We start from the raw sequence: 242,109 nt of genomic DNA, 5'->3' as shown, positions 1-242,109 counted from the left end.
ACCTTAGCTCTTTTGCCCAAAGCTAGCTTTCTGCCACTTGGGCTACAGTGCCACTTCTGGCTTTTTCTGTGTGTGGTTCCAAGGAATCAAACAGGGCTTCATGCATGCTAGGCAAGCACTCTACCACTATGCTCTGCTCCTGGCCCCATTCCGAAGTATTCTTATTGTTGAAGTTAAACTACTCTTTCTTTACAGAAAGCAGATTACCACAAGTAGGTCAATGTTTATAGCAGTACTATTCACAATCCTCAACACCAGGAAAGACCCCAAATATCTTTTAACATTGAATGGAAAGTGAACTTTAGTTAGGTCCATGGAACTCAGCATTAAAAAGGAGATGTTGATATGTGCAATAATTCAAATGACTCCTAAAAGCATTACAATGAATGAAAGAAAAGTCACAATATAGTACCTACTCTATGGTTCTATTTCTTTGACATTCTCAAAAACACAAACTGCAGTAGGAAACAAGTCAATAGATTCAAAAGATTACAATATGGAAGAATGTAAGACTTCCAAGAGAGAGTATGCGGCAGTGTTTTAGAGTGTTAGAAATGTTATGTATCCTGATCTTTTTTTTTTGCCAGTCCTGGGCCTGAGCTCAGGGCCTGAACACTGTCCCTGGATTTTCTCAAGGCTAGGGCTCTACCACTTGAGCCACAGCACCACTTCTGGCTTTTTTCTATATATGTGGTACCGAAGAACCAAACCTGGGTCTTCGTGCATGCTAGGCAAGCACTCTACCACTAAGCCAAACTCCTGGCCCATGTATCCTGATCTTTGTGGATTGGCTGAAGTTATAAATTTACAGAAGTCACAGAACCATAAAACAAAGCAGAACTTTTAAAATTATATCTTAATTAAAGTATTATTATTAAAATGATGTATGGAGGGGTTAGAGTTATTTAAGTCTTTTTGGACAATGTAACCCCTTCCCTCACATTCGCCCAGTTTCCCCCCTCCCATCACCAACCCATATGTGGTATAGTTCATTTTCAGAAGAGTGTCCAGTGATTACCACTGCTGTGTTTCTTCACCCTCTGTCCCTCCATTTCTGTACCCACTCACACTCCCAAAGACAGATAAATGAACAAACAAAGCAAATGTAAAAGGAAACAATTCTGGCAGAGGCTGTAATCCTAGCTACTCAGGAGGCTGAGATTTGAAGGTCATAGTTCAAAACCAGCCTGGCTTGAAAGTCAGTGAGACTCATGTCCAATTAATCACACAAAAAGCTTGGAGTGGCACTGTGGCTCCAGGGGTAGGACAGTAGCCTTGAGAATAAAGGAGCCCAAAGACAGCACCCAGGCCCAGAGTTCAAGCCCCATGACCAATGGGGGAAAGAGGGGGGGAGAGGGAGGAGGAGGGAGAGAATGAATAGATATGAGCCACCAGGGCCCAGCAAGCAAACATTTTTTTCTGCTCCTTGGGCTAGAACTCAGGTTCTAGGCACTGTTCCTGAGCCTTTTGCTCAGTTCTAGGGCTCTACCACTTGGGTCACTACTGGCTTCTTCCTTCTTGTTTGGTAAATAAAACCCAAGATATCCAAGCAAAGTGACTGTGATAGTCTCATCATGCTGTGGACAGGACAGCAGATGGTGTAGGTGGTAGCTTGCCTGGTGCTGATTTAACAGCTTGGACCTCCAGCAATGTGAAGCTTTTGTTTGGGATTCCCCTCCTCTTAGTTGCATTTTGTTTTTTGTTGTTATTTTTTCCCTGTCATTTTTCTTTTCATTTAAGTCATCGATACTTCAGAATGGCAGAAAGTTACACTGTGGACAGGCATCTTTTAAAGAAAGCAGTGTGGCCATAAAAATGTGACTGTGGCTTATCAGACTGGAATGTGCATCGGGGGATAATTTTCACCAGAATATCTACACATGAGTGTGTGTGTGTGTGTGTGTGTGTGTGTGTGTGTGTGTGTGTGTGTGTGTGATATTTCAAATCTATATTCAGTAGATTCTATTAGCCAGTTTGATTGCTTATATTTTGCTCCTTGAAACATTTATTACCTTTTGAGAAGTAGGTTTGAGGAGTCAATATTGAGCAGAATCAAACCGGCCAAAGAAGTTTACTGAATCATTGTCTGCTTTCTAACAAAAATACAGCTATGCCTTTCCTTTTTCTTTCTTTAAAAGGAAGGAGTATTCAATGACATGTAAAAACATAGCATTGTGCCCATTGAGTCTCGTGTCTGAGGTTTTTTTTTTTTTTTGCAGTCCTGGGGCTTGAAATCAGGGCCTGAAGTCCTTGGGCTTTCTCAAGGCTAGAGCTCTACCACCTGAATCAGCTCTTCATGCATGCTAGGCAAACACTCTACCTCTCCACCAAACTCCCCACCCCTGTCTGTGTGAGTTCTTTCTAAGGTATCTAGGATAGTGGATGGGGCTTTTCTATAGCACCTGATGGTCATAGATTCCATGCTATAGTTCACCAAAGGGTCTTTAGTGGATCCCATAAGGGAAAATGTAGCTAAGGCTCTTCCTCCTCTGGCCTATACTGCTCAACATAAGCAATATCAATACATATTTTTTTATTTTTTCATATGTATATTTTTGAGATTGGATCTCACCACACTGACCACACTAGAACCTTCTGATTCCTAAGTTCCTGAGATTACTGGTATACACCACTATGCCCAGGTGTGAACTTCTTTTAAACAGAAAGATCAGTTTGACAATGACTTTGGCTTAATAACAGAGTCCCAAGGGGCTGAGCAGGTGGCTCATTGTAAGTACAGGCCCTGGATTTGATCTCTAGTACTTAAAAAAGCTGTCTCTAGAATTTTAGAATTCCTTCAAAAACCAAAGACACCATTTTTTTTACTTACCTTGATGAAGAAATCTAGTCAATTCGTGGCCAAACGAATCTGGTGGAAGTAGTATGCAAATTTTGGAGAGAGCTGTTTAAAGAAGTTGACAGATTGGGTAGGTAGCTTTTTTCACTTTTATTTTCCCTCCACTCTCTTTCCTACCTGGACTTAGATGTAAAACTTGCTTTCTTCCTACTCATTCGGCCAGCCTAAAACTTGCTTTCAAATAAATGCAAATGTAATAAGTTCATAAAGAATAAAGAAAATATATTGATTTTTTATTTGATTTTTAGGCCTGGCTAAGAAAATAAGGATGAATCTCTATATCAGAAGAGATTGGATATTATTCTGTATCTTCCCCTTCCCATCCTCTCCCACACATATTCACTACAAATCTTATTGCTACCACTATCACACAAGACAAAGAATCAATTCTGTGGCAAGTGATGACGAGGACAAAGGGTATTCTACCTGTGACTTTTGGGAGTACCTCTGTGAACCAACATATTAGATGTACTAAGACATACAATGCATATGCTTGCATAGGGATATTTTCCATATTGTAATAATGAGTGTGTAATGAGTGGGATTCTTTTTTATCAAGTCCAAACTATCATTAGTGTGGGAGGTAGAAAAGCAGGAAACACATCTGTTTGCATATTCACTGAAGACTCTGGAGAACAAGAGCTAACAAAAAACAAAGCCTACATGACAAAAACATTCACTGGAGATAAGAAAAACATATGAGGGGTGATTTTTATTAGCTGAAGCAAAAATGAGTTGAGCTATGTGCACATGATTATATAAAATGACGTTTACTGAAATGAACCCCAAGTAATGGAAACAAGAAGTTTTGTTTAAATTTTATTTTTTGTATTTTGTTTTCTCCTGTATTCCTGTTTTTTATTTCTGTACTTTTTGTCTGGTATGTAAGTTTATCTGTTTTGAGAGGTAGGGGAGGTGGATTGGGAGAGGAAGACTGGGAGAAAATGAGGGAAGAGGTGATACTATTTTAAAAATGTACTTATTACCTAACTTATGTAACTGTAACCCTTCTGTGTATCACCTTTACAATTAAAAATAGGAAGCCTGGTGGCTGACACCTGTAATCTACTCAGGAGGCTGAGATGTGAGGATCAAGGCTCAAAGCCAGCCCTGCCACAAAAGGACCTGATACTTTTTTTTCTTTTTTTAATTGTAGTCAATGGAGGGGTTATAGTTATATTCACCAGATGGAAGGAGCATTACTTCACACACATTGATACCCCTTCTCATGTTTTTGTCCCCATTTCCCTCCCTCCACCCCCTCCCCTCATCTTGTTTTCCCCCTTGCCTTTCCTATTTGAAATAAAAAAATAAATGTATATACAATATACTAGATTACAAGGTAAGATACAGTAATGATATGAGAATAACCAAGGGACAACAAAAGAGATGAGAAACAACATAGTACATTAAGAACAACATTCACACATTATATAGCTCTTGTTTCCATATCCTGTAGTTCCTTTCATTTAGCCTCATTCAATATTGCCTTATGTATCTAGGTTTTTTTTAAGTATTTTTATTGTGATTAATAGAAGGGTTACATTATATTTACCAGGTAGAAGGTGCATAACTTCACAAACATTGATACCCTTTCTCATGACATGGTCCCCATTTCCCTTCCCCCCTCCCTCCCCTTGATTTCCCTCCTTCCCTATCCAATTTCAAATAACCAATTAAGCATATATAAAATATATCAGATAACAAGGTGAACTATTGTAACAATATGAGATAACCAAGGGATGGCAAGAGAGATGGGAGATAACATCATACATTAAGGACAACAATCATTATATGACTTTTGTTTCCTGATCCTGGAGGTCCTTATATTTAGCGTCATACTATTTGGCCTTGTGTCTCTAGGTTTTGTTCTATTGTAAATCTCTGCTAAGAGAGCCCAAGGTTTCTACTGATTATGACAAATGAGGGAGACTATTGGACCTATGTTCCTTTGAGTCTGGCTTACTTCACTTAATATGATTTTTTCTAAGTCTTTCCATTTCCTTACAAATGGGGCAATGTCATTCTGACAGCAGCATAGAAGTCCATTGTGTATAAATACCAAACCTTCTTGATCCACTCATCAACTGAGGGACATAGTGCTGCAATGAACATCGTTGTGCCAGTGGATTTAGTATGTCCTTGTTTCTGGATGATTGGGTAAATGCCAAGTAGTGGAATTGCTGGGTCATAGGGGAGCTCTATGTTTAGTCTTTTGAGGAACTACCATACTGCTTTCCATAGTAGGACCTGATACTTTTATCTCCAATTAACCTCTAGAAATCGGGAAGTGGGGCTTGGCTCAAGGATAGGGCCGTAGCCTTTAGCTGAAGAGCTCAGGGGACAGAGCCCAGACCGAATTCAAGCCCGCTGACCCACCAAAAAAAAGTTTCAGGCCTCTGAAGGCCAAAACATTTCAAAAAGAGACTTATAGCAGTGTTGAAGGAGACCTGGGAGATACAGGAAGAGTAGATCCTGGGTTTCTGGAAGTCACAGGAAGGGGACTTGGGAGTGATAAGGTAAGAGATCAAACCTTATAAAGTTTATCATCTTATTGGGAGCTAGTATGTGGGCGAAGGGAATTGGGTACTCATTTAAAATCTTCTCTTTTGCTATTCTTTTTATGTTTTGGTGCCTATACTGGAACTTAAAGCTGCAGTTATAATACGGAATGTCATTTTTTTTTTTTGCCAGTCCTGGGCCTTGAATTCGTCCTAAGCACTGTCCTTGGGCCAAACTCTCGGTCTTTTTTGGTTGGTTTTATCCCTTGTTCTACATTACTTCTCTAAATCCAATTATCCAGAGAAAATTTGAGCAACAATAGCTTGGAGGAGAATCTCAGATTTTATTTCTAAAAATCCTGATCTAAAACATTCTCAGACATAAGCCAAATTTGGTGGCTCATGCTTGTGCTCCCAGCAACTGGGAGGCCAAGGCAGGAGGAACCTGAGTTAGAGACCAACCTAATTTACAAATTGGACTGAGTCAAAAAGAAAACCAACAGGTGAGAAGGTGGCAGGAGGTGCAGCAGCTGAAACGACAGAGGTGGTGGTGGCAGTAGCCATAAATCCTCCAGGCTGCTCACAGCACAGTGGAGATCTGCATCCCCAGTCCAGGACCAGGGCACTCATCCTGCCCCTCCAGGATGTAAGTGACCCAGTCTTGGCTCCCTTCTGGGGCCCCATTGAGAGAGCCAAGCACCACCTCCGGCCCCTCCCAGTCACTCACGCGCAGCCCCTCCCAGCAGCTCTACCTCAGCCCCTCCTACTCCAGCTGCACCCTACTCCCTGTCTGAGCACGCTGCTGGGCCATCTCCTTTCCCAGCCCCATTGTCTGAGCCGTGCACTGCCCCTTCCGAGCATGCAGCCTTGCTGAGTAAGCCCGCCTTCACCAAAGGACCTGAAGATGGAAGAGTTGGGGCGGTTGGCCGATCGAGCTGGACTTCTGTGCTGCCCTGCTGCAAGCAGAAGAGCACGCAATCAGTCCTGGCCTTCAGATTCCCCCTGGACCCATCCAGATGCCATAAGTGAGTGGAGAATTGTAGAACAGGCTTAGAAGATAAAACACCTGATCAACTGAAGTGCTAAACACTTTGAGACCTCCATGATCCGTAGATACATTTTGCAGAGGCATCAGAGAACTAAAGAACGATTAGATTATTGTATTTCTCGAAATTAATTTAGGCAGATACTTGTGAAGTTATTGGAAGAGTCCTTACTGGGTATTTTTCTTCAAGATAATGCAATAGCATGGGGGGTGTGGGGGGGGGAGGGAAACGGGTACCAAGACATGTGAAAGGGTATCAATGTATGTGAATTAATGCACCTTCTATCTGGCAAATACCATGTAACCCTTTTACTAATTACAATAAAAGAAAAAAAATAATGCAATAGCAACAGTATTCGAACTTACCAGTCATTTGAACAATCGGCATAGCAGACAATAAAAACAAAGAATTGAGTGAAGATGAAATCAGTATGCTGTAACAAAACAAAATAGGTGGAACTTCTGAACAGGAACAAATACAGAAAGAAATAACTGCAATGCAGGCCGGTAGTTTGGCCTAGTGGTAGAGTGCTTGCCTAGCATGCACGAAGACCTGGGTTCGATTCCTCGGTACCACATACATAGAAAAAGCCGGAAGTGATGCTGTGGCGCAAGTGGTAGAGCTCTAGCCTTCAGAAAGTCCAAGGACAGTGCCCAGGCCCTGAACTCAAGCCCAGGACTGGCAAAAAAAATAGTGACCCAAATACTAGAAGGAACAACTGGATAGCTGGCAGCTTGTTCTCTATTGTACAGGAACAGAATTTGATTTCATTGTTACAATTATTATTCTTTAAAATGTATTATTTATTTTCATTTTTTTACAAGAGCTTTTGAGAAAAATCTCCAGGTACAAAGTTCTCGTGTCTACCTTGCAGCCAGAAGCTTCACTGCAGTGTTGTGTTCACTCAACAAAGTGATGGAAAGCATTTAAGTGGTTAATGAGTTTTGCCTTGAGGAAGCAGTAAGGTCTAGCCATGCATGGCCCTGTGCAGACGCCTCCCTCCTCCTGTTTAAGTCTTCGCCCAGTACCTGCATTACCTAGGTAACTGTCACATGTGGAGGGAGTTACCTCCCTCTTCTCTGAGGTCATATCATGAACCACCCTGGTCATGCCTCTCATCAGAGCATGTGGGGACCCAGGCTCTGAGTTCACATCAGATGTGGCCACACCTCCCCCACACCTGGCCACACCTTCTCACATAAATCCTGGAGGGACAGCGGCTCATCAGGTGCAGTCTCTAACTTGGGCTGAAGCCAGCAGTTTAGAAATAAACTTCTCTTTCCTAAATGAATACCCTGTGGTGTTCTCTTCTGGGTTACCTTACAGAAGCCACAAATTTGGCAACGAAATTTGCTACTCAAATGAAACTCTCTGGAAATTTCCATAGGGCTCAGCATGGTAATGTGGCACCTCAGCTAACCTCTAAGAGTTACTATAAAGAAACGCTAAATGTTTCTACAGTGGAACACCACTATTTAGGAACTGAAATATATTGTCTCAGAACTACATCTCAAAGCTCTTAGGTATTTATCTCTGGTTCCCTCAGGCATGCGACAGCTCAGATTCAACACATCAGAGAAATATCATCCTGACATAGACAGAAGTGACTTGCCCAATTTTGATTCTATTTCAACTGAACATCATTGTTAGTGAATGGAGTGGAAACACAGATAGAAATGTACAGAGATTCCATCCACTATTCGTGTAGCCGTCCATCTGCCTGACAGCACATTTTTCCCCCCTCTAATACGCATGACTTGCTGTATTCTTCCTTTGATGAAGGTTGAAAGCGAGTTCTATGAAAACGGACAAACCCATCTATGAAAATGGACAATGCGTACTTAAGGAACACTTTGACAGACCAAAATCCAAGTAACTTAGCTTTGCTTAACATAAATTTTGGCATAAAACATGATCTGGATGTAATGGTGGACACATATCAAACTTTACACAAAGATAGAGCTTTATACAGATAGTTCAGAAACCATTGAAAATACCTAAAAGAGTTTTTAAACAGTCTTTCTCATATATTTGATATTTGGAAAAACAGAAGTAAGGTGTTTTAGGCCACTTAATCACATTATTGCCTCTAGGCTTCCAAATGTGAATATACTAGCCGTTGATAATCTGTTTATACAAGTGATCCCTATTAGAATTCTCATGCTTTGAATGTTTGCTCCCAGAAGATGGCACTGGAAGTGCCATGCTTCACTTCTGAGTGAACTCTGATAGTGTCACTGTAGAACTGTTTTTGTTAAGGCATTTTAGATATAACATTATCACTGTGGATCTACTTGTCAGGCAGAGTAACCTGTCTTTTGATGAAAATGAATTTGAGAAAGTATGGAAAAGAAAAGAATGCATTTTATAAAATATTACAATGAAACTCACCATTGGATTTTGATTGATAGGAGTTTTAAGTATAATGTAAAACCTCTGTTTGGGCTGAGCCCTGGGAGCTTATACCTATAATCCTAGCTATTCAAGAGGCTGAGATCTGAGGATAGCAGTTCAAAGCCAACCTGGGCATCAAAGTCTTTGAGCCTCTTATGTCAATTAACCCCCAGAAGACAGGAAGTAGCACTGTGGCTCAAAGTGGTAGAGTGAAAGTCTTGAGCAAAAAAAAAAAAAAACCAGAAACAAAAACAAAAACACCAAGCTGGGCTTGGTGCCTCACGCCTGTAATCCTAGCTACTCAGGAGGCTGAGATCTGAGGATCATGGTTCAAAGCTAGTCTGGGCACTAAAGACCGTGAGACTTGTATCTTCAATTAACCACTAGAAGACTGGAAGTGATGCTGTGGCTCAAGGCGTAGGGAGGTAGCCTTGAGCTGAAGAGCTCAGGGACAGTGCCCAGGCCCAGATTTCAAGCCCCATGAAGACAAAAATAAAAACGAAAAAAGACTACCCAGGGACAGGCCCTAAGTTCAAGCCTCAGAGTTTAAAGGTGTGGCCCAGTTGATACAGCACTAGCTAGTCAGCGAAAGTGTCAGGTACTGAGTTCAAATCCTAGTCTCAGATCTAAAAAAAATGGACCCTAATATAGGAGCACAGTCACTTTGATATAGATGCCTTAATCACAGTTCTTTTGTAGCGGTAATGAACAGATTTCACACATTTTTGTGCCCTCTCTCACTCTCTTGCTCTAGACAGGAACAAAGAAGGGCTTGAACTCTGGGCCTGGGTGATGTCCCTGAGCTATTCAGCTAAAAGCTGGAGCTCTACCACTTGAGCCACAGCATGCCACTTCAGGTTTTCTAGTAGTAATTGGAGATAAGAGTCTCATGGAATTAAGTGAAGTAAGCCAGACTCAAAGCAACATAGGCTCAATGGTTTCCCTCATTTGTCATAATCAGTAGAAACCTTGGGCTCTCCTAGCGGAGATTTACAATAGAACAAAATCTAGATACTTAAGGTCATATAGTATGACGCTAAATGAAAGGACCTCTAGGATATAGAAACAAAAGCCATATAATGAGTGATTGTTGTCAATAATGTACTATGTTATCTCTCATCTCTTTTGCTGTCCCTTGGTTATCTCATATTGCTACAGTATCTCACCTGGTTATCTGATATATTGGATATATGCGTATTTGGTTATTTGAAGTTGGATAAGGAAGGGAGGAAAACAAGATAAGGGGTGGGGGTCTGAGGAAGGGAAATGGGGACCACGACATGAGAAAGGGTGTCAATGTTTGTGAAGTAATGCACCCTCTATCTGGTGAATATAATGTAACCCTTCTATTAATTACAATAAAAATATATGAAAATAAAAGATAGAAAAAAGAAAGAGTCTCATGAACTTCCTGGCCCCTCATCGCCCCCAGTTGGGTTTGAACCATGATCCTCAGGTCTCAGCTTCCTGAATAACTAGGAAGCCCAGCTAAGGCCATCAACTTAAACACATCACCCCCACCCACAAGTAACTTTAAACAAGTCACAAGTTTTACTGAGAGTCACACCCTCAATGTGATCTTCACTTTATAGTACTTTTTGGAAAGATAGTTTTATTGAGGTGTAATTGAAACAAAATCCAGTGTAATATTTAAAGTATATAGTGTGATAAGTCTTAACGTATGTTTATATTATCACCACCTTTTTTGCCAGTCCTGGGGCTTGAACTCAGGGCCTGAGCACTGTTCTTCGTCTTTCTCAAGGCTTGAGCTCTATTGAGCCACAGCACTACGTCCACCTTTTCCTATGTATGTGGTACTGAGGAATCAAACCTGGGTCTTTTTGCATGCTAGGCAACACTCTACCACTAGACCAAACTCCTGGCCTATCCTCACCATCTTAATGTGCTGATCATACCATCACTCCCAAAGGTTTACCTGTACTCTCTTGTAGCCTTTCTCTTCCAGCCATATCTAGCTCTTCCTCTAGGCAATCACTACAGGGTTTCTCACTATAGATTAGGGTGCATGGCCTAGAATGTATGTAAATGGAATGACAATGTGCACTGTTTTTTGAGTGAAATGGCTGGATCACATGGTTCCTAGCCTTTAAAGAAAATGCCTATTTGTGTTGGGCTTCCTGATATTCCTGCCTGTAAGGTATAAAATTTTCATTTTCTCTTTATAGGCCCCTCCACTTGGTTTAAATCGCTAGTCTTTGAAGTTTTGCCATTCCAAACAGGCCCAATGCAATTGTGTAATTATGTTTCATTTTGTTTTCATTCAAATTTCCCCAATGGTGTTGAATGTTGATTCCGCACTTCTTTGCCATTCATATTTATGTTCTTCTTCTTTCTTTCTTTCTTTATGTATTTTTGTGTCTGTCATGGGGCTAAAACTCTGGGCCTGAGTGCTAGCACTGGTGGTTAATTAGAGATAAGATTCCCACACACTTCCATGCCTAGGCCAGCTTTGAACCAGGATCCTCATGTCTCAACCTCCCGAGTAGTTAGGATTACAGGCATGAGCCACCAGGGGGCCTGGCTTCCACATTTATTTTCATTGATGAAATGTCTATTCAAAGTTTGAGGGATTGTTTAGGTTCTTACAATTTATTTGAGAAGTTCTTTTAAGGTCATGTCTGAGACTTTTTGCCTGGGTCATGGTCACTGAGATTTTGCCCTCTGGTATTTATTTGCTTCTGTGTATGGATGTAAGTTCTTTTCTTTATCAGCTATGGATGCTTGATTATTATAGTATCTGCATCTATTTGAAAATATAGTTTTTTGTTTTATGATCTGTTAATGTGGTGAATTACAGTAATTGAATTCTAAATGTTAAAATTAGTTTTTAGTCCTAGAATATACTCTATTTGGTTATAAAGTATATTTTTCTATTATATATTCCTTGATTCAATTTGCTAAAATTTAAAGGATTTTTACATCTATTTTCTTGAAGGAAATTGGCCATGGTTTTCTCTTTTTTGTAATGTCTGTCTGCTTTTGTTATTTGAATTATGCCTCTTTTGTTTTTTTCTAAGGATATATGAGAATCGGTATGAATTCTTTTGAACTTTTTTTTGCCAGTCCTGGAGCTTGAACTCAGGGCCTAGGCACTGTCTTAGGGCTTTCTCAAGACTAGCACTCTACCTCTTGAGCCACAGCATCAGTTCCTTCTCTTTCTGTGTCTGTGGTACTGAGGAATTGAACCCAGGACTTTGTGCATGCTAGACAAGCAATCTACAACTAGACCACACTCCTGGCCTTGAATTCGTTCTTAAATATTAGAATTTTTGAATAAAATCATCTGCACTTGGAGCTTTATTTAAGAACCACAATATGTGCTTATGCATTTAGCAGTCAGAATGAGACATGTACTTCCACCTAATTGCAAGAAGGGTAGGAAATTCAGAGAACAGATAGATACTTCATGGTAAGTTATGGGTTTTTCCAAAAATGTATAGATGGGTACATTAGGAATTGTTAAAAAATAAAGCTCTATGATGTAGCAAAGACATTACTAAGCCTGTCTATAATTTCCAGCATGCTGCAAAAAGGCCAGTGATTTTATCATGCAACTCTGGAAATAAAATCTCATTCTCTATTTTGTAGCTCTGTTCAGTGGAAACTCAGTTTTCTTCTCTTATGGCTTCTGTCCCACATTTGTAAAGGAATTTTTTTTTTATCCAAGTTAGACTTTGGCAGAAAAAATAATTTCTACATTGGATCCAAGATGAAAATGGTTGCTCAGTCTTATGGAAACATAAATACCATGATTCTTGATGTCTTCCACTATAAATATTCCAGTGTCTGCAACAGCTTCTCTTGGCTGAAGAACTGTTTAACTATTTCATATCCATGGAAATTTTGAACTACAAAATAGCCACCAAAGTTTGAATTTTACTAATAGTTAAAGGTTATTAATGCTTATTAGGTATGGCAAATTTTATTGTTGATAAATATAGAATGTGTTGAAAGTTGTATTACTCCAAATAAGTGCCAAGACGCTGCAACAGAAATTCACCGTTTAGTAGCTGATTCAAAATCAATGTTTCTCTCTCAAATCACAGTCCATGAATGTAGAGTACAAGCCTAGCAAAGCCACTCTGAAATCCCCAACTGGGCACATGCATTTCAGGATTCAAAATGGCTACCCAGTTATCATGCCCGATCCAAGATTAAAGGGAAAGGCTCAAGAGGACACACGAACCTTCAACTGAGAATGGTAACTTGGAAGTAGCCTATTTTGCTTATTTTCAGTGACCTTAATTTAGTCTCATGACCACACATCAAATTTCAAAGGACAAGGAAATATGTCCTGAGCTAAGAATCCAAATGCCTAGCTAAAAGGGAGATTGGTTATTGGTCAAAGGGAGTAGGATTTTATAAGTGTACAATATTGACGGGACACAGGGAAAAAGTTTAGATGTCAACAGAAAGAACACGGTTTAGTGATGGCTGGGAGCATAAAACCTGTAAAAACAACAGCACTAAAGGATCAGCCAGGGTGATGCTATTGGAGTTTAAAATCCTATCCATTTTGTCATTTCTTCCATCACTGATTCTAAATTGAAAGTCCAGATGGCTTAGAAGACTTGTCTGCCTTACATTGTGTTGGGGAAATAAGGAAGATTCAAGATTGCTACCTCGACAGAATCCTTGACCTTTCTGTCCTAATTGGAGAGAAAACCATTTGCTTCCTATACCACCATTTTTTTTTCACAATAGGAAGAGGTTATTCTGCTCAAAAAACTTTGGTATAAGTGGATCTAGACTATGCCAAAACAAATATCTACCATATAAATAACTTAAACATTTAAAAAATATTTGATTTTATTTACCTTTTTTTTAAACCAGGCCTGGAGCTTGAACTCAGGGCCTGAGCACTGTCCTTGGGCTTTCTCAATGCTAGAGCTCTATCACTTGAGCCACAGCACCACTTCTGACTTCTTCTGTGTATGTGGTATCAGTGAATTTAACCCAGGGCTTTGGGTGTGCTAGGTAAGCACTCTATCACTAGGCCACACTCCCAGACCCTCTACTTCCAGTTTTTGAGTGTTTAATTGGGGAGATAAGAGTCTCTCAGTGACTTATCTGTCCGGGCTGGGTTTGAACCAAAATCCTCAGATCTCAGCCTCCTGAGTAGCTAGGATTACAGATGTGAGTTACCATAGCCTAGTTGTATGGTTCTTTTAGTAACATAATGGACACTGAAATGCACTACCAGTGACCTTGAAAACACAATGGTGCGTTGTTCATTTTCTGGAACTGTTGGTAACAGAGCCAGAAGGTTTCAGTCCTTTTGGAAAATAAATACCCTTTGCTGTAGATCCCTCCTTATCCAGGTTCATATTTTCTTCTTAGTAACAACCAATATCCAAGAAATCTTTGACAAAAACATGTAAAATTCCAGTTATTTCACTCCCACTCCACACAGGACCGCGGGATCTTTTAAGTTTTGCATTGAGGTGGCTAAGATCTTCACAAAACTATAACACAGCTGAACTTACCTCCTCCTGCTGCCTTTGATTTCCCCTTACTAGTGTCCAAGTTTACTCTTTCATTAATCTTTGGCATTCCTATCGCTGGCCCTCCATTTGCTCTATAGGAAATCATATCTGCAATGAAAACTGAAGACAGCTTCACCATGCATACATGCATACATGTATACTGGTATGTTATTTAGATACAGGAAAAGATACCTTCCCCATTATATCTCCATGCAGAAGGAAATGAACAGGATTTAGGGGTGAACTGATTGAAGTATGTTGGAAGGCTGGACCTGAACTTGAATTCTAAATTCTGCTACTAGGCAAAGAGAGTCACACAGAGGACAATGAGGTTTGCAGACAGAGATTATAAAACACCCAGAGAGGTTAGAGGTAGGATAATATATTTTCCTGGTGGTTAAAGATTGTTAGTGTTACTACTAGTGATTAGTTGTTGGTGGTGAAGACTCCTGGGAGGTATTTGAAGATGAAGACTTAACATTCCTATTGGGCCAAAAAGATGCATGTGAAGACAGCAAGATTTGTTTCAGAGGAGTATGATGATAGAAATATATCAATTGTTTTGAACGAGGAAAACTATATGATCATTATGTAATATAATCCATTTGAGTATAAAATACACTAAACATTGGATTTCAAAATACCAGATTATATACTCAAGAGATACATCACTATGTGTTCTTTTCTTTGTTTATTGGTGGTACTGGAGTTTGAAATCAGGGCTTCATGCTTGCTAGGAATCTCTGCCTCCAGAATAAGTGGATGAGATTACAATTATAAGCCAACATACTTGGTCAAAGTTTCCTTTTACAAGAGTGTCTTGTGTTCCATTTAAGCAGAAATTGGACCCACAAAGGAAAGGGGGGGTAGGGAGAGGAGGAGGAGGAGAAGGAGGAGAAGGAGGGGAAGGAGGGGAATGAGGGGAGAGGAGGAGGAGGGGGAGGAAGAGGAGGAGGAGGAGGAGGAGGAAAGAAAGCCACAGGCAGCTGTCTAAAAAAATTACTATAGAATACTAGCATTGGGAGCTCAGAAGTTCTTATTTAGCTTTGATATTTTCCATCTTGTGGGTCTTTGTGCAAGTCTTGTAACCTTCCCATGTATCTTTTATTTGAATGTTTACTGGGGGGGGGAGGGAGAGAGAGGGGGGGAGGGGGAAGGGGAGGGGGAGAGAGGGGGAGGGGGAGGGAGAGGGGGAGAGGGAGAGGGAGAGGGAGAGAGAGAGAGGGAGAGAGAGAGGAGAAAGAGAGAGAGGGAGAGGGAGGGAGAGGGAGAGAGAGAGAGAGAGAGAGAGAGAGAGAGAGAGAGAGAGAGAGAGAGAGAGAGAGAGAGAGAGAGAGAGAGACAGAGGAGAAAGAGAGAGAGGAGAAAGAGAGAGAGGGAGAGGGAGGGAGAGGGAGAGAGAGAGGGAGCCTTGAAAAACATTTAGAGCAAAAAGTCCAATGGGATATGGCTAAGTAAGGCATTTGATTAGTTATCACCAGCAACATGATGCAAACTCAGGAAGGACTATGAACTCATTGTCTCTAAACTTGGCCTGGTTTTGAACTTGGCCCCAACCCTCAGAGCTCTGGCCAAACAGCAGGGTTCTTTTTAGTGTGCTCTAGTTCCCTGTGGACCTCCCAACAAGCCAGAAATACTCAACATCTAAGAGATGTTGTAGGAGAATGAGGAGAAAATCCATGAGTACCACCACAACAAGCAGCAGACAATAGCATATGCATATACAGGGGAAGCAGAAAGGATAGTAAAATGAGAGCTGTATGTTGGCTGTTTTGCTTGCTCCTAGAGGTCCCTCTAGGCTTTAGGCTGAATTTTGTAGTCTGAGTGCTGGCAGTGAATCTGACATTTGGGTTTACTATAAAAGTAAGTGAGAGCTTTCCCTCTCTTCCCTCACATCTTTCTTTGCCTTGAAACATGTGATAAGGTCTGTTACCTCCAGCAGATGCTTTCTGAGTGAATCAGCATTTCAAAAGATGGAGGCCCCAGGGACATGATGAAGACTCAATCAGCAAAGATTGTAAAGAGTAGGGAAAGATGCTTCAATGGATGCAGCCTTCTGTAGTGGGATAGCTATGCTGTCTTCAAAATCAACAATTTAAGAATCTTGTTGAGAATAAGGGAAGAAAGGATGGGACCTGGAGCAGATTCCAGTGGGCCTAGAGTTTTTTTGGTGGGAGTTTAACATCATAATAGTTGGGTGGACTTCTGAGAATAGTCTTCATGCAAAAAAATTCCCAATCCCACTCCAGTTATATTCCTTTTCAAATACATAGCCTTGGGGAAATAACTTGATTGCTTCCACATTAATATAAAATATTCCTGCCTCAGAAGTATTCTGGCTTCTGCTTCTCTGCTTTTCTGTTACACAGGGAGACTAGTGACATAAAACCAAATTATAACCTTGGATGAGGTTTTTTGGAAAAAAAAATTAATACTGCTAGGGACTGAACTCAGAACCTCCGTGCTTTCCAGACAAGCATTTTACCACTCATGTCACATCTCTAGCTCTTTATTTGTGTTAGTTATTTTTTTCCAGATAGGGTCTCACATTTTTTTGACGTATTGGCTTTGGTCCACAATCCTCCTACCTGTGTTATCCACAGAGTTAAGATAACAGACATGGACGGGGGCCTGGAGTTTGGCCTAGTGGTTAAAGTGCTTGCCTAGCATGCATGAAGACCCGGGTTCGATTCCTCGGTACCACATATAGAAAAAAAAGCCTTAAGTGGTGCTGAGGCTCAAGTGGTAGAGCTCTAGCCTTGAGAAAGTCCAAGGACAGTGCTCAGGCCCTGAGCTCAAGCCCAGGACTGGCAAAAAAAAAAAAAAAAACCAACAGACATGGACCAGCCTCGGTGGCTCATGCCTGTAATCCTAGCTACGCAGGAGGCTGAGATCTGAGGATTACAGTTCAAAGCCAGCCCAAGTACTAAAGTCAGAGAAAGTCTTATCTCCAATTACTACCAGAAAACCAAAAGTGGTGCTGTGGTTCAAGGGTTAGGGTGGTGTATCATCACAACCAGCTTAGGGTGAGGTCTTTGAATTTATAGCGCTCCATTCTTTTTGTGGGGTAGAGGGCTTGAACTCACAGCCTGAGCATTGACTGTCCTTGGGTTTTCTCAAGGCTAGAGCTCTACCACTTGAGACACAGCACCACTTCTGGCTTTTTCTGTGTATGTGGTACCGAGGAATGGAACTCAGGGCTTCGTGTATGCTAGGCAAGCACTCTAAAACTAGGCCACTCTCCTGGGCTAGGGATTGATTCTTATCAGAAAAAGATTTAGCCATGGAACCTACATGATAGTCTCATTTTGTTCCAAACATTAATTACATTTTCAGATCCCCTGTTGGAAGAAATACTCTCTTTGAAACTATGACCTCTCAACTATCAGACACTACATCCCAGACACTAGAGGAAACATTTTGTTAATGGGTCACTAACAGTTACCCTTGGCCTCCTGGATCTATGGACGTTGACTGGCTTTGAGAAAAGCAGCACTACATATTGAACTCTGAGACAAAATATCTGGGAGGACATTGCCCAGGCATGCAAGGCTTGCCACCTCGCTGGTATATATGTGTCTTCAAAAGGCCAATCCACCTCTTTCAAACCAGCTTGCTCAGGATAACAAAGAACCTGGTAAGACCAGGAATTTATGTGGGCCACTTGAGCCACAGTGCCGGTTCTGGTTTTCTGGTGGTTAATTGGAGATAAGAGTCTCACAGACTTTCAGGCCCAGGCTGGCTTTGAGCAAAATCCTCAGATTTCAACCTCCTGAGTAGCTAAGATTATAGGCGTTAGCCACAAGGCGCCGGGTTAAGATGATATTCTTATAACAGGCAAAATTATATGTAAACCAAGCTTGAGTTATCCAACTCTAGTCAACTTGTCTGTCAGATTAAATTCTACACCAGACCATTTATGTAGGCTGGAAGAGTGGTAATATGGTAGCAGAAGTAGGGCCCAGAAGCATTTGGACACTACTCATACAGTTTCCTTTTCCATTTGGGACCTGCTTGAACCTCATCACATATACTGATACAGATTTTCTGTTTGGTGATGGAGTGATGCTATGCAAAATAAACATTATGACTTGGCTAGCTAGACAATATCCAGTTCATGATGCAAATCTCAGTGTACATAACTTAGTGGCTTCATGTTTAAGTATCCCGTGTCTACTAATATCCAGAAGCAAGCCAAAAGTTGTTTCTGGAAAAGATAGCAGTTATTTGCAGGTGATGGCAACGTTTTATGCTAAGATTCTTTTTTTTTTCTGCAGTGTTTTTAACTTTTTTTTCACCCGTGTCAGGCTTACCACTTCCAGTTTTCTGGTGGTTAACTGGAGATAAGACTTTTGTGTCCACGCTGGCTTTTAACTACCATCCTCAGATCTCAGCCTCCTGAATAGGTAGGATTACAAGTGTGAGCCACCAGCTTCGAGTTATGCTAAGAATCTTAGGGTTGGGGTTTTGTTGCACCTATAGGTGCTTGCCATGTACTTCAAAATATATTCCCATCTAGCCAGGCTCAGTGGCTCATGCCTGTAATCCTAGCTACTCGGGAGGCTGAGATGTGAGGATCACGATTCCAAGCCAGCCAGGGTACTAAAAAGTCCGAAAGACTCTCATCTCCAGTTAATCACCAGAAAAGTGGCACTGTGGCTCAAGGGGTAGGGTGGCATCCTTGAGCTGAAGAGTTCAGGGACTATGCCCAGGCCCAGAGGACAAGTCCCATGACAGAAAAAAATATGTGTAACCATGTATCATCCACCACTTTAAGCACAACTGAATCTCCCAGATTGTATGGCCCAAGTGGTAGTTTACAGAGCAGCATGGACAAACGCCTTCTCTTGTTCAGGGCTCCACACAGAAATAGCATTTTCTAGGTCACATTTATGCAATACCTGACCAAAGGGGGAAAATAAGAAAGACAACTTTATATTTTAAGGATCACTTACCAAGTCTCTGATAGCCTGCCTAGGACCTGTGATCACTTTCCTAATTACAAAGATCCAGCATAATTCATGTAATTGCACCCATTACCAGGGTTTAATGGATATGTGGTTGAAGGCGTTGTCCAAATGATTTTGTTTTGCAGAATAAATCAATGTCAAATTAAGATAAATCAAAACCCTGGCACTAGTGACTCATACCTGTAACCCTAGCTACTCAGGAAGCTGAGCATGAGTATTCTTGTTCAAAGCCAGCCCAAGCAGGAAAATCCTTGAGATGCCTATGTCCAATTAACCACCAGAAAACCAGTGGAACTGTGGGTCAAGTGGTAGAGCACTAGCTCATTTCTGTGTGAGCCTAACAGACTCATATGGACACTTCAGAAGCCGAGATTTTTCTGATTGGTTGGAGGAGAGCAAACCAGAGATATTCAAGGGTAACATAGATCTGGTCTAAGGGAGATTCCCTAGTGCAGAGATGGAAAGGTCTACAGAGCAAGGTCCTGGAAGTGGTGTCCACTTACTGGCAGTAGTACCTAACCCCATACCAGCAGGAAATAGAACTTTAGTCTTTCAACTACCAGGACATATATGGATAGGCTTTGAGCTCTGTTTACGTTTGCTAAAGCCCTTGAGTCTATAGGCTATGCATTCTTGTAATAGCTCTTTTTGTATCCCTTCTTGACTTTGTCCCATCCTCAAAGACAGCCTGTATCTTGCTGCTCTTTTGCATGAAATCCATAGCCATTCTGTGGAGGTCCTGCTAGTGTGCTGGGAAGGTAAAGGAAGGGAAAATATTGTATAATCTTAAGATTAAATCTTAGGGGGTTGGGGGAGGGAAAGTGGGACAAAAACATGAGAAGAGGTACCAATGTTTGAGAAGTAATGTACCCATTACCTGATGAATGTAACTGTAACCCCTCTATACATTACCCCGACAATAAAACACAATGAAAAGATTAAATCTTAGTTTTCTAGTACTTCTCTGACCTTGGGCTATGACCTTCAAAAGTGGTTCTTAGTTTGTAAAATATTCCTCTCTTGGGAAGTATATAAGATGGCCAATGAAACCAGGGAACTGCTTCCCCTAGGTAGAACAAGGTTCTGGCAAAGTCTTTTCCTTGTAGAGTAGTTCTTTTTATGGAGAAGCCTCTGAACACAGATCAAATGATTAATCTTCTGTTTCCTTTACTGTGACAGAGTAAGAAGGCTTGTTGTTGTACATTTATCATGAAAATTTGATAGGATTTTTGAAGGTAAAATTCAACTATGTGTGTGTCCTTGCTGTATGTCCAGCCAACAGTAGCTTCTCATTTAAATTGCTATTTAACTTTATGACTCCAGGAAGTGGCACTGTGGCTCAAAGGAGTAGAATACTAGCCTTGAGCATAAAGAGCTCAGAGATAGTGCCCATGGCCCTGAGTTCAAGGCCCACTACCAACAAAACAAAACAACACATCTAAGTTTATGGCTCCAGTATGTCTTCTGTTTCAAGTCTTGGTTGTGATCCTCTGGATTTGCTTGTCTTTTCAAATGGTTAAGGATGCCATGTACCCTCCCCCTCCCCCACAAAAAGCATTCAGTTCCCTCTTGAGTTGGAGAAAGTCATTAACTTTCAACACGACCATATTTTCTTGTAAGGGCAACAATGATGGCCTCCAAGCATATGACAGCCAGCACCCGTAGTTGTTAATTTCACTTTTAATTTCTGCATTTTTACACTTTTCCATTCTCCTAGTAGCTAGGATGACAGACCTGAACCACCAGTACCTGGTATGGATTGGAAAACTTTAAAAAAATGACAGCTGCCTAAATATTTCAACAATACAAAGGATTATATATAATTAAAATAAAAACCTGATCCCTTCCTACTTTTCCCTTCTCAATGCCTTGGTATGCTACCACCCTTTCCCTATTACCACAATGGTAGCAAATATATTTGTTTTTCTTTTGTAATACCCTTTTTAATGCATATATTCAGTATAAGAGCTATAGTATTTCTTTAACATATTGAAACATCCAGCATTTCTGGTACTTGTCTACATAAAGGGTAAAAGCATAATAAATCACCAAAAGTTGAACAGACCTCAGGTATAGTTTATTCTTCTATGATAATTCAAATGCTGGTTTGGTTTTTTTGATGGGTCATGGGGCTTGAACTAGGTCGGGGCGTTGTTCCTGAGCTCTTCAAGGCATTGCCCTACTCTTGAGCCAAGCCCAACTTCCTTTTCTAGAGTTTATTTGGAGATAAAGATTTTTAGGTCCTTTAGTGTCTGGGCTGGCTTTGAACCTTGATCCTCAGATCTCAGCCTCCTGAGTAGTTAGGATTAAAGGCATGAATCACTGTGCTGGCTCAGGATGAGTTCTGTCTACCCTATTCCATTTCCTCAAGGAGCTGGTGGACATCACAGTTGGTGGGAACTCACTAAATGACTTTAGCTTGGAGTTATTTTTTTTAGCAAATATATTTGTATATATGGTTTTGCTCCTTGTTACTTCCCTACACAGGACATTATGGGGTATATTTAATACCAGTACACATTCTTCTTTTTCATTTTTAAAATAGCCACATGGTATTCCATCACATAGATTCACATAGTTAATAAAATGATTTTCCAATTAATGAATACTTATTAATCAATAACATCACTAACCTCTTGATAGTAGGTACTTTGATAAATACCTAAAACATACTCTTTGTAAAGATGAGCCTGATGGAATCATGCTCAAAGGAATCAGAATCTTTTTTTTTCTGTCAGTTGTGGGACTTGAACTCTGGGCCTGCCATGGTCCCTGAGCTCTTCAGCTCAAGGCTTCCACCTTACCCCTCGAGCAACAGCACCACTTCCTGTTTTCTGGTGGTTAACTTGGAGATAAGAGTTTCACAGACTTTAGTGCCAGGGCTGGCTTTGAACCTCTATCCTCAGATCTCAGCCTCCTGAGTAGCTAGGATTACAGGCATGAGCCACTGCGCCCAGTGAGAATTATTTTTAACAGCTAGTAGTGTATCTCATATTTCAGCCACACTCAGGTGACAGGAGAGGGGCTGATTTTCATCTTCAGCGCAGTAATGGAATGCATGCTGATTTTCACAAGAAGGCCTTGCCTCAGATGTGACATAGGAAAGGAAGGCCATTAGACAGGCTAAGCTGGATCTGGTCATAGGTCTACAAAAAGGGTTACCAACTGGTGACAACTGACAATACGTGGAACCAACTTTTGGTTGACACAACTGAGGAGAGAGGGCTTCTACTGTCATCTGGTGTGTAGATGTTGCTAAACATCCTTCAATGAATAGGAAAGGCCCTCTACAACAAAGAATTATCTAGTGTCAACTGTCAGTATTTCTAGGTGGAGAATCTCTGACCTTGAATTTATCCTATTTTAAAACTCACATCACTGAGCAAAGTTTTAGGAAGAAAAAAATGTGCACCTGGCTAATGTCTAGATCCGACACCCATAAATTCTGAATTGATTGGGCTTGAGTAGTGTCTGAATAGAAGCTTTCTTAGAGATTTGGGGTGGGGGGCTCTCCTGTGTGTGGACAGGATTGAAAACTAATCTCTGAAGAATCTGGTCTGAGAGAGGACACAGAAGAGCCTGATTACACTATTTTCTTGAGACTAGGATATTACAAAATGTTGATTGGCTTCTTGATGAAGCAATAACAGATTAGGGCACCTCCAGGAAATGGAATGAAATTCCTCTGAGTACTGGAGGTGGGAAGATGGAATTTTTTTTTGCCAGTCCTGGGTCTTGAACTCAGGGCCTTGGCACTGTCCTTGGGCTTTCTCAAGGCTAGAGCTCTATCACTTGAGCCATAGCACCATTTCTAGCTTTTTTATTTTGTATGTATGTGGTACCAAAGACTCAAACCTTGGTCTTTGCGCATACTAGACAAGCACTCTACCACTAGGCCAAACTCCCGCCCCAAGATGGAATTTTATGGCTAAGGTTGTTGTGAGGATTTGGAAAGGCACTGCTTCTAGACAAGTTCAAAGTCTTGTGTGTAAGTGCTCCCAAGGGCCTTCGCTTAACGATGTAACTCCTGTCCAGCTACAAAGATGGCTTTGAATCCAGAGATGGCTAGAGTTTTCCTTCCTCTTCCACTGTCTACTGCAACAGCCCCAATTGGAATTTGCCAAGATTTCCTCCTCTACAGCAGAGGACAGAATTGCCTTCTGGGTTTACTAAAACCAAACCAAAACTATGAGAGGCTTTCTCCAACGCCTAAAGGAAACCAGATCAATCCTAGGGGCAACCTAGAAACCCTACTTCAATGCCAGGATCCAGCTATGCCAGGCCACAGGGTGGAGGCTCTGGGCTGGTCTTTGAGGTTGCAGAGAACAAGTCAGGAGATGGTGGGATCTGGCCGCAGAAAACTACAGCTGGATCTCTGAGCCTTTGGGTGAGACAAGGAACGTTGTGTGCTTCGTGCTTTCCCATTAGCTGATTCTGGAAAAAGTACCTTAAGGTCCATCCCCAAACCCCAGCACAGCACGCATGCGTACGTGTGCCCACCTCTCCATTCACTCCTTTGTAAATGACACATCAAACCCATGTAGTATAGGCTTTGGTACATGAATAACCGCACTTAGAATTTCCAGATTCCAATCTGCCCACAACAGGGAGAATTTGGGCAGGTTCCACGAATCAATTTCTTTTTGGTAAAATAAACACAGTAAAATTAGCGACGCCGGGACATGGAGGACATGAGGGCCAAAGTAGAGATGGTGACTGGTGACCCTGATATCTGCTGTATCGAGTCACTCTGGCTTCCTAGTTTGTGTCACTCCCACAACTGGCTACAAAGATAAACAGCACTGTTCTAGGGACCCAAGATGTACGAGTTGATAGAACTATTCGTGTATTGTACATGAGCCTGTCATACGGATAAAGCAAAGACAATCCTGCATACTTTGGCTTGCTGGAATACGTCCCTGGCGCTTTCTGACTAGCCTAGTTTCCAGAAACTCTAGCTTATAAGGACGGGGTGGGTAGGTGGGTGAACAGGAACCCCAAACCGCGTGGTGTCGCTCAGGGAAGGCTGAGGAAGGAGGGCAGGCCCAGGCTGTAGGGAGGGAAGAAAAGAGGCGAGAGGAGGAGTTTCCCAGGCAACTTTCGCCAGGCGGCCAGCCACAGCACAGCCCCCCTTGGCCTCTACTGTCTCTTCCCGCCGCTTGCAAGCGCGGCAGCACGGTGGAGCCCAGTGAAGCGCCAGCTCGTCATGGGAAGCCCAATTCTCAGGCCCGCGCTGCTGCTACCGCCGGCGCTGCAGCAACAGTTGCTGCTGCTGCTGCTGCTGCTGCTTCGCGTCCCACCTAGCCGCGGCCTCCCAGGTAGGAACCAGAGGAGGAGCTTTCTCCCCTCCTAGGAGCCCCAGAGCCGCCCAGGAATGCTTTGATCCTAACTGAAGGAGGTGTGGGGGACGCCCTTTGTTTACTCTGAACTCTTCTTTGGCGGTCAAGTCCCTCTGCACCCCCCTCACCCCCAGAGTAGACAACACACGGGCTTGCAGATTGTCGCATCAACAGCTGCAGGGAGTTCTACTGCAGCTAAGAGCCCAAGCACCCTCTGGGCCCGGGGTTCCAAGATTCGAATCAAATCCTCACTGGCATTATAAGCTATGGAGAAAAAAAAAATTTTTGGCTGCATGCTACTTGGCTACTTTCTCGTCACACTCGGCTCTCTGTCTTTCGTCGTCAGGACTTTGGGCTTGACAGCTTGTCTTAGAAAAGGTCCCATCTCATTCAAGGTCTCATGACACCACTAGGGCGGCTGGTCATGGAGCCAAGATACAGCAACTTTTGTAACTTACACGGGCAGAGCCCGCATTGGCTAACTCCTCTGCTGTGGATTCTGAGAAAATCAGCTTTTCTTCAACAGGCATGCCAGTGGTGACATGTGGCATGCACTCGATTAGCCCCAGGGAAAGAGGGAGAGGTGCACCATGTGCTGTGTTGGGTTAGGGATAGGGCTTCCTGTTGCCAGAGGGCGTGGTTTCTAGTTTCTAAGGGAACCCTGGTTTTTAATGGGGGTCTCATGGTGTGGGTGGGATCTCCTTGGTAATGTTCCATGTAAAGCTCCAGCTAACTCCCACACATTGAATCAGTTTAGCAGAGAAGTTCCAAAGAGGAGCTGGGCAAAATCCCATGCATCTCCTATGGCTTTTGGTATGAGGAGGAAAAGTATGCCTGTATTCTAATTAACTGTCAGTGGGAAAGTGGAAAACATGAGGTATAGGGCATGCACATATTTGTCTTTGCATTCTATGACACTGAGGGTATTTTTCAAATTCTAATACCATATCAGGGTATTCTAGATATAGTGTTTGAGAGATGTAGTTGTTGGGACTCCTTTGTCCATTCCCAAATCAATGAATGAATCAGAATATGTAAGTATATAAAGAAGAAATTTGTGTGTTGAGCTGATGCTTGTGATCTTGAAGCTGTTTTTTAGGAACTGATTCAGGGCAAAGGAGAAAAGAGATTCATCCTCAGTACAGGGCATGGGAATTTGCTATGTCACTCCCACAAGCTGGTTGAAATCTCATTGAAATGAATGTAATGGGAAAAGTACTGTCAAGGACAATAGAAGTAACTTTCGGGGAGTGAAAAGTGAACAACTCTGGTACCTCAACTACTAGTTGAGTCACTATCAGGCAGGAGCCCTCTTCTTATTTTTCCATCTGATCTTGTTCTCTCTTGCTCTGCACATCCCCTTGTATTCCTTTCTCCAAACTTCTACTCTTACATAGTATAGTTTACTGACAGAACCCAGGCATCCACAGGGTCACAGATTTGCCAGGTTGTGCACTCATTACCCATCTTGTTTTGGGACCCATTAATGGCTTTCCTGGCTCCTTCTAACAGCCTATAGAATCATCTCTCCCATTCTTACGTGGCCAAGATGGGAACTACCATGTTTTTCTTCCCAGCAAGCATCTAATCCTGTCCCCTTGAGCTGTTCAGACCATAGAGAAGCTAAAAACCAACCTGGGAAGCTTGAGAAACATGTCTCTCAGCCTCTGGGCCCTCTCTGCACATTTTAGTGGAACATCTTTGGAAATAAGCTCTATTGGGGCAATCAAAGGCACAGAAGGGGATTTCAGTCCAAGCCAGAGATTCTGGAAGGCTAGGGAGTGGAAACTTTTTCCACCTATGGTCTTGAGGTAAATCACATCAACTGAGTTTACTCTGAGTGTAGGGTGTTTGATTTTAAATATTGTTTAGGAGGCATTGTCTCAGCAAGTGGATGTCAGGTCTCCAATAATGGAGATATTAAAAAATCTGGAATCTAGAACTTCTGAAAGAAGGTAGGGTTCTAGGGCCCCTTCAGCACTCAGATTACATAACTAGCTGAGCTTAGTGAATCTGTCAGAGCTAGAATAAATCATTTCCATTTTCATCCCAGAAGGTCTCTGGAGTTCTTCCATCTCTGAATTTGATGCAGCTTTTCTGGCCCTCTGATTTATTTTCTGCAGTCTAGCAAAGATGCCGTGTTGCCAAAAACTCACATGGAGTGTATGGAGAGCTTCTAGCAGAGTTGTCGGTTCTTGATTGCGTTTATGTGCTTAGAAGACATAGGAGTTCGGATTGGTTCCATTTCTACAAGAACTCTGGAAGGATTGTTTACAGCTGAGATTCTCAAAATTTATTCCATGTCCTTTTGCAAAGCAAACTGAATGTTGTAACCACTAAGAAAGTATCTATGAATCTTCCTAGATCTGGAGAAAACTATTGCTCCTTACCAATCAGGAAAACAAAGTGAGGTTTTCTGAAAGCCAGACCAGAGCACAGCACCCAAATCAGTGTTCACATGCCACATTGAGCAATAAGTGTTAAGAGCAGAACACCTGGTTCAAGCTATACAATTAAAAACTCACTTTGAGTGGGCTACACATTTCAATTTGGTTTAAAAGCATATAATCAGCTGTCAAAAATGCTCTGCAATAAAACAGAGATATGCCAGGGAAAGTCTGGCATTGTGTTCATTGATAACATTCTCAGTGCAGCAGACTACTAGTCATTTTATACTTTTGTGAGCTGAATTAGACACCAGAAACCATCATCAAAGCATGAACTTCAAGCCTTCCCACTTCTTCCCCACCTCACACCACAGTCAAAGCCCAACCCTTCTCAGTTACACTTTTTTTTGGCCAGTCCTGGGCTTGAGCTCAGGGCCTGAGCACTGTCCCTGGATTTTCTCAAGGCTAGAGCTCTACCACTTGAGCCTCAGCACCACTTCTGGCTTTTTTCTATGTATGTGGTACTGAGGAATTGAGCCCGGATCTTCGTGCATGCTAGGCAAGCACTCTACCACTAGGCCAAACTCCCAGCTCCTCAGTTAGATTTTTACGATAACATTATGTGGGGTGAACCCATTCACCTTTCTCTAGCCGAATGCTGATCTTTTAGGTACATTGCTTTAGCACCATTTTGTGTATGTATATGTGTGTGCTAATCCTGAGGCTTGAACTGAGGGTCTGGGTACTCCCCTTGAGTAATTTTTTTCTCAAGGATAGTGCTCTACCACTTGCATAGCTCCACTTCTAGCATTTTGGTGGTTAACTGGAGATAAGAGTCCCATGGTCTTTCCTGCCCAGGCTGACTTTGAACTGTAACCTTCAGATCTTATCCTCCTGAGTAGCTATAATTAAAAGAATGAATTACCGGCTCATTAGCATCTGTTTTGATCACATTAGTCTATGTACTGAGAAACTTAGAGGAGCAGCTCCCTGTTTGCTCTCAAGTAGAAAGTTGTTTTAGGAGGATACATACTTTGCTTGTAGCTTACTTTTCAAGTCTCTTTCCTAACTTTCTAAACTCCATCCCAAATAGATTACTTGTCCCTACAGAGCTTCAGTTATATTTTCCTTTTTCCTGACAGAATCTAATCTCTGCATTCAAAATGCTTCCACAGTCATCATCCATAATATACCCACTGTCTTGCAACATCTCATTTTAATGATACGCTTTTTCTTTTTTCAATGCGGTGCTGGTGATTGAGCTCATGGCCTTATGTACACTCTACTGACAAGCTATATCCTTGAAATATTTCCTTGATCCTTGACATAGAAAGGTTTCTGTCTTCTTTTGAATATACATAGATCTGTGTGGCTTTCCAGTAGTCTTTATCACACATACCATACATTGTAATGATTTATGGGCTTCTCTTCTAGAGTCTGAACAGCTCAAAGCAGGGACTGTGCTGTGTTTTACCCTTGTTTGTATTTCCCACGGTGCCTAGTAGTATACTTGCTGCTAAGTGGGTATTTGTACTTATTGAATTAACTGCCCTTGCAACTCTGATGATGGGCGATTAGACAAGAAAAGACCTGAAGGAAACATGTGCACAGGTAAACAGGACTTTGTGGCACCCTGAATCTAAATATATACATAGCTACCATGGTTTCCTCACTACAGAGGTGCATTTTAAAATCCACGAGCACCCTCTGTTTAAGCAATAACCTCTGTTGGGGGCTGTAAGTTGAGAGACTTGAGTGTAGCCACAAGTAGGAGTTTGCAATTATTATTTTTGTTGGCCACTTTGCTCTGGGCCCTTCCAAAGTAGTTGAATGGTTCCCTTAGTAAACGCAAATATGTATGCTACATCAATTCCCCTTTCAGGGAACACAACTAAAACTCGTAATTGAAAGTGAAGAGAGTTTAAACAGAAGGTTTACTTTTGCCAAGCTATAACATATTATACAAGTTTTAGCAGCCAAGTGATGATAAATATTTGGGTTAAAAATTCACTTCCAAAACAGCAGAATGAATAATAACTTCTGTGAACTTCCAGTTTTAGGGAGATTCTCAAGCCAGTTTTGTGGTTCTCCATTGTATGTTTGCTTGACTGCTAGTTTTTCTGGGACATTTTTTTTAGGAGGAGGTGGTATTTAAATGTGCTCTTACTCTAGGAAACTTGAATTTAGTTCTGAAATAGAGTCTGCTTCTGCTTCCTCCTATAGTTTTTTTTTCTCCAGTCATGGAGCCTGAACTCTGGGCTTAGGTGCTGTCCCTGAGCTTTCCATCTCAAGGCCACCTCCCTACCCTTTGAGCCACAGCACCACTTCAGGTTTTCTGCTGGTTAATTGGAGATGAGTCTCACGATCTTTAGTGCCTGGGCTGGCTTTGAACCACAATCCTCAGACCACAGCCTTCTGAATAGCAGGGATAATAGGCAAGAGCCACCGCGCCCAGCTATACAGTAGAAGTTTAAAGCAGTTTTTTTTTTGCCAATCTCAGGGCTTGGTTTCAGGGTCTGAAAGCTATCCCTGAGTTTTTTTCCCCCCACTCCAATCTAGTGCTCTACCAGAGCTCTGCTTCTGGCTTGTTTTCTGTTTAATTGTAGATAAGAGTACCATGGAATTTCATGCCCTGGTTGGCTTCAAACCCCATCTTTAGATCTCAGTCTCCTGAGTAGCTAGATTACAGGTGTGAGCCACTGGGCCCCAGCTGACACTTAAGTTTTTGGAGTAGACATAAATGATGAACATGTTTATTTGCTTGCATTATAGGTAAGGTTTGAAAATTAGAAACAAAAATTGGTTTAGATATTCTTTTGTTTCAGAAAGAAGGCCCTATCATAATTTCAAAAAACTTTGCTTTTTAGATATCTTTATGAGGTCTGTGAGGGCAATCTACAGTTAGTAGGCACAAAACAAAATACAACTAAAATAAAATTATTAAAGAAAACTTTGATTGCACCAATAAGTAGGTGGCCTCTGTAATTGTAGTCAGCTGTACAGTTTCTCATGTACAAAACAACACTTGATTGGGGATGAAACTCAATGTCAAAATGTGTCCTGGGCTGGGAGTTTGGCCTAGTGGTACAGTGCTTGCCTGGCATGTGCGAAGACCTGAATTCAACTCCTTGGTACCACATACATAGAAAAAGCCCAAGTGGTGCTGTGGCTCAAGTGGTAGAATTCTAGCCTTGAGGAAAGCCCAAGGACAATGTTCAGGCCCTGAATTCAAGCCCCATATGTGGCAAAAAAATGTGTCCTTAGTATGTTTGAGGCCTTGAGTTCAAATCCCAGCACTCCTGAAAAGTAACATTTAAAAAATTGAAACACCCTTCTTGAACACTTGTTTGTTAAACTTGTCATTTAAAATATGATGTAAAAAATCAACGTTAATAAATTCTTTAATAAAAAAAATTGGAACACCAAATAAAACATATAAGCAAATTATGATTGTCTTCAGATCTTGACTGGTAACTTCTTTTATCCCTACTTAGAGCAATGTTTGGGACCTGGGACAGCATCTTTTTCTTTGTTTCTTTTTCACTCATGGAGAATGTTCATTTTATTTTGAAATACCAGAATAGAATAATGATTATGCAGACATTAGCTGGGCACTCTGGGAGAGTATCTTGAGTCACTATTTGTGGGTTGATTTATTGTAGTAGTTGTGCCAGAGAATCAAACTATTTTATTTCAAATATCCCTGTAGGATTAAAGCAGAATATTTCATAGAATTCTTCTTCAAGGAAAAAGAAAAGGAGATAGCAAATTGTCAGTGAAAATTTGTAGTACTTTGAACAGAAGAGCTGATTGGACAGGCAGCAAGTTAGGGCATAGTTAACTGGCAAGACTCTTGGCCATCAAAGCATTCTAGGACAATACTCTAAGAGATTTACAAACTCCAGGGAGTCCTTTGGGGTAGGCTTTACAGATCATGATTGCATAAGAAAAAGGTCATTGGTAGCATGGCTGAACTCCCAAGTTTTTCCAGATGATAATTAGTTGCACCTGGGTTTTGCAGGCCCATGGCACACTTTGGCCCAGAAACTTCTGGAGCACTTATTCTTGAGTAGAATGATTCACATACCCATAATCTGTAGCTCATACTGGAATGCTCTTTATGCCTTCTCCAGGGAGAAGATAAATAGATTTGAACATAATGGCTTGGATTATCCCAGAGATTTGGGGTTGTAAATTGCACAGATTGGTTTTAAAACATTTTATGAGTAATACTCAGTCAGATTCTACCAGAAATTGAGGGCAGATTTTCTGCGTGGTCTTGAAATATCATTGCAGTAATATTGTTTTTCCTGTCCTGCTTATAGTGAGTGACCTATAGTGAGATGGGTAGCATGTTCCAGTAACTTGTTTTCACAAGTGTCACTAGCTATTTTTAATGTCTATCCAGTTGTGGTCAATGATAGTTGTACTCTGATATTCTCTAATGGTTGACCCCAGTCTGCTGTTTATTGTGACGATCCTGGTTCCAAGCATCCAAAAAAAACCCCACAATAAAACCCCAAAACTAAAAAACAAAACAAAAAAATTAAACACTAGTTAACTTAGGGACACAGGAAAGAATCAAGCCAAAGTTTTGTGGGCCCATTGTGGGATGGTGAGGAAGTGATAGTATGGTCATGTCACTCCCCCCACCTCTTAGGTTGCAAAGGTGTCCATGTCAGAGCTAGGGCTTTTTCCTTGTGTTTTTTTTGTCAGTTGTGGAGCTTGAACTTTGGGCCTGGGTGCTGTCCCTGAGTCAAGCCTACTGCTCTACCACTTTGAGACATAGCACCACTTCTGGTTTTCTGGTGGTTAATTGGAGATAAGCATCTCATGGACTACACTGTGTCAGGACTGGCTCTCGACTGTGATCCTCAGATCTCAGCCTCCTGAGTAGTTAGGATTACAGGGGTGAGCCACTGGTGCCCAGTTCCCCTTGTATTTTCAGAAAGGAGCCTGAGTCCTGGCCCGTTGAAGGTAGTTGTGGGATCACAGAAGCAAGAACAAATTACACTATGGCACTGAGTATCTATCTAGGGTGTACAGATCACCAGTTATTTAAAGAGACACTTGGCTACACTTTCAGAATCTTATGTCTAGGGCTGCTTAGAGGTTTCTTAATGATTCTGAGAAGTTGCTGCCCCAAGGCCAACTCTTTACTCCCTTTGGGACATTAACATTTGAAAAGCTTGGACTCTGTGTTATTTTGCTTCATGTTTCACAATTGATTTGTGATGACATTTTAACAGTTTTATTGAGGTATAATTCACATACCTCACAATTCACCTACTTAAATGGTATATTTCAGTGATTTTAGTATATCCCCAGAGCTATGGATATATCACCACAATAATTTAGAACATTCTCATTGCCCCCTAAAGAGACCTTCATTCTGTCTAACTTCTAAGTAACATTCATCCTTTTCTAATATTTGTCAGTATTTGATTTTTTTCCCAGTCCTGGGGCTTGAACTCAGGGCCTAGGCACTGTTCCTGAGCTTCTTTTACTGAAGACTAGCACCCTACCACTTTAGCCACAGCACCAAACTTCCAGCTTTTACCATTAATGTACTGAGGAATCAAACCAGGGCTTCAAACATGCTAGGCAAGAACTCTCCCACTAATCTATCTTCTCAGCGCTGGTATTTGATTCTTGTGGTCAAATAATATCCCATTCTACAGATATACTACATTTTCTTTTATTCTGAGGTAGGGTTTCACTATGAAACTCAGGATGGCCTTAAACTCATGATCCTTTTACCTCAGCCTCTTTAATTCTGGGACTATAGATGGGTGCCATTATTCCATTTTACTCATACATTGTTTTTAGTTAATACATTTGGCTTTCCACTTTAAGTCTCTAAAGAATAATTATGTAAGCTAGATGCGGTGGCTCACGCCTGTAATCCTAGCTGCTCAAGAAGCTGAGATCTGAAGATCACGGTTCAAAGCCAGCCAGGGCAATACAAAGCCAAAGCCGAGAGAGTTTTTTTTTGGGGGGGGGTGGTAAGTAGAAGATCTTTATTCTCAGTTCTGAACTGGCGAAGAGCCCGGCATCCTGGCTGTCAGTCACCATCACCCATGACTTGGGTACAAGACCAATTGACCCCCTGGGAGGCGGGTGGGGAGATACATGAGAAAGGCAAACAGGGAACCACCACGTTTTAAGGAGCGCATCCTGAAGTTAAGCTTCAGGTTTACAAAAAGGTTACAATTATCTAATTTCAGGGAAAACCAACAAGGTAGTAATACCAATAATCATAATCATAACAAGAAGATCAAGCCGGAAGTACTAATAGTCAGGCAAACATGCAAACCTCAGAATATAAAAGGCAAGGCCTGGCGGCTCCAGTGCGCTTCCTCTTCTAGCTGAAGTTTCTAAAGGTGCTGAACAGACCAAGGCATTACTAGCTGGTGGCTCACAAGCTGGAGGCAGAGCGCAAACCTCCACTGGCCAGGTCCAGGGGGTGAGCGGCAAAGCTCAGAGGGTCAAGTGTGCACGCACACCGATTCCCAGTGCCAACCCTAACTAAGGACACGTAAAATACAAGGAGACAGGGCTCATATACTCCCTTAAATAATGCATGTCACTCAGACATTTCCCAGTCGCCTTTGCCTCTTACAGTGGATTCCTGGGTGCTTCTAATCTAGCTAAAGCTCTATTATTACATGTACATTCTAATGGCATGTCTAAGGAATAAACGAAACCCATGATACTTTGGTAACTCAGTGTATCGGAGAGACTCTTATCTCCAATTAATCTCTAGAAAACGGGAAGTGGAGCTGTGGCTCAAAGGTAGAGCCGTAGACTTGAGCTGAAGAGCTCAGGGACAGCGCCCAGGCTAGAGTTCAAGCCTCATGACTCCCCCCGCCCTCCCAAAAAGAATAATTATGTAGTGAAAAACATCTGTACAAACTTTTGTGTGGACACATTCTTACCTTTTCTTAGCTAGATACTTAGAAATAGAACTGAGGGGCTATAAGGTAACTCCAGGTTGAACCCTTTGAGGATCTCCAGGATTGTCTTAACAGTGTATGAGGCCACTAATGACCCCACCTCCACTCCAACCCTTTTATTTGTATTTCATTTTTTTGTCATAGGGCCCTGAGCTCTTTCACTCAAGGCTAGTGCTCTACCACTTTAACCCACAACCCTACTTCTGGTTTTCTAGTGGTTATTTGGAGATGAAAGTCTCATGAACTTCCCTACCTGGACTGGCTTTGAAACAGATTTCAGCCTCCTGTGTAGCTAGGATCATCTTTTTATAAAATTAGTGGTATTATTTTTTTTTTTTGCCAGTCCTGGGCTTGAGCTCAGGGCCTGAGCACTGTCCTTGGACTTTCTCAAGGCTACAGCTCTACCACTTGAGCCTCAGCACCACTTCCAGCTTTTTTTCTACGTATGTGGTACCGAGGAATCGAACCCGGGTCTTCATGCATGCTAGGCAAGCACTTTAACCACTAGGCCAAACTCCCGGCCCCTAGTGGTATTATTTTATCCTAACTGCTTAGCAGCTTCCACTCAAGGGATGAGTGATGAAGTAGTATCTTTTAATGCCAACAGACCTTTGTAGGATACTAGCAAGAGTCAGCCATTTGATGTCTATATCTTGTTACAGCTGGTTGCAGGACCACAATGCACACTGGAGAAAATTAGAAAGGATGCCTTGTTTGGGAACGTGGTTCCAAAGGACCAGGATCTGGTCAGGAATCAGACTTTGGGATATTTAGAAAACAGATAGAGGAGGCCCAGGACTTAGGCCTTCGAGAATGGAGAGAGGCTGCAGTTGAGAGCCTACTTGCTCCTTGGATGGGTGCAATAGTAACGGTGTAGGAAACTCCCCTAACGGCTGTATATGCAGGGCTCAGCCCCCAGAGGAACTGAGCTATGGACCCAGGAATTCTTTCCCAGTCTGTGTCTTTAAAAGGAAAACCAAATAACAAGCTGTGAATACTTGTCAGCAGGATGTTTGTACACTTTAGTCACCTGGAACCAAGTCAGAAAAGTAGATGCTCAGGCTCCACCCAAGGCCCACCCCATCAGCATCTACATTTTAGCAAGATCTTGCTGATTCTTAGACACTGAAATCTAAGAATGACTAGTTTGATGACCCAGTTGATCCCTTCGCCAAGGCAGGGTGGCTGACCTGTTTATTATTGCCACACAATGGCTTACTTCCCTTCCCCTCCCTTTTCCTGTTGGCTTTGCTTTCATTACTGAATCTTCTGGACTTCCTTTCCTAAGTCCCTGACATTCCTGAGATAAGCATGTACAGCCTTTGGATTTCTACTCCCATTCCTAACTCAAAAAGAAATCCAACCTTTCAGGTACTCTGGACTTTATCTCCTTGTAAGTTTTCCTGCCTGGGGTGCAGCCCCTGCCTGTCCTAACCTGAGAGCAGCCCAAAAGCACATATTCACATTGGTGTAGCTTTTCTGAGCAATGATTAGTCATTTCAGCTCATTAGCAAAAAGGGGAGATCAGAAGATCAGGGTTGCTGTGCTTCTGATATAAGACTGTCTAGTTGCTGAGAATCACTGGAATTGATCAGTCCTTAATTACACAGGGTTGCCATTGTTCCTACCAGAGAGGGGTGAGGTAAGAGGTAGTTTCTTGGAAGTTGATTGAATGGAGCGGTTGGGAGAGAACACTCAAACTGAGAAAATCAGAAAGTTGGAATTAATAGTACTTAAAGAAGGACTCTTACCTTTTGGGGGACTTGTAGAGATATGTTGTGGTGGACTCAGCAATGGCATTTGACCAGGCTAAATTAGGAGTGTATAGGAAGTCTGGCTCTTTCTTTATAGGTTTGGTAGATCTGTGATGGAGAATAGCAGTCTAGGGTGGGATCTGCAAACTGGTCCAGACAGGGCAAATTTGTCTTGTTGTCTGGTTGTGTGAGTGCGTGTGCGTGCGTGCGCGCGCGCGCGTGTGTGTGTGTGTGTGTGTGTGTGTGTGTGTGTGTGTGTGTGATGGGGCTTGAACTTGGCCTGGGCGCTGTCCCTGAGCTGTTCAGCTCAAGCCTACTGCCCTACCCTTGGGCCAAGCCCTACTTCCCGTTTTCTAGAGGTTAATTGGTGATAAGAGTCTCTGGTCCTTTTTTTCCCACCCTGGCTTTGAAACTTGATCCTCAGATCTCAGCCTCCAGAGTAGCTAGGATTACAGGCATGAGCCACCGCTCCTGGTTTATTGTCTGGTTTTTGTTTGCTCAATTGGGTTAATAAAGAGTTTTTTTTTAAATTTTTAAGTGATTAAACCAATCCAAAGAAGAGTACTTTGTGCTTTATGAAAATTATTTACACTTCACATTTTCTTATCATTGGAACATAGCTGTGCTCAATTACTTGAAAATTGTCTAGGGCTACTTGGTGACATAAGAATAGAATTTGTGACAGAGATCACATGACCTGTGAAGTAAAAAAAATTCTTTGCAGAAAATGTTCGACAACCTCTAATCTAAGGCCTTACAATTGAAAATGTCATTTGAGACATAGCCTCTCTTGTAAGTTTTATAGAAATGCTGAATTTTGAAACCATTTCAGACCCATGAAATCAGATCCTAGCTTTTAATAGGGGCCTAAGTGTTTGTAAATGCTTCTTCTTCACTATGACACCTGAGTTCAGGACTGCAGTTGCAGATTTAGGCTAGAAAGCTGTAACTAACATTGTATACAACATTGTTAATTTACCTGACACACAATTGAGTATCTCTTCCAGGTTTGAGTCTCTTAACTTGTGGATTTTAAAAAAATCTTTTCAAAGAGTACTATTTACGTACCTCAGTCTGGCCTTGAAGTCACAATGTAGCTCAGGTTTACCTCAAACTCATAATCCTCCTCTGTTAGCCTCCAGAGTACTGAGATTCTGGATTTGCACTACTGCCCTGGGTATTTTAAGCACTCTAGAAAGTAGGTCTTTGTTTCATTCTTGCAAATCCTTGGCTAAGACCCAATGTCTTAATCCAAACTGGAGATGGACTGGTTTTGTAACCTGCTGACAGATTTCCTTGATGGTACCTGGATTTCTGGTCAGGGGGCTCTAGTCTTTCCATCTCTGACGCCCCATGAGAAGATATAGCCTGTAGCCCTCCATCACATTCTGCTTCCTTGAAGGACTGCTTTCTAGAAAGACTCATAGACATCCCCCATCAACACACATTGCATTCCTTTTTTTGCCAGTCCTGGGAATTGAAATCAGGGCCTGAGCTCTGTCCTGGGACATGGTTTGCTCAAGGGTAGCGCTCTATCACTTGAGCCACAGCACTGCTCCTGGATTTTCTTCTTTTTTTTGCCAGTCCTGGGCTTGAGCTCAGGGCCTGAGCACTGTCCTTGGACTTTCTCAAGGCTAGAGCTCTACCACTTGAGCCTCAGCACCACTTCCGGCTTTTTTCTATACCAAGGAATCGAACCCAGGTCTTCGTGCATGCTAGGCAAGCACTCTACCACTAGGCCAAACTCCCGGCCCTGGATTATTCTTTTTATGTGGTACTGAGGAATAAAACCCAAGGCTTCCTGCATGTTAGGCAAGCAATCTATCACTAGTCCACACTTCTGGCCCCTTGCATTGCTTTTAAGTTGAGAAATGCTGGGTGGTCTGGTTTGAACAGGATTTGTCTCCTCTCAAATTCACATTAAAATTTGATTGCCTCTGTGGTAGTGTTCTGAAGTAGGGCCTTAAAGAGTTGGTGAGGATATTAGGGTAGATTAATGCCCTTTACATGAGAGTGAGTTCTAGCCTTCACCAAAATGGATTAGTCAATGTGTGAATGGGTTGTACCAAAGCAAGGCGGCCTCTTTCATTTTGTCTCTTGGCCCGCATCTGTCTGCTTTTCTCCTCACCATAACTTGTAGAAGCAGCATGGGGCCCTCAACAGGTACAGCTTTCTAATCCTGGGCTTCCCTGCCCCCAGAACCAAGAATTAAAATATACCTTCTGGCTATATACATTACCCAGTATTGGTTGTTTGGTTATAACAACAGAAAGTGGTTAAAGATGTGGGGTTGAGTAGGTTTCTTTATCATGTGATTACTTGGATCATTAATTTGCTAATATATCCTGTTATCCTCTGAGAGAGCAATGACAGGAATAATGAGGACCACAGAACCTCCAGTTGTGGTTCCCTATTTATTTAGTACTTATTTACCTATTAGATAACTAGGCTCCCAGGCCCTCACCTTAAACCTACTGAATCTGAATTGGGGCAGGGGAAATTGAGCTCAAAAATCTGTACTTTAACACATGCTCTGAGTTATTGTGATCCATTTTCAAGGAGGGGTTGGGGGAGGGAAATGGGGACAAAAACATGAGAAGGGGTAGCAGTGTTTGTGAAGTAATGCACCTTCTATCTGGCGAATATAATGTAACCCTTCTATTAATTACAATAAAATATATTAAAGAAAAAAAGAAACACTGGTATAGACATTTCCAAATTACTTTCTCAGATCATCTCATTATACTGATTTTATATTTGATGTTTTTAATGAGAACTGCATTTTTTTTTATTTCAGAGCTGGCAATTTTAGAGCATGACCTTGAATTTATTGAAGAATTCACTGGTGACAATAAGCACTGTAGACCCAGGGTTAGAGGGCAACTTTGGGTAGACCCATCTGTCTTACATCTGTTCCCTGAAGCAGTTTGTGTGCATACTGTATTAGAAAGTTTCCTCAAGTCGAAAGCCAACTCTAGGCTGATGAAAATATATGTTCTTTAAAATGTGTTTTTGTGTAATAAAATCTGAATAGAGCTGGGGAACAGCCCTTGGGATGTTTTCCTCTCCACTTCTGTATGTTTCCTCTTTTCAGAATACTTTCCTCTCATCTGAAAGTTTTCTCCAGATTCATCTTTCCAGGCCAGCATAGTCCAAATGGTTTTTGGTGGTATCCTAGCTTTCAGCAAGTATCCCTTCTTTCCTTGGGAAAACGTCTACTGGCTTTCAGATTAGAGGTTGTGCCTGTTCCCAGGCAGTGGCTCTCAGCACAGGACAGCTGTTCCTTGCTTCTTAGAGCACAGCTCACTCCCTCTCACTTTAGGACTTCTTTGCCTTTCTCTTTCAGGGCCAGCAGCGTCAGAGCCTTGGGCCTTCATGTGAACACCCCTTCTTGTTTGCCCTAAATCTGTAACTGCTGGGTTGTAACTTTATTTGAAAATCCTGGTGACACTAAGTCTTATGGGTGACATGGGAGGAGCCACTAAGTTATTCTGCTCCCTCTGTGGGTTAGCTGCTGAAGAAAATAGAGAAGTGAGGGATGAACAAACCCAGACCTTGATTTTTCAGGGAAAGCAAATGAAACAACTGGCAAATTCCACTCTGTTATATTTTTTTTCGGGGAGAGTAAATAGAACTTGTATATCATAGCTTACTATTTTCCTTAGCCCTGTGGTCTGAATAATTAAGCTCATCTTTAAAATGATCCATTTAATGTTGTAGGGAAGCTGGAACTCTCCTCTCACACACACCTTAACAATGCTTATAAAAACTCTTAACAGTAATTGGGGGTGGAGGGGAGGGAAATGGGGACCAAGACATGAGAAAGGGTATCAATATATGTGAATTAATGCACCTTCTATTTGGTGAATATAATGCAACCCTTCTATTAATTACAATAAAAATATATGAAAAAAACTCTTAACAGTAAAACATATTCGCTGTGAATGTATTTGCTTAAAGGCATAAGGAGTTGAAAGCAGTCCCATTCTTCATTTCCCTCCTGACACCATTTTAAAAAATTTCTCAAGCAGCCACTCTTATTAGTTTGATATAAACATAGAGATTATTTGTCTAAATATTAGAATGGTGGCTCACAACTTAGCTAGAGGATTGTAGTTCAAAGGCAGCCTGGGCAAAACTGTAAGACTCCATTTTAAGTTAATTGGCAAAATGTTGGACTGGAGATGTGGGTCAAGTAGAATAGAGCCATCCATGAGCAAGAAAGCTGAGCAAGAATAGGAGGCCCTGAGTTCAAGCCCTGGTATAGGTATAAACAAATAAACAAACAAAAAGGAAAAAGAAAGAAAAAAGTTAAAAGAGGTGAAAAAGCATACAGCAACCAAGGTGAATCTCATCACTGTCTTGGTACATGCCAACGGCCAAAGACTGCATGTGACACTTCTAGTCTCATGGAAGCTCAGCAGTAATGTGAAAAGTCAAAGTTAGAAATCAGAAGAGTGGTTGTTTCTTGAGGGGGGTTTAAACCACTGGGAGATGCCACAAAGGAGTCTATTAGTGTGTTGGAAGTGGTAGGTATCTTGATCTAGCCTGAAGTATTGTATATTAAAATACATTGAGTTGTTTATACTTAAGATTTATGCATTTAACTGTGTATATTTACTCTGACTATATGGGAAAAATACTCAATGATATGTGTGGACAGGATATCAATATGCTAAGAAACTTCTGTAATGTATACATTTTTTAAATTTTTTTTCACATCCATTTCCTTTTATTTACTTATTTACTTTGATGGCCACATTACTCTGATGGCCTTAATTACTAAAAAAAAAAACTCATTTAATCCATTTTTTTCACAGTGCTTTCTTCCTGTTTTTTTGCATTTTTTATTGTAATTAGTAAAAGGGTTACATGATATTTGCCAGATAGAAGGGGCATTAATTCACGTACATTGATACCCTTTCACATATCTTGGTACCCATTTCCCTCCCCCTGTATACATTTTTAAACTGAAGAAATGTGTCTTTTGATTCAACTTCCATGTTACCACTAATTATCTTGGGACATTTGGAAATAGGTAGTGAAAACTTTGGAGTCACAGTGATGGAGAAGGGGCCTTACAGGTGTTTAATGACCACAGACTATGTGTGATAAACAGCTTTGAATGTGTGGGGGCAGAGCTGCACTCTAAAGAAAACACCCTTAATATCCATACTGAGAAATGCTTTTAAATGGCTGAAGATTCTATTTTGCACGTGCTAATAGCCTAGGTGAATCTTGATTTGCCTTTATGTCAATGAAGATGAGGCCTTAGGACCTAATATGGATGGGTGAATTCTTGGTTTGTGAAGAAGTGGAATCATTTCATTTCCCGGGAAACAGGCAATTTGATGGCCCCACATGTGGACATGATAGAAGCTCAATGTCTCTCTCATCTTCCTCCATCCTCTGCAGCTTTTGGAATCCACATGAACTCAATTGGTGCCTTGGTCTTAGGTCTTGTTGAAGGCCTAGCTGTGGCTTCCCCTTGTTTGTTGAATATTTTTTCTCTTTATTGAGGTTGAATAATTACATACATAATCAGTTTTTCAATCACATTTATAAGGGTCATCATTCTGATTTACAAAGTTTATGATTGACCTTGAGTTTTCATAGGAAAAAAAGTTGAACTCTATGAATAGTAATGATAAAATTGTTTTTTTTCCTGATCAGATGATATGTACATTTCTTTCCTGTTTGTTTCTTGAATTTTTGGTGTAGGATTTTTGGTGACCTCTGTGGAGGCCAGCTAGGCCAAATCACAAATTGCTTTCTTTCACATTTTCTGGTTTTACTTAAAGCATAGTTTCCTTTCATTTCCCCCCCCCCCTGATGGTGTAGAATAGGAACAGTTAGATTCCAGAGCTGTGGAAAGTCCCTAGTGAAAACAGGCATTGGCCTTCATGGAGGTCCCCCATGTTGAAGTGACCCTCTCAGATTTGGGTGCTTGTCTTTTTCCCATTTCTTTTCTATTCCAGCTTTAGACAATGGGCAGGGACAAATGTTGCCTCCTCATAGTATTCAACAATAAGAAACTAAATTGGAAAAAAAAATAGTTTCTTTTTGTTAGCTCTGTCAAATATGAGCACAATTAAAATTTCACAAGCAGCATGTTGTCCTCGTCATCTATGCTAATTATATACAGAATACCTGGGGATTGTGGGTGCCATCTATTCTGCCTAGAGTATTCCTTGTGGGCTTTGTGGCAGGAAAACTTGAATAAAGACTGGAGTTGTCTCAGGTGAAGTAGCTGTAGAAGCAAGGCTGATCTTGGGAGCTCATGTCCAGCAAGGATCACTCTCACCAGACACCCACTACACTGACATTTCTTTCTGTGGAAGAAATCAAGTTAAAGCAGATATTTATGAGTAGTTTTAATGGGGAACAAAGTTACATAAAGGAAGAAACAGAAGAGTAAAGCTCCCTTAGTCCAGTGGCAGACTTTGGTCTTTCACAGCAATAACCCAGACAAGTTGCCCAGTAAGCAGTGTAATTGGTATCTTTACTTCCTTCTCTATCTCTCATCTCTCCTCTCAATCCATCTCTTGGCTTGCCTCCCAAATGAATTCTTTCCTATCTCAGGGACTTTTTTGGGGAGGGGGGATAATGGCAAAAATGGACCTAAGCCAGGATTTTGTTTTACCATCTTAAGTTCTTTCTAGTGGCAAATAAGAATGGTAGATAAGTAACTGTAACAGAAGCTTCTGTGATGGCAGCTTATGGATAGCTAACTTAGCATCCTATAAGAAACAACTCCCCAAACTTTGGGGTTTAAATCAGCAATGACTTTTATTTACTGACTATTCTGTAGTTTGGACAGAGCCCAATGGGGATTGCTTACTTTTTTGTTGTTGTTGTTGTTGTTGGTCTTGGAACTTGAACTCTGGAGCATGGACATTGTCCCTGAGCTCTTCAGCTCAAGGATACTGCTCTACTCCTTGAGCCACTTTGTTTTTCTGGTGGTTATTTGGAGATAAGAGTCTCACGGACATTAGTGCCTGGGCTGGCTTTGAACCGAGATCCTCATATCTCAGCCCCTTGAAAAGCTAGGATTACAGTTGTGAGCCACTGACTCTTGTTTCCACACCCCTGCCCCAGTTCTGAGGCTTAGATTCAGGGACAGAGAACTCTCCTTGGGCTCTCTCAATACTAGTGCTCTACCACTTGAGCCACAGAACCACTTTCAGCTTTTTCTGTGTATGTGGTACCGAAGAATCAAACCTGGGTCTTCGTGCATACTAGGCAAGCACTCTATCACTAGGCCAAACTCCCGACCTGAGATGGCTTACTTCTGATTCACATGGTGTTATCTCAGCTCATCTGGGGCTTCAGGATTCAAGATGGCTCCACACATTCTGAACTGCATCCATCTGCAATAACTAGACATTTGGTATAGTAAGGATTGTGTATTTATCCTTTTGAAATCTTCTACTGTTTAGGTCTTATATATCTCATTCAGCATGTGATGGATCTGCCTAGTAATTTCTCATCTTTACATTCAGTTAGCTTTCTGGTAATGCAAGTCAACAGCTGCTAGGGTGTTTGCAGCATAAGTGCCAAACTTTCACTGCATCATTCTCTCACATTCCATCAGTAAAGGCAAATCACAAAATAGTCTCAGACTCTGGGCTGGGCTTGTGGTGATAGTAGACAGATTGTAACTCTTAATGGATTGGAGTAGAACCAGATGGGAGGAATAAATGATGATCAACTTTGCAGGCAATCCACTGCAGGACTGGTTTGGGTCATGCATATAGAGATATGAGTTTAACATTCCAGGAAGTTTTCTGGTTGCATTCTGATTTATTGCCCAGAGGTGGTTCAGATAAAAATGATCAACCCAAACAATCATGTTTTGAGAGTTTAGACCTTAATACCATGTTCAGGGGTCGGGCTTTATGGATGTGATTGGATCATAAAGGTTCTGACTTCATGGTTGGGTGAATCTATTGTTGTAGTCACAATTTTATGGCATTACTAGGAAGTGATAGAAACTAGAAAGTGTGGCTTAATTGGAGGAAGTGGTTTACTTAGGCTATATCTTGTCCCTGGACTCTTCCTTTCTCTCTGTGCTTTTGATTGCCATGAAATTCTGCTCCACAATTCCCTCCCTGGTATGGTACTCTATGTGATGTTACCACAGAGGCATAGTCATGGAGCCAAGTGGTGATCTGGAACCTTAAGTCCAAATAAATCTCTCATATTTTTAAGTTTGCTTTTCCCCTCAGGCATTTTGTCACAGTGGTGAAAAAAATATAGCAATGACTAATACACCAAGTGTATCAAGCTATTCAGTTTCAAAATATAGTATGCTTCTGTTCACCAAAAGTCTATAGAACTGAGTCAAACTGTACCCCTGGAAGTATACAATACTTATTTCCTAATGCTTATTAGTACTAGCACCGTCTGCTCCCATCACTCTTGTAGACATGAGAGAAATGGATGGATGAGTCCTTTATTAAACATGTCACTTGAAAATATTTTCTCTCATATATTAAATGAAAATGGACTCCAAACAGATAAAGACCTAACTAAGAAATATAGGCATGAAGCTTTTTATATTGGTGCCATTCTTGGGGCTTGAACTCAGGGCCTGGTTGCTGTCCGTGAGTTTTTTGCTCAAGATTAGTGCTCTACCACTTGAGCAACAGCTCTACTTCCAGTTTTGTGTTTGGGGGATTAGTTAGAGATAAGATTCTCATGAACTTGCCTGCTTGGGCTGGCTTTGAACCGCAATCCTTAGAACTCAGCCTCCTACATATCTATTATTACAGTTGTGATTCATTATTGCCTGGCATAAAACTTCTTGGTGATACATGAGAGAAAGTCTTTTTGAACTTGTTTGGCAAGCTTAGAAATGACACTCAATGTGTGGTCTACTAAAGAGGTATGAACAATAAATAGTACTAATTTAAAGCTTGTTCTTCCAGAACAACTGGTAAAAGAATCAAAAGACAAGCCACAAGCTGGAGAAAATAATTGCCAATGGCATATTTGATAAAAGACTTTTATCTCAAATTTGTAAATAGCTCCCTAAATTCAGTAAAGAAGAAAAGAAGCAATTCAAATTTAAAAAAGAATGAATGTTTGAATAGGACTTAATGAAGTATAAAACATGCTCATAATCGGGCTTGGAGAGTGGCCTAGTGGTAGAGTGCTTGCCTAACATGCACGAAGATTCCTCAGTACCCCATACACAGAAAAAGCCTGAAGTGATGCTGTGGCTCAAGTGGTAGGATGTTAGCCTTGAGAACACCCAAGGACAATGTGCAGGCTCTGAATTCAAGGCCCACAACTGACAAAAAAAACCCAGTTATGCTCACCATCATCATGCACCTACTAGTTGGATAAACTTGGCCAACCTATTTTCTTCTTCCATCTACCAAAGCTGTAAACAAAGTCTCCTATTCACCTAGGGAAGTATTTGTAATTTACAATGAAAATGCAGAGTATGATCATTACTTCCTTCAAAAGAACTTGCAAACACATTTCAGATCTTAGCAGAGGGCTGACTAGCCACTTTCTGTTTCCTTTACTGGATGTTCTGTGACACACATCCACAAATTGCTAACCATGACAGTTCAGTAACCACTGGCCACTAGCAATTTGAGGCAGATCATTTACTGTAAACTCAAGTAGATGTAGCTATCTTCTACCATGATTTCTCATTCTAGCTGAATTTTTGGGATTCCCTAAACAATCTCCATCTACCTACTAGTCTGTCTGCCCTCAAGAATCCTTTCATTTCAAGGAACTCAGGAGGGCCTCATAGTACAGTCCTCTCATTCTCCACTTCTCAAATAGCTGGGATTACTGATGTAAACTACTGGGCCTGGCTTTGTCTTGTTTTCAAGAGATATTCACTATCCCTTTCTCCATCTTTCTGCTCGCTACTTGCTCAACAATGATTACTTTCGCAGAACCACAGAATGTTAACCTTGGAAAGTGCCACAGAGCTCCTCTTTGTCCCCAACTGGCTTCTTGCCAGCATCTTCCAGCTTCATGGGATCATTAGAAGATTCAATAAGCTTGGATGATATCTCAAAATGGGCTAAGATCCTTAGAAAATCAGCTCTGTATAATTGTAGCCACTGTCCTTTTTCACTTTGTAAATTACACAGATTAATTCCATCATACTCTTATTGGAATGATAGCCATTAGGATATCAGAACAGAGGGAATCTATTACTCTTTCTTCTAATTTCTTTCCATCTTAAAATCCTGTTGTATAGATTCAAGCTGAAGTATTTTGTACTTCAGAATTCAATAAACTTTTGCTTATTTGTGTGTGTGTGTGTGTGTGTGTGTGTGTGTGTGTGTGTGTGTTAGGAAAGCTAGCAATATCAACCATTTTCTTTTTTCTGAGACAATGTCTTACTATGTGGCCTAAACTGACCCTGCACTCTTGGACTCAAATGATCTTCTTTCATCAGCCTCCTCAGTAGCTGGGATTATGTGTTCTCATCACAATGCCCAGCAACTTCTGCGTTTTTGTTTTGTGATTTTCATTTTGTCTGATCTAGCATTAAGACGTGGCCTAAATAGCCATGTTATTCAGTATGATTGGTTCAGTCCAGGACAATCAGACATCTATGGTTCAGTCTCTGTCCTCTTATAAACTACCATCACTTTCTCCTATTTAGAAATTGCTTTACCAGCTAGGTGTTGGTGGTTCATGACTGTGATCCCAGCTACTCAAATGTCTAAGATCTGAGGGTTATGGTTCAAAGTCAGCCCAGGTAGAGAAGTTTATGAGACTCTTATCAGCAATTAGCCAGCAAAAAAGTCAGATGTGAAGATGTGGCTCAAAGTAGAGTGTTGGTCTCCTATGAAAACTCTGACAGTGCCCTGGCTTTGAATTCAAGCCCCAGTACTGGCATTAAAAATCTGCTTTACAATGTAAGCAACTACCTGACAGCTTTCTCTCAACGCTGCCAGTTCAAGTCTCCCCATGTTGGGTGCGAAGATGAACAAGGAAAGAATAATGCAACATTTCATATATTATCTTCCCTTTTGAAGGTAGTTTCAAGCCACTTGCAATGGTTTCCTCAACTGTCATTTTTTTCCTATCTAGCTGATATTGGTGCTACGCTGTGCTTTCTTCCCTTAGCTCACTCTGAATTTACCTATAGCAAAGGTGGACAGATTCTCACATCAGAGTGTTGCATGAACTTGCATAGCAGGATGTTCTGGAATATGATGACATTTATACTCCGTGGGGACAGTCTTTAGCTGAGGCAGGAGCCAGTGGACAAAAATTTTACCTTCTGTTTTTTTCTAGGTTGCCTTTCTGCAGTTTTCTCAGTGGAAATGAGTTCTGCTTTTCCCCAGAAGCAATGTATTCTGTTTATAAGCCTTTTTCCATTAGGTTTCCCTTTTTTCTTTCTCATTTTCATTTCCTACTTTCTTCCTGTACTTCCTGTCATTGCCTCCCCGTCACCACTAAATGAACAACCTCTACCTAACTTTTTCTTGCCAGTCCTTGTGCTTGAATTCAGGGCCTGAGCTCTGTCCTTGGGCTTTTTCCAGGCTACAGCTCTACCACTTGAGCCAACAGCACCATTTCTGGCTTTTTTTTTCTGTGTATGTGGTTCTGAGGAATCGAACCCAGGTCTTCGTGCATGCTAGGCAAGCACTCTTCCACTAGGCCACACTCTAGGCCTTGCACTCAACTTGTCTCAAGTAGACCCCCCTTTGGAAGAATCAAATCTAAGATCTTGTTGTCTCCAATTTTATTTTCTACAGATTCATTCTTATCTGTTTCACTCATAGAACTACTCTGAGACCTATACCATATCTCCCAAGAGAAAGTTGTCCATTAATGGGTTGTTGAATTCACTTAGTGAATTAGCCTCCGATACTAAAATGGAACAAAGTAGAAAAGATGAAAGAGCTTTATACTTTTTTAGTATTGTTCTGTGAAACTCACATAAGTACATATGTGTTGAGTCACAAGACAAAATATTTCTTATTGTGGTTTGTGGCCAAGAAAGGTTTTTTGTTTTTTTTTTTTTTAAAAAAATCTCTGTTCTTTGCTAACTCACTTCATAAGTCAATACTTCTTCAACTCACTTTACCTTTATACACATGACATGCTGAATTGAAGGAGAAATTTTCTTTTTAAAGTTTTAAAGTTTATCTTTAAATTGTTGTAAAAAGGGCGTTCAATTCACTATGTCAAACTTTGAGTATGATGCATTTTTTTAAAGATTTATTTATTTATTTTTTGCCAGTCCTGGGCTTAAGCCTTGGATTTTTCTCAAGGTTAGAGCTCTACCACTTGAGCCTCAGCAGCACTTCCGGCCTTTTCTAAGTATGTTGTACCAAGGAATCGAACCCGGGTCTTTGTGCATGCTAGGCAAGCACTCTACCACTAGGCCAAACTCTGGGCCCCTGAGTATGATGCATTTTTATCAGTGTCATCTTTTCCATCATTTCCCCACGGCTTCATCTTTTCCAACCTTACGCCTCTCTTCAAGTTACCTGGTTCAATTTTCACATATGTACAGTGAAAAATATGACTGTATTCACTCCTTCTTTCTCCATTAGTCTGCGCCTCACCCTTTGACTTCCTTCCCTCCTGACAACACATTTCATCTTCCTGCTATTCATTACAAAGTTACTTAGGTAGTTACTAGAAGGAGTTAAATTTCCTTCCCTATGTATGTCATACTTTAGTCAATAAGTTTATGTATATGTGCATATGACCCGATATATGTTTCATATATTTTTATATTTTAGATCCAACTTCCACATATGATAGAAAACCTGTGCCTGATTTCATTTTTCATACTTTCTTTCTAGATTCATCCATTTCTATGCAAATAGCATAAGATATTCATCTTCCTGATGGATGAGTAAAATTCCATTATACATGTGTGTGTGATATATCATATAAATCTGCTATACATATATACATATTATATTACCTTTTCTTGATCTATTTGTCCATTGAAGAGCATCCATATCTTTGCTATGGTGAATAGTGGTGAATAATGAACACAGATGTGCCAATATCTTTACTGTAATTCTGACTTGTAATCTTTTGGATAAATGCTCAAGAGTACTATTGCCAAATCCTAGGGTAATTCTGTGTTTAGTTTTTTGAGGAAACAGGAGACGATATTTTATTGAGTAAATCAAGAAAATGTGTTACTTTGGCCTGATTTGTTCTTTTTTGAACTAGTGCTGATTCCGAATTATCACCATCCTAAAAATGTCTTCCTTTTCTTCTGGTTAATAATGAGTTCTCAAAATAAAGCTGGGGATAGAATTACAAAAATATCAAATCTGTAGTTTCTATAGTCCGTATTCTAACAGGGATGCAAACTACCCATCTGGAGTTTTTGACAGTTCCATGATTTTCCTTACATCTCAATGATTATGAAGAGTACTTGTGCTCATTAGCCTCCATATTCTTTAAAGCCCCGAGATGTAGTTTCACTGGGTCTAGAAATCTAACCTCAAACAAAGCAACTAGCTGGAGTTTCTGTATTCTTGAGTTTCAAGCATCTTTTCCTAATTGGTATCATTTTTTTGCCAGTCCTGGGGCCTGAACTCAGATCTTCGATGCTGTCCCTGTGCCTTTTTGTGCTCAAGGCTAACACTCTACTCTTTGAGTCACAGTGCTACTTCTGGCTTTTGGGGGGATAGTTATTGCAGATGAGTCTCATGGACTTTTCTTCCCAGGCTTCCTTCAAATTTCGATTCTCAAATCTCATCCTCCAGAGTAGTTAGGATTACAGGAGTGAGCCATCAAGGCCCAGCTTTTATTTTATAGCATATACTAAATTAAGAAAGACCTTAGGATGATATTCAGGAAGTATTTTGGACTGTTCTAAAAGAGATAAAATATTGATAACAGCTTGGGAGTAGCCTGGGATGGCTGTTTCCAAACTCTGAGTTTTCATTGGGACACTCTCAGTGCAAGGCTGGCTCCTAAACTAGATGACCTTCCAAAAGCATTTCCAGATTTAAGAGTAATTTTATTGGCAAAATATGCCTTTTAGTTGGAATCCCAAATGGTTCTTCTTAAGAAATTCTAGGATAAACAAGGTCTGATAATTGCAAACAAATGAGAAACAAACCAAAAAAACAAATTTTACATCAAAGACTTATTAATTGCTCTGGTTTGTTTTTATAAAATTAAATATTGAGTAGAACAGAAGATATTTGTATAATGTTTATAAGATTTTAAAATAACAAATATTACTGTGCCAACCTGTCAGTTCAATAAGAATATTACCAAAAAAGATGATAACCCATGGGCAAAAAAAAGATGATAACCCATGAACTGGTGGCTCATGCCTGTAATCCCAGATACACAGGAGGTTGTACTCTGAGGATCCCTGTTTGAAGCCAGTCTAGGTGAGAGAGTCCATGGGATTCCTATCTCTAATAAAATACTCCGAAAACACTGGAATTGGTGCTATGGCTCAAGTTGTAGAGCACTAGCCTTGAGCACAGAGAGGTTCAGTGCCAGCGCCCAGCCCCTAACTTCAAGCTCCAGGACCAGCAAAAATAAATAAATAAATAAAAAATATTACTGTGACTGAGCATGGTGGCTCATGCCCATAATCCTAGCTACTCAGAAGGCTGAGATCTGAGGATTGGGGTTCAAAGTCAGTCGGGCACTAAAGTACATGAGACTCTTATCTCAAATTAACTACCAGAAAACCAGAAGTGGCTCTGTGGCTCAAGAGGTAGGGTGGTAGCCTTGAGCTGAAGAGCTCAGGGACAGTGCCCAGGCCCAGAGTTCAAGACCCATGACCGACAGAAAAAGAAATAGTACTGTGTACTTCTTGCTAATTTTCTCCTAGATGCTGTTTCCCCCTGTTTCCTTAGAGGTAACCAATACCTTAAATGCTCTGCTTATTAAACCTTCAGTTTTCTTTATACTATTGCAGAATACGCTTATATTATTAAAACTATATTATTTGCTTTTTTTGACCTGTGCATAAGTTGTCTCATACTGAATGTATTTGAGAATTTGCTTTCTCCCCCAATCAACATAAGATCCATGGAATTTGTTCATGTTGCTGCATGTGGTTGCAGTTTAGGCAAACCACATTCATATTACTCTAGAGGACCCCACTGTGTACATGTGCCACAGTTTATTCAAGTTACTCTTGTGCATTCAGATAGTTGCTAGTTTTATGATCTTACTTACAAAGTTTTAGTGCTTTTAGCAAAATACTTGTCCATTCCCTTGGAACAATGTGCATGAATTTCTCCACAATAAATACCTAGGAGTGGATTCACAGTGCATAATTTTTTTAACTTAGTTTACTATTCCCAAATAGTTAAAGAGGTTATATTCACTTCAACTTGTATTACCAATGTGAGTTTTCATGGCTTACCACTTGACAAGGATTTTGAATTTTTTTTGAAATGAATAGGAGTGAAATAATACTATTATGTTTCAATGATTAATAGTAAGATTTGAGTGATAATATAATAGCTATAATGATATGATTATGAATTTCTATGGGGGGAGGGTGATTTTAATTTCCACTCAGTGCCAGGATACAAGGAGCTCCCATGCCAGTTCAGTCTACACTGAGAATATAGGGTGTGAACACACAAATTTATGTGAGAGGAGATGAGAGGTCTTCTCTACCACTTCTGACTTTGGTCCCTGGAGTTTTTGTTCTATGATTCAGTTTTCTCCAGATCATAGAAATTAAAGCCCAGTTTGGGCAGTTGTCCTCAAAATGAAAGGTGAGCTTCTATATCTACTCACTCTGATCAGAATCCCATTTCTGCAGAGGTTTTCACCTCTGAGCATTTCCTGCCTTTTAAAAAATAAGCTCTTTAAAATTTCATCCAGAAGTTTTAATTGCTTTTCATGTGAGTATACCCAGGCCAAGTGGATCACTGGCCTATGAAATAGAATCTTAATTGTTCAATTTTGAAATTAATTCCCTTTTTTCAGCTTATCGTTACTTTTCAATGCATCATGGAATTGGGCAAAAGCAATCTAGTAATTTGATGAGTCGAAATATACTTCCCCAAACTGCTCTTTTCAGATTGAAAAACTAGAAAATTCCCAGTGGAGCTTGTTAAGTCATTATTTGTTCAAAAATTCACAATAAAACCGAAAGTTGCCATTTGCTATTACTTGAGAAATTGTATGTGTGTTTACCCAGGGAAGAGAGAAAAGGCCTAGACTCTAGATTGGGTCTTATTTACTGCCTGCTTTAATTTCTCATGTAATATTCTCTGCTCAGCAGTTCCTTGAAAACAAGTAGTTCTAGGAGACATTAGCATTCCTGATCTGAAAATGTCCATCTTTTTTAACTTTCTTTAACAATGAGGAAACTCACTATTTGCTTGTGCTATGTAAAGTTTGAATATGACAGTCCGGTATACACTTAGATAGTGTATCATTAGAAAAAAGGAAGTGGAAGTGGTGCCGTAGCTCAGGGTTAGAGCACTAGCCTTGAGCTGAAGAGCTTAGGGACAACACCCAAGCCGAGTTCAGGCTAACAACAACAACAACAACAACAACAAAACCAAAAACAAAAAACAAAGAAAGAAAGGAAGTAAGCAGAGAACAAGGCTCTTGGTTCAAGCCAAGGTACCAGCATAGAAAAGAGAAAGTTGGGGCCAGGAGTTTGACCTAGTGGTAGAATGCTTGCCTAGCATGCACGAAGACCTGGGTTCGATTCCTTGGTACCATATACATAGAAAAAGCTGGAAGTGGTGCTGTAGCCTTGAGAAAGCCCAAGGACAGTGGTCAGGCCCTGAGTTCAAGCCACAGGACTGGAAAAAAAAGAAGAAAAAAGATGGTGGTTCTATAAATTCATGGAGCAAGTTATTAATATGTTTTACATCTGAGTACAGTGATGTTTTAAAATAGAGAATTGGCGATGCTAACATTGAAAGCGATTTCTTTTCCAAAACCACATGTCATACCACATGTTTTAGTCATTCATTCAAATGTGAATTGAAATTCACATTTAAATTCTTCACTCAAATGTTAATAGTTTAAGACAAAACTCTTAATGACACATGATAGGAACCATCTTGAACTAGTTTGGGAGAAAGGAAGATTTTATTGTTTTATGGTGGGATTATGTTGATGGAACCAAAGAATACTGGAGCTGAGGGTTCAAATACTATAGGATCACATTCTCAATTTTCTAGCTTCGTCCCTGCTTTCTTTGATGGATGCATTTTCTCAGATTAGTATTATCTCTGACATTTAGCTTTTATCACGGACAACTTGAAGGCTTACATCTTACCTCCCAAGCATCTGATTGCCCCTGCTTGGTTCAAATGAGCATCTCTGTAGTTAAACTCACCTTCAGATGACATTAGGAGTAATTCAGGTCTCCAAAAGAGGACACTTATTTCCATTGTAATGACACCTAGAAAGCTGTAGCACCAGGCACTGTGTGCTGCTGGATCACTTCCCTTGCCTGGTGTTACACAAGGGCTACAGACTATCATTTTATTATTTATTTATTTATTTGTCACTCATGGAGCTTGAACTCAGGGTTTGGGCAACTAAAAAGCCAGAAGTGGAGCTGTGGATCAAGTGACAGATTGCCAGCCTTGAGCACAAAAGGTCAGATACAGCCAGGCCCTGGTGGCACATGCCTGTAACCCTAGCTACTCAGGAGGCTGAGATCTAAGGTTTTCTGTTGTTATATTGGAGATAAGAGTCTCATGAACTTTTCTGCCTAGGCTGTGTTTGAACCATAATCCTCAGATCTCAGACTCCTGATCAACTTGGATTACAGGTATGAGTCACCAATGCCTGATCAGATTATCATTTTTTTCATATATTTTATTGTAATTAATAGAAGGGTTGCATTATATTCACCAGATAGAAGGTGCATTCCTTCACAAACATGGATTATCATTTTTTAAAAGCCAAAATTGTCGGGGCGGGAGTTTGGCCTAGTGGTAGAGTGCCTGCCTAGCATGCATGAAGACCAGGGTTTCATTCCTCCGTACCACATACATAGAAAAAAGCCGGAAGTGGTACTGAGGCTCAAGTGGTAGAGCTCTAGCCTTGAGAAAGTCCAAGGACAGTGCTCAGGCCCTGAGCTCAAGCCCAGGACTGGTAAAAAAAAAAGCCAAAATTGTCATTAGTTTAGATTCACTTTCCTATTGCTTCCCCCAGAGTTTGAGTCTCTCAGTGATGGCCATAACTGACAACAGCTAGCATATGACTATTATTCTGAGAACAGTGAATGGAAAATGGATGCTTTCAAAAGAAAAAAAAAAGCTTCCTGGGATAGAAAAAAAATCTCTATTCATCACAAGCAAAGCTGTCTAAAAAAAAGAAAGTCTTCTGTAAAAGATTTCAATTAAAACTCCAAGTTTTCATCTTTGGGTACTGGTATTCTTAGATTCTCTGTTATGAAATCAAAGAATGTTCTAGAAGGAAAAAACCCCTTAGGTTTCACTCAACTGAGCAGGCTGTAACCTGTCACTTACAGATATTACATGATGTTCATTTCAGGAATGTTTTCTGAAAGTATCTATCCTCACAGTCTCTTCTCTTTTTCTCTGCCAGTTAATCTACTGTATTAAAATATCACTCTCCAGCTAGCAATTATGGGCTTGCTGCCTACCATTCTCGGCACATACTGTGATGCTTTGATTTTCTTACTATTTCTCTTTTCCTCAATCCGGCTATTCTGTTTTGTCATGATGTGCCAGAATTTTTGTAAATTATACCACTGGTTGGCTTCCAAGAGCTATGTACTCATCACAGCTTTATTTGGGCAGCTTTTTTGAATCTTAAGTACAGTATCTGTTTCTATAAGTACAGCCTTCAAGGTTTTGATAGTAGAATAGCCTAGGAAAATGAGTCCTGTTCAGCCTTAAGTCTCAAAAGAAAGAACCCTTCTGACGGCTTCTCAGAGAGAAGGGAATAAAATTTGAAAACATGTACTATGTTCTTCTACTACCTCATTTTACAGATAAGTAAACTGAGACTTAAGAGAAGAAAGAGGCTCCTTTAGTCAGGACCATACATTTAGTGATGAAATAGAAACTTAATTGCAGGACTCCTAGAATTGGATCATACCAGAGTGAATGTTCAAAAGTCATTGATTGAGGATCCCCATTCCTTGCTTTGGTATTTCATGTAACATGCCATTTAATGTCCTGAACAAAGAACAGGAAAGCAAAGACTCCTGTCTCTATCTCTCTGAATCTTTTCTTAGATCCTTAGAATCCTTCATTTTGAGGGAAGAAAGGATTACATAGACAAAGCTTATATGTTCCAGAGTGTTGTCAATCACTTTCTAGCTGTTCAAAGACATATAGGAAAAAAGCAATCTATTATAAATTATATGTTAGGAAGACTATGTTATTTATTGTCCAAATAAGGAAAGTTTTGATTGTGCAAGGAAATGCTATCAATGCATAATACTGAATGGTAACAATAGGAAGTGATGAGAATGTTAATTATGTTTTTTTAAACAGTAAGTATATGCATCAAAACATCACTTGTAACACCTTAAATGTATATAATTTTTGTTGATTATAGCTCAATAAAGTTGAAAAAGATAATGGTACTGAGACAAAGGCATAAGATGGATCTGTGCCATGGAAATTAGTGACTTTAAGCACACCTCCTTGCAGAATGAAAACAGAAAATGCATGAAGCAGTGCTTACCTTCAGTGTATACTGGGAACTCTGACACTTTGAATATTAATCTATATAGCTACAACAATATCAGTTATGACCCATTAAATTGGGCCAACAGACTGAAATATACTGCTCTTTCTTTTTTAGCCAGTCCTGGGGTTTGAACTCAGGACCTGAGCACTGTCTTTGGGCATTCCTCAAGGCTAGTGCTCTACCACTTAAGCCACAGCATCATTTCCGGATTTTTCTGTCTGTGGTACCCAGGAATCCTGGGTCTTTGTGCCTGCTAGGCAAGCACTCCACCACTAGGCCCCAACACACTGCTCTCTAACTAATTGTTGGCACTCGTTAGAGACTTCAGATGATGTCAGAGAAGAGAATACTCCAGTAGAGTATTTTGGGGAACTTTCTTCTCACAAGAGGAAAGGTTTGGTGGTTAAAATGCTCTTCAGTTAATATTCATGGTTAGGAAAAGGTTTATGGCACTCATTCCAGATCCTTTTGTTTTACTTCAAACAGGTTTCACCCTCCAGGTATTCTCTTCACATTTCTTGCCTGTGGGTTTTCATGTTTTTCTGCCATAAATTTTTGAGCAGCAAAGCATGCAAGAAATTGGACCTCAGTGATAGTTTTGGTCCTGGGCCTGTGTTTCGGGGTTAAAACAGACACTTTGAAAAACAAGGTTTCCTTCTCTGTACCTACTACCCCCTGCATGTTCATGCTGCTCTGGGATCTTGCTCACCTCTGTGTGGAAACTGCCAGGAATTAACAGATCTTATCTACCAGTCAGGCAAGTGGGACTCAATTCTAGAATTCTTCAAAATTCTCCCAACATATTACAATTTCCCAATAAAGAACTTCCTTGCCCATGGAGAACAAAAGGGCTACTTGTCTTCCCTCTGTCCACACAAGCTTTCTTGGAGTACCTATGATTGTACACACATGTGTGTTGGCTAGAACCACAAGAATACAAGAAACTTATTTTTCATATTTTTCAGTGGGAAAATCATGTTCTTTGGCTCCCACTTTGTGACTGAGTACATGAAAGCATGAAGTATGTGCAGGGATTTTCCTGTCTCAATGGATAAGTTATTGTCATAAGCTAGAGGATTTTTTTTCCATAAAGTGAATTTTAGCATTTGCATTTATAGACTAACGTTGACAATAGTTGTCTGGGCAAGATTAGATATATAACTTTCCGTAGTGGCTATTAAATTATACATACATACATACATACATACATACATACATACATACATAGAGAGAGATACTTTAAATCACAAATCATAAGAGATGGTTTACACAAAGAGGTTTAAAAAATACAGAAATCTTTGGTTGCACTGAGATTCAGGTGCTTTATTTAGTACATTTAAATTCTGTAAAAATCACATCCTAACAGATAGGGTTGTCATATACTTATGTTTTCACCAGAAGCTCATTTGTATAAATAACAGCTCAAGGTCTTGGTGACCTTCAATGTGCACCCGGTGGTGAAAATAGAAAATATGATTATGAACCATCAGTCTAGAAACTTATGAAACAGACCAGTTAGTAGTCAGTTATTTTATCTTTAATATACAATTTTTTTTGCCAGTTTCGGGATTTGAACTCAAGGCCTTGGCACTGTCTTTGAACTTCTTTTCCTCAAGGCTAGCACTCTACCACTAAGCCACCACGTCTGGCTTTTTCTGTGTAAGTGGTATGAAGGAACCGTGCATGCTTGGCAATTACTTTACTAGTAGGCTATGCTCCCGGCCCCAGTATACTATTTTAAGAAGACAAAAATTTATACCATCCCCATTGGTGGCAATCCTGTGAGGTACAGCCAGTTGGGGTATCTGAAAATTTAGGGAGCTGAGTCTTCACTTGGTTCTCTCCAGGCAGAGCCTATGATTTGTTAAGGGATTGCCTTCCAGAAAACCTGTAACTTAGGAAAAGAAGCAAGAAAGAGCCAATCAAGGATGAAGGCTCAGGTGAAGTTTTGTGCCAGGGGTGCTCAGACCTGTAAATCCCTGTCTAAAACTCTTACTTTCAAACACAAGGAGACCAAACTTTTTTTCTCTCCCTCCATAGCAACTAAATGTTGGCTTGCCTCCAAAACAGGGAGGGGAAAGGGGAAATGGTTCTCTCAGCTGAGGACAATTCTTTAGAGTAGGTGGAAACTAGTGAGCCATTAGCCAGCCCAGGCTCCCAACAGCTGGGAAATAGGAATATTAATCGGGGTGACAAGGGAATCTGGCCAGAACATAATCAGTTATCTGCTGCAATACCCTATATTATAACTTCAAGCCAAATATCCTTTCTTCCTTCCTCTGTTTTTACTTTCTCTTCCCCCCACCTCAGTTTTGGAAACAAATCTGATTTATTCTATCACAATTTTATAAATCAACATCTGGCCATAGCTTTACTGGCTCAAGGTTTTTCATAGGGTTACAATCAAGTTATTGGCATAGCCTAGCGCTTTATTGGAAGGATTGGCTTTCATGTGTTGTGCTGGGAGAGGAGGGCAGATATTTTTTAATTGTTTTATTATAATTGTTGGAAAGCTTTGGTCCCATACCACGTAGGCCTCTCCACAGAGCTCTCTCATGATTTGGCAGCTGGCTTGATCCAGCATAAGTGATCCAAGAGAAAGAGTGAGATATATTATTCAGGATGGAAACGACAGTATAACAGAGAACATTTTCAGATACTGAATATGGAATCCAATGTTTCATGTCCCTCCTAGATGTAAAATTTTCCTACCACTTAACAAAGTTCCTAAATGTCTTTATTGTGTTATTGCATCAGCTTAAAGTTCAGAGCCTTATCATCTAAGGTCCATGCGGATGGTCCTCCTTACGTAGTTTCTTAACTAGAACTCCTCAGGTACACTTTGTCTCTGGCTTTAGATATATAAAACTCACAGGCAAGTTAACTCCTCCATTCACATCCATGTTACAATGGTGGAGTAGGAAGGTAATATAACTTTTCATAGAGATTCATGTTTTAAAAAGGGTTAAATAGTTGGGCATGATAGCATCCTAGCCCTGAGGACAGCAAGTTTTAGGTCAGCTTGGATTACATAGTGAGACCCTATTTCAAAAAGAGAGGTGAGAAACCAAGTGCTGATTAAGAGGTGAGGTGGGGATGGCAGTTTGAAGTCAGCCTGCGCAAATAAGTCTAAGGGATTTCTTTTTGCCAGATCTGGGGCTTGAACTCAGGGCCTGGGCACTATCCTTGAGTTTTCTCAAGGCTAGCTCTCTAACATTTGAATCACAGTGCCACTTTCGGCCTTTGGTGTGTATATGGTATGGAGCACTCAAACCCTGGGTTTCATGCATGTTAGGGAAGCAATCTATCACTAGGCCATAGTCCAGGTTCCAAGTCTGAGAGACTTTTATCTCCAATTAACCAGCAAAAAATCTGGAAATGGAATTATGGCTCAAGTGATAGAGTACCAGCCTTGGGTAAAAATCAAGTAAGAATGTAAAACTCTGGGTTCAAGAACCTGTTCAGGAACAAAAAAGAAGACATAAAAGTCATCAGTCAATAGGAATTCTGCAGTTCAACTGTCTACATTCTGGTAGTTCTTTATTCTTTCTCATAGTCTCGAAAGAATTCTCTTGGACTTCTTATTCTGCCCTTGAGCAACCTTCTATTCCTAGGAAAAGTAGCTCTCATTTACTGGTAGGCTACTCTGAAACTTCCTGACAATAAAAACATGCAATCTCACTCATGTCACCATCTCTCTCAGTCAAGCTGGTGATATTTCTGCACACATATAGGTCTTTAAAGAGCTAAGTTGATTTCCTGTGCAACTTCCTAGAAATTTTTTGGTGGGGGGGGCAGGGTTCATGGCACTTGGTCTCGGCCTGGGCTCTGTCCCTGAGCTCTTCAGCTCAAGGCTACTGCCCTACCCTTGAGCTAAGCCCCACTTCTGTTTTCTAGAGGTTAATTGGAGATAAGAGTCTCAGGTCCTGTTGTGCCTCGGCTGGCTTTGAGCCTTGATCCTCAGATCTCAGCCTCCTGAGTAGCTAGGAGGTAGCTTCTTGATCAGTCACTTGTCCTATCATTCTCCCTCCTTCCAGCTATTCCTCCCCTCTAGTTCACATTTGTACTTCCTTAATCACACATGGATGTTAAACCTTCTTGCTGTATTTGTTTCCTATTCCAGTTTTTAGCGATCCAACCCCTCCCATTAGCCACCTCCATCACAATCTCATTTCAGTTTCCTGATACTCATTTTGTTAAACCGTTCCATGAAGTTTCACTCCTGTACATCCTATACTCAAATCAAGTAAGTTATATATAGTATGCGTACACCTCTCTGTGTGTTTACATGGGAGGTTGTATTTGGGGATTGGAATCCACACATGAAAGAAAACATGTCCCCTTTGTCTTTCTGGGCATAATCTCAGTGTTCTATTACACAGCCTGATGGCAATAGTGAACAATAATATATAAAAAATATAATATATAAATAATATAATATATTTCAATAGCTACGAGAATTTGAATGCTTCCTCTACAGAGAAATGATGAACACTGAAGTGAAGGATATATTAATTATCTTGTTTGATCATTATACAATGGGATCATTATACAGTGGCAGACTAATGGAAAGGCTGTGCCCAGACAGTGTTTCCAGAGACAGGTAAGTGAGGTTTCAGGATGGAGCACAATTACCTAGAGCACTTAAATAGTAAGCAGGAAGCCCAGAGTTCAAGGCTCAGTACTGTAAAAAGAAAGGAGGAAAAGCATCTAGAAGGACTTGGAATTTACAAGGCAGAAGAAAGCTTGATGGAATTTATAGTAAGTGCTGTGGACAAGTTAAGCAAAGATGGAAAGTGAGGAGATATTGTGTGTGTGTGTGTGTGTGTGTGTGTGTGTGTGTGTATGAGAGACAGAGAGACCGAGAAAGAGATAGAGAGACAGAGAGAGACAGAGAGAAAGAAAGAGAGACAGAGACAAGTGGAGAATGGAAAGAGGGAGAGGGCCAAAAGAAGATTTCTGCTCTTAGTATGGTTGCTTGATGTGCACGCACGTGTGTGTGTGTGTGTGTGTGTGTGTGTGTGTGTATGTGTTTTAAATTCGAATGATTAGAGATTCACATAGAGTGATAAGTTTTCTTTTTTGTTTTTTTTTGCCAGTCATGGGCTTGAGCTCAGGGCCTGAGCACTGTCCTTGGACTTTCTCAAGGTTAGAGCTCTACCACTTGAGCCTCAGCACCACTTCAGGCTTTTTTTTCTATGTATGTGGTACCGAGGAATCGAACCAGGGTCTTCATGCATGCTAGGCAAGCACTTTAACCACTAGGCCAAACTCCCGGCCCGTGATAAGTTTTCTTTTCTTTTCTTTTTTAACTGGAACTTGAACTCATGGTATTGTGCTCTCACTTGGCTTTTTTCTCTACCATATGAGCCACACCACTATTGGCTTTTTTGCTGGTTAATTGGAGATAAATCTTATAGACTTGAATGCCTAGACTGGCTTCCAACTGCAGTGCTCATCAGCCTCCTAAGTAAGAGAGAATTCTTGGGATAGTCTTCCATGCTTACACTGGATCAAGCAATATGAATATGATTGTTTGCTTCATGTTTCAAAGTTGCATATCTGGTTTTGGCATGAAACATGTAAAAATTCAGAATTGGGTACAGGCCAGGGTGACTGGAAACCAGATGAGGAACTCTGCAACAACACAGGTCACAGAAATGGACCACATGTGTGAGAAAACCTGTATCAAGTGGACATAGACCAATCATCATCTACCCTCCCCCTTTTTTGCCATTCGTGGAGCTTGAATTCAGGGCCTGAGCACTGTCCTTGGACTTTCTCAAGGAAATTTTTTTAATGAGTCTTATTTCCTTAAATAGCCTACAGTCTCTGAGTGAAAGACTGCTGGGTTGGATTTTTGTTTGTTTTGTTGTTGTTGTTGGTGGTGGTGTTTTGTGTCACCTGGGGCTTGAACTTAGGCTTGGATACTGTCCCTGAGCTTCCTTTGCTCAAGGATAGCATTCTACTACTTTAGCCACAGCTCCACTTTTTTTTTTGGTAGATAACAGTCTCATGGACTTTCCTATCCAGGCTGGCTTCAAACCTCAGTCCTCAGGTCTTTGATTCCTGAGTAGCTAGGATTACAGCTACTACCAGCATTTAGATTGACTCTGCATTATTTTAAATCAATTTGTTTGGGAATTGAAATTGAAACATTAGGATATTGAACATTGAATAACAGTGAATGGCAAATACTTAATACTTGAAGCAGTAGCAGGTCCCAAAATTCAATACAGTGATCTTAAATCTAGACAAATAAACATCAGAATCTAAGTACTATTATTGGCACCATCTTGACCACACATTTACCTCCAGGTACTTGCAGATGTACTACTGGACAGAGCCCATCTCCTAAGAGCCTTTTCAAATCCCCACACAGAATGAATTTATGAGTCATGGTCTTATTTCACTTGGTTGTCTGAGTGAGGCATGAAGAGTGTAGAAACTGAAAGAGATGGGTAGAGGCTGGGAGTCTTGCCTAGTGGTAGTGTGCTTGCCTAGCATGCACAAATGCCCGGATTCAATTCCTAGGTACAATATACATAGAAAAAAGCTGGAAGTGGTGTTGTGGCTCAAGGGGTAGAGCTCTAGCCTTGAGAAAATCCAAGGACAGTGCTCAGACCCTGAGCTCAAGTCCAAGACTGGCAAAAAAAAATTCCTTTAGCTGGGAGATGGTGTCTCACACTTGTAATCGTAGCTACTCAGGAGGCTGAGATCTGAGGAACGGGGTTCAAAGCCAACACAGGCACAAAAAGTCTGTGAGACTCTTATCTCCAGTTAACCGACAGAAAACAGGAAATGACACTATGTCTCAAGTGGTAGTGTGCTAGCCTTGAGCTGAAGAGCTCAGGGACAGTGCCCAGACCCAGAGTTCAAGCCCCATGACAGACAACAAAAATTTCTTCAGCCAATGAGTAGGTAAGGGGTCCTGAATAAACATTCAACTGATCCCTCGTTTGAACCCTCTTTTCCTACTCATACACCAAAATGATTTTGCATATCTTTTGTTTTTAAGATAAGACAAGTTCCAATTTTTTTTCTAGCATCCCAAATTCATCTCTCAAGAGGCACTGTTTTTCAGGTATAATAGGCATTTGGTACTAGGTTTTCTTTGACTCCTAGAGATACTGAGGTTTGAGTCTGAATCACACACATTTTACTGCATCTTCTGTGGCATGAGATCCCATATATATTGGCATCTTCTCAGAGTGAAGTTGACTCTCTCCCTCTTTCCATGTTCCAGAATTTCCATTGGCATGTGGGGATTCCAAAACCATTTGAGGCTCATTTGGATTGGCTCTGGCTATCTCATCCAAGCCAGGTTCACTCTGAGAGGTCCCATAGCCCTTCATGAATGGCCACAGAGGCTTTTGCTCTTGGCTCTGCATTTTAATAGCATCTCTTGCATGGACTATGCCAAAGTAGTGCTTTGAATTATGCGTCCAAACTGGGTGGCTTTTCTTGCTGTAGTTTCTGTTCTTTTTTTATTGTAGGATCTGGAGACTCACCGCTAGAAGACCATGAAGTTGATTATTCTCACACTAGATATGAAGGTGACTGCTTTGCTTATGTACTAATGAGGACCTGCTGATGCCAGGAGAACTTGCCTTTTTGCCTCTCAGAGCAGACTGTAATGAAGTGGCCAAACTGCACATTTCAATTCTAATTACCTATCCAGGAACAAGGTTGAAAAATAAATACACACGTGCTCCTATTTTAAAACCAAAGCAAAGAAAAAAGAAAAAGAAAAAGCATTAGGAAATCGTAGAAGTGCTGTTCTTCAGCACTGCCATGCTTATTTCTTTCTTCTACTTCTTTTCTGCCCTCACTTCTGCAAAGGCAAGCTCTAGCTAGTAAAAGTGAAAATCAAGGGCATAGTTCTGCCTGATTCATACATTACAGCCAGAATCATCCAGAATAAACCATACAAGGTCACATCTGGACCCAGCGCTGCTAATGTACTGCACTGAATGGGGAATGAGAAAACTTGATTTTTCACAAGCTCAGCTTATTGTGCTCTTTCTGAGCATGGCTCCTAAAATGATAAGTAAAGTGTGTTGCTAAAATGAAGCTTAACTTAAGGATAAAGAACTCAAGGTCTACATACATCCAGCAATCTATCACCAGCAGGTATAAAAAACTTAATCAAGATACCTCTATGCAGGCTCAGGTAAGTATGCCCATAGATATTTCTGTTGCTGAAATATTTTTTCTGAAGTTTAGGGAACCCTGGGGGAAAATAAAGGTAAGTTTAAATGTATTCCCTTTAAAATTGCTTTCTCTTACAGTGGAGGAAGGATTTGAGGAAAATTGGTTAGACAAGTGCTATAGTGTTCAGGAAATGTGTGTTTTGGCAAGAGGATTCTGACGTAATCTTATGTGATATGTCTGAGATATGTCTGGGTCAGCCTTTGGCTAAACGGTGGCCTTCACTTGTTTTCTGAGGACGTGGACAGTCTTTCTAAAGAACGGCTTATGTCCAGTGCCTCTGCCTGGGCATGTTGCCCGCCACGTACTCTATTTGTTTTGACTTCTCAATGAAAAAAAAAAATCTTCCCTGCGCATTTATCTTCACAGCCTCAGGCATTAGCCACTCAAACAAACACAAGTTTATTAATCAAATGTTTCAAGTCAAGAGATGCTCTGATTCATTGAACTTTTTAATAACTGAAAAAATAATTAAGGGCCGAGAGTTTGTCCTACTGGTAGAGTGTTCACCTAGCATGCACGAAGTCTTGGATTCAGTTCCCAGTCCTACATACATAGAAAAAGCTGGAAGTAGCACTGTGGTTCAAGTGGCAGAGCACTAGCCTTGAGCAAAATAACGTCCAAGGACAGTGCCCAGGCCCTGAATTCAAGCCTCTGGACTGGCAAAAAAATAATAAAGCTCTTTGTTGCTGTGTGCTGGTGGCTTTTACCTCTAATCTTCGCAACTCAGGAGGCTGAGATCTGAGGATCATAGTTCAAAGCCAACCCAGGAAGGAAAGTCTATGCGACTCATCTCTAGTTAACCATCCAAAAGCCAGAAATGAATGTGTGGCTTGAGTTATAGAGTGCCAGGCTTCAGTGAAAAAGCTAAGGGATAGTGCTTAGGCCCTAAGTTCAAGCCCCAATACTGGCATAGGCACACACACACACAAACTCTTTGCATTATAAATTTCTTTAAAAAAATGTTTCTAAAGCATATGCATGTTTTATGCCTCTTCATATACACAGTATGAGTAACTAAGTGCTCTCAAGTCAGTGTTCTGAGTGTTTTCTCTTACTGCCCAGGTGGAAGGTAGACCAAATGGACAAATGATGTGTTTGTCTTACTTACAAATGTTCCTAAATGCTTAAAATAAACTCTTATTATGAGATTGTTTCCATTTTCAGTTAAATTGCTTACTGTTAGCAACTGTACTACTATATATGTATATCAAAACATTCCATACACATTAAATTTATACAACAAAACACATCAAAGTGTGTTTAATGTTGCATTGGAGACTTCATTTAGGGACTCTTGCATGTTAGACAAGTGCTCATTCCCTGAATTACATACTAGCCATTAGGTTTTTTAGTTTGAAAATTCCCTAACCAAGAATTTAGCTCTACAATCTCAAGCCCCAGCACAGAGTGTAATAGCTCAAAAAGTGGTTTTGAATTAAGTGAAATTAAATTAAAAAGAATAGCAAAGAAAAATGTGCTTAACATTCATTGTATTCCCAGGACATAGCAAGCAAGCACTATTTTGGTTCTTTTCCTTGAATATTATTATATTCAGACTAATTGGGGGGAGGGGGAAAACATGTAGAACTATGTCAGTAATGTCCCCCATTTACAGAGGAAGGAACCAAGGATAATAAAGATAAGTGATGTGCTCAGAGATACACAGCTGCCTCTCATTGCACTTGAGTCTGAACAGGTGTTTTGGCTTCTATCCAGATTTTATGAGCAGCTCCTCATTAGTCTGTTCCACTATTCTTTTTACTCAATGATCTCCATTTAATTAGAATGGCTACCATATTGGCCCAGGGGGATGAAAAGACTTTCCTCAATAATCAATCTAGATTTATATTTAGGAAACCCTGTCTTAAATGAAGCAGCACAGGTACTTCTCTTCTCTAAATCTCAATCTTAAACATTTTGTTATTTCACGTTAACTCACATGCTAATGTACACTTTACATTCAGAGCATTCAGACATTTCAATTATTATTGAAGTGTCTAGAACTGTCAAAATATCTTCCATAGATTTCTTAGCAAGCCATCCAAAATAAATTCATTTTACAAATGAATGAAAATATGATTTTTTTCACCACATGTTGAAAATAGCACTGATTTCTTTGGATGTGGATCCACAACTATTAAAATTTGAGAAAAAGGCATCAGTTCTGCTAGTTGCATGTTGCACTGACATGTGATCTTTGTATACATATATCGTACATATGACTATATATAGTCAAAAGTATAGGTAGTACATCCAGACTATATGTAAATAATTTGAGAAAGGAAATAGAGCTCGAGGAAAGCCGTTATACCTCGTGTGAGCTTCTACAAGTCTGTATTCACATTCATTCCATTCTAGGCACTGTCCCTCAAGAATCACTTTTATCCAGGAAGTCCAGGAAATGTTACACGAGTCCCAAGATTAGGACCAACTTACATCTGTTTGAGAAAAACAACATGGTAATCTTATAGAAGTATTAGGCAGAGGGTAAGTGTAAATCTCTTATCATTTAAAGGCACATGTCTAAGACCGGACCAGCACTGTTGTTTTTCAGAACTGAAGAACAATCGAAAACATAGCCCCAGAATACCTAGGAAGGTGCTATTTTCCATTGTGGCCACATGATGGCCCACTCACCCCACTTGTTAGCCCAACTATCATTGGGGACTGGTAAGATGGGCAGCTGTAGAAAAGTGAATCTTGTACATCACACTGAAAGAATTTCACTGGTGCCCACGAATTGTGGGAAATGGATGCAGTAGAACTGCACTAAAGAAATACATTGCCATTGCCCTTACATTTTTTTCTGTCTGTCTGTCTGTCTGTCTGTCTGTCTGTCTGTCTGTCTCTCTCTCTCTCTCTCTCTCTCTCTCTCTCTCTCTCTCTCTTTCTCTCTCTCTCTCTCTCTCTCTCTCACACACACACACACACAATTTCACCTTAGCTATACTCCAGGTAATTGTGATAACACAATCAAAACACCCTATCACTCAGTCATCTAGAGAAGGTGTTCCTCTCTAAACTAAATGGGGCATAATGAGGACATCTAAAAAGTAGGGTGAGGCTCTTTCCCTGTGGGGAGCAATTGTTGTGACTGTTTAGCAAAACTATATTCTGTTGCACTTTAGATATTGCACCTTAATTCAAAATAGTAAACAACAGTATTGAGATTTACCTTAATTCAAAATAGTAAACAACAGTATTGAGATTTACAAAGTGTATAGCTGGAGGAACTCTAATGAATTATTGACAGACTTCCCTCCCAACTACGTATAGATGGCTAGGGTGTGAGTTCACAAACTGATTAACCTCAAGAAAGTCATATGTTGTTACAGGTAATACTAGAAAACATCAAACATTTATTGAACATTTACTATGTGCTGGGTACTGTGATACCTATACACTGATATACACATTTTTTGCCTGTTGTGGGGCTTGAACTTTGGGCCTCAGTACTGTCCCTGAGTTCTTCATCTCAAGGATACTACCCTGCTTCTAGGCCTGGGAGTTGTCCCTGAGCACTTCAGCTCAAGGCTACTGCCCTATCCCTGGAGCCACAGGGCCATTTCCAATTTTCTAGTGGTTAATTGGAGATAAGAGTCTCTCGGACTTTAGTGCCTGGGCTGGCTTTGAATTGCCATCCTCATATCTCAGCCTCTTGAGTAGCTAGGATTACAGGTGTGAGACACTGTACCAGGCTGATATACATTTTTTTATGTAGCCTTTGAGATAGGCCAATGGCATCATTGACTCAGAGGTAAAGTAACTTTCCCAAGATCCCACAGCTAGTTACAGAAGAAGTTGGGTTCCCAACTGCGCCCGACAGTTACACATTCATAATCTCCTTATCCAGTGCTACAGAAAACATAGGGCTCAACTGGAGATAGGAGGTCTCGGATCTGTACTGCAGCAAGTCTGGGAGTGGAGAGTGAGGGAGTCTATTTTCTGAAGATGTCTCTTTCTATCTTCTCCCTTTGTTTTTGTTATTGTAGACACCCCATGGTGCTCCCCCATCAAGGTGAGGTATGGGGATGTGTACTGCAGGGCACCTCGAGGAGGATACTACAGAACAGCTCTGGGAGCCAGGTGTGACATTCGCTGCCAGAAAGGCTATGAAATTCAAGGCTCGTCTCAGGTTATCTGCCAGCTAAATAAGCGCTGGTCAGACAAGGCCATCTGCAAACGTGAGTAGCTCAGCCCTGTGTCAGGTCTTCAGAGGCAGTCAAGCTCAGAGTTCTTTTGTTCTGAGATTTTATTTTATTTTTACTGATTGCTGATGAGAAAAAAAAAAAAGAAAAAAAAACCCATTGTGAGTAGAAGCCAGTGGTGGAAGCAAGAATGATTTATTTATTTATTTATTTTTGTGGGTCATGGGGCTTTAACTGGGCGCAGTCCCTGAGCTCTTCAGTTCAAGGCTACTGCCCTACCCTTGAGCCAACAAGCCCCAGGTCCCTTTTTCTAGAGGTTAATTGGACATAAGAGTCTCAGGTCCTTTTGTGCAGGGGCTGGTTTGAACCTTGATCCTCAGATCTTAGCCTCCTGAGTTGCTAGGATTACAGGCATGAGCCGGCAAGAATGATCCTTTTAGAGAAAAGGATGTGGCTAGCTGTTTGGTAAATGGAGAGAGACTTGTTCGGCAAATGGCTACTGTTCTCCAAGTACTGGATTGTGAAGAGATGTTGGAGATTTACAAACAAGGAAGACACATTCAGACTGTGCCATGAAGGGTTTGGAAAAATAGAAAACGGACAAGAAGGAAATACATAAACAATGAAATAACTACAAGAAGGGCACTAAAACAAGTATTTATGGTAGTAGATTAAAGAAAAATGGTGATATATGCCTGTAATCCCAGCAACTCAGGATGAAGATGTGGGAGGCTTGAACTCTGAGGCTGGACTAGGCAAAAGAGAAAGATGCCACCTCGAACAAAAAAAGTAAATGCTGGGCCAGGAGTTTGGCTTAGTGGTAGAGTGCCTGCCTAGCATGCATGAAGACCCAGATTTGATTCCTCGGTACTACATATACATAGAAAAAGCCACAAATGGTGCTGAGGCTCAAGTGGTAGAGCTCTAGCCTTGAGAAAGCCCAACACAGTGCTCAGGACCTGAGATCAAGGCCCAGTATTGGCAAAAAAAAATAAAAACAAAAACAAAAAAAGTAAATGCAAGAAGTACTAGGGCATTGTTCAAGTGGTAGAGTGTTGCTTAGCAATCAGGAAGTTCTTAGTATGGAAGGAAGGAAGGAAGGAAAGGTAAATGAAATAAAACAATAAAAAATAAGTGTTTTCAAAAGACTGGAGTTTAGGAAAACAGGAGTTATTAAATAAGTGATTCTTGGTCCATAGAAGGGAATGGGCCTGGGGGAGAAGGTGAGGATTTCACTTCAGGGACTTTTAGTTTCAGGAAAAGTCCTTTCTCATTTCTTTGTCAGTTGTGGGGCATGAACTTAGGGCCTGCGCTGTACCCCTGAACCAATTTGTGCTCAAGGTTAGCATTCTACCACTTCAGCTATGGCGTCACTTCTAGTTTTTGAGTAGTTAATTGGAGATAAGAGCTGAGTGTGGATTTTTCTGCCCTGCTTGGCTTCAAACCATGATCCTCAGACCTCAGCCTCCTGATGAGTTAGGATTACAGTAGTGAGCCACCAGTGCCCTGCTTTTCTTCTCATTTGTGGATCTGTCGTGTAAGAAACTTCCTCCTCCTCCTCCTTCTCCTCCTCCTCCTCCTCCTCCTCCTTCTCCTCCTCCTCCTCCTCCTCCTCCTCCTCCTCCTCCTCCTCCTCCTTCTCTCTCTCTCTCTCTGTTCTATTTGTCATTTAAAATATTTTTATTATCTTTGAATAGTTGTACAAAGGATTTGCTATGCCACTGAGTCATTTATTTTTTTTCACTAAGTCATTTGTGAGTTCAATGCATTTTGCTCAATGTCACCTCTTCTGCATTCATCTCAACCCTACCTGATATCCCCAGTTTTCTTTTTTTTTTCTTTTGCCAGTCCTGGGCTTGAACTCAGGGCCTGAGCACTGTCCTTAGACTTTCTCAAGGCTAGAGCTCTACCACTTGAGCCTCAGCACCACTTCTGGCTTTTTTTCTATGTATGTAGTACCCAGGAATCAAACCTGGGTCTTCGTGCATGCTAAGAAAGCACTCTACCACTAGACCAAACTCCGGGCCCTATCCCTGGTTTTCTTAATTTTTGTAGGCTATGCATTGAAAAACAAGCTGCCTCCTTGCTGAGTGAAAAAAAAAGCTGAGAAAAGCCAGCTTCCTTGCCTAGAGGCTGACAGGTTGGGAGCTACCTTTAGAAGATCTCCTGCAGCAGCAGGCAGAGGTTGACAGGGCTTGACTTCCTCTCTTCCTAGTCCTACATCCTTCCCCTAAGAGCACTTCTGGCTTTAGCCATTCCCAAATAATCCTTGCTCTACTCCCGGGGACGTCAGTCTAAGTGACTTGGATAGAGGCCAGCCTAAGCCTGTCTGGTGTGAAACTTTGTGTCTTTTCTGTGTGATGCAGAAGCAACCATACATCTCTCAGTCTACTTTGAATTTGTTTTACAGTCGTAGTGCTTGAATTCTGGACTTGGGCACTATGTTTAAGCACCTTTTACTCCAGGTTAGTACTCTACCACTTGAGCCACAGCACCACTTCCAGCTTTTTCTGAGTAATTTCTTAGAAATAAGAGTCTCACACACTTTCCTGCTCTGGTGGCTTCAAACCGCAGATCTCAACTTCCTGGGTAGCTAGGATTACAGGCATGAGCCACCTGTTCCTGGCTTCCATCTCCTTCAATTTCAATGAGAGTTTCTTCTATGAACAAAAACTAAGAAATCACGCCAGTATCTCATTTTCTCTCTTTCAGAAAAGCGATGTCCTACCCTTACCATGCCAGTCAATGGAGGGTTTAAATGTATAGATGGTGCTTACTTTAACTCTCGGTGTGAGTACTACTGCTCTCCAGGATACACATTGAGAGGGGAACACAGGGTCACATGTATGGACAACAAGGCCTGGAGCAGCCCACCAGCCTCCTGTAAAGGTAAGACTGTACCAGAGGCCTCATCAGACACATGCTTTCAGGAGGAGCAGAGAGTGTTCATCTAGTGCATCTGAAAGGAAGAACTGATATTCTATAGCAAGTTTTGAATTCAGTTATTATCTTTATCAGCCATTTTCCACTTTGAAGCTACCTAGTCAATGAGCTGTGGACAAGAGACCAGCCCTAAAATCTGATTAATAACCTTATATCCCAGAGTTGCCTCCTGGACCTTAACTTGAATCCATATGACAAGAGTCCTTGGTTCACATAAGTATTCAGATAATTGGATCAAATATTTTTCTAGGCGTTTCTACTTGTATTAATGATGGAGGCATTTGTACTGGGCAGTAACCAGGGCAATGAAAGCTACTTTAGTTATTTCAAACAGAAGGAAATTTAATAGACACACTTGCTGACACAGAGGTTCAGTAAGAAGACAGGTGCTGGTGGCTCTCGCCTGTAATCCTAGCTACTCAGGGAGGATGAAAGCTGAGCAACAAGATTCGAAAGAATCTTGAAAGAAAAGTCCAGGAGACTTCATCTGCAAAATTACCAGCAGAAAGCTGGATTGGAAGTGTGGTTTAAGTGGTACAGCAGTTATGAACAAACAAGCTGAGCTAACACCAGCTCAACACTTGGTATGACCCACCAACATGTTCAAATATTAGTAGAAGCAGTAAAAATGGGAGAGAATGCATTAGGGATTAGTTTCATCAGGAAGCTGCAGTAGCAGCTAGTAGGGTGAAAGTAGGATGGTAGGGTTACCCATCATGACAGGTTACAAATGACACCATGACTGATGGGAAAGAAATCAGGAGTGCAGGTAGTACACGCAGTGAAGCTGTTACCAGAAACCCAATGGCTTCAGCTGCCTCTGCTTTGTCATTTCATGGGAGTGCCTTCCATTGGCAGATTTAACTGGCACAAAGCAGGCAAAGGAATCTGAGATTCTGAATGCTGTCAGTAAAAAGGATATTAGAGCAAACCTGTGTATCAGCAGAATATTTGTCTCAGGTACATTTCTCCTCCCTCCCCCTTTTTTAATTGCCAGTTCTATGGCTTGAACACAAGGCCTGGGCACTGTCCTTGAGCTTTCTCAAGGCTAGCACTATACCACTTAAGCCACAGCACCACTTCTGACCTTTTCTGTGTATGTGGTACCAAGGAATCAAACCCAGGGCTTCATGCATGCTAGGCAAGCATTCTACCTGTCCTCAAGCATTCTACCTGTCCTCAAGTACTTTTCTCTAAGAATGTGGGTTTCTTCTGAATTTTAAAATGCTCAGTGAAAAGGAGACTGCTTCATAGTCCTGATCAATGGCAGCAGGTAGAAGATGCCAAAATGGGCGAACTCTGGTCATGCTCTTCTTTAAGGATGTGACCTAAAGCTGAATTGTTGACATGAGAAATGAACTCACAGATGTTGCTTCAGTATTTCTCTGGAAAATTTGAATCTCAATTCTGTCATATTGGGAGGAGTAGAGGTGATGGGAGTGGGGGAGAAACTCACCACTGCTAAGCAAGTTTTGGCAGTGCACTGTAGGGATCATACTGTTCAGATTTCCAGATTGTGCTCAACAATGGAAAAAAAATGCTGATTGTTCTCAAAAGCAACAAGGATATCCAAAGCCAGACCAGATGGCCCTGGAACCTTCCCAGGGAGAGAGAGAGAAAAACATTAAGAAATAGATCTCAATTTCAGGAGATTTCTCTTTCAGTTTGCCAGGACATGGTTCAAGCATATTAGGGGAAATGGACTGTGTGCATGGAGTTAGCCTGGGGTAGCTAAAAGTGGTACAGCAAAGCCACAAGAGAGCTTAGGGCCCCCAGGAAAAGAGGGGGACAGACAAAACAAGCAGGCAGTACTTTCTTTGATTTTGGTGACAGACACACTGGAGTTTTTCCCAGGTGAATTGAATTCCAAAGCTATCATTTACTCTTTTGGCTTTAAATATATTAAAATCATTTACTAAGTTTGGGTGTTGGCAGGAGATGGAGGACCTGGAGACTCATTCGGAGCCTCAGTTTATTTTAGAAGCTGTGTAAGGTCCCAAGTTTCCACACAAGCTTGAAAGACACATCCTGGCCCGAGCTGTGCTGAGTGCTAAGAAAGCCGACCCAGTTCTCTTCCAAATGGGAGAAAAGAGGGAATACTGGGCTTTCATTGGACTCCACGGTGGTCAAATCTGTGGTCTGGCTCATTTGTCTGTGCCACGAGTTAAAATTAATTCTCTTATTTATCCTGGACTCTGGTAATGGATTCAAATGTATAGTCATTTTTAGAAACTAATAGAGATATTCAAGGTAGCATAAAAATATTGAAAATTTCAGGAGGATAAATTAGTTAAGGAACCAGAATCTCCATTATTAAAAAATACACAAAACATTTGGAATGTCATCACTATTGTTTGGGTGGAATTTTTTCGTTTCTTTTTCAGTTATTTTTGGTTACATAGAACAATGAACAGTTGGAATAACAAGTTCTCAATTAGAGAACAGATTTTAAAGTAGGCACACAATCTCTTTTTTAGATAAAAGTTGTTTCCTGGGCCAAAACAGGAAGAAAAAAGTAGGTTTTTTTTAACCTATAAAAATGGGATTTGAACTCAGAGCCTCAAGCTTACGAGGTTGGCGCTGTTAACCCTTAAGTCATAGATCCAGCTCTGTCATTTGCTAGTTAATTTGAGAAAGACTTTTATAGTATTTTTTTCTGCACAATTGGTTTCAAACAGAGATTTTTCACATCTCAGTCTCCTGAGTATCTAGGATTACATTCATGCAGGAGCCACCCCATATTTGGCTGACAAATGCCTTTTGACATGCAGAGAGTACCCATTTACTTGCTTTAACAAAGGACAGGGTACAAATCAAATTGATCGCTTGAATTGTTCTCTTCTTAGTTTGTGTTTCCTACAAAGTTTTTGTAACACAAATGAAATTCTAGAATTAAAATTCTCTGAGAGGTAAGATATGCAAATTGTAACATACATTTTTTTCTTTCTTTTTTTTCCGGGTCATGGGGCTTGAACTCTGGGCCTGGGCATTGTCCCTGACTGAACTCTTCAGCTCAAGGTTACCACCCTACTCCTTGAGCCACAGCGCCACTTCCGGTTTTCTGGTGATTCATCAGAGATAAGCGTCTTTTGGCTTTGTTGTGCCAGGGCTGGTTTTGATCCTTGATTCTCAGCCTCCTGAGTAGCTAGATTACAGGCTTGAGCCACCATGCCCAGCCATTTTTTTCTTCCTTTGCTTCCCAGCTGACAGATGAGTGTACCCAATGATCCATAGGAATGCTTACAGGGCTGCACTGCAGTATAGACTTGATGATACAAATGTCAGCAGAGCTAAGAATAAATATGTCAGTGTATTGTTATAGATATCTTAGATTAGGTTAATGTTTTCTTGGCTTGAAAAATGGATATTCCTTTTTACTAACTTTTGAGAATTGAAAATTCCAATTTTAAAACAACTTGATTGATTAAGCTTTTGTTTCAATTCCCACCTTACACGATTCACCAGTGTAAACTAAACCGGTAAACTTTCAGTGGAAATTTAGGTGTAATTATTCAGTTGAGTGTCTACTTCTGAAAATAAATATGGTGACTTTTAGTTTTAGAGTACATTTCTTTCTTGCTTGCTTCTTTTGTCACTTCTAGAAAGTTCTCTGAAGCCAAAGAAATGAAGCCCTTTCCAGAGCTACTGCAAGGATTGCACTCTGGCTAGTAGGAACAAACAATTAGACAAGTCTTCATGGCCAAGTTTGCCCTGCCTTGCCTAGTCCAGGAAATGAAATGAATTCCTCCTGCCTGTTACCAACTTTAGACCCTTTTACATATACCTTAGCAAACTGCTGTTCAGCAGACCATTTAAAACTTAGGAGTTTTGAACAATTGTGCCATTATTCAGAGATTTTTCTGGGCTGGATATTGGACAGGATCTCCATGGAGACAGTTTGTCTCTGTTGTGCCTGGTAATGGCTGAAGTGATTGGGGCTGGAAGATCCAAGATGGCTTCACCTATAGGCACCTCAGCTAGACTAAGCTGGAATGACTGGATGGAGTCTCTGTTGAATTGGTTTCTTTCTCTCACCCATGCTACGTTGCCATTTTAGTCACAATCACTGCCTTATATAGCAGCTGGCTTCCAAGGAAGTGAAAAGTTGAAGTTGCTACATTCTCCAAGGGTCTAGCTCTATAACTGGTTTAGTGCTACTTCCCTTGCATTTCATTGTTCCTTGTCCACCAAGATCTTGTCCTTTTGAAGCTCTTCCTGATTTTCACCACTTAACTAGTCAGCCACGTTAAAGATTTCCAAGGAAAAAGTTCAGCTGCTCTAGTTGATACGAGGCAATATATTGGTTTCTTGCACTTTCTATACAATCTGTAAAGCGGAGCAGAGAAGAGAGGTAGTTTGTCCAGTGAATGGGTCAGATAGGAGAGGCCAGGATTTTCATTGATGTTTCAGGGTTTCCACACAATAACTAGCTCTGCAGGCCTCCTGAACTCAACCGGGAACCATAATTACGTTTCTATAGTAACTGTCCATTTCATTCATGGAAATGTATCATAACTTATAAAAAGCTTGTGGGGGTCATGGCTAGATGGTGAATAATAAGCTTAGCTCTCTGGAGCATCAGCTGCTGGGCAGGCCAGCTGGGCTCATCAGCCGAGAGGGAGAACAGCTGCTTGAGGATGCATTCGAATGAGTCCTGCTACTCTTCAAGAATTTATGGGAAAGCTGCGGCAGGCAATCACCAGAGAAAACGAGTGCACAAGTTGGAAGAAAGTACTAGGTCAAAACGAAGCAGACACATGAAAGCACTTGGCTTACTCACATGTGTTTACAGTTGTCATAGTGTCTTAAAATTTCAGAGTACAAAGGAATTCTGGAAGAGAGAAAATGCTTCCTGGTCTATAGATGGGGATGCTAGTAATGAGTATTTGTGAAAATGCAAAGAAATAATGTGGGCATTATGCAAGTACAATCCTTTATAGACGGGGTTGGTCACATGGAAAGTAGTTAGAAAATATTACCTATTATTTGTAATGACTCATTTATTCTTGTTTCAGTTTTTGGACTCTTCTGAAAAAGTAGGCCAGTTTTGATTGATCATTGTTAGCCAGAACAACCAGGCTCTGAGACTCTTGTCCCAGATAACCAACCTACTTTCTCTTAATATTATTTTTTTTCATTTTCCTATGTATTCGTTGGATATATACATTACTTATGCATATATTATTGGGTATATATTGAATTGTATAAATATACTAACTGTTCATACTAGTTATCTATTAATATAATAGGTATTGTATACTGCATATTATATAGATCATGTTATACATTATATACATCCATTTGTATATTAGCTGTAGACTGAGGTTTCATTGTGATGTTTCCATATGTTCATACAATGTAATTCAATCAAACACCTCCTCCTTTATCACTCCTCCTCACTCTCTCTCCCCCTTTTTGGAACAAATTCATTAGTCTTCATTGCTGTTTTCACGTATGTGTATAGGCGATTTCAACCACATTCACCACCCATAACTTCTCCTTTCCTCTTTCCTACCCTCCTTGTTCATAGCCTCATATTTTCTCGCATTGTCAGGATATCAAGTTGATACAGAATCAAAACAAAACACATCCAAATGTTTAGCTTGGTTTAGCTAACAGTCTTCGCTTCTACCATACAGATCCATGAAAATCTGGTAGCACAATGTAATTTTACCTGGAAATCTATACCCTCTTCTTCTTAGTCTCCTGTGTAGTTGCTTTGAAGCATTCAGAAATACAGTTTCTTTAAAACAATTGACTGTCCTATCTGACCAGCAGGTGGCAGGCATTATATACTTTTCTTCCAGTTCACTCAGGGCTGTGAAATACTCATTTGAATTGTGAAATTATGTCATCTATCATGAATCATGCTAAAAGAGTATTATTTACAAAACAACTGAAACCATATACTTCAAACACATAAAGAAACTTCCATTTCACAGCACACTTTGTTTGAGTGTCATTAAATCATATTTTTCACATTTTAATGACCCTGAATTTAACATGCATCTCACAATTGGTAGGGACTTAGATAAAATAATATACGGTAGTAATTTAATTTAGCATTAGGGTAATAAGGATGTAAATTCACACTGCATTGAAGGACGGCATAGAATTAAAATGAATTTGAATAATTGGAAGTAAAAGTGTTGAACAAATTGCTTACGTTTTCTATCTTTTTTTCTTTTTGGTGGGGGGTCATGGACCTTGAACTCTGGGCCTGGGTGTTGTCCCTGAGCTCTTCAGCTCAAGGCTACCACCCTGCCCCTTGAGCCTCAGCTCCACTTCCCATTTTCTAGTGGTTAATTGAGGATAAGAGTCTCCTAGACTTTATTGCCTGGGCTGGCTTCGAACCAAGATCCTCAGATCTCAGGCTCCTGAGTAGCTAGGATCACAAACATGAGCCACTGTGCCCTGCCACAATTTCTTGCCTTAGATAAAATGAGACATTATCAGTCAAGACATAGGAGAACACGTATGAAGATTTTTTTTCCAGTCCTGGAGCTTGAACTCAGTGCCTGAGCACTGTCCTTGGGTTTCTCAAGGCTAGCTCTGTACCACCTGAGCCACAGCACCACTTTCAGATTTTTGTGTGTGTGTGGTACCTAGGAATCGAACCTAGGGCTTTGTATATGCTAGGCAAGCATGTACCCGGCCCCCATATGAAGTTCTTTTTCTTGATATATTTGGTCATTCAAAATTGTTTGTTGGGGCTGGGAGTTTGGCCTAGTGGTAGAGTGACATATACACAGAATAAGCTGGAAGCGATGCTTTGGCTCAAGTGGTAGAGCACTTACTTTGAGACAGTGCCCAAGCCCTGAGTTCATTCTCCAGGACTGCAAAACTCACACACATACACCCCCCCACCACCCCACAATACCTTAATGGGAGAGAGGGAAAGATGAAATGAGGAAAGAGGAATGTAGTCATTGACTTCTTCAAAAGTGAGGAGTGCTAATGTTAAAGATAAACTGCACGTTTTCAAAGTATTTCTTGGTGATGGTCACAATGTTTTGGTTATATTTTTAGATATTGATCCTCCTACAATAAAGTGCCCGAGTGTGAAGGAACGTATTGCTGAACCCAATAAGCTAACAGTGCGAGTATCCTGGGATACCCCAGAAGGAAGAGACACAGCAGATGGCATTCTCACTGAGTAAGCAAAACTTAGCATATTCAATAATATATTCACTCTTGCTGTGGCTCTCTGTTTCTCTGTGTCTCTTTCTGTCTGTCTGTCTCTGTCTGTCTGTCTGTCTCTGTCTCTTTCTTTCTCTCTCCTTCTCTCTCTGTCTGTCTCTTTGTCCATCTCTGTGTCTCTGTCTGTCTGTCTCTCTGTTTGTCTCTGTGTCTCTCTCTGTCTGTCTCTCTCTTTCTCTCTGTCTGTCTCTGTGTCTCTGTCTGTCTGCCTGTCTGTCTGTCTGTCTGTCTCTCTCTCTCTCTCACACACACACACACACACACACACACACACACACACACACACACACACACACGCACACAGAGTGCTGAGTATGGAACTAAGAGCTTTTGAGTACTGGATAAGGGTTATACCATTGAGCTACAATCCAGGCATATGTTGTTTCTTATGTGAGCTGTTTATCCAGAGTAGAGGTGTGTTATCAATACTATCTAACATACTATATATTTTACGGATGTGTTTGTTTATTGCCTGTCATAACCTACAATATACTTACTGTCATGTCCCTGGAGGCCAGAACTATGTCTGATACCTAGTTAATATTCAGTAACTATTTATTAAAGGGAGGAAATGAAGTAAGGAGTATAGTATAGACGAGGAGGAACAAGCAGACAAAAAGATGCCTGGTTAATCCAAAATAGAAAACTACCATTGACGTATCAAAGATTAGGTGGCTAGGCACCTAGCATGCATGAAGCCCTGGGTTTGATTCTTTGGCACCACATACTCAAAAGCTGGAAATGGTGCTGTGGCTCAAGTGGTAGAGTGATAGCCTTGAGCAAAAAGTATCCAAGTACAGTGACCAGATTCTGAGTTCAGGCTCCAGGACTGACAAAAAAAAAGATTATGTGGCTACAGATATGTGGGTTCATTTCTGGGTCCTCTATTCTATTCTATTAATCCTCTGGCCTATTCTTGTGCTAGTACAAAGCTACTTTTAGTACTATGGCTTTGAAATAGAGTTTGAAGTTTGTTATTGATATTTTCTCAACACTGTTTTTCCTGCTAAGGACTTTTATTTTTTACTATTTGAGGTCTTTTATTATACCATATGGATTTTGGATTGATTTTTCCATATTGTTGAAGAATGTTGGGATTTTGATGGGCAATGCATTTAACTTGTAGATAGCTTTGGGCAGGATTGCGATTTTCATTATATTAATTTTTCTGATCCAGAAGCATGGAAGGTTTTTCCATTTCTTTAAATCTGCTTTATTTTTCAGATTTTTGAAGCTTTCATCATAGGGGACCTTTATATTTTTAGTTAATTCCTAGGTTTTTATTGACATTATTACAAATACAGTTGCTTTCCTGGTTTCTGTCTCAATCTTCTCATTGTTGGTATACAGAAAAGCTACTGATTTTTAAGCCAGGCGCAGTGGCTCATACCTGTAATCCTAGATACTCAGGAGGCTCACATCTGAGGCTCGAGGTTCAAAGCCAGCCTGGGCACTAAAGTCCATGAGACTCTTATCTCCAGTTAACTACTATAAAACTAGACGTGGCGCTGTGGCTCAAGGGGTAGGGTGGTAGCCTTAAGCTGAAGAGCTCAGGAACAATGCCCAGGCCCAGATTTCAAGACTCAGGATGGACAAAAAAATAAAGAAAAGCTACTGATTTTTTGTGGGTTAACAATTTATACCCTGCCAACGTTTCAAATCAGCGCAAGTAAGTTGGGAGAGGAATCTATAGGATTCCTTTTTTTTTTCCCCCTCCTGGGCATGAGCTCAGGGCCTGAGCACTGTCCTTGGACTTTCTCAAGGCTAGAGCTCTACCACATGAGCCACAGCACCACTTCTGTTTTTTTTTTCTATGTATGTGGTACTGAGGAATCAAACCCAGGTCTTTGTGCATGCTAGGCAAGCACTTTTACCACTAGGTCAAACTTCCGGTCCCTATAGGATTCTTTATATATAGGATCATGTCGTCTGCAAAAAGGAATAGTTCTTTTCCTATTTGGATCCCTTTTATGTTTTTCTCTTGCCTTATAGCTCTTTCTAAGAATTACAGTAATATATTAAAGAGGGGTTGAGAGATTGGATATCCTTGCCTCTTTCCTGATTTTAAGGAAATGGTTTTAACTCTTCGCCATTAAGTATAATGCTGACTGTACGTTTGACATATACAGTTTTTATTATATAGATGAATGCTCCATGGATTCCTAGCTTCTCCAGAGCTTAATGATAAAGGTGTGTTGAATCTTGTGAAGTCCCTTTTCTGTATCTATTGAGATGATCATGTACTATGTACCTTAAATTTCATGATCCAGTTAGATCTCTCCACAGAGCTTCCATCTGTGAACAATAGCATGCCTCCAACTTCTTCTCTAGTGAACTATAAAGCAGGGTAAGACTTTTCAGAATCCTATCAACCCAGACAATGCAAGACAAAACAAGTCTACATAGTTATGAATGATAGCAAAGTATCTGCTATTTAGAAGAGACTGAGTCTCCTGCCCCTAGCAGGACATTTTATTACTACATCCCGATAATCTCTACCCAGTGCATCATCTAGATTATGAAAGCATTTTACTGAGCTGGGATATAGCTCAGTGGCAAAGTGCTTGCCCAGTAAGTGCAATGTCCTGGGTTCCATCCCCAGTACCCAAAGTGAAAAGACAAAGGAGAGAGGGGGTGGAGAGGGAGAAAGAGAGAGGGAGGGTGCACTGAGCTTTTCATTGTAACTTCTCAAAGACAAAGTTCAGTCATTAAAAAATTTACTTTCACTGGGTGCGGATGGCTCATGCTTATAATCCTAGCTACTAAGGAGGCTGAGAGCTAAGGATTACAGTTCAAAGGCAGTCCAAGCATAAAAGTCCATGAGACTATTATCTCCAATTAACTTCCAGAAAACCATAAGTGGTACTGTGGCTCAAGTGGTAGAGCACTAGCTTTGAGCTGAAGGCTCAGGGACAGAGCCCAGTCTCGAGTTCAAGCCCCACAACTAAAAAAAAAAATTACTCTCTATGCACAGAAATCACAACACCTTAGGAAAAACTTTAGATGAGGTACAATGTATACACGCACACACACACACACACACACACACACACAAAGTATTTTAATAATCAAGTGACAGTCAACATATTGGGAGTTAATTAATTTATTATTTATTTATGGTTTTAGCAAGCATTTATTTAACAAGGTTAAGTAGGGAGACAAACAAAAGAGAGGATAATATTTGCTGCCTCCGATGCAGCAAATAGAAATAGAAATTTAAAATTCTTGGGTTTCATTTATCTTCTGCTTTACAGGATCTAGTATAATAATACATAGCCCAGCTACTGGCACACAGTCGATTCTCAGGTTTTTGCAAGTGATTGCTTTGGAAATTCTAAGGCAATAAGAGCATGACTTTGAGGGTAACCACCATAATGATATTGTGCGTCAGCTTTACCTCCTACTAGAACATGTAAGTGTTCATACAGCACAAACACAAAACATTCAGGCATCAGATGACCCTTTTTGTCTTAAAGCTTTGTAAAGATCTTCACCTTGGCAGTTTTGTAGGTGAGATGTATGTTATGGTTCAAAATGTGACATTTTAAGCGGTCATCTTCACAGCGTCCTGTCCCTCTGTTTAGCACAGCTTTCTGCCTTCACAATTCTGTGGTTGTGTCAGAGCCTACCCGGGCTTGAAGCAGGTGTTGTGGAGAAGGCAGCTGCAGCAGCCTGAGAAGCTTACAGAAGACTCTTCTATCCCCTTGCCAGTTCTTGCTTGGGCTTCTTCTTTTTTTTTTTTTTGGCTAGTTCTGGGTCTTGAAGTCAGGGCCTGGGTGCTGTCCTTGGGCTTTCTCAAGGCTAGAGACTTAGGACCTGAGCCATAGCACCATTTCTGGCTTTTTTCTATGTATGTGGTACAGAGAAATCCAACCGGGTCTTCATTTATGCTAGGCATTGCTTGGGCTTTTTGTCTCACTGGCATTTCTCCTGTGGATCTCCCTTTCATCCTCCATGTCTTCTCCAATCTTACTACTACTACTACTACTACTACTACTACTACTACTAGTATTGTTGTTATTATTATATTTCAAGATAGCCAAGGAATCACAATGAATTTCTCTTTCCTGTCAGAGAGAAGGAGAAGAGAATATTCTAGCACCTGTTGTAAGCCTGAATTGCCAGTGACTGTGTGGGCCCTACCCTCAATGGTCTTCCTCACAAGCATTCCCTTGTCTTCCAGATATTGCTATTTGGCTGTCTTTGGAACAAGAGTGACACTGGAGGATGATTTCTTCTCTTCTATCCTTCAGGAGTACACAGTAGTTAGGGGCTTCCATTTTGGGGGTCTCAAATTGCTCTTCTGAAACAGAGGAAAGCTGAGGGAATTCTTTGTTCTGGTCCAACTGAACCAATAGCTTCCCTTTAGTATTCCCATATCCTTGTCAATATCTGCTTTGTAGCTCCATAAGAATAATCTTTGACATTTCTGTTTTTTGTTTTTCTCTATAAGTGTTATTCTAAAAGGTCTCCCTCCAGGCTCACATTTTCCAGAAGGAGACCACAAGATCGAGTACACAGTCTATGACAGAGCGGAGAATAAGGGTACTTGCAAATTTCGAGTTAAAGTAAAAGGTAAGAGTGCTGCCTATGAGTTTCCTCCATCTAGAAAAGCAACGGAAGCAGGTCCCCAAACAAGGAATGTCTGAGCGCTCCCTATGACAGGGATGCTTGTTAACTTTGAATTAGCCCCTGATGAGGTTGTGGAAAGTGTCTCATCATCATACCTGTTGTTTTGATGGGATTCAGGGCTGGTAGATTATATACGAAATTTTACAACACTAATCTCACAATAGCCCACAGCTAAATGAACTAGAAACAATTACTTGATAGCATTCCATTCCTGAGTCTGAGCAACCAGTTAAACTCTGCAAGTCCTTCTATAACTCACATGGTTAGCAGTCCCCAGGTTGGGGCCACCAGAAGACCATGCCATTGATCTTTCAGATCCATTTAAGGCAATTTTTTTTGCCTAGAAATGTTGGCAGTATTCGCTTTGTGCTTCATGGTTTGGACACCTAATTATTAATTATCACTACCCTTAACCCTTCTGGGCTCAGCCTCCTTATCTGTAACCCAGGACCTACAGCAGTTATCTCAGGAGTCTCAATGGTATGGATGGTGACTATTTCAAGGACCTCTCAAATAGCATCCATACTCCCTCAATAATTCCATGGGCTAATGTAGAAGCTTTATGGAAAATCTGGAGCCCCTGGGTCCTCTGTAGGAGGAAACTGAGCACTGAGGCTCTTTGGGGCTTTTGTCTCTACAGTGAAACGCTGTGGCAAACTCATCGCCCCAGATAATGGTTACATGAAGTGTTCCAGTGATGGTGACAATTATGGGGCCACCTGTGAATTCTCTTGCCTTGGTGGCTATGAGCTCCAAGGTAGCCCTGCCCGAGTATGTCAGTCCAATGTGGCTTGGTCTGGCGTAGAGCCCGTCTGTGCAGGTATGTGTGCAACCTCCCCTTCACCAATAGCAGCACCTGAACATCTCTTGGTTTTTGATTCTAGAACAGAAGTGGCTTCCTTTCATGTGCTTGGAAAAGTTCTTTCTGCTGTTCCTTATCTGAATAAGTGAGCGAAGCCCCTTAGTTCTTGCTGTGACATATCTCAGCTGCCTTCCTCCTTTGTCTCTGCTTGTCCTCTGATTTCCCTTTCATGTCTTCTAAGAAAGAAGTTGGAGGTTAGGCCCCAGGGCCAGCCTGTGATGAGTGACATTATAAATGAGCCAATTCCACTCGAATTCCTCTAGTTCCTGGAGTGGCGCTTATAAAGCCAGTATACTGCTGAGTCTAGACAACATAAGGCCTGTATAGAAGCACTGGCTTTAAAGTCATGCAGACCTTGGGAAGTTGTTCTCATACCTTCTGTGAATAATGAGGAAAAGAAAACCTTATTCATCTTATGAGTTGTTATAATGATGAAATGAGATCATCCACAACACAATGGAGTAAGAGCCATACCTACTATAGGGTAAGCATCCAGCATATACCACCTGTCTTACTTCCTGTTGACATTCTCATCTTTATCCTTTCCTAGCCATTCAGAGTAGGTGGTACACACAAACACACAAACATAAACATAATACTTATATATACATATATGTATATGCATATGTATACATATATGTCTCACAAACAAACTAAAAGAATACAAATATCTCCAGGTTAATACAGATTTCATATTCAAGTATTTGGGAAATACTAGGTTAGGGAAAATACAATTTTCCCTCTTTCGTTTTACTTTTGTGCCCGTATTAGGCTTGAATTCAATTCGTTGAGCTCTTCTTTGGCTTTTTCCCCCCTCACATTAGTGCTCTACTGCTTGAACCATGCCTCCAGCCCATACTTTTTGCCTCATTATGTTGGGGGCTGAGTAACGCCATGTCCAATAACTTTCTGCTGAGGCTTGTAGTATGGATAAAACACGTGGATCTCTTTGTCCTGTCCATCTTGTATACTGATAGGTTTAGGTTCCCTCACCCAATATAAGGAGGAGGGATTTAGGAAATGAAGAGAGAGAGAGAGGGAGAGAGGGAGAGAGAGAGAGAAAGAGAGAGAGAGAGAGAGAGAGGGAGGGAGAGGGAGGGAAGGAGGGGGGGAGGGAGGGAGGGAGGGAGGGAGGGAGGGAGAGAGAGAGACCTTCTTGTCTTGATGAAGCTGCGTGGCATCTCTGTTCGTGCTGCAGGGTAAGAAGGCTGGGTGCGGGAGGACATTGGGCCCATTCCTCTCGAGGCTTGGCCTGGTCAGGGTGTGTTTTTCCCCATCCCCCTACTAGTAGAGGGGGACTGGGGACGAAGGTATCTCACAAAACTTTTTGACCAGTTTAACACTGCTCTGTGATCTTCCGGGTTTCAACCTAACAGGAGCTGACAGGAATTTGTGTCACCTATTTCTTTGTCATTTTTAAATTTGTCCACTAGCAAATTAAAAAATTATGTAATTGCTTCCATTATATATATTTATTTTTGCCAATCCTGGGCTTGAACTCAGGGGCTGAGCACTGTCCTTGGGTTTTCTCAAGGCTAGAGAGCTCTGCCCCAGCACCACTTCTGGCTTTTTCTATGTATGTGGTACCGAGGAATCAAACCCAGGATTTCGTGCATGCTAGGCAAGCACTCTACCACTAGGCCAAATTCCCAGCCCTTCCACTGTATTTCTACTGAGCAATGCTGTCCTACATTCTGATCCTGTGAGGCAGTGAAAGGGCAAGAACTCCGTATCACTTGGGACAATACCAAAGTGTGTGCCTTAGAGGCTGGTGAAGAGCAGGCACTCTGCGTTTGTTGGCTGAATCATTGAGTGTAAAAGATGAACACACACTTCGCTTAACATCCAGATAAAGCTCAAAATATGCACCAAGAACATAAACCATATGTGGAGTTTGCTCATCCTTTTGGAGAATCTGAACCATTTCAAAGCTGTCCAGCCTGTTGCCTATTCTCCCACCCTTTTGCTTCTCTATACTCCCCCCAGTGACACTGGAATGCTCAGACCATTTGCCTTTGACATTCTTATCTATGTTCAAGAGTCTACTTACGGCAATTACATGGGTATTTCTTGTCTAAGGGCTTTTCCCTGGCTCTGAGGCATGATAAGCCCATGTCCCAGGGCCAGCTGAAGAGATAGAAAATTAGTATCCCCTCGAAGTGCCACCCAATGGTGATGGAGCATACATGCTTGAATCCCCGCATTCCTCCAGTAGGATAGCTGTAAGTTATGTGGAGTACCATCTCTGAGAGTTCTTCACCGGAACTAAGCTCCAGATGTCTACAGCAATAACTCACTTGATAATCCACCCTGTACTGCTCTCTTTCCTTCCCTGGTTCACTTCCCGAGACAGAAAGAATTATGCCATGCCCAAATTTTCCACATATTCATCTCCCACACTTGAGACTGTACTACAATATATGGCAAAAGGAAATTTGCAGAACAGATATGAAGAAGTTAAGGACTTTGAGATAGGAGAATATCCTGGATTATCCAATGGGCCCAACATAGTCACAAGAGTCCTTATATAAGGCAGCCAGGATTATTAATAGACACAGAAAGAGGTAGTAGAAGAGAAGTACATACAGAAGACAAATTCCAAGGGCCCATGAGCCAAGGAATGAAGTTTGGCCTCTAGATGCTGAAAAAGACAAGGGAACCGATTCAGTATCTCTCCTGAGCGTAGCCTACTGACTCCTTGATTTAGCTCAGTTTTGAATTTCTATGACTGAAGAAAATCTGTTTATACTATGTTAAGCCTTGAAGCTAAAGGTGATTTTAAATATACTTTCCCACTCCTTTAGTAGTGCTTCTCCTCTCTTTTTTGATGTTAGTACTGATGTTTGAACTCAGGCCTAGTCACTATCCTTTAGCTTTTTTGCTTAAGGCTGGTGCTATACTACTTGTGCCACAGCTCCTCTTCTGGCTTTTGGTGGTTAACTGGAGATTAGGAGTCTCCTAGATTTTCCTGCCCAGGCTGGCTTTGAACTGCAATCCTCAGATCTCAGCCTCCTGAATATCTGAGATTACAGTTGTGAGTCACCACAGCCTAGCTGTTCCAGTGCTCTTGACCCATTTCCCAAATAAATTTCTAAACCTCATTCCTCATCTCAGAGTCTGTTTCTCACACATATGACTGTGTGTCATCATTTGTTATATCAAGCTGGAGCATGCAGAAGTTTTCTGACCCATGTGACTATTTCTTGTTACAGAAATGAATGTTGATGTGAATGTCAGAACAGCAGCTGCATTTCTGGATCAGTTTTATGAGAAAAGGAGACTCCTTATCGTGTCCACACCTACAGCCCGGAACCTCCTTTATCGAATGCAGTTAGAAATGCTGCAGGTCAGTCTTTGAGGCAGGGCCAAGGTGAGAATGAAACCTCTAACAGGAAGGGCCCAGGCAATTCTCGAAAAGGAAAGGCACATTCAGTGCTTAATCCACTTAGAGTGAATTGTAGAACCCAGCATTTTCGAGCTGCCCATTCATCTAGGGTACTGGAGCAAAACCTGATTAGCACTGACTTTCAGGAGCTAACCAAATAATTTTCCAACTAACAAGGTTTGTCTGTCTTTACTAATAATCCTAATTGAAATGCTATCCAGCAGCCAAAGAACTGTTGTCTTTGCTGGACTCATCCAGGATATGCCTGGACTGGAGGTAATCAATTACTTTTCTGCCCAAAAGTCTGGACCAGGAGATGAATAACGTTCTTCCCTATGGAATTTGGACCCCACTCATGGTACTCCTCTAGAGAATGACAGCTGTGTCTCTGGATAGTCATTCTCAACGTGTGAACTGAAGAATAGCAGTATTAGCATTATAATAAGGAGTTGGGATTGTACATATTAGGTTGGGCCATTTGCTCCAATACATTAGTCTACCAATTCTGTCAAATCCATACAGAGATATTTCAGTGGAATTGTTGATAAAAGCTATTTGATGCTCTTTTTTAGTCTTTCTTTTTCCCCTCCCTCCCTCTCTCCCCTCTTTCTTTCTTTCTGAAACAGTTCAGTCTGGGTTCAAAGTTGTATTTCTCCTGTCTCCATCTCTAGATTGCTATGATTACAGGTGAGTGCTGCTATACCCATTCTGTTTGCTGTTCTAATAATTTAAGATTTAAAACTTCCACCTAGCCAGATTCATCTTATTTATCTTCAATTAGTTTTTGTCCCTTATTGCCACTTGTTCCTCCTGGTAAGACTTTCTGCCAAATGGTTGACTGAGCTCATTCCTGAGGTTTTCCCAAGAGTCAGTTCAGAGGGCTGTAACCTTTTATCTTTATTTTCCCAGGGTTTGGGTGGGCAGGGATGTTAGACAGTAGAATGTGGAAGGTAGAAACAAGGGCAGAGAAAGGGGTTCTAGAAAATACTCTCCTCTCCTTACAAATGAGAGTCCTCTGAGGTGGTCTTGGACATTTTTTTAGGAAATTTGACTCACACATGGTCTCACCCCATCTGGAAATACCATTGACTGCCATTTTGTTTAGGTTTTCAAACTCCTATTGCCAAACCATTTATGAGTAATTTCTCTAGGAAGGTATTTAGGTTTATAGCCACTCAGTTAACTCCAATTTCTTGACTGTCTTCAGAACAGCTTCGAGTGAGCAAAGACCTGTCCAAAAGCAGACCATTGCTGCTTCTTTCTGACAGTGTGTAGGTTGACGTGGAGGTCTCTTTCCTTTTCTATATTAACGCCTACACTGTTGGTTCTCTTCCTGCAGCAAGAACGGTGTGGCTTGGATCTTCGTCATATCACAGTGGTGGAACTGGTGGGTGTGTTCCCAAACCTCGTTGGCAGGATAAAATCAAAGATGATGCCTGCAGCCCTAGCTATGCAGCTCAGGTAGGGAAACATAGGAAAGTTCTCTCCTCAAATTTGATCTCCTGTGAATGCACAAGGATCTGATCAGGTTCACTGATTTCTGTATTGGATTCAGGTAATCTTTAATGTTTGAGTGGTTTTGTGCCAAGAGTATTATAACTGAGCTAATTGGCATATTGCCACTTGTCCAAGTAAATTATGTGGTGAATAATTACCACTGTTCTCTTCTTATACCTTCAAATAAGTCCCTCTCTCTCTCTCTCTCTCTCTCTCTCTCTCTCTCTCTCTCTCTCTCTCTCTCTCTCTCTCTCTCTCTCTCTCTCTCTCTCTGTATCTCTGTATGTGTACTGGGTTGGTAAAGGAGGAAGAGCTAAAAATAAAGGACCTGAGCAAACATGGCTTTTAGTAGGAGGGCAGACATCCAATTAACCTTCCGAAGCTTGGCTTCTTTTTCCTTTAAGTTTCCAGAGTGCTGGGCACAGTGGCTCACATTTGGATACTCAGGAGGCTGAGATCTGAGGGTCATGGTTCAAAGCCAGCCTGGCCACTAAAAAGTCCGTGAGACTCTCATCTCCAATTAAACACCAGAAAACTGGAAGTGGCGCTGTGGCTCAAGGTGTAGGACGATAGCCTTGAGCTGAAGAGCTCAGGGACAGTGCCCAGACCTAGGCTTCAAGTCTTATGATACACACACACTCACACACACACACACACACACACACACACACACACACACTGTAGAAGTGAGAGAAGGTCTCTGTTCTCTCTCTGTTCCCTGAGGCTCCCTGACTTTCAGAGTACCTGATGGCTAGAACATCTTGTACATCGTCACACAAAGTGCATGCTTCCAAGTTTCTACAAAGGGGGAAGAAGGTAAACACAAACTGCCTTCTTGTTGATATACCAAATACCTTAGACACTTAAATTAGGAAAGGAAAATGTTTATTTAGCTCCTAAACTTGAAGGTTTTAATCTGAGCTCAGGTAGCCCCAAAGCTTCCTGTTTCTGATGAGAGTGGTACATCATGGAAGGATCACATGACACTGTAATTCACTTACATGGAAAGCCAGGAAGCACTGGAAGGCTATGAAAGCAATGAGGGCTCCATAATCCCATTGGAGGGTATGTGCCCCGAAACCATACCCTACACCTCACCTCTCAAAGGGCCATATGTATAGTTACTAATACCTTAAACTGAAGCCTGAAAAACTCGATTGTATTACTGTCTAAAAATTTATACTGTCCCTTCTCAAAGGAGACTTTCTGAAGTTATTGTCTATTTACAAATACCTGCTTATGTCCCATGTCAATGAATTTTTTAAACTTATTACACAATTTGCTAAATGGTCTTTGGATAATAGCCCCTCATATATATACACATATATACATATATATACATATATATGCACATATATACATATATATACACATATATGCACACACATATATGCACACACATATATATATACATATATATATGTATATATGTATATATATATGTATGGGGCCGGGAGTTTGGCCTAGTGGTAGAGTGCTTGCCTACCATGCACGAATACCCGGGTTTGATTCCTCGGTACCACATACATAGAAAAAAGCTGGAAGTGGTGCTGAGGCTCAAGTGGTAGAGCTCTAGCCTTGAGAAAGTCCAAGGACAGTGCTCAGGCCCTGAGCCCAAGCCCAAGCACAGCAAAAAAAATATATATATATATATATATACCCACACATACATATATAACATATAAATACTTGTACATGTATATGAATACGTGTTCTGTATGATATATGTATATTACCCCCAGATTTGCTTATTTTCTCATTCCTGTATTTTTCTGGACACCTCCACACACCACAACTGTAGGAATTCCCTCCTCTAAAAGATGCAGACCACCTGTTTACCTGCTCCTCACATACATACGTGGCCAATATTCATGGGTTCCAACTCATTAGTGCTAAGTCACCTACTCTTGAGCTCTCCATCACAATGACTGAAAATGTGCCCAGATATGGCCAATTGACTGCTGGGGATTAAAATAACCCCTGTTGGGGTGGGGAGTATGGTCTAGTGGTAGAGTGCTTGCCTAGCATGCACGAAGCCCTGGGTTTGATTCCTCGGTACTGTATACACAGAAAAAGCTGAAAGTGATACTGTGGCTCAAGTGGCAGAGCAATAGCCTTGAGCAAAAAGTGTCCAAGGACAGTGCCCCAGCCCTGAGTTCAATCCCAAGGACTAGCAAAAAAAAATTTTTTTTAAAATAATTGCCCCTGCTGATAAACACTGATATAGTCCTAGTGTGTTTATGTGAAATTCCCGACCACAGTCTACAGCAGAGATTTCCATCCCTTAATGTGCAAACTAACCATTCCAGAATCTTGCTAATAGTACATATTCTCATTTGTTAGGTTTGGGATGAAGTAGAAGATTTTCCTTCCTGAATCATGTGATGCTGCTGGTCCAAAGATCACATTTTTAGTAACATAGGCCTGAAAGATGATTCAGTCCTTTATGGTATCAAACCTTTCTTTGCAACAGTGTCACTGTGAGCCCCTGATTGGCCCAGCAGAACTCATGGGAGTTAGAGTTTGACATAATCTTGTGTTCTTTGTCTGTCCCAGGCTGTTGCTACGAATCCCACTCTACTCCTACAGCTTGGTGCTCGTGGATAAACAGGGCACAGACAAAGAGCGCTACATCTCCCTGGTGACACCCAAGGCCCTCTTCAACCTGATCGACACTCTTGCTTTGAGAAAAGAGGAGATGGTCCTGCAAGCCCAAATGGGTCAGAGCTGTTAATACCTGATGTAGTGTTCTTTTCTCTGTGGTTCCTCTTCTCTTTTCTATACAGTGCTGTGCACATGGGAAGGCCTTCAAAATATCCTTGATGTACAGATTTTTATTTGTAATTTTTAAAGTCTATTTTATTATGCACTTTCTTTGCCCTTAAAATTGGCACGATCGTTTTTTTTTACTTTGAAACATTTCAAAAATTTATATGAATATATATTACTTTGGGTTTTTTTTTTGCTAGTCCTGGGCTTGAGCTAAGGGCCTGAACACTGTCCTTGGACTTTCTCAAGGCTAGAGCTCTACCACTTGAGCCTCAGCACCACTTCCAGCTTTTTTCTATGATGTGGTACCGAGGAATCAAACCTGGGTCTTTGTGCATGCTAGGCAAGCACTCTACCACAAGGCCAAACTCCTGGCCCCTATATTACTTTTTAAAATTCTCTCTCTTGCCCATTGTGGCTAATTACTTTTGTAGAGAAATTAAAAACCAGACTTACACACGTACTTTCACCCTGTTACTACTCAATGTGACACATAACTTTCTCTGATCTTGTTCATATGAAAACCTTTGTTAATAAAATATTTTGGAGCAAACTGACTTAAATGCACTTTGTTTATTAAGCACCACTCAGACTTAACCAGTGTGTTCAGTGGTGTTAGGACTAAGATTTTTTTCATCATGTTTTAGGAACAAAAAAATGAGGTCTTTTCAGGAGCTCAATTAAACTGTAAGTGGTCAGTTCTCATTAAATACAAGAAAAAACCCCAAAATAAAAGAGTTAAGCCTTTAAATCAGTTAAGCAATGCTTTAAGCAAGAGTCTAAACTAGAAAAGCAAAGCAAAACAAAAGAAGCAAATGAAAACAAGAAATGGAGGCACCATAGGCAGATATGCAAATGCATTAGTGACTTTTCCACAGGTTTCAAATCTACAATTGAACCAAACTCAGATAAAAATATACAGAAAAAAATATACAGAAAAAAAGGATGTGTTATCTGTAGATATAAAGAAAATTTTATTCTCATTGCATGCCCAAAAAATGAAATATAACACCTTATTTACATTACATTTACCTTGCACGTGATATCATATTCCATGTAAAGATGATTTAAATACATTGGAGGATAGGCAAATATTATGCCATTTTATATGTAAGAAAGTTGAATGTTTGCAGAGTTTGGTATTGTTAGGGTTCCTGGACCCAGTCATTCACAGAGACTTCAATGCTGTGTACCATGTCTTATTGTGAGAAGGGCAGCTTACTTTATGATGTCTGCTTCTATTTGATAATTGTAAGTCTGAAAAAAGATCGGTTTGTTTTATCTATCTGTGTGTCAATACTAAGGTTTGAACTCATGGATTTTGGCTTGCGAAGCTGATGCCTTGCCACTTGAGTCATGCCTCCAGCCCTGTTTTTCACTGACTACTTCGGATAGGGTCTTACTTCCCATACTGATGGACACAGGAGCTACAATTCTCCTACATCAGGTGTTCCATTACTGTTGAAATGATAGGCTAGGCCTCTGCATCCAGTTCTCTCCATGCAGAGAAACTGCATCCAGTTTCTCTTAATTTTTTCTGCGTAGGCTGGCTTGGAACTATGATCCTCCAAATCAATCTCCTGTGTGTCTGGATGGCAGATATAAAACAGGTAGGGCATGAGCAGGGGTTGAAATATGCTTCCACTAGAGGCAAATTTTGATCCTTAGATCTTAAGCCTAGTAATTAGCTTAGATTGGAGGTGAAAGCCACTAACACGTTGTGTTATATATATGAAATCTGAGAACAGGTCAATTTAGCCTATAGTGACAGAAATCAGTACAATAGTGTATCTGTGGTAGAAGGATGAATTGAAAAGGATCACAGAGGAAACATAAGGCTCATTCACATGATGTTCTCTATCTTTATAGAAATGTGTACTTCGTGGCTGTATATTCATACATTGCAGAAATTGCTTCAACTATAAATTCTAAATGAGTATACTTTATTGTAAATAAATTACTTTAGTACAAGAGTGTAAAGTATTTGAAAGTATAAATATGTTAGCTTAAAAAGAAGCTAATAAAATCCATGTTCTGTTCGAGTACCAAAATTATGACAGTGATACCAACTAGAGGCCTAAGTCTACAATAACATAACGTGGTTAGAAAGAAAAAGAAAGAAAGAAAGAAAGAAAGAAAGAAAGAAAGAAAGAAAGAAAGAAAGAAAGGAAAGAACATTGGAGAGAGGCAAAAGTAATGTTGTGACGCAATGACAAAATGTGAATAGTCTGTAAGACACTGGATGTCCAATAATGGCCTTAGGCCCCACTCCAAAACCACCCAGGTAAACTGAGGAAGTAGCTCTGGGGATGAGTATGTGCCTAGCATGTTCAATCCACAGCGTCTCAGACAAACAAGGAAATACTCAGGTATAGGGCATATGCAATCAAATTTTCTGGGTCAACTGTGGGGAAATAGGAATTTATAGAACCTTGCGTGGTTAGGGAAGTACTATGGGTCAATGACTTAGTATTGGCTTGGTATTGGTAGTGGAGTTTGGTTCAAGGGTAGGGTGGTAACTTTGAGCTGAAGAGCTCAGGGATGGCACCCAGGCCCAGGGGTAGGATGGTAGCCTTGAGCTGAAGAGACAGTGCCCAGGAAGAGTTCAAGCCCCATGACCCACCAAAACAACAAAAAAAGAAAAAGCTGAACAAAAATAAAATGTATGTAAATAATGTAAATATATGTCAAGAATGTAAGTGCATTTACTGCTTCATCACTGACCTTAAGTGAGATTAATTTTTTAATAGTACTTGAGGTTTGAACTCAATATATAGTGCTTGCTTGACTCTCCCTCTCTCTCTCCCTCTCTCCCCCTCCCTCCCTCCCTTCCTCCCCCCCTCTCTCTCATCATGGGGCTTGAACTCTGGGCCTGGGTGCTGTCCCTGAGCTCTTCAGCTCAAGGCTAGCACTCTACCACTTGAGACACAGTACCACTTATGACAGACTTTTGTGCCAGGGATGGCTTTGAACTGTGTCCCTTAGATCTGAGCCTACTGAGTAGTTAGGATTACAGGCATGAGCCACTGGCTCACAGCTTTGCTTGACTCTCTTGATCACAGGTGGTCGTCTACTACTTGAGCCATCTGGGCATTTTGCTGGTTAATTAAAGATAGAGTCTTAAGAACTTTTCTGTCCAGGCTGACTTCAAACCATGATCCTCTACATCTCAATTTCTTGAGTAGCTGGAATTCAACTCAGATGAAAGGAATTAAAAAAAAACTAGGAATGGATGAAATTAGGATATATACTGCTTTAATTCATGCTGCAGTGTGGCATGTTTTGCAAAAGGCAGAGCTAAAATGGAAGGACGTTTTTGACCTGGTACCAGATTCATAGAACAATGGTACTGTCATAAGCTGAAACACTTAGTAACATACTTCGGTAATGGCAATGGAGCCTTGAGTGGAAATAAATAGAAGAAAATAAAAGTTTGAGTTTCTTTCCCTCAACTCCCATCTAGCAAGACTTGTGAAGACTATGGTAGCTATATACTTTGTAAATGCAACTAAATTTGCTGAAGCTGCACTTGTTCTCTGCAGGAATTTTGTATTTTAGGCAGCAGTGCTTTGAGACTAGGGGATTAATTTCACGTAGAACTGAAATGCTGTCATCTCTCTGGACACCAAGCAAATCTTATTTTTTCCCTCTCTTGAGTATTTTCCAATGTCTCTCTTAATTCCATGGCACGACATTTGACCATTGGCTGTTAAATGGGTTTGTGATCCCTTTGCAGTTTAGCATGGACTCCCAGGTTTGAAGAGAGGATTAAAAAATTTGCCTATTTTATTTTATTTTTTATGATAAACCAGAAAGGGAAAGTATTGTTTCTCAACACGCAAAACCATAGAAGAGATTGAGTCTAAGACTCTCTAGAGCAATGCTCTGCAATCCTCCTGGCCCTCAGATCATTTGTTGCTGGTCACCAGGAGATAAGGAGCTGGCCTCCAAATGTGTATCAGCAAGGGGAGTTAATGTATTATTTAGTTAAGCTGATGGTTTTATTAGCATAAACTGATTACACATAGGAATCTCATTGTGGTAGTTCCATCTGTGCATATATTATGTTTTGACCAAATTATCTCCATTTATTAGTTTCATTGCCACCTCATCTTCCCCATACTTTTTTTTTCTTTTTTGACAGTTCTGGGGCATGAATTCAGGACCTGGGCACCGTCCTTGGGCTTTCTCAAGGCTAGCACTCTACCACTTGAGCCATAGCACAACCTCTGGCTTTTTTTCTGTGCCATGTGCTACCGAGGAATTGAACCCAGGTCTTGGCGCATGCTAGGCTGGCACACTATCACTAGGCCAAACTCCCAGCCTATCTTCATACACTTCTTAACAGTTTTAAAGTAAAACTTTCACAGAAAGGAAAACATGCCCCTTGAGTCACATCACCACTTCCAGTTTTTCAGGCGGTTACTTGGAGATAAGGGTCTTGAGGACTCTAGTGCCGGAACTGGCTTTGAACCTTGATCATCAGATCTCAGCCTCCTGAGTAGCTAGGATTCCAGGAGTGAGCCACCACGCCGGCTCAATTAACTTATTTCTTATGAACTTAAGGCTTATTAGTCATATATTTGTGAACAGTTCTTAAGGAAAAGGAAGTATACGATGTTCTATGAAAACATCTTTGTTTTCATGACCTAAAAAACTACAGCGTGATGAGTAAGCCCAGTGATAATAACATTATGTGAAATGAGAGCTGATAAACTGAATCTTCCCATTCTGGCAGTGCTATTTATGTGCTTCAGAAAATCAGGATGCTAAACTTGTCTCTTTGCAATTGGTTTAATGCATTGTAGGGGGAGAAACGTGTATTGGGATCTCAGGTAGGAGATGGACTGTTCCAGGGAAGGCCATAGTCCCTACTTCTGAGGACCAACCTTATAGGATTGTACCTACAGTATTGCAGTTAACTGAAAAGATATAAATACGTACATTTAAGAGGGGGCAATGTGGTGTCTTGATGTATATACACACTGTGGAGTGATCAGCTCAGTCTACTTAGTATATGTATCACCTCAAATATTTCTCATTTATTTTCAATGAGAATGTACAATTTGAAGTACACATTATTAATTCAGAGTGGTTACTCTAAAAACAAGTAAACACATTCAAAAACTTTCCTTTAGTTCAGTGGGTCCCAGTCTCCTTTTCTGTTAAATGTTAGACATGTTGATCTTCAAAGAAAATTGCTAATCTAATGTTTTATAATATTAGGTTTTATTTTCTATTGACTTTTTCACAAATATTTTTAGTGTGTATTTGAAGTTCAGAACAAGGGATATAGCTGTGAAAAACTACTGTGTGTGCTCTTATGAATCTTAAATAGGAGGGACCAGAACTATCATTCAAGGACTTGTTATATAAATAATTTATTGTAATTGTGATGTGTGCAATGAAAGGGAAATAAAGGCAGGCTGTTGTGACCTAGTTTAGTAGAGGATCAGGGAAGGTTTTCCTGAGGATGTAACATTTAAGGCATGGATATTAATCGAAATCAGGCTGATGATCAAGGCCTATCTATGGGACTTTTTAGCAAAGACTATGATGTGGGATAAAGCATGGTGCAACTGAAAAGTAGAAAAACTCAATGTGTGGCTGAGAGAATGGAGGCACAGTCTGGAACAAACTCAAGAAAGACAGGGCCATGAACAAGAACATGGATTTTACACTTAGAACAATTGAAAGTCATGGAGGGAGATCACAGATCACTCTGGACATGGACAGATAGATGTTTAATGATAGGAAAGTTGTCAAGTGAGAATAGTAGATACTGAATTTAGGTGGTGAGTGGAAGTATGTCTACTATAAAGTTTTTCAGTGTTTCTGCAAGTTTGAATATTATATAGAGGAAGAATCAATAGGATTTCCTTATTAATTTTTGCCTCAAGGCAAAGGAGAAGAAAAGATCAAAGATAACTACAAGGTGCCTGGTTACAGTATTTGGCTAGATGATTGTATGGTATATTCTGAGACAGGATAGCCAGGAATAGAAGATATGAAAGTGGGGGAGGAGGAATGGGCCATTAATAAAAAACTATCTTTAAGTGGTTGTATAAAGGAGTTATGTTTGGTACCTCAGTTTATGAATATAATGCATTATTTTTTGAGGGCCATGGGGCTTGAACTTGGCCTGGGTGCTGTCCTTAAGCTCTTCAGCTCAAGGCTACCACTCTACCCCTGGGCCTGGGCGCTATCCCTGAGCTCTTCTGCTCAAGGCTACTTCCCTACCCTTGAGACAATCCCCACTCCCCATTTTCTAGAGGTTAACTGGAGATAAGAGTCTCAGGTCCTTTTGTGCCTGGGCTGGCTTTGAACCTTGATCCTCAGATCTCAGCCTCCTGAGTAGCTAGGATTACAGGCCTGAGCCACGGCACCTGGCTTGAATACAATGCATTTTGATCAGTGTTACCACTTTCATCATTCTTTGAGAATTGAGTTTTGAGTATGAGTTTTAGTTATAAACTCTCCTGGTGTAGATGTTATATCGTTAGTTGGATTGTGGTTGTCAAAGTCAAATTAAAATCTAAAAGCAAATATCTATGCAGAAGAGTTTTACTTGGGAATCAAAAGAAAGATAGTATTACAATTTGGACACAAACTGGGGCAGTCTCCAGTATATTTAGGAAAGAAATGAGAAGCTTAATTTTATGAATCAAAGGAAATATTATACAAGTTAATTTGCAAACAAGTTTATAAGTCTGCTAATGGCTTCTGGGATTTGGCAAGATATTATTGGTGGGTGGTGACAGTTGCTAGGTAAAATTTGTCTTAAAGTTATAGTAGGTTTTTTACTGGATTTGATCTGGAAAACTTGCAGTCTCTGGAGCAGGCATTTGTGACCTGTGTGGTTTTTCTGGGTTCTCAGCTACATTGAACTGGGTGGGCTAGGAATAACTCTGATTTGTTTAAGAAGGGTCTGGATTGGAAATGTAAGTTTGAAGTGTGAAGTGTATAAAGTCATGAGAGTGTGTTATGTGACCATACCTGGGAGGCTGCATACAGTGAGGTGAAAAGAAACATTGAGCACTGAAGAATTCCATTTTTAATAGTTGTGCAAAAATGAGCAAAAACAGAAGAGGAGGAGCAAAGAGTGACTAGAAACTGAAAAATTAGGGGTAGGAGATCTTACAAGTGGCTTCTCAGGTTGTTTTCAATCTTGTGCATTAAGTATACCTCTATGTACTCATTATACACATATGCACCTATCTCTGTTGGAGAAGTGCCTAAAAGTACAATTGCTAAGTAAATATATATTCTGAATATTTTGAATTTAGAGAAGCTAGATTAGTTAACCATATTCCATGTGGCATTTTGACATATGGCAGGTTAAATTTGAAATATTCCTCTAATGTAATTTCATGGGATTAGAGTGATGCTATCAATGCACTCTTTTTTTTTTGCCAGTCCTGGGCTTGGGCTCAGGGCCTAAGCCCTGTCCTTGGACTTTCTCAAGGCTAGAGCTCTACCACTTGAACCTCAGCACCATTTCCGGCTTTTTTCTATGTATGTGGTACCGAGGAATCGAACCCGGGTCTTCATGCATGCTAGGCAAGCACTTTAACCACTAGGCCAAACTCCTGGCCCCTATCAATGCATTCTTATATGAAACAATAGAGAGAAAGATTCTTCCTAATCTTGAATGATTTGAATTCTGTACCATTCACAAGTATTACTGATATTTCATTTTATTTTTATTTATATGCCTATTTATTTATTTAGCTTTTTTTTTCCTTACCTGTCCTGGGGCTTGAATTCAGGGCCTGAGCACTGTCTTTGGGCTTTCTCAAAGCCCAGTGTTCTACCACTTGAGCCACAGCACCACTTCTGCCTTTTGTATGTATGTGGTACCAAGGAATTGAACCTGGGTCTTTGTGCATGCTAGGCAAGCAATCTCACCACTAGGCCAAAGTCCCGGCTCTTTAATTAGCTTCTTGAGACAAAGTCTTATGGCATATCCCAGGCTTGTCTGGAACTCACTATGTAGCCCAGCTGATGGCTAACTCATGACCTTCCTACCTCTGCCTCTAAAATGCTGGGATTGCAGGTGCACACAATCAGATTGGGCTTACATTTAAAGTTATTACTATTTGGTACTTCCACTTAGTAAAAGAGAGTGATTTAAAGATCAACTGAGCTTTTATTCCCAACAACTCCAAAAGAATACAGTGTGTATGTCTAGGATTTTGTCTTACAGAAATACCCAGTTTGCTATTGGATTTTATGAAACTGTGATGCAGAGAATTGTTTTAAATGTGATAAAGTTCTAAATGTGGAAAGTTCATGCTCTTGAGCTCAGGTTGTAAATTTGGGAATTTTTTATTTTGCCACATTTTTATTAGTGAATAAATCTACTTTACTGGGTCTACTTCAGTGTCTTCAGACTTCACCGTCACCACTTCATTTTACCTAAAGAGGACACATAATGAGTCACAGAAACTCTGAAGTAAATTTGTGTTTCCAGTGTGAGAAGTTGTGATGTTCATGTATTTTTCATTTTCTGCTTTTAAGAAGGGTATCATAAAGATATGAGTGTGAGTTTTTCTAAAGGACTGTATTTACTAAGCTACACTAGACTAACAACTTCAGTTCTCTAAAATTAGATGTTTTTTAACCAACATTTAAAATAAATGAATTATTCCTTTACTACTAATAATATGAACACATTCACAAATCACTTTTAAATTTCAAGGATAAACCTAAAAATATGGAACAACTATCTATAACAAGCCTGAATGTTATTGTAATTCTATTATTGAAATTCAGCTTCTATTTTTTTTCTTCATATATTTTTATTGTAATTAATAGAAGGGTTACATTATATTCACCAGATAGAAGGTGCATTACTTCACAAATATTGATACCCTTTCTCATGTCATGGTCCCCATTTCCCTCTCCCTTCCCTGCTTTTCTTGATTGCCCCCTTCTCTATCCTATTTCAAATAACCAATTATCAGCTTCTGTTCTCAAATGAGGAAATGAGGGGAGGAGGAGAATATTACTTGGGATCATGCCTAGGTCATGCAGGTTAATGTTCAGTCAGACTCTGATTCACCTTCTTTAACATATGCCTTACTATTCACCTTGACACCTTTATAAAATCATGTCCAGGATGGCAGTGAAAATAGAAATAATTTAGGAGTTAGTCATAGTCTTTATAAGATTTTGAGTAAAACATCTAATCTCTCTGGGCTGAGAACATGCAAAATGAGGAGCCAGGCCTGAGGTCCCTTCTAGCTTTAAATGCCTTTGCATCTAAGTTTGAGAGTTCAACTATCTGGAATTCTAGGTGACAGAGATACAGTACATTAAACTACTGGCCCCAATTCATCCCTTCGTGTATCCTCACTTTTGTCATGACTTTAATGTGGGCAGAGCATATCTCCTTGCTACTTGACTTTGGATTTACCATATGGGTTTTAGACTAATGGGTCATGACACATTTATGTATTTGGTCAACTCTGTTGTCATCATGATATGGTTGTAACTATTGCCCTAAGAAAATGAGACACAAGTTGCTGACATAGACTCTATAGAGAAGGAAACATAGCTGCCATAGCAACGTTTGCAGACAAAGCAAAGAAAATATTGCCGCTTTAGGACACTGACATTTGTGGCTAGTTATACAGTAGTACCAGCAATAGTGTTAGCAATAAATAACACTACAAAAGGAGATAACAAGAACTCACAGAAAGAGATTATGAAAGAGAATGAGAAAATAGTGTTCCTAACTCTTTCCTATAATAGGCCAGAGGGGCCCCAAAGTGAAAGAGTAGGTACAGTACTTTCCTTTTTACTTAGTACATCTGAGTCATCAATGAACAAAATGTATTGATTATTATTTTTCAATCTCTTCTAGTTAATAGCCTAGAACATTTATTTCAAATAAATAATGTAGATAATCATTAAGATCTGTTAAATCCTGGTTTACATCTATTCTTCTGGGACAATCATTTAGCTCTTTCCACTCTAGGATGATTTAGATGATACATTCTATAGTCACATCACCTGGCTATTATTCAAAGTTGCCAGCCTAGCAGAATCATCTCTTTTCCAGCAGTCATCCCTATCATGCCTTCTTCAGATCACAGGGATAATTAGGGTGAACAAAGAGTGGCTTTGAGCTGTTTGGCAGTCCCCATTCCTATCAAACTATTTGAGGAAAGCTAAAATAACTCATAATTAAAGGAAAGACTGAGGGATTCCTAATTTCATCCACAATTTCAAATAACCTTGTGCTATTTCTGTTATGGTTGTAAAACCTGTGAACCATTGAACAATTAATTATCTTGTGGACAGGACATAGTGGGATACTCTCTATTGCCCAATCAGAAAGACCCGTGGGCATATAGGAGTGTATAAGTATTAGGCACTCAACAAGATACGAAATATTCATAACACTGACATTCTCTCCCCTCATGTCCTCATGCCCCAGGTAGGAAATGGCAGTGCTGCAGAAACTACTACCAATAGGAAACAGTAAGCACAGTCTTCAGAGGCTTCCTTCTTGGAGGGTTACTTCCTTCAGAACCTGCACTTCCCCATGCTGGAACGGAGCATGAGTGCCCCCTCTATGGGCATCCCAGGGTTGGAAGCCATCTTCTGCCAAAGGCGTTGCTCTTCCCCTTGAGAATCCATCCAGTCCACGTTCTTCCCATAGCTCATACCTGGAGCACAGAAAGAGGAGCACTGTATTTCATAGCTAAGTTGTTTTGGTCTCCTGGAAGGTATCTATTGATCACTAAGGGGACATGGGGGGGTGTTAACCCAGAAAGCCTTTCAGTGGCCTGTTCTCACTTCCCAGATCTTGTAAAAGCTGTTAGAATGAGTCAATCCTTTAGAGTGTGCACAACTTCCTTCTGCCTAGACAATGTGAGACAAATCAGGACCGCCCTGCCATGTCATTTCCTTCCTACTTTGGTATTTCAACAGACAGATGGTTCATGAAGACTGGCATGGAGCAATTTGGCAGACTGGCCTCTGCTCTTTCTTACAAAGTCACTTCTCTAACACGGGGAAATTTTAGTTTAGTGACCCTCATATTCTTAGCTCTTGTTAATTTCTGTAAATAAAGTATCATAGGCTCGGCTTCTGAGTGCTAAGAAGATTTGAATGAATCACACGTGTTTCCCCAGTGCTATCCACTTCTCCCTGCAGAAGTGGTATATTTCTATAACCTAACTGAACAATGGATGAAGACTTTTTGCTTTTAGAGAAAACATCGATTTCCTTGCCATTCAATCAGTGTGAATGAAAACTGTACATATTGGAAATTATTAAGATGCAGATGAAGTTGACCTTAGAAGGTCCTCATTTCCCTCTCAAAAGCCTGTGCTATATTGGTGGTCTGAGAAAAACTTGAAGGCTCTCTATACTAATATACTACTAATATACCAATACACTAATATACTACTACACTAAGATCCTACTAATGTGGAGTAGCTCAAGACTAGTCCCCTACAACACCACTTCCACAGCACCACTTCCATCAATGAACAAATTTTATTTTATGTTTTGCCCGTCATGGGGATTGCACTCAGGACTTAGGTGTGGTTCCTAACCCTTTCTGCACTCTAGGTTAGTGTTCTACCACTTGAGCCACAATGCCACTCCTGTCTTTTCCTGAGTAGTGTATGACAGATGAGAGTGTCATGGACTTTTCTCCCCGGGCTGGCGTTGAACTGTGATCCTCAGATCTCAGCCTTTGGAGTAGCTAGGATTACAGGTATGAGCCACTCACTGGTGCTAATGAACATAATTTTAGCTAGAGGATGATTTCAGGATTCAGTTATGACTGACTACATAATTACATAACAACATAAATATCTAGTACCCAGTACATGCCCTTGTCCCATGCCCAGTAACAGACTCCAGATCTCCAAATTCCTTACCACTTCCCGAATTTAAACGAACTCCTCCAAGAAAGATATTACTGGAAAAGGCTTCTTTGTCCCAGACAGTAAGTTCTAGGCAAACATTCTTCATATCCTGAGGATACAGGCCACTGAACATGAAAGTATGATTCCATTGAGGGTTAACGCTCTTTCTTATGACCATGGTTTTATGCTTGGTGGCTTTGCTATCATCAGGAAGCAGGTAACTGCAAGAGAAAATACAATCAAACTATCATTGAGACAGTAAGCAAAAATGCCATCTTGGAATAGTCATGTGACTATTCCATAATTTCTACGGATGCGTGTCTGTGTACATGAACGTGTACAAGTGTGATATGTGCATTTGATTCTCTCAGGATTTTTTTTGCCTATCATTATTATAATTACTTGGGTTTCATAATGACATGTTCATACATTCATGCAGTGTGCTTTGAGCATATTCACTTATCTTCCAGGTTTTTTTTTAAACTTTTATTTTATTTTATTGGTGCCGGTCCTGTGGATTGAACTCAGGGACTGGGCACTGTTCCTGAACTTCTGTGCTCAAAGACAGCACTTAACCACTTTAAGCCACAGTGCCATTTCCAGCTTTTGGTAGTTAATTGGAGATAAGTGCCTCATAGGCTTTCCTACACAGGCTGGCTTTAAACCACGATCCTCAGATCTTAACCTCCTGAGTGGCTAGGATTACAGGTATGAGCCACCGATGCTGGAAAATCCCCCAGGTACTTCTATGGTTATATTTGGACTTATTTTGTAGAATGGCTTTTTTTAGGTGGGGCAATAGTAACATGGGCTCTCTGTCCTTTCTAATCTTATTTTGGTCTACCTCATTCTTGTAAAGCAAATGCCTTCTGTGGTAGTAGGCATTATTGGATGTTTTTGTTTGTATTTTCATAGGCCATTTCTAAATCCACTGGCAGCCAGAATGTTACTTTCAGCTGTGCCTCGACTCCTTCAATGAAAGAGTATTTCTGGTTCTAAATAACTTGATGTGGGGAGGACCCTGGAATTTCTAGGAATTTAATGGATTGAAGGGTGACTCTTCAAGCAATGAGTTTTGGAAATTGGCGGGTAAGTCCTTTAGGTTCTCTGTCCCATAGAAGGGACAATCTGAAGGAATATTTCACAGTATCTCATTGTTTCCACAGTGGAATTGTGTCAGCTTCCTATCATAGTAACTTATTCATAAACGTATCTGGTTTTGCCAAAGCTGGGGCTTGAACTCAGTGCCTAGGTGCTGTTCCTGAGTTATTTTGCTCAAAGCTAGCAGCTTTTTTGGTTGTCAGTTGTTGATAAGTGTCTCATGTACTTTTCTACGCAGGCTAGCTTCAAACCATGATCCTCAGATCTTAGCCTCCTGAGTATCTAAGATTACAGACGTAGGTCAGCAGCACCTGGGATAGACATATATTTTTATTTTTATTTATTTTTTTGTGTGTCATGGGGCTTGAACTCAGCCTGGGCACTGTCTCTGAGCTCTTCAGCTCAAGGCTACCACCCTACCCCTGGGCCTGGGCGTTGTCCCTGAGCTCTTCAGCTTAAGGCAATCACCTTACCCTTGAGCCAAGTCCCACTTCCCATTTTATAGAGGTTAATTGAAGATAAGAGTCTCAGGTCCTTTTGTGTCCGGGCTGGCTTTGAACCTTGATCCTCAGATATCAGCCTCCTGAATAGCTAGGATTATAGGCGTTAGCCACTACGCCCAGCTTATACCTATTTTCTTTAAAAAAAAATAGTTTTTTCCCCTCTTCTCAAACAAAACATTAAAACCATGGACCTGTGCTGTAGTCAAAATACTGTATTGGGCTCAATGTATATGGTGAATGCTACATTTTCCCCTACTAGGGAACATGGATGTCTAGTTCCCATAAGTTTCATAGTGCTACTTCTTACATACCATTGGCCAGAATTTAGTCACATGACTATAGTAACCACAAAGGATAATGCGTGCAGGCATGCAGTGTGCATTCTAAGAAATCTTGTGCCAAATTATATTTTTTAATTTAAGTTTTTAATGCTTATCTTGAAATATTTTAATGATTTATAATAAAAATTGCATTTTGGTTAGGTCAGCATTATTTTTACTATTCTACACTCAGATTGAACATAAAGAAAGTTTGGATTTATATTTAGTAGCAGAGAAAAACTTATAAAGGTGATGTGTAGAGAAGATACATTTATATACGCCAACTGATGAGTACACTTTTTTTTTTGCCAGTCCTGGGCTTGGGCTCAGGGCCTGAGCACTGTCCCTGGATTTTCTCAAGGCTAGAGCTCTACCACTTGAGCCACAGCACCACTTCTGGCTTTTTGCTACGTATGTGGTACCGAGGAATCCAACCCGGGTCTTCGTGCATGCTAGGCAAGCACTAAACCACTAGGCCAAACTCCCGGCCCTACACTTTTATTTTGCCAGTTCTGGGCCTTGAACTCAGAGCCTGAGCACTGGCTTTAGGCTTTCTCAAGGTGCTCTACCACCTGAGCCACTGCACCACTTCTGGCTTTTTTTTTCTGTGCATGTGGTACTGAGGAATCGAACCCAGATCTTTCTGTAGGCGAGGCAAGCACTCCAACACTCTAACACTAGGCCAAACTCCCAGCCCCTACAGTTATTTTTGGAGTAGTGTTACCCCTCCCTCATTTTCTTCCACTTCTTTCCCTCCTGACTCCCCTGGCTCCCAAGTTGTAAAGTTCATTTCCATGTGTCTAGTGAGTATCACTGTTGAGTTGGTTCACCCTTTCTCCCACCATTTCTGTGATTCCCCTTTTCCTTCCCAATTCAGATAAACTGATATACAAGAAAAAGAAAACAGAAATAACAAAACACTGGCAAAGGGGAATAAATAAATGAAAGGAAAAAAGAAAGAAAAAAGAAATACCTGCAAACAGTACAAAAAAAGTGTTTCTATTTCTTGGGGAGACTTTACCAGAAAATTGGGCTTTTAAAATGACTACAGATGCTGTACATTATTATTTCTACATCATTAATTCTCAATAAGAGGAAGTGAAAACTTTCCCAGAGATAGTAAGTCACCCCTGCCAGTCCAAAGTGAAGCTGAGAGCCAGGGCCATCCTCTTATCCCAAGAAACTGCAACAGAGGCCCAAACTCGATGGTGGAGCTGCTAAAGCAAATTGTTTGAAAGTATTTCTTTCGTCCTTAAATTTAAATATCACAAGAGAAAATGAGAACAGTTGGATTTGGATTCAAACACATATCACCTACAGGGAAGCCCCTCCATTTTTTCTTTTGTCCAAACTCCAACTCTGTACTAGGCACTTTCATTCATTGGCATGCACTTTATCAACTGATTCATGCTTCCAACCTCTCTGCTTCTCACTATTAGATCTTCCATATTTAGAGCACATGAGAATAAAAGTACAAATAATTTTCATTTCATCCTTTTCTCTTCCTCTTTTCTCTTTTCTTCTTTCTCCCCCTCCCTCCCTCTCTCTTTCTCACCCTCTCTCTTTTTTCTATTTCCTTCCTTCTTTTCATTTCCTCCCTCCTTCCTTTATCTCTCTGTTTCTTTCCCTCCCTCCTTCCCTCCCTCCCTCCCTTCCTTACTTCCTATTTTCTTTCCTTCCTTCCCTCCTTCCTTCCTTCCTTCCTTCCTTCCTTCCTTCCTTCCTTCCTTCCTTCCTTCCTTCCTTCCTTCCTGACAACATCTGTGTGGCTTAGAGTAGCCTGAAATTTTCTTTTTTTTAAAAATTTTTTAAAATATTTTTTATTGTAATTAATAAAAGGGTTACATGATATTTGCCAGATAGAAAGAGCATTAATTCACATACATTGATACCCTTTCACATGTCTTGGTACCCATTACCCACCCCCCCACCCCCCCACCCGTCTTGGTTTTCCCCCCTTCCCTATCAAATTTCAAATAACCAAATACAAATAAATTCAATATATCAGATAACAAAGTGAGATGCTGTAACAATATGAGATACCCAAGGGACAGCAAAGGAGATGAGAGATAACATAGTATATTAAGGACAACAATCATTCGTGATATGGTAGCCTGAAATTTTCTGTGGAGAAAAAGGACTCAATTTTTTTGTGTAGCCCGTGTTAGGCTTGATTCCAATCTTCCTGTCTCAGCCTCCAGAGTGCCAGTATTATGGGAGTATACCATCTATATTGTAAGTTGTGTACCAGCAATCCTTCCTCAGTTTTCTCCATCCATTCTTTTCTGTCCTTCTCCTCCTATCCTCCCTTCCTCTCTCTCCTTCCTTCCTTCCTTCCTTCCTTCCTTCCTTCCTTCCTTCCTTCCTTCCTTCCTTCCTTCCTTCCCTCTCCCTCTTCTTTCTTTCCCTTTCTTTCTTTCTTCCTTCCTTCCTTCCTTCCTTCCTTCCTTCCTTCCTTCCTTCCTTCCTTCCTTTTCTTTCTTTCTTTCTTTCTTTCTTTCTTTCTTTCTTTCTTTCTTTCTTTCTTTCTTTCTTTCTTTCTTTCTTTCTTCTCTCTCTTTCCTTCCTTCTCTCTCAACTCCTCTCTCTCTCTCTCTCTCTCTCTCTCTCTCTCTCTCTCTCTCTCTCTCCCTCCCTCCCTCCCTCCCTCCCTCCCTCCCTCCCTCTTTTTTTTGTTTTTTTCTAGACATGGGCCAGAGACTCTGGGCCTGGGGACTTTTTCTAAGCTCCTTTTGTTTAAGGCTAGTACTTTACCACTAGAGCTATTACACCACACACCCATCTCAATTTTCTAAGAAGGCTTAAGGAGAGGCAACAACTGCCATCTGACTTAAAGAATTCACCTTATAGCCTTCATATTCTCCATGAAATCATCTATAATGGCTCATTTACTTTGAAAAGCGTAGCACTTTGAAGGTTCATACATGTGCATTTGTGTGTTTGAATGGATACTAGCCTTCTAGTTCCAGTTCCTCTAAGGTCAGGAGTATAATATCCAGTAGTCTAGAAATCAAGACAGATTTGCTGGTGAGTTGTTTAGAGTGAGCAACAATATCCACTTAAGAGGAACATTCCCTCAAGAAACTGCTCCAGGAATAATGCTCTGATTACCATCTTTTTTTTTTTTTACAATTTCATCCAAGAGAGAAAAACAGCAAGTATTAGCAGCACCACAGAGTAACAAAATATAATGAAAGTACATTGAACATACAATTTTCTACTTTCTCCTTTGTGAAATGAAGCTCATGAGAATATTTGAGGGTCTTAAGGGCGAGAATGACAGGAATTCCTCAGATCTACTGGAAACAGTGTAAGCTAAGAATAAGCAATTCCATCTACACTCATAGTGCTTTAGATGTATGAGATAAATTGTTTCAGATATAAACATAGCTCTTCCCCAAATATATTCTCTAAGCAGAATATGGAGGCTCACAGCCATCACTGTCTCATTAGCATACATTCTTTCATGTACCAATAAGTATCATCTGAAATGAGATGAAACAAAATTACCCCTTCACAAAGCTGTCAGAAGTGCCTCCTGATTTCACTGCTGTCAAGTTCTTTGCTTCTTTGATGAACACTTCAAGTATTCCTCCAGAGATTACAGGTGACTCTTTCTTCTTCCCCTTTTTAAAGGATTTCTTTCCTGTATCAGCTGAAAGGTGTGGGAGGTGGTGAGAGAAAGAGAGAGAGAGAAAGAAAGAAATAGAGAGTCTTTTTCAACATTTAAAAAGGCCATCTGCAAAGATAGATTTCATTTGCTGACTGAATCAGTATTTTATGTTATTGAATATTTTGTGTTAGATTAAATGCTTTTGTCCCACTGGATTCTTTCTGGATGGATTTTCTTAGTTGTGTTTGTTGAAAAAAAAAACCAAGTAAATGTAAAACTTTAACCACTCCTCTACAGAGCACAGCCTTTTTTTTTCTCTAGGCAGCATATTTGTTTATTGGATATTTTAGGAAGGCCAAGGCCAAAATGAAAAACAAAAGTTGAATCAGATGATTTATCCAACTCTTTCTAACACTTTAGTTTATGATCAAAGGTGTACATACCCTGACCTTTCTTGTCCATTTCAAAAATTGGAAAATGTAGAAATAAACCAAACCATCTGTAGTCTTGGCAAAACAATCTCTGAGAAGTCATCGCTTCATGTAAAAGAACACAGTCCCCCTATCCCTTGTTATTTCTTAAATCAATGAGTATGATTACTTTATGTAGAGTGAATACTCAGATTATAAGAGCCCAGCTCTATGAACTTATTACATAAACACCATTGAACCAATGTGTGAGTTATATGGCATTTCCATAGTCCAGGAAGGCTTTCTTGTAGCACAGCTTTCCTTTATTTTTACAAGGTGTTATAAAGGAAAGGAATGGAGAAGATCCTGTGAGCTGCCTGGGCCACAATTCTTGATTTTAGTGAGAAACAGCTATGATGGAAGCCAGATACAAGCACCAGCATTCAAAAAGAAAAAAAAAATCCCATCACTCTCTTCTTTAACATTTCAATGACTCCCAAAGAAAGAAATTTCCTAGACATAATTATACCTTTGAAGCCAGGCACCAGTGGCTCACACCTGTAATCTTAGCTACTCAGAAGGCTGAGATCAGAGGATTATGACTTATAGCCAGCTCAGGCTTGTGAGACTCTTTACTCCAATTAACCATTCAAAAACTGGAAGTGGAGCTGTGGCTTAAACTGGTAGAGCACTATCCTTGAGCAGAAGAGCTCAGGGACAGCACTCAGGCCTCGAGTTCAGGCTCTACAACTGACAAAAAATTACATTTTTGAGTGAGAAGAAACTCCTTCCCTCTCATTGTTATTTATTTAGTACTGTTTGAAGCATGTTACATGTACAAGCTTGTTTAATCCTAACAATTCCCCCCACCTTTTGTTCTGGTCGATTGTGGGGCTTGAACACGGGGCCCTGAGCTCTTCAGCCCAAGGCTAGTGCTTTACTACTTTGAGCTACAGCAATACTCTTGTTTTCTGGTGGTTAACTGGAGAAGAGTGTCTCACAGATTTTTGTACCCAGGTTGGCTTTGAACAGCGATCCTCAGATCTCAGTCTTTTGAGTAGCTAAGATTACACACATGAGCCACGGGGAGGGGAAGAGGGCCGGCACGATGTCCCTTTTGAAATGAGATTAACTGAGACAGGAAACAGAATTGCTTATCAGGGTCATCATGTTACTGAAGAAGGGAATTGTGAATGGGAGGAGTCTGCTTGGAGGAGTTGTTGGAAGAAGAACAGGAGATTTGCTTTCATCTGAAGTTTTCTTTTTCATTCTGTGTTCTGTGATGTCCTCAAGACTCACTGAGTAACTATGAATGACAGAAATCCACACAAGCAGCCTATATTTCTGACACTGACAGGAAATAATTCTTCTTATCTATGCTGGTCATTCACTTGGGGCTTTGTCTTTTCCTTGTAAGAGTGCCACAGCCTTCTCCATAGCTAGTGTGTTTATCACAATTCTCTTGAAAAGACAATGACCATCTTTTTCATTTTATTCATGTAGTGTGAAATTAGCATAGTCCAATCAATCCTTGATTCCCATTCGAACTTGTAAAAAAAAAAAGAATGATCAAAGACAGTGATTTTTCTCTACCTTGAAATTGTCCTAGTGGAAGCATCAAGTTCTCTTCTGGAGGAATGTACCGCAAAACAACTGTCAGCTCTCCTTTGTATTGAAGGCCGACATCAGGAGCAAACTCTCCCTGGATAAGAATATTTGTATTAGTATTTTTCTATCTATGCTTCAATGTAAAATATTTATTTGATGGCTTACATGTGATAATGCCTACTTAGTTCTTGTTGACAGAAGACATGACTTAAGCGCGAGAAAAGAAAGGCTGTAAAACCCTGTTGAAATAGTTACATAACTTTTTTGGTGTGCCACTCTAGGAGCTCAAACTGTCTCTCCTGAGCTTTTGTGCTCAGGGACTAGCACTCTAACATTTGATCCATACTTCCACTTCTGTCTTTGGTAGTTAATTGGAAATAAGAGTCTCATGGATTTTCCTGCCTGGGCTGGATTTGAAGTGCAGTCTTCAGATTTCAGCTCCTGAGTAGCTAGGATTACAAACACAAGCCTCTGGCAACTGGCTTGTGTAAGACTTTTACAATAAAAGAATTTAAAAAGAGATAAGTAACAATGCATTTTTGTTCATCAATAGATACTGAGTTTTTGTGACCCTACTGACCTATCACTGAAGATTACACATGAAGTATGGAATATGGAGCAGGAATAAAGATGCCACTGAAAATAGTCTTAGAAGTGACTTCTCTACTGTAATTTCTTAAGTAATCAAGAAGGGAAAAGTACCAGGCTACTAGTCACTGGTTATTGAAAGCAATATTGTTAATTTACACAATCAATATCCAATGTGGACAAATGGTTCACTTAAACCTCGCAAGTAGGATTGTAAAATGGTTAAGTCACTCTGGAAAACAGTTTAGTCTGTATGATTAAACATGCAAGTACCATATAAACCAGAAATTACACACCTGGGCGTTTATTGAATGTATTTCCACCACAAAAAGTTATGTGAAGTGATATATATGCTAATTATCTCAATTTAGCTATTCTACAATGTATATATATTTCAAAACAACATCTGCTACATGAAATATATATAAGCTTCATCTGTTGATTAAAAATTAATTAGTAGTAAGCAATTAAAATGTTAATAAATGAGCTGGGGATTAGTATTCTGAATAATCCTACCTGCTTAGGAAACTGAAATCTGAGCATCGAGGTTTGCAGCCAGCCATGGACAAAAAAAATTCTTGAGACTCTTATTTCCAATTAAACAGCTGGAATTGGAGACATGGTTCAAGTGGTAGAGTACCAATTGCTATCAAAAGAGCTGAAGAGCTCCAAGCCTAAATGTCAAGTCCCAGTATTGGCAAAAAAATGTTTTAGAGTGTGTTTGCATGTAGATGATATCTCTGATTTTATTAATTGACTTATGATTGATCCTGTTTGCTTCCATTCCAAACACACACACACACACACACACACACACACACACACACACACACACACACACAAATCAATGTTACATAAGGTGACAATTGATCTAACACAACTACAAAGAAACTACTGTGTAAAGACAGAGATTACTTCCAACTGGAATAAGGAGGTGGCCTTTGCCTGGTCCTTAAAGAATTGACGAAAGGATGACAGATGATGTTAGTATGACAGGAAAATTACTTTGAGTTGAGAAAGCAGTAGGAGCAAAATAAGACAGGGACTGCCTCTAATGTGTTTAGGGACTGGTCAGAAGCCAGATGTTATTAGAAGTATGTGGCCCTGGAGGTAGTAACCAGTAACATGGAATTTAAACATGAATTTATATTCAAACATTTTATAAAGGGCAAAGGAGAAGTGAGACTAAATAGAATTGATATTGTCCCATAGGGACAACTTTGGCTTAGTCCCATGGAGAGCTCTGATTTGTCCCAAGTAGAAGCAAAGAGGTGGAGATGGTATGCTTCTTCACTTGTCAGTCATCGATCAAGGGCTCCTGCCCCCTCCTGAAGACTTGTATTCGTAGATTTATATTTCTGGATTTCCAAGGACCACAGAAGTTTAAAGCCCAGGAAAGGGCTCCCCTCTCATCTAAAGTTTGGGAGTTATGGCTGGTAAACGCAGAGGCACATTTTTCTGAGCGGAGCACAACATCCTAGGGTACAATGGAAGACTAAACCCCATCAAGAGACCACTGAGTGCCAGAGTGGCAACTAGTTTTGATCAAAACATCATCCAAAGCAGCAGGAAACTTTGAAGATTATTTGGTGAGGATGGAGGTGCAGCTCAAATGGTAGAGTGCCTGCTCAGCAGGTGCAAGGCCTTGAATTCAAATCCCAGTACTGGAAGAGCAGCTATCTAAGCAGAGGGGTAAAATACCTTCTATTGTTTGCAAAGAGAGATCTACTTGTTACTGGAGTGAAAGCCAGGCACTTCCCAATGCATTTACAAGTGTAAGATTGGGTAATAAATCATAGACAACTATACCCAAACTGCCAAATAAAGAGAGGCATTTAGCTAGGTAAAAATTCCACAGGAACTTACATTTACTCTCAGCTGGAAGGCAGAATAAGAGACTGTTTCCTTGGAAAACCACTTAAGCTTGCTGTTTGATTTTCACAGGTCCTTTTTTTTAATAATAGCACCCCTGGGAAAGCTTGAAAGGCAATTCATACTGACTAACACTTCTTTTCCACCTCCCATGCCTTTCAGAAAGATGATGACTTATAGCTAATAAACAGTCCAGTGCCAGGCATTGAAATACAAGGTATACTGTAAAAAGTACTTTATAGTACTCACATTTGACATCTTGAATTCTTTGTCTGTTTGTACCTGCCTCCTCACTGGCTTCTACTGTGAGACCTAACACAAAGCTAGATACTAAAGGACTCTGAATAACATTCAATAGGCACTAAGGATTATTCCTGCAAACAGATGCAACATTTCTGAATGTTGAGGACTATGAATCTACATCCCTTATTACTAGAGAGACCAGTCCCTGTAGTTCACACTTCATCTCCTCAGCTGGATAATCTACCAGAAGCATCAAGTTTCCAGGGCTTCCTATACTATATCAAAAGCTGATGGAATGCCTATTGCACTGAAATTACTGAGATAGGAGGCTGAACATGAAGCAATACTCCACATAGCTGCCTGATAACCAACCCACAGAGCTCTGCTGCTATGTTTTGGATCTGGAATCCTTCCCAAAAGCTCCTGTATTAAAGACTTACTCCTCAGCTTATGGTGGTATTGAATGGTAGAAAATTTTTTTTTGTCGGTCATGAGGCTTGAACCCTGGGCCTGGGCATTGTCTCTGAATCCTTCAGCTCAAGGTTAGCACTTGAGCCACAGCACCACTTTTGGCTTTTTCCATGTATGTGGTACTGAGGAATTGAACCCAGGTCTTCATGCATTGGAGGCAAGCACTCTACCACTAGGACAAATTCCCCGCCCTGGGAAGTTAGGTCTTTAGATATGCATCCTTGGATCTGATATTGAGATGCCAGCCCTTTGTGTCTCTTTCCTTTGCTTCCTGAACACCATGTGATGAAAGGTTTCCTTTACCTTGTGATCCTGACATGATACTGCCTCTCCATAGATCCAAAAGCAATATGGCCAATGGACCATAGACTAAATCCTTTGAAACTGTGAGCCCAAACAAACCTTCCTTCTTTTAAGTTCATTGTCTCAGATCTTTTTGTCACAGTGACAGCAAGCAAATTATGGCACCAGATCAACAACAGATGCCTTAGCACCAGCCCTGTCTAGTTCGGAACGGAATGACTCTAGAGGACAAATAACACCTCAGAGGATTTTTTCCCGTTTCTCAATAAAACAGACAAGCTCGCTCATTCCTCTGTAATTGACTAGGGATTGCCTTGTGACTACTGGGGCACAAAGATTTTCAGGGATTTATGGCTCTCCATCCATGTGGGCAAAGAGCTGTAGTAGCTTGAAGTAGGTTTCTGAAGAGAATCTTAGTTGGAAGCTGTTGAGGCAAACCTCCTGGAAGGGTTAGGAATCTAAAGTACTGCTCAGGCAGAGGACTGCTGGTGTTCCACAGACAGAAAGCACAAGACAACTTTGGCTTTAGCAGATTCATAGAGGCCCACAAGTACTTCCTTCTTGTGATAAGAAAAAGAAATCACTCAGTGGCAATGTAGAGATAATTATCATGGGGAAAAAACCACATTGGTCCCTAAGCACAAAGGATGCTTGGAATGAATTTAGAAAGCATCCCAGTAAACTGTTATGATCAGTTCAGAAAACTGACAGGAAGTCTGTTTTCCTTCAAAGAGCCCTTAAGTTCTTTAACATTAACTTAATAACAAATAAATTTCAAATAGTACTAAAATGCATGCTAATTATCAGTCATGTGTGTCATCCATCGTCTTATGTTTGGGGAACTTTCTAGCAATAATGATCATTTTTCTCATTTTAACACTTTATTGTAAAGGTGATGTACAGAGGGGTTACAGTTACGTAAGTAAGGAAATGAGTACATTTCTTGTGGAACATTGTTATTCTCCCCTCATTTTCCCTCAGTGGATGATTAGATCAAGAAGATGTGGTATATATATACATATATGTATGTATATATATATACAGAAATTCTATGCTGCCATCAGAAAGAATGATATAGTTCCATTAGTAAAGAAATGGAAAGACTTGGGAAAAAAAACCATATTAAGTGACGTAAGCCAGACCCAAAGAAACATAGGCTCCATGGCTTCCCTCATTTGTAGTCATTAGAATATGTCTAGGATAGTGCTAGCAGGGGATCCTAATAGCTCAATAGCTATGCACATATGACCATATAAAGTGATAGTAATTGAAATGAATTCCAAGATATAGAAACAAGAGGTTTTGTTCAGTGTACTGTTTGTAGTTATTTCTTTTTCCTTTTGTTGTTTTCCCCCTTTGGTTTATCCCCAGTTGTCACTGTTTTTCCATTTTTTTGCCATTCCTGGGGCTTGAACTCAGGACCTGAGCACTATCCTTGAGCTTGAGTCCCAGCACCACTTCTGGCTTTTTCTATGTATTTGGTACCAAGGAATTGAACTCTGGTCTTTGTGTATGCTAGGCAAGCACTCTACCACTAGCCAAAGTCCCAGCCCTAGTTGTCACTGGTTTTGATTTAGGTACCCTTTGTCTAGTATAGAAGTTTGTCTTTGGGAACGGGAAGAGGAATTACAGAAATGTTGAGACAAAGGACAAAGGGTGAACCAGTGCAACATGGAGACTCACAAGATATGTTGGAAATGAATGCCACAACTTGGGGGGACACAGCAGGGGGGAGGGGCACTGGGGGGATAGGAATTGAGAAAGGAAAGCAAGAGATGACTCTCTTTTTTTGTCGGTCATGGGGCTTGAACTCTGGGCCTGGGTGTTGAACCTGAGCTCTTGAGAGCTCAAGGCTACCACCCTACCCCTAGAGCCATAGCTCCACTTCCTGATGCTCATTTTTAAAACGCAAAGCATGATACAAGACACTGATAGGAGACAGCTACATCTGCTAATCACCTAACAGTGTTATCTTTTGTTTTTTTTGTGGAGAGTTAAACTTGGGGCCTCATCCTCTCCTTTAGCTTTATGGCTCAAAGCAGGTGATCTGCCACTTGAGGTACACTTTACTATTTATGGGAAGGCTTTTCTTTCAATTCCAATAGACTTAATGGTGAATGAAGAAATACATCCTATATTTGATGTTAGTTCAATTTTGGGCTATTGTGGACTGCTTTGCTTTTAAACACATACATTTCTGGGGCCAGGAGCATGGCCTAGAGTTGGATTGCTTGCCTAGCATGCATGAAGCCCTGGGTTTTATTCCTTGGTACCACATACACAGGAAGAAGCCAGAAGTGGCACTGTTGCTCCAGTGGTAGAGGGCTAGCCTTGAGAAAGCCCAAGGACAGTGCCCATGCCCTGAGGTCAAGCCCCAGGACTGGCAAGAAGAAAAATATAGCCACAGCACCACTTCCAGCTTTTTCTATGTATGTGGTACTGAAGAAATGAACCCCGGTCTTCGTGCATGCTACACAAGCACTCTACCACTAGGCCAAACTCCTGGCCTGTGTGTGTGTGTGTGTGTGTGTGTGTGTGTGTGTGTGTGTGTGTGTTTGTGGTGTGTGTATACATACATATATATATATATATGTATATGTATATATTTTCATATATTGTTTTCTGGGCCAGGTAGTGATGGCTCACATTTGTAGTCCTGGGCACTCAGGAGGCTGAGATCTAAGGACTACAGTTCAAAGCCAGCCTAGACAGGAAAGTCTGAGACTTATCTTCAAGTAACCAATAGAAAACTGGAAGTATTTCTGTAGTTTAAAGCAGTACAGCAGTAACCTTGAGTAAAAGAGCTCAGGGTCAGCACTCAGGCTCTGAGTTTAAGCCTCATGATCAACAAATAAAAATAAAAATTACATATATATGCTTTAATATTTATGCTAGTCATGGACTTAGTTCAAGAACTTTCAAATTATATTTTTGTCATTAAAATTATTGTTATTGTAAAAGTGATGTACAGAGGAGTTATGGTTATATAATAAAGTGTATATTTCTTATTTTTTTGTCCGATATGTCAAAAATAACAGCCCCTTAAGTTCTCTTCCTGGGTGCTTTAGGAGCATGTGATTTTGGGGGCTGGAGTTTCAGACCTTTCTGAGCTTTATGAGTCTGTGCTACTTTGTGGCCTGTGGCTTTCTGGGAAGGCCCAGAGCTTTCTTGGTACCAGCAGCAGTGGCCTTTTTGGCTAAATGTTAAGCAGCTGCCACCACCGCCTCCCTATCCTGATCAATAACGTCTATAATCACCACCAGCTTTCCAGTTTGAGCCCTGAAGGAGACATAGGCCACCCAGCAGACCTAAACAAAATGCCTGAATACTATGTCAGTGGCATAGGTCGAGAAGTTACATTTCTTTTTGAACAGCGTTACCCCTTCTTGTCATTTTAGCATATAGTTTGTATGTACTTTCTAAATATTTTCTGAGTCACATCAAATTTCGTGTCAACAATTACAACCCCACTAGTAAATTATATTTAACTTCCAAATATCAGTGTGCTTATCAATAAGATGGGAATAACGATTCTTAGTTAACTCACAGGTTTGTTGTAACCACTAAATGAGATCATCAGTGCTATCTATTGATGATACCATAGAAAACATCACTTGTTTTTTGCTGTTCACTATCCCTCAGCCTCCTCTTTACTAGTTCAGTGTCTGGATTTCTTTGGAGGAAATCCTATTTTTAAGATAATATTTTAAACTAGCCAATGCATCATTTCTTTTTGGTCAGTCATTAGCCAAGGATGGATAAATCATTAGGCAAACTAGGTTCAAAGATTGGCTTTACTATTGCTGCTCTCCTTCTTTCTTTCCTTCCTTTCTTCCTTCCTTCCTTCCTTCCTTCCTGCCTGCCTGCCTGCCTGCCTGCCTTCTCCTCCTGTGTCCCCCTCCTCCTCCTCATCCCCCTCCTCACCCCTCATTCCCGCCTCTTCCTTCTTCCCCTCCTTGTACCCCCTTCTTTACTTCTTGTGCTGGTACTGGGGCTTGAAGTCAGGACATGGGAGATGTCCCTTAGTATTTTTGCTCAAGGCTGGTGCTCTATCACTTGAGAAAAAAAGAGAAAGGGTAGGAAAATGCAGTCATAATATTCTGTACACATATGTAAAAATAGAACTGGGTAAATTGAGGAGATAGGTGGAATTGGGATAATGTGGAGGAATGCTGAAAGAGATGACATTGATTGAGTTGTACTGGTACTCATAAATTGACATATTGAATTGTAATCCCTTTGTAGAGCTACTTAAAATGATAAAAGAAAAGAAACAAAACATAAGCAAACAAAAAGTAAGGCTTTGAGTATTGGAGGAGAAACTTTATCCTTTTCTGAACAGTGAGGTGACAAGATGAGAGGCTTTCAGCCAGTGTGTTATTAGTGCTATAGAGAAGCAAACATGGAGCTATGAAGAAAGTCAATACAGAGAAAACTGAAAAGAAAATCAACATATAGAGGAAAGCCAAGAGATTCCAAAGCCTTGATAAAATTTGAGAATCTGGATTAAGATGCTGGCTAACACAAATACTCCATAGAATACATTGAGAGATGACACTTTACTGACAAACCTACATAAAACATATATGCAATCCTTAAAGCAGTCCCATAAGATAAATAGGAAAGGAATATTATAAATGAGCACATCAAGATTTAGAAAATTAAGTTAATTTGATCAACGTCATTTAAGCAGTTATGAAGCTGAAATTGAGTCAAGAAAGTGATTAGAAAAAAGTGATTAGAGTCTACTGTATAATGTTTTTATTTGTTTCTCTGTATATAATGAGTTGTGTTTCTAACTGCAACTCAAGGCCTGGCTTGGGAATCCCAAAAGTAGGAATGTCAAGACCAGATAATTTGGCTTCTGGTCACTTCTTCATGTGACCCTACTCTTCCCGTTTATGGTTCAAATTGTAGAGAATAAGAGATAATATTTTGAGGTTGGTTATAGATTTGTTTTAATTATATGAAAAGGAAGACTTTTTCATTTTATTTTTTTTCTTGATGGTACTAAGATTGAACTCAGAGCTAGCACTTGCTAGGCAAATGATCCAGAATTTGAATCATACTCCTAGTCCTTTTTCTTTTAGTGATTTTCAGATAGGATCCTGTGCTTTCACGTAAGCCATTCTTGGTCCTTGATCTTCCTACCTCTGCCTTGGAGTAGTCAGAATTATAGGCATGTGCCATCATGTTTGTATTGCTTCATTAATTTTGCCCAGGTTGTCTTTAAATACTGATTCTCCTATTTTAACTTCCCAAGTACATGTACTGTCATAGCAGGCTAAGACTTTCTTATTTGAATAGGGTCTATATAATACTTAAGTTTTTGTTATCCATGGAGACCTTCACATAGTAAATATACTGAGTAATAAAATTAATAAAATTTACATAATTGCAGAAACAACTGGTGTGGGAGTATTTCCTACCTTGGGTTGAAGCACAAACCATTCGTCACATGGATTTTCAAAGTTCCATGAGTCCAAAGGAATCTCCACCTCTCCGAGGAAGCAATTACGTCCAAAACGATCATAGTGCCAGACTGAGAGCTGCAGAGTTCTTGTTTCTAGCTGGCTGTGGCTGATGGTATACTGAAAATAAAATTTACAAAATTACACTTCACAAGGAGGGCTCTCTCCAAATCCAGGGCGCTTCCATCATCTTTGAGATTATATGTATCAGTAAAAACAAAACAAACTCAAAACATTTTCTTGATTTCTGCTATAATTGAACTTCTGTTTCATAAAGTAATTTTATACCAGGCTTACTGATGGAAGATATATAAACTATTTGAAAGTGGGGACAATAAGCTCCAGGTAAGATATAAAACATGATAAAATTTCTCCTCTTTCCATTTTACTTCTTTATTTGCCTATATTTTTCATACCTACTTTTTAGATCTAGGTTTAGAATAACAACTCACTAACTTCTCTGTCATTTCTTGTTATTCTAATTCTTCTCCAGCTCTTTCTCCTCCTCCTCTTTCTGTTGTCCTTTCTCTTCTTTCTTTTCACATGGAACCACTATGTGGGTAAACTTCAGACTGATTTCTTTTTCTTACTTTTTGCTATGCCCAGGAGCGTAAACTCAGGGCATTGCATTCATTCACCCTTCCTTGCCTACAGCTGACACTCTACTACTATTTAAGCCATGCCTTTAGCCAGATTCTTGCTAATTATTTTGGAGAGCTGAGCTTGCTTCAAGCCATGATCCTTTGTATCTAGAATTACAAGTGTGAGCCGCAGGCTTTAGATCAGATGAACTGATTTCTGATCTCAGATTTATTTGTGTCTATTCCTGTCTTTTCTGTCACTTTTGTGATTAACTTTGGCTCTCTGCTCCCTGAATTTATCCCAGCCTTGGCTTTATTTGTTCTGCTTGGACCCATCTTTGCTAATCTGTTATAGCCACTGCTTTCATCCTCTGCCTGTATTTATTTATATTAGCTCCAGTTTATTTCCACTGAGGTATGCAGGCTTATACTTTTCTCCCATCATTGACCTCCCCTATGGTGACTTTGAATCCATAATTCTAGGCATGACCCCATACATTTTCCTTGATTAGAATATATATCATTCTCCCTAGATCTTTCTTACCAGGCAAGATTAGTTCATTAGTTCAGAAAGGGTTGTTACATGAAAAGAAGACCATTAGAAATACAAAATTTGCCAGGTAAAAGAGGCTCACACCTGCAATCCTAGCTACTCAGGAAGCTGAGATCTAAGGATTGCAGTTCAAAGCCACCCTGATCAGGAAAAGTCTGTGAGACACTTATCTCCAATTAATCACAGAAAAAGCTGGAAGTAATGCTATGGTTCAAGTGGTACAGCTCTTGAGCAAAAGGAGCTCAGGACCAGAGTTCAAGTCCCAGGACAGACAAAAATTAAAAATAAAATTTTAGGACTGAAGTCTGGAGTTATATTTTATATAGGTTATTTTTCTGTGATTTCTCAGATCTTATCTTACATCTCAACTGTTCATTAACCACACCCTTAAATTTATCCAAATTCTGAAAACCTAATAAGAAACCCCACAGATCCATGCTGTGGTAGCACAGGAATAGATGTGTACAACATGACCTACTACGTTAAAGTCAAAATTGTGGGAAGCTTAATTTAAGGGGATGTTGAATAGTAAGGTCTCCAAAGGCTAAACATGCTGGAACCAGATGTACTAGCTCAGATCCAATTTTGCTGGATCATTTCTACTTAAGGGGCAATATTGGCAGCAGCAGAAAAGTAAATGTAGCTCCCATTTTTAAAAAGAAATGTTTTCCAAAAATTGTTAGGCAAGGGCTAGGGGTATAGTTCAGAAGTAAAGTGCTTGCCTAACATGCTCAAAACTCCATGTTCTCTCTTTTTTTTCGAGTTTAATATTTCTTTTCTTTTTATTAAAGATTTTTATTGTGATTAATAAAAGGGTTACATTATATTCACCAGATAAAAGGCACATAACTTCACAAACATTGATACCCTTTCTCATGACATGGTCCTCATTTCCCTCCCACCCTCCCCCTGCTTATCTTGATTTCCCCCCTTCCCTATCCAATTTCAAATAACCAATTAAGCACATATAAAATATATCAGATAACAAAGTGAAATATTGTAACAATATGAGATAACCAAGGGATGGCAAAAGAGATGAGAGATAACATAGTACATTAAGAACAACAGACATTCATTATATGGCTTTTGTTTCCTTATCCTGTAGGCCCTTACATTTAATGTCATACTATTTTGGCTTATGTCTCTAGGTTTTGTTCTATTGTAAATCTCTGCTAGGAGAGCCCAAGGTTTCTACTGATTATGACAAATGAGGGAGACTATTGGGCGTATGTTACTCAAAGCTCCATGTTCTATCCCTAGCAAAAATAAAATAAAATATAAAAAATCTAGGAAAGTCAACAACATATTCAAATTCCAATTTTCTAAAATATATACAATTACTGGCATGCAAATAAATGGTTCACTGAAGCTGTTTTTAAACCGAGATTATGGTCAATATTATATGAATTATTATGTAAATAATTACTTACCTTCAGTGTTTCATTGAATTCTGGATTGGTGCCTGATCTGATTTTGGTCTTGCGCTTACTGTTTCGGGATTTGTCTGGAAGAAGGTATGATTTGACGTAACTGTTGGTAATAAAGGATACAAGTAATGACTTGGATGCATATGCTTTTCAAGAAATATTCAAGGTTTTCAACGGGGAAAAAAGCAATAGGCCAAAGAGAGAGGATCAAAATAAAGTCATTGTAAGTCTGGATTTCCACAAGAGAGAAATAGTATAATGGTAAATTGTGATGACACTGGAGTTAAGGCAATTTGTTTGGGATCACCCCATGCCTCTGATTTTGATGAGCTCAAGAATTTAACTTTTTTGTGCTTTCTGTAAAATGGGATAATCTCTGTATCTAACTCAAGGCACTGTGTGGATTAAATTAATTGACATATATAAGAAGCTGACATCCTATACTTCTCCATCAGTATTATATTGTTATTATCAGTATTATATTGTTAATGGTCTCATAAACTTTTCTGGGTCAGTGCCTTACTATTCTTAGTCAGTCCTTCTGATGTCAGGGAGTAGAGTGTGACCTTAATGCGTGAAAAAAAAAGAAAATTGTGAAAAAGGAGGAAATCAAAAATAACAATTTCAGTTAATGGAAGCAATTCTACCCAGTACTGTGGCTTGAACTACATCGGCAGCTTCTTGCTGAAATGGCAGGTTTAAGGCCGGATGCTGGTGGCTCATACCTGCACAGAATCCTAGCTAGATCTCAGGAGGCTGAGATCGGAAGATCATTGTTTGAAGCCAGACTGGACAGGAATGTCTGTGAGATTCATATCTCCAATTAATTATAGAGAAAGTCAGAAGTGGTGCTCAAGTGCTAGAGTGCTAGCCCGAAGGAAAAAAAAACCTCAAGGATAGTGCTCAGGTCCAGAGTTCAAAGCCCAAGACCAGCAAAAAAAAAAAGAAATTTATAGGATTGAAATAGACAAGATGCCATCTGAAACACATCTGAGTTTTTTAAGCTATTTCTTTTCATGCTGGTCAAAATAATTACATCTGTCTTGGAGATCTCTGGAACTATGTTGAGGAGACAATTTTATCAAGCTGTAATTAGAATCTATTTATTTATCTGTATTTGGGGATCTGGAACCAGCTTCACCAAATTGTTCTTAGATCTAGGTCACCTATTGTATAGTAAAAGTTAACATAGAAGGACTGAGGTTGTTGTTCTTTGACAATCTTATTATCAGTGGCCCTTGGGTGATATCTGGCAGCTTGGATTTGGTGATGGTTCCCACCAATCTCAGAACAGGAAACTGTGTTAACATTGTTCACACAAACAATATAGCTTATGCTAAATATGTGTTTTGCTTCAGGGAGCCCCAAAATTTGGCATATAATCATATATGTCTCAGACAAGCTTATATTGTAGATAACATTTCATAAAAATTAAGTATATTCTGTGTAGCTCTATTGGGAGAGAACCCTGGAAAGCCCAAATCTATAGTTTCTTCATATCTTTATCCTAAGTGTCTCTCACATTCTTGGATGAGAACTTAAGGCAGAGTCCTGTGAGTCTTTCTAGTGAAGCAGTGAAGCTGGAAGTTGTAGCTCCTACCCAAAATGCTATGGCCCCCATAGCAGCCATCCCAGGCTGATGCCTAGAATCCCCAGAGCTTCATAATCACCTTTTTGAGTTATTCAGTTGGTAAACAGCTTGGTGATTCTCTCTGGAAGATTTCCCAGAACAGAAATCAGTATGCTACTCTTGTATATGCCAGGTATGTCAACATGGCAGCCCAGTACCTCAAGAGTTGCCTCTGTGTGATATACAGCATTTTGAACTGGGAATCATGTTGAGTAATGGACTCTTAGAAATCAGGTAACCAAGTACACAACTACTGTAGAAGTATAATGGTTGAATTCATGCACAGCAATGAATTTCAGAGAACATTTAACAAGTGTGGTATAGGAGGAAAGTGACAGTCAGTTCCTGATGTTCTAAATTGAGTGGGAGGCTGAAGCTCTTGTGAAAAAGAAAAACACACAAAGAAGGCAGAGGTTGAAATAGTCTGAGGAAAAAAAGTCTGAGGAACATGTTTCATGCTTACGCATCTGTCCTCTGTCTCTTTTCATCTCCTATGGCCAGATTTCTGCAATTCTTGACAAAAACGTAGAGCCCACCAGTTTTGTAGCAGTAGCTGATGTGGAGAAGGATTTCACCACTGACCTTCACATTACCATAGTCTCCTGTTTCACTGTAAACACTCATCATGCTGTTAAGGCTGGTCTGAAATAAACAAGATGGTTTAAACAAGTTCTGAACAACATTTCCAGTGCTATTCTAAGATTTTTTTCCTTTTCCTCCACAGAATCCATCACCTTGGTTCAATTATAATTTTTGTTTTTTATAAAGAGCAGGAACACCTAAGGTGAAAGGAGAAAATAAGTGACACATTTTGCTGGTGGCAAATAAAATTTAAGCTGATCCAGTATTGTTAGTCAGGAGGGCAGGAAACTTGTTGAGAGGAAAAGCTCTATCTTTTGAGGGTTAGGAAACCCTTTGCTGATTTATTTTCTTTTAATGAATAATTATTAAATGTTTTCCTGCCACGTTACACTTTTATATTAGTACACTCAAGTTCAATCTAGTTCACAGTCTAAAATACAATGGTCAAGACAAAGAGAAGCTCATTTCATATTCTGCATTAGCAAGAGCCTCATGGCTTCTTTCTCTGAGTCCCACAAGAAGCCACAGCTGTAGCTTTAACAAAGGCAAGCAAGAAGAACATATCCCACAGTTGCTGTGGAGCTACACCTGAATAACTGCGTGGCTACAAAGATCATGGCTTTGAAATCCTTTGAAATATGAATTGACAAAATGTAACCCTGAACAGGAAAGATATACCCCCATCAAACCCTAAAATAAAAATTTAAAAATGTTAAATGTACCAGAACAAATGAAGCTTTTGATAGGACACTAATAACATTGCTTCTCAATACTGGAACTTGAATTTAGAGCCTCACACTTGACAAGTAGGCACTCTGAGGATCCTGAGCCATGCCTCCAGCCCCATTTTTGGTTACTGTTTTGAGACATGGTTTTGCTTTCTGCACAGATGCATACCTGCACCACAATCTGTTTATTTTCGGCTTCCTGTTATTGCTGGGATTACAGATGTGTGCCACCACATCCAATTGACAACTCATGGGATAGAGATTTTTGTGGACAATTTTCCTGGGTTGACCTGAAATCACAATCCTCTTGGTCATTGCCTCTCATGTAGCCTAGGAAGAAGTGTATGAGCCACCAGGCCCAGCTATGGATTGAGAAGGTGTATTGCAAGTATTTTTGTCTATTCTGTCCTTGAACCATGGAAGGTCCTTCCACTTCCAAGTAGCTAGGTTACAGGTATAAGTCACTGGCATTTGGTATATGGGGTATAATTTTAATTAAATTAATTATAAGAAAATTATCCTGCTTTACTAATATGGCTGTCATAAAAGACTACCTCAGGGCACTGTCTCTGAGCTATTTTACTCAAGGCTGGTGCTCTACCACTTTGAACCATAGCTCCACTTTCAATTTTCTGGTGAGTAACTGGTAATATGTATTATGGATTTTCCATCCTAGGCTAGCTTTGACCCACAACCTTCAGATCTCAGCCTCCTGAGTAGCCAGGATTACATGCATGAGCCACCAGCAGCTGGCAAAGAACACCAATATTTGTAAAAATCATGGGAAAGTTCCACCAGTGATGTGGTAGTTTCATGAATCCTTTTTTTGTGAACCTTCTGTGAACCTCTTCTGGGAAGCAAGGACCATGTGAACACAAATGGACTTTAGAGATTTTACTTTGTGTGTGTGTGTGTGTGTGTGTGTGTGTGTGTGTGTGTGTGTGTGTGTGTATGTGTGTGCGTGTGTGTATGTGTGTGTTTGTATGTGTGTTAAAAACATACATAAAATTATTGGCAAAAGCCATTTTGCTCCTCAAATTGCTTGAAATAGAGCCTACTCAACAAATGGGATGTGGATGACATGGCTCAGGTCTGTTGAAGCTTAAAACATAGGCAAGAACAAACTAGGAATTCCAAAATCAATCAGAAATTATTGTTCAAAGGAGCCACTAAGTAACCTAATTGATGTTACTTATTCCTAAAATAAAGCAACACAATTCTCATGCTTAGTAGGTGGCTTTTAGCAGTGTTTTTCACATTTGAATTGCATATAAATTACATGGTGATCATTTAAAAATGAAGTTTTCTGATTGGTGATTGAGTCTAGGGCAGGTATGAAATTTTGCTTTTTCAATCAATACCTAGATGGAAAATTTCCAATAGCATGCAACCAGAACTCCACAGCAAATTATAGGAGTACCACAGAACATGTTTTAAGATTAAAGAGAAACACTAACATAGCAATAATTAGATATCATGCAAAATCTAAGTAGGAGTTATTTTAATTTTCACAATGTCATTATTAAATAATATTTTATCATTTTGTTAATGAAGTTTTATTTGTGTGAATCTGAGCTTTTGGAAGTTTCTGCAACAAGTAAAGGAACATAAAGCAAATATTCCTTAAAAATCAATGTAGGGCTGGGAGTGTAGCCAAGTGGTAGAGTGTTTGTCTAGCATGCAAAAAGTCCTGGGTTCGATTCTCCAGGATCAAATGCACTGAAAAAACCAAAAGTGGTGTTGTGGCTCATGTAGTACAGCACTAGCCTTGAGAAAGCTCAAGGACAGTGCACAGCCCCCAAGTTCAAGTCACAGGACTGGCAAAAAAAAGCAATATGAAGGCTAGATGTGCTAGTATATAACTTATAAACCCAGAACATGGGAGGCAGGAGGGTCATGAGTTCCAGGTCACCTGGGCTACATAGGATCAGCCTATCTCAGAAAACCAAAACACAATAGAGAATGAAATTGGTTATGTCCAATTAGGTTCCAAGATTTGAGAAACTATAGTGTAATAGACACATATGTTCTATTAGTAAGTAATAGAGGCTATGAAAAAATTTAATGTATTTGTTCAATTTACCTATATTCATTCATTTTCAAATGGCTATTAAGAGGTTAGGATACAATTACTTATTATGTTCTTTGGACCCAGTGGCTTAATAAATCGACTAGTCAATTGTTATTTCATGACTAGGTGCAAAATGAAAGAATTACTGAGACTCAAGGGAGTTTGTAAACTGAGAAAGGTCTGAAATATCTATCCCAGCTTATGTAATTCAGGTGGTCTAGGAACCAAACGTTGAGTACTAGGAACCAGACTCTTACAATACACCCAAGAAAACTCTGGGTTATAGAAGTTATTGGGAATGTCTAGGTTTCTAGTTAGAAGTTCTCCTAATCACATCTCATTACCTCATTCAGTGACTATCTCGTGTCTTCCTTACATTCTTTTGTAGCCACATCATTCACTGGGTCCTCTGTAAGCAAGGGGACCCCAAGGATAGAAGGAAATTTAAGAACCCACAAATAGTGAGATTTCAGAGAATTAAAGGCAGCTATGGGAAGTTTACTATTAACTAAACATTTTGTTCTTACCCAAGCCAAGTCTGTGACTTAAAATGGAGATGTTTACTCAAAAGATTTTTGTTGATGGGCAGTCACTGTGAATCATGTATTTACTGATTAGCACTCTGATTTTTGTGTTTGATGAGTTGAAATACTTCTAACAAACTCATTAACCTTTTCAAAAAAGAATCTCTGGCTAACTATACAGCATTAAGAAACAGATGAGTGTTAGATGCAATGCCTGCCTAATCATATTTCCATAGCTGAAAGATTTCTGAGGTACATTTGGAAAGTAGAGAAAGAAAAGTTGAAAACTCACAGTGTCTGAATCAGCATCAGGCACATTTAGGTAGGTCCACTTCCTGTCAGAGCCTGCTTGAGAATTCTTTGGGGAAGCCATCCAAAGACCAAAAGGAGAAGGGGGAGTAGAGCAATAGATGTCAGAGAAGCAAAGCAACAGGCATATAGGCACACAAATAAATATAAATAAACAGGACTCCTACAGCCTTCTTCTCAAAGAAGACATTGAATATTGAAATAAGAAATCTCTGCCAGAGATTTTCCTTGTTTTTCTGTAATGGTGTCACAGTTTTAGGTACTATATTTATATCTTTGATCTATTTCAATTTTTGTACAGTGTTAGAGGGAGAGAGATAGGGGCCTAGTTTCAATCTCTTGCATATGTATACTCAGGTGTTTTTTGCCAGTCCTGGGGCTTGAATTCAGGGCCTGGGCACTGTCCTTAGACACTTTTTGTTCAAGGCTAGTGCTCTACCACTTCAGCCATAGCACCATTTCTGGCTTTTTCTCTGTATGTTTTACTGAGGAATTGAACCCAAGGCTTTGTGCATGCTAGGCGAACACTCTACTACTAGGCTATGTTCACAGCCCCATAAGCTCAGCTTTTCCAGCACTGTTTGGTGAAGAGACTGTCTTTCCTCCAATGTACGGTTTTGGTACCTTTTTCAAAGTTCATCTGTAGAATCAGCCAAGGTGCTCCAACACTGATGGATAAATACGGAAACTATTGTATACATATACTATGGAATACTACTCCACAAAAAGAAAGAAAGATCATTATATAATTTGCAGGAAAATGGATGGAGGTAGAGATCATCTTGATTGATAGAACTCAAAAGGTCAATTATTGTGTGTTTTCAATCATTTGTGGGATACAGCCCTAAAACGATGATGATAACAACAAAAAAGTTAATGGGGGCATGAATGTAAAGGGGGAGTCTAAGAAAGGAGCAGTAGGAGAAGGGAGGGGCGAATGAAGGAACACTGAAGCGTGAAGGGGATCGAAGGACGTTAACACAAACATATACATACACATATATAATGCATGTGTATATGGGTGTATGTGCATATATACATATATGTGCATGCCCATACATGTGTGTATGTATGTATACACATGTGTTTATATAATGACAGAATATTGAAACTCAACAAGTACCTATTAAATAAGGGAGAGAGGGAAAAGAGTAATAGGGTTTAAAGCATACTATGTGCATTTCAGGAAATATTAAAATGGAAAATCCCTCATATTAAACATATATAGTAATTTTTTTTAAAAAGCTGTTATTGTGTAGGCAGTGAGAGCTGTGGGTAATTTCTGAGAAGAAGAAAAACCTCAATAAGTTTTTGGGAAATGATTGGCAGCAGTGTGGAAAAGAGCTGAAAGAATGCTGTCAGGGACAGTTATATGCAGAGAACTTAATTATAAGATTGAGCTCACTGGGACCAAATTAGGAAAGGAAGCAAATGTAAGTTAGTATGAAAGTATGTAAGTAAGTATGGTATGTATGTATGTATATATGTATATATGGTCCTGGGGTTTGCACACAGAGCCTGAGTGCTACCTCTGAGCTTCTTTGCTCAAGGCACAAGCCAGTTTTGACTTTTTGGTACTTAGTTGGAGATATGATACCTTCAGACTTTCCTGTCTTGTCTGGCTTTTATCTATGATCCTCAGATCGCAATCACCTGAGTAACCAGGCATGAGCTACTGGCTCCTGACCAGGAAGATATCTTTTTAAATTATATAATTGTACATATTTATTGTACATATTTATACCATTTGACAACTCAATATACCTATGAAACATGCAATGATTATTCAAATAAAGCTAATTAGCATTTTATTATTTTATTATTTGGGGACTCTTCAAACTCCTCTCATGGTTCTTTATAAAAGGAAAAGGAGGAGATTGGAGACTCTGGGTGAGAACAATGGAAGGAAAAGAAAGGAACCAGAGCCTTAGAAAGAGGCCACATAACATGACATTCAATGTCTGCTATAGGCACAGGGTAATCAGGAACCTTCAGTTGCTGTGCACTCAACACATACTTTCCAAGAATACTCATAGGGAAATGCACAGAAAAAAGACATTAGGAACATTAGGAAAAAGAATATTCCTTGTTTTTTTGGTCGGTGGTGGGGCTTGAACTCTGGGCCTGGGCGCTGTCTCTGAGGTCTTCAGCTCAAGGCTAGCGCTCTACCATTTGAGCCACAATACCCCTTCCAGTTTTCTGGCAGTTAATTGGAGATAAGAGTTTCACAGCCTATTTGTGCCCAGGCTGGCTTTGAACCACAATCCTCAGATCTTAGCCTCTTGAGCAGCTAGAAGTATAGGCGTGAGCTACCAGCACCTGTCTTAGAAGAGTATTTCTGTTTGTGTCAGAGAACTGCTTACAGTTGATAGGCCACTTGCCAGACTGTGGGTGGTTGTAGAAAACTGGGAGGATGCTCTATCATCCACACCTTCTTCAATCTCTTCCAAGGAGTTCTAAGAAAATAGGGAAAATCAGAGGTTTGGTTTATTTCTTTCCTAGAAATGTTTTAACCTAGAAGACTACTTTGTTTCATAAATATGTAAAAATCACACACACATACATATATATATATATTATCACATTTCTGGATCTTTTTCTTTTTCCCTCTAGTTAATCTGAATTGCATCATTAAAGGAGTAGACAGGGGCCGGGGGAGGAAGGTTTGGTTTCTTTCCTAACAGTACTTGCTTTAGGGAAAGAACACGAGATTTAGACAGAGACAGACAGACACACACACACACACACACACACACACACACACACACACACACACACCGAGGCTCTTTTCCTTCCCCCACATTTTGAAGGTATTAACATTGGGAAATGTGCTTAAGATTTTTCCAAAAATATTTTAATTTCTGTGTAAATAAAAGTCTAGGCATAGCTAAGATATGGAACCAACCCAGATAGCATCGATCAAGATAATGTGATATATATATATATATATATATATATATATATATATATGAATTCTATGCTGCCATCAGAAGGAATGACATTGCCCCTTTTGTAAAGAAATGTAAAGACTTGGAAAAAATCATATTAAGTGAAGCAAGCCATATCCAAGGTAACATAGGCTCTATGGTTTCCCTCATTTGTAATAATTAGTGTCTAGGATTTTTCCTAGCAGAGGACCACAATAGCTCAATAGCTATATACATATCACCATATAGGATGATGCTAAGCAAAATGAAATCCAGGATATGGAAACAAGAGGTTTTTCTTTGTGGCTGTTGCTTTTGTTTTTATTTTTTATTTTTGCCAGTTCCAGGGCTTCAACTCAGGGCCTGAGTTGGGCTTTCTCAAGGCTAGAGCTCTACCACTTGAGTCACACCACCACTTCTGGCTTTTTCTATGTATGTGGTAGCAAGGAATTGAACCTGGGTCTTCGTGCATGCTAGGCAAGCATGCTATCAATAGGTCAAACTCCCGGCCCGTGGCTGTTTTTTTTTAATGTACTATGTGAAATTATTTCTTTTTATTTTTTTTACCCCTAAGGTTTAATCTGTTATCACTGTATCTGATTTTGGTACCTCGTATATTGTATATACGTTTATTTGAATTAGGGAAGGGAAGAGGAACAACAAAATGATGAGACAAAGGACAAGGAGTAAACCAATGTAACAGTGATAATCACAAGACAATATGTTGGAAATGAACTTCACAACTTACTGCTGGGAAGGAAAGTGGGAGAAAAATGTGGAAGGGGCAACAGTGCTTCATAAGAAATGTACTCATTAACTTATGTATGTAATTGTAACCCTTTTGTACATCATCTTGATAATAAAATAAAGTTTAAAAATCTAGGTTTAAAATCATTTCCCTTCAATACTTTGAAAGTATTTTCTCCTTTATCATCTTATACACTGTTACCATAGAAACCTCATTAATGAGATACTTGTTTATTTGTGTGACATAATTTGTCTCTAGAAAGTTTTAGAATTTGATCTTATGTTTAATGGTCTTTGATTTCACTATGTTTCTAGATGTGAGATGTTATTTATGTCTCATCTTTTACACTTTTAAACTATATGTGTGCTTCAATTCTGAAAAGTGGACTCATTATTTTTTCATTCTATTTGCTATATTTTTATGTTTTGTTCTCTCTGAGTATGCTATTTACCAAGTAATTGGCAAACTAGAACTCTTCATATATCTCTTCCTTTTTCTCTCTCTCTCTCTCTTTCTCTCTCCTTCCTTCCTTCCTTCCTTCCTTCCTTCCTTCCTTCCTTCCTTCCTTCCTTCCTTCCTTCCTTCCTTCTTTTCCTTTGAAGGTGGTGAGGCTTGAAACCTGGGCCTGGGTGTTGACCCTGAGCTCTTCAACTCAAGTCTAGCACTCTACCACTTGAGCCACAGCGCCACTTCTGGTTTTCTGGAGGTTAATTGGACATAAAAGTCTCACAGACTTTCATGCCCAGGCTATTTTTCAACCATGATCTTCAGATCTCAGCCTCCTGAGTAGCTAGGATTATAGGTGTGAGCCACCAGTGCCTAGAATTTCATATTTCTTTTTTTGTCGGTCATGGGGCTTGAACTCTGGGCCTGGATGTTGTCCCTGAGCTCTTCAGCTCAAGGCTACCACCCTACCCTAATTTCATATTTCTTTACTTTTATTTTTTTTGCCAGTTCTGGGACTGAATTTTGGATTTGGGTGCTGTCCTTGAGCTACTTCAGCTTAATGCTGCCATTCTGCCACTTGAGCCTACAGCTTCACTACTAGCTTTTTGGTACTTGATTGGAGATAAGATTCTCACAGATGTCTTGACTGGCTTCAATCTGTGATCCTCAGATCTCGGCTTCCTGTGTAGATAGGAATGCCAATGCCATCTATCTATCTATCTATCTATCTATCTATCTATCTATCTATCTATCTATCTATCTGTCTCTCTGTCTGTCTGTCTGCCTATCTATCTATCTATCATCTATCTATCTATCTATCTATCTATCTATCTCTCTATCTATCTATCTATCTATCTATCTTGAGTAGCTAGAACATTAGGTACATGTTGGCTCTGACTGATAATTTTCTTATAAATGATTTTTTGCTGTTTAACTTGTGTACCAGTTACTTTTCCTAAGTAATTCTTCTATTCACTTGTATATACTCACTTTGAATAGTACCAAGAATAGATACATTCTTACTTTGTTCTCAACACATCATCACCTAAAAGTACAACTGCTTGGAGCAAAACCATCTCTTCTTTATCATGGGATGTCCTTCCACATCAAACTTACCAAATCATTGTCTAAAGTTCCAGGGACAGATCTGCTTCTTACACTTTCTGTATCTTCTAAGTCTTCAGTGAATGACCCACTCAAATCGAACTCAGATCGGCTTTGATCTGGAAGGAGGAAAAGCAAAAAGATAGATGTGAATGAGCTTATCTTGTTAGAAGTTCCCATTTCTCCTTGCAAATGTTTCATCCTGATGCCAGGTTTGTTTAGGCATAGAGTACAAATAGTGTCATAGAAGTCACAGCAAGGGCCAAAAACTTCATACTGTTTATGTGAACACGTTTTTTTTAATAGCATTTTTAAACTGCCTTGGACTAAGCATTAACATTTGATCACAGGAGTTTAAGTGCTCTACTACGTTTGAGGCTTTTGCTTTATTCCTAGACTTAAAAAAAAAAGCTCACATATTCAGTCCTCGATTCACTGGGCTTTCACATTTGACATAAAATGCAAGTTAAACAATTCTAAAATTTCATTTTTAAATGATAGGGCAAGTTCCTTTCACATAAAATGGGAGTAATGAGGTGAGTTGAGAGGAAGCTTTTTATGCACTAGAACATTCTTTCATGAATAAAGCATCTTGCTTTTGGTTTTAAATGTGTCAGTTAGCTAGGTGCACTGGTTTACACCTGTAATCCTAGCTGTTCAAGAGGCTGCGATCTGAGGATCAAGGTTCAAAGCCTTATCTCCAATTAACCACCACAAAACCAGAAGTGGCACTATGACTCAAGGGTTAGGGCGTTAGCCTTGAGCTGAAGAGCTTCGGGACAGTGCCCAGATCCAGAGTTTAAGTCCCACGACAGAAGAAAAAACGTATCAGTTAACTGACTGCATTTTTCAGTAGTGCTATGGACAGCTCATCAAGTCAGGATAATTTTCATAGAATAGTTCCTTACTCAGATCCTGCTGTGATACATACAGTTGTTTATAGATGAGAATGATGAGAGAGAATAATCAAATGCCTATGTTTAAAGTGGTGAATGAAATAATACAGATATGCTTAGCATAGATCCAGAGAAAATATGTACTCCGGGATAGGATCTGTCTGGTAGAAGTAGACTTTATGATGCTGGTTTCTATGCTACCTTAATTTTTTTCATTTAACAGGTGACCCACTTTACTAGTCTTGAGAAAAGTGACCCCCACACAGATTTAGAAAGAAGACTGGTACCCAAAACCTCACATATGCACAATTGTGTCTGTGTGCATCCATGCACTCTGTCTCTATTTCTGTCTCTGTCTCTCTGCCTCTCTCTATGTCTCTCTCTGTCTTTCTCTGTCTCTCTCTTTCTCTGTCTGCTCTCTCTCTTACACAACCATTTTGGAAATGACTGAGAGAGATTTCCTGTTACCTAAGTTCCAGTCTAGAATCTAGCTTTATGCATATATGGTCAGCAATTAACAGTAAAATTTTACATACGGGATAAAAACTTCATAATTATGATACATTTTTTGTCAGTCATGGGACTTGAACTCTGGGCCTTGGTGCTGTCCCTGAGTTCTTCAACTCAAAGCTATCATTCTACCCCTTGAGCCACAGTGCTACTACCTATGACACAGCTTTCTAAGGTGTTTCTTTATTCATAGGTAATGATATTGTTACATAAATAATATTTTTGCCAGTTCCGAGGCTTGAACTCTGGGCTTGAGCACAGTCCTTGGGCTTTCTCAAGGCTAGAGCCCTACTACTTGAGTCACAGCACCTCTTGTGGCTTTTACTGTGTATGTGGTACCAAAGAATCAAACCCAGGGTCTTGAGTATGCTAGGCAAGCCGTCTACCACTCTGCCACACTCCCAACCCATATACAGAATATTTGACTCATAAAATTGTTGTGTGAACAAAATAAAGTATGTGAATCTGTCATATGTTAAATGGTAAAGATTCTTGAACTCTTGTTAAGTAACATGTGTTATATCAAACATATCTTAAAGCCATTTAAATTCCTTATAGAGCACTAAAACTGTCTATGATATCTGGCAAGAATGGACACTCAATAAATGGATCCTTCATGAATTCAATAGCATGAATTAAGCAAGAAAGCCTAGTAAGCACAGGGCTCTTGGCTCAAACATTGGTACCCACTTCAAAAAAAAAAGAGAGAGAGAGGGAAAGAGAAACGGGAGTGAGGCTTAGGGGTAGAGTGCTTGCCCAGCATGCAGGAAGCTCTGGATTTGATTCCCTGGTACCAAATACATAGAAAAAGCTGGAAATGGTGCTGTGGCTCAAGTGGTAGAGTGCTAGTCTTGAGAAAGCCCAAGGAAAGTGTCCAGGCCCTGAGTTCAAGCCCTAACTCTGGCAAAAAATAAAGATAATTGAGCCAGATGTTGTTGGCACACAAGTATAATTATAGTCACGACAGAGATGAACAGTTGAAGGACTAAAGTTTGAGACCATCCCAGGCATTCTTTATTTCTAAAATAACCAATAAAAATCCAAGGCTGAAGGTATGTTTCAAATGGTCAAGTGCCAGCCTAACAAGTATGTGGCCCCTAGCTCAAACTCCAATGCTACAAAAAAAAGATGATTGTCTTTTTGAGGCATATAACAATAATACCATAGAGAATAGTCAATTCTAGATGGTTTTGTCATTTATGACAACAGAGGAATCATGGCGTAGATAATCACCTGAGCAGATGGAGGCCCCAGACACTGCTATGGAAGGTGTTCCCGAAGTATTTCTGCGGTGGCTCTTTGTGAGATTTTCAGAGGTGCTTTCAAAGGCAGCCAAACCCATGGTACTTTCAAAACCATGTTCCTTCACAGAGAGTACAAATGAAAAAAAGAAGGTTATACTGATGAATTTACCTTAAAATCCTTCCATATAAATATACTCAGAATACACAAACTAATGTGTATTACTTTTTAGGAGGAATGAGCTATCATTTAAAGGAACCTCATCAGAAACTCATACAACTTCAGAATTTACTATCAATAAATCTATTCCAAATATTTTCCTATTTTGCACAAAGGGTATTTGAATATGTTTTTCATTTGCAAAATTAGTATTGAAGGGCCGGGAGTTCGGCCTGGTGGTAGAGTGTATGCTTAGCATGCACGAAGACTCGGGTTCGATTCCTTGGTACCACATACATAGAAAAAAGTTGGAAATGGTGCTGTGGCTCCAGTGGTAGAGCTCTAGCCTTGAAAAAAGCCCAAGGACAGTGCTCAGGCCCAGAGTTCAAGGCCCAGGACTGGCAAAAAAAAGAAAAGTGCCTGGGCCCTGAGTGCAAGACCCAGGACCCCCCAAAAATCTATAAAAATGAATAATAATAATAATTAATAATAAAATTAGTATTGTAATATATAGTTAGCAAGAAGGGACCAGTGGGAGAGAGAAGGTGATAATAGGGAATATTTAGGGGTAAAGAAGATTGAAAGACGGTGTGTGTGTGTGTGTGTGTGTGTGTGTGTGGTCTCACAATTACATACTGAAATCCAACAAATGCTGTTTGAAAAGGCAAGGTGGAACAAGGGAGGATTGGGAAAAGGTGGATGTGATGAATGTGTTAAAGAACACTCACTATGTGTGTGAATGGAAATACCGTAATGAAACCCTCTCCTATTAAAAATATACACTAATTCAAAATAACTAAGAAAGAAATGGTGCAAATATCTCCAATTTTAGACACTCTACGTTTAAGTTATATGGTGAGCTTCACACTGTTTGATTAGCATGTGGCCTTAAAAACTCTGGTCTTTTGTTTTGTCTCTCAATATCTACTCTGCTACCCTGCTATCTGCTCCGTAATGTTCCCCAAAGGCCCATTTATTAGAGGCTTGGTTTTCAAATTGGTGCCAGTAGAAAAATAGCAAAAACATTTGGAGGGGTTATGTAGTGGAAGGCTTTATATCATTGGGGTATGTCCTCTAAGGAGGCTATGTGATGCTCATCTTTTTCTCTCACTTTTTTCTTTACAGCCACCATAAAGTGAGCAGACTACACTAACATGATATACCTTACCACATTTTAAAGAGGAATGTGTCTACTCAACTATGGACTACAGCCTCCAAAACCTAAACCCCAAATAAATCTTTCCTCTTGTTAATACCCTATACTACCTTTAGCCTCATTTAATGTGTGGATAACTTTTCAGTCTAGAAGACTGGGGGATCATAACATAGTTGGTTATATCTATGTTGAAACAAAAATTTCATTTATGGGGTTTATCAATATTCATAAAAGGAAGGACTTTTTTCAGCTCATAGAAATAGGTGATGGAGGACATTCCTTGCTTCAAAATAAGTGCTATGGATGTGGCAGAATTCAATCTGAGTCTAATTTTAAGGGAAGCCTATGATAAGGCAAAACTCTTCCAACCATTGCATGTCCACAGGAATTTGAGTGCTACATTAATAATGAAGTTTGCATTCATATTTTTAAAATGTGAATTTTTTGAAAAATAGGCTGAAGTTCAATGTCTATGTAGATGCTATCATGTAATGGCAATGATCAGACCTGCAGGGATCTTTTTTTCTTATATTTTATTGTAATTAATAGAAGGTTTACATTATATTCACCAGATAGAAGGTGCATTACTTCACATACATTGATACTCTTTCTCATGTCTTGGTCCCCATTGCCCTCCCCTCCACCTCTGTCCCTCATCTTTTTCCCCCCCTTCCTTATCATATTTCAAATAACCAAATAAGCATATACACAATATATCAGATAACAAGGTGAAATACTGTAACAATAGTACATTAAAAACAATACTCACTCATTATATGGCTTTTGTTTGTATATCCTGGAGGTTCTTTCACTCAGCATTATTCTATATGGCCTTATGTATCTAGGTTTTGCTCTATTGTAAATCTCTGCTAGGAGAGCCTAAGGTTTCTATTGATTATGACAAATGAGGGAAACCATTGAGCCTATGTTCCTTTGAGTCTGGCTTAATTCACTTAATATGATTTTTTCTAAGTCTTTCCATTTCCTAACAAATGGGGCGATGTCGTTCTTTCTGACAGCAGCATACAATTCCATTGTGTATAAGTACCACATCTTGTTGATCCACTCATCAACTGAGGGCCATCTGGGTTGGTTCCATATCTTTGCTATGGTAAATAGTGCTGCAATGAACATCGTTGTGCTAGTGGATTTAGTATGCCTTTGTTTCTGGATGATTGGGTAAATGCCAAGTAGTGGAATTGCTGGGTCATAAGGGAGCTCTATGTTTAGTCTTTTGAGGAACCGCCATACTGCTTTCCACAGTGGTTGAACCAGTTTGTGCTCCCATCAACAATGTAGTAGTGATCCCTCCTGGCCACATCCCCACCAGCATCTGTTGTTATTAGATTTCTTGATCATGGCCATTCTAACTGGAGTGAGGTGGAATCTTAGCATTGTTTTTTTTTATTAAAGAATTTATTAACATTGATTTTTACATTATACTTCAAATGACTTGTTTAACAAACAAGTATTCAAGAAGGGAATCTCTATGTACAATCACTGGCACTTAGTTTTTAGAACATAATCAAAATTAGGCTAAGGGTTTGTATATCATAGATACATATTAATCTATGTAATAAAACATTATGTCTATAGAGTCATAGGTTTTTAGATCTATGTAATTGTGTTTATTTTTCCCGTACCATGCCCATAGCATTGGGTATGCAAATATTGAGTCCTCACTCTTGTACTGTTTGGATATAAAAGCCACATATTAAGGATACCATGCGCCTTTTGTTCCTTTGGTCTTGACTTGTCTCACTCAAAATGATTCGCTCTAGATTCATCCACTTTAGCGTTGCTTTGATTTGCATTTCTTTTACTGCCAGAGATGTCGAGCATTTCTTCATGTGTCTATAGGCCATTCTTATTTCTTCTTCAGAGAAGACTCTCTTTAAGTCCTTGGCCCATCTTTTAATGGGATGGTTGTTTCTTTGGAGATTAATTTTGGAGTGATTCAATTTTTTTTAGCTGTTGATATATTTTAGATATGAAGCCTTTGTCTGTTGTATGGTTAGTGAAGATCTTCTCCCACTCTGTAGGCTTTCTAGTTAATTTGCTAGCTCTGTCTTTTGCCATACAGAAGCTCTGCAGTTTAATGCAGTCCCACTTATCAGACTTTCTTTGATTTGTTGTGTTTCTGGGTCGTTATTAAGAAAGTTTCTACCTGTGCCAAGGAGGCCTAGTGTATCTCCTATTCCTTCTTGGAAAGTTTTTGGTGTACCTGCTTTTACCTCCAGGTCTTTGATCCATTTGGAGTTAATCCTGGTGTAGGGCGACAAAAACAGATCCAACTTTAGTTTTCTGCAGGTGCTTAACCAGTTCTGCCAGCACCACTTGTTGAAGAGGCTGTCTTTCTTCCATTCTATTTTTTGGCTCCCTTGCCAAACATTAGGTGGCCATAGGTCTGTGGTTTAATATCTGGGCCCTCAGTTCTATTCCATTCATCTGCAGCCTGTTCTTGTGCCAGTACCAAGCTGTTTTGATAATTACAGCTCTGTAATAGAGTCTAAAGTTTGGTATTGAAATTCCTCCTGTGCTCTTCTTTCTGCTAAGAAGTGTTTTTGCTATACGGGGTCTTTTATTATTCCATATGAAATTTTGGCTTGCCTCTTCTCTTTCTTTAAAGAATGACATTGGGATATTGATGGGTGTTGCAGTGAATTTGTGGATAGCCGTTGGCAAGATCGCCATTTTCATGATGTTAACTCTTCCAATCCAGGAGCATGGGAGGTTTTTCCATTTCCTCAGTACCCTACAAAGGATCTTATAAGTGGACTTCCTTCCTTCTTTCCCTCACCTTACAAATTCAGGATACTCTGCTTAGCATGTTAATCAATTCAGCTTGAACAGATCGCTATTACCCCTTCATTATTTTCCAACACATAAGACCTTGTAGCAGAAGCTATAAAGCTCCTAAGTCCTCTAATTGCCATGGGTTTTGTCAAAAGAATATGAAAGAGGTTAAATGGCAAACAAGTTTAAGTCCATTTTCAGCAGCCCTTCAAAAAATTCTTCATACATGGAATCCTGTAATGAAGCAAAACTGACTTCTTTATTGGCAATTATGATGATGGTAACATTTTCCACAGGTGATTTAGGGCTATCATTAATATTGAATATTAGCAGGAGAATTAATATTATAGAGTCTTTAACGTGCAATGCACGCCCTAGAGCTTCTATATATAAAGCCTAATGTGAACAGGTTACATCACAGTAGGGGACAAGTGAGGTCATTCATGTCCCAAAAGTTTTTAAAGGTAAAAAGGATTCCTAAAGCAGAAAAGAACATGGAAGCAAAGAGATGCTAAGAAACTGGAGAAACTGAGAAATCATGTCTTCTACTATTAGCTGGAGGTCCTCATTCTCTTTGTTATGAAGGAGAAAATGTGCTTCATAAACCACTTGGCTGCTTTATTTTTCACAGAAAATGTTTCTCTTTTTCTTTTTCCTTAAAAAAACACCTTTATCTGCTCATAAGGAAAGAGCAAGGTCAATGCTGGCAGTATTTATAGGCGGTATTTCCCATTCCATTGAAGGCAGTTGACAAGGTGATTTTCCCCCATCCTCTCATATGGTACCTGAAAGATCATCCTTACTTTGAGACCAAACTTGAATGATTGTTTGGGTTATTTGAGAGATAATCAGCTGCTACTCATTGATACAGTTTTTTTAGATACTTTTGTACTAGTAGATAAACTGCACTACCCAGCCCATCTTGCCTTCCTCATGTTCCCCCATTGAATGGGAGCCCTCAGAAGAGCTCCACTCAATCTGGATCACTGAATAGTATAGAAGGGTTCAAAATGCCACCCATTTTTGTGCCAGTATCTGTTCAGATTGCGCAATGCCCTTGCCTTACAGGTTGCTAAATATTTAAAATATAATTTCTTATTAGGTTACCAAAGAACTGAGCATAACCATCAATTATCTATTTGCTTTTCTAACTAATGAACACTCTGCTTGCTGAGCTTAGCATAAATATTTGTGACATTTAAAATATGCCTTCTATTTTAGCAAGTATGTTCTAGAGTACATGTTGAAATAAATATATTGATATTGATCTTTGAAATGCCTTTTTTTCCCTTAAAAATATTTACAGATCCTAACTGTTTACTACCTTCACTGCTGTCTGCTATCCCCCTGTCCTAAAACCCAATCTAACTATGTTATGAACGAGCTTTATAACTTGCTGGGGGGAGGGTGGTAGAAGCTGGAGGGGAGGTAGGAAAAGTGGGAGAAAAATGAGAGGGAATAGCAATGTTCAACAAGAAATGTACTCATTACCTTACTAAAGTAACTGTAACTGCTCTGAACAATACCTTTACAATAAAATTAAATTGAAAAACCCATATGGAACTTCTGCCCTTTTAAAGACAATTTAAATGTACATTTCACCTGCTAAACAACCATTTAATAGAGTATGGCGTTTTGTGTGGATACTGCATGGTGGGTCATGGGGTTTGAAATCTGGGCCTGGGCGCTGTCCCTGATCTCTTCAGTGCAAGGATACCACCCTACCCCTGGGCCTGGGCATTGTCCCTGAGCTCTTCAACTCAAGGCTACTGCCCTACCTGGGAGCAACAGTCCTACTTCCCATTTTCTAGTGATTAATTGGAGATAAGAGTCTCAGGGTCTTAGAACTTCAATCCTCAGACCTCAGCCTCCTAAGAAGTTAGGATTACAGGCGTTAAGCCACCATGCTCACTGAGAGCTATCTTAATATGAATGATGATTTGTAGTTGAGTTTATTCTATACGGCTCATGTAAAATTTTCATGGTAGGCACAAGTTCTGTCCTTGGGGCTATGTCTCTGGGACATTTTGAAAACAGAGCCAAGTGTCACTTTCAAATATAGTTTAAAAGATTGAAGAGTGTTTTAGAAACTGGCTGAATAAAGATACTGATCTTTCCTTTTCTTTTTCTTTTCTTTTTTTGTTGTTGGTTGTGGGGTTTGAACGCTGAGTCTGGGTGATGTCCCTGACTCTTCAGCTCAAGGCTAGCAGCACTCTACCACTTTGAGTCACAGTGCCACTTCCAGGATACTGAACTTTCAAGTTAAGAGGTGGTCTGTCTATAAAATCAGTATCATATCTGCCTGGAAGACAGTTTGCTCTATACATTCTCCATAGCTAATTCTTTCATTTTCTTACAGTATTTGCTCTGTCTAGACCTGTCAAATAGTAGGACCTCAACATATACAGATCAAATTGAAGAAATGTGGTGGATATGTAAGGAGTAAAAAATTGTCTTTAAGTCATTGTATAAGAAACTTTCAGCTTAACATGGATGAACTATCATGAGTACAGTATATTTTAGTCAAAGTCACATTTTTCATCATCCTCTCCTCTCCTATCCATCCTTTCTCTCGTCAAATGTCTCAAGCTTCCTAGTTCCTAAATATAGATCCTAGCAACATATACTGACTTTATTGCCCAATAAAATAATCTGAAAATAAACTATACATTTGTGGGTGGGGAGGGAAGAAAAATTTGGGAGAAAGCAAAGAAAGGATTGACATTTATACACAATGGAATTCTATGCTGCTGTCGGAAAGAGCGACATCTCCCCATTTGTAAGGAAATGGAAAGACATAGAAAAAATCATATTAAGTGAAGTAAGCCAGACTAGAACATAGGCTCAATGGTTTCCCTCATTTGTCATAATCAGCAGAAACCTTGGGCTCTCCTAGCAGAGATTTACAATAGAATAAAACCTAGATACAACATAAGGCCATATAGAATGATGCTAAATGAAAGGACCTCCAGGATATAGTAACAAAAGCCATATAATGAGTGATTGTTATTTTTAATGTATTATGTTATCTCTCATCACTTTTGCTGTCCCTTGGTTATCTCATGTTGTTACAGTATTTCACCTTTTTATCTGATATATTGTATATATGTGTATTTGGTTATTTGAAGCTGGATAGGGAAGGGAGGAAAACAAGATGGGGGTGGGTGTGGGGGGAGAGAAATGAGGACCAAGACATGAGAAAGGGTATCAATGTATGTGAAGTAATGCACCTTCTATCTGGTGAATATAATGTAACCCTTCTATTAATGACAATAAAATATGTGTTAAAAAAAAAGAAAAACAAGGAAAGGAAAAAAATTGAACCGCATAAACCGTACACTGTGAAATACACTGAACTCAAACAGAGTGTTGGTTAAAGGATAAGGTAAGGTATGTTACAGAGGCTGGCTGCTTTCTTTACATCTGAGGACTTACTCTACTGCTGACTGAAGATGTGCTGCGTGTACTTGGGGCTGGTGACCTCTGAGTGACCAGGACTATATCATTGCTCCGGAAGCTTTTTGGGGTCCCAGGTCCAGTCTCCTGATCAATGAAATCCGATGAACCAGTGCTTCCCCTATAGGATAAAGAACACACATTCACACTTCAATATGGAAGCAGAGTGACAACTAAAGACACAGGCAGAGAAATTCTGACTTGAGCATGATGAAGACAAGTGAATAACACTAAGTTCATGAGGGTCACTCTGGAACTACTCAAAAATGATCATGTCATCCTCCTCAAAGACCTTCAGGGCTCATTAAGGTTTGGCACCATTTGCAAGACTCTATAGTAGTTGGTTCTAAACTTCACCCTACCTTTCCAACTTTCTTTCCTAATCCTCAACACATACTCTCAGCCATTCCATGGTCCTCCTTATTCTCTCAATGCACTTAATCCACTTCCTCTTGCCAACTTCTACTCTGCCCAGTTCTCATTTGCTAACAGTCTTGCCAAGCTATTCGGTACTTGACTACAGAATATCTTGTTTGGTGTCCTCGTGTATAGTCCTTAGTGTCTTTCAACTGTGAACTGCTTGGGAACAGACTGTGTCATATTGACCACTATATCTCTAATATATTCCTCAAGAAGTCACTTAGAATATGTTTAATCAAAGATTGGAAATTACCTTTCATTCCTTTGTTGTTTTAGTATCTGAATCATAGTGCATATTTAATAAATGTGCTGTGAAAATAATGACATTTGGTGAATTGGCTTGAATCACTTTCATATTTGTTAAAAGGATTCATTTCTATTTAATAATGAAAGAAGGAAAAGAGCAATTCTTGCCTTTCAAGTGATCACAATTTTCTCAGTAGGTAGAACTTCCTAAGTAAATGTAAAATTTCAACAAATTGGAATTTAAGAGAAGTGTTTGTCACACCATGTTGTTACATAGAATGTGACAGAGTCAGAATAAACCAGACTTGCCTATCCACCCAAACCCTGTGACCATTGTAGTTTTCCACACTGCTCATTCATTATTTCCTTAAGATCAAGTCCTTTTAAACAGGAATTTATCAGAATGAGTTATCAAGAAGAAGATAACCAAAGGAGCAGAGAGCTAGGAATATATTTCTCAGGATTTGCGTAAGAAAATTTTGTATTAAGGCCATATAGGATGAGGTTAAATGAAAGGACCTTCAGGATATAGAAATAAGAGCCATATAATGTGTGATTGTTGTGCTTAATGTACTATGTTACTTCTCATCTCTTTTGTTGTCCCTTAGTTATTTCACATTGTTACAGTATCTTACCTTGTTATCTGGTGTATACACTTATTTGTTTATTTGAAATAGGATAGGGAAGGGGAAAACAAGATGAGGGGAGGGGTGGAGGAGGAAACTGGGGACAAAAATATGAGAAGGGGTAGCAATGATTAAGTAATGCATCTTCTGTCTGGCGAATATAATGTGACCCTTGTATTAATTACAATAAAATATAAAAAATAAAAATAAACATAAAAAAGAGAATTTTATATTTTTTGTCTGGGCAGCATGCTTATGGTGGTCTCTGGCCTTCTCTTTATAGGGATGGCTCTCCAAATTATGAACTCAATTCAGGAGGTACTTGTAATTTTATTTGTTGATTCTGACAGCAGAATACACTTTTTTGATTAAAGAAATTAATATAACTTAGAATTCTAAATCCCTCCTATTAAATGCTACATTTCAACATTGGAAAACAATTAAGGATTATTTTTTGAAGACAAAGTCTATCTCTGTAGCTCAGGCTAGCCTAGAATTTGTAATCCTCCTACCTCTGCCACCATAGTAGCTGGGTACTTAGTTACACAAGTTCACACATTTCCAAGTGTTTGTGTTCACTGCAGTGTTTTACTTAGAAGGAGCTTAGAGATCTGCTTGGTGATATTGTGCTGTGACCATACATTCTCTACTCTCAGAACAGTAGTCTTCCCAAATATCTCTCGTGGAGGTGCTGGTGGCTCATGTCTGTATTCTTATTACTCAGAAGGCCCAGATTCAGAAGACCACTGTTCAAAGCCAGACCAGGAAGAAACGTTCATTAGATCTTACCTCCAAAAATAACCAGCAAAAAGCAAGGATGGCTCAAGTGGTAGAATGCAGGATAAGCAAGAAAATTAAGCAAGTGCAAGGCTTTGAGTTCAAGTATTGTAAAAACAAAAGAAAGAAAAACAGAACAGAGCTCTCTTCATTGTTTGAAGCTAAAAAAAAAACCAAACTAATAGTCTCCACTAAAAGTAGAAATGTTAGGGGTAAATTTTATAGAAAGGAAACAAAAGTCAAAAACAAAGGGATTCAGAAAACAGTTTTTTCTTATGTCAGGCTAAAGGCTTCCCAGATCTGTGTGGTTTTGACAAAGTTCCTACCATGAAATAGCCTTATTGAAACCCAGTGCCCTACTTATATAGAAGCTCTGGTAAAAAGTAATTAATTGTGGTGATAAGTTCAAGAAACTATCCTGCAATAAGGAAATAATGCTTATGATCCTAAGTCAAAGTCAGCTACTGGAAAATATTGCTGCGGGCAGCATTATCTCAAAGATGACACACACTTTCACATTTGTCCCTGACATTTAGTGTGAGCTCTTCAAAAAATATTTTCCTTTCAGTTGATTAGACTAAGAACACATTTAGTCTAATGAGGCAGAGCACCATAAATATTTGGGTGTCACCTCTTTTAGATGTTATGTAAAATATGATATATAATACGTGAAGCTCTGCCACTTACATAGGAAGCTGAAACAAAAGCTTTCCCAATTTTAAATAACAGTAGAGATGTTTAGGGATAATTAAGAAAAAGCTATTTTTATTCAAATATCACGTTGCTGCAATTTAAATAAAAAGTGTTAGAAATCAGTTCCAATAAACCTACAAGCTAAAGTGTGGTTGAGGAAAACTGGCAAAATGGAGATATATTTACGTCATACTAATAGGACCTAAGAGTAGGGATATGTCATTGTCTGGGACACTTGGCTATTCTAGGTTACTGAAAAACATACTTTCAAGTTTAGTTAATTAGTAAATATATCTCATTACTTTAGCTCATGAAATATACTTTCCAAAGCCTTCTGTTTGTTGTCTCTAATCCCATGGTAGCCCCAAATCTCAATGATTCCTTCCAAGATCTATCTATTTCTGGATAGAGGATCCAAGGATAGGGGCAGGGTAGAGAATATAATTTAATGAGTTGTTTTTCTGGTTTATACAGTGATCTCCTAGGAGTCATAGCAAGGCAATAATTTTCCAGGATCCAGCATTTCCAAAGTGGCTGAGAGTTTTGAGCCTGTGCTGCCAGTTAAACGAGCACTCCCAGAAGGCAATATTAGCCTGGGAAATACTAACACCCATGAAGACCAACACAGATAACATTATAGTCTAATGGGGATTCTATTTCTTTTGAGGCATATGAACTTTCCTAACTTTAGTTATTTGTACTCTAATATTAGTAGGTAGAAAAGAATGTCAGATAAGCTTGTTAAATAGGAAAGAAATAGCAAAGTTGGCAAAGAAAAAGAGAAATGTGGAATTAGCTCTAATTCCCAGTATTTGGTGATTCCAAGATGCTTTGTTCACTGCCTTATGTGAGCTCAGTGGCTCTCAATCTTGGCTGCGCATTAGACACACATACAAAGCTGTTAAAAATCCCCATAGCCAGACTATACTCTTCACTAATCACACTGAACTGTGAGCATGGGAACTAGGCATCAGCACGTTTTAATACTGGCCAGGTCATTCCAATATGTACCCAAGGCTGGAAAACACTGGATTAACGGCTACAAGTTCATTGATTTCAGACATCTGTTCACCGGCACTGTCCCTTTCCTTTGTACCATGATGTTTTTCATTTGGCCTAGTGCTCACATGAAGATGGCTGAACTATTCTCAGGGTTCACACAGTGATAAATAGAAAGATACTATCTTGTATAAGGAGTAAATATATTGTACTGTTAGCAAACTATGGATTATGAAATGCATTGGGCCCACCATATATTTTTGTATAGCCAGTAAGCTAAAAGTAGTTTTCGATTTTTTTTGGAGGTGGGGTGTCATGCAACTTAAACTCTGGGCCTGGGTGCTGTCCCTGAGCTCTTCAGTTCAAGGCTACCTACCGTCCTAACCCTGGAGCCACAGCCCCACTTCTTGTTTTCTAGTGATTAATTGGAGATAAGTGTCTCACTGTCTTTTGTGCCTGAGCTGCCTTTAAACAATGGTTCTCAGATCTCAGCCTCCTGAGTAGCTAGGATTACAGGTATAAGCCACTGCACCTGGCTTTAATTTTTTTAATAATTGAAAAAAGAATAATGTTTTGCAACATTTGAACATTATATGGAATCAAAATGTCAATGTATAGAAATAAAAAAAAATTGGAACATAGGAATGCCCACTGATTTATGTATTCTTCCAATTTTCTTTTCTAATGGGACAATAGAGACAGAGAACTTATAACTTTTTTTCTCTTTTTGCCAGTCCTGCTGCTTGAACTCCCTGAGCTTTTTCTTTTTCTTTTCTTTTCTCAAGACTAGCATTCTACACTTGAGCCACAGCACTATTTTTGGCTTTTTCTGTGTATGTGGTACCAAGAAATCCAATTTGGGGCTTTATGCATGCTAGACAACTGCACTCTACTAACAGGCCATGCTCTCATCCCCATGTGATCAATTTTTAAAGTCTGGTAATGAGTTTTCTATGAGCATTACAATGCTTTAACTATTAAACAAGACAAAACAATGTTAACTTTGAGGATCTGGTCCTAAATTGAAGTTCGAATATCCCCACTTTGTTCTTTTCCCATGGCCACTGAGAGGATATTGTAAAGATGGCAGTGGGAATTGAATTCAGGACAAAATGAACTGTACTTTTCATGAAAACAAAACACCCCCCCACAGATACATCATTTATTGGTGAAATGGGTTTAATAACTCACTTTCCACAAACAATGTATATGAGCAAAGGTATAAAATACCACATTTTCAGGAGATAATGACAGCTCTGCATGTCTTCTAAGGTGTCCTTTTCAAACTTTGGCTATGGAGATGGAGGCCTACAAATGATTTGGATTTTGTTTTATCTTTCACTCATATTGTAGAGTAGTTAGATAAAACACAGAACTCTTTTTTAAATGTGAATTTTAGATAATAATTTTTAAGAATTAGGATATTCCATATACAGGGGCTGGGCACTCTCCTTGGGCTTTCTCAAGGCTATTGCTCTACAACTTGAGTCACTGCATCACTTTTGGCTTTTTATGTGGTGCCAAGGAATAGAATCCAGGGCTTCATGCATGGTAGGCAAGCACTCTACCACTAAGTCACACTCCCAGCCCATATACAGACTTTAAAAGCTGTATATTTCAGGTTTAAATTTACTTGGGGATTCTGTATCTTTGCTTATTAAGTTTGGAAATCCTACCTGATGGTGTCCGTAGTCAATGTCTGTGTGAGCTAAGGATGCAATGGCCTAGTTCCTCCTGATGGACAAAGCTCAAGGACATTGTTCAAGCTCCAGGGTTCCTATGAGTTTAGGCAGGATCCTTAGATTCAGTTCGCACTTGAGATACCACTTTTACTTAGACCTTTCTACCAATTGTAGGTCCTTTTACTGATTTCTCTTGAAGTGATTCGTTAATAAATGTTTTGTCTTTGAATCTTTGCTGATAAAGAGCTCACAAATCATAACACAACAACTATTCAGCACAACTTAGAAGGGTTTCAGAATCACTCCCTTGAATAGCATTCTGTTTATTAACCACAGTTTACATTTATAATCTTAAAAAAAAAACCTCTCCTTCAGTCTCATTTTTCTAGTTCCTAGCAACTAGTGACTGAATAGCCATTTGCCACACACTTCTCAGAACTAAGAGACTGCTAAAGCTTCCCTAACCCTGCTTTCAAATTACTGAAAAGAGATGAATTACTTAGACATATAACAAATCATCATTTCCATTCTGATGTGAATTTTAAGAAGAAATGTCTAAGCCGAGTTGCTCTAGAAAAAACCAGTAAAACATGAAGATATATGAACTGTGGAGGAAAAGGAAAAATAATTGCTGAGCTGGGCCAGGTAACAGATCAGAGAGGATGCTATCACTATCTCTTGAGACAAAAGGAGTTAAGAAAAGGTAGGGGTATATTTAAATGGCTCATGCCTGTAATCCTACCTACATAGAAGGCTGGAACCTGAAGGTAGAGGTTCAAATCCAGCCTAGGCAGGAAAGTCCATGAGATTCATATCCAATTAGGCATCAAAAAAGCCAGAAGTACAAATAGTTCAAATGGTAGAACAGTAGCCTTGAGCACAAAAGCTCTGGGACAGCACCCAGGACTAGCAAAAGAAGGAGGAGGAGGAAGAGGAGGAGGAGGAGGAGGAGGAGGAGGAGGAGGAGGAGGAGGAGGAGGAGGAGGAGGAAGATAAGCATAGGCCCTGAGTTCAAGTCACAAGACTTGCACCAAAAAGAAAAAGAATAAGAGAAATGACAAGCAACTTCCTGCCCCAACTTTCTAAGGAATCATTTTGGACTAATGGAACACATCTCATTGTAGCAGTCCATTAATGAGTCATCATTGTGATATTAAATACATGTCTCAGGAAAGGGACATTTTGCTCTACTTATCTCCTGCTCTACTTACCTTTACTCTGTGTCTCAATAGGAAAACACTTTCCTTGACAGGCTAAAGCCAAGGCAAACCTAATTACTATGTTCTGATTAGTTGTAACACATTTCAGGGATTCACTTCAAATAATAAACTTTCTCCCAGTTTATAATAAGAACAAGAAATCTCTGTGTCAAAACCTCTGTGTTTGGTGAAACTATATACACATATGAATTTACAGCTTTCAGGTTATTTAACTATAGCAAGCAGTAAATAAGACACAAGGAGTACATTCAAGCAGATAGATTCTAAAATAACTATAAGTACCTTGAGGCTGGGAATATGTGTCTCATTCTTACTGAGGAACAGTTAGACAAATAACTTAAAGGGTATGAGTTAATTTTTTGTTTAATAGGCTTGGAGTCTTTTTTAATAACAAATAATTCTATTTCCACTTTTCTACACTGTCCCTCTTAAATGCCAGCCAAGATGGGTCAGAGTCCTCAAGAGCAACACAAACTGTGCTGTGCAGCACTTCTAAATAATTTTTATCACTGTTATCTTAGAATAAGGAGTTGAACAATAAAAAATAAGATTTTTATAGAAAAAGTTCTAGGATACAGCATAGAAGGGAAGCTAACCAAGGTTATTTCAAGGGCAGACAACCGTTGTATACTTTTTTATCATAAAATCTTTATCAGTAGTTTTGGAATTTGGGGAAATATGCAGTACATTCCTTGATAGTGGATAATAGCTGATTTCTTTTTTTGTTTCTTTATAATCTTTTTTCTGCATAGTTTTACAAAAAGTAATAGTAATCTGCAGGAGTGATACAAACAAAACAAAGTAGTTATGGATAGTCACCATGGAAGAAAATAACTTAGTAGTTAAAATAGTAGACCTTCTGGGGAAGTGTTCTGGTCATTACTCTAAAATACATTATAATGTATAAATTCAATCTCCAGCACCACGGGGGGAAAACGGATTAGAAAGATCACAAGATTCCAAGGAGAATTAAATTCTGCTTCCAGAACTTAAGAAAAAAGGAGAAAAAAGAAAACAAGCTGCAGTTTTGCTGCAGCTCTAAACAAACAAAGGACTTAACATTTGGACACATCAATAAACCATGAGGGTAGATCTTTTATGCCTCATCACTAGTGTGGATACATGAATCATGAAAATAAGCCTTGATTTTATGAAAATGGAATCTGATTGGAAGAGATATCTCTTGTAGGAGAGTCTTACTTTTCCCTCTGAGAATCAGCTAGAGGAGGTAGAAGTAGAAGGAAGTGGAATTCATGGAAAAATCCTGTTACAACACAAGTGATGCAATGAATAATGTTTTAGAAAGCTGCAAAAATGAATATGAACCCTGCAGGTTTACTTTTCAGATGCTGAAAGAGAGAAAGATCATATTCATAGACATGCATATATCATTAAATGAATATTCATAGATATGTATATATACAAACACATACAGAAAGGTAGGAGAGGGAAAGAGAATATGGAGGGTTAGCAGTATAAAAATACCTTGTGCCTATGTATAAAGAATAGGGTGACAAATGGGATACAGAAAGGAAGATCACAAGATACACCTATGACTGGGAGTTTGGCCTAGTGGTAGAGTGCTTGCCTACCATGCATGAAGCCCTAGGTTTGATTCCTCAGTACCACATACACAGAAAAAAAACTGGAGGTGGTGCTGTGGCTCAAGTGGTAGAGTGCTTGCCTTGAGAAAGTTTAAGGACAGTTCCCAGGCAAAAAAAATACAACCATATTCATAATACCATGGTAAAAACCCTTGGTACAATTAATATACACTAAAAATAAATGATTGAGATGAAAGTAAAATATGCTGTGTTGTAGAAGGGCAAGTAACAGCTGTAAGAAGAAGGGCTCAGACCTATAATCCTAACTACTATGGAGGTTGTGATCTAAGGATTATGGTTCAAAGCCAGTTTAGGCAGCAAAGTTTGTGAGACTCATATGTCTAATTAACCTCCAAAAACCTTGGGGTAGAGCTGTGGGTAGAGTGGTAGAGCACTAGCCTTGAGCAAAAGAGCTCAGGGACAGTGCCCAGGACTCACGTTCAAGCCTCAGGATTGTTATAAAAAATAGAACAACGAAAACTGTTGAAATTATTCTAAGATTGGGTAATATGGGCCAGGAGTTTGGCGTAGTGGTAGAGTGCTTGCCTAGCATGCATAAATACCAGGGTTTGATTCCTCGGTACCTCATACATAGAAAAAGCCAGAAGTGGTGCTGTGGCTCAAGTGATAGAGAACTAGCCATGAGAAAGTTCAAGCCCAGGACTAGCAAACAACAATAACAACAATGGTAGATGGTAAAAGGAGAAGTGATGGAGGGGATGTTTGATTAGGGTATATTGCACTCATATATGGAAGTGCACATGAAATCTCCTTTGCACAATGAATACATGTGAATAAAATACTCTATATCCTTAATAACATAAGAAATCAATGAAGGAACATATTTGACCATTGAATGACATCCCTTAGTCCCCAAACATAAATTTGCATCCCTGCAGGTGACATAATAGTTCCAACAGATATAATCCAGAAGGAAGGAAAGAGCTTTCCATTTCAAATAAAAATATCTTCCTGCCTTACTGTGTTATGTGTTAGATCTCCAAGCAGCAATTCTTCATAGACAGTTAGAAGTCCTACTTAAGACATTTACCACGCTAATCCTCAGGCTGATCCCATTGTCTATTTTGTGTTTCTCTTACCTGTCTGAACCAGGGGCTGACTTTAAACCCCGAAAATTTTGGCTGTCTAAATCCAAGCTGTAGCTCCGCCCACTTTCAGTTTTTGGAGTTATGATTTCTCCTCTGGTTGCAGATCGGAACTTGCTAAGAAGAAATCTGAAAACATATTAATATTTAGAGGTAAGATGCAAAGAAAGCATGTAAATAGCATTTTAAGAACACAATTCTAGAGCTGGACACTAGTGACCCATGCCTATAATCCTAGCTACTTGGGAGGCTGAGATCTGAGAACTGAGGTTAAAAGCCAGCTGGAGCAGGAAAATCTCTAATCTCCAATCAACCACAAAACAAAGCCAGAAGTAGAACTGTGGATCAAGTAATATAGCACCAGGAAGAAAACTAAGGAATAGCATCCAGGCACTGAGTTCAAGCTCTAGTACTAACACACACACACACACACACACACACACACACACACACACACACCACAATTTGAAACTACTACAAGATGAAGTAGGAGAAATATTAGAACTTATCAGCATAGGTGAGAGTGTTCACATGAGAGTCCCAGGGGCAAGCAAGTAGTAGAGAGACTTGACAAGTGGGATTATATCAAATTAAAATTTATGAGCAGCAAAAGACATAGTTACTAAACTAGAAAGACAGATAACAGACTAGGAGAAGATCTTTCTCAGTTATACATGTGACAAGGGCCTAATATCCTTAAAATATACAAGGAACTCCAGAAACTACCCCTACCACTGAATAACCAGATCAGTAAATGGGTAAAGAAGTAGAGACCTTTCAGAAGAAAAAAGATCAATAAACATATGAGGAACTGTTCCACATCCCTATCTATAAAGGAAATTCAAATCAAATCAACACTGAGATTCCATCTCAACCCAGTTAGACTAGCCAACATTGGGAATTGGAACAACAAAAATGCTGGAGGGGATGTGGTGGAAAAAGAACCCTCTTACTGTTGGTAGGAATGTAAATTAGTACAACTCTGGAAGGCAGTTTGGAGATTCCTCAAAAAACTAAACATAGAACTACTCTATGACTCAGCCATACCACTCTTGAGCGTCTAACCAGAGCATTACAAGTCAGGATACAATAAAGACACTGGCATATTCAACTTTATTGCTACAGTATTGACAATACCCAAGTTATGGAAACAGGCCAGATGCCTTACAATGGATGAGTGGATTAAGAAAATGTGGCATATATACACAATGGAATTTTACTCATCTATTACACATAATATTATGTCACTTGCAGGGAAATGAATGACCTTGAACAAATTATATTAAGTAGGCCAGGCTCAGAGAGACAAACAGCACATGTTTTAGCTTACAAAATTGATCCAAGGTGCAACAATGCATCATAACTTATACAAGGAAAAATGCAACTGCACACAAACTGAGTAGATGACGGTATACTTAGGGTAGAAATCCAAAAGCTTAATTCCTCTGAACATGAACAACTAATATACTGTTTATCAAACTGCAAGAAGTGGAAACACGTTTTCGGGGTGGACAAAAGAAAGGAGGAAGAATAAGCAGATATAGTCATTATGTTCAAAGTGTTTTATGTGAACATTGAATTATGCAACTTGAGGCTAAGGATGGGAGGGGAAAATGGAGAGAACCAAGTAAAGGTTGTCATGACCAAGAAATATTATAATTTTTGGAAGTATAATCCCTTTGTATTTAACAACAACAACAACAACAACAACAACAACAATAGCTTCTCACAATTTTGAATGACATTGTAGCTCACTGATAGCTTATTTAGCATTCACAAGGCCCTGGGTTTGATCCTTGTCACTGGAACGCAGTGAAAAAATTCACCTTCAAGTATTCTCAGGCATAAATGATTCTCCAACTCAGGAGCACTGGGACAGAAGAGTTCTGGGTAGTTCTCAGTACATGTCAAGGATAGTAATGAGGAAGGTTATAATATTTCCTAGGACTATGTAGATTTCTTGTAAGCCAGGTCTGTGTCCTCACTAAGCAAATACCACTTACTTTGGGTGGGTCTATTCACAGGGATGCTGTGAATAGGGAGCTTGCACTTGTTTGTTCAGAGAGGGAATGATGCTGTGGGATGAAATGAGGAGAAACTTGTTATACTGTAGCTCTATGAGAGCAATGGTTGGCTTTCTCATTTACTACCACATTTCCTGATCCTAGAATACCTGTCACATACCAGAACCCAGTTCATTCTTTAGAATGATAGACTGAACGTTTATGATGAAAATCACTTCTATATCTTCCATGACATGTCTCCCTGTGGTAATGAAGTTTAAATAGCACAGTGTTTTGTGTCAGATGAAATCTAATTGCATTCCCATCTCCTAAATTATTAGTGTGTTTTAACTGCTGCCGTTTTTGTTGTTGTTGTTGTTGTTGAGACAATGTCTCTTTATGTAGTCCAGGCTGGCTCAGAACTCTACAAAGAAACCTTGGTCTCAAGATAGTTGTGCACTAGTCTCCAAAGTGCTGGGATTATATGTCAGCACTACCACACCTATTTCATTATATTTATTTGGAACTTAAACAATGGTATATAATTTAAAACTACTTTAATATTTTTGTTACTATCTGTAAGTAGTTGTACAAAAGGATCTTGAAGAACAGCATCTAAGGAGCCTAAATTAAAAAATACTGAGTCCCTTAAACAAGGTTGTTTCCAAATTCAAATAATAATAAAGCCTCAAAGCTGCATTCTTTTGGGGATGGCACTGAAAGAGACCAGGCCATAATTTTCTAGACAATATATATATATGTATATATACATGTATATATGCTGGATTCCAAAGGTACTGGGAAAATCTTAATAGAATCTGTTCAGTTATATCTACTTCAAAGAACAATGTCATCGTCAAAGTGTTAGAAGCTTCATTCCACTGGAACATTACATTTTGGTTAAGAATGGCACTTAATATAATATTAGTCTGGGCTATTCTGAGAACCTTGCATCTATCTCCACTTAAGGTATTCCCTCGTCAGGGAGTCAGTTTTTCCCTTGGACATCTTGAATCCCATCAACCTCCTCATGCACCACTTACATTATGATGTCATTCTTGATGATTCCTCTCACCCCAAGAAGTTATCATTTAGCTATTCATTTAATATTTAGTTGTTTATTACCTTATGACATCTCTTGTGGTTAACACCCTACCATATTTACAGAAGTTTTCCACAGTTCACATTGCCATTTAATTTTCCTGCAATAATTTTATATGCAGTAACTTTTTAAGTATGAACTTCTCTCCCCTAACTATATCCCTGAAGACTGAAAACTATAAATGCCAGTTTTAGGTTCTAGGAGGGCTCTTCCCCATACTATGATAATTTGAATGGTTCAGAATTTGTATAATGCATTGTGTTTATTATTAGTCATTGTCTCTTAACTTCTCGTTTTCCATGGCTCAGTTACTTATTAAGCCACTACTTATCAGTCAGCTACTTATCAAGAGCCATGGATTAAAAAAAACAGAGTTGTGGGCCGGGAGTTTGGCTTAGTGGTTAAAGTGCTTGCCTAGCATGCATGAAGACCCGGGTTCGATTCCTCGGTACCATATACATAGAAAAAAGCCAGGAAGTGGTGCTGAGGCTCAAGTGGTAGAGCTCTAGCCTTGAGAAAGTCCAAGGACAGTGCTCAGGCCCTGAGCTCAAGCCCAGGACTGGCAAAAAAAAGAAAACAAAACAGAGTTGTTTAAAAGCCATCAATTGCATTGTAGTAGATGCTGAAAGGGAGAAATAAGATGATTGGGAAGGGGTGGGGGAAGGAAATGGGGACAAATACATGAGAAACATAATCAATGTGTGATAAGTAATGCACCTTCTACCCAGTGAATGTAAGTGTAACCCCCCTATACATTACCCTGACAATAAAAAAATAAAAAATTAGAGAAAATTTAAAAAAGTAAATGAGACACTCATCTAAACTGAAAGAGCTTACAATTAAATGTATATATTGGTTAGAGGGAGAAGGAAGTCAGGGTATAAAATGATGAGAGATGCACAGACACAAGATGGTACTGTGCGGATTCTGAGGAGAAATCAATGGATTTCAAGTGATAGGAAGATCAATATCTAGGATAAGATACTTGGGAGACTCTAAATCATCTCTGCTAATTAATGAAGAAGTAGTTAGTCATAAGAGCTTGAGTTACATGACATTTAGATTTCATTCCCACCCACAATTCAGGATTCTAAAAAAAAAATTCCAGACTTCTTTCAGAGCTTGGTTAAAGGAAAGGCTTTGTCAGAATTTCATGTAGGCTTCTGCTGAGAGAATGACACACTGCTTTGAAAAAAGCATAATATGAACTGGTACCTATTAGCATTCTCACTGCCTTGGCCACAAAATTGGCCAAATTGAAGAAGCAATTTGTCTTTTGGTCCCTATCTGCCTACAGTTCCCAGCATTCTTTCCATCTCAGTCTCCTGTATATAACCCTCCATTGCTATGTTTAGTACTTCATACATATATTTGCTTTCTGAATGAAGCTGAGTTGACAAATGTGATTGCTTTTCCTTAAGAAAATATGAATTTTAAATAGTGATATAATACTTAAGCTTAAGAGTGAATCAGTGTAGCCTGGTGCTAGTGGCTTATGCCTCTAATCATAGCTAATTCAGAGGCTGAGATTTAAGAATCAAGTTTGGGATGGGCACTGATTGTTCACACATGTAATCCTACTCGGAAGGATGAGATCCAAGAATTGCAATATGAAAGCAACTTATACAGAAAAGTCTGTGAGACCCTTGTCACCATTTAAAAAGTCTGAAAAAGCTGGAAGTACCACTGTGGCTCAAGTGATAGAGCGCTTGCCTTGACAAAAGAAGTTCAGAGACAGTGCCCAGGCAATGAGTTGAGGCCCTAGGTCTGGTGTACGCACATGAATATACACACACGGGCACACACACACACACACACACACACACACACACACACACACACACACAATCATGTTTAGAAAACATCCTTGGTAGCAAAGTCTGTGAGACTTTTATTTCCAAGTAACTACCAAAAAGTGGAAAGTGGAACCATGGTTCAATTAGTAGAGTACTAGCCTTACAGAAAAGCTAAGAGCACCCAGACCCTGATTTTAGGCCCCAGTACTAGTGCACACACACACACACACACACACACACACACACACACACACACACACACACACACGGACCCCCTCCTCCCCACAAACATGATTAGATGTTGTATTCCTTGAAGACTGAGAGCCATAAATTCCAGTTGGGATCAGTCCTGCAATATAATGTGTTTTTTTTTACTACTACTAATATTGTTATTATTATTATTATCAGGGTTTAAGCTCAGAATTTGGCTCTTAGCAAGCATTCTACCACTTAATAATCCATGCCTCCAATCTGGCATTTTGCTAATTAGAGATGAAGTCTCAAAAGACTTTTCTATTTAGGCTGGCTTTGAACCTTGAGCCTCCAGCTCATAACCTCCTGAATAGTTAGCATTATAGGCATGCCAAGAAATAATGGAAACCATTTGGTACCTGATCAGATGTCAAATGGAAGGAGAAATCTTATATGCCCAGGCCTTATTTGCCTAAGGTTTAAAGTAGTTAAAACATTTCCTGAGAAGAATGTTAATGTAGTATTACCTAGATTCAAGAACCACTTCTGGGTCACTGAAGTGACGCCAGACTTTAAATACTAAGGGATATTTATTTCAGAGGTTTCTGGAATAGAGATAAATAATTTCCCTGGATAAAATGTGTCTTACCCCTTTCTCTTTGGCCCATCATGGCTGGCCTTCTGTCCAATAGAAGATGAAGTGTCAGACTTTTCTGCATTCTGGCGAGCTTGCTCTTGGCTTTGTATTTCTTCTGATCCTCATTAAAATAGATGAAAAAATTACATACAAACCCGTCAGAAACAAAAGTAGTTTTCTATTTTGTCTTCAGTTTCCTGGCTTACTATGATAATTACCAATGATATTCCCATCACAACTATTTTCAATTTTTGAATGTTCTCTAAATAATTAAAGACCAAGAATACTGTAGCTTTCCAGGTAAAACTGAAATAGAGGAACAAATATATCATCCCTCTATACATACTCTGTGTTTTTGAGAACTCTAAATGTCTGAAGATTGAGATTAAACATAAAATTACTGTTCTTTTAATTTGGGTGTTTGAGACAACATTGTGAGCAATGTATCCCTGGGTGATACAAAAGTAATATACAAAACTAACATTGCTTTTGAATGTAAGATTCTTTTGCCTCAACCTCCTGGATGATAAGATTACAGATGTGCATCACTACATGAGGCATGGGATCATAGAAATGATATGCTGATTTCTGAGTACATAAACCAGAGTTCTTGGAATCCGTTCTAAGATTTTCAGATCTCCTTGCCAAACTCTGAGAAGCAAGGCCACTGATCTGTCTGTGAGAGACTAAATAGCAGGGCTGGGAATGTAGCCTAGTGGTAGAGTGCTTGCCTAGCATGCATGAAGCCCTGGGTTTGATTTCTCAGTACCACATATACAAAAAAAGCTAGAAGTGGCACTGTGTCTCAAAGGGTAGAGTGGTTTCATTGAGCAAAAGAAGCTAAGGGACAGTGCCTAGGTCCTGAGTTGAAGCCTCAGAACTGGCAAAAAGAAAAAGAAAAAGAAAAGATAAAAGATGAAATAGCCTAGGAATAAGACCAAATGATGTCTAAACTGTTTCACTAAACCCTGCATAATAAATTTACTCCCCATCACAAGTTTCATTCCACACTGACCAATTAAATTGCACTGTATATTCACTGAAAAGCACTCTGAAGATAGGCGCTGTGTTTGGTGCCAGTATAGTCCTTTAACGACCAATGCTATCCTATGCATTTTAGGTGATTTAGCATCTCAGATTCATTCCCACTAAATGCCATGGAATCAACCTAGTCATTGTGACAATGCTTTGAATTCCCCAGTACTCGTAGTTCACAGATAGGGATGCAGTGCACAATATCAATGCTTGGTTGAGAACCAAAGATAAGAAAAAGTGACACTTAAAATAAAATTTAAATAACACTTCTTGAAAACCCAAGAATTGCTTGTATGTTAATTGTACAAAGGGGGTTTAATTGTGATATCTCTGTATGTACATACAAGGTATCACCATCAAATTCACCCCTCTATCACTCTCCCTTATCCTGTTTCCCCTTCTTGAAAAAAGTTGTGTGTTTATTTTCAAATCAAAACTTATATACTTTCTAGAAATTAGGGAACTTCCAGGGATTACATTTTTACAAAGTGGTAAAACTCAGATCAGTTAAGCAGGACACGGCCATAAAACAATAAAACAATAAAACAATAAAACAATAGATCGATAAGGTCAGGAAGCTCACAACACTGACAATGTAACTCAAAGGTTTCTAGGCACAGGACCGTACATGACAGCTTATATCTTATTGTGGTTATCTTACTGAGTTATGGAGATTCCTGGGTCAGTCTGACTCCACATTCTGGCTCCCAATACCACAGCACCACTTCCTGCTTTTCTATGTATGTGGTACCCAGTATCAAACCTGGGTCTTCATGCATTCTAGGCAAGAACTCTACCATTAGGCCAAACTCTTCACCTCCTTTTATTAATTTTTTTTGCCAGTCCTGAGCTTGAATTTAGGGCCTGAGCACTGTCCTTGGACTTTCTTAAGGCTAGAGCTCTACCACTTGAGCTTCAGCACCATTTCCGGCTTTTTTCTATGTATGTGGTACCGAGGAATCAAACCCGGGTCTTCATGCATGCTAGGCAAGCACTCTACCACTAGGCCAAACTCCCAGCCACCTTTTGTTAGTTTTTAAGGACCCGATTTCTGCTTAAGTATTTAGCACAAAATTAGAAATATACTTAGGAAAGCAACTGTCTGTAATGAAGATAAATGATTTTTTTTTGAAATTGTTAGTGCCAGCTGGGCACCGGTGGCTCACGCCTGTAATCCTAGCTACTCAGTCAGGAGGCCAAGTTCTGAGAATCATGGTTCAAAGCCAGACTGGCCGTGAAAGTCCATGTGACTTTTATCTCCAATTAACCACCAGAAAACCAGTAGTTGTACTGTGGCTCAAAGTGGTAGAGCGCTAGCCTTGAGCTGAATCGCTCAGATACCACACCCAGGTCCAGAGTTCAAGCCCCACAACTACCAAAAAAATATCTCAGTGTCAGATATATGAAAAACATTTCTACTGACTGCTTTTCATTTGTGTTAAGGGACTTAGGAAATCCAATTATACTCATTTGGTTATAGGTTATATACATGTATATATATATATACATACATATATATCAGGAAGTTATTTAGCCCACTAACGTGAAGATGAAAAGTATTATAGTAGTTACCTGGGCTTCTTCTTAAGATGGATTGTCGGACAACATCAGTGCCCAGAACATTGACTTGCTTGAAACGCTTTGCCTTTTCTTCAATAAACCATTCTCCAGTTATAATCCTCAGCTGCCTACACATGGGAAAGGGAGACAGTATTAAAATTCAGTTATTTATGTGTATATGTAAGAAAAAAACAATTGTTTAAAGAATCTACCTCAAGCTTTAGATCATTTTATAACAGTGGCTACCACCATATTAATTAAACTTACTGTGTATTATCTGATGTGTACTTGGAAATCATTTTTAATAATTTATTTTTAGCAGGATTACAACCTTCATAAAAATCATTATCCCCATTTTAGAGATGAGGAAATGGAGCATGTAAGAAAATGTCTCATGTCACACAGTCAATCAATAGTTAAGTCAGAATCTCATCTTGAATATTTCAGCCTAAGGCTTGTTTTTAAGCATTATCTTTGTGGTCAAAAGATCATCAGTCATAACAATGAAGAACAAATGAGATTTATGAATGTCACAGAGGCCATAATTGGCTCTGTTTTAGAAAGATTCCTTGATATAATATGAACACTAGACTAGTAGAGAAAAGGGCAAGAGATAACTTGTCCATTACAATGTTCTAGAAGAAAGGAAATGCTACAGCCATGGTAATACTAACACAGAGGAGACAAATTCAAATTGCAGGTAGCAGAAGTACATGCCTCGGATATTGTAACTAAATGTTAAAGATGAGGAAGGATCCGATCCAGCTTTTAATCACAACCTGCAACTGTTATATTAACTCATATCCTATTCCCCTACTAAAATGTCTATAATCACTCTTCTTTATTTGTACTTCTATGTCCTGTAGCAGTTTTATCTGTTTTTGCCAGTCCTAAGGCTTGAACTCATGTCCTGAGTACTGTCCTTGGGATTTCCTCAAGGCCAGTGACCTACCACTTGTGCCAAAGCACCACTTCTGGCTTTTTCTATATATGTGGTTCCGAGGAATCAAACCCAGGGCTTCATGCATGCTAGGCAAACACTTTACCATTAGACCAAATTCCTGGCCAAGTTTTATCTTTATTCTAGAGTTATTTCTGGCCAGATTTTTCTCATGTGTACTGGATTATAAATTTCATGAGAGCTTTTCTTTGTCTCATTCATTCCCCACCAGCAAAATCTATAAAAGTCTCTTGTGCTTTCAGGTAAAACTAAGTTTTTTAAAATTGTAATTACTAACATATATTAATTATACAATTGGTGGATTAACTGTAGTATTTTCACACATGCATATATCATGCATTGATTGTGTCAATTTACTCTTCAAGTCATTTTTTGTCAGACGTTGGGCTTGAACCCTGGTCCTAGATGCTGCCACGCTGAATCACAGCACCACTTCCTCAAGTAATATTTTTAAACCTCCATTAGTTAAATTATCCTTCCTTTCATATCTAGACAATTCCCATTACTATCACAAATATGAGGTTAGGGACTTGGCTGTGTTGGTTGTCATCTCTAGGAATAGTGCTTATCACTATACTCAGTAAATATTTGTAGAATGACTTAGGATACCTGTAGTTCCACCTGGCGTTGTTTTTGCTATAACTTGCAGGTTTACAACAAAAAATATTAACAACCACAAAATCTGTCCAGTAGCTGAATCATTGCTAACTAAATATCATTTCGATGCTGAATTTAGGTCTGTGAGACGGAGGGTAGCAGATGTTAGACTCAGTGGAAAATGAGGTTGAAAGATTGGATTGGGTTATGTAATGAAAATCTGAATGCCATTCTCAGGAGCTGATAAGTCATTCTGGGGGCAATGAAGAACTTATTTTAAAGTTCCAGTGGGATGATACAACCTTTGGAGACATATATGGGAAAGGGGAAAAACCAGGAGCAAGAAGGCCAATTGGGATGTTACTAGACAGGAAAGGAAATGATGAAGAGATAAATCAGTTTTCGCAGTGATAAGGGATAAAGAAAGTTAAAGCTACTTGAATAACTAAGTATCAGGATTATCAAGGACTTCTGCTAGGTCTGTAATGGTGTCTGAGGAAAAGCAACAAAAAGTCAAATAAAAGATTTCTAGTCTCAAAGCATTATAGCTACAAGATTTTAGCAACTGATTATTCTAATTAATGAACAAGTGGTACTCAAATAAAAATGACTCCAGAAAACTATGTCAACCTTGTCCCCCATAGCAACTGAAAGTTTGTTTTTGAATATAATAGACAAAAGCAAGTAACATATGAAACACTTCATCTAATGGGAAAAAAGTAAAAATACTAACCTTGAAGAATATATAAAGAAAGATAAGGGCATAGTACATACATTACAGATTCTCTCCCAAGTGACCTGATCACCTGTTGAAAAGCACAGATTTGTGGCTATGCTCCACAACGACATAAAATATGTTATAGAATTTTCCATATCTACTATTTATCCTACTCAACCAAAATCTTGACTAGGTTATTTTTGGCTACACCTCTAATATCTATAGACTTCCAAGTCACTGTTGATGTTGGAAACACAGATGATAAGTGGTAATCTAAATTCTAAAGATGTCCTTGAAAGGTGACAATCAAGCACAGATCTAAACACTGATGCAATCAGACTCTACACAGAATTAAGTAACTAATTAGCTGACCCTAAAATAATAAGTTTATCCTGTCTTATTCAAATGGGCCCAAAGTAATAGTATGAGCCTTTACAGAGGGAAGAAGGGTAAATGAAACTAGACACTGAAGAAAAGTAAATTAGAATGCAAGAACAGACTTGACACACTGATAAGACTGAGATGTGGAGATCTAGAGGCACCGAGCAGAGACAGAAGTTTGTAGACGTTAAAGGCAACTCTAAGTTAAAATCAACAACAAAATGGAGACCTCATTTTTTTTTGTCGATTGTGGGGTTTGAACTCTGGGCCTGAGTCTGTTCCTGAGCTCTTCAGTTCAAGGCTAGCACTCTTCGTTTTGAGCCACAGCACCACTTCCACATTTATGGTGGTTAATTGGAGATGAGTCTCATGGACTTTCGTGCCTGGGCTGTCTTTGAACCGTGATTCTCAGATCTTAGCCTCCTGAGTAGCTAGGATGACAGGCATGAGCCACCAATGCCTGGCTGGAGACCTCATTTCTACATACAAAAGGAACTGGATCATGTCTACAAGAATGAGCCTGGAAATCAGTGTTTCGTAACTCAAACAGCTTACACATTGCTTTCAGCCTTGTGTGACCTGGAGTAGAGAAAAAAAAAAGGCAAGCCAATCCTGATCTTTAAGCTACTGATTGAATTATGAGATAATAACTTTGTATTGTTTTAAGTTGCTAAATTGCAGCAATTTGTTAAGATGACAGTAAAAAATAACTATGATTAAACAAAAAATGTATTGGGTTTACTATTGAACAAGAAGAGACTTCTGTATGTTGTAAGAAGATGAATCAAGGAAGTACAAAGAGACATAGGTAGGCATATGATCTATAGGCCAAAGTCACCATACTGCTATTTTGAATAATTCACAGGTTATTAATTCACCATTTTAAGTGATTTAATAATGTGAAAATAATATTTTTAGGACATACGATGATCATATGAGAATTAATGTTCACAAGTGAAATTTTATTGAAAGATAGTCTTGCCCAATTGTTATTTGTTATGTGGACGAATTGCATGCTGCAACCTCAAAGCTGAGCAGTTAGAACAGTAGACCACATGGCCAACACAGCCAAAAATATACAGTATGGTATCTTATTGGTAAAGAACAGTTTGTTTACTTCTGGAATACAGAAGAGTTCACCCAGAATAAAACAAAATCAAGAGGAATAACACAGTTCTGTGACTAAAAGTCACCCAATAATGGCATGCCAAGGTCTACACTACCACTATTACAACTACTACTACTACTGCTCTCATCATTATCATCATCATCATCACCATCATCAATCGTCATCATTATCATCATCATCAATCATCATATGGGATGAAGTAGTTTGTTTAGAAGTAGTTTAGCTTTAGTCATGGGTCTTGAACTCAGTGTTTCAGCACTGTCCCTAAGCTCTTCAGCTCAACACTAGCATTCTACCACTTGAAGCCATGGTACCAGTCAGGAGTTTCAAGTATGACACATCACCCTTCAAGCCCATGTGCCACAGAAAAAAATAGGCCTCCATATCACCTTTACCGCATACTCCTAGAACTACCAACACTTAACTCATAAGATTTTCCCAGAATTGTTAGAACATGTATGTGTGCAACCCCCTGTGTGCACATGCCAGTCCTGGGGCTTGAATTCAGGGGCTGTGTGCTATCCATGAGCTTTTTCACTCAAGGCTAGCTAGCACTCTACCACTCGAGCTGCAGCTCCACTTTTAGCTTTTCAGTGATTAATCGGAGATAGAATTCTCATGAACTTTCCTGCCCAGGCTGGTTTTGGACTGTGATCCTCAGATCTCAACCTTTTGATTAGCTAGGATTACAGGAATGAACCACTAGTACCTGGTTGTATTTCAGTTATCTTTTATCTATTTCAATAATCATTAAAATTCATCCAAAAAATAAGGCTCTTCCTACTTTAAACAGTCAAAGATAGCTACATGGACACAGCAGATGTGCTGTCTTAATGTGACTAGAATATAAGATCAGCTCCTTAATACGACATAAGAAGCATTTTATTTTTGTTTGTCTCTCATGTCTCTTTTATCTTTGGAGTCTTTCAGGGCTCAATTGGGTGCTAATTAAGAAAAGCAATCATTATGACTATCTTTCAGTTAGATGCCAACTATCTCAGTAAACATAATCTTCTGAAATTTTATTGATCTTATTAAAATAGCAAACTATGAACTAGCTGTGTCAAGGTTTCTTTCATTTTGTTTTTATTGAATTAGGCTTAAACCTGGACTACAGAAGCAGTCAACTGGTTAGAATCTGAAGGTTGGAGAAAATGTCAGGGAGGACTCAGCTCATTTTAATAGGTAGCATCCCTTCCTCCACTAGGCTTGGCTGTAATCATTTCAGTGCTTCAGAAACAAAATCTCTCCTACCGAGTCCAAGGAAAATGACAGTAAAGGTTGTTTTTCCAACTGATTAGAGAATGAGTCACTTTCTGACTCATCTCTTTAGAGGTCAGGGTGGGAATTTCAATTTTATGGTCTATTAAACATAGAGACAACCTAGTGGGGCTGTAACATTCTCTCATAACAAACAAAGGGCGTTTGCTGCCAATAAAATATCATTCATGCTTCCTTTTTCAGAAACATTCCATGAATAACAAACAGGATATTTTCAATTCTAACAGATAGTTTCAACATACACATACATATACACATTAGTAGTTGTAATATTAGAGAAATAATGTTCCCTGATTTTCAGCTTAAAAAGTGATCATGGATTTAAATATTAAATACTTATTCCAGTTGTTGAAGAAGTATATAACTATAGAAAAATTTTTGTTGCCATGGAAGTATAGGAATCACATAATGAAAGCTGTTTCTCTAAAGGATCAGAGGCATGGTTTCAGTGGTAGAACACCTTCCTAAAAAATTCCAAGGCTTTGACTTCAAATCCAAGTATTATAAAACCTCAAAAGAATGCTCTTTTCTCCTTTAGATATTTCATTGTATTGAAGCAGAATTTCTTTTATGAATGAAACAAGAATGCAATTAACTCATCTATTTCTTTAGACCTATAAGATTAGGAGCCATTCACATTCATTCATCATTTCAGTTTGTTAATGCATTGATCCATCTATTCATTGAATACGTATTCATTGGGTACCTTCTATTAGGCACTTTTAGGATTCTACCAGTGAGCAATATAGACAAAACTCCTGCCTTCATAGTCACAAAGCTTATATTCCAATAAAAGGAGAAAGGTAATAAATTTTATTTATATATATATGTAAATATATATATGTGTGTATGTGTGCTATTATTATATATATTTATCTTATTATACACACATAAATATGTATTAATGTTTGTTAATAATATTAATATAATATATTACTATAGTATATATTACTATATTACATATTATACATAGAACATATACTATATGTATTATATATTTATTTTACTATATATAGCATGTAAGCATATATAGCATGTAAATAACAAGTAAGCATATATTGCATATAAAATCTACCAAAAATGCAGGAAGGGGTTGCATCAGTTTGGGTAAGGTAGCTTCTATAAGCCATTTCCAAATCCCACTTAGCACATTGAAAGCTAGTTTCTCATTACTATAACCTTCTGGGAATCTGAGATTCAGGAAGAAAGACTTAGTTAAGTAGATCTTCGATTACCATTCACACTCACCAGTAAATCCATAGATGGCAAAAACCATGAGCCCCTAGGGTTTTGTGTTAAAAAGTATACATTTGTAGTGACAAATAGCATTCACAAATTAAAGCCAAAATTTTCTTCTTATATTGGAGCTTAGGTTCCTTGGAATTTATTGAAGAGCTTGTGAGTCCTAGTCCTTAACTACTGTTGTATCAAAGTGAATGAGGTCTCAAAGTAAAATGAAGAGAACAAACAACCAGAATAAAAATAGAAAACATGAATACTAAACATCCAAATTAAAATTTCCGGGAAAAAGTGAGAAACTCACGCGACTTTGGCACAGATAGTGCACTTCCAGCTGCCATCCAGTCCCACTACCCGACACTCACTGCACACCCTAAGGGTACAGGCCTGACATGGGTCTCCTCGGTCAAAGATTAGGCCCAGGTTCCTTTGACAGTGAGCACAGACTCTGCTGGTTTCCTGTTGAGTCTTTCCACTTCTACGTTTTGCTTCTAAGAGCTCATTTTTCAGCTTCCTGGAATGAGAAAAAAATCACTTAATAAACATAGAGGAGCAGAGCTATCTATATTTATGAAATGTTTTCATTTTGAAAGAATATTTGAATCAAGGAATCAGGGATATAAATATTATATATAATATATATATGGAAATACAATTTCTCCCACTTTCAATGATCCTTTGATCTGAGCAGTGGAAAAATAGGATTGTATTTTACTACTGGGTTTTTTTTGCCAGTCTTGGGCTTAAGCTTAGAATCTGAGCACTGTCCTTGGACTTTCTCAAGGCTAGAGCTCTACCACTTGAGCCACAGCACCACTTCCATTTTTTTTTCTATTTATGTGGAATCGAACCCAGATCTTTGTGCATGCTAGGCAAGCACTCTATCACTAGGCCAGACTCCCAGTCCTGTATTTTACTTTTGACCTCTTCCACTAGCATGATTTTCCTATTAGTATTTATTTAGTACATCTTTGATAGCATAACCCTGGAGCACTGGTGCATCATGGAGGCATGCAAAGTACCATGCTTTCTAATTTCCTTGATATAACACTACATGAAGTAACAGTGCCTGGAAGCACTGGAGTTTCTCTTAAGTGAATCCATGAAGTTTGCACCTTTCTAGTATTTCAGAAAATTTAAACACTTCTTTGCCATTGAGAATTTCTAGGAATTTCAATTGACTTATGAGCTTTGCTACCATAACCATGTCAGACATGGTTATGATTTTACCACTTGAGCCATACTTCTAGCCTGACTTTTTGCTGATTATATTTGGAGATGGAGTGTCTCAGATTTTTTACTTGACTGCTCTGAAATCCCCTGCTTTCAGTCTCTTGAATAGTAAGTTTGCAGGCATGAGCCACCAGTGTCTGCCTTCTGTTTTTTTTTTTTTAAGGCTAAATGAGATATGAGATAATATGTACTAAATAAATGCTAGGTTCAATGCAGAATCTCTAGGCCTACCCCATACCCACCTGATCAGAATCTGCTTTTTAAAACACTGCATTTTACACCAAATATCCACCTGATTAGAGTTTGAGAAGCACAATTTGGGAACATTTCTTCTCAAGTTATACATGTGAATCTATATGTTGGAATGATCAGGGAAGATTTAAAAATGACCGATTCCCAGTAATCATGCCCAAAGATTCTGATGTCATTGGTTTGGGATGTGGCAGAGGCAATGGTATTTTTAAGCTTCTCTATTTATTCCAATACAGTGCTGGATTTGAGAAACAGTTTTCTAAGAGATAAGCTTATTTCTATTTAAATACTTTAGACATGCTATTGACCACTAATCCCTTCTTCAACAGGAATGGCTCTAAGTTGTAGTAAAGAAGATTCCATACTCACTTCACATATTTCATATCATGCCCATTCTACCTTTGTGATAGATACTAAGTTTCTGGCCTACTCTATGAGATTAGCATGTTCCCAAGAACAGAAAGGATAAGTTTAGCTTCTTGTACATACTACCAAAGATCCAATTTCAAGTTCGGTCAGAAAGATTATTTGCCTCTCAGTATGTCTGTCTTTATCTTTCTGTCATTCTATCAGTCTGTTATATTCTTAGCTATATATCAGTCACTCTGCCTTTCTCTTTAGATGTTTTTTTTTCAGTTTTTCTATATGTCTTTGTATCTGTTTTCCTTTTACTCTCTTTTCTTTTGTATTTCTACCTCTCTTGTCCGGTCTGTCCTTCCATCTGTCTTTCTACCTTTCATCCTTTGTCTAGTTTTTTTTCTTTCCTTTTCTTTTTGTATTTTGACTGTCTGTCAGTCTGTCTGTCTTCCTGTCAGTTTGTTTTTCTTCCTGTCAGTTTTGCCGGTCTTTTTAAAGTATTTTTGTGACAGTCCTGGGGCTGGAACTCAGGACCTAGCCACTGTCCTTGGACACTTTTTGCTTATGGCTAGCACTCTGCCACTTAAGCTACATATCACTTTTCTGGCTTTTTCTGTGCATCTGGTACTGAGAAACTGAACCCAGAGTTTTGTGCATACTAGACAACCACTCTAGTACTAGGTCCTTGCCAGTCATTTTTATGTTTTTCTGTCACTAGTTTTTTCATACTTCTATCTCTGTACTTTGGTCTCTCTCTCTCTCTCTCTCTCTCTCTCTCTCTCTCTCTCCCTCTCTCCCTCTCTGTTTCCTTCGTTTGTTCCTTCCTTCCTTCCTTCCTTCCTTTCCTTTCTTCATCTCTTCCTATCTTTATCTTTCTGTTAATCAGACAGAAAGGAAGATATAACAGAAAGAAAAACAGAAAAAGAAAGGAAGGAGGAAGTGAATGAAAGAGAGAGAGAAAGAGCCAAAGAAAGAAAAAAAAAAGAAACAGGACTGACACAAACCACAATGACAAAGACACAGTATTTGCTCTTTGCTCTCACAGAGAAATCATCCATATAAGCTAGAAATGCCTCTAGTTTGAAATAACAGGCTTAACACTTTTTTTTCATTTCACACAAGAAACTCTTGAGTTGCAAACTAACATCATTAATGACTCAGTGTCCTTTCATCCTTATGCATCCCTAAACTCAAAATGTGGTTTATTATTCTTTTTTGGGGGTGGGTTATATGGCTTGAATGCTAGCCTGGGCCTTGTCCCAGATTTCTTCAACACAAGGCTACCACCCTACCTTTGGGCCTGGGTGCTGTGCCTGAACGCTTCAGCTCAAGTCTGCCACCCTACCCTTGAGCCATAGCCCACTTCCCAGTTTTCCAGTGATTAATTGGAGATAAAAGTCTCTCGCTTTGGCTCTGCCATATTATTGCCTTGCCATCAGGTTGGCTTTGAACCTTGATCCTAAGATGCTCAGCCTCCTGAGTAACTAGGATTACAGGCATGCGCCACTATGCTTGTTATGGTTTATCATTCTTAAGCAAAATGACTAAGCAACTCCAGCTCAGCCTCCTTTAGTTAAAGGAGGAAGTGTGTGTGGGGGGATGGGGTGAGGAGGTGTAAACTGCATCAATGCAGCTCTTCTGTCTCTAAGTTGAAAAACAAAAGATGACCCAGAAGTCCTCTCATCAGAATTCTTCCTTGGTTGGCTTGACTAGCCAGGGTCATGTCATTGTCACCTGCTGTAACAAAAGACTGAGAAGGAGACACTTCACTCAAATGAGGCAGAAAAGGGGTTGAGGAATGACTCAATTATTGAGGGATTATTTCGACATAGCATAAATTCTCTACAAGGTTGAAGTCCCTCCTTGTAGGCAGTCACATTTCATGGCTCACTTGACAATACCCCACTTGCTGCTGCTGCCTCCTTCTTCTCCTCCTCCTCCTCCTCCATCTGCTTCTGCTCCTCCTCCTCCTGCTCCTCCTCCTCCTGCTTCTGCTCCTCCTCCTCCACCTCCCTGTCCCCCTCCTCCTCCACCTCCCTGTCCCCCTCCTCCTCTGCCCCTTCCTCCTCCTCCATTACTGGAGTTTGAACTCAGCGTCTCACACTCTCATTTGGCTTTCTTGGAGATAGGCGGCTGGCATCCTACCACTGAGACACATCTGAAATCCAGCGTGTTGCTGGAAATAGAGGCTTATAGGATTTTTCTGACCAGGCTGGAGTAGCACTTTAATCCTCCAGGTCATAGCCTTCTGAGTAGCTGGGATTACAGGTGTGAGCCCCTGGTTCCCAGCTCTACTCCTTTTTTTTTTTTTTGCCACTCCTGGGGCTTGAATTCAGGGCCTGAGCACTGTCCTTGGGCTCTTTCAAGGCTACAGCTCTACCACTTAAGTCACCAGTTCCTGCTTTTTCTTTTTTCTTTTTTTTGTGGGTCTTGGCACTTGAACTCGGCTGTCCCTCAGCTCTTCAGCTCAAGGTTACTGCCCTACCACTGGGCCTGGCCATCGTCCCTGAGCTCTTCAGCTCAAAGGTAGGGCACCCAGAAAGTTCTGGCTTTTTCTATGTATGTAATACCGAGGAATTGAACCCTGGTCTTTGCACATGCTAGACAAGCACTCTACCACTAGGCCAAACTCCTGGCCTTCCACCCCTTCTTAATGGTCACAATCTACCACGTCCTTTGTCACTTTTTCTCATCTTCTAAATACTTGCATGCAATTTATTCCCTTTGTTGTAGGCTGAATAATGATCAGCCACAGACGCAGAGCTTGAAAATGTCAGTTTGCAGATGCAATAGTTAAAATCTAGGGATGGGGAAGTTACCTCCAATTATCCAGGTGGGGGCTGGGAGTTTGGCCTAGTGGTAGAGTGCCTGCCTAGCATGCACGAAGACCCGGGTTCGATTCCTCGGCACCACATACATAGAAAAAAGCCGGAAATGGTGTTGAGGCTCAAGTGGTAGAGCTCTAGCCTTGAGAAAGTCCAAGGACAGTGCTCAGGCCCTGAGCTCAAGCTCACAACTGGTGCCCCCCAAAAAATTATCCAGGTGGGCAAAAGTAGCCACAAGTGTATGTTAAAGATGAGGTAGAAGAATATTTTATATAAACACAAAAGGAGAAGGTATGCAGAGGAGAAAGCAATGTGACCATAGAAGCAGAAACTGCGGTGATGTGCCCACAACCCAAGAATGCCAGGAATCACCAGGAATTAGAAAGTCAAAGATCAAGCGGGTGGTGGCTCACACCTGTAATCCTAGCTACTCAGGAGGTTGAGATCTGAGAATCAAGGTTCAAAGCCAGCCCAGGCATAAAAAGGACCTGAGACTCTTATCTCCTATTAACCTCTAGAAAACCGGAAGTGGGGCTTGGCTCAAGGGTAGGGTGGTAGCTGAAGAGCTCAGGAACACCACCCAGGCCCAGGGGTAGGGCGGTAGCATTGAGCTGAAGGGCTCAATGAAAGTGCCCAGGCTGACTTCAAGCCACATGACCCACAAAAAAAAGTCAAAGATCAGATTCTTTCTTAGAGCCTCTGAATAGAGTATGTTTCTCCAGTTATAACTGATTTTAGACTTTTGGTCTCTAGAAATGTAGAAATTCACCTTACCTTAAGCAACATTGTGGTAATTTGATACAAGCACAGAAAACATTCTTTCCTTTTGACATAATTTCTTGGTAACTATAACATCCTCAGGCAAAACACATCCAGCTCGCTGTGTTATTTCTTCGGCAAGTTCATCTTGAACTTCCTCATTTCTTTCTACCCATGTATGCATCATCCAAGCTCAAGGGTAAACCTTGAAAGCTGTTATCTCTACAAACTATGTGTTATTTAAAGCCATGAATTCCAGGTTGTACTTTTGAGAACGAGATCATTTTCTCCTAGCTGATTTCATTTTCAGTTGCCAACAACCTATAACTCCCTAATTTCTATCAGTACTCTTTTCAGCATACTTTCTTTTAGAGCCAAGATAGAAGGAACCTTAAAATGTGTCTTTTTTTGGCATCCTCATGTTATTTTAACTCCTAATTAGTACTCTATAGAATATTTTATTAGATAATATTTATTTACAAATATTTCCAATAACATGCTGTTCCTCTGTTTAAAACTCTGTTTTTTATATCTTGTTTATATTTGTTTATGAGTTTACTTTTTGAGATAGGAGGTCGCTATATATTCTTCATACTGAGTTCACTGAGTTCTTCTGACTTAGCTAGTAGAATGCTGAGATTACAGGCATGTGCCACCATGAGTTATACAAATCTGCCTAATGTAGCCCCTTTCTGTCTGTTACTTCCTCAGGTCACTTTCCATCTATTCACCATAGCTAAGCAATACGGTTCTATTTTAACTTTATGAAATAACCAAGTTCTTCCCCACTATATGACCTACTTTTCAGGCTTCTTTCCCATAGGGAAAGCCTTCTCTCTCCACTCCACTCACAAACACTGTAATCATTACTATTTCTACTAAATGTTTACCATCTTCCATCTAGTTCTTGCAAGACTTGGTAATGTGACTTGCACTGGTATTTGAAAAGTGGTATGCAATTTTACATAGAAGCTTTAAGGTCCAGTTCATAGTAAATTACACATTTTCTTGTCTCTATGGAGAATGCAACATCCAAAACAGTGTCTGCTATGCACATCTGGTTTGTGGTCTGAGGATGCTTGAAATATAATTCCCCATCCTCTCATGACCACATAGCCTGATTAAGAAACTTTCATTGTTTTAAAGCAATGGGAGCTTGGTACTCTTGTTGAAGCATGACTTAGTCTATCCCGAGTGATCAGCATACAATTTAATTCTTAATCTGGTTGGCTTGCACATATCTATTCTAGTTCTTCTTTTCTGTTGTTGATTCTGAAGAGAGGCTTCTCTGACCACCAGATCTACAGCTGAGTTGGTTCTCATCTTATTTTCATGTGTAGTAATGTGTTCTGTTTCTTTACATGACTTACTACATTTTTAGTTGTATATATTTGCCTGCTTGTTACTGGTTTCCTTTGTCTCTGTTATTCCTCTTTGCATTTATATAATGCACAGACCACAGAAAGGAAACTACAGACATAGACCCAAAGAGAAAATAGATATCTCTTCTGTATAGCTTTGTATTTTTTGCCGCTTGTGGGCTTGAGCTCAGGGCCTGAGTACGAGCCTTGGACTTTCTCAAGGCCAGAGCTCTACCTCTTGAGCCTCAGCACCACTTCTGGGTCTTCATGCGTGCTAGGCAAGCTCCCTACCACTAGGTCAAACTCCCAGCCCCTAAGCTTTATACTTTTGTCACATGATTCAGTGCCTGAACACAATAGATATGACTGAATAAAATAAAATCCAAACAAAAGCAAGTGAACAACAGAAAGAGAGAAGAGAGTGGGGAGGTGGAAAGGAAATGCAAGGAAGGAAAGAAGAAGGAAGAAAGGAAGGAAGGAAAGGAAGTAGAAAGTAAGGAAAGGACAGATGCTGCTGGCCTGATTGTGCTGATTACTAGTTATCATTGCATGTTTCAATTAATCTCTTTGGGTCCCAGTAACTCTAATTTCAATATAAAGATACTAAGTCCTTTCCCAGCTTATTTCAAGAATGTTTGTGCAACCTGCAAAAAGTATAATAGTGTGCTTTGTCAATTACAGTGACTTTTATAATACAAATAAATTATTATTAAAAAATTAAAAAGAGAGCCAAGTACCAAAGGCCCATGCTTGAAATCCTATCTACTCAGGAGACAGAATTGGAGGATTGTTTTCTGCTACACCTAAAATAAGTCCAGGCAGAAAAGGCTATGAGAATTCAACTCCAGCTAACAAACAAAAACTGGAGACATTGCACAAGTGGTGGAGTATCAGCCATGCCAAATGAGGGTTTGATGCTCTTGAAGGATACCAAAAAGAGAACAAAGTATAATGTTGGGTTTGTTAACAAAATAAAAATAAAATTGACTAAAATTCAGACCAAATATACTTCAAAAATGCTACACTAAAAAATTACAGGATGTTCTCAGTTCCTTTCTAATGATTCCCTAAGAATGAAGTAAAAGTAAAATAGACTAAAATTCAGACCAAATATGCTTCAAAATTATACACTCAGAAATTACAGAATGTTCTTAGCTCCTTTCTATTGATTTCCACAGCTTTTCTGTCTTCTTTAACTCCATATTCTTTTATTCAGAATGCAATACTATTTGGATTCCTCAAAATATTAAAAATTCTAATATTTCCTGCTATTTGTTCTTATCAAATGAGAAGCAAAGAATATGGGAAGTTGGTGAAAAAATATAACAAAGACAAAAATAACCAATTTCAAGTTTAAAATTTGGGCAAATACATGAAAGGGAAAAAAGGAAAGCAAAACAGCTGCTGAAGAATTTTAATTTGTGAATGCCCATTCCTTATTTGGTCTGATTCATGCTACTTATTCATGAATTTTCAAATATAGTTTACTATTTGTTTTTTTGGTTGACAAAAGCATTCATATAATGTATAAATTGATGAACTATATGTAGTTGAAATCTTAAAGACCAAAGAAATAGACTATCTTTACTATAGCTGCATGTTGAAATCTTTGCATCTCTATATTATGGTGATATTGAATTTCTTTTCTTCCTGTCCCATGATCAAAAAAGCTCAATGTGTTAAAAAGACTTCTGGTTTTATCATCCATTTAGATACATTCCTTTCAGATCAGGAATTGCTTTCATTAAAATTCCAGTCACTTTATATGTTACTATTTTTCCTTTTGTTGCCTCAACTAGGCCACATTGTACTGAATACTACTTTTTACCAAACATGCTTGAAATTTATTCTATCCAAGCAATTAGCTGCCTGGAAGAAGTCATGAATAAACAATTTATAAAGCATCTCAATTCCTTTTAAACAATGCCATAGAGTACAGCTCACCTAAAGGCCCAAGGGAAATAATGAGCAAGTGAGGATTATGTAAAAATCCTGACTATATGAATCTGATGGCAGATAACCTGGGTTCAAATAGCTATGCAGTTTATTTTTCTGAGATCTTGAAACCATTATTTAACCTCTGTGTGTCAAGATTTAAGAGATTTATCTCCTCTGTATCTCAAAATATGCTCTGTATACAGCAACTTCATGGGCTTGTTGTGAGCATTAAATAGGATAATATTTGTAATCATTTAGTATGGCATGACGCATAGTGATTCTAGTAAAGACAATTTGAATTTTAAAAATATCTATTCTCCTTTTTGTCTCTGTTAGTGGAATGCTTATTTCATCAGTACTCAAAGTAATAACTGAACAAAAAAAGAATAAAGCTGGAGCCATGATAATACCTGATTTCAAGACATAGTATGGAACCAAAGTAACCAATATACGAGTATAATGGAATATAAAATGGCCACAGAATAGAGATTCCCAGAAGTAAACTAATGAATCTATAATCAATTTATTCTTCCCAAAGTTGCCAAAATATATACTGGAGAAAAGACAATCTCCTCAATAAAAGATACTGGATAAAATGGGTATTCATATGCAAAATATTGAAGTATGACCTGTATCTCTTATACTGAATAGAAATCAACTCAAAATGAATAAAAGACCTGAATTTAAGACCTGAAACTAACACCACTAGAATAAACTAGGAGAATTACTTCAAGACATTCTCATACACAATGATTTTTGGGTAATACCATCCAAACGCAAGAAATTAAAGCAAAAATAAAGAAATGTAGACAAAAGTAGTACAAGTAGAGGTTTCACTGTTTAAAAAGAAATGTATTAATTACCTGACTTATGCAACTGCAGCTACTCTGTACATCACCTTTACAATAAAAATACATTAAAACATATATTTAAAAAATAGTAAAGGTCGACAAAATTAAGGAGACAAAATTGATGATTCAATTTGTAGACTGGTAGAAAATGATTTCAAATTATCTGAAAATGAACGTCTAGAACACACATGGAACCTACAGACATAACAAAAATAATTTGCCAGATATGATGGCATGTGCCTTTAAACCCAACTATATAGGAGGCTGAATTACAATGATCACTTGAGCTCAGGATTTCAAAGATAACACAGCAAAAGCTGGGTTATTTTTTTAAACGAGGAAGGGGACAATAATGTATTTAAAAGTGGATTCCTGATCCACATACTCCACGGTGCATGAAAAAAGTTCTCAATAGTATTACTCCTTAGAAAAATGAAAATCAAAACTACAACAGAATATCGCCTCAACTCAGAATGGCTATTATCAAAGACAAAGATAATGCATGTCATTAAGGATAGGTGGAAAAGGGAACACTTTTACACTGTTGGAAGAGATGTAGGTCAGTACAGTCATTATGTCAAATAGTAGAGAACTTCTTCAAAAATTAAATATAGATCTAGCCATCTTATTTCTTGGTATATATGCCAAAGAAACAACATTTGAAGGCTAAAGGATACTTTATATACTCTAAATGTACATAGTAAATGCTCATTCATTGTGTGCATTATTAGATCACTATTTGCAATAGCTAAGATAGGGAATCAGCTTAGGTGGCTATACACAGATGGTGATAATGGAAGCAGAGTCCAGGGTGATGAGAAATATACAGATACAGACATTATGGGGATTCTGAGGAAGAATCAATGGATGAATTAATAAAGAAAATATGAACTATACCCAATAAAGTATGGTTCCCATATCAAGAATAATGAAATATTTTTATTTGCAGCAAAACGATAAGTGAAAGAAGATAGACACAAAAACAGGTATTACATAGTGTCATATGGTAGAGTGAAAAAATATTGATCTGAATATAAGAATGGTGATTGCCAGAGGCTGAGAGGGTAAGCAGAAGGGGAAATGACCAGAGGTTAGATAACCAGTACCAAAATGCAGTAAAATAGAGGGAATAATTTCTAATGTTCCACAGCACAATGGAACAACAATAGTTCACAATATCTTATATAGTTTATGGAAAACTGAAGTAGAGAAACTAATGTTTCCAAATGAAATGTTAAAGAGAAGAAATGCTAATTAATCTGATTTAGTCAGTTCATGCTGTAGACAGATGTTGGTATATAACACTACGGCCCATTTATATATAAATATATATTTATAGCATGTTAGAACAAAAAATAGCTAGTGACATACGATTTTCCAGTGTTGATTTAGTGAGCTTTTGTCAGGAGAGTAAACATTGACCAAAGGAATATGATCAGAAATGACACGTACAGCATGAGACTCATGTCCCTAAAAGGAACGGAAAGACTCTTTCTCTCAACCTTTTATCCCTGGGTCTGGGCTGTAACCTATAGCTGAATCAGTGTAGATCGAGGGTGGAATTTTCAAGATGCAGGAGCAATAAGGCAAGAATCCCAGACTCTTGCTTTAAAGGTCAAAAGAGCAATACTGTTAACCAACTAAGACTTATACATTACACAGAAATATATTTGGAATATATTTGCATCTTGTTTAATTCATCAAAATGTGTCTGCTGTCTACAGCCCAATCTCTTTTCTAACAAAGGCAATAAGAAAGCAAAAAGGCTTGAGGTGTAGCTTAACTAGTAGAACACTTGCCCAGCAAGCATCACACCCTGAGTGGAATTCCTAGTATCACACAAAAAGGACCTCAATAGATATTAGCTCCAATATTGTCCCCTTGCAGAGTTGTTACTCTGAGGTTTTGTTTCAGGCTCTGGTGCAACATGTATAAACTTAATCATTGTCTAGAGGTAGAATTTCATATTCCATTAGGAGAGCAAAATAACAGGGCCTGATGATATGTACTGTCAAACCAGAAACAATGAGAAAAAATATCACTGAAATAATGTATGAAGACAGAATAATGTCCCAGCAGCCAGAATTTGATGTCTGCACAATTCCTAACACTTCTGTCCTTCACTCACACCTAAAAGCAATGCCATAAACTCCGGTGCTATTTCACATTTGCTTGAGGATATTTCAGATCTGACAATATTGCCTTTCATTATTTCTGAATATAAAACAGTTGCCTTCTTAGGATGGGTGTATAACTCAGTGGCAGAGATCTTGCCTAGCATGTCAAAGGCCCAACGTTCCATTCCCCAAACTGCAAAAGCAAAATGTGAAAAATATTCATACATTATTTTTTGTTTTGACTATAGTTTCTGTGTGCAGAATCTAATATTGAAGGTTAAACATCAAGATACAATAATGACATGTGCTCTTATTTACTTGTGACATTAAACTTTGACAATCCATGAAAAAGGCATTATGAGTCCCTCTCTCTTCCTTCCTTCCTTTCCTCCCTCCCTCCCTCCCTCCCTCCCTCCCTCCTTCCTTCCTTCCTTCCTTCCTTCCTTCCTTCCTTCCTTCCTTCTTCTCTCCCCCCTCCTTTTCTTCTTTTGCCAGTCCTGGGGCTTGAACTCAGGTCCTGGGCACTGTCCTTGAGCTTTCTCAATGCTAGTTCTCTACCACTTGAGTCACAGCACCACTTCCAGCTTTTTTCCTTTGTATGTGGTACTGAGGAATCAAAGCCAGGGCTTGGTGCAATCTACCACTAGGCTACATTCCCCTGCTCGCACTTTATAGTTGAAAAAGAAGAGAAAAAGGAGAAAGGAGAGACATGGAGGAAAGAGTGAAGAACTACATTGCATGCATGAACAATAATGTCATACTTTACACTGTATAACTAATGTGCAAATAACAAAGTAAGGAAATAGCCCAGTAATCATGATCCACGTTGGTAATTTTAGCTACTTAAGAGGCTGAAATCTGAGATCATGGTTCAAAGCCACCCCCAGTAGGAAAGTCTATGAGACTCTTAATCCCCAATTAACCACCAGAAAGCCAGAAGTGGTGCTGTCGCTCAAGTGGTAGAGCACTACTCTTAAGCACAAAAGTTCAGTGAAAGCATTAAGGCCCCAAGTTTGAGCACTATGATCAGTACAAAAAAACACAAAAAACACAAAAAACAAAAAGGAAAAGCTGCATGCCAGTCATTAATGTATGTAATTCAAGCTATTCTGGAGGTTGGGAGGTAGAAGACTATGAGATTGTATTCTAATCCAGGCAGAAAAGTCCCTAATCTTCACGCTGAAAATAGTTAGCAAAAATGGGCTGGAATAGCTCAGGCAATAAAGTAAGCCTAGCAAACAAGCAGAACAAGGATGAGGCTCTGGATTCAAATACCAGTATCACCAAAAAGAAAAAGGAGAGACTTTGGCCCATCTTTTAATGGGATGGTTGTTACTTTGGAGATTAGTTTTGGAGTGATTCAATTTTTTGATCTGTTGATATATTTTAGATATGAGGCCTTTGTCCGTTGTATGGTTGGTGAAGATCTTCTCCCACTCTGTAGGCTTCCTAATTAATTTACTAGCTATGCCCTTTGCCATATAGAAGTTCTGCAGTTTAATGCAGTCCCACTTATCCAGACTTTCTCTGATTTGTTGTGTTTCTTGGTCCTTATTGAGAAAGTTTAGACCTGTGCCAAGGAGGCCTAGTGTGTCTCCTATTCCTTCTTGTAAAGTTTTCAGTGTGTCGGCTTTTACCTCGAGGTCTTTGATCCATTTGGAGTTAATTCTAGTGCAGGGTGACAAAGACTTAAAGAGAGCGATCTCTGAAGAAGAAACAAAAATGGCCTATAGACACATGAAGAAATGCTCAACATCTCTGGTCATAAAACAAATGCAAATCAAAACAACTCTAAGATTCCACCTCACTCCAGTTAGAATGGCCGGGATCAAGAAAACAAATAACAGATGCTGGACGGGATGTGGCCAGGAGGGATCACTACTACACTGTTGGTGGGAGTGCAAACTCGTTCAACCACTATGGAAAGCAGTATGGCAGTTCCTCAAAAGACTAAACATAGAACTCCCCTATGACCCAGCAATTCCACTACTTGCATTTACCCAAGAAACAAGGACATACTAAATCCACTAGCACAACGATGTTCATTGCAGCACTATTTACCATAGCAAAGATATGGAACCAAACCAGATGTCCCTCAGTTGATGAGTGGATCAACATGATGTGGTATTTATACACAATGGAATTCTATGCTGCTGTCAGAAAGAACGACATCTCCCCATTTGTAGGGAAATGGAAAGACTTAGAAAAAATCATATTAAGTGAAGTAAGCCAGACTCAAAGGAACATACGCTCAATGGTTTCCCTCATTTGTTATAATCAGTAGAAACCTTGGGCTCTTCTAGCAGAGATTTGCAATAGAGCAAAACGTAGATACATACAGTATGACACTAAATGAAATGACCTCTAGGATAAAGAAGCAAAAGCCATATAATGAGTGATTGTTGTCCTTAATGTACTATTTTATCTCTCATTTCTTTTGCTGTCCCTTGGTTATCTCATATTTTTACAGTATTTCACTTTGTTATCTGATATATTGGACATATGTGTATTTGGTTATTTGAAATTGGATAGGAAAGGGGGAAAACAAGGTGAGGGGTGGGGGTGGTGGGGAGGGAAATGGGGACCAAGACATGAGAAAGGGTATCAATGTATGTGAAGTAATGCACCTTCTGTCTGGCGAATGTTATGTAACCTTTCTATTAATTACAATAAAAATATATGAAAAAAAGGAGAGAAAGTAGTTTCTCAGAGGCAAGTTTCTGTGGGTTATATGGCCACTAGGTGGTGCAGTGATGATTCAGATTACAGAATTTTATATTCCAAACTGTACACTCTTATAACTATCAATTCTCCATCTCTCCAAATGGATTTTTGTTGAAAAAGGATGCTGTATTTATCAGGGGCTGCTGTGTCTCTTTTAGCTGCACAATGTACACTGAAAGTTAATCTTTGGTGAGCAAGAAGGGTTTCTTCTGCTTGCCCTTCTTCTCCCACCATATAGTATCTGCCCAAAATGAATCTCATCATGGTAACTCATGACAAACATTCCCCCAGTGGAGCTGTAATTCAACAAGCCCAGCTCTGGTTCTAATAGACTTCATAAAGATTTTTATTAGTTTTCCAATCAAAGGCTATTACAAAGCATCAACATCCTCTGAGACCTGGAGGTAAGGTTTTGTCTGGATGAAAACGTTTCAGACAGAACAACAGGAAACTGATTAAAAGTACACTTGTCCAGAAAAAGAAGTCTTAACGAATTCTGTCAACTTCATGTAAAGAAAGAGAGCATTATGAAGTTCTCAAGATAGTTCTAAACAGCTTGAGTTCTCACCCAAACCCTGTGAATAGGTAAAAACAAATAAAACAAACACAAAAAGAGCAAATATACCAGAAAAGTAATGGACTTGGGGGAAACATTAAAACCTGAAAAACACCAAAAAAAACCCCAAAACCTGACAAATATCCTACTATCATTAAGAGAATTCAGAGAATTATTAAGGGTGTTTCAGAGGCATTGAACATTTTCCTATATATTGTAAATGGACAATGACATTCTGAACACTTAAAGAAGATGAGGAAGACAGAGCAGTAAACATTATCTGCCCCTAGGAAACTATGTTAAAATTCCCTTTACACGACTCTCTCTAACCTTTCATTTTTGTGGGGCTCCTCCTCCTCCTCAGTCGTGCTTACTGGGTTGTATTTTAAAAAATACATCATGCTTTAAATCCTGAGCTGAAGCCCTCCTTTTAGTAAAGCTGGCCTAAGAGAAGGATCTCATAGATCATGTGAAAAAGATAAGTTATTACAACTGCAAAAGAGTGAGGAATCTGTTATGTAATACATTGCTATTTATTAATGATCAGTTAAAAGCACAGCAGAAATTGATTTCTTTGTGATGAGCAAAGCAAGTTTTCTCTTTGGAAATAACCTAAAATTATCACTATCTCAATATCCTGGCCCAACAAGAAATAAGCAAGTGCTTTTATAATCAGAAACCCCAAGAACATCTTACCCAACTATCACAAATAGCAGAACATTCTGTGATGTCCTGATTTATCCAATGATAAATTACTCAGAAAAAGTGAAGATTGTGATAGAAGCAATATAGCAAAAAGCAGCAAAGTTGCATGTCTTTAAGAAGCAAGGATAAAATACTGGACTTTTAAAGATAATTGCTTTGACAATGAAATTGACTTGATGGAAAGAAATGAGGTATTTAAATGCACACAAAAGACACATGGTATCCTTAATATTAAATCCAAAGTGTACAAGAGCGAGGACTCAATAACTGCATACCCAAAGCTATGGACATGGTAATGGAAATACAAACATAACTATATAGACAAAAACCTATGACTCTATAATCATAATGTTTTATTTCATAAATTGATATGTTTCTATGACATACAAACCATTAGCCTAATTTTGATTAAGTTCTAAATACTAAGTCCCAGAGAATGTAATTAGAGATTCCCTCCTTGAACAATTGTTTGTTAAACTTGTCATTTAAAATATGATGTAAACATAAGCCATATAATGAATGATTGTTGTTCTTAAGGCACTATGTTATCTCTCATCACTTCTACTATCCCTTGGTTATCTCATATTGTTACACTATCTCACTTTGTTACCTGATATATCAGATATATTTGTATTTAGTTATCTGAAATTGGATAGGGAACGGGGGAAAATAAGATGAGGGGTGGGGGAGGGGGGAAGGGAAATGGGGACCAAGACATGTGAAAGGGTATTAATGTATGGGAATTAATGCACCATTTATCTGGCAAATGTCATGTAATCCTATTAATTACAATAAAAAACATATAAAAAAGAAAGAAATGCACTCTGATTTACGTAAGTGTAACCCCTCTGTAATTTACCTTTATAATAACAATACAGAATAAATGAAAAAAATAAGAAACATAAAAGAAAAAAAATATTTTAAAGAGGAAATTACACCCTTGAAAATTTCTTCAAAACCACTTCTGTTGCTGAGTATAAGCACATAGTAGAGGGTTTTAGTTTTTAATAAATAAAATAAAAATTGCTTAAGTTATGTCTATAGTGTCCTGCAATTGGATCTATATAAAGTAAATTATTTTAAGTACTTCAAAGAAAGAACTTTTCCCACTTTGCCTTTTTAGGTGATGTGTATGTGGATTTGTTTTCATTGATAGGGGTTATTTTAACAAACATTTGTGGCACCTTTCCTAGTTGTATATGGCGTAGGAAAAATCAAGTCACTATTTCAAATTCATTATGGATAAATACATAAATTTCCTTTTTTGTTGTTTTTCCTTATATGCTTCATTTTAAAACAGTATTGTTTTTGTGCACTTGTGTGTGTGTGTGTGTGTGTGTGTGTGTGTGTGTGTGTGTGTATGCCAGTAATAAAGCTTGAACTCAGGGCCTTGGCATTGTCCCTTAGTTTTTTCTAAATGATTTTTAAGCCCTTAACTAAATTCATTCTCTTAGGTTTTTTTTATTAAAGAATCTATTAACATTGATTTTTACATAATATTTAAAATGACATGTTTAACAAATAGGTGTTCAAGGAGGGAATCTCTGTATACAATCATTGGCACTTAGTTTTTAAAACTTAATCAAAATTAGGCTAAGAGTTTGTATATCATAGATACATATTAATTTATGAAATAAAACATTATCTCTTAGATTTTTTTTTATTGTGTCCTTTTGCTTTTGTTCCCATCAGTCATGGGGCTTGAATTCAGGGCTTGAGTGCTGTCCCTGAGCAATTCATCTAAAGGCTCTACTACTTTGAGCCACAGCACCACTTCTGATTTTCCGGTGGCTAATTAGAAATAAGGGTTTCATGAACTTTCTAGACTGGCCTGACCTGTCTTTGAACTGAGATCTTCAGATCATAGTCTCCTGAGTAGCTAGGATTACAGGCATAAGCCCTCAGCATCTGGCTCATGCATGCTCTCTTGCAATTAAATATGATTATGTGACAACATTCTGGACAAAGTGATGTATACACATTTGAACATGGAACTTCCTAGGAACAGAGAAAATGGAACATGACCACTTTGTTTTCTTCTATCAGCCTCCCTTGACATACTGGAATGATAATAAGATGACTGCATCTATAATGGCCACTTTGGACCATAAGATGTGTGTATCAAATGCTCTCACTGGCCAAATATTAGACAGATTCCTCTGAAACATCTTTTCAACTAGATCTTTTCCTGGGGCCCCAACTCTGTCTTTCAAAACATAGTTTTGAGCAAGAATTCTGCTAAGGCAGTGTAGCAAGAATCTCTTTACTTTTGATATTTCTTTTTTTATCCATTGATGTTCATTTTTCTCACTGGCTATAAATTCCCAAGAGTCTTTGTAGTAGCTCCAGTTAAATCTGAGCTCTTTGCTCTATTGTGATAGTCTTGGAAACTACTTCAATATTTGGAGAATATACTATTCCTTAAATAAATATCATGTATATATATATATGTTACACATATATAAGTAAATATACACATGTATTTGCTCATTTTTAAAATAATCAGTTAGAAGGAGCCTAGGCTTCGGGTGAGCATGGAGTAACCACTGAATACTTCCTCATAAATTCATCTAGGGAAAGGAAAGAGGAGGAGAGGAGAGGAGAGGAGAGGAGAGGAGAGGAGAAGAAAGCAAGGGAGGAAAGAAAGAGGGCAGGGGAGGGGGAGAAGGCGAAGAAGGGGTAGAAGAGAAGGAAGAGAGGTAAAAAGAGGAGAAGGAAGGGAGAGAGGAGGGGAGGATAAAGGAGGCGAGGATAGGGGAAGAGAAGGAAGGAAAGGAGAGTAGGGAGAGGAGAGGTGAGGACAAAAGGATAGGAGAGGGGAGGGGAGGGGAAGGGAAAGGATGGATTTGGAGAGGAGCCTTCATTCTTAAGAACCTGCTATTTTGATTTGAGGACCCAGGAGATCTTTTCCTAATTTTTACACTTATAAATGGTATAAATACTATAGAATTATTTACTTCTGCAGAGCTAAAGAGAGCAAATTCTGGCTTCAAAAATACTAATTTAAGCTGGGCACGGTGGCTCATGCCTGTAATACTAGCTACTCAGGAGACTGAGATCTGAGGATAGAGGTTCAAGGCTAGCCCAGACACTAAAGACTCTGAGAGTCTTATCTCCAGTTAATCACCAGAAAACTGGAAGTGGCCCTGTGGCTCAAGCGGTAGAATAGTAGCCTTGAGCTGAAGGGCTCAGGAACAACGCCCGGGCCCTGGATAGGGTGGTAGCCTTGAACTGAAGAGCTCAGTGACAACACCCAGGCCCAAAGTCCAAGTCCTACGACTGACCAAAAAATAATAATTTTATAAAGAGTTTATCAAATATGGGAAATAATTCTGTTCTATATTACTGTATATCAATTGGATTATGAAGTATAGGCTTTCAGTGTGTAATACAATAATATACAATAATATACATTCTTGTAATCCTAGCACTAGAAATGCTGAGGTAGGAGAATTTTGGGTTCAAGCCTAGCTTAGGCAAAATACAACCCCTCTCTTCTCTCTCTCTCTTTCTCTCTTTTACACATACACAACAACAACAATGTTGATACTGAAATATGAACACCCAATAGTAAATGGAAGAGGATACGTATATATAATACTAATATCTATACAAATGCTAATTAACACAGGGTACAAATTTATCAAAACAGTGAAGAAGATATGTAATAATAATTTCATATTGCCAAAAGGAACCTTGTAATGATTTGACTAAGAGGGAATATATATGCTGGGTGCCAGTGTCTCATGATCATAATCCTCAGGAGGATGAGATCTGAGGATCACAGTTCAAAGCCAGCAGTGGCACAAAAGGCCCCTTGAGACTCTAACCTCCAGTTAACCACTCAAAAACCAGAAGTGGCACTATGGCTGAAGTGGTGGAGTACTCTCCTTGAGTACAAAGATGCTATGGGACAGCACCTAGGCCTTCAGTTCAAGCCCTATAACCAACAACAAAACAGGAAGGAATATATATATATATTATATATATACACTATATAATTCCTAAGAAATGATTTTTCAATTGAAGGCAACACAAGATAGGAATCAGTCTAATTAAGGCCAAACGTTTTAAGCTGAGAATGTTCATGGATCTCACACCGTGAATGGTGCCACTTCATAGGCTGATGATCTGAATGGAATAGAAACGGCAAAAAAAAGGCCAGAGACCACAGGCCTCTTTCTGTTTCCCAGGCATCATCACGTGAGAGGCTCTGCTCTGCCACGGCCTCCTCACCATAATGGGCTGAAACATTTGAAACTGTGAGTAAAGTCTTTCTTCTCTTTGACTTTGCTTTCTCAGGTGTCTGGTTTCAGGGGCAATAAACAAACTAGCATATACAATATAGTTCCAATTACATGAAAACTATATGAACATACATAAAAACTGCCAGAAAGAAATTTAACATAATGAATAATTGCCTATAGGCAGGAGAATTATACCTGAGATTTGAAGGTTCACATTATATATTCCTGATTTTTCATAATACACCTGTTACTTCTATGAAGAAAAAATATCAGACGATATCAAATGTTTAATTAATAGGATTGAGAGCTCAGCATATTAAAATCACTATAAGGATTTTACATATGTCATAGGCATTTGCTCTTTACAGATTTCCATCCATTATTAAGTTTTAAGACCTTTCAAATATCCTTGCTATGTAAATGGTTTATTTCAGTTAATTGCATTAATGTTTACCAGTTGTATTTAATTATTCTGCAATAATTATTCTAAAAAGTATTAAATGGGGGCCGGGATTTTGGCCTAGTGGTAGAGTGCTTGCCTAGCATGCACGAAGACCCGGGTTCAATTCCTCGGTACCACATACATAGAAAAATGCCAGAAATGGTGGTATAGCTCTAACCTTTACAAAGTCCAAGGACAGTGCTCAGGCCCTGAGCTCAAGCCCACGACGGGCAAAAAACCCCCAAAAGTATTAAATGTATGGTAGTTTAATCTTTTACAGTTTTAAACTAAGTCACAACTTCTAATCAATATGAGAAAAAATTCCTGTAATATTATCACAAAGATAAGATGTTCATATGTCTAAAATCTAAAATGAAAGATGATATTGCCACATTCATAAGGAAACGGAATGACTTGCAAAACATACTATTAAGTGAAGTGATCCAGAACCAAAGAAATATAGATTCCATGGTTTTCCTCAGTTTTTTTTTACTTTAAGCATGGTTTTTACTGAAGATAAAACAGAAAATCAGTAAATTTGCAGTTAGTGGGGGATTTGCTTTGCTGGGGGAAGAGGCTAGAATTCCATAAGTAACTGGCTCTAGAAGTGTTGTGTCCACTTAAGTTTCTAGTGATGATCATTTGAAAAAGCAGTTTGGGAATAATTCCAAATCCAGGGAACAAAAGGAGAGTACTCATGGACAACTTACACTTTCATCCACATAAAATTGTGAAATTGGGTGAAAAAAGTAGAGGTTAGATATTTTCAGTAGATATGTTTCTGGGGAAAGAAGCCTATAAATGTGCTCAAATAGTCATCATTTGGGTTCCTTTGATGAGACCAGAATTTTAGAAAGTGCATAAAGAGAAATGTCTTCAGATTGCATTACAGTTGACTCTTTTAAAGACTTCATCATTCCAAGTCACTGCCCCAAAACCTGTTCAGTTAGCACAGCCTTGGAAAATGGTGGTATATATGATCAAAGAAGCTTTTACATGACAATGTGCCATGTTTGTATCACATTGATTAACATCCCATGATGGGGTATTGGGCTTTGATGTGTAACTTACACATCAAAGGACTTTAAGTTCCTTTTTTAAAAAAGAATTTATTAATGTTGAATTTTTACATCATATTTTAAATGACAAGTTTAACAAACAAGTGTTCAAGGAGGGAATCTCTATTTACAATCACTGGGACTTAGTATTTAGAACCTAATCAAAATTAGGCTAAGGGTTTGTATGACATAGAAACATATAAATTTAAGAAAGATAACATTATATTTATAGAGTCATAGGTTTTTATGTCTATATAGTTATGTTTGTATTTCCATTACCATGTTCATAGCTTTGGGTATACAGTTATTGAGTCCTCGTTCTTGTAAACTTTGGATTTAATACCCGCATATTAAGGATACCATGCGCCTTTTGTTCCTTAGGTCTTGACTTGTCTCACTCAACATGATTCGCTCTAGGTTCATCCATTTCCCTGTGAATGCCATTATTTTATCTTGTCTGTTGGCTATGTAGAACTCCATTGTGTATATATACCACATTTTCTGTATCCATTCATCTGCAGTAGGGCATCTGGATTGTTTCCATCGCCTGGCTATTGTGAATAGTACAGAGATGAATATAGCTGAGCAGGTGTCTTTATAATATCCTGGATAATGCTGTTCAGGATAGATGCCCAGAAGTGGTATGGCGGGATCATAGGGAAGGTCTATTTTCAGTTCTTTAAGAAACCTCCACACTGCTTTCCAGAGTGGCTGAACTAGTCTGCATTCCCACCAGCAGTGTAGTAGGGTTCCTTTTTCTCCACAACCCTGCCAGCAACTGTCATTGTCCGAGTTCAAAATCTTGGCCATTCTTGTTGGGGTAAGGTGGTATCTTAGGGTTGTTTTTATTTGCATTTCCTTTATGACCATGGATGATGAACATTTTCTCATATGCTTCTCTGCAATTTTAATCTCTTCTGATAAGTCTCTCTTTAGTTCCGTTGCCCATTTAGTGAATGGTTTATTGGGTTTGGGGGGGATTAGTTTCTTGAGTTCTCTGTAGATACTGGATATTAAGCATTTGTAAGATGTATTATTGGTGAATATCTTTTCCCAGTTGGTTGGCTGTCTCTCTACTTTTGCGACTATGTTTTTATCTGTACAGAAACTATTTTTAGGTAGTCCCATTTATTGAGTCTCTCTCCAATCTATTGTGACCCTGGGATTCTGTTCAGGAATCTTTTGCCTATGCCTATGAGTTCCAGTGTCTCTCCTACTTTATCATGTAGCCGTTTCACGGTTTCCGGTCTGGCATTGAGGTCTTTGATCCACTTTGAGTTAATGCTTGTGCATGGCGACAGGCTAGGGTCAAGTTTTACTTTTCTGCATGTGGCTGCCCAGTTTTGCCAGCACCAATAATTGACTAGACTGTGTTTGTTCCACTGTATATCTTTGGCTCCTTTGTCAAATACAAGTTGACTATAGGTATCTGGTTCTATTTCTGGGTCTTCTATTCTGTTGCACTGATCTTCTGGTCTGTTTTTGTGCCAATACCAAGCAGTTTTTGTTATTATGGCTGTATAGTAGAGTTTGAAGTCTGGTATTGTAATACCACCAGCATTGCTCTTTTTGCCTAGAATTGTTTTGGCTATTCTAGGTCTTTTCTTGTTCCATATGAATCTTTGGATTATATTTTCTATTTCAGTAAAGAATGTCTTTGGATTTTGATGGGGATTGCATTGAATTTGTATATCAATTTTGGCAGTATAGCCATTTTCACTATGTTGGTTCTCCCTAGCCATGAGCATGGGATGTCTTTCCATTTCCTAGTGTCCTCTTTAATTTCTTTTGTTAGGCTTTTATAGTTTTCATTGAATAATTCCTTTACATCTTTGGTTAAGTATATTCCTAAGTATTTTTTTCTCTTGGGGGCTATGGCGAATGGGATCATTTTCTTGATTTGGGCTTCTGTTTGTGTATTGTTGGTGTCCAAAAAGGCTACTAACTTCTGAAGGTTAATTTTGTATCCTGCCACTTTGCTAAAGTAGTTTATTAATTCTAGAAGTTTGGGAGTGGAGTTTGTTGGGTCACTCAAGTACAGGATGATGTCATCTGCAAATAGGGATAGTTTAATTTCTTCTTTCCCTATGTGGATCCCTTTGATGTCCTTTTCTTGCCTTATTGCTCTGGCTAAGGGCTCCAGCACTATATTGAAGAGAAGTGGAGAGAGTGGGCATCCCTGTCTAGTTCCTGATTTTAAGGTGAATGGTTCCAGTCTTTCACCATTTAGTATAATACTGGCTATAGGTTTTTCATATATGGCTTTCACTATTTTGAGGAATGTACCTCTTATTCCTATTTTTTCTAGTGCTTTCAACATGAATGGATGTTGTATTTTGTCAAATGCCTTCTCCGCATCCAGAGAAAATATATGATTCTTATCCTTAGCTCTATTGATGTAATGTATTACATTGATTGATTTGCGAATGTTAAACCAGCCTTGCATTTGTGGGATGAAGCCTACTTGATTGTAGTGTATGATTTTTTAAATTTGTTTCTGGATTCTGTTGGCCAATATTTTATTGAGGAGTTTTGCATCTGTGTTCATTAGAGAAATAGGTCTGTAGTTTTCTTTTTTTGTTTGGTCTTTCCCTAGTTTGGGGATGAGAGTAATATTAGCTTCATAAAATGAGTTTGGTATTGCTTCTTCTGTTTCTATTTCTTGGAAGAGTTTCAAGAGTATAGGTGTTATTTCATCTTTAAATGTCTTGTAGAATTCCGCAGTGAATCCATCTGGACCTGGGCTCTTTTTGGTTGGCATTTCCCTGATTGCTTCCACAATTTCATTGTAAGAGATTGGTCTGATCAATTTGTTTACCTCATCGTTGTTCAGTGTGGGTGGCCTATATTTATTTAAGAAATCATCAATTTCTACTAGATTTTCTTGTTACTTTGAATATAGGTCCTAGTAGTACCTATTAATTATGGACTGAATTTCTTGGGAATCATTGGTGATTGTTCCCGTGGGGTCTCTAATCTTGTTTATTTGAGTCTCCCCTTTCCTATTTTTGATTAATCTTGCCAAGGGTCTATTTTGTTGACTCTTTCAAAGAACCAACTTTTTGATTTATCAATTTTGTGTATAGTAGATCTTATTTCAATCTCTGATATTTCTGATTTTATTTTTGTTATTTCTTCCTTCTAGTTGTTTTAGAGTTAATTTTTCTTGCTCCTCTAGGTGTTTCAGTTTTTTTTAAGGTTATTTACGTGCTCTTCTTATGTCTTTTTAATATGTGCTCCTAGTGCAATAAATTTGCCTCTTAGAACTGCCTTTGCTGTGTCCCATAATTTCCTTTGTGATGTTTCTTGATTGTCATTACATTCAAGGAAGTTTTCATTTCTGATCTGATCTGTTACCCAGGAGTTATTCAGAAGTGTGTTGTTCAGTTTCCAAGTGATTGAATGTTTTTTAACTTTGACTGTGTTGTTTAGAATTAGTCTGACTCCACTGTGGTCTGATAGAATGCATGGGATTATATCAGTCCTCTTGTATCTGCTTAAGTTTTCTGTATGAACTATTATCTGATCTATTTTGGAGTGTGTTCCATGTGCTGCTGAGAAAAATGTAAAAAGTTTCGCCCTTGGGTGGAAGACTCTGTATATCTGTTAAGCCCAGCTGGGCTATGGTGTCGTTTAAGTCGATGGTATCTTTGCTTAACTTTGGTTGAGTTGATCTGTCATTTGTTGAAAGTGGTGTACTGAGGTCTGCCACTATGATTGTGTTTGAGTCTATCTTGTTCTGTATTTTTAAGAGAGTTTGTTTGATGAATTTGAGTGCTCCCGTGTTGGGGGAGTAAATGTTTATAACTGTAATATTATGGGCATGGATTGTACCCTTTACTAATATGTAATGGCCATCTCTGTCTTTATGTACTGATTTTACTGAGAAGTTAATTTTGTCGGAGATTAAGATTGCTACTCCTGCTTTTTTGCTTGGTGCATTGGAGTGGAAAATTCATTTCCATCCTTTCACTTGGAATTTGTTTCTGTCTTTGGCAGTGAGGTGGGTCTCCTGGAGGCAACATATGGATGGGTGGTGTTTCTTAATCCAGTCTGCTGCTCTGTGTGTTTTGATTGGATTGTTCAGCCCATTCACATTTAGGGAAATTATAGAGAAGTGGTCAGTGTCCATTGTCATTATTTGTTTTTACTTCTAAGTTTCTTTCTGTCTCTTTTTTTCCCCTTTTGTGTTTAGTGAATTATAGATATTCACTTCTTGATGGGGGTTCTTGATGTTCTACAATTTGTTCTAGATTAATTAATATTTTTTGTAACGCTGGTTTAGTGTGCATGTATTCATAAAGCTTGTCTTTGGAGTGAAATATTCTTGTTCTCCTTCAAATGTAAATGCTAGTTTTGCTGGCTATATCAGTCTGGGTTGGTAGTTGTTGGTCTTCAGGACATCAATGATGTTTTTCCAAGCTTTTCTTGCATTTAGAGTTTGAGTGGAGAGATCTGCTGTGATTCGAATTTTTTTCCCATTGTAGTATAGCTCTTTCTTGGTTTTTGCAGCATTTAAGATCAATTCCTTGGTATTTGGATCTAGTGTCTTTACTATGATATGTCTAGATGAGTTCCTTCTAAGATCTTGCCTGTTTGGAGTCCTGAAACCTTCAATAATGTGAGTATTTTCCCTTTTGAGGTTGGGGAAATTCTCTGCTATGATTTTGGTGAATAAGGGTTGCATTCCTTTGTCCTGAAATTCTGCGCCCTCCTCAATCCTTATTATACGAAGATTAGACTTCTTTGCTGCATCTGCCAGTTCCTGGAGCTCTCTCTGGTGGATTCTGACTGATTTTTCCAAGGTGGCGATTCTCTGTTCCAGCTCTTGTGTTTTATCTTCCGTTCCTGATGTTCTATTCTCCATCTCCATCAATCTGCTGCTTAATGCCTCCATTTTTGCTTGAAGTGTGGACACTGAGCTGATCCTGTCTGGTATTGAACTTTTCTTCCACTTCTCTTTTGAATTCGAAGAGTTCCTTGGAAATTTCTTGCTTTTATTTTGGAATTCAGCCTTCATTTCCAAAATCAGCTCCTTGATTTGGGTCATATTTCGTGTCTCTTCAGGTATCATTTCTCGGGATGGTGACATCTCTCTCGTCCCTTCGCTCTTGTTTCCCTTTGGGCTTTGTGTGGGACTTTGATTATTTATGTATGTCGTAATTCGTCTTTGTGCTCTTCTAGGCATGGAGAACTCTTGTTGTAGTTCGCTCTGTGGTCAGTAGGTGGCGGTCTTTACTTGGATTGGGACTGGTGGTTCTCAGCCAATTTGATTCCTCTGCTGACTAGGTCGGAGTTTGCAGCTTTTGCAGGTGTTGGGCCTGTTCCCAGAGGCTGTGTGCTGCTGTAGGACTAGCTCGAAGCCCAACCAGTGGCCTCACAGTGGGCCGTGGGATGGGTCTGCATGCTTCAGTCTCAGCCGGCTGGGCAGACGGTTGGTTTTCCTGCGCTGCTTCCAGGGGTGGCCCTCGGCCAAGGGTCTGGAGTTTGAGAGTTTCCAGGGACTCTCAGGCCAGCTGGTGTCCCCTCTGTTTCCAGGGGCGGGGCCCAGCTGAGGACTTGGGCTCCAAGGGCGGAGCCGCGCCTTTCTGGTTCTCAGAATGCGAGCTCGGCTACTGGTTGGCCCTTCAGTTCCCTGCTGTGTTTCCACGCTTTGGCCAGGAGTCTGTGACTGTGTGGGGCCTCTCAGTGCTGTCTTGCTCAGGATTCCCAGCTGGAGGGTGCCCGGCTCAAGACTTGAGTCAGACAGATGCTGGTTCCCAGACTCCCACAGACCCCACCCACTCTTGTAAGGCAAGGTCTCAGCGCCCCCCACTCTCCAGACCCAGTGGCCTGGGAGAGGATCCTGTTGGACGGGTGAGCTGGGACACCCACGCCACCTTTGGTGGGGTGCTGGGTTTTTGTGTCTGCCCGCCTGTCAGTTTCCGGACAAAGGCCTGGGAGAGGATCCTGTTGGGCGGGTGCTAGCAGGGATAGCTCCGCCCTCTTTGGTGGGGTGCTGGGTTTTTGCCCCCTGCCTGCCTGCCTGTTTCCAGTCCTCCCCGAGGCCTGGGGGAGGAGGCTGTTGGGCGGGTGGGAGCTGGGACACCTCCGCCTCCCTTGGTGGGGTGCTGGGTCTTAGCACCGCCCACCTGTCAGTCGCCAGTCAATGGCCTGGGGGAGTGGGCTGTTAAGGGAAGGGACAGGATTCTTAATTCCTTGCCCCCCTGCTCCTGCCAGTCTTTCTCAGGCGGGGTGGAGGGGTCTGAGTTAAGTTCTATTGCTTGGCACCAGCTCTGCTTTCCCGATTGGTTTGGGGACCCACTGGGCTACTCAAGCCTCTGCGTTTGCTGTGGGTGTTCCACGGTGGTGGGGAGTCTTTCGCTCCCCTCGGGTCTCCGCTGCCGCCTGTGGTCCTCGTCTGGGTTCCGCTGCTTCCGCTGCTGGCTGGCGCGGTCCTGTGCTGGTTTCTGCAGCGGTCGGGGCTGCCCGGCATGGTGCCCTCCACGGAGGCTTTTTGCAGCTCAGAGCCGGCGCGGTGGGGGAGGGGTCCTCGCGTTCCGAATTCTTTGAGAAAGTTGGATGTGAGCTTTATCTGGATTTCTTTTCCGGTTTGAGTCCTTCTCCGTTGCTTCTTGAGTTTGTTGTTGTGGATTTCTTAAGGTAGTTGGCTCGTGGGATTCCCTGGTTCTCTCTTTTTGTGGGAGAGAGCTAGGCAGTGTCCCTATTGTCTGTACTCTCATTTTTTTAAGTAATTTTTTATTGTGATTAATAGAAGGGTTACATTATATTCACCAGATAGAAGGTGTATAACTTCACAAACATTGATATCCTTTCTCATGACATGGTCCCATTTCCCTCCCACATTCCCTCTGCTTATCTTGATTTTTCCCCCCTTCCCTATCCAATTTCAAATAACCAATTAAGCACATATAAAATATATCAGATAACAAGGTGAAAAATTGTAACAAAATGAGATAACCAAGTGATGGCAAAAGAGATGAGTGATAACATAGTACATTAAGGACAACAGTCACTCATTATCTGGCTTTTTTTTCCCTTATCCTGGAGGTCCTTACAGGTTTCCCTCATTTTTTTTCTAGTCCTGGGCTTGAGCTCAGGGCCTAAGCACTGTTCTTGGAATTTCTCAAAGCTATATTTCTACCACTTGAGCCTCAGCACCACTTCCAGTTTTGTTTTGTTTTGTTTTGTTTCTATGTATGTGGTACCGAGGAATCAACCCGGATCTTTGTGCATGTTAGGCAAGCACTCTACCACTAGGATAAACTCCTCGCCCAGGGTTTCCTTCATTTTTATTAAGTAGTTTATGTTTAGAATTTTCCTAGCAGAGGATCACAATAACTCAATAGCTATGTACATCTGACCATATAAGATGAAATGGACTCCATGATAAGAAAACATGAGGTTTTTCTATGTGGTTGCTGTTTTTAATGTATTATGTGAGGTTATTTCTTTTTTCTTTCATTTTTTCCCCTATGGTTTTTCCCCTGTGGTCACTGTATCTGATTTTGGTTCCTGGTGTATTTGTATATGTTTATTTGAATTAGGGAAGTAAAGGGGAACAACAAAATGGTAAGACAAAGGGAAAAGGGTGAACCAGTGTAACAGAGATACTTATAAGACAATGTGTTGGAAATAAACTTTACAACTTGGAGTAGAGTTGGGGGGAGTGGAAGAAAAATGTGGGAGTGGGCAACAATGTACAAAAAGAAATATACTCATTGTATGTAATTATAACCACTCTGTACATCATCCGACAATAAAACTTTTTCAGAATATTTATTTTCTTTTCTTTTTTTTTTTTGCTAGTCCTGGGCTTGAGCTCAGGGCCTGAGCACTGTCCTTGGACTTTCTCAAGGCTAGAGCTCTACCACTTTAGCTTCAGCACCACTTCCAGCTTTTTTTTCTATGTATGTGGTACCCAGGAATCGAACCTGGGTCTTCGTGCATGCTAGGTAAGCACTCTACCACTAGGCCAAACCCCCGGCCCCCAAAATATTTATTTTCTCAAGAATAAAATTATCATTACATATTTTCTTATGAATTGACCTATATTAGAGGACAAGATGTCCCTAGCCTCAGCCCCCACTGTCAATCATAGTTTAGATTACATGCACTTTCTGGTTCTCTGTCACTGCAATGTACAGTAAAAGGGAATGGTGGTTTCGTGGATGTATATAAACTATACCTCAATTTTAGCTAGAGATATTATAAAAAGAGGAAGAGTCCCAAATGAGAACATAGGGGAAGAGCCATGATAAAGATAGAATCTCTCTTACTCTCTTGCTCTTTTTCTCTCTTCTCTTTCCCTAGTACATATGTATTTATCTTGAAAAATATAGCACATTTTTCTAATTCTATATACAATCTTTATCTCTGATTTGATATATTATGTGCCACATATATAAAATTATAGCTCTTTATAGATACAAGTATGTATATTTGTATATGTATGGCTGTATATGTTATATATCTGTGTGTATATCTACATATATATGAACTCTAGACAGGTAACTGACTATTTGTGACTATTTTAAACAAAATGGTCTGGCAAATACATGTTTATTTACTTGGGACAGTTTGATATTTTACATGTCTCGAAATACCAGGTAATTATGGCCTGATGCTTATAAATTTTATAAGAACGAACTACTTGGAGAAATGCTATAGAGTCAAAATGTCAGTTATTTGCCCACTTGCCCTATATCATGTATTCTCTTATGGAAATTAGTAAGATCTTGGTATGAAAGCTCTACAAAGTTTTAAATTCATTTAAGTATGACCTGGGTCATCTTTGTAACTTGGTGACTCATTAAGAGTTTGATTTCTATTAGGAAACCAGCATGTTCATGCTGGGAATTTCTGTTAATACATTAAGAAGCTTTGCGGTAGTTTTATTAGGACTGCAGCAAAATATTTAACAAACTAGAAGTCCTATCCACTAGCTCCTCTGGTGTTTTAAGAAGACAGTGGCTATTTAGGCTTTTGAGAAAGTCAATCTAATTTCTTTCTTATTGGTAAAGTTCTTGGATTTGGAAAAATGAATGGCCTTGTAGATCAAACATTTGTAGAGTATTAAGAGGATCTTATTGCTTGGCACTTACTGTTTTCCCTAATTTTCCAGCTGAATGTATAGCTCTTCAAATAACTGCTAATCCCGCTGAACCACATATTTCGCTTATGTGTCCGGTTCCAAAGAGTCAATGTGACTATACTTTCTCCTCTTATTTCTCTCTCATTCCCTTCCACCAGGACTGAACTGAAGGAATAAGCTATATAAAAGGGAAAAACATGAACAGAATGGCAATTTCCAGGCTGCAGTATATGGTCTTTTGATATTACTAGGTTCTGGCTTGATTAGGTGTACATTTCTATGGAGCCAGCTATGTAGAGCAAAGTCTGATGCATTTGCGTTTCAGCTTTTAGTCGGCATGAAAAGAAGAACTACATAAAGAACTCTTGTCAGTTTTCATATTTAATACAAATTATAACAACTTTGGATAATGCTATACAGCTTATAGGTCAGATCTGTCAGTAAATACCAGGCTAAAGCAATGTTTTCTGTTTTGTTGCTTTTCTTTTCTGATAGCTGTGGGTAAGCTTTCAACAGAGTCAACAAGCATAGATGAAGTGATCAAATTTCAGCTCTGTTTATTGGCTGAACAAGACGATGAATGTCTTTTAAGTTTCACTTGCCATAGCCATCATGCATTACAATACACACTTTTGGAATGACAAGAAGATAAAATGAGGACATCTTTTTGAACTGAGAAATATACTCAGTAATGTGAGGTAGACATTGGATAGTTTACTCTCTTTTTATTACTTTCTGATCTGCTGAGAGATCAGACAAATCACCCCAAAGTGCCAAGTGGCACAAGACTAGAGTATAGGCACTGGAACCAGACTGCAAAGTGGCGACTTGCAGTTCTACCACTCCAAAGGCTCACTTTGCATGCCACTCTCCTTATATGTTAATGGAACTATAAATATAACCTTATCTCACCTAGAAAATAAATTTGCAATCTTTCCCTTGCAATTTTGCAGGCTCTTCTCTTAATATTTTCTAGGTTCTTTATCATTCTCCTACTACAGGAAATAAAAGTTAGGTAAGCTGTAGTACTACTGATTGAAGATGAGGTCACCCTATAAAATCATCCAATCTCACACCCAGGAGCACATGCTTGGATAACTGTCTCTAAACTAACTCTATGAAATGATTCTCTTGGAAAAATAGTTGTCCCACCTTCTCCCTGAGATAGGTATCGAGTCTTTTAGATGTATGCAACTTTTTGCTAAAACAAACCAGGGTGTTAGCTCCAATACCACCCCCCCTCAGCTTGCTCTTATAAATAAAATTTATTAGAATAGAATAAAAACTAGGAGAAATCATTTTAAAAGGAAAAGGGGAATAATGAAGAGTAACAGAAAAGGTGAATTTGATGAAATATGGAATGTATATATATATGTACATAAGTATCACAATGAAACTCCTTTATATAATTAATATACACTGATGAAAAAGAGAAAAATTTTATAATGAAATATAGATGTATCTGCTTATATATTATATATTGTTGTTTTCCTATTGCAGTGGTAAAGCTGTTGGAGCATAGAACTAGAATATATGGCTTGTGAAGCCTAGAATATTTACTCTGGTCCTATACAGGAAAAAATATTGCTGGCCCCTGGTCTATACCATAGATAAAGTCTTATCTATAATTGGACCTACCTATAACTTTGTGAATCTGGCAATAAAAATGGCCAATCGGGGTGAGGGTGGCTGAGTAGCAAAAACAAGGCTCTGAGCTCAATCTCCATAACCTCTCTCTAAAACTGTAGTTGGCCTATAGAAGGCCAAGAAATGTTGACTATATAGAGATTATAGAAATAGCCTCAAGATATGTTAATTCTGACTCCTTGAATTTATATAATAACTTGCTTCATATAACTTTTTTTCACACTACCATAAATAATTAAGACAATTATTTAAGCAAGAACTTAATCTATTTTTCTTTATTAAGTAAAATTGTTTAAGAACTTCAGAGGCAAGTTCTAGTACATCAGGATGTTTATCATAATTTTTCAGCATTGTTTTATGTAGGGAGTGGGGTGTGTATCGGGGATTGAAATCAGGGCCTGGGCGCTGGTCCTTCACCTTTTTCACTGAAGGTTGGTACTCTATCATTTAAGCTATACCCCCATTTTTGGCTTTTGGCTGGTACCTGGGCTGGCTTAATACTTGATCCTCAGATCTCAGACTCCTAAGTAGCTAGGATCAAAGGTGTGAGTCACTGATACTTGGCTAATTTTCAGCTATTCTTTTGGCTTAGCTTCATCAATGTGCTGGCTTTTTTCCTCCCAAACTAGAACACCATGATTCATTAGAAATATCCAGAGCCTTATATAAACTCTAGGTTATATGTCTGGGTAGCCCATATTTGGCTTCATATCCATCTGCACACCAATAATAATGTTCTTAAGAACCATAGTCCTAGAGGTTAATAATTTAAAAAATCTGACAAAAGCAGGTTGATATATGGAGGAAGGCTGGAAAAATGCACACTGGACAGCATCTAATAGGTTCTACCACTGAGGTAGGGTGAAGTTTAGGTATCAAAGAGAATATAAAGGAAATTATTGTCATCTTGTGTCATATTCAAATGGAAATGGTATCCCATTATGAGAATATTGCTGATAACTGGGCAGTGCATTTGGAGAATTATTATTATAGATCAATATGACAAAGTAGACATTTGATAGCAATTGTTTTCAGGAGACCATGTGGAGGAAGAATTTGTTAATGAGATGTTTTAGAATGATATTTTGACCTATAAACACCTTATCTAAATCAGAGACAAAGTTAAAAAAATCTAAGCTATAAAATAATCAATAAATTCTGTCTGTGGTCACATACTTGGTATTTTTTCCACTTGCAATTACTATTGACAACTCAATTTCTATCAAAACAGTTCTTCCCCTTTTCTTCACTGCATTAGAGTCATCAATAAACTGAGAGGTTTGTTCTCCCCAGCGAGCATTTGTGTTTCCTACTACTCCTTCTTGCTTGGTCTGAAAGAGAATATAAACACACACACACACACACACACACACACACACACACACACACACAAACATATGTATATATATTTGAGCCTCTTAGGTGGATCTAGAAAGTGATGGTAGTAGACAGATAACTCTTCACTAGACTATGGTTCATGACTAGAGGAGATTATCAGGCTTCTATGTGTCTTTCAAGTATAAAGCATCTATATGAGCCCCCTAAGATCAGTACCAACTTAATCCCATACTGCAGAGACTGTGTTGACTACAATATTAGGCTTAATATACAGTATTCATTCAATATACTTTTCCCTTAGATTTACATCCCATCAGAAGAACCTACTCAAACACAAAACACATAATACATCTATTATTGCCAAAATGTCAGTTTTCTAGCATTTCAGGTAATTTTCTGCATAAGTTCTGTAATTCTTAAAACTTTGTTCTGGGATATAGCTCAGTGGAAAATTGCTTGTCTAGAAAGTACAATATCCTGGGTTCAACCCAGTACCACAGGAGAATAGAAAAATGCAGCTAAAATTATTAGGCTTTTATTTTTTTCTGCATCTTACCTAAAGGCAATTTTGTATCACATCATGAAGCTGACCTGTACTGAATAATCTCGAAATAATTTTCTCTGTTCAAAGTCAAGATCAAGGCAACCCTCCAATTTCTATTTTATTTATAATTATTTCATCCTTTAGACTCCTACAAAATATCAATTTACAACTCTATAGCATAGTTCTTTATTGTTGCAATAATATGCTTCAGATCTAAATTCCCTATGTTGATGGTTAAGGGAAGGTATTTAAGAAAAAGAACTAAGTTCCCTGTCTTATCTGGAACAAATCAACTAAGTGTAGCCACAAAGGGTTAGATGCAAGGAGGGAGAGAGAGTGCTACACAAACAGGACTGAAAAGACAGCATTAGCTATAAAATTCACAAAATTATGGGATGGGGCAATAACGAATATTATATACATCTATGAAATTTTGTTTACTTAACTGAACCACTGGGTGATAAGTTCGCTAAATATTGTTTCTGGTTACTTCGGTATCGAGGTGTCTAAATGGAGATTAATGTTTAAATGAGTAGGCTGTATAAAGTAGATTGTCTGTCGTAATACAATTGGTCTTTATCTGATCCACTGAAGATCTGCAGAGATTAAAATAAACTGAATAATAAAAAACTGTATTTTTCTTATGGCTTGACTGTCTTCATGCTGGGTCAATCACATTTTCTCCCTCACTAGACTGTCAGTGTTTGTATTAGACATCTTAATGTTTCTGGATTCCACTGCTAATCTGGTGAAGCCTAAGGATTTCTTTCTCAGAGTTAGGTTTTGTCTGTATATTACCTATTACACATGTTTATAAAGAAAATGGGATGCACTAAATTAGTTACTATAACCAGAGAAAGTAAATATGTTACATATTAAATAAAATTATGTGGCTGATATAATTAGCATTATTTTAAGGTAGTAATGAGCATAAATAATATTTTGAAATTTTATTACAGCATCAATGTGCTGTTATAATTTCTCTAACTTCTCTTTGTCACAAAGCTACAGATCAACTTAATACTACTGTAGTTTACTGTCTACAAAAAAACTGAAGTCATTACATTTCAGTTTAAATTGTGGTTTACTTTATTTTTTACATAAAAATAAAGATATCATGTTTCCTCAATTCATGGTCACACAGTCCTTGAATTCTATGCTAGAATACCTGTAGGGTCTTCTTTCATATCATCCTGTTCTTCTCCTATAGTCCATAATGTTATCTAGTAGAACAAGTGATCAAATCTATTTGTAGAACTCAGTTATGATGGGGCCGGGAGTTTGGCCTAGTGGTTAAAGTGCTTGCCTAGCATGCACGAAGACCCAGGTTCAATTCCTCGGTACCACATGTAGAAAAAAGCCGGAAGTGGTGCTGAGGCTCAAGTGGTAGAGCTCTAGCCTTGAGAAAGTCCAAGGACAGTGCTCAGGCCCTGAGCTCAAGCCCAGGACTGGCAAAAAAAAAAGAACTCAGTTATGAGTATTTGATGAGTTAGAGTTAAGTAACTCTGAAATGAATTCAGATTGTATTTAAACTCATAGTAAAAAGAGAAAGAATCAAAAGAGTTTAGAAGGTAAAAAGGCAACAGAAAATTATACTGTCTGACTAAGATGGTCAAATCTGCCTCACCTCTTTTTTTAAACCATAAACCTTGATAACTATGATAAAAATTGCTAGGACCATCTTAACTTCTATATTGAGTAAATAAAGAATCTTTTATTTGAATGTTCACTCCTAGATTCAGGTCATTAATTTTTCTCATGAAATGAAGTTTGTTCAATAGCAAAAGTTTCAGTAATATAAGCTTTACAATGTTGCAGGCTGGACTTTGTCAAAGCCAATTCTGAGATGTACAGTAGTGTGTTCATAATTTATTTGAAGTACTCTTGGGGAAAAGCTCTAAGTGGTAAGGGAGGCAGCAAAAGGGCAGGATGATCCAAGCAAGGCTAAGATGTTTTAGTTCCAGCCTCAGTATGATATCAAATTCTCTGGATAGTAAGTTGCATTGCAGAAAATGCCCTGTCTTGGGGTTTTCTATCAGTTGGTTTTGTGCTCTCCAGGTTAGAGTTTCATTTACCTGTAACTTGTGGCTCTCTAATTGTGGGAATTTCCTGATAGATTTTCACTTAACAAAGGTGTAAGTCCTTTAGAAGTAACACATACAAGACTAGGAAGGAGATGAGAGCACAGATCCAACAAAAGGGATCTCAGAGGATCTAAACAGCACTGTTTGTATCTATTGCACAAGGAAATGACCAAGAACAGGGATCATAGTCATAACAAGAGCTTACCAAGTGCTTATGTTTGTCATAATGTTAGCTTTAATCCTAACAATGAACTTATGAGGTAGCTAATATTATATCTATTTTGTCAAATAAGAAAATTACATTTATCTATGAAAAGATCTCTCAAGTGTCTCATTGTACATCTAAGATTCGAATTGCGGATTATAAGTTAACAGGATGTATTCTAAACATAATGCCACCCACGGTGTCATGATTTCTCAAAACACAGAGTAACTGGGCCTGAGTCATCTAGCTTGATCTCTTATTCTGAGAACTCTGGACAAAAATGAAATAATATACCTAATACATTTATTCTCAGTAAATAACAGCTACTGTTATTATTAAACAAGGGGAAAACATATTGTTATAGTATCTCACTTTGTTATCTAATATATTGAATTTATTTGTATTTGGATATTTGAAATTTGATAGGGAATGGGGGAAAACCAAGACGGGTGGGGGGTGTGGAGGGGGAGGGAAATGGATACCAAGACATGTGAAAGGGTATCAATGTATGTGAATTAATGCACCTTCTATCTGGCAAATATCATGTAACCCTTTTATTAATTACAATAAAAATATATTTCAAAAAAATAGATATTTTCTTTTTTTCATATAATTTTATTGTAATTGATAAAAGGGTTACATTATATTTGCCAGATAGAAGGTGCCTTAATTCACATACATTGATACCCTTTAAAATACATATTTTCTATGAAAGGTTTTCTTTGATTTTTTTTTTTTGGTCTGTCGTGAGGCTTGAACTCTGGGCATGGGTTGGATATTGTTTTGTTGTTGTTGTTTTTTTTTGCCAGTCCTGGGCCTTGAACTCAAGGTCTGAGGACTGTCCTTGGGCTTTTTCAAGGCTAGTGCTCACCCACTTGAGTCACAGCACACCTTTTGTTTTTTTTTCTATGTATGTGGTACCTAGGAATCGAACACGGGTCTTCGCGCATGCTAGGCAAATACTCTACCACTAGGCAAAACTCCCAGCCCTGGGTTGGATGTTTTTTAAAAGAGCCTTTCTTCTGTTATTCTCAAAAAGATATTTAAAATCCAAGAAATTATTATTGTTATTGTTCTTAACATCTCTGCTTTATTACATAACTTGACTGAATAAATATAGCAAATAAAATGTCAAAGAAAATAGAACAGAAAAGAAAATTGGGAATATAATAGATTATTTCTAAAATGTTAATGCAAATGGCAGAAGCAAATATTCTGAACAAATCCTATTTACTAGTTTACAATGTTCTGGTTATTAAATTATTTCTCCCTAAAGAGAGTGTTTTTTAATTTCCCTTAGAATGTCATAAATAAGAGGCTAATATGTAATTGCCCATAAGCAATATGCCTTTTTGCAATGCATTAGAAAATTTAGTAACTTTCATGATTGGACATGTAATGCAAAATTATAATTGACATCTTTAAAATGATTAACTTTGTTTTGGTTTTTTTTTTTGCCAGTCTTGGGGTTTGATCTCAGGGCCTGGGTACTATTTTTGAACTTTCTCAAGGCTAGCTAGCACTCGTGAGCCACAGCACCACTTCCAACATTTTTGGTGTATGTGGTACCATGGAATTGAACCCAGGGCTTAGTGCGTCCTAGGCAAGCCCTCAATCACTAGGCCACACTCCTGGCCCCTAACTATTTTGTTTTCACATAGATTCTAGGCACAGAAAATACCAGGATTTTAATTTAAAAATTGTGTCTTCAAGACTTGGTTATGTGCCTAGGCAAAGTAGAAATAAAGCATCCAATGTAGTTCCAATTCTAAGGCACATTGAGTAGTTTCGCAACATGATAAGATAACATTATGACAATGTTTTTTCCTCAGGCCTAAGTATAAGATTCATGGGCTGGTGATATTGCTCAGGAGCATGATTATTATGCATAAGTCCTAGATATAATTCTGACTCCCCTCCCCTTAATTTTTGTAAATTAAATTAAACTATAAACATGAGCTTCAGACTATAGTTTGGGAAGTATACTTTGTGTATCCTATCTTCATGGGCAAAATGTAACAAATATATTTTAAAGCTGGAAAGTACAGGCAGTACAGGCAGCAACCGATGAGAGTAATGATGTAGTAATTCAGAGCAGGTCATGAAGCCAATCAACATGGATTCTGGCTGAAACATGGCTGAGATCATACCTAGGGAGCTGTACTGTACAAAAGGAATGTGAATAAAACTGTGCCCATGTCACTCATCTCTCTTAAACATTCTTCAACCTCCCAATAGTACCACAGGTTGGAGAACAAGCCTTTAAAATAAGATTTTGGGGGAACAGTATAGATCTAAACTATAATAATTAATGTTAAGTCATAGTTAATATGTGCCTGAGTTGGTACTCAGACATGAATAGTCCTCAAGTATAGTTATGATATTGTTAGGAAATGAATTTTTTCCTCAGTACCCTATTTCTATTTCAAATTCATCCTGTTAGTTAGCTAAATGATATAGTACAAATAATATTTTCTAGTACTTAGAATACTTCTGAGTAGTGATTAAAAAATGCCAGTCTAATATCTTTTTCCCCAGTGTAGTTGAATTTACTATATTTCTGATGTACATTGTTTAAAACAAACCGAAGGCTGTTAATGGGGGGCTAAAACAATAAAAGTCTACTTACCTTATTCTCTTGTCTTCCACTTTTTTCAAATATTCGTCTCTCTTTAGGACTCCCAGAATCATTTCCTTCTCATGATCTAATAAAAATGACAGATTGATGAACTCCGAGTTCTTAGACATGATAGGGACTTCAGCAGTAGCTTTGAAGAGCAGTGGTTGAATCTTCCAGAAGGTAAATTGATCTGTACAGCTGTTAAGGTTTCCAAGACAAACCTAGAGTCACTTAGTTGCTAAGTTAAAAGCAGTTTTTATAAAGTATCTGTAGAATTGCTGACAATGGCTAGGTATTCTTTGAGGCTAAACAGAAAATATGCTTTTGTGGGGGGAGTGCATTCCAAGAAAGTCATTATTGTTTGAACTGAAAAATGTCTTGGAAGCCTTTGCTGTGGTGTTCAGTTAAGCAGCAGTTGGGTTTCACTACTGATGCTCAACCTCAGTCCTTCAAAATCTCTAGAGAAGGAATCACATTCCCTGGGAGTGAATGCAGAAAACACTGAAAGGTAGAAAAGCAAAAAAACAGAAAAATTAATTAGATCATTTTCCCACCTCACTTGTAAAACTACCTATTTAAAAAAATATCGAGATACCTAATTTTGAGGAAAAAAAACCTAATTTTTAAATCAGTAAACATGCATTTATTAAGTACTTGTTTTATGTTTTTCTTACTACAAAGTAATACTTATATTGAAGTGATTCCAAATTCTCTGTGTAACTTTACTTCTCCTCACTATAATTAAAAACATCTGCCAGACATATTCCATCATTTCTCTCACAATTTAATTGGGTCACTACCTTGGGACCATCCATCTTTCCTTCCCTACACCTAGTACCACAGCATAAATGTAAGGGCTGGCGAAGCAATTGCGAACTGGTATTATAGGCTTCAGCCTATATGTCTAAAAATGCTAAGAGCAAAAAGTTAGGTTACAGAAAAAATTATATAGAAGGACTATAATACATGAAAGGTATAACATATAAAATATTATATATAATTCATGAATGCATATATTTATTGTATATGTACATACATTGCATACTTCATGGAAGACTGAAGATCATGATTACATATGGGGGAACAGAAAGGAGAACATAAAGGCTTCAAATATTTGGGGTAATAACTTATTCTCAAAAAGATGCTTATATCCCACAATTTATGTTGTTGTTTCTGAATTATTCTTCATAATATATACAATAGTACCCTGTCACCTGAATTCTTCCTTTTAGTTTCAGTTACCTGCAGTCAACTTAAATCTCAAAATATTAAACAGAAAACCCCAGAAAAAAAACTTATAAGTTTTAAGTTATTCACCCTTCTGAGTAATGTGATGAAATCTTGCAGTATTCTATTTCATCCTACATGAAATTTCTGCCTTTCTTCACTGTATGCATACTGTGTAGACTACTTGCCTGTTATTCATTTTATATTCATCTTGTTTATTTTTGCATATGACTTGCATTCAAGCAATCCTTGTTTCATTTTAGTAATGGCCCCAAATGCAAAAGTACTGATATAAATATATATATATGTATATATTCTATTTCCATTTTTATATGTTCACTAGAACATGAAATATGGTAAGATTTTTGGTGGTGATACTGCACTACACATAGGAATATTATAATAGTTCAGCAACATCCTGAGTTTCAGGCAGTTATTTCACATTATCTTGCACAGATAAGGCAGGATTAATATAATGCAAAACAGAAATATGTAAAGTACCCTCTTGTCAATATAACAAACTTACTCGACCTTATCTCCCATCCTTAATTTTTGATGATGTTTCATTGTTTTGGAGTCTGTATTATCTCTCTGTAGAGCTTCTGTTTTTATTTTTGTTTTCCATCAGTTGTGAGACTTGAATTTAGGGCCTGGGCACTGTCTGAGAGCTCTTTTGCTAAAGGCTAGTATTCCACTGCTTTGAGCCACAGTGCCACTTCTAGTTTTCAAGTGGTTAGCTGCAGCTAAGAGCCTCATGGACCGTCCTTCCAGGGCTGGCTTAAAACTGCGATCCTCAGTCTATCCAGTGGCTAGAATTAAAGGCATAAGCTACTAGCATCTAGCTTTCTGTACAGCCTCTTGAGAACCGTGATTCTTTTTTTTTCAGCTTTTAAAAAATTTTAATTATTGGAAGGGTTACAGTTATATTCACCAGATAGAAGGTGCATTACTTCACATACATTGATACCTTTTCTCAAGTTTTTGTCCCCATTTCCCTTTCCCTACCCTCTCCCCTCATCTTGTTTCCCCCTTCCCTTTCCTATTTCAAACAAACAAACAACAAACAAATAAATGTATATGCAATATACCAGATAACAAGGTAAGATACTGCAACAATATGAGAATAACCAAGGGACAACAAAAGAGATGAGAAATGACATAGTACAATAGGAACAACAATCAAATATAATGAGTGATTGTTGTCCTTAATGTACTATGTTATCTCTCATCTCTTTTGCTCTCCTTGGTTATCTCATATTGTTACAGAATTTCATCTGGTTATCTGATATATTGTATATATGTGTATTTGGTTATTTGAAGTCAGATAGGGAAAGGAGGAAAATAAGATGAGGGGCGGGGTTGGGGAGAGGGAAATGGGGACCAAGACAAGAGAAAGGGTATCAATGTTTGTGAAGTAATGCACCTTCTATCTGGTGAATATAACATAACCCTTCTATCAATTACAATAAAAATATATGAAAAAAAGAACAACAATCAAGAACAGTGATTCTTAGGGTGAGCTAAGTTGACTTTTTCTTTTTTTGGTCAGTCATTGTGCTTGAACTCTGGACACAGGCCCTGTCCTCGAACTCTTCAGCTTATGGCTAGCATTCTACCATTTAAGCCACAGTGCCACTAATGGTTTTCTAGTAGTTAATTGGAGATAAGACTGTCATGGACCTCAGCGCCCAGGTTGGCTTTGAACCAGGATCTCATCCTCCTGAGTAGCTAGGGTTATAGTCTTGAGCCACTGGTACCTGGCTTGCCTACCAGCATTTGTGATTGGGTTTCATACCAAGAAATTGTTTCTCAGCTTCCCCTCATCTCAATGAATTACAGTTCTAAAGCAGGCTGATCCACAAACCTCAGGAGACCTAAAATTTCTGATGAATTTGTTCTATATGGTGTGCACCAAATAAGAACTTTACAAAAAGGATTCAAAATTGCTTTCTATAGACTCAGTGCTAGCCCCCTCTAAGGAAAGTGTAAAAGTAACTGCAGTCCACCTGCATTCCAACCCAGTTTTTTCTTCCATATGTGAAGCTTCATAAGCAGCAGGGATCAGATAGTTTCAAGGTTAAAATGACTAGGAAGCAATAAGGTTCAAAGCAAACTGCAGACAATTTAATGGTTTGGTTTTGGCATCACTATCAGTTTGCTGCCTCTCTTATGATAAAAAAAACACAACTGGTTTTTTCAGCCTCATCTGGTTTTATAATGAAATGGAAAAATAATTATAAACCCAGAGAGGGAATGGTATCATTATGAACCAGGCTCATAAGACTTATGAATAAAATGAGAGATTTTGAATATCTTATGTGAATATTCTACAGAATCCCAGAAACTACCCAAGCATTTGGGAGCTATGAAAATATTTGAACTAAAGCCAATGGTTATCCTTGTCTTAGGCTGTAAATATAAGCCAAACTTCGAAAAATCCTAAGATTTTTACAGTGTGGAGGATAAAGAAAGGGAAGTGACAACACAGGCAAGTACATAAAAGCAACAAAGGAGCTGAGAGTGGCGGCACACATTTTTGATCCAAGCATTCAGGAGGTTGGAGCATAAAGACTATAAGTTCAAAGCCTGTCTTGCCTTTGCAGTAAAAAAAAAATCTCTACCTCCAAAAAGAAGCCAAAAAACAAAACAAACAAACAAAAAAACAAGGGCTAGGGATACACTTTAGATGATCTCCAGTACCACAGGGGAAAAAGAGGAGAAAGGAAGAAATTTACGAGAAGAAAAGAGTCTGAGAGGGAGGAGGAAGGAGAAACATGATGAGAATCCAAACAAAAGAATAACAAATAAAATTGTACTACGAGAGTTTAACAAACGAGCTCCAGATGTATTTTTTGGCTAGTCCTGGGGCTTGAACTTAGGACCTGGGCTCTGACCATGAGATTTCTCAATGCTAGTGTTCTACCATTTGAGCCACAGCACACTTTCCAGCTTTTTCTGAGTATATGGTACCAAGGAATCAAACCTAGGGCTTCATGCATGCTAAGCAAGCACTCTACCACTAGGCCACAGTCCAGGCCCCTCTAAATGGACTTTTTTGCTCTCTGTACCTGGGCTAGGATGTACATGAGTGGCCAAGAAGACGGTTTTCTTTAGAAAGCACTGTGATTGTAATTGTGTAAGACAGAATTGAACTGATGACAATACAAGCCTTCAGGATAAACACTAGATGGAGAAAAGAAAACTGTCTGAAGAGAGATAAGGAGATAAATAACTAGGTACTAATGGTACCTATGCGATTATAGTCAGAGAAGAGGACCTGAGACCGCCCCCCCCCCAAAGTGGAAACAGCATTGTTTCCTAATATACATGCTCAATGTTGAATAATGAAACTTGCATTTCAAAGTTTTTAATGCCATTAATCACTAAAATCATATGACTAATTCCTTTTTCAGATACTTCGCACGTTAAGTGGCCTTCATAGAAGTATAACTCCAAGAGTGAATCTTCCAATCTGGCCTAAAGAGAACTCTGATTCAGAGGAAAGCCATGTTTCAGCTATTCCTGATCATATGCCAAACAACTAATTTACTGAGTCCTTTGCACTGAGGACTAATCTGGATTGCAATTAATATATCTAAACATGCTCTATCCTTTTATTACTCTTTAGTTGGTTCATTGCTCCACTTGGAGAACACTTTATCCACTAAACACTTTAATCGAGCAAAAACAAAGTGAGTAGCCACATCCTCATTCTCTCAAATGGGCACAGTAAACATTAGTCCAATTAGGAGGAAGAAATTTATTTCTATTTAATTCTTCAACTCCTTGTCATCTTTGTGTGAGTACATATATATATGTATATACATTTATATACAGACATATATACATATATGTGTATATATGCATACATTTCTGTACATATACAGATATATGTGTATACATATATATGTATGTATACATGTATATATATATATACATGTATACATACATATATACATTTGGGTATATGCATACATTCATGTATACACACATCTGAATATATAAATGTACATACAATATATTATATATGCTTTTTGGATATTGTCTTGAACTCAGGGCCTGGGCTCTGTCCCTGAGCTTTTATGATTGTGCTCCAGGCTAGCATTGTACTACTTGAGCCACAGCTTCAGTTCTGTCCTTTCTGGTGATTAATAGTCTCACAAAGACTTCCCTTCCCAGGCTGGCTTTGAAACATGATCCTCAAACCTCAACCTCTTGAATAGCTAGAATTACAGGCAAAAGACATTGGTGCCCTATGCTGTATATATTTTGTATATAAACTCTGACCTCTTTGAATAGCAGCCTTGATGATTCAGGCTAAGCTGTATGGAAAGATGACATAGTTTATATGATTTTCTGTTGTCTTTGTGCACTGATAATTCTGAATGGGTTATTGTATACATCAAACTTGATATGGTAATAAAATATTCTCACAGTATCACATGGAGGCATAAGATTTAAAATGCATCTGTTCTGATTAATGCATATTTACAACAATAGGGCTCGATGCTTAAGTCAGAAGAAAGACTATATTCGAATATATGTGATTACTAAATACTTGAAATGAAGCTCTAAAAATGAGGTTTATGGGAGCACTCTTCTGAACTGAATATAAATAAAGCTAATCTTTTGTTTGAATGTTAATTTGGGACAACAGCAGAGTTAGATGGATTTTAAGCATACTTAGAGGGATGTTGAGAATGCAAGGTAAATGGAATGTGCACAGTTCACTTGAGGAGAACTTTCAAATAAATAAGCAGTCATCCTGCAAAGAAGTGGTAATTGGAGTACCACAAGAACCAGCAAGACTATCAAAAAGGAAAGCCTTCCATTGAAGTGCCGTGGGGGAGGAGGGGAGAAAAGAAAACAGCCAACATTTTCTTATGAAAGACTTAAGGGCTATGGAATTTCAGGCATTTATTGTCAATAAATCTATTTGTCTTTTAGATGCACAGCTCTGTTTGATATGTTAGTGTAATAGCTGAGATTTAAAAAAAAAACCTTCACAATGGTATTGATTATCCATGCAGATAGAATGCCAACTACCAGTGTTAATAAACTTCGGATTTGTTTTGTTTGAAACAGAATATCAGTATGTATTCAAGGCAGGCCTTCAATTTGAGATCCTCCTGCTCAAACCTTCTGAGTGCTGGGCTTCTAGGCACGAGCCACTGTACCTGGTCCTCTTAATTTTGTACTGATATTTCATGAACAGAATTCTTAACATGTTCTACAGCTAATAATTAATCCTATAACTCCTTGCAAAATAAATTCTCTTTTCCCCATTCTCTTTTTTAATTGTAATTAGTAGTGGGATTACAGTTATATTCGCCAGATAGTAGGTGCATTACTTCACACACATTGATACCCCTTCTCATGTTTTTGTCCCCATTTCCCTTCTCCCACCCCCTCCCCTCATCTTGCTTTCTCTCCATCTCTTTCCTATTTCAAATAAACAAATAAACATATATACAATATACTAGATAACAAGGTAAAATACTGTAACAATATGAGAATAACCAAGGGACAACAGAAGAGATGAGAAATAACAGAGGACATTAAGAAAAACAATCACACATTCTTGATCCAATCATCTACTGAGGGACATCGGGATTGGTTCTATATCTTTCTATGATAAATAGTGCTAAAATCACAAATTCTATCACCTCTGTTTTACAGATGAGTAAACTGAAGCACAGAAAAGGTAATAATTTTCCCCTGGACAATTGGCAATATAGAAGAGTCAGGTTCCAGGGACCCTGCCTATAACTATAACATTTGACTGCCTCTCTATAACTCCACTGAATAACCAACAGTAAGTAGTTCACAAGAGGTTATGACATATTTTATAACACAGGAAAAGTTTTTAAAAATAAGAATTGAGCTAGGAATGTAGCTCGGTGATAAAGAATTTGCCTAGCAGGTACAAGAACCTGGGTTCAATCTATGGTACTGCACATAAGAAAAAATAGGTGAAATACACAGGTTCTTATGTATGCTTTAAACTGTACAAAGGGAACTTAGCAGAGTTCTAAAGTAAACTATAAAAGAGATACAAAAGTTATTCTTAAACCTGAACAAAGAGGTAAAAATTAGTGAAAGGTAGCACAGTTGATAGAAATAGAATTTCTACGAAACTCACATCAGACATCAAATGGAAAGTCAAAAAGAAATTATTATGTACATCATTTTATACTGGAATTCATATTTATGGCTCCATTATTAGACTTGCCTTATGTTCTTTTCCTTGTGGCTCATGGTAGACATGAGAGTGAACACACTGCACTTACTTAAAAGTGTCAGGCCCTATTGTGAGGTAGAGAGGAATGATATTAGAGACAGTCTGATGCTCTTTGGCTTCTGTGAAAATGGTGGGAGTAGGAGCTAAGTTGGAGGAAGAGGAATTCTCTAAGGAGAATATTGATGGGCAACGATAGACCTGGGAGCCTTGAGTAATGATGAATGGTCCAGAGAACAAAAGACACTTTAACAGCAAGTCATCTCATTGGAAGTAAGCCTATTAAGTGAGATGTTCAGAACAAGGTTACAGTCAGTGACATTTTCGCAGATAATAGCACAGACTGGGTGAAACCAAGGAGAACGGTAGACATTGAGGAATCAGGTACTAATCTTCCAGGAAGATGCCTTCAAAGTTACATAACTTGATCAACATGATTCTGAACTAAGAACTCTGGCTGAAATCTAGGACTGAGGCCAGATGTGTGGCCTAATGGTAGAGTGCTTGCCTAGTATACATGAAGCCCTGGGTTCGATTCCTCAATACCAAATGCACAGAAAAGGCTGGAAGAAATGCTATGGCTCAAGTGATAGAGCGCTAGCCTTCAAAAAGCTCAAGGACAATGTCCAGGTCCTGAGTTCAAGTCCCAGTACTGTCAAAAAAAAATCAAGGACTGAAATTTGTTAGCCATGGTATCATGAAGCTATGACTGGATCTCTGCATACCTTGGTTAAATGGAAAACACTTGAATCATTCCTAAGAAATGGTAAATTCTCAGAAATTGTGCGCACTTACTATTTAGTAGTATACGCCTACTTTCACAGTTGTAGATAGAGCTTCAATATTTTTTTTCTTCAGTAGAATCAGTTTTTACTGAATTTTATCTTGTTATTCAGGAATTTATCCTGTATGTCTAAGAGCAGTGAACACTGAGATAAATCTTTTTGTACTTAAGTACAAAGCTAAACATATAATTATTAATCCCAAGAACAATGGGAGTCGGACAGGAATTCACTTGAAAGAAAATCAATATCTTTTTTGTATTCTGTGTCTGACTGACTTAGCGATAAACCTTCCTTGTGTTCTGAGATTGGTCTCAGTAATAGCCAGTATAGATATGGAAGCTGAGGATGGTTTGAAACAAGTTGCATTCTTCCTTTCTTAACATGGCTAATGAAAACAAAGCATTTTAATCTTTTTTCCATGTTACTGACTGAGCTCCTTTGTAGTTACGGATAATAATTTCCTTTGTGTTAGTCTCTCAATTGAGTTATCAGTACATATCTAGTTGCACTGAGAATATGAAATGAAAATTTTAGATATTTGTGGTCATACAGATGTCTGGATATTCCATCTCCTGTAAGTTGAAAAAAATACCTATTTACTACACTAGATTTTTACTACTTTGAAAATTCATCCATGATTTTTTTTTGCCATTCCTGGGCTTGAGCTCAGGGCCTGAGCACTGTCCTTGGACTTTCTCAAGGCTAGAGCTCTACCACTTGAGCCTCAGCACCACTTCCGGCTTTTCTCTATATATGTGATACCGAGGAATCAAACCTGCGTCTTCGTGTGTGCTAGGCAAGCAGGTTACAACTAGGCCAAACTCCCCGTACCATCCATGATTTTTTAAAACTTTATTTTCTGCTTTGTTTAACAAAATTGACTTCAAAAGTGTTTTTTTTATCATATACTAACTTTATTGTAATTCCTTGCCATAAGATGAAAACAATTATCTATACACAGAGCTCTAGGGAGGAAATATTAATGGATTTCACTATACTCTGCTATTTAAATTAGAAAACATATATGGTATCTTTCTTGCTAAGCTTCTGCTTACCAAGTGGGCTGAACTGTCATTTCCATAATTTAGATAAAAGGTATGTTTGATTGACAGTTTATTTTTAGTCCCAAGTACATAATTATTGATGGCTGTATGCCAAACTAATTCTCACAGTCTTTCACATCACCCTACTCCTATCTTCCAACTCATCTTAAATCTATTTTCTGGTTGTCTGCCACTTCCATTAGGAAACATTATCAATATTAAATAATTTTAAACTACAATTTTAGTCTTGAGGATTTTACTTGCTTTAAAATGATAAATAACTTTGAGTTGCTTTTATTTTTATTTGCTTATTTTTCCCTCTAAGTTCTGAAACCCTCTTGGAAATATTTTCCGGCTGCAAAATGGAAATATCTGTGGCTCATTTACATGAACCACCAACTCTTAAATGAATTGAACATGTTCTTAATGTAGGAACAGTGTTTCCTGACATTCTGTTAGACAGATTAAATGAAATTAGCCTGGATAAGTCAACTGTTATAAGGAGTGGAAACTACTAAATTAAACTTTAACAAGAGTTATAAATGATAGTATGCCTAGTTGGAAATAAGGTTATTAAAGGTTCAGTGGAGGTAAGTTTGATTTTAATATTTGTATTCGATGAAGAAGAAAATGGAATAAAAGCCCATTAATTTTTGTAGCTGATAATGATTAAGAGAAAAACTTAAAAAAAAACAAAATGAAATAATATTTTAATGAACAGCATCTAATTAAAACAGGACACATCATATTCCATATTTATGTACTGTCATTATGCCAATCACAAAGATAACTTGAAGATGCTTAAAATATTGAAATTATTAAAATAGTGAAAAGAGGATATAGTAGACAGTGAGTAGTAGAATTAGAATGTAGAGCTTTTTTTATTCACCAGCTGTACAACACTATTTTCAGGGGTTAGATGAGGACTTTCTGATGGAATCAGGGCCTGGACAAAAAGTTGAATGAAAGAAAAGAATAATAGAATAGGGAGACTGAATGGATGGCTGATAGATATATGTGATGAAAGTAAGGAATAAAACTTGGTATTGGTTTGAATATTGAGAATAAAGGAAAATTTAGAAGCAAAATTGCTTGAAAGTTTCAAATGTGAGAAACCAAAAGGTCGTCAGTGTCATTACCAGAAACACAAATGAATGGGGGAGTAGTCTGCCAAAAAGGCAGAGAATTTGGCTGCAAGCATAATGAATATCAGGTGACAGTTAAACATAGAAGCAGGAAAATATATACAAAGATATTGTCTGAAAATGTGAATTCACATAGAGATTATATCCAAAAACAAAGAAATTTATGTCATTGGCAAAAGAAGAAAGGTCGTGTGTTAAATGCTAAACCTGTAGGAGAAACCCACCTGAAACTAAATGGAAATAAAAAGAAAACGGTAGAAACAGTTGAATAAATAAAACAGAGTAATGAGCAACAAGGAAGAAGAAAATTCAAGAAGGAGGAACCGATTGAAAGTGTATAAAGCAAAAACAGGGGTAAATATAGTAAAAAAAAGTGAAAAAGTAATCTAATAGCACTTATCAAAATTAATTTAGTTCAGTAATTTCATACCTTTCCTAACTAGACTGGAAGCACAGAAAAGCAGCCTAATTATTCCCTATTCTGTAAATTCAGGGCTTAGTGGTTTCTAATTCATAGCTGCCAGTGACTATTCACTAAATGGTTGAATACATGCAATTGAACCCCCTCAGCATTGTATGTGGACAACGCTGGATAGTACAGTGTCAATAAAGTTGCAAAAATAGATTTCATGTCTTCAAAGAATTTAGAAGAAAGTATAAAATTCTAAGAGAAATAAGGCAGTAGGAGCAGATTTTATTAACTACCTCTTACAGAAATGTCACTGCTTAGGAACTAGGAGTTTGGCCTAGTGGTAGAGTGCTTTCGGAGCATGCATGAAGACCCAGGTTTGATTCCTCAGTACCACATACATAGGAAAAAGCCAGAAGGGGTGTGGTGTACTGGCTCAAATGATAGAGTTCTAGCCTTGAGAAACCCTAAGGACAGTGCACAGGCTCTGAGTTCAAGCCCCAAGACTGGCAAAAAAAAAAGAGAAAGTACTATCGCTGCTTAAAAAAAAAAGAAAAACAGCAAATTTTCTTTTCTTCTTTTTTTTTGCTAGTCCTGGGCTTGAGCTCAGGGTCTGAGCACTGTCCTTGGACTTTCCCAAGGCTAAAGCTCTACCACTTGAGCCTCAGCACCAGTTCCAGCTTTTTCTATGTATGTGGTACTGAGGAATCGAACCCCGGCCTTTGTGAATGCTAGGCAAGCACTCTACCACTAGGACTTGTCTCTTTTACACAAGGAGGCCACTAGAGTTGTCAACTCTACAAGTGATAGAAGCAATGGTATCCATTTGTTTTATTGTCTGCAGTAAAATGAGAAGTTTGTAACAGGGCGTGATGGGAAATGGTAAGAAAGTATCATCAGAAGATAGGGAGAAACAGAAGAAAAAGGAAAAGAAAAAAATACAGAAAGAGATCACTGGGAAGGAAACCAGGTTGGAGAGAAGTTGAAGAGTCCTGTGAATTGTGAATGTGGGGGGGGGGAGGCGGGGCTAGAGAGACAGAACAAGCAACATATGGGTAGTACAAAAAGGAGTTATAAAATAATCAAGAAAGAAAAGAGTTGTGAGTAAATCCAAAATAGAAAGTATTACACATGATTAACTAAATGTTTACATATGCTGTCAGAACAATCATAACATATGTCATTGTAAAATAAAGGTTAGGTTAAATAAACTGCTCATTTCCCATATTTTGGAGTTCTAATTTTTCTTCCTTTAACATACTAAATAATCATAACAGTAGTTTCAACGATCATATGAAACATTCTCCAAGACAGTAAAAGAACACCAACAATTTTGTCCATAAAACCTACTAGAAAACTGGGTGCCACTGCAATCCTAGCTACTCAGTAAGGTTAAGATCTGGAGGATGAAAGATCGATGTTGTAATTTTGTTTTGTTTTGGTTCCAGAATTGGAGCTTGAACTCAGTCAGGGTCATGTGACTTCTCCTGGCTTTTTCACTCAAAGCTGGTGCTCTACCAATTGAGTCATAACTCCACTTCCGGATACTTTTGCTAGTTAATTGGAGATATTGCACAATCTGTTCTGCCCAGGCTAGCTTCAAACCAAGAGCCTCATATCTCAGCCTATTGAGTGGTTAGTATAAAAGGCATGAGATACCTGCACCCAATTTAGGATGAGAGTTTAAAACTAGCCTGGGCAAACAAATCCTTGACACTTCAACTCCAAAGTAATCAGGAAAAAGTTGGGCTGGAGGTATGGTTCAAGTGATAGATGGCCAACCAAGCAAGTGCGAGGCTGTGAGACAAATTCTGCTACAGGCAAAAAATAAAAAATAAAAGTAAATGAGAATTAATATGGCTGGATAAATTGAAAGACAAGATAATAGGCTGAGAGAGAATTTTAGAAATTCACAAATGCAAAGAAAACAAACCAAGTAACTTATCAATAAGACATTTTCTCACTTTTTGTTACTCATTTTTCCAGTATTAATTGTCCATATATAAACATATATGAATATATGGTTATGTATACTGAGGGATATAGGGACCTACTTAAGGATTTCACTACATTGAATAGAATACAGTTTGCAGTTAAATATGGGGTCTGAATCATCAGTCACGCTTTTAAGCTTTTCTATAAGCATAAAACAACCCCTTAGAAAATAAAAAATAATAATTGAATACTGGTGTTTAGGTACTTTTAAGTTGTATTTGAAAACGTATCTTCACATATAAATAATACCTTCTTACTAACTTGTGTGTGTTAAACTTTTTATATTCTTTTTTATTGTATTTTATTGTTGGGGTAACATATTAGAGGGGTTTTGTTATGTGTGTATGTGTGTGTGTGTGTGTGTGTGTGTTGTGTGTCTGTGTATTGAATACTTGTCCATATCCCCATGGGACTGAAGATTTCTAATACATGAAAAAAAATCAGAGGAAGAGGCCTTTGTATCTTAAGCATAGAAATGTGAGAAGTTTGGCTATAATAACACAATATTTCCACTGAAAATTGATTTCTCTATTTCACTAAAATAGAAACACTCCTGATTCATTGAGATCTACCACAATATTTTATTTTTTAGAATAAAGTATCTTACAACTAGAAAATACATTTTCTACCTCAATACATCAAACTTAGAGCATTATAAAGGCCAACATGTCCTGCTTGCATATATTCCTTCCTTTCCTTTTTGAAGGTAAAATCTAACACAAATGGTAGAAGGCATTATTTTCTACCTGACAAGCAAACTCCACTCCTGGGCCACCGTCTTGTGCCACAAGCTCACACAAAATACAAAACTGAAGAAATCAGATATCACATTGGGGAGCCTAAATACTTCTTTCGGTCTTACCTTAAACTGAAGGATAGACAGACAGTTTTGTAGGTTCACTTTTCTTCCAGACACACAGAGTAGAATCTTGAACTACTTGACCCTCAGGAAGTATTCAGATCAGGAACTTGAAAAACCAGCCTCTCATGTTCCCACAATCTGTTTACACATTAAACACACCCTGTAGCACCCATTAATGTTTACTGTGGTAGACAGCTATTTCAAGAAACAGAGTATCTACAGCACTAAGCTGAGATCAGGAGGGAAAAGGAAATCAATTTCATCCTGTAAAACACTTCCAAGATTTTTGACATGGCTTACTTCACCAATGTTTTGAAGGTGATTCATCTTTCAATATTCCTTTATGTTCCTGAAAACTTTATAACATCTAAGGAAATATGTAATACCCATACATACATTCCAAGTCTTTTGTAAGTGCTTTGCATGTATCATCTACAATATAGTAATATTATTCTATTTATAATGCAAATGAACAAAGTGAATTCCCATAGTCACCCACTTTGTTTTTTTTATATATTTTTATTGTAATTAATAGAAGGGTTACATTACATTAGTCAGATGGAAGGTACATTACTTCACATGCATTGATACCCTTTCTCATGTCTTGGTCCACATTTCCCTCCCCCCCACCCCCGTCCTCACCTTGTTTTCCCCCCTTCCCTATCCAATTTCAAATAACCAAATACACATATATCCAATATATCAGATAACAAAGTAAAATACTGTAACAATATGAGATAACCAAGGGACAGCAAAAGAGATGAGAGATAACATAGTACATTAAGGACAACAATCATTCATTATATGGCTTTTGTTTCTATATCCTAGAGGTCCTTTCATTTAGCATCATACTGTATGGCCTTATGTATCTAGGTTTTGCTCTATTGCAAATCTCTGCTAGAAGAGTCCAAGGTTTCTACTGATTATGGCAAATGAGGCAAACCACTGAGTCTATGTTCCTTTGAGTCTGGCTTACTTCACTTAATATGATTTTTTCTAAGTGTTTCCATTTCCTTACAAATGGGGCGATGTGGTTCTTTCTGACAGCAGCATAGAATTCCATTGTGTACAAATACCACATCTTGTTGATCCACTCATCAACTGAGGGACATCTGGGTTGGTTCCATATCTTTGCTATGGTAAATAGTAGTCATCCACTTTGTAAATGTAGAGCCAAAAACAAAGTACCATAGTCTATGAATGTAATATTTAACAGTGACAATACATTAAACGTGGGCCAGTGAGTTGGTTTCCTTAATGTTCAGACTGTATTTCATCAGGTGTTAAAGTGAATGTTTGGAAGAATTTCTCCAAGATGATTACTCATTTATACTACCAAAGTCAAAATGATTTTAGACTTCTGAAACCATAATGAATTTTTTTTGTTTTCTCTCCTTCCTTCCTTCCTCCCTCCTTTCTTGCTTGTTCCCTTCTTTCCTCCTCCCCTCCTCTCCTTCTCTCGTTTTCCTTCCTTCCTTCCTTCCTGAGCTCTATCACTCAACACAACTTCCGGCTTTTTTCTTTGTATGTGGTACTGAGGAATCAAACCCAGGTCTTTGTGCATGCTAGGAAAGCACTCTACTACTAGGCCAAACTCCCGGCCCCTATTAATGAGCTTTTAATTCCTGAAAACTATTCTCTACATCTATGGCTTGAAGCTATACCATGTGAGCCTGTACTTCAATTCTTTGGAACAGAGACTCTGCTCTAGGGCTCATTCCTCTGAGCTCTGGGCATAATTTAGTTTAAATGATTAATATTCTTATTCACCTTTAAAGTGGTTATAGCCTCAGGGACAAAAATTTTTTTACATATATATATTTATTTAATAATCTGCACCATCCTTTGAGCTTCTTTTTTTTTGCCAGTCCTGGGCTTGAGCTCAGGGCCTGAGCACTGTCCTTGGACTTTCTCAAGGCTAGAGCTCTATCACTTGAGGCTCTACCACTTCCGGCTTTTTTCTATGTATGTGGTACCGAGGAATCGAACCCGGGTCTTCATGCATGCTAGGCAAGCACTTTAAACACTAGGCCAAACTCCCAGCCCTACATATATTTTTTATTGTAATTAATAGAAGGGTTACATTATATTCGCCAGATAGAAGTTGAATTACTTCACAAACATTGATACCCTTTCTCATGTTTGGTCCCCATTTCCCTCCCCCATCCCGCCCCTCTTCTTGTTTTTCCCCCTTCCCTATCCTATTTCAAATATAAAAAACTTAATATGTTCATGTCTATATGAGTGTCATGATTTAACTTTGCTCTAAAACATTTTAATAAACTTAGAGGTCAAACAAAGTTGTTCAAATAAATTTAGCGGCAAACAAGTACATTTTGTGCATAGGCCCAGGCAGATTCTTTCTTGGCTTTCCAAAAGGACTCAAAAGTTACCTGCAAAATATTTCTGACTGTTTTCCTAGTTTTAAAATGCCATGTTTGCAGGGCTGGATGGGATTTTGATTTATTATCTGATGACTCAAGATCTTTCCAAATGGTTTCATGATCTAAGAACATCTAACCTCTGTTAGGTGAGAGAAAACCTGTTCTGGTTTGTCAGTCTTTGTGTTTGCATGTTTCTGAGCTCAAATAAATTAAAAATTTCACAGAGAAGAGAAGGATTTTGTTCCAAAATATTTGGGCTTGTGTTTTCTATTTCTGTATTTACTGTTGACTATGCCTGTGGTTATCTCTGTTTTTGTAGTTCAAAAATGCTTTCACCTATGATTGTAGGGCTAAAGTTTTTCTAGCTTTGGATGATATTAATAATTTATTTCATCGCTTCTCTGAATAGAAGAGTTCTATTCAGATTTACCTAACGTAAACTGATTAAAAATTTAAACTCACACAAAAATTAAACTCACAGTTTATATTAATATTTGACAAACTAATATTTTGTGGATTTTCATTGTTGTTTTTGTCTATCAGCTTGAGCAGGCTAAGAGATCCCCTGATAGTAAAGTATTATTACTGAGAGGTTATTTCTGGAGTAAACTGGAATTTGAATTGGTAAACTGAGTTAAGAGGATCACCCTCACGATTGTTAGTGGGTATTACCTAATTCCTTGAAGGCCGAAAAAGAACAAAGAGTAAATTTAATCTCTCTGAGGTAGTCATCTGACTTCTGCCTTCAGATGTCAGCCTTTCTGATTCCTGGATTCACAAATTCAGACTGGGACTTATGCTATCTCCCTCACACACACATTTCCAGACTGAATTATAACTCCAGGTTTCCTGGATCTTAAGCCAAGCTACAATTGAGTGAACTAATTCCAATAATAAGTCTTTACTTCAGCTTCTATGGAGCACTCTAGTACAGGTTTTATAGAAATAACTTCTAGTACAAGCTTTATGGAAATACCCGTATCTTTATCAATGTTTATCAATCATTAATTTTAATGCTTTGTCCATGAATTTCCTTAAACTTTAACAGTTATACTGACCAAATTATTTAGTATTACTTGTACTAGACGTTAAAAACATGAAGATAAATTTGTTTAATAAACTAGTTCTTTTCTGACTAATCTGTATTTTCACAGTAATAAGGTTATGGCAAGTTGGTAACATTTCTAAAATATTTAGAAAATTGAAAATCTGAAATGCTTTTACAGTGAGTTAATGGACATTTAATAGAGGGTGCTTCATCAGTTATAAGATACAATATTAACATATTGATTACTAAGAACGGCTTAATTTTCCATATTTTTCTTTCTTCTTTTGAGACAAGATGCTGCTATGTAGATCAGGCTAGTTTCAAATTTGTGATTAACTTCTGATTGATAATACTATAGGGGTATGCAACTATATTCAGCTTTACTTTTGTTTGTTAATTGTACATACGGCCATGAACTTTTGCTTCTTAATTATACATGTTGTCAAGGAGCTAAGTCTTTGAATTGAAAAATGAGTATGCCTATTTTAACAAAAATGAGAAGGTGTATAAGAGATGCATGCAGCTGGAGAAAGTTGAGCTAAGTATATCTGTAAGCTTGGTTGATGAACTAACAATAAGCAACTGGTATAGTGACATCATTGGAGGCTGAAGGCAGAGGAACCGCAAGCCCGGAGCTTGAGGCAAGCCTGGAGCTACATAGTGAGACCCAGTTGCAAAACAAATTAACAACTAGTATACAATTAACTGACCCCAAGTTTTCCTGGTAAAATAGAAGTGACTTTGCTTAAAAGGTACACTTTATATGAGTGAATGAAACTCTAGTAGAAGTCTCATAATAAAGCAATATTCTATTGATTTTTGAGAGAAAAAAGAGAATACTTCTACTCAGAAGAAAAACAATGCCTTATTCCAGAATAAGAAGGTGATAAAAGACGAAAGGAAACAGGTACAGAAAACTTTGAAATGTCTTTAGAAATAGAATTTCAATAGCTCTGGTTTTAACAGGACTGTAAATTATCATTCTTCACAGGCATTCATTTCCCATGGTACAAAAACACATTGTTGAAACTTGGGTGGTACACACACACACACACACACACACACTCACACATTTATGTGCTGACAGATCTGGATGCTTAGTAGTAGTCTTCCTGATCCAAATGCTCATAATATATGTATTAAAAGACTAACTCAATTATTCTCTCATCGTGCTCTGGATTAGTCATTTTAAAATAAAAAGGAAATAATTTTATATTTTCAGTTTTTAAGTATTTGTTAGATTTTCGCTTTGCATACCTGGTAGCCAAGCTACAATTATTAATCTTTTGAGACTTCCATAATCCTATATAAAGTGCTCAAATATCCTGAAAACTTTACCTTGGCCAAATAGGACCAGAAATGTAATGTGAAGTAATAATTTGACATGTTGTACATGATAAATTGTATTTATATTTATCATTGCTCTGGTGATACTTTTCCTGATGTTATACATCTACAGCATGATAGAGTTATAAGGTAAAATTTCAGTTATTATTTCTAAACGTTAGGTTACAATCTATTTTAGTTAGCATGTAGCAACTTTTAACAGAGCTTCTCATTTATACATATATAAAATTTATTTCTGGAGATTTATTAAAATTGGTTAAATCCTTATATGTATAGATATTATTATTTTGCTGGTCCTGGAGCTTGAACTCATTGCTTGAACTCTGTCCCTAAGCCTCTTTGTGCTCAAGGCTAGCGCTCTGCCAATTGAACCACAGTGCCACTTCCAGCTTTTTCTGTTTATGTGATACTGAAGAATTGAACCTGAGGCTTCATAGATGCTAGGCAATCACTCTACCACTAAGCCACATTCCCAGCACATTGTATGGTCATTCTCATAAAAACTTTTCTTGTAGCTTTATAATTTTCATGTGTACAACACAGAAAATAATTGTTTTCACTTTCGGTCACATTATACATGTATGCTATCCCGTAAGATTTTTGTTTGTAAAATGTATATGTTATTTACTTGGGTTAAGTGAACTAAAAGTATTATATATTTTTGCCATCTCTAGATAGTTTTTTTTTGGTATATACTGATATAACTCTGAAAGCCTACACTCAGCTGCAGGACAGCAGTTTTGTCTTCAAATAGGACTGTCTTGGGACTCTGTGAATAAGGACCTGACCTCACGTTCTTCAGAGAATAGGTTCTTGAGCACAGGCTGTTGGTGTCCTTACATAATCACTGCTGAGACTTCACTAGTGAGGTCCAGAACAGCTGAACTGAGAAGCTGTACCCAACCTTAGTCCTTTTTCCCTAAACCGTCTGTCCTGCCCCCAAGTAAAACACAAGTAAAAGCTATTGAGACGCAGTATGTTGCCTAGAAATAAGAGAGACCTTAACACCTTTGCAATGATGAATTTCATTTCCAAGGGAAATGAGCAAACATTTTCTACCTCAAAACTGCTCAACAATTAGGAGGGCCAAGATCTTGTCCATATTCTGCTACCCAATCAGGACAGGCACTTGAATGAGTTGATTTCCAATTGTGGGTCTCTGTGACCTCATCTGTCAAGTGAAAATAATCCTATTGGAGTGGGTACAGTAACTCATGTCTAAAATCTCAGCTACCAAGGAGGTAGATGGTAGGAGAATCTCAGAGGCTAAAGTGGGTAAAAACTTAGGGAGACCCTCCCCCCATCTCAATCAATAGGCCAGGTAGAGTGGTATTTGCCTGCCAGCCCACTTACACAGAGACTATGGACAGAAGAATCATGATGTGTGGCCAGCCTAGACAAAAACATGAGATCTCACTGGAAAAAATAACTGTTGTATACAGGGCTTTGAAAGCCACAAGTACATCATAGAGCATAGGGACAATGTCCCCAGTAATCACTTCAAGATCTTTCACTCTGAAGAGGATTCTGCCAGCAGAGGCTCATTCAAGTTCAAACTAAACTTCACCTCAGACTTCAAATAGAGGCTTTAGGCAGCCTAGCTAAGCTGACTCCTTATAGGAATCACAGTGATTGTTGATGCTACTAGTTCATGGAGAGCAAAGAGGACACCATACCACATAGAACTGTCTGTCGTACACACGCAACCCACCTACTATGGCTCCCATCCCGAGTCCATTTCTCTACAATACTGTTCTGTGAATTACTCAGGAGGCTACAGTAAGTCACAGCTATAAGCTAAAGAAACAACTTTGAGACATCAGAGGTATTTAACCAGCACATGAGGGTCTAAATATGTCTCTCATTAATTCGCTGGCATTACCCATCACAGAGGTAAACTTGTTTTACCGAAGGACATTGGAACAGACAAAACACAAGCTTTGAACATTGGGAAATAGTGATCTTTGTTAAGGTATGTTCGATGGCTCTGCAAGGAATCACAAATTTGTGGACTGGAAAGTGTTGGCAATAGGGTTTCTATAAATACAAGGGTCAGTGGACATATCCCAAGTGGGCATTATATACAGCCACAACTTCTAAAGGGCTGTAAACACAATTCTCACCCCATTCCTGTCATTCTCAGGACACACCTGTGATTGAAGGCCAAGCAGGTTCTTCTGCTTACACAGAGGAAGGAGAGTGGGTGAGTCACTAGGCAGAAAGAAGAAGACATCAGAGGCCACCCACCCTGTCTGGTGTGTACCTCTCCCTCTGCATGACACAGGGACAACACGTGGCACGGGGACGACAGCAATCCTCTGGGCGTCAGTCTGGACTGCAGTATGGAGAAGCGCACCTGAGCATGTGAGAATATGGAAAGAGGCAGATGCCAGGTGCTGTGTGAAGCCATTTAGAAGCACAAGTAGACTTACATTTGAGAGCACATTACATTAGCATATAGGTACTCCTCTTTCCTTGTCTTAAATGAAGAAACAGGGCTGAAGGGAAATAGATGAAATGTCCATGATCACGTGAACAGAAAGCAGTGCATGGGATGTGAAACTAGATCCTCTGATCCTGTGGAAGAAGTTAAGTGGGCAGCTTCCCTCTGTGAAAGGCCAGCAGACAGCAGGAAGCGGCCTCTGAGTACCTCGAATATGAACCTTCACAGGCAAGGGGACAGGATCCTATGTCTAAGTTAACTAGTGTGCAGAATGCTTCCAAGAATCATATGTGCTACTTGTTTTTTGTCTTCATGTGAGTGCCCCCTTAAATTCATGCCCACAGTATGCCACCTCTTCCCCCACACCCACCTCAATCTTCAATTAAGTCTCCCCCACCCCTGTCAGGGTTGTTGACACCTAGTTGGCTGCCCAGGAGGTCTCCAGGCACTTTCCTGACCTCCTGAGGCCTTTCTTCCTTAGTGTCCAGGAGAACACTTTTTCTGTCTTCTTACTCAGCCATCCTCCCACTGGGACCATTGCCCACACAATCCCCCATGAAAACTGTTCCCCTGAAATCTGATTCACACACCCTTGCTGACCACAGCTTCGACCCCTCAGCCCTTTACGGGGTAGCTCCTCTATATGTCTATAGATCCCTCCCACTCAAAACGAGGAACTGACATTGATTTAAACAATTTAATAAGCATCAATGGTGCACTTCCCCCTCTATGGGCATTTCAGGGGTTTCGAAGAGGCTGTTGAAGTCCCAGCGATGCAGCATTATTTCTTGGGTTTAGGCATCTCAACATCTAGACTTTGGATGTTATTATGAAAGAAGAGTCGCAGCTGTTTCTTTCTTTCTATAACCTTCTTCACATGCTCTGGACCAATACGTGCCTTGCCATTGCTTCGAGCTTCTTTGCCAGCCAGGTCTAGGATGTTGGAGACCAGGTACTCTAGGACACCAGCCAAGAATACTGGTGTTGTGGAGCTTAGTCGCTGGGCATATTTACCTTCACGCAGGAACCGGTCAATGCGGCCAACAGGAAACTGGAGCTCTGCTCTTGCAGAGCGGGATACAGGTTGCTTCTTAGACTTGAGGACGCTCGCACTTTGTTTCTTCTTTGCCATGTTGCTTACTAAGTGTTCTGGTTAGTTCAGCTTGATTTTGCTTCTGCCCTAGGCCTCTCGAAATGCCAGACTTTATACCTGAACCCCTACATTTTACCCAAGTACCTACTTTGTGACCATCTACGTTTTGTGATGTCACTGGGGACCACTAAGCCACTGATCAAGCTTCAGTATAGAAATTGCCACGACAGGAAGTAACCCTACTATTGACTTGATCCTCTTTTGTTGAGGAAATTATTTCAAATACACTTTAACATTCTAGCAAAAAATGTGTGTTTCAATTAAAACATTGACTTGTAACTAACATACTACTCTTAGGTAATGTTATTTGAGCAATATCTCTTCTTTGTACTCTTTCACATTTCTTTGCAAATTGTTGCTCTTACAGACATGCTTGTCAAACTGACCATAATTCATATTTTTTCCCATACAGTTTCACCATTATCTCTCAATCTTCGTGATTATTCCTTTCCCGTTAAGTCGAAAGAGTACACAGTTACTACACTCTCTCTCACATTCGCTGCTATCACTTTCTGACCTAAGATTTGCCCTACTCCAAACAGATTCTTCTCTATCATGAAGAAGGCCTTGCTTACCACAGTCATGGCTGTTAGGTCCTGTGCAGTTAACCAGTATCATGCTGGGAAGTTCATGTGCCTAGGAGGCCTTCAGCCAACTTTGTGGACTCACTCTCACTCCCTTTCTCAAAGCCCATGAAGCTATAACAGGAACAGAAACAAATTTGTTTGTAATTGTAGTTGGAGCTTAATCATGAACAGAGACAGTCTTAGTTACAAAGTTTTATATATGGCTCATGCCTATATATTGTAAGCTTATTCAGGAGGCTCAGGTCTGAGGAGCTCAGTCTGAAGCCAGCCTGGGCAGACAGTTCTCAAAGCATCTTATCTCCACTTAACCACCAAAAAAGCCAGAGGTGGAGTTGTGGCTCAAGTGATAGAGCACTAGCCTTGTGTGAAAAAGGTAAGGGACAAATGGCCCCTGGTGGATCATACCTGTAATACTAGCTACTCAGGAGGCTGAGAGCTAAGGGTTAAAGTTTGAAGTCAGACCGGACAGCAAAGTCTGTGAGATTCTTGAATTAATCACCAAAAAAGCCAGAAGTGGCACTGAAGCTCAAGTAGTAGAGCACTAGCATTGAGCCCAGCTGGCTTTGAACTTTCAAAATCTGGACTGGATTTTAACAGTTGTCCCCAACTCTCAGTCTCCTGAGTAACTGGGGTTACAGGTGTGAGCCACTAATGCTTGGCTTAGGAATATACTCCTAAGATAACAATGTGTAGTCCTCATTTATCTTAGAAAAATTGACCTTTTTTTCCCTTTTCTCCAAAACCCTGTTCATGTTTATAAACTGACATTAAATTCAGGGGGCCAAATTTCTGGTATTGAGGTCACTTTTTATGCTCTATACCCGAGCCACCTCCCAAGGTCTTCCTTTCTCAGAGCCTGTAAGAACACTTTTTCCGTCCTCTTCCCCAGCCAATACCTAAGGCCTTCCTTCCCAGAGGTGATGCATTTTCTGTCATCTTCCCTAGCCAGTTCGCATGGTATCCTTTTCCCAGAGCCCATCCAGAGGTGCCACATTTTCTTCTTCCCCAGCCACTTCCTAAGAACCTCCTTCCCAGAGGTGACACATTTTCTTCCCCAGCCACTTCCCAAGGTATTCCTTTCCCAGAACCCATGAGGACATCTTTTCTGTCCTCTTTTTCCAGCCACTTCCTCCCACTAGGGCTTCTGCCCTAGCCCTCCCCAATGGAAATGTCATCAGTAGAATCACCAATTCCAAAGCACCATGCTAACCAAGGCTTCTTCCCCTTCAACCCTCCCAGTTACCTCAATGACACTTCCAACTCAGAACGTGAACGTAAGAGTCAAAATGACTGTCATTCTTTTAAGCAGTTTTAATATCATTTGTTGATGACAAGCACAGGGCCTCATCTGCTATAAGACACATGTCTTTAGCCGAGTCCATGAGGCTTCCCACCAGGTTCTGTAACCCAGACTTTCAGCCACTTCTTCTGGGTCCAGGCATGTTGTCAAACAGAGAAAACGATGTATCTTTGAAGACATCAGGGCGTTCATTGTTGTCACCATCTCCCCCACCATTCTGTACACTCATAGCCATCCTGATGCTATTGCTGGCCTCAGAGCCTACCAGTTCTAGGATGTAGTCGGTAACATAGTCAAGCATAGCGAGAAGGAAATCGGAGGTGGTGGAACCAATGCATGGCATGTATTGCTCCTCCTGCAGAATGTCGTAGATGTAGTTCACAGGTAACTGGATATCAGATCTTGAAGATGAATCTTGAAGGTGATTGCTATCTTTAGGAGTACTCTCTTGGCTCTTGTTCTCCGACATGATGGCTTCTGGGTTTTCTGTGGTCTACTTTGCCTGATTTCCCCGCTGGACTGGTTACCTGTAGTTGGCAGCACCCAGAGCTGATCAGCTGCTTTTGTGACATCCTACACATTATGTTGTCACTGGTATCTATGGGGCTGTAGTTAGGCATCAGTCTAACAATGTCTGCCGTGACAACCTGGTAGCAGGATCCTGATTTTGAGAAAACTTTATACTTGAATTAACATTGTAAAACTAAATGTTCCAATTGAAAACTGCCATGATTTTTAATATCTACAGGTTATATAGACTTGTGCTCTCTTTTGAACGCCATCACATCATTTTGTTACTTGCAGGTCATCAATTGGGAACAATTGGGTTTGATTATTCCCCTACTGGTATTGAAACCAATATTACCTTCATTTTACTCATTTAAATATACCTGATTTATATTTGTGTGTGTGTGTGTGTGTACCAGGGCTTAAGCTCAGGATGTGGGCTCTGTTCCTTATCTTTCTCTGCTCAAAGATGATTCTCTAACACTTGAATCTTGGCTGCAGTTATGGTGTCTTCTGGTTAACTGGAGAAAAAAAGACTTTTGCATTTGTCTCTTTAGGATGGCTTTGAACTGCAGTCCTTAGATGTAAGTCTCCTCAGTAACAAGGATTATAATCATGATCCAGCAGCCTAATACAACTGATTCATAATCTTGGACCTACTCTGGATCTTTTTAAAAAAGACACATCTTTCTCACTTAATATATGTTCATTCAATATTTGAATGAGTGCTAGGATTTTATGCTGTTTGTCTGTAATCCTAGCTATTCAGGTAGCTGAAAATAGAAGAAACACAGTTTGAGGCTAGCTGAAGCAGAAAATAGTCTATGAGAACCTATCTCAAAAATAACTAGCAAAAGCTAGGTGCGAGTGGCTCAAGCCTGTAATCCTAGCTACTCAGGAGGCTGAGATTGAGGATCATAGTTTGAAGCAGGCAGGAAAATCTATAAGATTTTATCTCCAATTTACCATCAAAAAACTGGAAGTGGAGTTCTGGTAGAGTGCTATTGTTGAGCAAACAGTGCTCAGGGCCCTGAGTTCAAGCCCCAGATCTGGCACACACAAAACCCCCCAAAGTAATAGCCTATTTGTTCTCACTGTGTGAATGTTTAGAGTCCTGTTTAATTTATCATGTACAAATGTAAATTTTGGTTTTTTTAACTATTCATTGAACTTACTTTTAGGCACAGTCTCACTGATACAAATGAGGGAAACCATGGATCCTATATTTCTATGGGTCTAACTTACTTTGCTTAATCTAACTGTTTTGAAAATATTCTTAGGAGAGAATTACCAGAGCTCAATAGCTATGCATATATGACCATATAACATGATGCTTATTGAAATGAACTCTGAGAGATGGAAAGAAGATGTCTTTTTATTTTGCTTTATGTAGATTTATTTTTCCCCTCTTCTGTCACTATTTTCAACTTCTGTACCTTTTGTTTTGTATGTAAGTTTATCTGATTTGAAGAGGGGAAGGGGAAAGCACAGAAATGGTGGGACAAAAGGAGAACTAGTTTAGCAGTGACACTAGACACTAGGCTGATAATGAATTATACAATGTGTAGTGGAGGGCAGGGTTTGGGAGGGAAAAAACTGAGAGAAAATGAGGGAACAGGTGACAATTTTCAAAAGGAAATGTACTCAGTAACTGACTTGTATAATTATAACTCCTCTGTATATCATCTTTACAATAATTTTTTTAAAAAAGGTCTAGAAGTGTGGCTCAAGTGGTAGAGTACCCACCAGCCTAGTAAATATGAGGCTCTAAGTTTCAATCTCAGTACTAACCAAAAAAAGAAAATTGTTAACTTTTAGAATCAAAACAAAGATACTCAATATATTATCAAACTCACATAAATATTGTTACTAGCAAAGCACACTCTTTGCTCAGTTTTAGTCCAGATACATTTTCTTGGTTCTCCTAGGTTATGCCAAAGTAGCAAAAATGTATCATTTAGCTTTTATTCATTTTACTTTTCTTCTCTGCTACTTTTGTGTTTCCGTTATTTTGTCTTATAGTTTGGCTCATTCACAGAAAATAACTTTCTTATTCCAAAAGAAAAAAAAATAGAAGAAATCTCTAATCCAAGCATTTTCATGGAAGTGGACCTGTGGCTCAAGTGGTAGAGCATTTCTCTTGAGCACATAAGCTCAAGGTCCGAGTCTAAGCCCCAGGACTAGCACAAAAGATATTCTCCCAAGCAATTTCAAAATCCAACTATGCAACACTCCATCAAGTGAGACTCCTCTCTTATACAGCTGATCTTACGATTTCACCTGGAGCCATAGTTCTACCCTTGATGCTTTAAGATTCACCCTGAGTCATCTGCCCTTTATTTTAAATAGTCTTATCAGTCTTTCGCCCTGTCAAATTTTGGAAGTTTTAGAGCTGTATTTTTCATTCTTGGTCATTTTCAGTCTGAACAGGCATTATTGATGCTGATACAATAACCTCAAAAACTTAGAAGTCTTTCACATAAGATAGGAGTCTATGCTATTAGACAAGAGGATAAGGCACAGATTCCCAACTGAAGATCCCATTTGTATTTCTTGCTTCTGCTGAGAAACGCACAATAGATCTTTTCCAAGTGGCTACTTTATATTATTTTGATATTTTGATTCAAAATAGTCATTATCAAGCAACTCAATATCACTGAAAAACTGGATAGACTAATATAAAACATACTGCCCAGAGACCAATAATGACTTTAGACTGTCAAATTCTTTAGCTCTGCTTTGTTAAAAAAGGTGTCACACACAAAAATACAGGCTCCAACATTTGAAGGTAAAAATATACTTTTAAGTAGAATAAGCATGGATTTATAAGCAGTACACTGGTAGTGTCTTGCACACCAAGAAATGTTTTTATACCCTCTTTACAAAGATTTTTCCATTTCTTCGTACCTACTACTATACTTTATTAAACCCATATTTATGTTAACTAAAACACATTATTTCATCCTTAGTGGCTATCCAGTTTTGTAGGAAAGCTATGTTTTAAACTGATATCTAAATAAACATGTACTTGCAAGTTGTTGTGTGTGATCTAAAGCAAAGTTTTTCAACCTCATTATCATGGACACTTTAGAATAAATAATTCTTTATTGTAAGATAGGTGGTTGCACCTCACTCCAGTTAGAATGGCCAGGATCAAGAAATCTAATAACAACAGATGCTGGTGGGGATGTGGCCAGGAGGGATCACTACTACACTGTTGGTGGGAGTGCAAACTCATTCAACCACTATGGAAAGCAGTGTGGCAGTTCCTCAAAAGACTAAACATAGAACTCCCCTATGACCCAGCAATTCCACTACTTGGCATTTACCCAATTGTCCAGAAACAAGGACATACTAAATCCACTAGCACAATGATGTTCATTGCAGCACTATTTACCATAGCAAAGATATGGAACCAACCCAGATGTCCCTCAGTTGATGAGTGGATCAACAAGATGTGGTATTTATACACAATGGAATTCTATGCAGCTGTTAGAAAGAACGACATCGCCCCATTTGTTAGGAAATGAAAAGACTTAGAAAAAAATCATATTAAGTGAAGTAAGCAGACTCAAAGGAACATAGGCCCAAGAGTCTCCCTCATTTGTCAAATTCAGGAGAAACCTTGGGCTCTCCTAGCAGAGATTTACAATAGAACAAAATCTAGAGACATAAGGCCAAATAGTATGACACTAAATGTAAGGATCTCCAGGATAAAGAAACAAAAGCCATATAATGAATGATTGTTGTCCTTAATGTACTATGTTATCTCTTATCTCTTTTGCTCTCCCTTGGTTATACCATATTGTTACAATATTTCACCTTGTTGTCTGATATATTTTATGTGTGCTTAATTGGTTATTTGAAATTGGATAGGGAAAGGGGAAATCAAAAAGAACAGGGGTAGGAGGGAGGGAAATGGGGACCATGTCATGAGAAAGGGTATCAATGTTTGTGAAGTAATGCACCTTCTATCTGGTGAATATAATGTAACCCTTCTATTAATTACAATAAAAAATAAATTAAAATTTAAAAAAAGATAGGTGGTTGCTTCTTCTATAATAGGATAATTGTATTCTTGGCCAAATACTTTTTGGCATCATCCAGTTCATATGAACTACTTATTTACACGTTAAAAACTAACCTATTAAGATAAAGAGGTATAACCTACATGAAATAATCAAGCAATATCCTCTAAGAAAATGACATTAAACCAGAGAACTGAGCAAAGAATTAGGAAAAAGCCAGGGAAATAAATAGTAAGAGAACATTACCAAAAGATAACATGAAGAAGCCAGGCAACAGTGGCTCATTCCTGTATTCCTAGCTGATCGGGAGGCTGAAAACTAGGTATCACAGTTCAAAGCCATCCCAGGCACGAAATTCCATGAGATTCTCACCTCCAATTAACTACCAGAAACCTGGAAGTGGAGCTGTGGCTCCAAGTGGCAGAGCACTAGCTTTGAGCTGAAGAGCTCAGGGACAGAGCCCAGGCCTAGACTTCAACTCATATTATCGACAAAAAAAAAAGAGCATGAGAAAATCCCTAAACTGGCAAGGTACTTAAGTGAAAGTATGGCAACAAAGGACTGTGACTTTTGGATGATCTTATATCTACCACAAGTAATGGAGAATATTTTGTTTACTAGGTTTACTAACTTATGAAAAAGCTCTAACGATATAGGTACAGAATGAATGGCTGCAATATTGTATAGTAGACTGAAGAGGGGGCCACAATTATCCCAACTCTTATAATTGCTCCATATTCAGACTTTAGAAAAGTTAATTTTAAACTTCTCCCCAAAAGATACAGTGCCTGTATGCTTTGCTCTTAAATTTTAGCCTCACTAGTTACTTGGAGAAATAAAATGAAAAAGAAAGATGCTGCAATAAACAAGACTGGTCCCCATGAGATTTTGTGGTTTTATATTCTATCATGTAAATAATCACTTTCCAGAAAAAAGAACCAAGTGTCTACGGGTATGTGTGTGTGTATCCTTTATAGCTCCCCTGACTGAATTATATGTCATATATGTATATATTTGCATATGCATATATGTGACACTATATATGTGTAATTATACACACATGAATAATACATGCACACATATATGTGCAGAGGAGACTGAGAAGTTTCATGACATGTCATTATATATCAGTTGCATAGAGATTTCAAGATGATGGCAGTATATCTGAGTTCAAGTCTAAAAACCTCAGAACCAGGAAAATTGATGGCATAAACTCTCAGTCTGAGGCCAGAGATCTGAGTCTAAGGATTACTATTACAAGTTCTGGAGACCCAAGATTGGAAATCTTAGTGTTCTAGTGTCTTAGGGCAGCAATAAGAGGGCATTCTGGCTCCAGAAGACAGAGAAAACCCTTTTTTCTTTTTTTTTTTTTTGCCAGTCCTGGGCTTGAGCTCAGGGTCTGAGCACTGTCCTTGGACTTTCTCAAGGCTAGAGCTCTACCCCTTGAGCCTCAGCACCACTTCCGGCTTTTTTCTATGTATGTGGTACCAAGGAATCGAACCCAGGTCTTCATGCATGCTAGGCAAGCACTTTAACCACTAGGCCAAACTCCCGGCCAGAAAACCCTTTTTTCTCTGCTTTCCTCTTTCTAAGTCCCTAGCTGACTAGAATGATGCCTAGCCACATTGAGGGAAAACCTTTTGCATTCAGAAAATATTTATACCTCAATCTCCTAAAGAAATAGCCTCACAGAACCAGAAATTAGGCTTTGCTAGTTCTCTAGGCGTTTATTTTTTTAAATTAAATCAACAGTTCAAACTAGCCATCAAAAGAGATCCATAGAACTGCACCATATTAACCCAGCTGTTCTTTTTAAGGTGTTAGATAGGTGAGCCCAGGTCACCAGTGTTATACAAAGAATCCCTACTAGAACAAAATGATAATCAATAATCCATACATAATCAAATCCATAATCAAAATGAGTCTGGTCCACATTGCCAACCCACAATAATAATATATGTGTTAGCTAAAAATATGATATACAAATGGTTAATGTTTTTTTGTTTTTATCAGGACTTTTTAAAATATAACTCATATTGCTTATAATTCATCTATTTTAACTGTATAATTAGATGAGTTCAACATATTCAGATATATGTAACGATCCCAGGTTGCTCTGAGAATGAAACATTGCAACAAAGGATGAACTAATTCAGCAGTGATTCTCATTAGACACTTCATTGAAAATGAATTATACAACTTGTATATACAACTATATAACTTGTCAGGAGGGGGAAAATTGGGAGAAAATGGAAGAAGTGACACTGTTCAAAAAGAAATGTACTCACAGAGCAGTAGGGATAAGCAAAATGAGAATAAACAAGGGGGTAGTTCTGATTAAAATATCGTATATGCATGTGAATGATTGTGGTGAAACTGCTTTGAATAATTAGCATTCAAATTAATTTTTTTAAAGTATAGGAATGAATACAGGTCTCACCTGTGATTGGGTACTAGTGAGATGGGGAAGATCAAACATGAGGATGAAGGAGGATGAATATGGTCAGAATACTTTATGTACATGAGTGAAAGTCAAACAGCAAAGCTGAATGAGATGGGCTTGGAAAAAAGCAGAGGAGATGAGGGAGGGATTCAGTGGGGAATTTGATCGAGGTCCATTTTATACATCTATCGACATGTCATGATGAAAACTCATTTTACAACTAATTGATCCTAATTAAAGAATGTAAATAAATTAATATCACTTGCTTGTAAAAACAAAGAAATGTACTCAGTACCTGACTTCTGTTACTGTAACCCTCTGTATATCACCTTTGCAATAAAAAATTTAAAAATTGTTCTCATGTGCCATCACCCTTTTACTACCTCCTATCCATGGTAATTAGTGTGCTAGTGTCTTTACTTGTCTATTCTAGATATTTGAAATGAATAGAACCATATAAATGCACTCTATTGACTGGCTTTCACTCTGTGGAAACAAGACTGGATACGTTGCTCAAGTAGCAGAGCCCCAACTGAACAAACAAATCAAGCAAACACTAGGCTCAGAGTTCAGAAAGCAGAGAAATAGAGACACAGAGACAGACGGGCAGACAAAGAGAAGGAGGGAGGGATGGAAGGAAGGAGAGGGGGCTATTATTACTCCATTTGGAAAAGAGCATTTCATGAAAACTGAGCTTGTAGAGGAAGATAACCCTTTAGACCTTTGGCCTGTAAGCGACACAAAATGTAGCTATTGTCACATCTACAATTCTCATTACTGTGCTTCTAAACTCAGAAAATATTGACTACTGGGATGATTTACCCTATAGCACATGCAAAATGTCAAAATCACTGAACAGAAAATTAATCACATCTAACCACTAATAAAAATTTCCAATGAAGACTGCTAAATAATGTGACAGAACTATGTATAAGATTTATTCCATCTTTTCTTGACCTATGAAGGCAGCCATCCCTGGGGCCTCTTAGCTTGGCAGTTAATTTCTTCAAATTCAATTTATTTTAAAAATAATATTTGCAGCTAACTTTCTATGCCTTAGGGAATTCTAATTTTTGATTTATAAAGACTTTGCTTTTGTGATAAGTGATAATATGTCAAGGAAGAAGAATTTTTCAAAGATGAAGGGAAAACAGCTATTTAAGGACATCATACCCACTAACCTCTATGGCCTGGATCATCAGGCAAGCCAAGAAACCCATTTCTCAGAAAAAGCATTTTTAATTGGTGAAGGCCAGTTCACATTTCTAAAACAAGGGTCTGTGTAAAGTCACTTTGAAAATATCTAATCTGCTGTCTCCTAAAAGAAAGATTTATATTTTACTATAAAAAATGCACTGTATAACTTGTATACAGAAACTATCAAGTTAAAACAGTATGTTATAAAATAAGACACAATGGGCCTAGAGTGTGACCTAATGGTAAAGTGCTTGGCTACCATACATGGAGCCCTCGGTTCAATTCCTTGCCATCATAAACACAGAAAAAAACTAGAAGTGATAGAGTACTAGCCTTGAGAAAAGCCTGAGGCCAGTGCTCATGCCCTGAGTTCAAGTTCACACCTATAAACCTAGCTACTCAGGAGGTTGAGTAGCTTTCCTGGAAGGCCAAGTAGGAAAGACCATGGGATTTTTATCTCCAATTAAGCACTAAAAATCTAAAAATGGTGGTGTAGCTTAAGTGCTAGACCACTTGCCTTGAGTGAAAAAAAATTAAAGGAGATCATTCAAACTCTGAGTTCCAGCCCCAGTGCTGAGAGAAAAGAAAACTTTCATTATCTCAATTTTAAAACTAGGTACCATTTCCTAGGTACCATTTCTTCTTACCTGTACCTCCACCTTCTCTTCCTGTATGGCCAAAAATGTTCTCATAGTCTGGAAGATCTATGGCAACATTATTTTCTCTTTGAAGCTTTTTCTTGGAATTCTAGGAAATTATTTCTTATATTTTATTATATTATTCAAATGTGTTATTAGTTATCATTACTGTGTAGCTGGACTGTGTGTGATTTATATTTTCCTCTTTCCTTTTGTCTATTGTTTACATGGAACACAGGATATTTTTAATAGGAAAAATATACAATTTACTTAGAAAACCAAAGGTCAATCATGCTCATTTGTGTTTAACATAAGTATTGTAATTGTTGGCATCACAGTTGTGGCCATTTCTACTCAAGCTGATGTTCAAAAAGAATTTAGAAGCACAATGGTTCATCTCTAAAAGAATGAGGTGGCTGTAGGCCATTTCAAACATAAGTTCAAGACAAAAATGACAATCTCTCCCTCACCAACTTCCCCTCCTCCCACATATCCTATCATACTTGTCATTGCTTCTCCAGTGTCCCAAACTGAATGTCAGTTACTATGGGATAACTTTTCACTCACGATCATGCTCATGTTCATTTGGAGTCTAAATTCCAATTCTTCCTCAGAGATATACCCCAACCCATCCTCATTTTCAGTGGTATAGCTCAGGGCCTAATTTTGTTTCCTTATTATTTACCAAAGCCTTATTTTATTAAAATAAAGTGATGGTCAGGTGTTGATGGCCCACAACTCTAGACCTAGCTACTTAGGAGGCTGAGATTTTATGATTATGATTAGAAGCCAGCTCAGGCAGGAACATTCATAAGACTCATCTCCAATTAAAAGCCAAATAGCTGGAAGTGTATGTGTGGCTCAAGTGGAAGAATTCAAGCCTTGATTGAAAAAGCTAAGAGAAAGCTCTCTGAACCTGAATTCAAATCCCAGTACCAAAAAATAGTGAAATTATTGTTAACAATGAAAGGATATTGATAAAAGATTATAAATTTATTGAGATAGAGCAGAAACCTGAATTTTTCTGTCTCTAAGGTTAGATGCAATATTTGTCTGATTGCTTCCAGCTTATTTAAGCTAATAGTAGGTAATTGCTTAATTCGGTCTTTGGTCATAGACACCATTCTATGGTAATAAGTATGATCTATATTGTGCACTCTAGTTCTAAGCTATGCCAAATATGTGGGGTTCAGCTTTCGAGAATGGAAAGTGGTAAGTGTAAGTTAAATCAACTGTTCTTAGCAGATATGGTGGTGCCTGCCTTGAATTCTAACACAATCTGAAGATTAGGAAGGCACAAGCAGGAAACTCATGAATTGTAGGCTAGCCTGAGCTAACAACATAGTTCTCTTACCAGACTTTCACAACTTCTTTCTTCACAAAGTGCTTCTCAGGTCGTTGTGATTTTTGAAATATGTTTCAGAATCCTGAAAAAGGTTATTTTGTTAGTTTATATTTCATTGTTCATATAGGAAAGTGATAGAGGGAGTTTGGAGTACCCTATAAAATTGTGGTGGCTTTTTTATTTTCTTTCTTTTATTTTTTGCCAGTCCTGGGATTGAACCCAGGGCCTGGGCACTGTCCTTGGACACTTTTTGCTCAAGTCTAGTGCTCTGCCACTTGAGCCACAGCAACACTTCTGGCTTTTTCTGTGTATGTGGTTTTGGGGAATCGAACCCAGGGCTTTGTGCATGCTAGGTGAGCATGCTACCTCTAGGCCATGCTCCCAGCCCTTGTTTCTTTCTTGTTAGTAAAAGTGACAGCATGTACATGCATATGTGTGATACCTCAGGTTTTTTTGTTGGTCATGGGGCTGGGCCTGGACGCTGTCCCTGAGCTCTTCAGCTCAAGACTACCGCCCTACCCTTTGAGCCACTTCCGATTTTCTGCTGATAAATTGGAGATAAGTGTCTCATGGACTTTATAGAGCCTGGGCTGGCTTTGAACCACGATCCTCTGATCTTAACCTCCTGAGTAGCTAGGATTACAGACGTGAGCCACTATGCCCAGCGTAATATCTCTTTTCTGATTTTATTTTAATGGTTTTATCTTTAAGTAATACAAAGGGTTTCAATTCAATATATCAGTTTATGAATAGTAAGCATCATGCTCAGTATCACTCCCTTCCATCATTCTCCTCCGTGTCTCTCAACTCCATTTCTGATTTTCACTTGCTCTTTCTTATGCTTCTTAAAAACAATGTTTGCTGACTGGACAATACATTTTAGTAGGTTTTACATTTTAGTCATTTCCTGAGTGGCAGGAAGGATCAATTTTGCCTGATTTTAACAAGATTATTACAGATTTTTGCAAGAAATGTCAAAACCAGGTGTCTAAATATCCATAAACTTAGTAAAACATGTATAAAATAATAGGATAGGATCACATAATTTAAACTTTATATATATATTATTGTAATTAATAAGAGGGTTACATGATATTTGCCAGATAGAAGGTGCATTAATTCACATACATTGATAACCTTTCACATGTCTTGGTCCCCATTACCCTGCCCCCTACCCCCCATCTTGGTTTTCCCCCCTTCCCTATCCAATTTCAAATAACCAAATACAAATATATCCAATATATCAGATAACAAAGTGAGATATCATGGAACCCTTTTACTAATTACAATAAAAAAAAGAAAAAAAAGAAAGAAATGGTAGATCATTTGCCTAGCAAACACAAAGACCTGGGTTTAATCATCAGCACCTCAAAAATGAAACTAGATCATACCCAAATCCACATAACCCTAAGAACTGCAGGACTTTGAAGAATGATGAACCTTAGAGACCCACTGAAAAATGCAACTTTTTGTTTTAATACAACAGCAATTCTTTCAAATTCATGATTGCTAATTAGACATTGGTCTTAAAATCAATGTTACATGCTAAAGTCATTCTGCCCATTATACAAGTTATACAATAGTAAGGCTGGCTATCTCCCTCTCCCTTCCCTGTCTCGCTGTCACAAACACAGACGCTATAATAAAACCCTGCACATATAGATCTCATCTTATTTTATGCATTTTCACTTTGACATCTATGCTTTAGCAACACTTCTAAAACAAAGGACCTTTAAAATGCATCCAAACGACAGAGGCCAACAATCCTGTGAAATGTAATAA

At 38.9% G+C, this 242,109-nt stretch overlaps 4 protein-coding genes across 5 annotated transcripts; 1 reads left to right on the top strand and 3 right to left on the bottom strand.

The window, feature by feature from the left end:
* The first annotated feature begins 24,391 nt into the window (after positions 1 to 24,391).
* Positions 24,392 to 91,299, top strand: Srpx (sushi repeat containing protein X-linked). Its single transcript, XM_090326989.1, has 10 exons — positions 24,392 to 24,593; positions 62,852 to 62,911; positions 67,562 to 67,753; positions 70,430 to 70,606; positions 77,690 to 77,816; positions 82,314 to 82,435; positions 83,133 to 83,312; positions 86,567 to 86,700; positions 88,079 to 88,200; positions 90,793 to 91,299. Exons 1-10 carry the CDS (start codon positions 24,482 to 24,484, stop codon positions 90,968 to 90,970), a joined length of 1,404 nt encoding a protein of 467 aa, XP_090183115.1. The 5' UTR covers positions 24,392 to 24,481; the 3' UTR covers positions 90,971 to 91,299.
* An 8,533-nt stretch (positions 91,300 to 99,832) lies between these two features.
* Sytl5 (synaptotagmin like 5) lies at positions 99,833 to 240,395 on the bottom strand. 2 transcript variants are annotated; one of them, XM_090326972.1, is made up of 18 exons: positions 240,337 to 240,395; positions 206,213 to 206,401; positions 167,551 to 167,760; positions 160,953 to 161,068; positions 158,358 to 158,460; positions 152,610 to 152,744; positions 143,222 to 143,363; positions 135,667 to 135,796; positions 133,040 to 133,146; positions 130,165 to 130,257; positions 127,785 to 127,850; positions 124,051 to 124,229; positions 121,961 to 122,060; positions 119,355 to 119,516; positions 110,434 to 110,542; positions 108,328 to 108,472; positions 102,906 to 103,114; positions 99,833 to 101,681 (listed from the first exon to the last, which is right to left on the bottom strand). In XM_090326972.1, the coding sequence occupies exons 2-18, from the start codon at positions 206,329 to 206,331 to the stop codon at positions 101,539 to 101,541; spliced, it is 2,268 nt and encodes a 755-aa protein (XP_090183098.1). In that variant the 5' UTR covers positions 206,332 to 206,401; positions 240,337 to 240,395; the 3' UTR covers positions 99,833 to 101,538. The 2 variants fall into 2 exon arrangements, with proteins under 2 accessions (XP_090183098.1, XP_090183099.1); XM_090326973.1 differs by lacking the exon at positions 127,785 to 127,850.
* H2al3 (H2A.L variant histone 3) lies at positions 227,813 to 228,346 on the bottom strand. The gene has a single exon (XM_090326976.1). The coding sequence runs from the start codon at positions 228,259 to 228,261 to the stop codon at positions 227,911 to 227,913; it is 351 nt and encodes a 116-aa protein (XP_090183102.1). The 5' UTR covers positions 228,262 to 228,346; the 3' UTR covers positions 227,813 to 227,910.
* H2ap (H2A.P histone) lies at positions 230,166 to 240,415 on the bottom strand. The gene is made up of 2 exons (XM_090326975.1): positions 240,337 to 240,415; positions 230,166 to 230,696 (listed from the first exon to the last, which is right to left on the bottom strand). Exon 2 carries the CDS (start codon positions 230,636 to 230,638, stop codon positions 230,285 to 230,287), a length of 354 nt encoding a protein of 117 aa, XP_090183101.1. The 5' UTR covers positions 230,639 to 230,696; positions 240,337 to 240,415; the 3' UTR covers positions 230,166 to 230,284.
* Positions 240,416 to 242,109: the final 1,694 nt, after the last annotated feature.

This window comes from Megascapheus bottae, chromosome X (assembly GCF_031878675.1).
Source record: "Megascapheus bottae isolate mThoBot1 chromosome X, mThoBot2.hap1, whole genome shotgun sequence".
Classification (NCBI taxonomy): domain Eukaryota; kingdom Metazoa; phylum Chordata; class Mammalia; order Rodentia; family Geomyidae; genus Megascapheus; species Megascapheus bottae.
This window is presented reverse-complemented; position numbering and strand designations above follow the sequence as displayed.

Bases quoted from the DNA above. Each gene is read 5' to 3' on its own strand.
- Sytl5 (XM_090326972.1), bottom strand. From the start codon at position 206,331: ATGTCTAAGAACTCGGAGTTCATCAATCTGTCATTTTTATTAGATCAT. The intron at 158,461-160,952 runs GTAACTACTATA...AATGAGGATCAG, and splicing joins CATCTTAAGAAGAAGCCCAG to AAGAAATACAAAGCCAAGAG. The intron at 152,745-158,357 runs GTAAGACACATT...ATATGTTTTCAG, and splicing joins GATGGGCCAAAGAGAAAGGG to ATTTCTTCTTAGCAAGTTCC.
- Srpx (XM_090326989.1), top strand. From the start codon at position 24,482: ATGGGAAGCCCAATTCTCAGGCCCGCGCTGCTGCTACCGCCGGCGCTG. The intron at 62,912-67,561 runs GTGACTGCTTTG...TTGTTATTGTAG, and splicing joins TTCTCACACTAGATATGAAG to ACACCCCATGGTGCTCCCCC. The intron at 86,701-88,078 runs GTCAGTCTTTGA...CTCTTCCTGCAG, and splicing joins TGCAGTTAGAAATGCTGCAG to CAAGAACGGTGTGGCTTGGA.
- H2ap (XM_090326975.1), bottom strand. From the start codon at position 230,638: ATGTCGGAGAACAAGAGCCAAGAGAGTACTCCTAAAGATAGCAATCAC.
- H2al3 (XM_090326976.1), bottom strand. From the start codon at position 228,261: ATGGCAAAGAAGAAACAAAGTGCGAGCGTCCTCAAGTCTAAGAAGCAA.